The 288,358-nt window shown below is 41.8% G+C and overlaps 5 protein-coding genes across 12 annotated transcripts; 1 reads left to right on the top strand and 4 right to left on the bottom strand.

Moving 5' to 3' along the window:
* The first annotated feature begins 63,038 nt into the window (after nt 1-63,038).
* Nucleotides 63,039-68,001, top strand: lrrc4.2 (leucine rich repeat containing 4.2). Its single transcript, XM_085779388.1, has 2 exons — nt 63,039-64,532; nt 64,671-68,001. Exon 2 carries the CDS (start codon nt 64,792-64,794, stop codon nt 66,784-66,786), a length of 1,995 nt encoding a protein of 664 aa, XP_085635514.1. The 5' UTR covers nt 63,039-64,532; nt 64,671-64,791; the 3' UTR covers nt 66,787-68,001.
* A 37,064-nt stretch (nt 68,002-105,065) lies between these two features.
* On the bottom strand, nt 105,066-123,196 carry hgfb (hepatocyte growth factor b). The gene is made up of 18 exons (XM_085779387.1): nt 123,000-123,196; nt 121,207-121,366; nt 120,826-120,938; nt 120,046-120,160; nt 118,214-118,362; nt 116,575-116,695; nt 115,412-115,530; nt 113,061-113,226; nt 112,836-112,963; nt 111,915-112,008; nt 110,550-110,680; nt 109,804-109,833; nt 109,104-109,209; nt 108,491-108,565; nt 108,090-108,239; nt 107,879-107,985; nt 107,274-107,416; nt 105,066-106,752 (listed from the first exon to the last, which is right to left on the bottom strand). Exons 1-18 carry the CDS (start codon nt 123,046-123,048, stop codon nt 106,573-106,575), a joined length of 2,136 nt encoding a protein of 711 aa, XP_085635513.1. The 5' UTR covers nt 123,049-123,196; the 3' UTR covers nt 105,066-106,572.
* Nucleotides 123,197-133,719: 10,523 nt separating this feature from the next.
* Nucleotides 133,720-191,760, bottom strand: LOC146985926 (voltage-dependent calcium channel subunit alpha-2/delta-1). Of its 5 annotated transcripts, XM_085779381.1 has the most exons (40): nt 191,341-191,651; nt 185,009-185,090; nt 184,651-184,767; nt 169,857-169,916; nt 169,084-169,119; nt 167,970-168,099; nt 162,572-162,703; nt 161,644-161,713; nt 161,032-161,082; nt 160,719-160,818; nt 157,072-157,230; nt 156,086-156,190; nt 155,361-155,439; nt 155,115-155,164; nt 154,913-155,002; nt 154,742-154,816; nt 154,554-154,634; nt 154,159-154,233; nt 152,652-152,711; nt 150,308-150,364; nt 150,106-150,177; nt 149,286-149,347; nt 148,759-148,835; nt 146,110-146,170; nt 145,925-146,016; nt 144,804-144,885; nt 144,204-144,266; nt 143,484-143,587; nt 142,851-142,940; nt 142,667-142,734; nt 142,525-142,563; nt 142,257-142,328; nt 140,879-141,031; nt 140,550-140,602; nt 140,101-140,156; nt 139,814-139,943; nt 138,941-139,053; nt 138,033-138,115; nt 137,632-137,711; nt 133,720-135,857 (listed from the first exon to the last, which is right to left on the bottom strand). In XM_085779381.1, the coding sequence occupies exons 1-40, from the start codon at nt 191,427-191,429 to the stop codon at nt 135,821-135,823; spliced, it is 3,285 nt and encodes a 1,094-aa protein (XP_085635507.1). In that variant the 5' UTR covers nt 191,430-191,651; the 3' UTR covers nt 133,720-135,820. The 5 variants fall into 5 exon arrangements, with proteins under 5 accessions (XP_085635507.1, XP_085635509.1, XP_085635508.1 ...); XM_085779383.1 differs by lacking the exon at nt 152,652-152,711 and having other exon boundaries at nt 150,308-150,379; nt 191,341-191,745; XM_085779382.1 differs by lacking the exon at nt 137,632-137,711.
* A 3,728-nt stretch (nt 191,761-195,488) lies between these two features.
* Nucleotides 195,489-250,380, bottom strand: pclob (piccolo presynaptic cytomatrix protein b). Of its 3 annotated transcripts, none has more exons than XM_085779379.1 (36): nt 249,103-250,380; nt 247,819-248,676; nt 245,395-246,210; nt 244,373-245,281; nt 243,196-244,179; nt 242,128-242,970; nt 240,896-241,750; nt 238,356-239,552; nt 237,038-238,075; nt 235,465-236,394; nt 227,052-227,981; nt 219,475-226,282; nt 217,419-218,986; nt 216,980-217,245; nt 215,772-216,600; nt 214,396-215,443; nt 212,372-212,440; nt 212,009-212,035; nt 210,332-210,420; nt 210,123-210,198; nt 209,888-210,013; nt 208,512-208,620; nt 208,237-208,304; nt 207,902-208,140; nt 207,024-207,071; nt 206,794-206,924; nt 205,858-205,884; nt 205,317-205,410; nt 204,372-204,443; nt 203,640-203,952; nt 203,068-203,262; nt 200,822-200,963; nt 200,670-200,728; nt 199,813-199,950; nt 199,569-199,714; nt 195,489-198,832 (listed from the first exon to the last, which is right to left on the bottom strand). In XM_085779379.1, exons 1-36 carry the CDS (start codon nt 250,108-250,110, stop codon nt 198,689-198,691), a joined length of 23,199 nt encoding a protein of 7,732 aa, XP_085635505.1. In that variant the 5' UTR covers nt 250,111-250,380; the 3' UTR covers nt 195,489-198,688. The 3 variants fall into 3 exon arrangements, with proteins under 3 accessions (XP_085635505.1, XP_085635504.1, XP_085635506.1); XM_085779378.1 differs by having other exon boundaries at nt 227,052-227,978; nt 249,103-250,378; XM_085779380.1 differs by lacking the exon at nt 240,896-241,750 and adding an exon at nt 239,719-240,573 and having other exon boundaries at nt 249,103-250,378.
* A 15,601-nt stretch (nt 250,381-265,981) lies between these two features.
* sema3e (sema domain, immunoglobulin domain (Ig), short basic domain, secreted, (semaphorin) 3E) lies at nt 265,982-286,174 on the bottom strand. Of its 2 annotated transcripts, none has more exons than XM_085779376.1 (17): nt 284,982-286,174; nt 274,115-274,275; nt 273,714-273,773; nt 273,245-273,364; nt 271,567-271,660; nt 271,161-271,277; nt 270,510-270,652; nt 270,299-270,413; nt 269,968-270,037; nt 269,737-269,881; nt 269,191-269,416; nt 268,919-269,010; nt 268,485-268,526; nt 268,130-268,296; nt 267,801-267,871; nt 267,429-267,553; nt 265,982-266,602 (listed from the first exon to the last, which is right to left on the bottom strand). In XM_085779376.1, the coding sequence occupies exons 1-17, from the start codon at nt 285,097-285,099 to the stop codon at nt 266,102-266,104; spliced, it is 2,367 nt and encodes a 788-aa protein (XP_085635502.1). In that variant the 5' UTR covers nt 285,100-286,174; the 3' UTR covers nt 265,982-266,101. The 2 variants fall into 2 exon arrangements, with proteins under 2 accessions (XP_085635502.1, XP_085635503.1); XM_085779377.1 differs by having other exon boundaries at nt 267,801-267,868; nt 284,982-285,946.
* Nucleotides 286,175-288,358: the final 2,184 nt, after the last annotated feature.

The raw sequence follows: 288,358 nt of genomic DNA, 5'->3' as shown, positions 1-288,358 counted from the left end.
AGACAGTGGTTGGCTATGAGTGCTTAGGAGATAGCTTCACTGGTCCACAGATCTTTTTTTTTTGCAGCGCCGTTGTTACAGGTGATGCACATCTATGTCCGTGGGCTACATTTGTTGTCTGACCTTCCTTCACGGGGACTGCGCTGCATAACTGGCTCATACTGTCAGTCCTCTTGTGTCACTTTTTGCTGCGAAATATGACTGAAGGTACCGTGAAAGTTTTGACACGCCCCCCTGAACTGAGGAAATAAGGAGCTGTTAGAAAAAAAAATAAAACACCCCCCACCACCACACCACATAAGCCCTACAACAACCTAGGGATATGTTATTAAAGCAAAGGTAAATGCTTATTAGCTAACAGCACGTTTGGTCACCGCATTAACTTCTAATGACACAAATCTTCAGGTCTTGGGCTTAGAGAAGGAGAAAAATTCAACGTCGCTATAGCAACATAGTGACGCGTTTTGCCGTCGTGCCGTCCCGTCGGACCGTTTGTTTTTTCCATTCCGTCCAGTGGCATTTGCCGTTTGCCGTCTGCTGGACTCCATGTGAACGCAGCATAGCTTGGTAATCCTTGCCTTGTTTTCTTATAAACTAGGATTCATAACTCCATATCATACACCAACACATAAACACAAACATACAATAACAATCACACATACACACACACAGTCTCACTCTCACACCCATGGTTTATTCCATATTCACCATGAGCAACAGGTGTGACAACAGCCTGTGTGAACTCTGCTTGGAGAGTGAGTAGGTGTTTGTGTTTTGATGATTAGTTGAGGATGAATACATGCCAACACATAGGGCCTCATGCAACCAAAACACACAGAGTTTTGCCAATGTCCCAAGAGGGGTTTAGCAACTTCTCACCTACGCCCACTGCCTGTAAAGTAATTGCCTGAATAACATCTATCCACTGCCTCCTATTACACTATGAGGCAAAGCTGAGCCCTCTGATGAAAATATGTGTAAATATAAATTGTGAAATTGTATCCTGCTGGTTGGACAATTTTTTGCATACATATTGTGCTTCTTCTCAATATGAGCAGATTTGTTGTCCATGTCAGCTAACAACTACGTCTTTTGCCGCCAATAAAGATATTTGTTATGGCAGTGGTAGCAGACGATTTTTGGAACTGCACAATGGATTCTGTCAGCCGAGTACAAAATTAGAAAGAAAATTGGTCCAAAACTGTGACGATGAAAAAAGGCTTCTTTTTCATTGCATGAGCATTAATTTAAATTGATGGTACAAAAAACCAACGCTGAGCCAGCAATGAAAAGGGCTATCAAGTTTTATTCTGTAGAAAAAATTGACATTTGAAATAAAAGTACTGCCTAAGGTCTTTAAAAAATGTGGGGTTCATTTATGGACTTGAAAAACACTACCATGGAGAATTCATCTCTTTATGTTCCAACTTAGGTTTTATATTAAAGTAGCTTTGGCCACCAGTTCCGTTAGTTGGGAAAACAATGCACTCGCCTGATCTTGGTGTGTGGTCCAACAGAGAAACAAACTCAACCAGTCGGGGGATTGTCTGTGGTGTGGTGTCGGTGGTGTTTTAATTTCTGATAAAAATGATTTTTGGAAGGTGAAATATATAGCTACTCGTTAGTCTGAGAGGAAAATTAAATTAAATTTAAATAAAGGAATATGAACCTAGGTGTTGTGCTTCATATCACATTTCATTAGATTTTTATGTATTGCAGGATATTAAAGGGATAGTTCAGTTTTTTGAAGTGGAGTTGTATGAGGTACAAATGGCAGTAGAATGGTCCCTGCTTCCCCCCACTGAGAAACACCAGCGCATCACGCTGCTACGAGACACAGGCAGTAAACTGTTGTGAATGAGGGACGATTAATCAGCGTATTGTCGCCGCCTACGAGAAGCCCTGTCTCAAAAAAATACACCAGTTCAAGAATACAGTATAAAGTAAAAATTTACAATGCATCCGCTGATCGGAAAAAATTTAGTTTATCTGGAACTAACCAACTTACTTAGTATTCCTCCAGGTAGGCTTTGCTGGATCAATTCACCTATTAACTGTTTGTTGCAGTTCGACATGCAGCAGTGTTTCCCCTAGAATTTTTTTCAGGCCCAGGTACCCACCGAAAATACCCTAAACAGACGAGGCGCGTGGGACGCCATATTGGCGCAGTAGGATTTGGTCAGGTGGCGCAGCAAGCAGTCTGCAATTTATGCATTGAAATTTGTTGTTCACAATACTGGGGGTGGGGGTTAGGATAGGATAGTGTAATGGGAGACCCGCCCCTTTCTATATATAAAGGGAGGCTCCCACATGTTTGAGCTTTACACTGCTGACTTGCCCCCCCCCAGGTCTTGAGAAACACCATGCCATGCCACAGCTGCCCGTGGCGGAGTGTGATGGTACGTTGGCTGACACAGACAGGGCATCTCGGTCTCACTGTTTGTGCCGCAGCAGGACTTAATTTTAAGTGGTTTGACATGACGCCTCTCTTCAACCAACAGCATAAAGGCTAAATTAAAAACATTAAGGCTATGGCCGCCTGGTGTGAAATTGTTGTCGTGCGCCCCCCTCTGGTTAATAATTGTAGCAGTTTTTGAAAATACACTGACAGATAGAAACATGGCAAGCACCAGTCCGTCCACCAACCCCAAGTACTACTCGAGCATATTCATCTTTTTTTTTTTTTTGGCCTGGCGACCTGTACAACTGTAGGGGAAATGCTGGTTAATAAGAAGTTGATATAACAGCATCTTCCAACTATTTTGAATTTTCTGTTTCTTCTTTACATGAAGGAACTTTTACTCATCACTGAGATGGAACAATGACCCAATTTTATTTATTTTTTTGCTGGAATTGGTAAACAAAATCAATACCAATTAAAGCCGCAAGCGGCGATGGCGGGCCCTCGCTCGCCCATGCCACCGCGGGGCCTGAGGCACGCCGGGAGTGAGGGAGTTATGAGCAGTTAATGGTTCATCCACTAGGGGGCAGTAATGGGATGCATGTAGGTGTGTTCAGGGTCAGTCCCTCATCACACATGTGAAGTTTCATGGAAATCGGACAATGTTGATGCAAAAAATGGCACTTCCTGTTTCCACTAGGGGGCGAATGAGTGAGATCGTCTATGAGCACATAGAAACGTTGAGGTCGTGACCCTGGACCTGTGTACCAATTTTCATGTTGATACGAGTTCAATAAAGCCATCCAATGGGCAAACGTATTGTCATGGCGAGGAATGTTAGCCACGCCCCCACAGGGACGCCATTACTCGTAGCTTCACAGTCTTCATAATGTAGCTTCACCAACTGGTTCTGCATGTTGTAGAAGTGGAATGAAGTTGATGGGGCAAAGTATGTACATTTTCAAATTTTAGTACACTTCCTGTTACCACCGGGGGGCGCTATGAGTTACGTAGGAAGTTAATATATCGGGACGTTCAGGGCGGAGCCAACATCATGTCCAGCAAGTTTGAAGTTGATTGGATGAAGTATGTGGGCGTGAGAGCCACACGTATGGACATGGCGAGAACGCCAAAGTCTGATGAGCGCTGGCAGCCACGCCCTTTGACCTACGGACTCACGGAGCACAACGTAAGCTCAGCTAGGTCTGGAGATGTGGTATACCTAATTTCAACTTGATCGGGCGAACGCTCTGGGAGGAGTTAAGTTTAGGCGGGAAAAATCAAAACCAAAATGGCCGACTTCCTGTTGGGTTGAGGTCATGAGGTCAAGAGGCTTTTTTGTATATCTGGGTATAATACATATGTGTACCGAATTTTGTGAGCATAGGACAAAGTTAGATAGCAAAATTCTCTATGGGCATTTTTGACTTTGTAGGGGGCGCTATTCCGCCATTCTGCGTCGACCATGTGCGACCACCCAAAAATATCGAATTTCGGATCAGGCCGGACGTCCGTGCAAAAGTATACGCATTTTCGCATTTGGGAAAGGGGCGAAATTGGGGCACGAAATGTCGGAAGAATAATAATAATTAAAGCCGCAAGCGGCGATGGCGGGCCCTCGCTCGCCCATGCCACCGCGGGGCCTGAGGCACGCCGGGGCCGTGGCGCGGAGCAGAAATGGAGAAAAAACCTGGAAGGAGGCAAAAAACGCAATGTTTCGTTCATCCACCAGGGGGCAGTCATCGCATGTGGTGTGGTGCGTTCAGGGGCCGCCCCTCATCACTTGTGTGAAGTTTGGAGTGAATCGGACAAAGCATGAGGGAGTTATGAGCAGTTAAAGGTTCGTCCACTAGGGGGCAGTAATGAGATGCGTGCAGGTGTGTTCAGGGTCAGCCCCTCATCACACATGTGAAGTTTCATGGAAATCGGACAAAGCATGAGGGAGTTATGAGCAGTTAAAGGTTCGTCCACTAGGGGGCAGTAATGGGATGCGTGCAGGTGTGTTCAGGGTCAGTCCCTCATCACACATGTGAAGTTTCATGGAAATCGGACAATGTTGATGCAAAAAATGGCACTTCCTGTTTCCACTAGGGGGCGAATGAGTGAGATCGTCTATGAGCACATAGAAACGTTGAGGTCGTGACCCTGGACCTGTGTACCAATTTTCATGTTGATACGAGTTCAATAAAGCCATCCAAAGGGCAAACGTATTGTCATGGCGAGGAATGTTAGCCACGCCCCCACAGGGACGCCATTACTCGTAGCTTCACAGTCTTCATAATGTAGCTTCACCAACTGGTTCTGCATGTTGTAGAAGTGGAATGAAGTTGATGGGGCAAAGTATGTACATTTTCAAATTTTAGTACACTTCCTGTTACCACCGGGGGGCGCTATTAGTTACGTGGGAAGTTAATATATTGGGACGTTCAGGGCGGAGCCATCATCATGTCCAGCAAGTTTGAAGTTGATTGGATGAAGTATGTGGGCGTGAGAGCCACACGTATGGACATGGCGAGAACGCCAAAGTGAATTGAGCGCTGGCAGCCACGCCCTTTGACCTACGGACTCACAGAGCACAAGATAAGCTCAGCTAGGTCTGGAGATGTGGTATACCTAATTTGAACTTGATCGGGCGAACGCTCTGGGAGGAGTTAATTTTAGGCGGGAAAAATCAAAACCAAAATGGCCGACTTCCTGTTGGGTTGAGGTCATGAGGTCAAGAGGCTTTTTTGTATATCTGGGTATAATACATATGTGTACCGAATTTTGTGAGCATAGGACAAAGTTAGATAGCAAAATTCTCTATGGGCATTTTTGACTTTGTAGGGGGCGCTATTCCGCCATTCTGCGTCGACCATGGGCGACGCCCCCAAATTATGAAATTTTTGGGCCGTCTGGACATGTGTGCAAAGTTACATGCATTTTGGAGCATGGGAAAGTCCCCAAAAATGCGATTTCGAGTAGGTAAGAATAATAATAAATAATTAAAGCCGCAAGCGGCGATGATCGGGCCCTCGCGACTCCACGCCACCGCGGGGCCTTAGGCACGCGGGGGCTGTGGTGAGAAGGGAGAAAAACCCTGGCAGGAGCAAAAAAACGCAATATTTCGTTCATCCACCAGGGGGCGGTAACCAGATGTAGGCAGATGAGCTCAGGGGCGGACCTTCATCACACACGTGAAGTTTCGAGCAAATCGGAAAATGCATGAAGGAGTTATGATGAGTTGATGGTTCATCCACCAGGGGGCAGTAATGGGATGCATGCAGGTGTGTTCAGGGTCAGTCCCTCATCACACATGTGAAGTTTGGAGTGAATCGGACAAAGCATGAGGGAGTTATGAGCAGTTAATGGTTCATCCACTAGGGGGCAGTAATGGTATGCGTGCAGGTGTGTTCAGGGTCAGTCCCTCATCACACATGTGAAGTTTCGTGGAAATCGGACAATGTTGATGTAAAATATGCCACTTCCTGTTTCCACTAGGGGGCCACATGAGTGAGATCGCCTATGAGCATATGGAGACGTTGAGGTCGTGACCCTTGACCTGTGTACCAATTTTCATGATGATACGAGTTCAATAAAGCCATCCAAAGGGCAAACGTATTGTCATGGCGAGGAATTGACGCCGCGTCGCCACACGGACGCCATTACTCGTAGCTTCACAGCGTTCATGATGTAGCTTCACCACCTTAGTCTGCATGTTTTAGAAGTGGAATGAAGTTGATGGGGTCAACTATGTGCCATCTGTACACGTTAAGGTAAAACCTGGCCACTTCCTGTTACCATCGGGGGGCGCTATGAGTGACGTAGGAAATTAATATATCGGGACGTTCAGGGCGGAGCCGTCATCATGTCCAGCAAGTTTGAAGCTGATCGGATAAAGTATGTGGGCGTTAGAGCTGTTCGAAGGTGAAATGGCGAGCAAACGAAAAGTCGCCAAAATCCTCAAGGCCCCAGAAGCCACGCCCTTTGACCTAGAGACCTGCGGAGCACAACTTTTGATCAGAGTGGCATCTCGGTGGTCTCCAGCCAATTTGAAGTCAATCGGACAAAATCTGTAGGAGAAGTTAGATCAAACAGGTCAAAAGTTCAAATCAAAATGGCCGACTTCCTGTTGTGATTTCACCATGACATAAGAGGCTTTTTTGTGCGTCTTGCCATGTTCTATAAGCCCACCAAATTTCATGCGTCTAGGTGACACACAAAGGCGGGGCTGATGTTTTGAAATTTTCTAGGGGGCGCTATTTAGCCATTTGGCCACGCCCATTTCCAACGACTTTAAAATATCAAATTTTTCGCCAGTCCTGATGTGCATGCCAAAATTTACGCGTTTTGGGGCATGTTGAAGCCTCCAAAAATGCGATCCTTTTGAGAGAAAAAGAATGAAAGAAAGAAAGAAAGAATAATAATAAACAGAGCAATTACAATAGGGCTTTCGCTGGGCGACTTGCAGTCGCCGCTCGGGCCCTAATAATTAAAGCCGCAAGCGGCGATGGCGGGCCCTCGCTCGCCCATGCCACCGCGGGGCCTGAGGCACGCGGGGGCCGTGGCGCGGAGCAGAAATGGAGAAAAAACCTGGAAGGAGGCCAAAAATGCAATGTTTCGTTCATCCACCAGGGGGCAGTCACCGCATGTGGTCTGGTGCGTTCAGGGGCCGCCCCTCATCACTCATGTGAAGTTTGGAGTGAATCGGACATAGCATGAGGGAGTTATGAGCAGTTAATGGTTCATCCACCAGGGGGCAGTAATGGTATGCGTGCAGGTGTGTTCAGGGTCAGTCCCTCATCACACATGTGAAGTTTCGTGGAAATCGGACAAAGCATGAGGGAGTTATGAGCAGTTAAAGGTTCGTCCACTAGGGGGCAGTAATGGGATGCGTGCAGGTGTGTTCAGGGTCAGTCCCTCATCACACATGTGAAGTTTCGTGGAAATCGGACAATGTTGATGCAAAAAATGGCACTTCCTGTTTCCACTAGGGGGCGAATGACTGAGATCGCCTATGACTACATAGAAACGTTGAGGTCGTGACCCTGGACCTGTGTACCAATTTTCATGTTGATAGGAGTTCATTAAAGCCATCCAAAGGGCAAACGTATTGTCATAGCGAGGAATGTTAGCCACGCCCCCACAGGGACGCCATTACGCGTAGCTTCACAGCGTTCATAATGTAGCTTCACCAACTGGTTCTGCATGTTGTAGAAGTGGAATGAAGATGATGGGGCAAAGTATGTACATTTTCCAAATTTTAGTACACTTCCTGTTACCACCGGGGGGCGCTATGAGTTACGTGGGAAGTTAATATATCGGGACGTTCAGGGCGGAGCCATCGTCATGTCCAGCAAGTTTGAAGTTGATTGGATGAAGTATGTGGGCGTGAGAGCCACACGTATGGACATGGCGAGAACGCCAAAGTGAATTGAGCGCTGGCAGCCACGCCCTTTGACCTACGGACTCACGGAGCACAAGATAAGCTCAGCTAGGTCTGGAGATGTGGTATACCTAATTTGAACTTGATCGGGCGAACGCTCTGGGAGGAGTTAATTTTAGGCGGGAAAAATCTACACCAAAATGGCCAACTTCCTGTTGGGTTGAGGTCATGAGGTCAAGAGGCTTTTTTGCATATCTGGGTATACTACATATGTGTACCAAATTTTATCAACATCGGACAAAGTCAGTCAAATTCCCTATGGGGATTTTGAAAGTTTGTAGGGGGCGCTATTTCGCCATTTTGCGTCGACCATTTGCGACGACCCAAAAATATCGAATTTCGGATGAGGCCGGAGGGACATGCAAAGTTAGACAACTTTTCCAGTTGGGGAAAGGGGCGAAATTGGGGCATGAAGAGTCGCGTGAATAATAAGAATAATAAACAGCGCGATTTCAATAGGGCTTTCGCTGGGCGACTTGCAGTCGCCGCTCGGGCCCTAATAATAATAAACAGCGCGATTTCAATAGGGCTTTCGCTGGGCGACTTGCAGTCGCCGCTCGGGCCCTAATAATAATAATAATAATAAACATTACAATTTCAATATAGCATTTTTCCCCCTGGGTCTTCCATACCACATGATTACTTCACTACTTGATTACTTTGGGGTCACTTGCACATTGGGGTCACTTGCACGTTGGGGCATGAACGAATTTCAATAGGGCTTTCGCTGGGCGACTTGCAGTCGCCGCTCGGGCCCTAATAATAAACATTACAATTTCAATATAGCAATTTTTCCCCGGGGGGTCTTCCATACCACATGATTACTTCACTACTTGATTACTTTGGGGTCACTTGCACTTTGGGGTCACTTGCACGTTGGGGCATGAACGAATTTCAATAGGGCTTTCGCCAGGCGACTTGCAGTCGCCGCTCGGGCCCTAATAAACATTACAATATCTGGGGTTTTTGCTGCCAGGTCTATGCAGTACTTGAGTACTAGCTTGCTTACTTGTTGTTACTCGTCGGCTGGCACGTTGACTAATGTGCATGTCGAATAACAATAGGGACCTCCCTGGGTCGTTGACACAGGCTCGGGCCCTAATAATAATAATAATAATAAGAATAAACATTACAATATCTGGGGTTTTTGCTGCCAGGTCTATGCAGTACTTGGTTACTTGCTTGCTTACTTGTTGTTACTCGTCGGCTGGCACGTTGACTAATGTGCATGTCGAATAACAATAGGGACCTCCCTGGGTCGTTGACACAGGCTCGGGCCCTAATAAAGCCAAGAACACAGGACAACTAAGTTTGTTTTGTCAATTTTATTTGGCCAATAAATAAATAGAAAATGATGGTAAATGATGACAATAATGTGGATTGGGATGAAGAAATATATATGTTAATCTCCCCTCCTTCTCATCTATAATGATGTAATAAATGATATGCATCATGCATCATGAGTGGATATTTGCATTTGTTCCTTTATTCTATTTGTCCTCATATTAACCTGACTATGATGGTTATCAATGCAGAACTGTTGCCTAGATACAGGCTGTTATTTAACTGACCTTCAGAAAAAAAGAAAAAAAAAAGAAAAAGTTGACAACAGTATTCCTGAACCAGTATCAGTGCATAGACGGTTAAATAACTAAAATTGTAAGGCAATTAAACAAGCTAATCATCTCCACAGTGTCTGAGGGCAAACCCTGGCTGCTGTGTGTTTTATTCGGGCAAGTGGAGGGCCTCACGCTGCAAGTGAAATGAACGCTTTCTCCCCTGGATCTGCTATGGCCATGATTCCCCAACCTGATGCAACAACCGTCACCCTCCACTGAACCTGCCAGCCAAGGCCATTTGTTTGCATAAGGGACCTGCCAGTAAAGCCATGTTAGTGTGGCCACCGAATTACTGAAACTGCAATTGCAAAATGCATTCACGGGAAGACGGGAAGACACACAAGGGCACACAAACTCACACATTCACACGTACACAAAAGTGTGACACCAAACGGTGGCGGTTGATGGGGTCTAGCTAAGGAGCCACTTTACCATCAGCCCAGGTGATAATGATGATGCTCCATCAATGCCAGAGGGCTGAAGCTGAGGCACTATAAAGCATAGAAACGCACGGACGCACGGACGCACGGACGCACGCACGCACGCACGCACGCACGCACGCACACACACGCACACACACACACAATAAAAATGATCTCTTGTCTGTCTGAATATATGGCTCTTAAATGAGGGTAATTACTTACAGTATATTAGTCTCTTCTTCCTCTCTTATGAGACCTTTGCTTCCTTTCCCACTGACTTTTCTCGCTATCTTGACATTCTTACAACTAAAATGTAAATATTATAATGCTGTAACATGGGGGCTTTGTAAAGTTATTCATTGCAGGGTGGAGCATGGCAGTAAGTGAGAGGCAAATAACAAGATAACTCGATGCTTATAAAGTGGAGTCGAATGGAGAGACATCAGTCGGCATGGCTAATAGCCACCATTGATAGTTTGTATCACAGGTATTAGGATGTTTGTACACCGGTTGAGTGAATTATCATTTACGAGACCCTGACTGAAAATGTCAGAGGTGTAATAAAATATGTTTTCAGCTCAGTATTAAGGCAGAAGGCAGGTTCTTTATAAGTGAATGCATCAGTGCGCTCACTTATGTATTGTAAAAGGTCCTCATTGTAGGAATTTCATCACATTGTGTTTTTATTTCCTGTATTGTGATTATGTTTTTGACACATTTGTGTATGTGTGAGTGCACATGTAGTTTGATGTTTGTAGTGACACCTTAATAAATTAGTTCTTTCAGGATATTTATGAGACAATGAAAGAGTTGTAGTGGAGCTATTTTGTGTTTACATATTATTAGGGCTGTAGCCGATATCTGAGTTCCATTTCACTACTCGGACGAGCCACCCCCCTCCCCCACCACCTCAGATCAGTCGGTCGCTCAGTCAGCCGTCCTGAGAAACACTGTGTCATGCCACAGCTGCCATGCAGACAGGGCATCTCGGTCTCACTGTTTGTGCCGCAGCAGGACTTAATCTTAAATGGTCCAACACGACGCCTTTCTTCGACTCACAGCATAAAGGCTAAATTAAAAACATTAAGGCTATGGCCGTCTGGTGTGAAATTGTTGTCGTGCGCCCCCCTCTGATTAATAATTGTACCAGTTTTTGAAAATACACTGCAGAAAAACGGCAATGACCAGTCTGAGTACTCGAGTACTACTCGAGTAGTGATCCTGAACATCCGTAAAATATGCCACTTGTTGCAGCCCTAGATATCAGTACAATGATAATAGTAATAACCTTTCCTCTGTATTTCTTTTAGGATACTCAAATTCTATAATACACGCATTCACACCACCTTAAATAAAACCACTAAATCCAGTGAAAATTTATAAATTGTGCATTGGAGCCAGCTCCATAAATCTGTCATTGAATTAGACCTCATCCAACATTCTGCTCAAACTGATAATATGCTATGCATAAACTCACACATAATGCATGTCTCACTGCTGCAAACCTCCATTTGCTGGCAGGAAAAAGAGGACTTTGATGTTGGGCCATTAGGCTTTTTAGACAAGAATGGTGAAAGTGAGACATTACCATCTCTTAGCGCAGAGAGTGGCTGGGGCAAGAAAATGACACTTTCTTCTCATCTCTCATTCAGTAAATGGGGTGAATTATTGCTGTCAACACATGCATTACCTCCCACCCCATATCCCATCACACACAAATGCACACAAACACAGGCCCATACCCTTGGAGGCTTGCATTGTTTGTTGGGAAATAAATCAAAATCATATCAAGTCTTATGGCACAATATGATGCTGATCCACAGCTGTGTGTGTCAGAATGCCAAGGACGGTAACGGAGATTTGAGCCTTAACCAAAACTACTTCAAAAAACCCCCATATCGCTCTTGTACACAAATGCATGGCAGTTTTCTTCATGAGCAATTTACCACTAAAAATGAACTTTCTTATTACCACTTCTGATATGATATACTGTAGATACAAGAATTGGCCCTGACCTCCTACTTTCTCTGTTAACATCAGCACTGTACAGTATGTTGAAATGGCACAAATTCACCTGTGGACTGTCACTAAATGGTTGGTGAGCGCTGCAACGAATAAAACAGAAAAGGAAACAAACATGTAGAAAACTTAAAAAATCATACAAAAACAAACAAGGGCAAAGATGTGTACACACTTGCTTACACACACACACACACACACACACACACACACACACACACACACACACACACACACACAGTCACCCACAGTCCCTCACATGTCTCGCCCACAGCCCTTCTGGGCTTGTCTCCATGGTAACAACAGCAGGGATGGTGTCCTTGGCAGAGATGGAGGGATGGAGAGATGGAGGGAGGGAGGGAGGCAGGGATGGAGAGAGGGAGGGGTATGAAGAGAGGGGGAGCAGGCGGAGGTACAGACACTTGTTGAACGCTTAAAAGGATGCCTTGACATTCTGCATTTCAATCTGTTGTGCTGTTTGTCCCCTCCTGTGTTCACTGTTCCTCAGGCTCTCTTGTTTCCTTTTCAGTGCAATTGCAATGTGAACCAGTGATGCAACAGATATTTTTCTTAAGGGATACCTTGACATTTTCACTTTCATTCAATTATTTTACTTAAAGAAGTGGTTTCAATAGCAGGGACAATGTTGCTGCATTTGTTGCCCCACTGAAAAGCTTTATTTACCTGATATAGTGCAGACTGCTCTTGACCTCTTGAGTTTGCATGCATGGTGTATACAGTATACTCACACAAGGACAGTTTGCATTATGTTCTGGCCCGTGCCGACAACTGCTTTAATTGAAGGTTTTATTAATATAATTTGAATTACTTTGACAAATAATACTGTGGTGAAATGTCGTCATGCCCTCTAGGTAGAATAACCGAACGAAACTCAGACTGGTTCTCGCACTAACAGCAGAATGTCGTTAATAATCAAAAAGCTCCACTTGCCATTCCCAGAGGCAGAGTCATTCTTTTAAATCTAAGCTGTGAGTCTGCTTTTAAGTGCGTTTTCTGATATCAAAAGAAATTTGCTGAAGAAATGACATTTCAACTCTGTATTAACTTAATTCTAGGAAAGACCCTTTGAGGCACACTTCTCACCGAGTAAGGTTCCTCATGTATACTAGACAACACAGCACTGTGGTGCTTCATCATGGCTACATGAACAAGGGAGTATAAAGCTACTCTGACTTTGCCTTTGTTGCCCATGAATCTATAGCGAAATGATTTGTTTCTGTGTTTTTTGTCAAATATATATTTAAAGTGCTGTAGTTCATTCAGACCCGGAGCCAAAGGCCCTTCAGGGTTAGAGCGCACAGGAGACAGAACATTGACCTTGCTCCTCATCATCATCTGTTACAGCTGCATGAATGATGTCAGTCAGTCTACAGTCTGGCAGATGTCTCTCGATAACAAGTACTCTGTATCCTGGAACAGTGTGCTGTGCAAGCACGCGTGTGTGTTGTCTCTCTGTGTGTAAAACAGACAAGGGATAGACAGATTGAGAGAGACAGAAAGAAAAAGGGAGAAAGAGAGTTCTCCCCCAGGTGTAGACACTACCTGTCTTGATAGCAGATGGGGCAGATCAGATAGCGAGGTCCTTATGGTGTACGGGGCTTTCAGCAGGGGCACAGCAGGTCATACACACACATTTACACACACGCACACATTGGTAATACATCCTGCACCTTTTATGGTGGTGCTGTGGGAGGTGAGGTGTGCATGGGGGTACAGAGAGGACAAAAAGAAACTGAAAGAAAAAATAAAAGAAAACAGATGATGGGCAAGAGGGGAAAGAGAGAGAATGTTGTATGTACGTATATGTGAGCAGAAATCTGTTGGCATCCAACGCCTATTCAGAAACTTTGGGTTCATTGCAGGTTCATATACCACAAAGCATTGGCAGGGTACAGTTTTCATTATGGTAATTATGGAAATCGTTATGTAAATATATAAATATGTAAATATGTAAAGCCTGGAGTCATGCTGTTGAAGTAGATGACACTAGAGCTTAAGACAAGACCTGAAAGATGAAACATCACTTCATCTCTCTTCTCTCCAATGCCCCACTTTTCTCATCCCTCCCTTCTCTGCTGCCACCTGGGCATCCTTTATTTGTCCCTTTTTGTCTTTGAGCTGAACCTTGCAGGCGCCTTTATCTTGATTTGTGTATGATGAGAGGACTAATGGTTCCTTTCTTCTGACTTCAGCATGCAGGATGCATTAACGACATACTTGTGAGCATCCATCCCTTTCTTGAGTGTTGTCTTAATGCCTTAGAGCTGAGGGAACAACAAATAATTATTTATTAAATAAATGAATAAATAGAATCAGAACAATCAATACCATCAGCTCCCACAGCTCATGGTTCCCTTTGATTGTTACAAACCACTTACCACTTCCATGGCTACTTTTCTGACCACTTCACTGCTTACTCCCGCCTACTCCCATTTGTTAGCAAGATACTGTATGTAGATGGATAGATAGACATCACATTGCAATAACCACTGCCTCATTCTGACAAATATTTTCCAAAACCACATTCATATAGATTAATATAAATGTCTACTGACGCAGCCTATTTCTCTTTTAAATTACAGGACCATCTTTTCTTAAATGGAGCTTCAAAGTGCTTTTTAATGGCTCGTCGACCCCACACTCATTTATTAAGGTTAGCTATCCTCTGACTCATGTAGTAACTGAGGGTCAAGTTGAGTGAGCATACACTATATTCAGTCAGCTTTATCATCCCACTCAGTCACCATGAACAATTGATAGCAATCTGTAAACCTCATTAAAATATGGGCATCCCCCTTTAAAGGGGATATTGATTATTTGTTTTAAAGCAGAAAACATGAATAGATATAGGTACCAGGGGTCGCGTTAACCGGATATTTTCCGTCATTGACCGTTTTTTTAAAACGGTGACGGAAAAATTTTGAGGCCATCCGTCATTTTGACAGATTGCAATTCACAGCCATGGCCGTCTGGCCATGTGCATTTGTTTACAATGAAGCCGGCGGATAATCAATAAATGGAGGGGTGGATAACGATATAAAACATATACAATGTCTCAAAGTCACTATGGTGAGAATTAGATTAAAAAACAAACAAACTCAGCTGGCTGGTGCGCTCAGTAGAACGCTGTAGTACATACCCCAGGCCTGTGTGGAGCGTGTGTGGCGCTGTAGCGCTGCCACACATAAACACCAACAACAGAGAAGAAGACAGAAAGCTTCCCGCAGTATTCAAACTCCAAACATTACAAGTGGATTAAATATTGACTGGGAGTCGTGTCAGTGCAAATATGACGGTCGATAATGATTTAACGGGCGAGATTCAGCTGCAGTGTCCGAGGGGCTGACAGTAGTCAGCTGTTAAGTTACGTAGCTGTAGCTACACAGCGGTGTGTCTCGGTACAGGTAGAGCAGTGGGGGCAGGACATCACCGTTTCACACACTCGCCGCGCACAACTCTTCTAAAGGTAACGTTAAGCCTTATTTTAATGTATTCTGCCCGCCGTGGCATTGTTTATAACACGTAAAGCTGCGTGGGTTTTGCCTTGTCTGAATTTGTGCTGCATCTGGCTGTGTGGTCTATAGCTTCAGTTGTTTCAGTGATGCGCAGTGGCTGCGTGCGTGCGTAAAAGAGAGATGAGAGGCACAGAGAGAGAGAGAGAGAGAGAGAGAGAGAGAGAGCTAACGCCGGTGCACTATGCGGTGCCTATGTGAAAACGTGCTCCTTTGGATGTTTTGGTATAACACATGGGTTAGCATGTTGATTGTTGACAGAAAACTGATGTCATCATCAGGTATTTACGTTGTATTTAGATGTTGAGTGGCAGAAAGTGACCCCCGCATTCACTGACTGACCCACGGTTAGATGTGCTCTGACGCAGACTCTGCTCCGGAGCATTCTCTGTTCAATTTGTTTGGACTTGATATGAATTAAACATGAATTAAAATTGAATGCTATTGAATATGGCATTATTATCATTTAAAAAAATAAATAAAGTGACCGGTAAAAATAGATTATGACGGAATTTTTATGACCCCGTCAGTCAAAATGACCGGCGACGAAAAAGTCTAGCGCAACCTCTGATAGGTACAATTAAAAAAAAAAAAAGAAAGAAAGAAAGAAAAAAAAACCCAACAACATTAAAGATCTGTCTCTGACAGTAATGAAGTAACAACAAACTAACAACCAGGAAAATTGGGTCGCCTGCAAACTTAGGTACCAGTATGTCGGTGAAACCTAAACTGTGGTATGGGATGACTAGAGCAAGGAGTCCTACATCTTGACCTAGAGAAACCTACTCTGCTTCATAGAGTGGGTTGGAGACAAGAAATATGTATACAACTACTACACCATTGTCAGTGTCTCTCATGTCAACAACCTGAGAATCTGTTGGCTCATCATAGAAACTTTGAAGAAACCATCTAATTTGATTTAGCTGACTTTCCCTTAATTGGCTATTGTAGTTATTTGGTCATGCTAAGTTTGCACCCAGTGAAGAAACATTGCTAACAACAAACTGTATGATGCTCCTACAGTGGCAGGTTGGAATAAACCAGAACTTTCTTTTTCTAGGCTTGGAAAGCCTGGGGAACACCTGGATCAGCTGACAGGCATCATCTGGCCACAAGGAGCGCAACTTCTAATAGAAACAAAAATCAAAGTGTAGAAGGAGATCGACTTTGAGTTTGCCTCAAAGAACTTTTTTGACAAACTGTCAGATGAGTCTGGCAGGCAGTTCCAGGCCCAGGTTGTCCTCAGCATGGGAGGAGAACTGCTAACATAACCTGTGGATAAAGTCAGACGGTAGGGGAAACGTGATGGACAAAGCTAGTCTGAAAACTGAATTCACAGGAACAGCAATGTCACATTATTATTTTTGCGAGCCTATATTTTGAAAGTCCTGTTAAACTAAAGATTATCACATGAAAGCAATTGTTTGCACATGTCTGTATTCCTTGGTTATTTCTGTAATTACAGTAGATTGTACTACATGGTAATACAGTAAATCGTGTAGTATGTAGTTGTACTTGGTAACCCTTTAATTCACAGGCCGTTAATTATGTGACAATGTCAAGAAATGGCCAACAAATAACAATAATTGCCTCATAATGTCTAGAAATAGCCTAGAAATAGTTACATGTATAGCCAAACATCAATGTGATTTTGAAAAAACAGTATAATCCTCCTTCTTTCTAACCATTTTTAATATCAGCATATTCATAATATGCACAAAAGGGGTAGAAAGAGGCTAACAAGAAAGTTAGTAGCAAAGAAAGGCCGCAAAGTCCATTTGTAAACCCTTCGGGACTATTAATAAACAAGACAAGAAAAACAAGTTAATGGTGGAGATTGTAGAAAGTCCTGTCAATTTAGAGTTTGAGTAGATTTTCTCTCTCCCTCTGAAGTAGATCCATATCACTTTTAGCTTGCTTGAATAGCTCACAAATATGAAACTGGTTTAGTTCAAAGAGCTGTCAACACATAAAACACTTAATGCGCGCGAGAGAAAGAGTGGACTCAAGCATCTGACTATAAATTGACAACTTCTGTGAGGGCTTTCAAATCTTAAATCAGAAAAAGGGATGTGGGAAAAGAGCTTAGTGGAAGACATTCACAAGCCTGCTAAGAAAAAAAATGCGGGATTTGAATAATTTAAGTTGAAATGGAGACTATACAGTGCCAAGAGTAATTATGATATGCATGCATTATATACTGGCACACATCTTTAAATGCATGTACAGTATTTGTGCATATTTCAATAGCTGACATTTGATTCAATCTGTTGTTTTCACTGAAATTTCTTGTCTCCCTATTAAGCTCAGAGTTGGTAATGGGCTGAACTGATTGTAGTGGTAATTACCCGTATTGAAGAGTGTACAGTGTCCTGGCAGCAGTTTGTACCCTCTGGCTATCCTGCTTAGCGCTTAGAAAAGAATAAAACAGCTGAAGGTTACAACATGCCTCAGCTTTAAAGGATAAAACCCCCATTTAGAAACAGATGCTTGAGGGAAATTGAAAAAAAAAAAAAACAGAGGGAGAGTTCACTGCTTGAGATTGCATCATCATCAGCCCAACAGAATAATACACAATCGGCTTATCTTCCCAGAGTTGGCCTACTCCTCTCTAGGCACTTAGAATAAAGCATCAAAAATAGTCCTACCTGTTCAAACCAAGTTGGATTCCTGCCAAGTGCCAGTGTTTCTGTATAATGGCCTGAACCTCTAATCAGAAGGTGTACTGCAGGTCAAACTGTTGCATTATTATAAATGTCAGCATCGTTATTAGGGCTGGGTATTGTTAACAACCTCACGATTTGATTTGATTTGATTTCAATTCTTTAGGTAGCAATTTGATTCAATATTGATAAATGCTTCAATATCGATTCAGTGCAGTGTTTCCCATTAATTAAGGAGGCGGTGGCGGCCCGTCACAGTCTCTCACAGAAAAAAAAAGAAGTATTTTTTAACAGCATTTCACCATCTTTCACCAGCAGGCGCCAAACAGGCACCAAACAGACACTAACATGTGCACATGGACAGGTGGCGCTGGAACACTAAACCGTAAATGCGCCCCGCCATCACCCATTGTCATTTATAAATTAGTGCAACCATAGTAAAGCTGAGAAAGTGCCATTGTTTCTGAGACTGCATGGTACGTTTTTGTCTGACATAAACATAAACAGACATAAACAACCGCGGTCCCTCCGGCTAAACGTGAGGGGGTGAAACAGAAACATTGAGCCCCCTCTCTGCCTGTAAAGACATTGGCTACCCACCTCTGCAGCTCTGACGGTGTTTCTGCGGCGCATCGCCCTTTGACCCTCGAGCGAGGTCGAGGCTGAGTTGCTTCCAGCTGCTGGAGGCGGGGACCAAGAGGCGTCCTGCGGGCGACAGTGGGCCCCGACCAAAGGGGAGGGCGTGGAAGGCAAAGCTTGCTTGAATCGATTCAGAGGATTTATTGAATCTATGTTGAATTGGTAAAAAATACATTATAATGCATGGATGAATCAATATTTTTACCCACCCCCAATCCTTATTGATTAAAAATAGTAAAATAAGACTAGATAATGGGCCAGACCATCCCCAATTCATCTTCACTCGGAGATTAGACGGTAGGGAGCCTTTCGATGTGATTGCGTCGGAGCGAAAGTATCTAGCATTGCTTTGCATGAAAGCTCCCAGGATTTCCTTTGCAACCCACCCTACACATTCCATCTCCTCAACCCAGAAATTACAGTCCCAGTAATTACAGAACTCTAATTAAGCCAGGAGTGGCAGAGAATGGGAAAGGCATGCTCCCATGACATTTCTTCAACAAGAAAAATGATATTCCATATTTAGCTGGGGTTTGGAGAAAATGTGGCAGGATAATGGATATGGTGGTTTTCGAGAGGCAGAGGTCCTTGTGTTAGCATCCTCTGATAAATACTACATTTTATTTTGTGTGACCACTTTAACCCGTGGAGAAAAATCATCTTTCAGATCATAATGGAGTACTGCTGTGATATTAATCAAACTAAATACTGTGAAATTTTATAGCTTGATCGTTCTGAAGCTGCCAGCATGCATTGAAATTATTTAATTAATGGGGCTTTCAAAATGTCCATCAACAAAACCATTATGCCATTTTTCACTAACCATACTTTGGTTTAAAAAAGGCAATAGATTAATTGAATGGTGCAAGTAAAATTATGTATCACAGTAAAACAAAAGTTCACAGGCTTCAGTTGAGGTTTCAACAGTTTTACCTTGGGCAGATTAAGCAAAAATGGAAATAATATCACAGCCATGTCTCCTTGGCATGCACAAAAAACTATTCACATCCAATTCTATCATTTAGTCTTTTGTGAATTGAGATTTGAATTGTGAAATCTTCTGAATCATTCACCCTTAATATCTCCAGCGTTAGTAAGATGCATGTACAGTTAGAGGTGGGCGATATATCGCCTAGGATATTATCATAATGTTGTTTTGATGATGTGCAATTTCAGTTACGTGGTGGTAACGTGATCTCCCGCAAACTGTCTCGGCAGCAACCGTAACACAACATCGTCTGGCACAGAAGAAATATGACCCATTACTTTCAATGCGGACAGGTGTCATATGCGCTCACAAACCAAAACGACACCGTAGAGGCGCGCATTTGGTGCGACACACTTGTGTTTCTGTGCATGTCCGCGGTGCACAGCTTGGACCTGCTTCTCCCGTTGTGTCCCGGTTCCCCCTCAGGCTGTGTCTTTCCTACTACTACACACGTAGCTCTGCCCCAAAGGTGAAAGAAGCTGTGTGTGGAAAGAAGTCGCCTCCGAGATGTAGAATGTGAAGACAAACACACATTTCAGGAAAGAACAGACATGTCCTGGGATTTTCAGCCTCCTTTCATATTTAATAGAGGAGGGAAAATACCTAGAGTAATAATATCAGCTGTCAGGATGTGCAACCCAGGGAAAACCCTGCACTACTGTGTGCATGTTTTGCCGAACATGTATGAAGCACTTTGTTATTATTAAAAAATGGTAATGTGTCATCTATTTGCTCATGCTACTGCACAATTGACCTCAGTACCTGAATGTTTCCTCATTTAATGTCTCCACACTGGAGCTTAACTGGGAGTCTCTTGAATGCTTAAGTTAACAGAAAATAAACAAGAGCCGTTGTTCTGAAAAGCTGTCTGTCCATAGATGTCCTGGTAAGCCAGTAGAGTTTTACAGCATTTTTTGTAAAAACAAAAAACAAACTGCATTTTAAAGGATATCGTCAGACTATCATTATCAGATAATTGAAAAAAATAATCGAGATATTTGTTTTTGCCCATATCGCCCACCCGTACAGTATATCGTTTTCTTAACTTTTTTTCGATTGACATCAACCACGCCTCCAATAAAGTACATAGTTGCGCAAGTAATTCACATTTATCATTACAATACATGTATCTGCAAAATATGGACTGGGAACAATATATTTTTTTTTCCCCTGTCTTACAACATATTCTGCTTGTAGCAGCTTAAGCATCATCAACGGTTTTCCAGGTCATAATTTGCCACTAAAAGCTGAAAGGTCAGGATAAGTTCTTTACTGTGCTTAAATATGTAAAAAAAAAAAAAAATTAACTTGAAGCATAAATCAATTTTCTTACCAACACCAGACTATCCTCAACTTTAACCTGACCTTTGTGTCTTTGTTGACTGACCTAACTATACCATTTCAGTCACAGCTACCATCTAACCTCACAATATTCCTCCATCCAAAAAATGTAATTGACCATAAACTGAGTGATTTCTTTTCCCTCAAAACATATTAGTAGTAGATAAATCAAATTCCTAGAAGACAGCATTGTTCATGTAGATCATGTCTTATATCAGTCACTTCAGAGTGACCTTTTGCTGGTTAAGCATTTCTCTATGCGCTGTCAAGGCCGGATCAAACAACCTAAATCACTAAGAGCTGTTTCATGAGCCAGTAATCAGTGTCAGTCAAAAAAGCAAAAGCCATATAACACTTAAACACAAGTCTGAACACCCAGGGGTTCATAGGCCCCTGCTGATGCGCAGCAGTAGCCCACTTTGTCAGTAAACCAGCTTTGAGTCCCACTCTAATTTGTCTACACAAAACACACACTTGGGTTAAACACAAATAGGTTAAATAAATTGTCTCATAACAACCCAGAGAAACTCTTAAATGGAAGCTCTGTGCCTTGTTTTGTGCGTTCATGACAAAGAAAAGTCAAGTTTGCACTTGCAGTCTAAGCTTCAGTCAACACACCATTTGGCGACAGAAGGCAACTTTGTGAAGGTTAAGCAACTTTCCGAGCAGGCATATCTAGCACTGTAATAGATGGATTTTCTGTGCATATTCTGCATAAATTGTGTGTCAGTAAGTGTGTTCCTGCGCCTGATCAGATGATATGCATAGTGATCTGACAGCACTGATAAATTCTCCTCTTCCTGGCAGCCAGCTGTAATCAACAGGAGCTGACTGGCAGATGAGAAAACACAGCAAGCGTCCTGCATGGTGACAATGTGGCTCCATCGGCCCACACAGCTTTTGTTCTAACCACACCAGCCGAACGACTGGAGAACTTAAGAACTAGCTGTATTGTTAATTTTGCTTTCTTTGTTGGGTTGTTTGTAAGTTTCTTTGTTGCTATTCTCTCAAAACTCTGCTTTTGTGATAAAAAAGAGTGATTTAAATTTCAAATTAGGGCTGGTTGATTAGTAAATTTAAAAAAAAATCATATTGATCGATATTGATCATTATCGATCATTTTCTTTTAAGTATTTGTGGGGCATTAAAGGACAATTCCAGGCGAATTCAACTCAGGGGTGTATTTTCATATAATTTTAGGTCTAAAAGAATGAATCTGAAGATTTTCAGTTTAATTGCTCCTGTTTTGCGGTAGCTGCGTCTGTCCGTGCATCGCCACGGCAGCAATGAATGGGAGTGGATGTAAGTTCCGCTGTTTAGGCTGTTTCCAGCCCTCAAAGCCGCAATTTTTTTTCCACAGACAGCGTCAGATGGCTACTCAAACATGCACCGAGAAGTTTATTTACTTCAAGCAAGCCGACATGTTTGTAAAAGTCGATCTAATTCAAAGTCTCCCGGAGTCTCGCGCGAGCCCGAAGTTGCAGTGCTGGTGTATTCAGGCGCAGTAGGAGCTACCGCTTGTGTCATAAACACAGGAATATCAACTCTTTACTTGCTTGAAGTGTACATTTTTTTCCACAGACAGCGTCAGATGGCTACTCAAACATGCGCCGAGAAGTTTTTTTTACTTGAATCAAGTAAAGAGTTGATATTCCTGTGTTTATGACACAAACGGTAGCTTTTCCTACTGCGCCTGAATACACCGAGCACGGCAACTGGGTCTCGCGCGAGACTCCGGGAGACTTTGAATTAGATGGACTTTTACAAACATGTCGGCTTGCTTGAAGTAAATAAACTTCTCGGTGCATGTTTGAGTAGCCATCTGACGCTGTCTGTGGAAAAAAATTGCGGCTTTGAGGGCTGGAAACAGCCTAAACAGCGGAACTTACATCCACTCCCATTCATTGCTGCCGTGGCGATGCGCGGACAGACGCAACTACCGCAAAACAGGAGCGATTAAACTGAAAATCTTCAGATTCATTCTTTTAGACCTAAAATGATATGAAAATACACCCCTGAGTTGAATTCGCCTGGAATTGTCCTTTAATGACCTACTTTTAATAAATACCTACTTAATGACCTACTTTTAATAAGGACCACAAGAAAAAAAAATTGAATTCAACCTCAACGCTTTATTTGACCACCTTTCTTACATTCGGCTGAGGAGAAAACTTTCCTTGTATCCTACAACCTTTATCCAATGAGGAGAGAGAACAGCATGAAGGGGCGGTCCTCTCTGTGTGTGCAGCCAAGGGCTGCGCGTGAATGTGGTGACGTAGGGACGAGGGCGGGGACTGCTAACTCCATCGGCTGACAGAAAGGTGGCCAAAACGACCGGATCGCTTACTTCTGCTTTAACATTTCCTTTTTAATGTAATTGAAGTTCAATAACGCACCAGCTTTTAATTTGGTGAATCGAACTCTTGTGTGTTTCGGTGGTGCTATCTCTATAACAAAGACACTGTTCTTCTCCATGTGCTCTACCATTCTCCTTGTGTCAAGACTGTCATGCATTTTACATCCACCCCTCTTTTATAAACAAAGGGCTTCAGATCCCTCTTAATTTTGATATAAAGCTTCTGTGGGTGTATCAGGTTCTGTCCAGTAAAGCTTAAATACTATTCCTGCTGACTGTGATAAACATTATGGGAGGAATGTGGACTCACTGTTAACACACAGTCACACACTCTTGTTTACTGTATATGTGCTTGTGTGTGTTTGGTATGGGGTAAAAAGAAACAAAGAGAAGGAGAGATGTGTGATTGGAAACAATACCATCTATCAGGCTAAGAGTATTTGTCATTGTGAAAAAAGGAGGAGAAGAGGAGAAGAAATAGCAGTGCCTTGTCAGGGAAAATGTGCTTTTCAGTAACAATGGCATTCTTAGTACACAATCTATCTCTCTGGACCCTGTGGGGAATGTGTTTGTCTCTTCCTCCAACTGGCAGGGGACAAAATCAATCATGACTTATTGCTGGACTTGCCTTTACAGTGTCTCTCACGTACATGTCCTCAGTCTACCTCAGCCATCAGAAAGGACAAACACACACCGTATCGCTGTGCCAAAAAAGAGCAGTGACTGATATTTGGCAGACCATCGATCAGTCTAGAAGAGCATTTTGAACGGTATTGTTTGTCTTTTGAATGCACCACTCGTTTGAATGACTTCCCTTTGTTCTAAAATCGTATGAGCCATTGACAAGAAAAAGCACAGTATGTCACTCCTAATTTGTGCCATCCACTAGATCTCTCTTTCTCATCCACTAATTTATCCCTGTTCCCTCTGATACCTCTCTTCGGCCCAATACCATTCTCCAACTAATGTCCTAATGAAGGTGAAATAATGCATGAGGCTGGTAGAGGGGGATCCTCACCATGTCTCATTATACAGTATTAAGAGACAAGAAGCACAAAGGGAGATTTTTCTCCATGTATCACTCTCATTTTACCGATGTCCTTGTAATTGACAGGAGATTTTCACATGGGCCAATTACTATTCCCTTGAATATTACACAGCTTTTGGATCAGACCATTGTACCATGTACCATTAGAAATACAGTACAGACAATGGCATTTATGTCGTATACCTGAATAAATTCTGCATAGACAATTATGTAGGCTACTTTCACATAAAAATAAATTGTACATTGGCTCATCTGTTGCATGTGAAACATTAGCAACATAAAATAAATTCTGAACATTCCTACATAATATTAAGACGATTATATGAGAAAAATATATCCTAGTAGGCTACTTAAGATAATCCCTCTTGATCTGAGAAAGCTAACGCTAAAATTACTAGGACTGGAAATTTAAAATATAGGCTGACTGAGCTCAACTTAAAACATCCCTGAGGAAGGTGACAGTAAAATAAGTTGGCGTCCCTTAGAACAATCAAATTAAGATAGGCTGCCCTTTCCTGAAACAACATCATCCCTGTCTGAATGTGTTTTGAATATAGGCTCCTCATAGTAGGGGTGGAACGGTTTACAAAATCCACGGTTCGGTTCGGTTCACAGTTTTGTGGTCATGGTTTTCGGTTCAGTGCGATATACTTTGATTGTTGGGAAAATCAAATATATCTTCAGGTTAAAACTGAAAGAATGAGGCAGTCTTACATTTGATACATCATTGTGATAGTCTATTAAAAGTAGGTGAGATTCTGGCACTATAGAAGAAAGGAGACATTGATAGTTCCAACATGCTTTTAATTTATTCGGCAAAGAAAGTTATCTTTAAAGGGGACCTATTATGCTCCTTTTTGCACAAACTAAAATAGTTCCTGGGTGTCTTATAGACATGTCTGTGATGTGCTTCGGTCAAAATACCCCAAAGATCAAACATCACAGCACTCTCAAAAACAGGGCTCTGCAAAACGGTCTGTTTCAGTGGCCCCTCCCTTTAAATGCAAATGAACCACTCCCTCAGCATTGTGTTACCATGACGATGTCTACTACTAGTACCTACTGATTTGGCCAAAATGCAGTATGCAAACAAAAGCTAAATCTGCAGTAGGCAAATTGCCAGATCTCCAGTCTGCATCTGACCAGTCTACATTGTGTAATGAAATGCACCCATGACCTAGTCTCACCCTAACCAAAGATGGTATAGAGTAGTCTTTGCCATGTAGGCTACTGTAACCATGTAACATGTAATATAAAAATGCAAAAATAAATATATAAAATAAATTAAAAATATATGCAGACTGGTCAGTTCATAATAAAACAGTTATTTATTGATGTAAATGTGGTGATTTGTGCACATAGACTACAGAGCTCCGCAGCACTGCTCCTCTCCTCCTCCTTCTCACAGCTTCACTTTTCATTCAAACTAATTCAACTGCCACAAGATTTCATCAATGAGACCAACATTCTGCTAAATAGACTAACCACACAGCGGTAAACGTCTAAAAAACCTGCGGGTATGTTTATTAGCGATGGTTTTCTCTACCGCGATGAGCACGGACGCCTGCCCGGCCAAGGAGGCCTGCAGACGGGCTCTGCCTGTGTGAGGAGCCGCTGCAGCTCCAGAGCTCCGGTGCTCCGGCGGTCCGGCGAACAACGTCGCCCCGGCGGTACGTCGCTCCTCACACAGGTACAGCTTCACTTACATGAAACGTCGGCGTAAACTTCTAAATAAAACTTAGTAAAGTGACGCTACAGCGCTAAAACATGCAGGGAAGAAGCAGGAAGTAGTCCGCTCCGCTCTCCGCTGTGACACCAGCCACAACAGAGCAGCACGGGGGGAGGCGGGGCCGGCTGGAGCAGAGACCTCGGCATGGCCATGTAGGGGAGTCCGGCACGCATCGACGTAGACGCGAGCTCATGTGAAAAAAAACTCAGCGCAACCGAGTGTAACAGGTGTGCAGAGAAATCCCAATTATCTAGCAGGGTTTACCTCCAAATGCATTAACCTCAGGATATGACACTTCCACGGCCTCTAGAACCATTATCCAACATTTTAAACATATATAAAAGTCTGAAAAGCTGGAAAAGCATAATAGGTCCCCTTTAACAAATGTTAAGAACAATTAGTTATTCACTGAAGTATATAACCAATTGTGTTTCTTAAGAAAAAATATCTGATGAAATATAAAAGTAAAAATGTCTCTTAAAGCTCTGACCCTTGAATTAGTGCATACAAAATAACTTAACTTTAGCCTACTACTTTTACAACCACATTATTTACCAACAACATAAAGTGAAGCATACGTAGGCTCTATAGGCTCCAGAGGTATAGGTGTCCTGCCGTGGTCTCATTTGGGCCTAACTGTTATTATTATGGTGTTTAACAGCGTTTAACCACCTCTCCTCTCTGTCAGTCATCCCCACCTCCTCCTCCTGCTGCACAGGTCACGCTGGAGCGCTAATAAATGCTAAACGCTAAATCATTAATTGATCGCGATCTCACACACACACACACACACACACACACACACGGTCCCATACAACAGACCTATAGATACAATGCTGCTGGCGCATCTTCTAGCTCAGACTCTTTTCACTCGCCATGCTCACAAACATTTCCACAACTGACTGGCCGATACACAGCTTTGCTTCTTCTTCTTGTTTACTGGCGGCTGAGAATACACGCTCAGATGAGATGGATGCACCCGGTATGCACAAATGTCCTAGTGCCAGGTCAGCCAGCCTCAGAAACCAGAGTCAAGGAGTGATGGGGAATCCTTCAGAAACATGCCTACTTGTTTTTCTGTCATTGTTGGTGCTGGTGGTATAGTTTTCACCCAGGAGTAAAGTCATAGCAGAACAGCATCTGTGATGTGTAGCCCCCTGCTGGAACATCAGTGCCCCCCTCATCTCTAGTCGTAGCTCCATCTGTTGATGTGGAGCTCACATGTTCTGCTGTGGTATGAGCTGAAATCCTCCTTGCTGGGACGAGGGTTGAACATTGTTGCTATCATTGGTGTTGTTGTTTATGTCATCAGACTCAACCTGTTTTAATTAAATATTTATTGTAAAGATCAATAAGCTAGCATAAAGTTTCATTTAAGAGTTTGACATAACAAGGGTACAACAGCATAAAACACAGTTAAGGCCTTTGCAGTCTGTTTTTTTTCGGCTGAAATGACTTTAGTGCGTAATAAAGGTATAGTTTGTTCTCTGTAACGGTGAGGCTCAGAGTATTGAAAGTGCTCCGCTGATTCCACAAGTTGACTCAGCATGTTGAGCAGTAGCGGAAATCATCAGTCAGTAAGTTACTCAGCCAGTCAGTCAGTGACTTAATTATAGGCCTTGTTGTTGCAGTCCAGCCAGAAATGGTATAACCTCCGTTTGAAATGATCAACACAATAACTTTTTGAAGCCAATCAATATGAAATTGAATGGCTTAATAGTTAATATGATGGTTCTCTGCTTGGTTGTCAAGAGTTTGCAATTGGCCAATGATCAAAGTACACCAAAGCTTGATTCTGTATGAGAGCTCAGTGGAAATTTAAAGAGGAACTATGTAAGTCTGGTTGCTTCTCGCTGTTTTGCTAACCTTCGTCCTGGCCGTGTGCATTTGTTTACAATGAAGCAGACGAGAAATCAATCAATAGAGTGGTAGATAACGTTATATATATAATCTTACAACGTGTATATTTGTATAGTTTAATCTGTCATAAACAAGAGATTATGGGTTATGGGGCGCATTTGTGTGGTGGTGCGCAGAGACGAGAGCTGGGACACTGGGTCGGCGGCCCCGATCCTGCAAAGTTGTTTTTCAGCCACGAGACGCGATAAGTGACATGCATGTAGGCACGTAGCACATACACGAAGAGCCTCTATTCTACTTCGGACAGAGTTAAACCATTTATTAAACCGTCACAATTTATCCTAAGCTGTTTAGTTGAGGTAAAAAATGTAGCATAGTTAACTCATTGAGTGCCAGACCTTTTATAAAATGGTCAGTGCCAGGTGCCAGCGTTTTGGGGCATTTTGAGTAATATGTCAAGACCCAGAGAGTATTTTGTACTATGACTCTGAAAACACCAAACAGCTCAAAGGAAAGAGGAGACTCTCTATTTAACTAGGGAAAAAAACATTTGTTTGTACCTTGTTCCATTCTTGATTTATCTTAAGTTGAATAGAGCCTGGTTGCACCAAAAAGACCACTTTTTTTCTAGAAAGCTGAGAAAAATGCATTTTTGTGAAAGAGAGTCTCTCAAGAAAAACAGTGATTTATCCGTTTTAATTTTGGCTTCAAAAATATGTAAGACATCTGAAAATTTAATTTCACATGTCCCCCCCCCCCCCCAAAAAAAAAAGACTAAACAAAAAACAAAACAACAACAACAACAACTAAAATACAACAAGTACAAGCAGTTGCTGCCTCTCCTACGCCCCCCTCCCCCTCCACTCCCTCCCCTCTCCCCCCCTCCTTCTCCTCCTGCTGCTTCCCCTCGTCTCTGAAGTAGGGAGGGAGACGTCGTGGCGTCTTCAGCCTCTCTGCTGGACGCGGCCGCGGCAGCGACTCACCGCGCTGATCTCTCGGTTCGTCGTCACGTCGGTTAGACAGCAACTGGTGAAACTGACTCCGCGTTCCGCTTTCTGGTGCTGATCATCTAGATGAGTTTACCTTTCCTGCCTCCTCCGATCACTTCATGCTGGAGCTATGCTAATAGCATCCATGGCTAAGCTTTCCTCCAGCTCCACGTTACACTTGTTCCAGGCTCTGCCCGTCGTTTTTCTCTAGAAATAGAAACTTTTCGCGACTTTTTTATCTCTGTACGGATCGCACTCGTCTTCTCCTTCCTCTTCACTTCTTGCTCTGATCTACAGTCTTCTTCGTTCTACACATCCCAGAAGCCCCAAAATTACTCACAGTGTGCGTGAGAGCGTCCCCATTTACCAGCCGCAGAAAAGTGCATTTGACGTCTATGGACGTCAGTGGCACTCAAGCGTTGGATTTTGATTGACGTCCATAGACGTCAATGGCACTCAATGAGTTAAGATACAAATCCTACATAGTTCCTCTTTAAAGAATTTTTCAGATTTTGGTGGTGTGCCCGAGCCCTTAGAGAACTGAGAAGGTCCACCATGGAGAAGGTGAATGTGAATTAATGCTGAATGTACTCAGAGGTAGAAAAGCTGATGAAAAGGTTATGAGGATGAAAGAAAGTTGAAAAGAAAATTAAGATGAAGTGAAATTAAATGAGTGAAGGAGGAGGGGAGGGGTGGAGACAACAAGAGGCAGGTTGTACTCTTTTGATGTGCTGCAGAAAGTGTGTAAAGTGACAGAAGAGAAGAGAAATGTGAGAGAGGAAAAAAAGAGGAGGGGAGAAAGAGGGCAAGAGGGATACAGAGAGTAGGGGAGATCCTGCATTCTGAAAGTAATGAGAGGTGACAGTATGAATTACATTACTGCTAATTAATCCACGCTTGACCACATGCTCTAATGAGAATATGGACACACACTCTTGACCACACTTGAGACACAAGCACATACAGTACACAAATTCACACATAGTACATAAAGCATGTGAATATGTGATTATTACACACACACACACACACACACACACACACAGAGTTGTACAGTGTATAATTAAAAACCGTTTATTTTCACATCAGTAACCATTTTTAAAAACAGGTTAAAAACGTTTGGTTAAGTTGCGTGTGTGTGCGCATTTTTGTGTTTAAGAGTGTGTGTATAGAAATATAAGTGTGATTGAGATGGTTTTGATAACTATTTCTGCGCTTTTGTATTGTGAGTATTTGTTCTAATTGTAATTATCTGTTGTAAAGCACATTCAGTTGCCTTGTGTATGAATTGCGCTTTATAAATAAAGTTTGATTTGATTTTACGCATTGTAAGGCTAAAAAAAAGGGATTTTGAGAGACACTGAGAGACTTCCCTCTGAATTGTGCTTTAAATCAATTAGAATTACCGACTTGTGGTTGTCTGCCTCTGTCCTTCAGACTAATGTTTAGTAGCTACAGTACACCCCAGTATCATAAAATATTAACCATTTACTGTATATGAAATGTTGTGATAATTGCTGTGAAGTCTTGAGTAATGGGTAAAGACTATTTTCTGGGGTCATAGTGACCTTGACTGTTGACAACAAAGTCACAGAATGCTAGTGAACATTTGTGCAGAATTTAGAGATCCAGTGTGTAATATTTGGCAAGGTCTATTGGCAAAATCTGAATATACTACCCATGAATATATTTGTATAAGTGTATAATCGCTATATGAGAAGTGAATGAATGCAAACTGATGGACAACCCCAAAACAAAAAAAGTAAATAGTTGAGACATCATCCTCAATTTATGAATTATATGGTTAAGTCACTGGAAATAGGAAAACAGTGAATCTTAGGGAAAACAGCAGTTATTGTTAAAAAAAAAAAAAAAAAAACTGTTTTGGTTACTGTCATATGGATGTACAAGCTGTGTACATCTTCCGCACATGCCATGGACCACCCACACCTCCTCCTTGTTCCTTTGCATTTGAGAAATTACAGTTATTATTTGTATGACCACAATAGGTGCCAATAAACACTGCTGGTTGCTTTTCACATATACTGTGGAATTAAATCATTTTCGTTTTAGTCCAGCAAAATGGTACTATTATGCCATCCAATCGATTCACTTTTTGCTCTCTCTTGTTTAATTAGTCTGTTGAAGTAAAGAGAGTGCCTCTGAAGGTTTTAAAAAAAATGTTTTCTACCTTGTTTGTTTACACCAGCACTGCGAACAAATGTCAAGATGGGGTCATTGTGTTGCACAACCTCATCAACTTAAGGTTATACAATAAAAATGTCACTCCCTCTCACTGTGCGATGAATAGCTTGCAAACTTGGATCCAATTTGGGCTTTTATTTAAGGCCAGTGGGTTCCATGGCTCTTAATTGAATAATAGACTGTCTAGCCTAAAAGGCCATGACCACAGAAAATGCACACTGTCTGTGGCATTTATTCTGGCATTTGGTCTGTCCAGAGAGCATGCGGAGAACATGTCCCCAAACACATAGCCATAATACTCTCTAAATGCTTTTCTTTCTGACGTCTCCCCCTCTCTGTTTGCCTACTCATTTTCATAAGAGGCATCTAGTGTCTGTTTACTTTGTCTTCAGTCATCAGAAAGCAGACACAAACATGGTGCTCACTGCTCCACCCACACACATCACCACCTCCCGACTCAAACTGCAGTTGACTGTGAGTGACATTCAAGCCTGCTGCTCCGGAGGGAAACTCATTATAGAATGCTAAACACTGCCGTCTAAAGGGCCATGCAGTGTTAATGAGTGTTGGCTGAGCATAGGACATGTGTGTCCTGTCTTACTATAGCGCCAACATATAATTCTAACCCCAACTGCAGGCTATCCCCCCCACACACACACACACACACACACAGACAAACAACACACCCCTCAAGACTACTTTTTCCAGTCACCATTTTTCATTTTTTTCTGTGAGTGAAAATTACTCCATCACTGTGTTGTGTTAATTCATTGAGACAAGACTTATTTCTCTATCTCTTTCTACAAGACTAATTTTCTCCTTTTTTTTCTTATTTGCTGCCTTTCAGGCAATATGGACACAATAATTACAAAGTCTACTAGAGGCAGATATTCAGTCATTTGCCCTCATTTGTTTATGAAAGTTGAAAATTTAATAGTTTTGTCAAAAATGAGATAATTCTATTTGGAAATATGAAAGTACACTTTTATGCAAAGTTCTACTGGCAGGAAAAAAATGCATTCATGAGATACTTTGATTTATCTAACAAATAGCATAATTGGAAGAACTTACTTCACTAGTGGTAACTACTTTTCCCGATTACAAAAAAACAATATTTATATATACATTTTGTATAGTGTCTATACTATGTGATAGATATGCAGTTTTCATGGCTGTGTCTCTGCCACCCCCACAAACACAAACCCAAATACACACACAGATATAGACAGACACACACACACACACACACACACTCCATCCTTTTCGGCTAAACTTTCCACCCCCTGATTTCTTTGTCATCCTCCCGTGTATAATGTGTAACCTGTATTTACAGTGCCAACTATGAAAACCCTTATCATGTCACTGTTACATGGGGGCTGTCAGCAAAGATAGCTGCTCGTCATGTCACCCTGCTCTTTAGTCACTACGCTGCAGTGTGTTGTGAGGGATGCCACCCTGATGGGATGAGGATTCACACAACTGCTTAAACATAAGCAGTTGTGTATATATATATATATATATATATATATATATATATATATATATATATATATAATAAATATAATAAATATATATATATATATATATATATATATATATATGCCCTCCCAGTCCCCATATACATAAACATTTGAATGCTCTTAGACGTACAGTATATAATCAAGACTATTTTTAGACTGACTACACTAAATATCCTCCCCGTCCTCTCTCTCTCTCTCCGTCCTGCTTCTCTCTCATTTTCTTCACTGTTTTTCTACTTTCTCTGCTCATTTTAGGACGCACTAGCATTTCTTTTCCTTCTTTATTTTTATTTGACCCTTTCCTGTACGTCTCTCTTCTGTGATAAGTATTCAGCCTCTCTGCCTCACAGCACAGATACACATGTGCTTCCCTCTGTGTTTCTTGCCCAACCCCTCTCTCTCCTCAATGTCTCCCATTGGGAAGTGAGTGTGGAGCTATAACTGGTGGCTGGATTGAAATGTGGAAGAGCTGTAAAGGGAGATCTCTCCCCCACTGTGGATTCATAAAGTCATGTTGGTAGCATTCAGGAAATTGATTTTTTTTTCAGTTCAGAAGGTGATAATGATGGGTGTTCTTTGGTTGAGCAGATTGACATGTTGAAATGAAATGAAATGAATGAAAATGAGGCTCTGTTGGTGGTTAGGGGATCTGTGTGATAATGTATAGGCTCCACACAGGCAAAATCACACACGCACACAAAGACACTTTCAATTTCTTACTTACACAAGCACTCCTCTCTGCCACTGTCTCTGTCTTTCGGTGTCTGTCCCGGTCTGTCTGCGCATGACAGAGTTTTATGTGTGCCTCTAAATCACTGCAATACTCACACTTTAGCCCAAGGCTACAAGAAGCGGAGAGAGGGGGTAGGGAAAATGGCCCAAGATGAGAGGATGGTATAGGAGGAAGAAACAGACAGCAGCAAAGGACCTTCTACCAAACAGCTTACACATTTTTTTTTTTACATTCATTACCAGAGGCAGGAGGGCCACCACTCATCTTGAACTCAAAAGGAATCTAATGCATATAGGAAAAAGATGATCAAGAGATATTTCAAGACATATTTCTGTAATGACCAAGGAACCTGCACTTATGTAGCTTGACACCTGCATACGTAAGATGGATCCTGCCACTCTGCCATAACTCTCATAGCCTGACTAAACAGTGCTGTTTTCCTCTACTTAAACACCTTACATTAGATGTAGGTCCTGCAACTTGATAACAAGAATGTCTTACTGTTACCAATTATTAACTGGAAGTGATAATAGGTTTTATATCTGACCAACAGCAGGTCTTTTCACAGCAGACATTTTGACTCATCATAGTGGGAAAAGTGAAAGTGTTACTAATAACATTAACGGTGGCTCTGTTCTTTTGAACTGCCCCAGTAAGCCATGACCATGTGACACTGATCCAGCATGAACAACACCAGCACCCTGAAAATGAAGCAGCCAAGTGTGTCACCTCTTGTTAAGTGTATTATCTACACCTATGTTTTTCAACTGTGACATGTCAAAAAGACGTACACTCCTAGTATAGAAGATTTAAAGCGGTACTGCACCCAGAGTTAGGACATGTATGAATCATTGTGTTTTTCAGGGTTGTTATTCCATTATTTGTTTGAATGGGAAATATTCATTGCAGAGAAAAACAAAGGATTTTGAGTGGAGCACCAAAAGAGGAGCATTTACTGACAGTGAATTAATGGGCTTTTTTTTTTAATGGCAGTGGCGACTGGGGTGAATTAACATACTGTTAAACTACATCAATTGTAATTGAAGTCATAGTGATGATGTTAAATTTGTACCATCAATATAATGATTCACTTTTGTATCTGCGGCAGGGGTGAGAACGCAATATGTTGAAAATGCCCTTTTCTGTTGCAAACTGAGTGACAGGAAAATCAGACGGGGCTCTGTAGCTCCTTTGGCTATTTGGCTGTTGTTTTATCTTTATTTTAAAAGCGACAGCCAAAGGTTCAACCTAAGCATAAATCTATTAGAGGGTTAATTTTCATTCTCACTGGGGATGAAAATAAATTGCTAGCAGCATTAATAGTGATCCAATTGCTTCCTGGTAATTGTTTTATTATTATTATTTTGTATTTATTCCGGTGACTTGTATCACTGGAATCAGTGCAAAGTGAGATGTGGTCCTGTTTTAGCTGTAAGCCAGCCCACAGTGTTTGCTATGCTCCTTGACGTGGGCATGGTTAAAATAGCCTGAGAAAGAAACCATTTTAAGGAGGCCTGTGCACCAAGTTTTTTTCAGTCACTGACATTAACAGGAACTCTTCCTACACTTGATGGAAGCGGCCCCGAGGGCTATCATGTTCTTGTGTTTCCAATTGAATAAAAAAACAACAACACATAAATGTGTGTGTTTGTGTTTATCTATGTGGCAATGGAAGTAGACATTACTTCATTCATTGTCCTTTTTGGATTGATTTATTTCTAGTAGTTCCCATCAGACTTACTCTCGAATTTGGTTAGTGTATGTAGTTTAGCTGTTAGTCTAAAAGTGTTAGGTTTTATCAGAGGCATTTCATAAGGGCAGTGATTTTTCTTTTGTGTGCGTCAGTGTTTGTGATGTATTTTCACTCCATAATTGATGTGGGCCACAAACTATCAACCCTCTGTCACAGTACTTCACCGTAATAAAGGGCGATTCATCAGTAGTAATTTTCCATACTCATTTTCTCATTGACCTTGAGGAGAAGTAAAGACGCAGCTCTGTCAGTGAAGGACAAACAACAGACTACAAGATGAGTTAACAGAGGAGCAAGAGGATGATGTTAACAGCTGTTTGTTTTGCTGCAGAACTGAATGATGAATTAATCATTTAGCCAGCAAACAGTGGAGTACCTCATTATTATTGTAACCTCTGAACATGAAGGTACATGGGCACACGGCAAACTAATCTCATCTGTATCTATCATTAAAAATACACACAAGTTTGATGAAATTGGTGATGTATAATCTGTCTCCAAAGTTGAACAATATGAAGCTTAATGGAGTCATAAGTGATTTAGTGTGATTAATATTAATTGTTATTGTTGCTGCTTTTTCCCCCTCTCTCTGTCTCTGTGAAGTTGGAAACATTAACTACAGTAGAAAACCTTTGTGCTAAGCTACTTAATGGCTTCCTAAGGTACTTATCCATAGCAATCTCATTTTTTCTTGTGTCATCTTCTCTTCTTTTTAAAATGTATCATCCTCCTCGAGAAGCCAGACACAGTTTATCGTGGGTTTTTGGTCTCTAAAAATTGTCAGAATTTGCTTGATGTTGGAACACAAAGTCACAGCAGTCATCTGAAATTGGATTGTTTGCGCACTCTTCCTTATTCTTTTGGGAACCATTGAAACACAATGAAAGCCATTTGCCCTGTATTGACTCCCAGGTTCAGCTCAATAGCTCTGGATGATGACAATGCACACTGAATGTTCCTCTATTGCTCTTTAGGGTCCCCAGGGAAGAGGCTTTGTGTCTGACATAACAACATATTAGGCTTTTTCTAAGGTATTGATTTGCAAACACTGTTTACTTTTACTCGTACCACAGCACTTCAAGTAAACCAAGAAATACTCACTGGAAAGCACCACATAAGGAAAATAATGACAGCATTTTTATTTCATGAAAACTTTATCTGGGCTGCCTTAGATGGTACCGTATATGAGATCTATAGTAGGTCACACAATTTTTGACAGGCCATTCACCAAAACATTATCAAACTATCAAACTATCTTTTAACGGTCTTTCTATAGCTTAAACCTTGGTGAACTAGGATTACATAACATTTTTTGTCCACAAACGAATATTAAAGGCATTTTGCGGCCACTAAGAGATATTTGACAGGCCTTCATGGTTTGTTGCTCTGAAGTGACAAAAGCAGAAATAACCCAAAATAATCACTTAGAAGATCTCTCTTCTCTTTAGTTACTCCGTCTCCTCTTTTCTCCTCACTCATTCCTTAAAATATACACAATACTCTAAATCAACTCAAAGACAACAACATAAATAGTCATGAAATGCAAAACTTTGTTTGTACTATACCCACTCATGGTTTGGTAGTAAACCCCCCTCAGGTCATTAAAAATGGAGAGCTCTTCTGTTCTTCCGCAGTTATGTATGAAATATTAAGATAAGAGGGATGTTTCACTGGCCTTCCACAAGTCAGTGTTTGTGTATATTTATTACAGCTGTGAATCTCTGCTAAGACTGTTTTGATATAAATCTCACAACGTAATCAGCAAGCCAATACATAAAATATACTGTATGTTAAAATAAGGCAACAATTCAATATGCTTGCGGCGTTTATTTCATTTTATCTGGCCAGCAATAAGTCACAATGCACTGCTTTTTAAAAAAATGGTATATGGAACTCCTGCTTTCTCTCTTGCTGCTGATAGGTCGGTTATACATCAAGCACTCTGAAAAACTCTGATAATTAACATCAGGTAGCTAATTGATACTCGGAGAATATCATGAGATAGATTACAGGTGGCTTATCTGCCCATTGCTTATTTGCATGTGACTTATGACCAGTCTCCCATGAAATGCAATAGTTTAATTTTTCTCTTGGACTTGACAAAATAAATTAACTTCATGATGTTGTTGTCCTGTCACAGTAGTAGAATAAGTAAATTGTCTATGCTAGTCTACTCCTGTTTGTGGTAGGCTGTTGATTAAGTTGACTAAATAGGTTCCCACTGATTAAGACTGATCGCAAATCACAGGGCACAAGTGTTATGTTTAAGTTCATGATATAACAGAAATAAAATGGACAATAATTTGTGTCATAAGTGCAGCAATCAGGGCTTAAGATGACTTTAGATGCTGAGTCATTCTAACATTGTTGTTTTGAGTCTGTGTGTGTTCCAGTGGAGTTTTCCTGCACATCTTTAACCACTGCCACAGACAGTCAGTTGGAGGAGACAGTGAAGTTGACAAACACAAACAAAAACATGTTGAGTCAGGAGAATAATGCACTTTGAGCGACTGCAGCCACATCATACAAAGCTGTGTTTTATACCCAAGCCTGTCTCCAAAGGGAGCAAGATGAAGAGATCAGAGTGAGAGAGTCTAGTATTCATTTAGTGTGAAATTTCCAAAATCCATCCCAGAGGTTGACCACAATGCATAAAATATGGTCCATATTGTGGTAATGTCCTTGGTGTGGGGATGAAATGAAACTGTTTCTCCAAAGTGAAAGTGAAATATACAGGAGAGAGAGACTTTCAGGCCTCCATGCATCTCCATTTGTTCCTTTGAAATATGCAGTATGTTTTTTTTTTTACACCGAGTGTCTGCATAACAGGCCGTCATTGTTTGCACTTGTGTCTTGCTTTTGACACTTTGCCCCGCTGCCTATGTACGGTGACTGAGCTTGTATATCTTGAATGAAGTGAGCTTAGCACAGCTGTCCTTGTCATGCATCATTCCTCTGGTCACATCCTCCCTACTTTATCCATCTGCTCAAGGCCTATGCTGTGTGTGTGTGTGTGTGTGTATGTGAGTGTGCAAGTGTGTGTGTGTGAGTGTGTATGCATATGTAAAAGCTTGCAATTGTAATCCTCACCCTGCTACATCAGACCAGGTTTTCTCTGTCACATCAGCAATACCCAGAGGAAAAAGCTGAAGCTGTATGTGTGTGTGTGTGTGTGTGTGCGCGCGTGTGTGTGTTCATGTTTTATTGGTGGTTGTGTCTAAGTTTGCAAACTGATGGACTGTATTTTAAAGAGAGTGACAGTATGAACATTCAGATACTCAGTTAAAAGCTGAGTAAACTCAATAGAGGGACACAGCGTTGCACCTAATGCACCTAATGCACTCTGAGATTTTACATAATATTTCATTTTAGCACCAGTCGAACCTCTACCAGACAGGTGGAAAATGCTTGGAAATTGGGACGAGCGGGGATGAAAAGAATGTTGTTGAAAGAGTTAAAGTGGTTGAAGCAAGAGAGACTGTTATGGCTTCTCTGCAATATTAAAAATCACTGAATGTGCACTAAAGAAAGGGGAAGTGTACTGCAGGTTAAATGCCTGAGTCTGGGTTTTCGTGTGCTTTCAAGAGCGGATCTCATAAAGGTTTGAAACATTAATTGTGTGGAGAGACTAGGATAATAAAAGCAATAATAACTGTGACCATGTGCAAAGAAAGAAATATCTCATAGAATTGTGTGCATCTCAAGTAATTATAGTCTATTAAAGGTGTGAAAGACAGAATAATTGAAGAGCCTCTCGCTTAGGCCCATATTTAGCAGGGATGGAAACAATTACCACATGTAGCAAAAATGGCACAAGCAGTTGAAAATCTGTGCCAAATGTATCAACAATATGTGTCATAAAATTGGGTTGCATTTGAAGAAGGCATTACACTGCAATATAAACAGCAACAGGAACAGCAATGGTTTTTTCCCATGTTTAAATATTTGTTTTCAGACCTCCTGATTTACTGTCTACATTCTGACATAACAAATGAATATACTCGGTCTCGCTTACAGAAAGTGTAAAAGATGGGAGTCATTATAATATGAAATATAATGAAATTTAATGACACCATGAATCTGACAGCTGAGCAAGTATTAAGATGTATTCTTTCCTTGAAATTTTAGATATTGTGCAGTGAGGGTGTTATAGAAGTTGTAATGTATTCTCCTCTTAATCTTCATTTCCTATCTCCATCCCTGTCTGTTGTCCTCAGTCACTGTCACTGGTTTGTTCAATTTACAGTGGTAGCAGTACAGCAAGTAGTAGTCAAAGGCCCAGGTTTTGTCTCAGTAATAATGTTAGTGAGCAAATTCAAGCAGAGGGTGATTTAACTCATGCCTTTGTTGTACAATCCTTAAGATGGATGTAAAACAACACAAGTGCTTTCATTGATTTTCAATTTTTTAGGCAATTCCAGGCCTATTAGTAGTAGGTAAGTAAGTTTTCAGGTTCAGTGACCCCTCAATTGACCTGTATATGTAATAATTCAGTGCTATACAAGTCTAAGCACTTTTTTTTTGGTGCAATCGAAAGCCATTTTCACATAGGACGCAGTGTTTTCCATGCGCCTCGCGTGGTACAACACAACAGCGCACCAGGACCCTGGCGCAAATCATGTGTGTGTTGCTGGGTGACCGAAACGGCATCAGGAAGTGTTTCTCTCCCCCTATGCCTGTGTAATGAATATCAATGCCCTATGTATCGGCAGGGAGGGGAGGGAGTGGGGTCACTAAACCCTCGGGGCTCAATTGGGAGAGTTTCAACTCGTCCCTGTTTCCGGTTTTGCGATGATCGGTTTCTACCAGGAAACTGAGGGAGACCATCCTATTGGACGTACAGAGTTGTCATCACACAGCGCTGCGCTCGAGTTGAGCCTGGCTCAACCTACGTGCAACGCACACTTTATGTTTTGCTCCCACCACCAATAGTGTGTTCTTTGCCCACCTTGAAAAGATTGAGTGAAAGAGTCATTATTACAATTTATTTGCAGACTGGTTTAGCTGGAAATGAAGTGCAGTGACAGAGTGGCTGTAGTTTCCCCCTTTAACTATATCAGTGTTGTTTACAACTCATGCAAAATGAAGTCAAGTCTGGTTCACTCTGTATATGGAATGTCTCAGTGGACTTTACAGACCCACATCAGCAGTAGTTTCTGATCCTGCACATGCAAAGAAAAAAAGAAAGCAGACACGAGCAGAGATCCTTTCTCCTGGGGTCTGACTGGAGGTGAAAACAATTAGCTTACACAAATAAAAAGATTATTTATACAGTTTATCACACACGTCAGTGGTGATCAGAATTCACTGTGGGAATTATGTGGAATATGTTATGGTACTGTATGTAATTAAGGGCTCTCTACTTTATGTTGCATTTGTTCTTATTTTTACATTCTTTAATGGAGTATTACTTCATGATAGTTGCTGTTCGACTAGAGTGCCTACAAGTTTACAGAGAAATGGATTCCATACTCTGTGGAAAAGATAGTGAATATTACATTGACAGAAAGAAAGACGGACAGCGTGTGAATCATACAAAGCAGTTGTGGAGTAGACAGTTTTCATTCTGTGCCTCTCATCCTTCTCCTGGCACCTCCTCTCCTCTCCTTCCCTTCCTCCTTCTTTTTCCCTGCCTGCTCTCTCTAGGCAATATCCTGACGTCACAACACCACGGACAGACACACAAGCACACACATCTGGACCTTTTGCAATTTTATATGCCTGCGCGCACCCACACACGCACATACATATTACCACACAGGCTCTCAATCTCTATATCTCTCTCTCTCACACACGCACACACAATCAATCCCACACACGTGCACACAAACACACACTCACACTCACAAACAATTTCACTTGTTCCCACTGTTCCCTGTGGCCTGTGATGGAACTGACACACTGTCTCATTTGATCAGTGTGAAACCATTGTCTGACATCTTTAGTGGAGATGGGGGCTCCAGGGTGGGAGGTTGAGGGATGCAATATATGAGCAGGAGTAGAGGAACGAGAGGGACGGAGGGGAGATGAGGGATGGTATTGACCAAAAGTGACCTCAAAGTCTTGGAGATTTCTCAACGACGGCAGGAAGCTGAGAAAATGACTGAAGGGAGGGACAGTGAGTAATAAAATCCAATCTAAGCCGATGTATTTTTTCCCTCAAAGGCATTTGATGGTCACATGTGCAGCTGTGATATATACGCACAGTCACACACACAAACACACTTTTGTTTCCCCAAGCTTCATTGGTTTGATAGTTTTTTTTTTCCCTCCACTGGCCTGCAGCTGGGAGGTCACAAAAGATGAGACATGGCTTCCAGCTGTTCCAAACTCCAGTCACACATACACACCTCCTAAGGCGTGGAACTGTTTGTGTCTACAGTATGTGTCTGTGTTCATGTGTGTGCAACGTGTGGGTGTGTGAAACCGAGCATTTGTGTGGGACACTATGCCCAATGTTCTGGAAAGCATGTCAAGAACACTTGGCTGTGATGTGTTACCATGTTGACCAGAGCCCAGCTGTGGTGGGGATTTAACTGGTTGTCATCATGTTAATTAGTGTTGTCATGATAATTTGAGTCTCCATGGCTGCGGCCACAGATTACATAACAAGCCCGCAGTCTTCAGGACACATCTGGAACCCCTGATTGGCTTACAATTAGAATAAATAGATGTAACACTGTCATCAGAATTGAATTGCCAAATATGAATAATATATCTACTGGTCTTTTGAAACATGAGGTGAAATTAGCATGCCATAGCACACGTGTGCATGTGCAGTCCAGGTGCACACGTGAGTATGAACCATAGGTGCTGTCAGCTGGTTAAGCAGGAAGGGGCTCTGAACATTTATCAGTGATGGTTTAGCGAACACATTTCAGCGCTTTGTTCCAACAGCTTAAGTGGGTTTGTGATTATGAAGAGGGTTTTAACATTTTTTAAAGTTAGCTCTGTGTGTGGCTGCTCGATTAATCAAAATTTCATCGCCATCGTGATGTCAACATGCATGTTGAACCCATCGCAAAAGGTTGCCTGACATGCATGAGTCGGTTTTAGGCGCATCTCATACCTGTAACCTGAGCTACACTGCTTGATGTAATGTAACAACAACAACAACAATGGCTCCTGAAATGCGTCCACGTGGCACCGATCGGCATATTATTTGCACTGGCACGACTTATAATGTTTGGAGTTTGTTTACAGCGCACAGCCTTTTCACTCTTCTTCTCTGTTTTTGGTGTATTTGTGTGGAAGCGTTATAGCGCCACTACAGGCCTGGTATATGTACTACAGCATGTCCTTTTCAGAAAGACACAGGAACTAAATGGTTAATATGAACACCTGAATATTTGCTTATTTATCGCAAGTCATATTGTCATCAAAATATGGAATTGTGTCATTGCACATTGGACATTAATGCATTTTAGAAATAGAGACATAAAATTAAAGGCGGTTTTGAACATATCCTGTAGTCTGTTAAGAAGGGAAAATTTGCATGAGACCAAAACCACAAACTTCCCTGACCTTCACTTAAGTGTTGTTGTTGCTTTAATTGTGCCACAGGCAGGTCTCTTGGACGCAAATCCTGGCATATGGTGTGACAGTTGAGCACTTTGTACACCTGCCATCCACTACAACAGGCTCCTGTGTCTCTGCTGCAGTCTGCATATTGGAAGTAAACCACCGACAATGTCATAATCTAGCCATCGTTTTATTCCCACCAATATAATCGTAAAAAACAGTCTAGTGGTATATGAATGTAATTTCTGGGAGACAGGTTTGAAGATACTGTCTCCAATATTACCCACAGATCTTGAAAATATTCGTCTGTCCACTTAACTTCTGCTGCAGACATTGTAGCTGTCGTGCAAGGTCTTGGGGGCTGCAGGTGAGATTAGCTGTCATGCTACAGTGGGCAGGTAAATAACTCCAGGACATCATGTCACACATTCTGGACAGAAGAGAAGAAAAGGGAGATTTCTTTAATTCCTCCACCAAGGGGTCGATGGTCCATTCACCCGTGTAATGAGGTCTGTTAGCCAAATGAGCAGCCCCTTCAAGTGTAAGTGTGTGTGTGTGTGTGTGTGTGTGTGTATGTGTGTGTGTGTGTGTGTAAAAGTGTGAGGGAGATACAGAGGAAAGAGCTCTCACAAGTGCAGTTAAGCAATGGTAATTTCACGTTGTGCATGTGCACAGGCTCTGCGCTTCTTTCTCTTCCGTAACACGGAGCCTGTACAGGTGTTCTTCACAATCACTCATGGCAAGCAATCAGCCTTACATATGTCACACCCGTGAATATACAGTAAATGTTTAACCTGTTAAATCTGACTAAACATCTGCAGCTTTTCTCCAGAATAGATGGAGACATCATTAGTCACAGCGCTCCGCTGGATGCATGCGCTCGTGGAGCTGTTAGTTCTAATCAGGTAGATGCAGTCAGACATGCTTCAAATGAACGGGGCCATTCAGTTTTCCAAGAATTTGCATATGAAAACAACTAGCTCTCATGCTGCATGGGCACCGTTGTGTGGATCTGTTTTACATAGCAGCCAATTGTAGTTTCCTGCTGCAGGCTGGATCTGGTGTTTTGTTAAATGTTCCACAGTGTAGATCTGCAGACACTGTGTGGACTTTAAGAGCCCTCTGCTGATGATAGTGCTCTCTGAAAATAATCCCTGATAGTATTTTAAGGGCATGTTGAAATTGGTTTTAATTAAAGTGTTAACCAACATTCAGAACTGACAGCGAACTGCAACATTATGTACATGTCACAATTCGTTTTCCATTTTCAAGATGTGTGGAAAAAGAAGGAAAAATTAAAGGGATATTTCATTTTATATTGAATTCATCATTAACGATAAATATCTCAGTAAAGAGAAAAATGCATTAAACAGTGAAACAAAAACATTTCTCTTGATAATGAATTGGAATGATGATGATTAGTTTAGACTGTTTATCTTTTTTCATTCTTCTTTCTGTATAATGAAAAGCAGAAATTGACTGACTGTAAGTGATGTTTATCAACCATCAAGTCTTTAACCAGTTATTTAAATCCTTCACACCTTTCAGAAGCAGCAGGGGACTGAAGTGACACAATGGCATGCTGAGCAAGGCGGAAAAAAAAATCTTTAACTGGCAACAGAGTAGAAATGGAAAACCTTTGGAAATCATTATATGTGGAACATGTCAAATATGCCTGTTCATCATATTGGACTACAAAGCCTGAAAGATTTGTATGACGTGGTTCTCACATAGTGTTAACTCTCGGCCGTTCCTTTCAAGCTTAATATCCAGCGTTTTGGTTTGTTAACTTTTGTATTCACCTCTGCTGCCAAATATGGGCCTGCTGTTCAGCCATTTGTGTTGTGTTGTTTTAAATAAGCCTGAACAAATCCCATCTTCCATTCAATAAGACAGAAGACCTCATGTCACTTGGCTCAGCTCTTAATCTCTGCCTTCTGTTTCAAGTTTCTAATAGTACGAACAGAGATGGAGGCTGCTCACTGCTAAATGCCAGTAACATACTGTACTTGCTTCACTCTGCCACCACCACTACACAGTTTACTCCCCTCAAAATAGCACATAGAAGAACCACCAGATCCGTTCTTTTCTTTTTGGCAAATTGCAGTAAACATTGCAAATGTGAAACATTTTACAAAGTTAATGTTGCTTTTTAAATAAGAATGTCATATTCCACATATAATATTCAAAAACCTGATACATTTGACAGCATCATCCAGGTCAAAAAGCTGTCGGATTAAAAAGGATGCTGAATATTTTGATAGTCTCTGAATATTCTAATTGGTTTACCAGGGTGGTGGCACTGCAGTGTACTAGGCCTTATATTCAATGAGTTATTTTTGGATACTTTGCCATCCTGACTGACATTAATTAGGGGGGAGACGTCATCCTCCATTAAAATGTCACCACACAACAGCACTAACACTTTGTTAGTGAATGTGTATTTGAGGGTGGAGGGGGGCTTACATTAGTTTAATCAACATACATTGTGTGTGTGTGTGTGTGTGTGTGTGTGTGTGTGTGTGCGTGTGTGTGTGTGTGTGCATATACTGTATGCAGAGACATAAGTGTTTCCTGCCTTGCATCAGTGTCTGCCTCCCCTCTTTGTTTGGTCCATGTGCAGCTGTGTGTGTGTGTGTTTGCATTTGTGTGAGTATTCTGTTGAGGTAAGCAGTTTGTTGTGAGACAGCAGCAGCGATGCTCACACCTACACTCAGAGTCCTAATGAGGATTTTACTAAACCCACAGAGTCTACTATATAACTATACCAGCCCCCATGGAAAGCCTGACACTGCAACTACTGCCTGTGTGTCTGCCTTGCTCTCTGCGTGTGTGTTTGTGTGTGTTGCAAGCAAGAGTTATTGACACTTAAGGGGAAAAGGACTGGAGACAGAGGAGGGGATTAGAGGGGATGGAGAGGGAGAAGAAGTGGAACTGGTACGAGAGTAGATGCTAGACGGAGCAGGGTTTATTAATATCCATTTGGGGTGGGGCGGGGTTGGGGGCCGCGTAGGGTCCGCTAATGCTTCTCTTGGCATTGACACAGTTTGGCACCCTGTCTGAAAAAGACTTAGAAAAGTGCTCTGAGTAACCCTGAAACACCACCAGCCCAGACTAAGAGGGAGTGAGGCAGACTTTTCAGTTTTAATGTTTTTTACCGAAACAGTCCTTTTAGTCCCGGATAACAAAATCTTGGGTCAGAGGTACAGAGACAATACAATCATGGATAAACGCTTAACTGTGCCAGTGAAAAAGGCAAAAAAACAAAAACAAATCACATCAATAGAATGTTTGTTTTGGTCTAGAAGCATGGAGACAGTGATCTCCTAAAAATAGTATGTTTTTTTCTAGTGAGTGAAGGCTCCGATTGTAACCCAACCAGTAATGGCATGGAGTAAGCCAAAGGCATGCTGAAGTTAAAGACTGTAATTTGTATGCAGGGAGAAGAGCATCTGGCCAGCCAATTACCATCTAATGGTTGCTCTTCATCCAGTGTTAACAATCTTCTTATCTGCACTCTGTCTGAGCAACACACACTCACTTTTAATCCTCATTCGTGCCTTGTGGCTCAAAGAACCGGCCCATGCTCCCCACGTGCGATGCACTTTACAATGAACCCCTTCATTTCCCAGATCAACTGGAGTTAAAGATCCATATCCTGTGCCCTTCACTTGTTCTATCTTTTCTCTTAACCAGGCCCTCACCAAACCCTCCCATCTTCTCACAACATCTCCTTCACACGATCTACCCTTTTTGTTATGTAACCGGGCATTTTGAGTCACCCTGCTCCAAAGAAACTGCCTAAATAAAGACACTATGCAGGGGGAGGAGTGAACGGAGAGAAAGGGAGTAAAAGGGAGGGATGGAGAGGCAGAGGATTGCTTGCAAACTAATGACTTATTCCTGAAGATCAAACAGAACAGACTAAACAGATAATTCCCAGCCAAAGATACTTAACATTGCATAGCCAGTCTCCTATTCATCAGCTAATTCACTAGGGGAGTAATTAAAAGAAAAGCTATGAAAAACACTCAAACACAGGCGCACACGCACAGTGGCGCTCGCACGCAGTCCTCCGTTGTGGGAGGCCCGCCACACGTGGCTTTGATAGCATGAGTCTTTTATCCCCTTGGCAGCCTATTGCCTGTGTAAAACGCATTTACATTGTCAATAAAAACCATTTCTAATTATTTGCCGGGCATGTGAATGTGCACTACCCAAGGTGCTGTGACTAACACATTTTGCTTGTCTCTCCTTCTACATCTCATCTTTTTTTTCTTTTTTTTTTGCAACATACAAACACATGCATGCATCTGTATAAGCATATCATGCACACCTAAAGATAAACACAACAAAATGGCACGGAGAACAAACATAGATGCTGTAAAATCTGCCTCTGGGTACAAGTCTGCTCATTGTGTATGTGCTGTTAATGTGTCTCATGTCTTTTACAGAGGCATGGATACAGGTCTTTATTGCTGATTTAATCCATCCAAGGCTGATGGGGGTGTAATGGAGGTGGGAAAGCTAAGATAACAGCAGTGAGAAAAAACAATCCTGTAACGTATTGATATTTTTTCCCTCTCCACATACACCTACACGAGAGATCTCACACAGACAAGACCCACACAAACACATACACAAGCATACACTTCTTCAGCACGCATGTGCAGAAACACACACACACGCACACACACAAACATAGTGCGAGCAAGCCATTTGTGCATCCACACCTCTGCCACTCCTAATACTGCTGAATCGATCGCCACACGGTCCTTGTGCGGCAGATGGGAATTCAGTGAAGTTCAACCTGTTGTAATTGCATGAAGGTGATCCCACACTGCAGGGGCTGCCAGGAGCTGCTCTGTATGAGTGTATGCACACATGCATGCTTGGCCTCAGACTGTATTCGTGGTGCAGTAGCATTCCTTTTTTGAGTGTCGCTCCTCTTGCTGTTAGCTGGAGAGGAGGGGAAGCTGCGAGCGCCAGTGCCAGTCCCTCTCCTTCACGGGGGGTCTTCTGTGCCTTAGTCTAAAAGCCAAACAGAACCTCAGCAGGGGTGCTAATGGGTCTCAGTGACAGGTGGGTACAGATGTGCTTATGAGAGTGTGTGTGTTTGTGTTTGTGTTTGTGTAGAAGAGAAAAGACAGGAAAGGATAGAGTGTGTTATAACCTTTGAAATGCTGAGAATTGTTCATGGTTAAGTAACCATAATGCCATGGTGCATTTACCTAAGTCATACACCGCTTGTTGAGGAGCATACACTATATGCATTATTTGTACATATATGAGACTGTGCAGCTCAGTCATCTCAAAAGGAACCGTGGGTTATTCACAGTGGATGTTTGAGTAATGGGGTTTTAAATGTGGTGGGGAGAAAAGTGGCTCCCATCAAATTAGCCCTCCATTCATTCCCACTTAGAGCTGCAATAGCCACGCTCCGTCTCCTTAGAAAGGATTGCCTCTCACTGCGCAAACACAATCTCTGTATTGGTCCATGCAGAGCAGCCAACAATGACCATATTTGCATTGCCCATGCATATGATTTTCACGAAAGGGCATCAAAAATTAATGTCAGAAAAATGCCACGTTTAACATTAGTATGTACACTACTGGTTTAGAATATGACACTTTGCATAAATGATCTCTGCTATTAGTACCACGGTGAATGCAAATAGTCACAATTTTATACTTAACATCATAATCATCCCTACACCAGCTGCCATTCCCTCTGTGGTAATCGTCGATTGTGTCTTATTATACACCGTGATACCGGAAAAAGCACAATTATGGACTTAAATGGTTGTTAGAGCTATAATTATTAATGAAAATTTCCTCACAAGATTTCCCTCCATGGCTATTTAAATATTTACCATTGTGTTAAAACAAGACATCTTGTTTTAACTCTGTTTCCTTAATTCACCTGGAAAGTGGTAGATCTAAAAACTTAGCCCCACATGTGTCTGTTTGCTGCAGTATTAGCTTGGTTTTTATCATGGAAAATTCCAGTAATTGGTCAGCGTCAGTCAGATACAGCTGGACTTTCAGCCAGGCTAGTGGTGTGGCTCTAGGACCCAGACCACCGCGTCTGGTTCCACTTTTTCTACAATGCATCAGGATATTGCCATGAAAGTTAAACTGATAAACAAACTTCTTTACCATGCAGCATTGGACTTTTTGCACTATTGTTTTTCCAGAAACTGAACTTGGAGGTGAAACTCATTCCTGACAAAATATTTTCTGCTTTGTGTGTTTTGCTAGTATTCATAGTGTCTCCAGACATGCAAATGCGATATGTCCCTAAAAAATACATGATTAGCCGCTACCCTTTTTTTTCACAGGTGTAAACACAGCCTAGCTTCTGAACACAGCTGCCCTGTTTGCTTTATGACCAAATATCTCGTTACTTGTGACATTTCCATCACTCTCTTTAGTGTTAACTACAAAATGTACAGTAAACAACATTGTGCCTGCATAAAATCATTGCAGTGGCAGTGCCATTATGTGCACACTTTTGAGCTTGTATACTGTAGGGAGATCCATGTACTGTATGTGTAGTAAGATTCCTGATAAACAGTTGTGAAGGCACTACATAAGCATCATAACCTTCTTAGCACGGCACTGGTCTTTTGCTGCAAACGTGTTAACACTTTCACCCTGTTGTAGACCATTTATCAAAGCAGTTAACACAGACTGCATAGACATAGACATGAACTCTCTTTGTTAAACAGAAGGAAAACATCCTGTTGATACAAATTGCCTTATGAATTTCTGATGCAGTGGTGTGAAACTCCTTTGCACCATTCCTTAGTAAGCAATCAGTCCTTATTCATCTATAAAAGATGCCACCCTTGTTGCTATTTTCAAGCACGGATCAAAGAAGCCAAACACAGGTAGTTGAAGTAAGAGGCCATGGCAGAGGGGCTCGGGGAAGATGGTGTTTTGGGCAGGAGCTGCAGTTAGAGAATAGAAATTCAAGCAACAATTATTATCAGTCGCAATAGCAGGGCTGTTATTGTTTTCAGCTTTCAGTGTATGTGTCCTGGACACAGCTCAGCTTATGTGGCGGGAACTGCGACAGAGACGACTTTGAGTACTTGTTTCTGTGACTGTCGACAGCCTTTTTCACCATAATAGTGTCATGCAATAATGTAGTATTAAGTACAAATGAATCGTGCTGGTAGAAAGACTGTGTTAATTTGACCATAAGCTCAGTTATTTAAATGAGTGTGTTTGCATTTGTTGCATGTTTTTAAGCCTGTGTGTTAATTGTTTTAGAAATGTGAAAACAGAGTGCATAAATGTGTTGAAGCAACCCTGAAAACCTGTAATAAAGGAGAGCCAAGAGAGCTCATTAACAAACACAAAGTTGACTAACCACTAATCTGCATGACGAGAGAAGCAATCTGCTAAAAATGACAAACATATTCACATGATTTGATAGAGAGTTCATGTTTGTGTCTGCAGGTCAGATTATTACAAACAAATGATTGCTCTCTATTCATACCTGATGATTTATTTTTTTGCTCTGGTGTCTGTTTCTCCTCTGTGCCTGTCTCACCCTGTCAAATACTTTCTGCACTGTTGTGAACATTATTGAAAACCAAGTCAACACTGGCTTGAGCATCTCCAGTGTGTATGCCAGAGTTTGCCAAGCTGTTTGCTAGGCAAAAATGTTTTAGGCTGTGACTTAGACTTTGAAAAAATAAATATACAATGGAAACACACCTCATAGAGTTGGCTGCTTTCAAGAATATTACTTTTACAACTGGAAACCAGGGATTCTTCTTGCATAATAATAATTCTTTCTTAATAATGACAATTACCATTAGTGATGTGATATTTTTAATGAGCCTTTACAACTGCCCGAGTTCATGGATCAGTAGAATTATTATTAGTATTATTTAGCAGAAATTATGTGACACAGAATACTTTCCACACAGTTGGCATCACTATAACCAAAATGAAGACATCTTGCTTTAGTGTTAACTATAAGCTGAGGACATTCTTTACAGTTTTATGAGGCACCTATATAGTCTATATTTCCAGAGTGAAATCTTTAATGAATACGGCCTCCTGAGGGAGAGTGAAACCAATAACTAGTTAAATATGGATCAGTAGAAACTTTGAGTGAAGGTCTCCATGGACTAAACTAAATTAACAGGCTTTGTCGGGTTACTGAAAGGGCTGAAACAGAGTCTGTGCAGCATTATAAAGAATGCATGCAGAGGGAGTGATAATGGCTCGCATACACAGCGTAGCCATTAATATTCTACATAATAGCACATTTTATATTCTGGTATTTCTAAATGGTGTTAATGTTCCATTGTCTGTAATTGCTGCAACTGTCTTCATTGCCGGTTGCCATGCCACAACATAGTGCAATAAATAATAGCACAGGGGAACCGTTATAACTGTACGACAGCATATTCCACAATACCATGGGATCAAGCGTTGTCCTTTCCTCAGAGGAGAGAATAGTTCACTTTCTGTATTGACTAGAGCTGCACTGAATGAACTGTAACAGCCTAGTTATTAAAATCAATAGCAATAACTACAATTCCTCAATTTCAGATTGGCTCTTGACTCAATCAATGGATATCAAATTACCCTGCCTCTAGAGCGCGTAATCCCCATCACAAAGAGAAAGGGTTAGGCCCTGAATATAGATCAGTGTAGAACATGCAGAGTGCCTCCCATAATGAAGGAGCTCATGGAGGAATTACACAACAAAAGTAGCTGCACTCTGCAGAAACACGCAAGACAAATGTACAGAATACAGTCATACAATCAATATTTTTCTTTTTTTATGCAAGACAGTTCTTTTACACTGACATGTTCAATATTGTTACAGAGTGGTTAGCAGGACAGTTTTTAGGTGTACATAATGAAAATACAATATGGATCAGTTTCAATCTGTATTTGATGGATTATTTGTTGAGGTGGGGGTTTTTTCCACAGTTTTAGCGCGCATATTTGTTTTTTTCTTTTTGTGTCCTCAGCCTCCAGTAGCTCGGTGACTGGCATGACAACTGTGTTGCTATTCATTGGGTTGAACATCATGCAGAAATTGAGCTAACAGCCTCTGGGAAGAAGCCAAAAGCCAAAATACAAATGCTACAACTCACAGACAGCCAGCGCAAGACAAGAATGTCAGATCAACAATTTAGTATGTAACTTTAGGAGACAAGGAGAAACACAGTGTCCTTGTTGTTATCTTTGTTACTTCTTTTCATTCTTCTTTTTCTGGTTGTAGTTATGGCTGGTAATATCACATCTCGTTTTTCATTTCCTCATATTTTTCAATTTGTCTCTTTTTTTCCCCCTTCTTTTTTGTATAGCGCCTCACATCTTAAATGAACACATTTCTGGTCATTTTGGCATTTAATTGACTGAAAACCTTGTGTTTTAATAAATCCAGCATTACCTAAACGAGGTAAGCCAACTGGATCATAAAATGAGAGAAAGAGCGAGAGAGAGAGAGAGAAAGCTCCATCATGATGACGACTAGTACAAAGATGTATGAAAGCTGACTGATGCCGTATGCATAATGTGCCCCTTTTTTTGCTGTACTTCCAATAGTCTGTGGAATTCAAGAGTGAAGAGGAGTAATTAGTTTCTGTATTGTTAAATCCTCTTGTTCCCTAAGAAACAATCCCCTTCCTAAGAAACTTGGCCCTGGGAGCTTGATACAAACAAGCCCACAATACAATAGGAGTCTTTTAGAAAATGGGCAATATTTGAATGAGTTAGGATTAAGAAAATGAGTTTCATTTTAAGATTATTGTTGGCTGTAAATCATTTATTTAGCTTCTGGAATTAAAACTGCACACAAACTAGCTGGGTCTGTGTGTGTGTGTGTGTGTGTTTGTGCACACATGCGCCTTTAGATGCCCTTAGCGTCAGGGCGCTTGTAGATAAATGGCCGATTGGTATTGACTTCAATTTAGAAAATGCTGCCCTACACTTTTCTCTCTACGAAACCCTGGGGCACCTGGGGGGGAAATCCAGAACTGCTCTGCCAAAGGAAATGTATTACCAAGGGTCACAAGCTCCAGTTTAGCCGATTTACTGTACCCTCACACTCAAACTGCACACACCTACACACACACCACAGAGAGGCCCTTGTACACTTGTCATGACAGACCCTGTGATCTGTGTTGAGAACACACTGCTCATGCTGTCATTGTTGAAATACGGCAGTGACAGAGCTACTTAGTGTGACGACGGGTGACTGAAGGCTGGCCACAGGCAAATATGTCACAGCTAGTTTAGGCTTCACATCACATCCCTATACATGGTTTAGTTCGGCTGGTATGATTCAGCTAAAGACGTCTGTTGTTTACAAGCACGGGCACACTTGGCAGCAGGCCAGGCCTAAATGGATGAAAAGCAATAGGGTGAGATTGCGCCTTGATAGCGTCCATAAGCTAAACCTGAACTTAGACCTTGTGGAGACTGGGCAGAGCCTGCCGTTTGGCTGGCTGCTCTAGAAAGATGCTGCAAACTGGGTGTTCATACAGAGAATTTTATTACAATCATATTCAGAAGCAGATAGCCACTTCCTCCTCAATCTGATGTCAGCGGGGTATAGTGTCTCCCACTGCCCAAATTTGAACCTCCTTAGAAATCTCTCTCTCTCTCTCTCTCTCTCTCTCTCTCTCTCTCTCTCTCTCTCTCTCTCTCTCTCTCTCTCTCTCTCTCTCTCTATCACTCACTCACTCAAACACACACACACACTGCATCACTTCACGAGACATCAAACATTGACAAAGTCCCTTTTTAGTGCTGCCTGTTGGCACAGTAACTCCGGGCTAACGAAGTCACACGCTGGCAGAATATTAATAACAGCAAGCCAATCACAGAGCTGCATGGGGGAAAGTTATTTGCATATGAGAGGTGAGGGAGTCCATCCAACACACTGCCTTCATACATCTCCAGCACAGTGGGATGTGTATCTGTGTGCACGCTTGAGTGTACGTCTGTTACAAAAAGGGGCTGGCAAAATTTTGCTTAGTTACTCATTTGTAAAAGTGGCCTTTCTTCTTCCTCTTCGTCCGCTTAATTATTTTATTTTATTTCATTTTGGCCATTTGAATTACAGGAGAGGGCCAACTTCACTTTCTTTAAATCAGTACAAGTATTTCCAGTGAAGCAGACAGGGGCTGTTCAATCTTTTATGGCAAATGAATATAATTCCCTGGTTCTGCGTGGTGAGAAACACCTCTGGGTTCAGGGCTGTGGCCCAGTCAAGCAGGTTTACCACTGTGTACTCGAGCGTTTAAAACGCTGTGGCTCACCAGACTCTTAAAATCTGAATGAGCGTTTCCACTCATCCCTCCACGTGGGTTCAGCGCAGCACATTGCACTGCAGTTAATGACAGAGGTCATTGCGTTGCTATGATCAAGTCGCAATTTTAAAGATGGGAAGGAACTCGTAAACACCCCAACACACATACAAATGAGTGTGTGAAGAAGGTCAGCAGCCTGCAAACAATGAGGGCTCTGTCAAGAAATGCACTCTTTGCACATGGGAAGTAAGGAAGGGCACCTTCTTTTTCTCCCCAAGCTCACAAAATCAATCACAGCACTAATGGGATACACAAATATAATTAACTGGGTTTGAGCATCCAGACGTGAAAATAAAAATAGATAAATACTGCAACCTGTTGAAGGCTAATTTCCGAAGGGGGGTTTATTTATTTATTATTTAACAGGGACGTGTGGCTCTGATTGATAGTGTTTACTGTCATAATCTCTGTTGTCAGCGTTCCTCACATCCCTAACATCACCTAATACCTTTTTCAAACAAAGGGATCATGCAGCAGCAATATTTATTGATAAGGACATGACAAAGGAAAACGTATGATCAGGATCTGACCCCATTCACTGGATCCTTTTTTCTTTGTCCCAACTACTGACTACCTGCTGTGCTCTCTGAAGGAAATCAATAAAATCCATTGAGCAGCATTGTTTTTATTAAGAGCTGTTTGTCAGACAAGATGTGACTCCTGATGATGGATTTATAAAAACAAAATGGGCAGTTGTGAGAGTGTATGAGTAAGAAACACAACACGGACTTACATTGACAGATGAATTGTCTGTATATGCCCAACTTACACATAAGATATGTCACATACTATATCCATACAGTACATGACATATATAATGTTTAATATCACTTTCATAATTCAAGTAGTGTAATGGTGAAATTGTGACACAGAGAACAGACACACCCATCCAGGTTTTACTGTCATCATGTGTGTAATGCCACAGTGACATGGTAAAACTCTGTTTACATGAGGAAAGTGAGAGCAATTAAAAACTATAAAACAAACCCTTTTTGTTCATCATTTACATTCAATGCACATATTTCTCATATTAAATATACTTAGAGTCTGCAGAAAACTTATTTGACCCTTCAGTGAAATCAAAAAACGTTTTTTCTTTATAGCCTTACGGACTTCACAGTTTTTTAAATAGATATACGGTAGCTTTAACGGTGTAAACACACGCAAGGCCTGTGGGAAGACGGGCTTTATTTGCCATCTAATTATCAGTAAGTTCCATGAGGAGAGCGGCATGTGGACTGTCTCCTTCTGTACAATGATGTTTAACAGGTCTTAGTGTGGACAGCTCCCGGTGCTGAAATGAAGTCTAATAAACTTACCAGATGAAAAGACCAGGAAGAAAAGCAGCTTATGCCTGTGGGGACATAAGATATGGATAAAATCAAATTAAAGTGATGCTCTTTTTTTTTTTTTTTTTTTTTTAAAGAGCAGTTTTTCCAGAAAACAAACTCAGAAAATGATGAACCTCACTGTTGGATAAGGAATTAATATTGAGACAGCTTTAAATAGAAGCATACCATATTATTCCACAGCATTAACAAACCAGGCTAAGACACACTTCTTTATCTCTGTCTCTTTCTAGCTGCTCCTGTCTTTATGATCCAACTTGCATACAGCTGTACTATATTGTGTGTTCATGTATCTTTATTTATGGCATTGAATGACATAAGTAAATAGCTGAATAAATGCTGACTCTGTTATACAGGTACTCAGTAGCAGAGGTGGGTAGAGTAGCCAAAAATTGTACTCAATTAAGAGTATAGTTACTTTAGAATAATTTAAAGCAGAAGTGAGTGATCCGGTCGTTTTCGCTAATGCTGCGTTCCAGGCAGGCTTTTGAAATCATAAATTACAGCTTCAAGTCACAACTTACAACTTTGTTCGACCTGTTTTACCGGTGAAAGTCACTATAACGGCCACTCGTAACTTCCGACCCGTGAAATCGTACCAGTACGTCTTTTTGTACAGTCTATGTACCAGATCGAACTGGTACGACTTCACAGGTCGGAAAAATACGAGTTTCCTTGAACGCACCATAACAGCCCTCGTCCCTACGTCGCCACATTCACGGTGTTCCTTGGCTGCACACACAGCCCTGCATGCCGTTCTCTCTCCTCATTGGATAAAAACTGTAGGATACGATAAATGTTTTCTCCTCGGCTCAGAGCAGAGCAGAGTGACTGACAGACCCGTGTTTCAGTCCAAACACTCTATGTAAGTGATTGCTGTCGGAAGATATAACTATTTAAGACTTATATTAACACAAATATATCACTTACTTCTGCTTTAACTCAAGTAAAAGTAAAAAGTAGCCATTCAAATATTTACTTGAGTAAGAGTAGAAAGTACTTGGTGAAAAAGCTACTCAAGTACAGAGTAACTGCTGAGTAACCTCTGATTTGTTCGTTTTATTGTCCTATTGTTGTTGATTGTGTGTATGTCTTTTTTATCTTTATTGATGTTTTTAACCACATGGAGGTTTGCATTTAAATTACATTTATACCTTGGTATGAATGACAATAAAGGAATTCAATTCAATTCAATTAATGATCAGCGCGTATAGGCCTAAACAAATACACATAAATATAATAGCAATGAAAAAATTCAGATATTGCCAAAGAACAACATTTAACAACTAGGACAATAGCCTAAATTACATTTTTTTTTACAAAGTAGCCTAACATAAATTAAGACAAATTCAGCCACAATAACTTACATAGGCCTATCTATGATATGAACTGTCTGAGACTAATGCCAGAAACCCAGGTGTTTAAACCCAGAGTGAGTGGTCCTATGATTGGTTTCTAGTGAAACCAAAGTCACATGACCACACCCCCCGAGACTCGAGTCACATGGCCACACCCCCGAAACTGGAGGGGTGGTCATGTGACTAGGAGTCACATGTCTCCAGGTGTGTATGGGGTTTAAACTTCCTGGGGAGGAAGAAAAATAAGATGACCTGGATGACTGAGAACCTTCACCAAAGACGGGTTATATTGAATATCTTTGCCTTGACGGACATTATCCACGACATACCAGAGCTGACGTCATCCTAATCATTTACTAGCCGCAGTTTCTCAAATTTGAGGCGGAGTGGCCCTCCTGTTTACCGCAGAGATTTTGTGTGCGGTCATGTGACTGCCTGGCTCTGTCTGATTGGTTACACGGAGGCAAACATCGCGAGTGGCTACATCTGATTGGTGAAACGCAGTCATGTGACAGAGGCTCGGAAGTATCTCCATTAAAAAATAAACAATTTGCACATTGGATCGATAAGAAAAAGTAGCGAGTAGCGACCGGAATGTAGCTCAATGTAACGGAGTAAAAGTACCGCTTCTTCTGAAGAAATATACTCAAGTAAAAGTAACAAGTATGCTGCATTGAAACTACTCTTAGAAGTACAATTTATCCAAAAAGTTACTCAAGTAAATGTAACGGAGTAAATGTAGCGCGTTACTACCCACCTCTGCTCAGTAGCATGGGCATCTTTATGCTATAGTAATACAACACGAGTCTATGGCCTGTGGGAGTTTTGACTGTCACAAGTTGGTGGTTTGTATGTTTGGCCCCAGACCTCAGGGTCAGCTTGTAGTGTCTGTTACCAGCCTTTGCAATAAACAATTTGTCCTTATTACGAGATTGTTAAAAAATGTGTAACACCCCTGTACGGCCAGTAGCTGCCTCCTCCTGCCTTCAGACAAAGCCAACAATAGAAATAAATATGTTGATCTTTTCTTCCTCCTGCGTGGTTCCTCTCTGAATGGTGTCGGATTACTGAGTGAGTTCAGCCCACAGTGAGGGAATCGGTATATCCTGGTGTGAGTCAACTCTCCTCAGACTGTGGGTCGATGGTGCTGACTGAGCCAGGACAGCTAATAAATCACCTCCTGCCGTCCTAAAATGGCGGGGTTGTGATTGGGGAGGGAAGGGAGCCGTGAGCGAGGGTTAATGAATACAGGCCACATCGATCTGCCTCCACCGGCCTCCTCTCTCTCTCACCATCCACTCCTCTATTCTCCGGCCAAATGCTGCTCCAGCACTTTGCTGACCTGCCACACTAAGCACAGGCTGAGTGGCAAAGGATCCACAGGGGCCAGCAGACATCGAGCAGTAGCTAAGGCAAGGTAATGGCTAATGCTAGCGGCTAATTAGACCCGTCAGTTCTAACTACACAACGAGGTGAGGCTGCATCGGTGAAACAGTCACTAACAGTAACTAAGCGGTACATGTTGTTTCTGCCGGCCCTGCAGTTGCAGGAGTGCTATTAGCATTAGCAGAAGTGGGTGATTTTAATGTTGGTGCAGTAGTGCTGGCTTCAGCAGCTGGCAGTAGCACTATTTGTCTCAGTCCATGGGAGGCTTGACCTTTATGGCTCCATAACATTATGTGTTTGGCCCGAGACCACAGGATCAGGACGATCTTCAGCTTTCAGCCCAGACTCCCTCGAAGACGGGCAGTTGTTTCCAGTCACCATGTTGTATCAGAACTCAGCAGTAAGAGTCAGCAGTGTCACAAAAGGTAAAGTGTAAATTATGGGGCCGTCTACGCGAAGAGCAGCAGTCCTGCGAAGCTTCAGACGAGCGGTGGCAGTCCCAGAGTCACGGCTTGAACCCTCTCGCTGACTATCAGGCACGGATTAATTGGGTTTCTCACACACATTTATCAGCATGTAGACCCAACTTCCTGCTACATTCAATTTCCCCTCTAACCCTGACACAGCATTGTAGGGCAGGATGTCACTCGCTCAGTATTGACCCAGCCCACACTTTCTACGCCACACTGCTTTTGGCCTACAGATGCAGTGTTTCCCTTACAGTGTATCTGGGGGGGTGCACCACCCCCCCAACAGACACCCCCGCCCTCCCAACAGGACCCCTTGCCAGAAATTCAAGTTGTAGTTTTAAAAAATCCATTATTGAGCCTAATGTTTATTTTAATCAACCACACCGCTCTACAGACGTGCCCCCCACCCATGGCTGGCCCAGACCCCTAGATTTAAAATATGACTTTTGTTTTTGCCCACCAGCTCATGCTCCCCACTAGACCAGTGGTTCAAGTTTAAGTTTCATACACTTCAGCCATTCTTGCCTTGTTGCCTTACAATTATAGGAACCACAGTCAGTACTAAATGAGCTTTTTTTTTTATCTGAGGCAAATGTTGTCTGCTCTCTTTATTTTCTTAGAGTTTACCAGAATGCTTCATTTATGTGAAAACACTCCATTTTCACCCCCAAAGGCCTCCTACAACAGCATCTGAATGGTTTTTCTATATTTGGGTTTTACAGGGTTAAGATCACAAACATTTTCTGAGGGGGATGCCCCCAGACCCCCCTACAGGGGTTTACTCAACTCTTTCACCCGTTCTGAGTTTGCAGGTATATGCACAAACACTGAGATGTTCAGCATCAGTCCCATCCATCCTGATGTGATATTGACCCACACTCTCCAAAGATTTTAACCACACACTCAACTCCTCTGTGGTACTGATTCTTGTCTGTCTTGAATGTATTTCCATTTTTTTGGTCTCTTTTGGGGAATACTATACTGTGTGTTGAGGCCAAAAGATCCCCTCTTTTCTAGGAAAGTGAACATGGCATGACAACTGTATTCAAAAGGTCGGAACATGTTTTAAAAGTTTGGCAACTATTGTGATGGGCTCAAACACATAATATTTTCGAGAGAATCATATATGACCACCTATAACTTTGCTCATCAGGACATACTTCCACATTTGTTAACTACAGTATAGCCAGATACTAAGATATTTTTGATTATTTTTGTAACTGACAGTGGATAAAAGAGATTGTCTGTCGTGTCCTTTCCATTGACACCTGCATATCTATTCAGCTCTTATCAATGTTTGGAGATTAAGTTGTTTCTTCAAATTTTCTGCCTTAAAGGGATGCATGCTTCAGAATCTCATAACCGTGTTGTAACCTTGCAATATGTCCTGCTTTAAAAGTACAGATAATGTTCTGAAAAGGACATTAAGCACAATAGTGTGAGATAAGTTTTACCAAAAAGTTGAGAGCGATCATTAACAGAATGATAAGGTCATATTTTTGTATTCCTGATGAATGGAAGTCAAATTAAATGATATGGTGTGGCATAGTGCTCAGTGGCCACTGTTTCAATTAATGATTTAATGTGAAGAGGCCAGACAAGGTAACAAAACAGATAATCCAACCAGTTTATCATATACAATGTTTTGTAAGACAAGTCTGACTTGTGTAATATATTAAATGCTGTTTAAGTGAGATACTGTAAGACAGGATGCAACAAAATCATTTTAAAAACTGTCTGTGATTTAATGCACACAACACATATATTTGTGTCTAAATGGCAATGAATCATCATACCCTAACTATAGATCCATGTTGGCTAAATAGAACAAGGACAGAAAAAAGACAGAGGTGAGGACAGGGAGTAAGAGACAGTCATAAAGACAGTAGAAGGAAATGTCATATATTCAGTGTGTTACCTGACCTTTTCCATGCTCATGCCCCCTGTAATAGCATTAACACAGCGGCTACATCCATGGCCATCAATTATCTGACCAACCCTGCCTGCACCACCTTAACTAATAGTTACCTCCCCGTCATGCCCTCTCTCTCTCTCTCTCTCTCTCTCTCTCTCTCTCTCTCTCTCTCTCTCTCTCTCCACTCAGCACCACATCTAGGGAATAGAATAGGTACATGAGCTGCACTTGGCATGTGTTTTGAAATGCTTTTCCATTTTTTTCCCCTCCTATTTCTTTCTGGCATGCTACCTTTTCAAAACACAGATGTTTCAGAGTGAGTTTTTCATTCATCTTTTGTTTTTTTCTCTGTTATTTCAGCCTTCCCAGAGTCATTTTTTCTATGCCCAAAACAAACTGTGAGATATGTTTCATTCATTCCCTTTGATGCTCACAGAGTGGTTTTTCTCTCTCAGTATATTGTGGGGTAATAAAGGACCGTCTGCATTCTTTTTTATTTGGAACCATAACTCCTCATTTCAAGCAAAATATTTCGCTTATGTGCAAAGATTATTTTAATTCATTCCAAACTGAATGTGATAACAGCATCAGTCCTGTCCCTCCCTGCATAAGCCTCATTACTTTGTGTTGATGAACATAGAATATCAACTAGTAAATCCAAAATATACTGTCCTGCATTCAAATGATATAAACAGTTTGCTCTACAGAAGAACTTCTATATTTCCTCTATACTGTATCATCCCCAAGCACTCATCTTGTCCCTGTCTCAGTTGTCTATTAAGGTAACGATTATTGTTTTGACCGGGGACATTAATGCAGCAGAATAAAATGGATGTGTAGCTAGTAAAACACATAGGGTAACATTTTTTTTACTACTTTCCTTTGAAGTATCCGGAAGATAATTGTTAGATTTATCATTTATTTATTATGATATTGTATGCATATCCCTTTATATGAACACAAACAAGGGATTGCATACTGTATACTTGCACAAATGCATTAGTCCTCATGCTCTCCATCTGTAAAACTGTGTCTTGCATCCCTTTATATTACCCTCAGTATCACTTCGTTGTCTTTATAGTCTTATGTGGACATGGAGCATTAATTTTTCAATAACATCTTTACATAGTGGGATGTAATATTCCGTTCATTTATTTATTTCACAAATTGGAATTAAAATTGGAATTGACAGTGGCACTGTCATTATTGCCTGCATGTATTGTTTTTTTTTCTCTGTAGACCCCATCCCCAGCAGCAAATATGTATGTGACAAGAGAGAGGAGGAAGAGAGAGAGAGAGAGAGAATGTGGTCATTAACCAAAGGCAGGGAGGGAGACTCCTTGTCCTGCATTCAAATGATACTTACCGTAATTCAACACTACCAACACTCCTTTCGTCCCTCCTAGTCCTCACCCGTAATCCTCATCCTTCTTTTTCTCTGCTTTTCTGTGCCATTTCACTAAGGAGGCTACTATGCAGTACGTTCCCTCATCTGTCTCCCTCATTCTTCCCCTCTATCCCTATTTATCTCATTTCTCACTTCTTTCTATAGGCTCCTTCCCCCTGCTTTATCAAGGACGTGGATATATCTCCTCCCACCCGGTCCCATCCCTCTCTCTCTCTCCCCTACTCTCTCGGTAAGTCTCTTTTCCTCTATCTCTCCGTCTTTCTTTCTCATCTTTCCAAGTGATAACTGTGTGCAAGCTCTTTCATCGTTCTTCTCCCTGAAGAGAAGGCTGCCCAGCAGACACAAAGAAGCAGAGTCAGCATTTCAGTCCTCCATGATGTCACAGGCCCACGACCCCCTCCAACCCCCCGTCAACCTTTAAAACTCTCTCTCACAGACTCAATAAATCCCCTGCAACTGAATCGAAATACCAAAAGCAAACAACGACGTCCCATATGGTAATAATGCATGAGGGAAACACTCGCCAAACTGTGCCTTACAAGAGGTGAGGCGCAGCAGAAAGCTGCATTTTCACTGGAAAGCACAGGCGCACTGCTGCGCTCAAGAGACAGCGCGAGAGAGAGAGAGAGAGAGAAAGAGAGAGAGCACGAAACCACTCCGGAGTTGGAGTAGAAAGTCTGACCTCTTGTCTGTGAATGATACATTGGAATGGGAGGCTTTTAATTTTAACGATAGGTTGGGGGAGGTGGTGCATCGACAGACAGCATGAGAGAGGGGAAGATCAGCACCGGTGAAGTGATCCACTGAGTGAGAGTCAAGAAAAAGGAGGCGAGGGGACAGAACACGTGAGAAACAGACGGAAAGAACAAGAGAAAGAAAAGGAGAAGATAGTTACAGTGAGGGGAGGGAGAGACGGAGGGATAGGGGAGGAGGGGAGGTTGAATGTGTTAATACACAGGAACACTGCATCAAACCAATGCACTGCTCTGAGGCTGGCTGAGCAGCTGAGAGGAGTGCGTCAGCAGTACATTCACGTTCCCACTGAAGGACAAAGGGAGGGGGCAGAGCGAGCATCTTAGCTGCCTGCAACACCGACACACATTGGAGGGGTGGGGGGTGGGGGTGGTGGGGGGGGGTAGAGAAAAGAGAGAGATTGGAGAATAAACAAGAAGAGGAGATGTGGATTAGAATGCTGCTCCTGCTGCTTCTGTGACGGTGGGCTGCCTGTTTGAGTGCTCGCGTGCCTCCTCCTCTCCATCTCTCTCTCTCTTTCTCTCTCTCCCTCTCACACACACACACACACACACACTCACTCTCTCCTTCGCGCACTCTATCTTTCTCATGCTCTTGATCTGTCAGTGGTTCTCGCTCTCCTTCTCTCTCAATCTCTCTCTTTCCCTCCCTCTCTCTCTTTCTCTCTCTCTCTCCCTCCCTCTCTCTCTGTTCTACTCTGGCTACCGCAGTAGTCCACCAGCCAGCCGCAAGTCTGACAGCCACACACATGGCTAACTGCCACAACTTACTACCTCAGCCCTGGAGAAAAAACTAACAAATAAGCAAGCAGAAGAAGACTGCAGGAGGCAGCCTGGGGGACAAACAGCGAGCGCAGAGAAGAATCTTCAATACCTTCCTCTGTTTATGGATACAGATACGGAGCCCACTTCCACACACATCCTCCCAGCGTCATCCTTACTCTTTTCTCTCATTGCAGAAGAGGACAAGAGTGCTCTCTCTCTCCTCCGACAGCCTTTTGCGAAGCTCCAACAGTGCAGCACATCCTCTTCTCCACCCCCCACCCAGCGCCACCATCTCTCCCACCACCCCCCAACCCCCCCCGCCCCCCGGGAGGAATAGACGGATTACTGCTAACTGTGCACACGGCAGCCTGCAGCTGCTCTGACCAGGGCCAGCCCAACGTTGGGAGGAAGCGAGAGGAACACAGAGGAGGAGAGGAGAGGGGGATGACTGTGCCGGGAGTTCTTTAGCCTTTTTCTGTCTCTCAGTCCCTGTCACAACGGGGCTAATCAGCGACCGACTAGCCCTTGGCAAAGTCACAGTGAGGGAGGTCTCTCCACCAAACGGGCGACCAGCCGACGAGCCAACACATGTATCAGGAGCCGACAGAACTGAGGATTTTTATTTATATCAGTTGGTCACTTCTTCTCTCCTCCTCTGTCTCGTTCAACTGCATTATGGATCATTGTGATTTGTCCATACTGGAGCTGCATTTTGGAGTCTGCAGCCTGGCAGGGGGGCAGTTAGTGGGGGCAGAAGGGATCCAGGCACCTGCCAAGCCTTCATGGCCTTACCTCTGCCTGTGAGTGTTTTCCATGCTGCTCTCAGTCTTTAATACCAGGAGCCATTTTGTACCCTTGGCTAATACAGGGCCACCTCACTTTTTCAAAAAGGAAAAATAAGAAAACATTGGTCTCATGTCTGTTCATGAAAAGGAATTATAAATGAACAAGATGCACAGCTGTTGCTTTTAACATTTGGGAAAAGGCAAAAAGGACCACTTTTAAACTAATGAGGTACGTCACTGATCCTGTTTTTCAACCTTTTTCTTACGTTGCTGCACTGCTTTTCCTCTGCTACTTGTATTAATCTCTCACTCTCTCTCTCCGTCTCTCTTTTTCCCTTCTCTCTCCCACACATCAATTTTGATATAGCGTTTCCCTGCACTGTCGATGGAACTTGGGAGCCTTGAGTTGCTCCAGCCAGGCTAGGGTGGTCTGTACTCTGGTGTGTGCCGTCTCCCCCCACCATGCAAAATAATGAGCCCTCCACACCATGAGTCCTCTGGGCCAGGTTAGTGTGCAGCCTACCTGGAACGCAGCCCTGCTCGCCGTGCTCTCCCTCATGGTGCCTGCTCTCAGTATGTGCCAGTCCACAGGCCCTGCGCTGGGCTCAGCTAACCCACAGAACTGTCCAGCTGTGTGCTCCTGCACTAACCAGCTCAGCAAGGTGGTGTGTACCCGCAGAGGCCTGGTTAGGGTTCCTCCAAACATCCCGGCCAACACCAGGTACCTGAATCTGATGGAAAACAGCATAGAGACCATACAGGCAGATACCTTCAGACACCTACATCACCTGGAGGTACTGCAGTTGGGCAGAAATGCCATCAGGCAGATTGAGGTGGGGGCCTTCAATGGTCTGACCAGTCTCAATACCCTAGAGCTGTTCGACAACAGACTGACGGTCATACCTAGTGGAGCTTTTGAGTACCTGTCAAAGTTGAGAGAGTTGTGGCTTAGAAATAATCCTATTGAGAGCATCCCTTCTTATGCCTTCAACCGTGTCCCCTCGCTTATGAGACTGGACCTGGGAGAGCTGAGGAAATTGGAGTACATTTCCGATGGGGCATATGAGGGCCTTCAGAACCTCAAGTACCTCAACTTGGGGATGTGCAACTTGAGAGAGTTTCCTAATCTTTCACCTCTAGTGGGATTGGAGGAGCTAGAAATATCAGAGAATGTTTTCCCTGAACTGAAGCCTTGGGCTTTCCGTGGGCTCAAGAATTTACGTAAACTGTGGATTATGAACTCTGCCATCACTACCATTGAGAGGAATGCATTTGATGACATCACCGAGTTGGTGGAGCTCAACTTAGCCCATAATAACTTGTCGTCCCTGCCCCATAACCTCTTTGCCCCTCTGCAGTTCTTGGTGGAGCTACACCTGCACCACAATCCTTGGCGATGCGACTGTGATGTAGTGTGGCTCTCCTGGTGGCTCAGAGAATACATTCCCACAAATTCCACGTGTTGCGGACGCTGCCACACCCCGGTCCACATGAGAGGACGGTATCTGGTGGAAGTTGATCAAACCACCTTTCAGTGTTCGGCACCGTTCATACTCGATGCGCCCAGAGATCTGAACATCTCAGCAGCGAGGGTGGCAGAACTCAAGTGTCGCACAGCTGCAATGAGCTCAGTCCGATGGCTTCTCCCCAATGGGACTGTATTGACCCACGGCTCAGCCCACCCACGGATATCTGTCCTCAACGACGGGACACTCAATTTCTCCAACGTTCTCCCCTCTGACACAGGAGTCTACACCTGCATGGTGAGCAACATGGCAGGAAATTCCAACGCTTCGGCCTACCTAAACGTCAGCAATGCCGAGCTCAACACCTCTAACCTGTCCTACTTTACCACAGTGACAGTGGAGATTTTGGAGCCCACAGTGGAGGAGACACCTAAACCCAAGCCCACTGTCCCTGCCTCACCCTCTGTCTTTCAGCCTGTTTTCATCTCCACACCGACTGTGCTGTTCCAAAACACTCAGACTCCCAGGCAGGTGTCAGTTCCCACTGTCACAGTCACTACTCATCCAGCTGCCAGCCTGGATGAGATGATGAAAACCACCAAAATCATCATCGGCTGTTTTGTTGCTGTTACTTTGTTATCAGCTGCCATGTTGATAGCGTTCTATAAGTTACGTAAACGGCATCAACAGAGAGGCACGGTGGCAGCAGCCAGGACGGCAGAAATCATACAGGTGGAGGATGAAGTTCCTCCTGTTCCACCACCCACCTCCGGATCTAGTGGCTCTGATGACACAATGTTGGTACTGCCTACATTAGTGGAACACAACAGCAACACCTTTAAGCCTGGGTATGTGTCCTCCTCCTCTCGCCAAGGGGGCTACGGAGCCCACTGGACCCAGAACAACTCTCTTCATCGCTCAGTCAGACAGCATCACAGCCACATCAGCACCATTGCTGATCCCTACGTCATTAAGACTACTCACGGCAAGGAGAAGGTTCAAGAGACCCAAATCTGAGTAATGCTCCCTCTGGATCTATCTTTGACTCTGCCCCAACCTCTCCTCTCCACCTATCCGCTCATCAGTCCATGCAATAGAATGCACAATGAACAAAACGGTAACTTTCTTTTGTACAGAAGTGCAAAACAGAGACAGTTTTTTGTTTCTTGTACATGCCTACACATAAGTATATAAATATGAAAAAATACAAATATATATAAATGAAACTACTGTCAGGAAGTGGTGAGACATGCAGATTATATTAGAAAAGAAAGTAATTTGAAACTATTTTCTAATAACTGGTGACTCCTATTTAAAAAAAAAGACAAAGATAATGAATTGCTTTTGTGACTGATAATAGAAGGTGGTACTGTCTACTGTAGGAGAAGAGGCATTTAGTTTGTTTTTTGACCATATTTAGGATGCAGTAAAAAACTCTTTATACAGGCAACAGTTTATAAATACAGCCCCAAACGTAAGCTCCAGTTTTTACTGTGCCAAATATTATATGCAATAAAATGGTATTTCCAGACTAAAGAACACAAAAGACACACAAGCAAAATCTGGATAGATAGAAATATTTGTCCAAGGATAGCAGCATAATGGCACAGATAGAATGTGCTGTTCAGTAGCTATCAGCCAAATGCTTTTGGACTGCAGTGAATTTCTGCAGCTAAGGTTTAACCCTCTGTTCGCCGGAGCTAAGCTGCGTTTATTTGACAGTGCCAGTGCTTCTTAGTTGTAGCGTATCCAAACATGTTTATTTAGTGTGCACATGTTCCCCACTGGCTCAACTGGCAAAGATGAAGTGCAGGCTAATAACAGCTGTTGCAAATACTTTGTTCTGTTATTGGTTGCATTTTGTATTATTTCTTTTCCCTTAGGTTTTGACATGCTTCTTAATGGCTTGTGTAGTGTTTAGGGCTAATTTAGTAATGCATTACAGCAGTTGCCTGACTTGTCTCTGCAAGGGCTCATTTCGATGCTAATTTTTCAAAGGAACAGACGTGGTGCAGTGATACAGGGCTTTGCTGACCGTTCTGCTTTTAGAGGGAAAAAAAAAACAGGATTGAAAAGAAACAAAATGAATGTCTGATACTGGGGCTTTTCCATGGACTACATTGAAACATGACTTTGTTTTTCATTTTGTTTTAACAGTTTATTTTGAGCAACACTATTTTTATGGAGAGACAAAGGAGGCTATGAAAAATAAAAACCTTTGGTTTGTATTTCTCTAATCAGAAATATTTTCATCTGATGTTTTTTCTTCTCTGAATATATTTCCATGTGTGTAAGTTGTTTAATCGTAAAGGCTGGAGGCAGTATTGTAAATCGTATCTTACCCCGAACCCCCCATCTTATGGTCCTATGCATTTACTTAGTGTCTGCATGAATGGGTCTTTAAGTAACTGGTGTACAATGCTGCATTATACCCCACAGTGGGGCTCTATGCAGGTCAGATAGGCTGTTGGTCTTTGATGCCTCAGCTTAGTTCTTAACATTGATTTCTCAGTGACTGTGAAGGGGAAAAATACATGTATCCCACAGTTCTACAGTTTGTGGGTTTCTTTTCCTTATACGCTTAACTGCAGGTTGTTGTTCCCATTTGAACATGACATTTATCAATTGAACAAAACAAAAAAACTGCAGTATATATTGTGTTTTTCAATAAGAAGAAAAACAGTTGTGAATGGTTTATCGTGATGTGAAGTACAGCACAAGTCTACTTCAGCGAAGCAGGTACTTCCAGGAGATGCTCTCAATATATCACACAACAAATGATTTTCATTCATTTGTTGATTTATTTATCTTTTGCGGATGTTGTACATGTCAGTGGATTCCTGAACAATTTGATTATCTTGACGTCAGGCAGTTAAAAGGCCAGCTTCCATAAATAGGTGTGCTTAGTCTCCGTGGTGACTGCAACATCTTACCTATGACCTTATACAGTTGCCCTTCATACAACTATTCACCAGTCCTCCTTATTTTGTGCTGATTTTGTCAAATGCTATTCAGCCATGCAGGTCACTGGTAATTTCAAAGGTTCATGGTGCAATACAATAGTTCTCCCGCTGAGGCTATTTGGGGATAAAGAGGAAATTACAGTATGACCCTTGTGATAATTATGGAGGATAGCGAGTTGACAGGAACACCAAGGCTCCATTTAAAATCTCCTGGTGAGACTTCCTGTACCATCAAGAGATGGTTAATAGTGTGCTCTGTGATACTGACTAGCATTATGCTAGGACATGTACTGCACGTGTAATCTCTCTGACACTGACAATAAGACGGCTGCCTTGCAGGAAGTACTTGTAGTACAGTAAAACAAACAATGACGGCCAATATGTTACAGTCTGGGATACAAGTTGAGTGGGTTGAGTCACTTTGTTTAGAAGTAAGAGTATTATTTAAATGGAATACACTTACAGTATAAACAAATTAAATTATAGTTAATTTCACCATGACCATTAAATTATTATATTATTTTCATTTTTGAGGTTTCCTCAGATCTGAATGAATGGATGAAGCAGTGCTAGTGTTTTCTGCCAGCACATCTGGCAGTGTGTGAGTACAGGTGGGCCTCAACAAGCAGATGGAAGCCCTAAGAATATGTCAAGTGTTTCTCCATTCTCTTCAAGAAAACATGATACACTGCTGAATATTCAATCACCGCCAGAATGTGATGCCTACTCTTTGCTTTGACAAAACAGAATGTTCTTGGTTGTTACAGTATGTGTGGGTTGATAAAGAGCCGACTCTTATTATTTCCCCAGCACAGCGTGGCTCTGGTTGAGCTACTGGCTTCATAAGAGGATGGTGGCTGTTTGTAAAGCATTTCCTGTGCCCAATAACTAGCCACATACAGACACGCTGAGAACTTCTTCCTTTCTTCTTATTTCTTCCTCCTCCTCCTCTTCAGAGTAAACGGCAAAAGAGGAGGCAGTTCTGGAAATTAACATAATACTATCAACCATTCGGTCAATTCAAGTTTGCTGCAACAGTGTCAAGGGTGAAGTGGCTGTGGGCTGGAGTAGAATGACCATTGTGCTGTGCTGCTGAAAACAAAGGCCCAGACAATTGTCCTTCCCTGATCACATCAGTAGGGTTAATATAAATGTTTTCTCTGAGGTGGCTGCCGTCTTATCTCCAGCAGCTGCGTCAGTCATATGCTTTCAATGGCTGTATGTTGCCTTGTTGCAAATGAGCTGTGAGATGAGATGTCTTGTAATAACTGCTGCCATTTCCCTTTCTCTGCGTCCCTTTCATCATTCGCTAATTGACTTAAAATTATTGACTGAAACCCCCTCAATATAGCACGGACAGGTTTGTGATTTGAGCCAGCCTCTTGATCCCCATCCCCTCCAGTGTCGCTCTTTCTCCTATTATCTGTTTGGCACAACAACTGTCACAGATTTGCATAGTCTTTTGGAGCATGCTCACTAATGTCCACCTGTGTTTCTTGTCCCTGCTATTGATTCATAGCCAATGGGTTACCGATAAAGCTTCCGCCAAATACGAGATGCATCTTTTTGAAGTGAGCAGTGTGTCACAGGCTCATGCTATCAATGATGGCAGGGGGTGGAAGAGGTGAAAAGAATGGCTAAGCTGCCAATATATAGTATATATATACACACACACACACACACACACACACACACACACACACACACACACACACATACATATAGTTTGTCTGACTCCAGCTTGATAGGATCTGCAGAGAGACAACAAAGCGGCAGGGATGAAACGCTACGATTTGGCGTTTCTATGAGGTTAAGGGTTTGTTGGGAACAAGTCCTTGAGCTTCAAGATCCATATCTGTTAATGAAGTCTCCAGCAGTAAAAAGGTGTTGGTCAGGTAGCAGGCCACAGCAATTCTGTCACAGTTTCTCCACTGACTGATGCCTTTTTGTTCCCACAAAGGGATTGTGAGAAATGATCCATGGCCCTCTTAGAAGTGAGAAATGGGCGAGACTCAATTCTCATCCCTCTCTCAATGCTTGATTAGTCAGCCTACTCCTGACTGCACTCTTATTCCATACTGCTGGCCTGATCTGAGCCAGTTGACACGCTCTTAAATCTCCAGCCACTAGGATGTCTCAGCTTCTACAACAAATGACTAATTCAATTTTTCATAACAAGAATAAAAAAGGCTAATTGATTTAAATAGTGATTTTATAAAATTACCTGACATGATTCCCATCCATTTAAGTAAAACGTAGCTAAAATAAACTTGGATATTAGATTTTAATGGGACATTAACTTACTGAAAAAGTCATTTTTAAAGCGATTCAGAAGCTTGAATCAAAACCTCCAAACTACTTATGTGCTGCATGTTCTATCAGTGAGACCAGTCTTTGGTTTCGAGTCAAGGTAAAACAAGACAACACAGACACGAAGGAAGAAGTAACTGCTGGTCTACATGAAGTCTACACCAACATACACAGAAAAGCTACCAACAGTTCACAGAAATAATTTCCAGATCCAAATTGTTTAAATTTCAGTACTGTTTCCTTCCTTTTTTGCTCTATCGATGCAATTTCCCAAACACGTCCTCTACATAATTAACTAAGGAAATATTACATGCACATTTAGTCAGAGAACAAAGAAAGAAATTCCATCTAATTACATAGCAAAACTGTTCTTTGAATTACTTCAGCTAGATAAGAAAAGAAGGAGAAACCGTGCGTTAATACTTTCTGAATCACAGCGTTGATACATTATGGGGTCTTGCTCGTTTTTAATTCCTCAACATGGCTGTGTGCACCAGGTGAGTGACCTTCCTCTCAAAAAATTATGCTGTCAGGCTATTATTCCAGGGAGACTATAAACAAATGGAGGCTGATGTCTAGTTTCTGTCGCATGCTGGAGAAGGTACGAGACTGACCTCACTTTACTGCAGTCGGAAGGACGGTCACACTGAACCACTTGTCTTTGCCCTGATTCAAAGCAAAACATTAACATGAAAGCACTCCTGCACATGCATTTATGCCTACTTTGATGCATATGAGATGCATAGACGAAACAATAAAACATAATCCAAAATAATCTTATGGTGGTATACAAAATATGTCACTGCCATTATGCAACTTCAAAACTGATGACACACCCGCTACATCTGCATTGTACTGTATATGTCAGAGACTGGTGCTCTCCTTGGACCGGTGCAGCTGTGGATAAGGGGTGGCAGCTGGAGGTTGTTCCTGGAGGTCTCTTTCTCTGTCTGTCTGTCTCTATCTTGTGTGCAGTGTTTGAGAGAAAGAGAGCATCCTCAGTACCAGTGACAACCACTGTTCTGTTATTTTAACCTCTCTTGCTCATTGCTGTGGAGGTTAAAGCAGAATGCACGAATGGGCACATGCTGACAGGCAAACTGGAACAACAACAAAACAATAGACATGATGCAAAACAAGAAACATGGATTGAGAATTGTGGACAAAAGTGGGGTAAGCAATGTGACTTTGATTACACAAGTAAAATGTAGTATCTCTGTCTGTCTATGTGTTTTCCTTAATGCAGACATATGGTAAATTCAATCTAACAAAAAAAAAAAGGTTTACAGGGCAGAATTAAATCCCCCGGTACTCAGCCAAGCATGCCAAAACACTTATTTATTTATACACTTAGATATTTAAATTTAAGAATATTAATACTTTATATTTGATTGAAATTAAATACAAAATGCTCTTTTTTTCTTTTGGAAAATAATCCCAAAATAGCACAATGTAGGCTACTTTCATTATAGCAACTGTAAATGAAAAGATTACTATAGCACATTGGAACAGTTAAAAGCACTGAGTTTGTATTCACACAAATGCAATTACTTTAAAAAAGCCAAATTGAATGGATCTAAAGTATCCAGCTAAACAGAAGGGATCATAAAAAAAAGGGTTGCCCCCAATAATGGCCTGTTACTCCTGGTAATTGAGGTAACCTATTAGAGGAAATGCAGTTGTTGAAAACTGCTGTAAACACTGTAAACACCACTTGATGATGTAAAATTTTCCCTTCAAGTGAAACTGATTTGCAGCCAGGCTAGACATGAGTACTCATGGACATCGACAGATATGGCCTGACGGCCGAGGTCATTCATCAAGGTCAAAGTTCAAAAGTCAAGTGTGTGGTCCGTTTAAATGTGCAGTCATATTAGAGACATTTCTGTCCGATCAGTAAGAAGATTTCTAGTTTGCTTATTTTTGGTTTGTGTTAGCATTATTGTATCCTTTACAAACTTTACATTTTGACATGGTGATGCTCTTGCAATATCAGTGAGACTGGTAGCCTACAGTGTTCCTCAGTAAATTGGTGTATGGTTTATTACTAGTAAAAATCTATTTAATTCATTTGGTACCTTTTATTATTTGTGTGGTCTCCCTCTCCCTTGTCTTGAATTTGAGCTGGTTCATGACAGTAACTGAAATAACTAAATTGCTGTTGAATTAAATAGAATTGTGACCTTGTGAATCGGAAATACAGTATATGAAATCAGTGGCAGTACCCACATAGACATAAAGAAATACATCACCTTTCAAAAACAGTTTCCCTGTGCTTTGAATGTTTCATTTTTTGTAGCTATAGTCAGATAGTAGGGGTGTAATGATTTGTTTTAACAATCGTGGTTGCTGGTACGATTCGGTTCATTCGTATCTGATCCGGTACAATTCAGTGACTTGGAATCGATTCGGTAACTTTTTAGCCAAAAATTCAACCAGTGTGACTGTGAAATAAATGTCACTCTCACTGTTAGCATGGTCCGGTAAAATAAAACAAAACTCATCTGTCCAGTCACTTCCTGGTCCACTTTGCCAGTTTTTGTTGCAGACCATGTTATTAGTTATCTGACTGACTTTGATATTTCACTCAGAGGACCGGCAGCTCAGCTGGTGTGCGCGCGGTAAATGCCTTTTTTCCCTCTCTCTCTACATTGCGCGATACGTCTTCATGTTTATGCGCTCTCTACACAAGCGTAGGTCGACGTACAGTGTGGGGTGAGATAGAAATAACGTAGAGCAGTGCGCGCCTTATCTCTCATGTTGAGTTTCATGGTGCCTCAGTGCCAGTAGATCGTCGCGGGTTAGGGTGAGACGTTTGGCTCGCTCGCAGGCCACCTAATGGGGATGGCTAGTTTAACGTGTGTTTACCATTAAAAGTGCAAAAAACAAAACAAACAAAACACCCATATAAAATTTGCCGCGCTTAGATCCAATGTGCAATTTCTAGTATCGATACAATCAATCGTTTAAAACTATTTTAGATCGATATAGTATGTTGCCTGGAAGGCCAACTTTCCGAGCACTGCTCAGTATAGTTGGATGGTAGGAATATAAATCGATGCATTGATGTATTAGATGAATTGTTACACCCAGATGTTATCAGATTTGGCTTTTGTCATATTAGATGATGTTACATAAAACAGGTGGTGATGTCTTCATACTGTAGCCCTTGTAGTTTCGACTGTTGCTCTGGTCAAAACTACTACTGAGCCAGTATTTTACACTTTATAAAAGGCTGTGTTTCTCTCAGTAAAGTAAACCAAGCTATGGTAAATGCAAAGGCAGGAAATCTTCGACTATCATAAGTTCATCACATTGTCACCAATCTCCAGCTCTCTGTGAGCATGACTGGTGACTGGCCTCCACCCAGGAGTGAGAAGGAAATATAAAATGTAGACACTTTGTGAACTGCATCAAGCTGATGAACAATGAGAACAGTTTCTACTTGAGCTTATAGTAGATTCATCAACAGACTTGCTGTCAAATCTCCACAGCTCAATGGCAATCTTGGCACTTGCATAGATTGAGTTGTTGTGTGTTTTCTTTCTTTTTTTTTTCCTTTTCTTAAAACTTGACTTCCGTCTCTTTTCTCTTTCATTCCTATTGATCCTGCCAATAACATCCAAGGCTTCAGGGTTGCTATGGTTTCCCTGATTTCCAGTGCGGTGATGATTGGTTGTTGAGGAAACTGTGGTAGACGTGGTGCCGTGTGAATAGGGAGCTTACTGTGACCCCCAGAGAATGCACTGTATTCATATTTACTTTGAGGACCTTGGTTAGACAGCCACTCCAAACAGAGCTCAATGGGCCTATTCAGTGAACATTTTGTGTTGAGTCCACGCTGTGGTGGCATATTGAGGGTAGCAATGTGAAAAAGGGGCAATAATCATTGAAGCCGTTTCACAAATCAAACAAAACAGACCTGTGATGGCTGCATTGACACCTGAAAGTTAACTCAATGAAGCAAATTATCATGATTATCCTGTGTCAGCACTTGGTGTTCTTGTCATTAAGAGAAAATTTCAAAAGTCAAATACAATTTGTTCTTGTTTATTCTTTATTTTTTTTTATGATTTTGTGTCTTATCTAAACTGTGGACGAGATACAGATACAGGGTAATACTGGATTTAGCCTATTGATTTGGAGCTGGACAGTCACCATCTCTCCGTGAGTTGTACAGTATAACTCATGACTCGATAAGAACATATTAAACATTTAACAGTGCTTTCTTTGGGGTGGACTACAGACAAGAGTTGTGACAATGAGGGGTAATGCAATGGCAAGGCAACTACATGAATTAAAAACTATATATTACTTATTATTATATTATACTATAATATATTGAATTTGAACATTTTTTTTTACAGCAGTAAAGTCGTAGCTTTGGCTCTCTTCCTTTTTTATTTTGGCATGAAGTTTTGTGTTTTTTTCTACGGATTTACTTCAATTTCCTTTGTCAGTCCAAACACAAGCTATAGAAGCCATGTGACTTGTTGGTGTGAATGTGAATGAGCCTGTGTCTGTGTGTCTTAGTCCATCAACTGACGACATCAAGAAGAGGTCTAGTGCCTATCAGCCAGCGAATGCTAGAAGAGGCCTGACTTTACCCTCACACCCAACAGGAACAGGAACTCAAAACTAGTGCTGCACGATATAGTATATGTTTGAGCATCGCCACTGCGATGTGCACATGTGCAATATTCACATCGCAGGATGTAAGCGATCCGGTCGTTTTGGCCGTTCTCTCTCCTCATTGGATAAAGGTTGTAGGATACAAGGAAAGTTTTCTCCTCGGCTTACAGCCCCACGGGGACCCAACGCGGCCTCACTCACTAATTCTTGTCCCGAACCCGGCCAAAAAAAAAGTGGGTGGAGGGTGGCGGACCCGACCAACCCAAGCCATTTAATTTCGGCCCGAACCAGGTCTGTAGAAGACTCACAGTCAGACTCTCCCTCCCATGCTCACGCTGTTGGCCACACACTCTGAAAACGAGAAATGGGAAAGGAAGATCCAAAATATATTTATGTATTGTATTTTTCAATATTCGTAATATATATATATCGGAGGCACAAACATATTGCAATGTCAGTTTTTTCTAATATGGTGCAGCCCTGCTCACAACACGCATTTCATATTTTTGTCACTTAGGCAGACAAAGTGTTAAATTGATCTTTGACCTGTGGATCTGGGTGTCCATCCATGGCTCTCAGTGAAATAATGTCTGCACTAATATTATGGCAGTATTAGTATATGTTGCTGTTTGTTGAAGCAGAGGAAGTCTGTCTGTTTAAGTGAGACACAAGTCAGACACAATGCCTAGTCCTCCTCTGCTGGCCAATTACTGCAGTGGTAGTTAGCACATAATGAATTAAAGAAACCTTTGCATACACTGCAATTAAGAAAATACAATTATAGTTGAGATTGTGAGCTGATCTCTACTGAATAGAATGTGTAAAAACATATTTAATTCATTACTTAAGCAATGCACAGACTGCATAATTGTACCATTTCACACATCTTACTCCTTAACATGGAGAGAGGTAAGAAAGCAAATAATTTTCCTAATATATTATGTCTAGAGTCAGAGCACAGAGCAATGGAAATATTGTAGATGAGACATTGTGAGCCTACGGAGGGGGTAATTCTCTTCTCTTGTTCTCTCTCTGCTTCTTGTCTAACAAGGTACAGAAATAAAATAGAATACCATACCATATATCATTTCCTGCATTGGTTTGCTAGCAGAACTAAATGGCATGTTGCAAATGCAACATGAGACCGAACAGCACTAATACATTTTAACAATAACAAACAATAGATGGAACATTCTTTAAGGAGGTTCACTAAAGGCGTCTGGATAGACATAATGGCTACCATTATTTCTCAAATTAACCCCAGTATAACAAACAAAGCACATTTACAAATACCTACACTATAATGGATACATTTGGAACAAACCACATGTTCGAATTATTCATTTAATTAGTTCAACAACTCTGTGATGCAGCACCCATTGTCCTATTTGTCAGATACACTGATCCATTCATTTTGATTAATTAATTTTATCTGCCATGTGATTTCTCTGTGTGAAGTTGCTATTGATGGAAAAGAATATCCCCTTGCAGATATTTCACAATGAAAGTGTCCCAGAGAGGGGATTATATCGCCCAAACCACTGGATGGGTTTGAAAGTTAAACAGATGGCTGAAGTGATGAGTTTGCCGTAGAGACAAACATGAGCAATGGTAACTGGCAATATGGGAGAAGCATGTATTCATAGCATTGACTCTGTGCAGGCTCCTTACTTAAAATATGACCAGATATTCTTAAAAGGGTGAAATCTGAAATACAGACCTTTGTTCATACTGTATATGCTATATATATTTTTCAATGGAAGCAAATAACAATGTGAGATTTGGGGGTTGTACTATATAACAATTGTTCTTTGTATTCCTTGCTTTAAGTATCTCACAGAAGCCACATGAGATGACCCAAACTATTCCTTGAGGCAGTCTCTGCTCTGTTGGCCTTGTGCTAGATGTCAACACTTACTTACAGGCAAATTCTTATTTTTTTTTTCACAAAGTTTTACTTCAGGAGCAGTGTAGGAGTCAATGAAAAACATGCACAACAAACCATTAACTTTTCACTTGCACTGTATGACTGGCAATATCTTTATTTTCTTCAAAAGGCATAATAAAGCAAGAGAACATACAGTATTTAAAGAAAAATATGTCCACTGATAAATGTGGGCTTTGTTTAGGCTGTGTTTTAATGCTTTTAACAGCTTTGTTGAGTGTAGCTGCAGTAAATTGAACATCTCTGACCTTGTATGTAATGCTTCAATAAACTACCTTGCAGATTACTCATCCATCAGGTTTCAGAGAATCGCTGTCGTCTCTGAGGACAGCTGTTGGATTTGATGCGCTGCCTTGACAACAGATCATGTGAAAAGTAAGAGCAACTTGGTGCTTCAAATATGACGATATGCCGCATCTGAATGAAGTAGAGCGCAACCGTTCAGTCCAGCTCCGGTCAGTGAGTGTCATCTGTTTTTCCATCAATGCTGCATATTCTTTATGTAAACAAAGCAATTTACAACTCTAATTGTAAACATGCTCTGAAGGTATGGCAATTGAGCAAATGTCTTATGCACAGTACAGTATATGTTAAAATTTGTTGGCCTCCAGGTTCTCTCATTGAGCCAATAAAGACACTCAATCACAGACTGTGTCAGGGAATAAAAGCATGATGAATGGCAATTATGCACATTGTGTAACCAACTACACATAGGAGCCCAATTTGCTCACAGCATAGAAAAAAGTATGAATGAGAGGTTAGAAGTCTTAGTGCAGGTTTCTCCACTGTATAGGGGATAATTATGTGTTCTTAGGAGAAGTATTTATCTTAATACAGAGGAGATTAGCCTCCAAATCACTCTCACAAATTCAAACTATCAACTTGGAAATAAACTGCTGGTAAACATGGGAGGGGGCATAAATGTGTTTTTATTCCACCACTAATTCTGTTGTGTTTGAATTACGCAGACCATTAACACCAGCAAAATGTGCTCCAGGCCGGTGTTTGTGTGCGTGCATGTAAATGTGCGTTTGCTCAGAAATGACTAAGTTGGAAACAAGAGTGTTCAATTGCGTGTCAGTGGTATTAATAGGGGGATGAGAAGATGCAGTTGTTTCGCCTTCTGCCTGTGCTGCACATTCACTACCTTATCACTTCCAAACACTCCGGTTCGGCTCTGTCAACTCGAATGAGCTAATTGCCTTAGTCTTCCACTCTTTCTTATTTTCATTTTGGCTCCTTCCCTTTCTTTCGCTCTTCTACTACCCACACACAACGTCCACTGACTCTCTCTCTCTCTCTCTTTCTTGCTCTCTCTCTGTCTCACATGCACAGTTTCTAAACGCCTTTCTTTAATTTGGATTCCGTCTAAGAATTGCACCTTGTCCTAATTGCCTATGCAGCTGAGTCATACCCTTTCCTTCAAGCTGTTTTCTTCTAGTGACTCCTTCTAAGCATAGCTCACTTCTTTTATATCTACTCTTCATTCTTCTTTTAACTACCTCTGCCATTGGTTGATCAGCTATTACTATAGATCTGCTATATGTTTATGTTCTCTTTTTATTCCTCGTCTTCCTCTTGCCTCTTCCTCTCTCAGACTCTCCTTCCTGGCCTCTCAGCAAGTGAGGAAGGATTATACCGTGACAAAGAGCCATGGTGAAGTAGAGGGGGATTTGGGGACGCCAGGCTCTCTGTCATCTCAGGACTCACTCATATGCCTCTGTGCACCATTATTGTCCCACTGACGCATCTGTCTACCACAGAGCAAGGAGAGAGCGGAAATTAAGAGAGGAATGGTGTGTGCGTGCGTGGGTAGGTGGCTGGGCACTGGCTTTAATTGACAGAACAGTCCTGGTGTTTTTGACAACCCAGACAGGAAACTTTGCAAAAAATGCAAATTCTTTTCCTTAGCATATCATCAGGACATTATATGGCATCAGTTCGGGACAGTAATTGGAGGAAATTGCACCTAATGTCGACTAAAATGTTAGTACGTAGGACTGTAAGACGCAGACTCAGATAAAATGTTTCTGGGTGGTAAATGCTGACTAAATCATGTTAGCTGTACACATTACTGCTGGCTGGCTAAATGTCTGTGTCTATATGAACTTAAATGCTCCGTCAGGGATTGTCAATGTTGAATCTTGCATTAATAAGAAGAAGTGCGGTCTAAAATAACTGACAGGGACAGATAAAGTAGAACCAACTGAGACACATTTTTATTCATTTGCCATAAAGTTATGAGAACATTTCAGTCAATTCTAGCCAGGCAGCATAAAGGCATTTTTTTTAAAGTTATTAGTGTTCACTTTAAATATTAAAATCTCTGTGAAAATTTGATTCAAAAATTACTTCATGCCACCATTTTCAATGCAGCCACTCTGCAGTTAGCCATCTGTTTATTTCCTATACTCAAAAAGAAGGTCTCTGAGGCATAATTATCATTTTCCTCCTCTGTTGTGTTACTGAGATATGTAACAGTACATTGTTTATGGGAAAACGTGTGACAGGGAACACAACTTGTATATGCAGTAAGATATAAGGTATTTGCAAAAATATGGGTTTATATCAATCTGCACTTTAGAAAACATCAGGGTACTTGGATACACAAGAGACACAAAAACAAAGATTGATAGGAGTGTTATATTGTATGGGTCCCTAATTTGTACTTAACCCAGGCATCACATTGATAAAGTGTCTTTAGCTCATCACTGAACTATCAAACACATCAACGTTAAAAGCACCACTTTACCAGGCTGCCATCCAGGATTATAAATGGATCTGTGCTTATGAATGAAAAAACCCAACAACTCATGAGTATACAACAGCAATAGCAGAACGGATCATAAGAGACTGCAGGTGAAGCTTAAAAAGTACTGGGAGACCTTAATCGTATACCCTTTTACTTTTATGTGGAATAACCACAGAATGTGGCATCTACAGGTTTTAGTTTATATAACTGGTGGAGTGGAGGGGGGCTGGAACAAGTGTAGGTGGATTGATATGTTGATGGACAATCTTGGAGGTGACGGAGCTGAAATGAATGAATCATACCCAGTGGAAAAAATGTATTTAAAGACCTGTCCTTTCACCAGGCGGAGTAATAGGTGAAAGACTGCAGACACCTAACCTGCCTTGAGTAATAAGAGTTGGCAAGCAAGACCTCAAGTGACCTGTGACTAGTTTCACAGAAAGAGAGACTTTGGATGTGACTTTGATCAAACTAATAGTCAGACTTCAGATAGATGGGCAAATTCATCAGCTAAATAAAGTTCTGTAGTTCTTGAATAGGATGAAATACCCACACCAATACCAAGTGTCTTCCATGCAGCCACTCCACCTCAAAGACCTGATTGATAGCAGTGTCGCGGAGATGGTGGTTCTTCCAGCAGGTTCTCCCATCTCTGAAAAGTTCTGTTAAAGTAACCATTGGTCCAGGGCTTTTCTTGTGTTGTCCAGTTATTTAGTTTAACCCAGCTGAAGGGTCCTGGTGGTTCCACTCTTTATTTTACAATTACCAAGGCCACTCTGCTCTTGGGAACACTTACACTGATCCATACCTTGCCGCAATGTTATCACAAAGGTCCACAGAGAGCCCCTTGGACTTAATGGCTTGTTTTTGTTCCGAGAGCATTCATTGTGAATCATGGGACCTTCTACACACACACACACACACACACACACACACACACACACACACACACACACACACACACACACACACACACACTACTTTTCTACTAACAGACAGTTAACATTGAAGTTCCACTCCAGACACAGTTGAAACTATGTGCTGGGTTGACAGATGAAAGAACAGTGCATATCAATATGCATGTATTGTATTAAAAAAACATCAAGTAGGCATGTCAACAAAGTTAAAAACTTGACTTTCATTGCAGGGGTCTTTAAGCCCCTAACCTTAATGTGTTTGAGTGTAGGAACATCAATGCAGATACTTCCACACAGGGGGGCTGCATGGTACATTTAACTAAGTAACACCCATGCACTGTAGCAGGTAAAAAATGTTGAACTTGAGTCTGATTTCTTTTTTCTTTTTTTCCGTATCAAGATTGCATGAGTAAAAGATCTAAGTGTCTCTGAAAGAGGGTTCATTGTACGGGCACAGATGGCACGAGATTCAGTCACAAAGACGGCTCGACTCACTTCTGAAGTGACATCTGAATTAAATCTGTGAGAAAGACATCAGCAAACAGAATCTGAAACATTTGATGACCATGATATTAAGGGGTAAGTCTGAGACGCAAGGAAAAACGGAACTCGTCAGGTGACGGAGAATATCAGTGCAGGACGTGCTCACACTTTGTCAACAAGAACAGTCTGTTGACGATTAAAGTTGGATATTATAGGAGGTTACAGGAGGTCTGCAAAGCTGATCACAAAGATGAGTGCTTATTGAAGAGTAAAAAACATAGAGACTGGTCTACAGAGCTGTGGGAAAAAGTGATGAGGTGTAGACATTATACATTTAAAAGCATGTTTTTACTCTTACATTATGCATTATTGAGTATGGACTAATGGAAATGGTAATTATATCTATTTAAAATGAAATCTACAGCACAATAAAGCATGTAAGAAAATGAAGAGGATATAAATACATTGTGAAGCCACTGTAAGTCACTGCCTGCTGCACCGAGGCACAGTGCAGTGCAGAGGGAATGTGACTCACTAAATAGACATTTTGAATCATTAAGCTGAAAACATGTCAAGTGTCACTATATAGACAGTGACATTATTCCTAAGCTCGTGTAGCTGAGCTGGAGTCTCTTGCAGTGGATCACAGAGTATGCCACAGAGGCTAACTCTGTCGCTCATGCTCTCATGGTTGATCTGGCCAGGTTTCTCTAGGGAGACGCTGGCTGGGGCCTGTTAGAATTAGACTGGAAATCAGGCCAATGGCATCACTTCAGAGACTGTTATAAAATTATACAGTATACCCAGCATTCTGTGTCATCGTCATCATCATATACTGTATGCGGGCTTAATGAATTAACACCCGAGTAGACGTCATAGGAACTTTATGATGACAGCTCGGATGTAAACAGATGTCTGGTTGGGCAGACATGAATAAGACTTGCCATCTCCATGGTAATATTTCTTGGGTGGCAGTGGGTTTCCAATTAACAAAAGAGAGATTATACCTGCGTGAGGCTGTAGGCAGGTTTGTATCTCAGAATGAAGAACGTATTTATACTAGAGAGGCTGAGCTTATTTTAGCCCATAACATTCATGATTACCCAGCTGTAACATTTGATATAAACAACAGTTTGATTCTTGAACTCCTTAACCGAGCACATAACCTCGTTAGGCGAGCATTAGCCTAATAGAGGTAAACAAAATCTACCAGGAAAATATGCACTGGTGTATGGAGCCAAAAGCCTACACACATCCAAAGTGTCAGACATCAGCTTGCGTGGTTTGAGTATTAATCATGATCACGGCCATGCGCATGCACACACTCTTTTGTGGCTGCATGAGTCTTTGCTCAGACGGTGTATGAATCACATGGAAACACAGAAGAACATTCTAGCAAACTGTGTGTGTGTCTGCAGGGAGAAAGGGGTGGGGTGGGTGGGTTGGGTTATAAGCAGGTTAGGACTCCCAGTAGCATCAATCCTGCTACAAACTGCTTTGATCAGTTTGTAGTCTCAATCCAATTTAACAGCCCGCCCTGAGCCAGAGTGTGTATGTGTGTAATTTTGTTTATAAACTGTAAACTGGTGTTTGGCCCATGGCTGCAGCCGGGCAAAGGCTGCAGGCTGGAGCTTGATAATGTACAGTTTGCTATAGTATACACACGCACACACAGACCATATATGCATATATGAGTGTGTGTGTGTGTGTGTGTGTGTGTGTGTAAAAGCTGTGGGGAGCCGAGCATCATTGATATTCCAAGTTGCTGCTTGCTTGCTACATTCAGGAAATAAGGACCAGTCCATGAAACATAGCCAGCCCTTTGTGCCCGTCTCTGTCTCTCCCTCAAACACACGCGCACAACACACACTCACATCCATGCACCTAACACACAGTTCACCCACTTACTCTGAATGAATTACTATGTTCAATATTTATTGTTCTAAAACTGCAGCTGATCAAATTAGCATTAGCATTTTACCGCCCCCCCCCCCCCCACCCCCCGCCCCCTCCAACCCCCTTAACAAAACACAGTATAAAATATTCAGCTTGTGGAAGGAAGAGTCATGGGAGCACTGAGAGTGTTTATTCATGTAGTACCCAGGGAGAGCTCGCAGGAGCAGGTTGGAGGGAACGCTTTACAGTGCACAGCAGACCTATCAGCTGAATACATTACTCCTGCTCCTGAAGGCAACGCTGTTCGCTTTGGACTCCTACAGAGTGAACACTGCTGATCAGCAGGACACACACACACACAGACACACACACACACACACACACACACATACACAGATTCTCTCTTCCATTTCACACCCACCCACACCTCAACCCCTCCTCCCTCTGCTGCCCTTTCTGCCATCTTGTCCTGCTCTTAATGGGAGGAGGAGAGGCTGTTAATGGGCAAGAAAAGGTCAAGGTCAGACACCCATGTCCTACTTAGGCCACAAACCACCTTTTAGCCAAAAAACAAGAAGCGAGCCTCCAGATAGACTTTGTTAGTTGCGGGTCCAAAAGGAAAGTCTGACACATCCAGTCATACAGTAGCCATATCAAGAGAACTGATCTCGTGTTTCAGCTGGTGCAGTATACAGTACAGTGCTGTGTATGCGTATAGCTTTGCCTCTTGAATGAAAAGTGCAGATACGTGTCAAGAGTTTCCCACCTGGCTTATTAAAGCCGGCTTACAGCAGTGCTCATTACGCCTCTAGTTTTCTCTGTTCCTCTCTGATTTCTACTCCTAATATTCGAGCTAAATGATCATGCAAAGAGACAGAAAAGGAGCAAGAGAGAGAGAGAGAGAGGCGAACCTCACACCACATCTAGACAACCTTGCTAACAAGGCTCATGTATCTCAATCACCACAAATGATATGAGTCTGAGCTAAAATATGCAAGGCGGTGCTCTTCACAATAACAATGCCAGGGGCCACACGCGATGACTGGCATTTGCTGACAAATAAGACTTAATTTAGATATAACTGTTTTTGTCTCATTCATTTCCCTCTCACCTTCCTACCCAGTCACACATGCTCTCTCTCTCTTTCTCTCTCACTCTCGCCTTCTCTTTCTCTTTTTCTCGCTCTCACTCTTTTTGTAAATGATAAGGTTTGGGCTCTGACTGACAGGCGACCCAGCCTCCCTGCATCCTTTTTGAGTTTCCCTCTGCTCTCATTCTGCCCGTCAGCATTATAAAGCTCCATATACCATGTACACACACACACACACACACACACACACACACACACACACACACACACACACACACACTTTCTCTCTTCCTCTCTCTCTCTCTCTCTGGCAGGGAGGGAGGAAGAAGAAATTAGGAGAGGAATGGAGGCCTAGAGTGTTAGCTGACACAATATCTCTAAGCTACTGTAACTGAAATATATATTTATTTTAGATTCTCCGGTTCATAATGGGGACTTGAACATCACCATGGATGCACTTCTGACATGGCATACGATGACTCCTCCACTCGGTTATTTTTTTCTCTATCCCCATTGCAGACAGTAGCTTCCTAATGTCTGACAATAGTTCAAATATCAAACTGGCAAAAGACTCTGTAGACACTCGATGTGGCGACAAGCAGAAGAGGGTGAAATGAGATGAATCATAATAGGCAGATGATTTAGATCTAAGCCACATTAGGTGTTCAACATTACTATAAACGCTCGATCAGTATCACTGCATCGTGTTCTTTCAGATAACACTTTTTTTAAAACAGAGACAGGCTTTGCGTCACTTCCCTTGGAGTACATTGCCTGCCAATAAGGAGTAATATTAACCTGAGAAAATTTTAAGCAGCACAGTTGGCTTCATCATGACTACAGAGAGTCATCTGGCTGAATTTAAGAGTTTCACAGTCACATTTTTACATTTCACACATCAGGCTCTTTATGGCATGTAATCAAATACAGTTTTTATGAAACTCTAGAGCCATCTGAATCTGTGACGAGAGTTGACATTTTTTATTACAGAGACTGCCAAACAAGATTTGTGTTCATGCAGTTTGTCCAGTCAAACAACGGTAAATGGACCAAAGCCTGCGAGGCCAGTTCAGGCGGACAGGAATTGTGCTGGTGCTACACTCACAGACAACAAACACTGCAATAAAAATAATAATAACTGTCCCCTCCACCCCCCCCCCCAACAAAAAAGCAGTATGTTTACACTGACGTTCACTACTCGTGTTTTTAATCTGAAAGCCTATGCAGTTGCTTTGTTCAGCTTCACATTCTTCCATCTCTGTCGCCGTGCTGCTGTCCATTTAAAATAATACTTACATTCATAAACTGTCTTCCCACCATCCACCCGTACTCTGTGTGATCCTCCCCGGTATATTTGTAGTACAGAGCTTTGTAAGGTGAGCAGGGAGGAGGTCAGAGCCTTGACACCAAATATTAGATCTACTCTCTTGTATCCCCATGGTAGCTTTGGGATTGAAATTGAGATAGAGATCAGTGCCACACTGATGAGTAATATGAGGGTGACTGTGTGCGGCAGCTGTGAGTGTGAATGTGTAGAACAGAAGGACAGTATGTGTCATGTCTTTTGCAATAGCTACAAATGCTGAGATACATTGCACTGGATATTTGTGCTATTCTGTACTTATACTGTGACTGGTCCTGTCCAATAAACATTTAATGAAATCAAATTGAATAATAATGCGGGATCTTTGAATATTAAAAAAGTCAAAGAATGCATGACTAGGCAAGTCAGAAAAAAACAATACACTCCATTGTTAGTGTGGAATTATAGAATAAATGTTCTTCCTCCAAATGTTTGTTCCAAAGGTTATTATTATTTTGATTTGATGGTGAGCTGATTGTGAAGTCTGTGGCCTATTGATTCTGTCAGACAGACATCCAGGGAGGTCAATGCAGTTATCTGGATGTTCTGGTGCCAGTAAAAACATAGGGTGATGGACTGTACATGTTATCTATAGATCGTGACTGCCTGAAGACTGTACAGTAACTGAACTAAGGCATTTTAGAAGAAGGCCTGCGAGTGTTATTGATTTGAATCTCTGGAAAGTGTTTTAAAAAAAAATGTGGTCACGAATCAGCTGCAGCCCAATTTTCCTTGGATATGTGTATTTATCTTGTGTATCTGTGGAAGGTTTTCTCTTCTTTCATTTAGCTCCTGTGCAATAGTATTTTGCTCTCCAGCTACACACTGAACAGGGAACATCAAGTGTTTACTCGAAGACTTCCTCTCACTTTGATTCTCCAAGCGACTTGTTGCTAGTAACCAGAAAATAGGGCTCCACCCACCTTGAAACCCGCCCCCACACCAAGTACAGCTGTTGAGTGTGTGTTTTTATTCCTCCAGGTGAGAGAAGGCTCACTGACGCAGAGATGGGAGCGCTGTGTGACTCTGTGTATCGTGATCAGTGCTGCTGTGTGTGCCGTCACTCCAAGTTCAGGCTTGTGCTGCTGTTTTTCTGCTGCACTGCAGAGGCCTGCACCGCCTCTTGCTCACAACTTTAGACTGGTTTCCCCGGCAACCAGGGTGTCTGCACATGGAGAGCAACCAACTTCCCCAGATGAGAGCTTTTGTCAGTACAGTCACGATCACTAGGAAAGAGAGAGAGAGAGAGAGAGAGAGAGAGAAAGAGAGAGAGGAGGAGACAGAGAGAGATGGCAAAGCACAAGGTAACTCTTACCCATATTTCATTTATACATCTTGGTGAGGGCATAAATTGCTATTTGTCCAACCGAGCGGCCAAATCTTCCCAAGTTATAGTGGTATAGTATCTCTCTCTTTCTCCGTCTCACACACATATACTGCTCTCTCTCTCTCTCTCACGCACACACACACACACACACACACACCAAGGTATACTAGGACATTTTGCTATTTGGTGCTCTTGCACCTGCCACAGCAAACTGGATGTCAAGTTGAGCTCGCATGCAGGATAAAACTTTCAAAGTAACATTTCAGCCCAAATATATAGAGAATATCTAAACTAGTCTGAGCTGTACTGCAACTGTGTCACTGTGTGTAAAAATAGGTGGACTTAAAACTTTGAAGAGGCATGAAAAAAACAAAACAAAACAATGCTAACAGAAACCAGAGTTAAGAACCTGACAGTCAGTTTTTTTAGTGTGACACTGTGCCTTCTGGCAAGGTTATAGGATTGATAGAGGTAAATGATTGTTTATTGTCAATTAGCATGTCTAAGAACAAGAACAAATTACATTGTTCAGCCATTCTTTCATTCATTCTTTTGCTCTCTAACAGGTAGCGCTACAGTATGTTGGCTCATGTCACACAAGCATAAACATTTGCGCAATCCCAAACAGCTCTGACAAAAAAATAAGCATCTGAGAAAAGCATCCAAGTGGAGCCCCAACGTCCTCGTGTCAGCTGAGGTGACTGTAAATGGGTGACTGCCACTACGGAGTACATTTGAAAAAGACTATTTCTTCTGCATAAAAAAAGATCGAAGTATCATTCATAATAATGACAGTAAAATTGCAGTTCCGGTAAGTATATTGAATGGACTCCCCACTACGTAATGTAGACAGTAAATAAGAAACAAATTAGTCCCCTTCTCCCCCATGTTTTCATCCTTTCTTGTTTCATCATCACTGACTATGAGACTGACAGTTATTTCAAAGTGTGATCATCTTTGCAAATGCACCCAACCCCATCGATACACTCTGTCTGCAAAAAATAATGCTAACACTTAGTGGAAAGGACTATAATTGGAGAAGGGAGTGTAGTTGTGGTTTGGTGCAGGGGTCTTGTAAAACAGCCCAGATGAAAAGAGCAACCATAGATTTATTACTGGGAACAGACAACAGCTCTGATATAACTCTGATTTCAACTCTAATATTATTAACACAGTTAAGGGTGAACATTTAGCAACATGACTGACAGTGTCACCATCCATCCATCCATCCATCCATCCATCCATCCATCCATCCATCCATCCATCCATCCATCCATCCATCCATCCATCATCCATCCATCCATCCATCCATCCATCCATCCATCCATCCATCCATCCATCCACCCATCCACCTTTTTATCCAGGATCAACCTGGGGTGGCAGCAGATTAAACAAGGTAGTCCAGATGTCCACTTCCGCTGCAGCACTTTCCAGATCCTCCTGGGGGACCTTGAGGCGTTCCCAGGCCTGATGAGATATGCAGTCTCTGAAACATGTTCAGGGTCTACCCCGGGGGTTCCTACCAGTCTGACGTGCCCAGAAAACCTCCATTAGAAGGAGCCCAGGCTGCATCCTAATAAGACAGTACCAAATCACCTCAAATGGCTCTTCAACCTGGGGAAGCTGAGGCTCCAGGTTCCCTCACAAGGTCTTAGCTATTTTCCAAATGTGTCAGTGTGACTTTAATCCTACACTTGCCTCTCCCTTGTCAGAATGACATGAAATCAGTATGATCTAACTCTCTACTGTCAAACTACACAGCGTTTTACCATAGATAGTGGTGAGTATTGCTGAGAAGTGGGAAAGCTGAAATGAATGACTAAATGATCAGGTATTTCGGACTATCATTAAATATGTATGATATGGCACAGGTTCACTTTAGGGATGATGACAGATTTTTTTTTAAATTGATCCATTTGGAGGAAATCATTTCATTGGAATCTGGCCCATTGTGACTGCCGCATACTGAGATTTGTGTCAAACTGAAAATTCATTATCTGATTCATGCTTGTGCCATGTGCTGAATTATCCTTTCTTTTGTTTATACCGTTGCTCAATTGTAATCTGAAATGAATGATTATGTTTGTCAAGGTAAGAATAAAAAAAATTGTAAACTGTACAGAGTACCACCACAGCCTGCTACTCAAGGAAAACCTACACCTGGTTTTCTGAGGAGTCCATAGGGTACCTTCCTCCCTCAAACCACCCCCACCCCCACCCCCCCTCCCTTCCACTCTCTCCTTTTCACTCGCCTTGTCTTACTCTGTTCATTTGCCTGGATGTGTGACTCACCGTACTCTAAGGCTCAGCTGCAATTTAGCTTTTCTGTTTCATTCAGAACGTTTTCCCGCTCTCTCTCTCTATCTCTCCGTGTCCCTCCACCCACTCTCACTATCTATTTCCCGCAATAGTGTTTTGCGGCCTCAGCTGACCTCCTCTCTTATGAATAATAATGACTTTTCCTGCACACACATTGGTCATTGAGATCCAGTCAGCTGCCACTTGATGAAGACGGGCCAGCTCGCAGTCGCTTTAATATAGCAGTAATATAATTATCATCATAACACTGTAGCGACAAGGGACTGATGACAGTATTTGTATTCACATTATACTTTGTCATTTGGTGGCTCCATGTTTGTAGGCTACTGCCACTTACACACTTATAACTCTTCATTACTGCTAACAAGGACATGTAAACGACTGCTGCACAGACGCACAGAGGTGCACCTCCAGCATATGAGGACTTTATTTTTATTAGGTTGTGGATAGTAAACGTGCGCGCTCCTCAGACAACTCTTCAATCTCAGCAGGTTAGCAGTCTAAAAAGTTTTTCCCAGCCTAGAGAGGTTTTTATCATGTTAAACGTTAAGGTTAAACTCTGTTCTGAAAAAAATGTGTAAATCTTTGTGAATCTAAATTGCCCTCTGTTCTGCAATCTATAAATGCAACCCTAAGCCACATTGTCTTCCTTAACTAAGATAGGCACTATCTGGAATGGTAACACAAAAACAGGGACAAGTGGACACGATCAGGCAGACGCACAAGTAGATAAAGATCACCTTTCTGACATGACCTCTGGCAATGGCACACACACACACACACACACACACACACGTACACGCACACACACACACACACATACACATATGCACAGACATGCTCGCTACCCTCAACACAAACATTCCCACACCTGCAAACACGAAAGGGTGTAGACAGTGTTTACAGCAGCATCAAGTCAATAAGCTTTTGAGTGGTTTGGCACACTTATTGTGCACAAACACGCACATACACGCACACACACACACACACACACCGCGAAGGATGTATGGATTGAGCCTTAAACCATGTCTTCATGTACAGACAAGCCTTATGTGTAGTCACTCTGATCCTCGTGGCTTTTTCGGCATCTCAGAGCCTCCACTTTTAAAAATCACTGGCTGGCTGTGTGCACCACTCGAAATCATTATGGCAGACACCCTTAACGTTGTTAGTATCTGAGGACATTTTGTTGCTACTTTTTTTTTAAACGAATGGTCTGTTTGATCACAGAAAACAAACACTCTTTTTATGTGCTATGTGCTTCCAATTTCTCACCAACAAAGAGAGGTAAGAAATGTTTGGATCATGCTGATAATGCAAGCCATTTAGAGCATACTTTAATCTGAACCACCTTTTTTTTTTTTAGCAAGGGTGGCTCCACAGGGAAAACACTTTGTTTGCAAGTGTTGGTGCTGTAGCCGTAGTCTGTATGCTTTGGTTTCACCAATACTCTTTTTAAATAAGTGATATCTCTTTCTACTGTCAATCCCAAGTAGTCGCCAGCAGCCCAATAGTAGGTCAGAGTTTCACCTCAAGATCATATGTGTCCATTGGAGAAAAAAAAGGTGAAAAGAGAGCTTTTATTTTAAAACACAGGTTTTCAGTGCGAGATTACTGCCACAACAGTGGTCACCATATCAAAACATTGCACCTTTCATCGCCATCAGGGTGGACTCAACCAGATATGGATGGAAGCCACACAGGCAGGCCCAGTCAAATACAGGATCCTTGCTTCTCTCTGTTCTTCATTGACACCATGCAGTTTTATTGTACTAGTATCCGGCGAGGGGGGCCTTACTGCGAGCGGAAGACGATGCCACAGCTGTGCTCATGCCACAATCCAGCTTCAGCCTCTGGCACCATTGAATAGAGTCCAAGATAAAGGCACAGAACAATCCATCCAACGAGAGCAGGACATCCACCAGATCCTTCCAGTCCTGACATTTTAGGGCCAGTCTCCCATTATGTTGAAGCTGCTGAGGAGGAGTGAAGCAGGAATAAGGTCAGCACAGCTCTTTTATAGGAATGGCCCTCACAGATTTGAATAGGCTTATCCTGATCAGCCAGGCATGTACCGGCAGTGTCATGTCAAGTCAAGTCAGTTTTATTTATATAGCGCCAAATCGTAACTGAAGTTATCTCAGAGCATTTCTAATACATGGCAGATGTATACTGTAATCTTTACAGTATTATTTACAGAGGCCCAGCATTCTCCCATGAGAAGGCTCTCAGTTCGACAGAATGTATCTGTTAGAGGGTGAAATGTGTGAAATACAACAAAAATGCTTTTGTTCTGACAAAAACAGCGCCTTTATTTTTTGCATTGCAATTTCAAGGACTCTCATAATAGCATGGAGCCATCAAAGTTAAAAAAGCGTACAAAAACAAAACACTGAGCCCATCCAGAGAAACCACACTTATCAAAATACAAAAAGCATCCCCAAGGGGGTATTTCGCAAAGCAGAATTTGCAAGATTATTATTATCATCCATCAATATGCATGTCTGAATTGTACTCCTAAAGCTAATATTCACATTTTGTTACAGATGCAAATCAGGAGCACAGCGATATACAGTATTATCAGTTGTCTAATTGTTTCTGCAGCTTTACCATTAGCTCACGGCCCAGCACAAAGTAGGACAAACAACAAGCAAGTCAAAACAAAAAAACACATGATGGAAAAGGAGGCTGTGTCGCAGCAACTGAGTCTGTATAACGTGACAAGTCATTGCCATGCAACTCATGCTTTTATCTCTTTCTGGTTTTCAGCCAGTTTGAATGACACTGACCTTTTCATCTAAGCAAGCCAAGAAAATACAGTGCAGATTGAAGTGATTTCCTGTTTGATTGTGTGATTGATTACCTGTTGGTGATCGGCTATGCCTGTAAGATCTATTGCTGGTCTAGAAAAACAGAACTTTGGATTAACTCAGGTCAGTTGCCATGGTTAAGTGATTTATTCCATTTCAAGCCATTAGTTTTATATTATGTTTGCGTTATGTGTCTTTACCGTGCATTTACCTTTGTGTATATCCCATGAGTAATGGTTCTGTTTTTTTCGAGGGCTGATCCATTGACATGTGGCAATTTTGGATCCAAACGTTTGACTGCATGAAAACAAACCGAGTAATGATGTGTTGACTGAAGTGAGAATTGACTGAAAATGAAAAGCATCAATACACCTGACGATTTCTCATATTTTGAAGTCAGTGAGGTGGTAAGTGGTAAGGAGCAAATGCAATATTAAATGAGGAATAGAGAATATGAACAGAGATCATGCTGTAAATGTGTAGCAGCTGATGTTTTTGGTGTTTATTTGTGAGTGTAAACAGAAAACTTTGTTTCATTTTCCATAAATTTCAATTACACTTCTGTAGTTCCATAGAAACGTTCCACTGCACAGTGCTGAGGGGTAGATAAGGGGTAATTGACAAGAATTGACTGCTGCAGTAAAGACTATTGAGCACACTCATTATCTCGATGACCTGACCCTCAGCTTGCCCTGACCACACCCCAGCAACACACACACACGCCCCCAGATCAACCACACTGTTACTAGGCAACTGCTGCAGCCAACCCTCCATCCATCCCAGTCACACAGCTCTAAGGATTGACACAAATAACTGTACTGGTGTGTGTTAATCCATTCTCACCATTAATTTGCCTCCATTTAAAAACAAAAACAAATATAAAGTATAAGTTGCATTAGGGATATCAGACATCTTGCTCTCATATCTTAATCCCCTCTGTAAAAAAAACAGCCTGTGATTGGAACAGCTCTGCTACCTGCTGTATTTCTGGACTCGGAGGCAAAATGCTGTGTTTTTAGATATAGTTATTGTTAGATTGTTTCCACCCAAGCATGCGTTCAGAAGCAAAAACAGCCTTGTGTAAAGATAAGCACTTGGTGGGTGTGTTGTTTCAGGTGCCAGTGAGACATGAAATAAGACCCAGAAAGTCTGTAAAGTTAGAACGGCGGGACTTGTTTCATCTTTTTAGTCAAGATGATTGTGAGGTTAACAGAAGCACTGCATGGGCTGTGTTGTGTTTTCTCGCACCAAGCTCAAAGTCAGTCAGAACAAAGCCCAAGCAGTTGTGTATGTATAAATATACAAGAGCCCGGACATCCTGCATAACCATCTCCTCCTATGTGTTGCTTTTTTTTTTTTTGAAGGTCACATTCATTTGAGTGTGGTTTTTTTTAATGTCACAGATTAGATTATGACTTGTCTGGACAGTGCATTGGCTTATTTTGACAGAGAGGCAAAGGCAGAGACACATGCGGCATGAAAGATGTGAGACAAATGGTCATCAGGGTGCACGCTGGTCACAGGACAGAAGTGGGCCAATGTGAGTCCTCCAGCAACACTATGATAAACATAAACTGAGAGAACTGCCCAATCCCAATCAATACACTACAAAGGCAGGGACTGTACACAGACAAATACACCAACAGAAGCACACAGAGAGAGAGAGAGAGAGAAAGAGAGAGGGAGAGATAAAGAGATTCTTGTAAAAAGTGACCCAAAGGACAAATAGAAGGCACAGCTGCCTGGAATACCACACAGAGCTGATCATGTTATAGCTCCTGTGTGCAGTTTTAAGGGAGCAAAACCAGTTCTGGCAAAGATGCTCCGTGCATTTCTCTTTTAGATACAGGAGCTCTAAAGAGGCGGTGATAAGGTTCTTGTGATGTCTGAGCTCTCTTTCTAAAGTCGCTTCTCTAAAAATGGATTTTGTGTGATCACATCTCTGTGTATCCACACTTGACCTTAAAATGACAGATAAGCAATGTAGAACATGCTATGTGGAGCAGTCAGCCTCTGTGAGATGCTCAGAGGAGCCGCTCATTTGTTTCAGTGACACAGTGTGGTCGGCCTCGGTCCAAACAGAGACTGGCTCGGCGGCTGTGTGAGGGCATTTCACGTGTCTGAGAGCTGGTTTGCTACCTGCCAGGTTCCTATTCACTTCCAGTACGTCTGTCTCGACAGCTCTCTGTGCTACATAAGTGCTGTTGACCTGGTGGATGCCTTTCCCCCTTAGACCACTCTCCAGGTCCCTCACTGCTTTTTTTTTTTTCTGCTTTACAGCAATAGGGAAAACACAAGTGTGAGCAGCGCGTTTCAAATTGCACAATTACATATATTACATGATCCCACAGTGTCATAGTCACTCGTCATCTAATGCATATTAAAACAGCACTCACACTCAAAACCCACAATCGGAACAACGCTGAATAAATGATGCTAAGGAAATAAAGACGCAGACATTTATCTTTTGAGAGATAACATCCACGCAGATCTGATCTGCATGAAAATGATCAGCAACATTTGCTTATCTCTCTGCTTTTCTCTCCCCATCCATTCCCTGAGAGTGATACAGTGAATGACTGGGCATTTCTCCAACTCATCAGCACATATGAACTGAAGTGACAGAAGACCCTCTCACAAACAAACATGCAGTGTAAATGGAAAAAAAAAAAGAAAAATGAAACCATAAGTAACATTATAAGAGGAAGTGGAGTAGAGAGCTGAGCTAAGTAACAGAAGAGGCTAATTTGGAATGCAGTCAAGTTCTCAAGGGCCTGCGTCTTTCTGCAGCCTGGCAGACTAATCGCAACACAAAAGCTAACCGACAAGATTTCAGAGAGTGCAGCGAACTTCAGGTGAACTCCGCGGTTCTCTCCAGGGAATGGGCCAGGGAAAAGGGACAAGAACATAGGTAGACGTGGAGCTGTCTTGTAATACTCAGATCAGCTTTATGAACACATAGCGAGCACTCAGTGGCACACATGTGTACCCTCTGCCTCTGTAGAGAGGCCACAATTAGGATATGAAACGCTATACAAAATAGCTCATGTACTGTACCAGCTACTTCATTTCAAACGAACAAATACAGTCGGGGGAATCGCTGGCACGGGGCATATGTAGTTATGGTCCCCATACTGTTTCCTTGAATGGCAGCTGTGAAGCAGAGCTGTGACGTTATAGCAGCTAGCCGTGTGAATGTGGCCACGATGTGAGCGAAGCCAGCAGCACGTTTGCCATTAGGCGCCAGGGAGGCTCCACAAGGTCACCAGCTCTCACAACGCATTAGATCAGTAAGGATGAGATTACAGAGAATGTGCCCTAAAGGAGGAGACATTCATATACATAATGATACACACATATACATATGCTGGCAATGCCTGAGCTCAGACAGGAGACAGATCAGGGGACACGCTCGGCTCACACATGCACTTTGCTGTATTTACTTACTACTTGCATTTGCCGCATGTCTACAAGGAAACAACCATCGACGTAAAGACGCACTTAATAGATCATAGAAGCTTCAACAGACACAAAGACCCCGCTGCTGCTGCTTTCTAACTATCATCAAGGCAGCAATAAATGTCATCCATGTCTGTGGATGTCTGCCATTATGGTGGAGGATAATGAGCAGTATTGGTGATTGACCTGATTTTCCCCATGTCCAAAGCACCGTGCCCCTCGGTATCACCACACATGAACATACATAAAAAGACATTAAATCTTGTTTACATGTAAAGAGAGCGCAGTCAATGCCACAATGAAAGACTGAGTGGCTGGATGGAAGTGGAGGCTGATAAAAGAGAGAGCAGAGCAGAGAGGAAAAGAAAGAGGTCAATCCACCACTCCAGTGGAGTACTGCTAAAACTGTCTCTTAGAGCATGTGGTCTGTGTGTGTGAGTGCGTGCATGCGTGTGTGTATGCGGCTGGGTGTTTTTTTGCATGTCTGTTAGCACCCACATTGAAAACAAAGATGTAATGAGATCAGTTTGACTTTTTGAAAAACTGCAGAGGGAGAGAGATATAAGACTTGATTTGATAACATGTGCTGTGACAGACACAAACCACAATCTGGAGCAGATTGTGCATTCGCAATGCAAAACAAACACAGTATCATTGAAAAAAAAATACTGCTCAACACAGTGGAATATATGCGGCGCTTGCAGTGACAAAATAGACCTACTTATCGGGTGCATGTTTGCAGTGCTCCAGCACAAAATGCCAAAGTTGTTTTCTGCAGAGCTGCGCACATTTAAGGAGGTCTTCTCACCCCGCTTTCGTCTTAGACACATATCCCAGCTACCAACTGCCTCCGTCAGCACACACAATCAACCCCCCCACCTCCCTCCACACTCGCGCACACACACACACACACACACACACACACACACACACACACACGCACACACACACACACACACACACACACACACACACACACAGGTCTCCTAGGATTCTTGCACATTCATGCAAAGCCACATGCACAATCATGCCATATGCACAGAGATGCACACACACACCACCCACGCACACACACAGGCAAATACCCCTTGGCACCTGAATTCAGGTTGCTATAACAGTATGGGCCATTTTTAGCTCTTTAATAATACTCGAATAGTTGTTACCTGAGATAACCCCAGGGAGACGAAAAACAATTCCAGGCTCCCACAAGCTCTGGAGTTTAATCCTCTTTTGCATCCTAGGGAAATAATGCTTCCTCTAATAATTCCTTTGGTCTTTCAATTCAACATTGATGTCCTTTTGTGTTGGCTGGGGCCATTAGTTCTGACACATGTATAATTGATTATCATATTAACAGCTAAAATCATTCAGTTCATTTTTTTCCAAGGCAGTGGGGAAGGACAAGGTGGATAATGGCTTGGAGCAGTTGGATCCATATCTTGTCCCCTTTGCTTTAGTTGAAGATGTAGGCATGATGTGACTGCAAGACCCACAAGTCCCATGTTACATACAAGGGTACACAAGAGTTATGGCACAGCACTGCTCTCTTTGGCCAAGTTCAGAGGTCAACAACCAATATTATTCAGGAGGGATAAGGGTTCATGAGATTCACAGAAGAAAAACAAAAAGGAGAGAGAGAGAGACAGAGAGGAGAACAAGTGGAAGTTTTTTTTCCTGGTGGCAATGTTTGTTGCCCTGAGCCAATTCAAATAGCGGTGCTGGGTGAGGACTCTTTGACCTTATCAAAAAGGAGCGATTAGTGAGAATAATTCAAAATGCTTCTAGAGACAACACATACTCATAAACGTGTGTGCAGAGGGGCTACTTTGTCAAGAAGTGCCGCCTGTTGTTTTGCTGTTTTTATATTGTTTTTCTTAAATATGGATTTTAACCAAATAGAAAAAAACATTATAACAGATTTTTCTGCACACCAAATGGAAGCCAATTATTTTTTTGTTTCTTATTGACTGATGAAAATATGTTGAGTATACAAATTAGGTTTTCCCTCCCCCTCACTCCCCCTCACACCGTCAGTACCTTTTATTTTGTGCAATAGTTTGTTTTATGACGAAATATCTGCAAAACGTAATAAAGGTGCTTATACTGCGTTCAAAACAACTTGTAAGTTGGAATTCCCAACTCAAAAATTTACGACTTCCGACATCATTGCATTCACGCTACAGGAACTCGGAAGAAAAAAAACATGGATACCCTAAGGAAGTTTGGCATATTGTGGTCATCGCTGAATATGCAGCAGCAAATGATGTTTATTTTGGAGGCAAATGAAGAGGAGATGCTGCAGATGAGTGTACATATAATGTTATAGCCGAGATAACTGTTAAACGTTATTTCGGTTACATACGAGGACCACAATTTTACACAATACAACAATCACAGCTTAATATACTGTAAACATATTTCATATACTGCAATAATACACAAAAAAACAAGAATTACCTCAACAAATAACAAACATTTTTTAAATTCTAACCATTTAAGACGAAGGCCGCCATGTTTTGATGTTATCGTGACGTCAAGTCGGAAAAGCCACAATAAAACCGGCAGTCAATTTGAGCCAAAGCATTATACAGTAGATTATATTTTTTCAACACAATTAAAAACAACAAACTATGTGCTAATGGGGGAGAGAGGAGGCGGCCTATGACGCCAAAGGGTAGTTGGTGGCATACATAGCCTTATCTGTAGCCTGCGTCCCATGGTTACCATATGCCGAACACCACCGGGAACCTGGGCCTGATAAAGCAGGGTGACGCACTAGACACACACGCACACTACAGGACAGCTGGCACCCAATACACACGCACTCAAACATACCTATACCGGCCGACCGTGCAATTCCACTCTACCTGAATACGACACTGACGTCTCGCTCACACAGGGGGGTGGTGTTTCTAATTCCATCCTGGGTTACAGAGAACACAGAAGGCTAATATCTGCAGGATCTCCAACTGGGAGAGGTAACACACCTCTATCCCCATGAGATCATCCTGATGGAGAGAGATAGATAAAAGGATGGAGACAGAGAGGGAGAGAGAGGAAGAGAGACACGGAGAGAGATGCAGATAGATGTAGAGAGGAAAAAAAGAAGGTCTGAGACAGAGTCAAAGACGGAGACAGACAGAGGAGAAAACAGGAGGAGGAGAAAGCAGCACATTATCTCTGTGTAGCGTCCTGGGAGGAACAGCCTGTTTGTAGAGTGATACCTATCAGCTCCCTGGCTGTCTCGGGAGATATTACTGCACTGTGGTGTACTTTACCCAGATAAAACATCCCTGCGTCTCTGATAGAAAGACTCAGACAGATAATGGCAAGGTGAAAGGGAAAGAGGCAGAAAGACTGTCAGACAGATTGACAGACAGAAGACGAGTGGAACGGCTCATCACTTCCTTTAAAAAAAATGCATGTTACAGCATAATGGATAAGATTATGCAGAACGTGTCATTTGGCAAATCCTTATGTTGAATGTTACATCATGTGACAGAGCGGGCATCGGTGGCATGATGAAACAGCGGGAATCAAACACACACACGTTGATTCATTCAACATGTGTGTAAAGCAAACAAGAAAATCCAAAATGCATAAGATTTTAAGGATAGAAGCATAGCATTGGATGTGTCTGCATATACAATGTGTTGTGTGCATATATGTTTATTTATCTGTATTTACACACTGAATCTAATTTTAGACACGTTTTTCACCAGTGTGCAGCAGTCGGGGGGAATCTCATCATCGTGAAAATTCAAAACACATCAAGTTTTCCATATGGAAAGTCTTTTTTTTTATGTGAAAAAAGACTTCAGGGCATGAATTTGGAAGTTGATTGTCACTTTGGGATTTAGTGATCTTCCAGTCGATGCTGTTTAATGTCCCCCAGCCTGTCCCCCACCCCCCTCCCTACCTCTGATGATTCACCCTGCTGTGCGTGTGCCTGCCTGGCGGTGTGTCTCTCTCAGCTTGTCGTGCTGCTCCTGGGGGCCCCAGATTGAATAACTAATGATTAATATCAACACAGCCACTGACACGCCGACTGATTTACCACAGCCATTGATCCGGACCTTGAGATGTCACAAAAAAAAGGGGCACAGATTTAACCACAGGCAAGGTTTTGTGGGACTAAATTATCTGAGCTTGACAAGCAGAAATTCTGTGCACATTGGTAAAACCACTGCCTGAGAGAGAACTTTTATTTCCCTGTTTTATGCATTAGAAATCAAATCCTTTATTTTACCAGGTGTGCTATGATTGTGTATGTAATCACACCTGATGCTGCCCAGTATGAATATAATGTCAATTCGTTGGCCGATGAGCGGCTTCATTTGCTGCTGGGGATTAACTGCTTTTCTCCAGGGTGTTTGCAAAGCAGTTGCTGAGCAAAAACAGAGCCCTTTACTTACACTTTCTTATGCCAGATTCTTCAATATTCCAATACAGAAATATGAACCAGAGACTTTTTGGGTACGAATTGGTTTTTCTGAATGTGAGGATAATGCCACTCTGAGGTAATCACTGTTGCTAAAATATCTATCAAAAGTGGGTCTGTGAGTTGACTGGTGGTGAAATTTAAAAATTGGATTTCCAAAATGAGTCTATGGGAGGACTTGCCAACCCTGGTTTTGTCCAGCTATGTGAATAGAAAGCAAGCTGCTACAATACACAAATATGATGGAAGTGTAATGTTTGTGACTACACATCCAGTTGTTGAGAGCAAATTACTTCTCACTTTTCATCCCTGGAGATATAATTGATTCACTCTTGTCCTTCCTCCTTTTTTCTATCTGCCTGTCTTAGCTTATCAAATATCGTCTGCACTGTTGTATAAAGAAGAAAATGATTAGTCAATATAGCTGAATATATCCAACGTGTGCTTAAGCAAAAAAAACTTTCTGTCGGTCCAAGCTCTCCACAACAATTATATTAAGATGCGATTACACAGCAGAAATCACATGGATGAAAATGTAGAGACGACTTTGTGATTTAGGTGAACTCAGAGTTCTCCCTTAAGGTTTTTTTTTTTGCCGAGTTGACCTAAATCATAAAGATTCCTCCCCTGTACAGTAGCTATTTTAGGAGATCAGACTCAGCTCATCAGGCTTAACTCCTCATTATCAGACTTCCATCAGGCTGCACTTTGTCAGGAGTTAGGCATCTCTTAGTTATTATTTATCAGTTATTTATAAGCAGCTGTTGTCTGCCAGCCCTGGCTGTCTTAGGACTCAGCTTTACCAATAATGTTATGTCACTGTCATGCCAATATGTTGTCGCTACATGCTAATAGACTACAGGCACTGTCGCTTTGCCCCAAACTATTAGAGCAACAGATCATCACCGGGGCCAACATCATAATAATAATAATACTAATAATAATAATAATACATTTTATTTGTAACAGACTTTATATTTAAAGGGATAGTTCAACATTTTGGCAAATTGGCCCATTGCCATAATCGCTATAGTCAGAGCAGTAGGTTCGTTACCTTTAATTGTCGGTGCAAGCTATTTTTAGAACGGCGGAGCGGAGCAGTAGGCTGCTCAGAGCTATGCTATGGAGGCTAAGGGAATTTCTTGGTTTCCCTCATCAAACTCATCAAATACACAACCCAACAACTCAAAAACGCTGTCGTGGACAAGTTGTGAGCTGCACATTCACCACGCTATGAGATAATAACGGAGCGTTATGAGACGGAGCCATTTTAGAGGTAAATTAATGCAAAACCGCTGATGCGCGTTGCGTTCAGGGACAGTTTTTCAGCAAGCAGACTCTGTATTTACGTTTCGTAACGTTCCATTATTATCTCATAGCGTGGTGATTGTGCAGGTCACAACTTGTCCACGAGAGCGTTTTGGGATTTTGTATTTGATGAGTTTGATGAGGGAAACCAAGAAATTCCTTTACTCTCCATAGCGTAGCTCTGAGCAGCCTACTGCTCCGCTCCGCCGTTCTAAAAATAGCTTACACCGACAAATAAAGTTAACGAACCTACTGCTATGACTATAGCGATTATGGCAATGGGCCAATTTGCCAAAATGTTGAACTATCCCTTTAACAAGAAATCTCAAAGTGCTATCTGTGAACATCTGCCTTACAAAAGTCACACCTCAAGTATGGCTCAATACAATTAACAGGGATCATTACAAAAGAAAATACCCAAAACAAACAAAGTTTTTATGGAGAGCCTGTTGGAAAACAGTTTACATCATTAAATGTGGTGGTCTGGTCAATATAAATGTAATATAATTTCAGTAATGACTTGACTAGTAGCTCCCTTTTGGCTTCAACCAGTTTTACAGTACATGTATCTGACTCCACAGCTGCCAAGTGCTCCACTGTTATCACCAGTAATTTTGTGGCTGTTTTGTGCTGAGCAGGTGAAGCAGAGTGGAGCTGTGTCACTGAAAACAGCTGCCAGTTGCATCTGGAAACAAGGCCAACGAGAGCAGTGAAAAAGAAAGCAGTAAAAAGAGTACACTGATATCATGCACTACTGATTTCCAAAGTAAAAGCTTTCACCAGATCTGATAAATGACAATTGGTTTCGTATTTTCCTGGAGAGCTGCTTGCAGCATGCGCCATCTCTCACATGAGCCTTTTTACAGTGAAACATCAGTCAGGCAGTTAGTCAGTCTGCAGCAGGCCAGAAGTTTATTGTACACTTTGTTTGACTTGGACAGTTAATTTCATGAGCGTTGTGATTCATTAGTTACAATTCCTACTAAGCCCAAACAATATATTTTAAGACTTATGATTTACTTAATAACTTTATCTTATTGTCTAAGTCCTTTTTGAAGTGAAAGTTCATATGCTTTCTCTGATTCATATAAACACACAGTGGAAAGTTGGACTCATCTTGATAGTGAGCTAAGTGTGAGGGGAGGGGGGATGGAGGTGTATCAAGTTACAGGATGAAATGCTCTTACAGGAAAGGACAGTTTAAAAAGGTTTGCTCGCATCTCATGCACACTCCCATCTGCCTCAACTGTAGTAATCCTACACATGACACTTGGTAATAAGCACACACACACACATTTGCACACAACACAATCCTACAGGAGTCTATGGAGAGGAGAGAAAGTGCCTAAAAAGAGGTTAAATGGCATTACAAAGACAGACCAATTAAATTATGAAAGATATTCTTAACTAAGCCTGAAACTCAATGATCTGTAATGGCAGTCCTGTGGCTTATAAAAGCATTTCCCCGCAATAATCAGGCCCTCTCATTTCTCTGCACACTCTCCTTCACTCACACACATGTAACACACACACACATACACACACACACATACACAGAGGAATGGAGACGCCACCAGTCGCACTTAGATCTCTGCGTGCAGTCATCAGTTAACTACAGCAGCATGAGAGAGTTCCCTGCTACTGTGTTTGAATTTCAATGGCTCAGCCAGCTAGAGATTTAGTTTGAAATTTATCAGGAAATGCCACATTTATCCATTACACCGACTTGGTGTGGGTCTGTTCGTGCACCCTTGCATCTCCGGCACAGGCTGTACTTGTCCCCACTCTGTAACGAACCGCATTACAGGTTTAAAAGAGGAAAGAGAAATGTGTCAGTGCTCTGAAAATTCACAGCTGTGATTCTGCAGAAAATGCATCTGTACCTTTTTCCCTTTAACTTCTTAATTTGTCATAGTGCAGCACTGCAAAGTCATTTTTGTCTGTGAACATTTTTGGTAACTGCTTGGATGAAATTTTAGAACATAAACAGTTGCTTTGAAATTGATTCTTAATCTTGACCATGACGTACTTGTTTAATTTTGGGAGCCCCTTTTAATGTGACATCATCTATATCTAAAGGCTTTTCCCCTACATTTAGCTCCTGACCACGTGAGTCTGACCCATCTATCTCATTTTAAATCAAGGTGTAATCAAACCGGTTTGATTAATGAACTGGACAACAGAATGAAAGACAGCCCCTTGGAGTCATGCGTGAATGTACTGTACATTTCCTAGTGTGTTCTCTTTATAATAGACACGCGCACACACACACACGGTGCACAAGTGCTTTTATGCCAGCATGAACAGCCCTGACACAAGCCATGTTCTCTGGATCATTAGCTTCATGTATGCTGTAGATCTCACGGTGCGCTGAGCCAGGGTCAAGTCAGCCACTCGGTCTCTGTGTGTGTATGTACATACTGTATGTGTGTGTGTGTGTGTGTGCAGTTGTCCTTCAGTCTGTCTTCCTGTTTATGTCTACATTTTCTGTCTTTCTGTCTATACAGCTGACCTGCAGATGAAAGCAAACTTCTTACGCTTCATCTCCCTTTGATGCTTCTACTGTATCTGTTATCACAGAACGCTCTGTTTGTGTGTCAGTGTGTGTGTGTGTGTGTGCGTGCGCGCGCAAGTGTTAGTGTATACTATATACGTGTGTGTTGCGTCAGCATCAGTGCACGGCATGTGCATAGCAACGGAAAATGTCGATCCCTGTGTATTTTCTGCTTGCTCCATAAGTTCCTTAATACAGCATCAATGGATTCAGCGTTTAATCTCCAGCTTTCAGTCCCTGCTCCTCTGCGCCCTTTACCTTCACTTACACACACACACACACACACACACACACACACACACACGTTCACACACACACACGTACACTTCTCATACCTATCTCTCTCTCTCTCTGTCTATTAAGCTCTGAATAGGGTGACAGCAGAATATTGCCATTCTGTTGTAGTATTTGATCAAGAACAGCAACAAGGCTCAAATGGGTGGTGGTGTGTGTAGGTGTGTGGATGAGAGTGTGACCATAGATGTTGGAATATGTGTGTGTGTGAGAGAGAGCGAGAGACAGAGAGAAAGAGAGAGAGAGATTAGTAAGATTAGCAAGACATCTTTATAGTCTGTGTGCTACTGTGGTGCCATCTTCTGGTGGGGAAGCACAACAACCTTGACTTAATTATACAGCAGGCAAGAGAAGCGACTGAGACTAAAACCACATTTGCATTCAGGACACTCGAACAGCGCCATCAAATAATGCGACAAAGGAGGGAGAAAAGTCAAAGATTAAAAAAACATTTATTATAGTGACAGACTTCAAACCTTTGCAAATAATTGCGGGAACGAGGTTGAACTTTACACATACTGGATAAGATGACATGACATTTATAGTGAATCTACATTTAACAGGAAACAAAGGACAGTACTGTACAACCTGGAGAGTATAGCAGCTTGCAGCTTCTTTCAATGCATATCCACATCCACACGCACGCGCACACACACACACACACACACACACAACTGTTTTCTCACTTTTACACAATGTAATGTAATGTTATAATATAAAGTGATCTCACTCATTTACACCGGTAAAAGAGGCACGCTAATTTGTTTCAAGGGCCTTTCAGTCGTCTTAGACAGACAATGCAGTTACAAAGACATCACTTCTTTTCTATGACAAAGTTTGAAGTGACAGACTTTGTGACGCTAATATCCAGAGTGGATTGGAGTTGGAGGACAGCCAAGGCCTGAGTGTGGGGAGAGGATAATTCATTCAGCTCTGGCTCAAACATGCACGAGCTCCTGCACGCACACAACACACACTCACACTCATGCACTCTCCTTCTGTGGTTGTCTTTTTGCATACAGACACCGCTGCAGAAAAACGTACAAAAACAGATGTATAAACACACACACACACACACACACCCATCATGATTTAACACAGGTCTGGAGAAATACGAGACAATGTATGGAAAGAGATTGTGTGTACACATGCATGTTACATTTTCTCCTTTTTTTTTTCTTTTTTTTTTTACACGGGATGCCGAGAGCATCCTTATATATACAGTCAGTGTGGCATTGTGATAATATTACAATACTGAAAATGGAGTTTATTTTGGTGTTACCATTACCACACAGCTGACATCATTATGAGACAAGAAAAATGACTGAAAGCTGAAATGTAAGTAACCCATCATTTATCTGCCAAACACAACATTCATTTTCTCCTTTCACAGATCTATAAGACCCAAATCACCTTTAGAGTGTCACAAATACACTCATTAAAATACTATGTACAGTGAGGGCCACTTTATTTAAGCCCCTGGGGATGCATGGAGCTTAGTAAGCGCGCCCTTAACATTGCCCTACCACTGGATAGTTTTCTAAGTGGCTCATTGATGTACTCTAAAGAGGGAGCTGCTGAACCACTGCTCTTTGGTGTTTTTAAACATTCAAGTAACGCCAGGAATCAAGAGTATTCACATGCAGACATACCACTCTGGTGGTTTTGCTACCAAGAGGACACCATGAAAATGGACAATAACATTATTTGTTTGACTTCGAGGGGAGGTTTCTTTCACTATTAGCTGCATCAGCAGTTCATTTCCTATTTCTAAGATAAGAATAGTATAAACCATCCATTCGTCTGTCCTCAGATCAGTCTCCTATTGACTGGCGGGCTCTGTAAGCAGGGACAACGTAGAAACCAGGTTTTCCCGAAGTAGTGACTTTTTTTGATTAGAATTCGTCCCCCGGTTTTGGTGTATTCTCTGTGGCGTCTGGCTAAACAGTCGCAGGGTCGGGGTAATGTTTGAAGACCTTGTAGATCCACTGCGTGTAGTAGGGCACATTGATGAAGATGCCAGGCTGATTGGCCCGAGCGCAGCCTCTGCCATGGACACTCACTCCGACAATAACCTTGATCTCTCCGTCCTGGCACACCAGAGGGCCGCCGTAATCCCTCTGCAATAGAAGAAAACAGATCACACATTTTTTCCTGCATCGGTGGTGAAGGAACGGCTGTCATCGCAGTTTACATTTCTTGACGGGGTTTAATGAAAGCAAAATGCATTTTTACGCTCTCAGTGACAGACACCACCAGTATTTGTGAATATGGACAGCTCTCTTCCAAAGCTAGAAAAACACAAACCAAAGCTTTAATTGCTGATGAAATTTAGTGCAACAGTCTCCAGCTGCTCCATTTACAACGGACTGAATACTAAACCTACAGATTCAAAAGACATTTGTTTGAGATTAAATCAAACTGGGCTTTGAAAGCGCTATGTAGAACCGAGGCGTTAATATCCTCATAAATTCACACTGGGAACAATTACTTTATCCAAAGGTCTAAAGGCTGGTTCTTGTTTACCAACAAGGACTGAATACGCCATATGAATTCAACAGTAGATTTTTCCTTCTCATCACCAAAGCAGTTCCCTGATAAAAACACCTCGCTGGGAAAATGATAACAAGTAACAGTTTACCTCACACACTCCCTCGTTCCTCTTGCCTCCTGCACAGATCTTGTTGTTGGTGATGTGGAAGTTTCCTCTATGCATCTCTCTACACCTTGTGTTGCTCACGATCGGCAAGTCGACTGCCTTTAGTACGTCATCATGACCAGTACCTGAAAGAAAGAAAGAAAGAAAGAAAGAAAGAAAGAAAGAAAGAAAGAAAGAAAGAAAGAAAAGGTAAAAAAGGTGCACCTTATTGGTTCTGTCCGGCTGCCTATGTGTTACAGAACTCCAATCTACAACAATCTTGTAATGTAACATGAATATAATATAGCGTAATCCTGTTTTCAAGCACATGGTGGCACATCTGAATAATTTATACAGGAATCACGGCAACTTTTATTGAAAGTATCAGTCATTTTTGAACCACATCTTTACATCAAGCCTCACAACAAGCAGCTCTTAACCAAGGTTTAGAAACGTATAGATACAGTAATCTATTGACAGTTGTGCTACAATACAATGTTACTCCTCCACCTTGCATCATTTTTAAACAAAAATGAAATAGATGAATAATTCTGCAGGACAAATGCAATGTTTTGCAAATGTAAAGAGTAGATTAACAACATCGGTACCTTTGGTCTCGCCCCATCCGTACATTGTACACATCCTTCCTTCTGGGATGGCGCACCCTGCCACAGGCAGCTGAATCGTATGGACATTGTCTGCAGGAAGGGCAGGCCTGGACACATTTTTTTCAACGCAGAAAATACAAAGCACGATCAATATCAAATACACACACACAGATATCGATATATCTTTGAGATGATTTTTCCAGGCACTCACTTGGACAGCCTTATGAGGGCTAAACTAGAGCCCTCAGGGCCACATATCACATGAGCTATGCTGACTTCCTGTCTCTTGGACCAGTCAGGAGCACCATCTCGAATATCAGAGACTCCCAGCCACACCTGATACTCGCTGAGGTCTGGAACACTGGAGAGGCAGAAGAAGACAGACGTAATGCTTTATAAAATATCCCACATTTATTAGTCTCCACTGAGCAGCTCGCTCAAACTGATCAGGGCACACAGTAGCAAATGAAAAGAGTCAGTTATGCTTCGACATAGAGAGACGGCATATGGGCTGAGCAAATAAATCCTGAGATGAATACACTGAGGAATGTGCCGACAGTTCAAGGTTCAAGCAAAAGGAAAGAGTTTATATTTACAGACGATGAGCATTACCATGAGGAGAAGCACTGCCTGTCGGTGAGCACCCACTCCTCACGTATCAGTGAACCTCCACACCAGTGCATCGACCTGGACGGAGCACAGAACACAAACGGCACATTAATGACTCATCTAAGACATCAGCAACAGCTAATGCTGTCATTTTTGCATCGGATATCCAAGATGGCGTGTATATAATTTAGAGAATTCAGGCTTAAAGGACTGTTTAATTGTGTCCTACTGTACAGAGAGGAAGAACTAGTTTTAAATATTTATACATTTGATACTGTGAATGTTGGCTTTGCAGGACTCTGCCCTCACTTAAACAATGGGTTTCCTTTACAGTTGAGGTGAGTTCTGTTTCTCTGTTGAAGCTACTGGTGGATTATAAATGTATGACATGGAGGCTTCTCAAGTCATACAAAATTCCCTGTTCAAAATGTTGGCATGCATGTGGTTGCTGAGTGTAGCGGGACGGCCTGTGAAACAGCATTAGAGAGCTTCAAAAACAAAAAGAAAGAACAGTTCCACTAAATTTTTTATGAATTCGAGGCCCGTCTGGGCAGGATGGCCTCCTGTTCTTCTTCAGTGGTAGAAGATGTGTGGAATATTAAATGCACCGCTGTACCCTTTCTGTATGCTGACCATCCAGCTGCCGTCTGATATGTTCACTGGACCTCCTCCCACTATCCTGGTTCTCTTATGAACAAAACAGCCCACAGCGGACAGCTCACCTGGAAGCAGGAGCACACATTTATTTAACACCTCGTGTCATGTAATATATATATAATTGAGGACATAAATATGCATTAAGAGATATACTGTTGTTAATGGTGAAATGTTTACACAGTTTTGACATGAGAGGCACTTGAGCTGCCTAATGATCCACTATAATCATCATTATATATATATATATATATAAGATATAGAGTTATGCTGATGAGGCCATTAGTTAATGTAATTATTGACTGTGTTCACATAACACATGAGTGTAATTTAAACTCTGCATGTCAAGAGACTGAGGTTCATCCTCTGCTCTTGAATTATATTAAATGGAGATGAATGAGTCACACGTAGACCAACGTATACACATATGCACACACTCACATTACACGCACACATAGAAACAGATGCTACCATGACAACATAATGTCCTGCATCATGTACCATAATAGCTGCACATAAGAAGGACTCCATCAGGTTGTGGAAACATCACCACTTGCCTTGGAGGCTATCAAATACAGATCAGCAGCTGAGCCACTACACACACACACACACACACGGACAGACAGGCAGAGCGAGACAGACGAGCTGACAGAGACACTCACCCAGTGGAATGGTGTTCTGTGAAGCATCACCTGCAGGGAGGAGAGGAGACAAATGAGTATTAACCGATACAAGATAAGAGGCCACCTCACACAGGAGTGTAAATTTCACTGTGACAGTACAGCCACAGCCACCAGGGCCCTTGTATTTGTCTCTCCTGTCACAGTCTGCTTTTTTTTGTGTCCAGAACCTGAAGTGCTTTCATTGAATATAACAAGCCTTGTGTGGCTGCAAGTTTGTAGAAATGTAACATTAATATTAACCATTTTCAAGTACCAATTAAAACAACAAATCGTATTTGGATATGCGTAGTATAAGTAACAGATGCTAAATCATTGATACAGTAGCATATAGAAGCCAGAAGCACAGCAGGTAGCAACTAGTTTTCATGTAAACACTAACATAACATACTAACATATAAACAGAGACAGATGATGCCTCTTGGGTGCATGTGGGAATCATTAGAAAGAACCCTCCTCTGTCTCCCTGATGACTTGTGAATCTCCTCTGACACACACTGACCTGCGAGTGTAGACAGATCTACACACTGCGAATAATGTGCGTGTGTGTGTAAGTGAGATGGACAGCCAGGCGGAGTGCAAACAAATCTACACTACGCTCCATATTATATCCAGAGGTATAGTAAACTTTGAATTTCACACAGTCTCACCGATTGTTTCCCCTGACGGTGTGTCTGTCTGTGCGATTGTGTACACCTGTGAGGATACTTATGCATGCGCACACTCACATGGTTTCACAGAGCAGTAATCCCAGGGTATGGCAGAGTTGTTGGTGTAACACCAGAGACCATGTTTGTCTTTGTCAGGGTTTCTGCAGTAGTTTCGCTCCTGGCCGGCCAACAGCATGCCCCTCTCGCCACTGGACAAACACAACAGATCCAATGACTTATCTTTCATCAACGTTCAGTAAGCCTTGAAGACGCTTTTAAAACAAACAGATGACTTTTTCCCCTTGTTAAGCAGATAATGTGGTTGTTGATGAAAGTAAAAAAAAAGAAGATTTGCCAGTGATTTATAACTATTAGTAAAAAGCTGAACAAATTTAGCCGGATAGGATCTGGGAAGTCAAACTACACAGCTGTGTAGGCTCTCTCCCTCCGGACAAGATAAGGAGGTGATCTGCAAAGGAATTACTCACTGAGACAGTATGCATCCACCTACACACACATACCTAATGCATGCTCGTGTAGACATATCCCACACTTGAGGGTATTTTCATATGAGTTTTACAACCACAAAGAGAATTCGTGGTCGGACTCCTCGACTGAAAAGGTGGGAGATTGTGAAAGAAAATAGGACACACAAGAGGTGAGGGTGCACCACAGTTAAGCAATCTAGACTTTCGAATCTGAGTTTGTGTGTGTTGCATTCATAGCAGTTAGCATAACAGCCAGCACTCAGTCTGACTCCCTAACCCTGACTTTTGACTCTGGGCAGGAGCCAAGCGGTGGAGCCGATTTAGCTTTGAGGTGTTCATACAAAGGAGGGGTTTGAGGTCAAAGGTGGGGACTGAAGTGTATATCCCCCAGCCAAGTTATCACTCTGAGTCATTCCTGCTGAGTTAGGTCATCTTCAGGGAAACACTTCTCCAGCCATTGGGAGAGTCTAGTCACGGCACCCGCAGGAGCTGTTTTCTCCTCTGAGAATCAAGAGGCCTGACTTGATCTGCTAACAACAATAAGACTTAACTAGAGGTCAATATTAGGGCACCTCCCCACACTAACCAGCACGGATCAGGTTCGCACACATGGTTCTTGAAAACACAAATGCATTCTCTTGCACACAGTCATGATGAGCAGGCCTGCATCACCGAAAGTTAACTCTCTCCTGTTGAAACCCATAAAATTTGCATGCTTTCTGCTCATTATCAGTAGTTTTTCCTTTGATCCCACTGAGCTCTTTAAAAAAGACTCTATGCTTTGATAAACTCTGGTGGGATGCATATGTACAAGAACTTTGTGACATCTTGATCTCTATTTTTAGGCAGGCACATTTGTCTGAAGTTTGTTGATGGTGCACGTCTGTTTTGCACATCATAGTGGAGTTTGGGAAAGTTATTAGGATAAAACGTAACACAGATCCAGTGGGCCGACCTGTTGCTGTGGTCCGTCCAGGGAGTGCAGGGTAGGTTTGACCTCGTCCTTGACTGTTCTCCTTGGTAAGTCTCTCCTAAGCCGTCATAGCAGTCTGGATTAAAAAAAGAAAGAAAACTAAAACGTTTGTATAAAGAAACAACAGATTTTGAACAAAGGACTCAAGGTTTCTGAGCTTATAAACGTGTATCACCACAATTGTCTTTGTGCGTTTCTCTTTTTGCCATACAGTTTTATTACAAAAAAACAAAACACAATGGGACTGAAAAGTCGCAAGCAAAAAAATCCAAACAACCTATTATGGTTGTCATTGGATCTAGGGCTGAGAAACACAAAGGAGCCATCCACGATGATATCTTAGAAAAACATGGGTCATAAATACTGGAGGTTTTTGAAGCTGTCTGTCATCCTGCATCTCTTTTCTATATGGGAACATATTCAACCCTCCAGGGCAGACCACAACACAGCCTCAGAGAGGTTTTATAATCCCAATGCAAGGCCACACAATCTCAAAGAAATACCCCTCAGATCCCTTGGGAAATTTGAATTTGTGTACTCAGCCATAGATCTACATCTTTTACTTCCAAATCACTTGCTACCCCAGAAAGAATCCCATGCAGCACTAATCCGTCCACTCCATCTTTCACTGTCCGGTGAGACCTGACGATCCTGAGCGGCTGTCAGAGTTCGTTTTTGTGAGGCGTGGTGGTCAGTCCTTCCCACAGTCCTATAGGGCTACGCTTTTCCACTGGGACGGAGTGAACATGGTTACTAAATGATACGTGTGGTTACAGGGTCTCATGTGAACTCCACGGTCCACGAAATATAAAAATGCCAAATATTTCTCTGCTTCCGATGTGCCGGAATGTCAGCTTTTCTCTCGCTGTTATGGGTGTTAGCTAAAGCCGTTGAGTTTCTCACCGCTGACAGGCTGGGTGCCGCACTGAGGAATGTTGGTGCAGAACATCGTGCGTACTCTTGGGTCCGTAGTGAAGCACCAAGGGGATTCTTGGCCATCTGGATTTCGACAGTAGTTTTCTCTCAGGTCCCTGGAAAACAGAGACAAAGTTATCCTCTAGTATGCTTGAATAAGTGCATGCAGGTGGGTGAGTGAGTGGATGGTTGTCTTATGTGAGTGTGACTCACTTGCAGAGGTACGCTTGAGGTAAGAATGTGTGGTTATGGGGATACTGGGAGTCCCAGCGTTGGCAGGTGAGTCCGGTCGGCGTCATGTCCACTGTCCCCCTATAACCTTCCCCTCTGCCCTGATAACACTCGGTTGTTTCAATGATATTACTTTTGGAAGACGTTTCTGTGAAAGAGGCAAATACAGTATATCAAGGCGTAGGTTAGGTTGGTGAAGGAACATATCTCTTCATCCTTTTCCAATGACCTAAGCAGTTATAGTCTGGTGTTTTGGTGTTATAATTTGAGATATTCTTTGAATGTGAAAGAAAAGTTTATGTGTGAGTCATTTTGAGAAACCCTTACAGTGGAAAAATCCTACAAACACTAAACAACGGCATGTTTCCTACAGCATTTACAAAACAGAACAGAACATCACACTAAACAACACTGGGGCCTTTTCAAAGTATAAAATGAAATCCAAATCCTTCAAATATAGTAAGGCTTAGTTGTTTATCCTGCAACTTGTACAAAAAATGGCAAAGGAATAGTTAAAACTGATTTGTGGAAAACAATGTGTGTGAACTTTACTTAGAGAGTTGGGAGTGAACTTCATGAGAGCGAGACAAACTTCAGATGACCTGTCGCATGGCAATGAAACCTTCATGAACTACAAAGTAGATTTCTAAAAAAAAAAACACTCATGGCACACCATAGACTTTTAATTATTATTTCTCTCAAGTCCCACTTCCAACTGTAACAATCAAACAATGCAGGATTGCCTGTCAGAACCAAATGATTCAAACAGTTACAGACAATTTGTTCCGATCAGGAGTGACGGCCAAACCAGTCGGCCCAAATATTCCAACTCCAAGCCCTCCAGTGTTGACATGAGAGTTGTGAATTCTTCCCTTTATCGGATTCAAATCAGATTGTTGTAGTACATGTATAAACAGTTATAGTTATAAAGAATAATGAATTGTGGGGTGATTTAGCACTCAGGAAACATTCAGTGAGACAGTGCCTTTGACATGATGAACAGCCAATGTCTTGGCCACCTGCTTTACTCAGAGTATCTCCCTCTAAGGGGTTAGAAGCCGTACAGTTTAATGAGGCTAATATGGCCAACATTGGAAAAACAAGGCAGGGAATCTTATCTGCTCTAGTTTTCCTCACAGACAGGCAGCTCATTACACACAAGATACACAAGTTCATTAGCCTGAACAGCGTTTCTAAGTGTATCCAACAATGTGTAAAAACTGCAGATCTTCCAGACTCTGAAACAGACGTTTTCTGCCCATACAATATGTCTAAAAATAGATATGCACTAGTTGTGACAGTAAACAAAAGAGCGGGCCTTGACAAAAGAACACTTTGTCTCTCCGTCTCTTGCTCTCTTCTCTCTGCCTTGTTTTGATTAAGGCTAACTGGGTCGTAAACTTGGTCTGTTCCCAACAAACTCCCATATCACAGAGAGAGAGAGAGAGAGAGAGAGAGAGATGCAGAGTGCAGAGGCAGGGAGACGGTTTTTAGTGGGGGGAAAAAAGGCAAGGGGGGAACTGTGAATCACTGGGTCCACATGGAGGAGTGCCATCTAGTAAACATGGTGCCAGGACTGCTGATGATTCTAGCAGGCAAACAGGCCAGTCAACAGACTCAGGAGAAAGCAGCTGAGTCCAACAATAACACAACTGCTCTGTCTGTTTTATGTTCTGGAGGACCACAGTGGCTGTCTCAGTGACTCGTCACTGATTGCAGCCTCAACTCAAAGCATAAAGTATCTGCTGGTGTAAACACACACACACACACACACACACATACAACACACAGCCAGCTATGACACATACACATCAATCATACTGCTTGCACCAAGTGTATGAGTTGTGATGAAACTTATCTGCTACTTGTCTAGTATCTGTGTGTGTGTGTGTGTGTGTGTGTGTGTGTGTGTGTGTGTGTGTGTGTGTGTGTGTGTGTGTGTGTGTGTGTCTGTGTGTGTGTAACAGGAAGTTAATGTAGAGCAGTAAACGAGCCCCTCTGCGGTGTTGAACACTATGTAAGAGCTGGCATAAAACAATAAACAGCAGGCCAGTGGTGCAGAACATAACAGAGCTAAACTTAAGGAGCCACTACGCTGTGTTTGTGTGGGTGTCTGTCTGTGTGTATTTAATACTAGCAGCCAATGAGAAGTAGAGGAGTGGTAGAAAAGGTGCAGGAAGTTGTAAATCCTGGTGCCGTCAATCACACTTCAACGCAAACAAACCCACGCACGGACAGATGTACTGTATAGACCCCCCTACTGTACTTAACATGCATGACTAATGTTAATGCATTCAGCCACGCACAACAAACAAACATGTATATACGCTCACCACAAACTTTGATGTTGCAGTACTCCCAGGGTGTGTTTGGGTCTGTGGTAAAGCACCAGGGTCTGTGACGTCCATCTGGGTTCCTACAGTAGTTGTCATCCAAGCCCTTGTCAGGATACCTAACACAAAACATGCAGCATAATCCAACCTCAGTGTGTATTTATACACGAGTGAAAAGCACGGCAGAGAAAAAGTCACATAGTTGCACGACCCACAGCGCAAGTTCCTGACTTGAAGTTAAGTAATAGTGGCATAAAACACTAATTGTCACATCATTCTTAAAAGCCCAGAGGTACCTGAGAAGAGAATCATGTTTCCATTTTCCTACTGAATACTTATGAGAGGAGGTAGAGGTGGGGAAGACAATTCACCGCATTGCACGCAACTGAAGCATTAATAACTGGAATGGTGCAAAGACTCCATCTGTGAATCTGTTCAGAGCTCAGGGGAGCGAGGCAGATAATAAGCTGCACCACTGCAGGTGTTGTACAGTAAGTCATCCCCTCCAGGCCTGCAGCCTCCAGGCGTGCAGCAGTATCAGGCCGTGGTGGGACCCTCTCATTACATTAGCGCTATGAGCAGTCTGGGACCTCGTTTACACAAACACCGGGATGATTAAGGATGTGTTAACGAGTCCCCGCTAATCCAGACCACCTGCCATCCAACTAGCTGGAACACTCCCTTGACACAGACGCACACCTCCGGAGTTCACACACACACACCTAAACAAAGAGTGTGTGAGGAATATTAATATAGACTAAAATGTATGGCCTCACTAAAGTAGGTATAAGCTTATCTCATGGCTGGAGCCTGCTTTATAATCTACTGAGAGCTTAGAGGAATTTGGGCCAATTAAGTCAGGATGAAGAGTTTTCCCAGCATGCTGTTAAAAACATGAAATTATACACTGGACTCTGATAGCATTCCTTCAGGGAAAAGACCGACTCCATCCAAATCACTTCATCTCCCGAGTTAGTGCACCAAAACCACATGAAATGATTATTTGAGCCTATTGTTATATAAAACATTTTGCTATTACATTTTATATTTCCAAGGTTGTTATGTGAGATGGAGCATACACCATTTAGCGTAAGGCAGAGTAATGCAGACGTATGTGCCTGTACAAATATGTGTGTGTGTGTGTGTGTGTGTGTGAGTGTTACCTCTTCAGGTGGTACAGGTGTTTGTGTGGTTCTTCGAGGTCCCAGCGCTGACATTCCTTTCCACTCTCTGTGTGGTCCATGGGTCCTCTGTAATCTTCCCCATTACAGTTCATACACTCCACTATGGAGCAATGACACAAACAGACGTACACACACACACACACACACACACACACAGACACACAGAGCAGACCTTTTAGAGAAACTACAGCATGACTCAAACTATCAGCAGTAACAGTTTTGCTTTCACAACGATACAGTTACAGTGAAGAATAAAAATAAATCATGTTTCATGTTTGAGTCTTTTAGTCATAGGTTGACTAAACAACACACTCTAACAAAGAGCATCATCCACTGCATCCACACAAGAATCATGTCCTTCTGCCCCGATATAGTGTAGTTATACAACATTTTCCAATAAACCCATTCATAAATACTTAGATCTCCCGTAAGTGCAGATATTATAAACACATGCACTTAAAGTATGGAGGTACATACTATAACAAAGGTGAAGCTCTCTTTGATGCCAAGAAGACACCATTGGGTACATGGTAAGTAGAACATACTGTCTAGCGTAAACAACAGAGAGCATGTCGATTAGAAACAGATGCTTATGAGTCCAGCGCTGTCATGACAGAGCACATTTAATACCACTGGCTGCATGTGCGTGTGTGCTTGCGCAAGCCATGTTTGCGTGTCTGTGTGTATGTTTCCTATTAGGACTGGCTAATTTCTAGTGGAACCCCTCCAGTCATTTTGTTCTGAGCGAACACAGGTTTTCTATCACAATAAAAAGTCATTATCTCTGTTGTTCAACTTGTGATAACCCAGTGGGACACCATATGTGAGCCGGAGAACAAGAAGGATTCCCGCCCTGTCTTATCGAACCGCAGCCTGGTTCCTCATTAACATGATCCAGTGTCATACATGTAGAGGAAACAGCCCCTCTGACAGCATGAGTCCACTGGGATTAGATAACAGGGGTCATTATCATCCTTTTCTTCGGGGAGACATCACTTTCTGACAGTAATATTGTGTGATATAACGTAGAGGCTGAAACACCGGTGGGAAAATGCGTTTCTCTCATCACAACCCGATAAATATCAGAGTTTTGTTCATACAGACGCTTAGCTCGAACTCAAAGGTTTCCCCCTATGTATACGGTACCACGGGGACAAGAAAGAGGGAACTTTTTACGTATGGGAGACGACAAAGGGATTAATATCCTCTTACATTCCAACACCAGGCTCTTTAGGTTCGAACAATTTGCAAAACCTGAACCTGATGGAATGAGAAAGGACAGCATAAACTGAACCACACACCTGGAAACAGCTGCAGCTGGCCTCAGTAAATAAAGAAAACCCGTGCACATATAGACACACACACACACACAGCTGTAGAGTGGAGCACAGTGAGAACCAGCGATGCTTAGTCCAAGGCACTATGTGATTGCCTAATTTGCTGCAGCTCATTTCAGACTATCAAGCCTGAATTGGTGAGGCAATTTGCAATGTGGAATGGACATTATCTTAAGATGAATTTCTGCTTGGATATATGCAGACATAGTTTGTGTGTATGGTGTGTGTGTGTGTGTGTGTGTGTGTGTGTGTGTGTGTGTGTGTGTGTGTGTGTAGCCTACCCTGTGAACACTGTGGTATGCCACACTCCTGGTGTCTGAGGTGTGGCCTGGGGTCAGTGGTAAAACACCACGGGCCAACGGTGGAGTTGTCTGGGTTACGGCAGTAGTTTTCTCGGAGGTCCTTCTTCCTGAACCTCTTAGACATGAATCTGTCAGAAGCAGAGCTGCAGTTACACAAACAGACACACATGTACCGAGACCGGTTGCCAAATATTTCAGCTAGCATGCGGAGCAAGCTCTTTTTGAAAAACACCCAAGGCCACAGTTTCTGCTGTCCTTTTTTTTTTTCCTACCTAATTTTGTAACACTGTCAGAATGACAAATCCTGCTGCTTAACTCTGATGTCTGAAACATGCCAGTAAACATGACCACTGGAAATTAACAAGTGCAAAAGTAATTGATGTCAGTGCTAGTGACACAACCACACAATGTTTTTAATGGGAGAAAAACACATTAATATCGGGGGGAAATGTTAGTTTTCCGTGAGGCGGGTTCTGAACGTAGCGTAAACACACTGACAAATGACTCACATCTTCTACATCAGGCAAACACATGGCCGTAGTCACCGGTTGTGATGATGGACATAGTGTAATCTTTGATGCAAGCTGTGTTTTTCCACATGACGATGAAAAGATTAGGTTGTGTAGTGTTTCAGTGGAGTGGGTAATGACAGGGACAGGAATGATATGGCCTTTGCAGGGCAATCACAGAAGGGGAGAAACCTTTTACTGATAAAAATGCAATTTGTTCTTGTGTTTCTCTCTATGTGTGTGTGTGTGTGTGTGTGTGTGTGTGTGTGTGTGTGAGACAGGGAGAGAGCGTTTCCCATGCCTGTAAGCCGACTGATAAAACAAACAAAGCGTCTGGCTTTAATTACCTGATCTATAGACATTAACAGTGGTCTGATAAAGCAGGTTCACTGGTGGTACAAACATACACTGCCCCCTTTGATTCATCTGCTGCAGTGACAACTAACTACAAAGCCTTTCAAAAGCATTTAATACCTCTGTGAAGAGGGGAGTGCGCACAGAGGGAGAAAGCATGAGATTCAAAGATAATAAACATCTAAGATGAGGTGTGCGCGTTGTGTTTACGCTTCTCTAATAGTTATAAATATCTGGAACAAGATAAACCTTGTCCTTCTTTTTTTACTGCTATTTTCTCCTCAACTGTTGTTTTCCAACATTTTTCTCCTTTGACACAAAATATTGCAGTACAAACACAGCCGCAAGTCAAGTAAAGGAGGAAAGGAAAAAAACAGTCATTGGTGTCATCATTGTATTTGAGAAACCATGAACGGAATCTTTTACTCTCAATAGGCGGTATCTAGTCGTAGTAGACTTTATATTAAATACTTTCACTTCATGATTCATAATCCTATAGAAAACTGCTGGCTTGCTTTACTTGTATCTTATGTTTTCATGTTCTACTAAGTCCATTCTTTTCTACTGGGATCTACTGTATCAGAAAGTGTGTCCACCAGTTGAAAAATTAGCATTTAGCTGGTGGATGTCCCTAAAGGTTGACCTCAGGCTGTATATTAGATATGATGCTAATCCCAGTGAAACACACACATGCACATATGCCTTGATAAACAGGAGCGTCACAGCAGGAAATGATCTGTGACTGTGTAAAGCCTCACAGTGATGTCAGTTCTGATGAATGACTGCTCCCTGGAGCCTAATCACCCCTTAATATATCATACTCATACACATACAAACACTTACAGACTGGCCTCTGGCTAGTAGCTAATTGCATGGCTAACTGGCCAACACTAACAGTTAAGAGGCAGCTTTAAAGCTTTTTAATTTGACACTGGTGGGGAATCTTACTTGTGTTCATGAGGAATGGGAGAGGCCCAGGCCTGGCACAGGATCCCACTCACTGTCACCGACCTCCTCCCCCTGTAGCTCTGACCTGTGCCCACAATGCACTCCCTCACGTAGTCTGAAAGACAGGCAGGAAGAGCGAGGATGAGGAAAGATACAGAGCGGAGAGACAAAAAAAAAAAAAAAAAACGACGGTACAAGAGCATGAGTGGGTGTGATGAGCCAACAACCTGAGAGCATTTGTTTTGTACAGAGCCAGCGTGGATGATGGAGAAAACAGACAGAAGGAGATGTTCAGCTATAATACTGAGCTTAACAAGGACGTGACGGTGCCAAAAGCCAAATCTGTTTTTCTAATCTTCTGCAAAACATTTGGATCAAGTGAAATAGGCTACACAGCTTGTGTGTTCAGTCTTGTGGTCAGTCCAGAGTCAAGTTGGGCGGGGGTTTCCATCGTTTACACAAACACAGCTTAATGACAGAAAATGAACCATAATGTGCTGCGACACCATAAACATGACGATGGTCCATGCCCTTCCTCAGCTTCCTCTTGAACACCACCACCAGTACAAAGCCAAATCTCTCTGGAGAAAATTGATTTTTTTTTTTTTTTTTAGTTATAAAACTCTCTGATATATTCTAAATCAACCCAGAGTAAAACTGTATATATCTGAAGCAGTGTTGCTGATAAGGAGTTTCTCTGACGGACAGATGCGACGACAGGGTGAGCTGCTGTTTTCGGTATCAGCTGGCAGAGAGACAAGGTGGAACAATAGGGGTCACCTTTCTTTTGATAGAGTTGGTAGTTGAAGTCCTGTTGGCTCTGAACTCCTGGTGAGTTCCTGTCAAATGACAGCCACTGGCATTTCCTGTTTTTATCATCATAGAGGAATGCTCTGGAGAATAAGGAGGAAAGGAAAGGAGGCAGAGAGAGCAGGGAAGAGTGAAATAGTCAGTTTCTTTGAGCAGAAGAATACAACACAGGGCAATTAAAACACGTGAGTGCGCAAAACACTTAGGATGCCTGCCGGACCAGACGGACAACAATAGACTGCACGAAAAACATAGTTTAGGCACTTGAGGAACTGCCACTTTACTCTTGACAGCTAGGATTGTCAGTCAAAGCTGGAAAGGTAACAAGATGACATGAAGGGAGTGACATACCTGCATGTGAAGGGAAGCCTTTTGTTGCGGCTGCAGGATCTGGCACACCTGACTATGTTGAGCTTCCTGGTTTTGGTGGGGTGGGAGGCATCAGGGGACACGGCAACCAGTCGGACACCATCGGTCTTCTGGTAGTCCTGGAGCGCATTTCGTCTGCCCTCTGATACACAGTTACATAACATGGCCATTCAGCAGTGTTAATGTGACTTTTTATATGTCCATTTACCCACGCATAATGTGAATTAGAGCTATGCACGTCTCAAGGCCACATTTGGCAGCAGGCACGCTGTTGTTTGCATCAAACCAGTGACACTGGACACTGTAATAACTTGACTACTCTCCCAGCATTAAGCTCATGGCTCTGATGACCGTGATGTACATACAAACCCTGTTATTACAATAGCTTGGTCTGTGGTTGTTTTTTTTTTTTAATTTATTTTCATATTCAACGTTATTAGACATTCATTCATGCACATGCACACTAGCAAACATTACTCTGTGTTCTGGGGAGGCAGAGTGGATGATCTGCTAATGAGCCCATAGCCAAACTGAGAACACTGGGCAACAGCATTACAATGTGTGAATTAGTCTGCTTCAACAGTTATTAATCTGCAGGACCTAATGGGATGCACAGTCATTTATCACTGTCTCTCTCTCTCTCTCTCTCTCTCTCTCTCTCTCTCTCTCTCTCTCTCTCTCACACACACACACACACACACACACACACACACACAGGATGAGGGAAATCAGTGGTGTCTCTGCATGTAGCCTCAGTTGTTTGCAGGTTCTCATGAACCAGTTGAGACATTTACATTTAGAGAGAACACTCATCTCCTCTTTTCTCCTCCTCCTCCTCCTCCTCCTCTCACCTTTTTCAACTTTGTCTATTTGCACTTGAGTCTAAGAAGTACTCCCATCAGCACTAAAATCACGCTGCAGTATGTGTGTTTGGGTATACAGTAGCTGCCAGCAAAGATAGTCGATTATCTGAATGAACACCACACACCAAGGCTTCTGTTTCACCCTCTGTAGATGTGTGGGGTGAATAACCTGAGTGTAGGCGACTGTGGGCACTGGGCATCAAGTTTAGTGTGTTTCTTTTGGTCCAATCCTCAACTTGACTTGACCGGCTCGGCGGGTCTCTCTGCCTGAGTGCCGAGGAGCAATGAGCCGCGAAATCGCACTCTGTCAGGACTCCTGGGTGACTGATTCACTAATTTGATTTTAATATGGGGTCATTTTGTGGGACAGTGAGTTTTCATCTCGTCGCTTTATCATAGGATTGATTTATCTCCCGGTCTGATCACCGGTGTCTTCACGCGTCCCCTCTGCGGTGAAACGCGCGTTGCCAAGTGCTGAGATGGAAGTATCAGTATCATGACAACCAGCCTAAAAGATGATCATTTCTCCAAGGAATAACCAGTTGGTGAAATGTTGAGAAATGTTCCCATAACAGTGATAGACGAGAGTTAAAAAAAATCCCTGACACTGCTAAATGGATGCGTAAATAAGAGGAAACATTACATGGAAAGAAGAAGAAGAAAAAGAAGAAGAAAAACAAAGACAAAATCCTGCAGAGCTGCTGTGTGAATACTACAACCGATGATTAAAAAGAAAAGTTTGAAGTTATTCATGTAGCCAGTGTTTTGAGGGTGTGTGGAGCGCGGAGCGGTGCGTTCAAGACCGCAGCTCCAGTCCGGCGGGGCAGACTACAGGCAGTTAAAAAAAAAAAAAAAAAAAAAAAATCCGAGCAGTTGCAAATAGTAGTTTTTTTTTTTTTTCGCCAAACTTACCAGAGCAAGAAACGACGAAGAGTCCGAAAATGAGCTTGTAAATCCACATCGCTGCGTCACACAAAAACAACAATAACTACAGTAACAATTTCTGAGGTTGAAAAAAAAAAGAAGGAATTGGAAAACGCTGCTTCACTGCGCTGTCGGACCGCAACCAGGAGATGTTGCTTCCACCACTGCACAGATGATGCGTCTCCTCTCTAAGTACTTCCTCGCCTCCCCTCCCTCCCTCTCTGTGCGTGTGTATGACTTTATCTCTCCATCTCCCTTTCTTTTATCCCTCTTTCTCTCTCTGTTTGGATCTCTCCTCGTGTCCATGTTATTTAATAGCCTGGTCACATTATTGACAAAGTTTCACTGTCAGTGTTTTCTATGTCCACAACCATGATTACAAGAACATTAATGAGCAATTTGTGGTTTTGGTTCACGTCATTATATTTTCTCCCCCTGCCTCAATTTCTTCCCTTTAATAGAACATAAAAACCTTTCAAAAGTACTTTTTTTTCTTTCTTTTTTTACAAGCAAAGCTATACATCCTTAGCAAAATTTACTGACTGTTTTAGTGACAGTAGAAAGAAAAAAACAGCTTGTCAAGTTAAGTCTGGATATTCTTAAACTGAGATTCAGTGTTTAGCTCATATGGGGGGGAAGCATCCACTCCCTGTGCAGTACTAATTCTGGCAGAGAACCAATAGGAAAGCTTGTGTTGATAAATTAATAGTGCTATTAGATTTGAAAATCTCACAAAATACACTTGATGCCACATGGGCCTGATGATCATGTGTGATAAAGCTGCACATACTACATTTGTTTCTGTGGGGAAATATTCCTGGATTCTGTGTCCTTCCATCTCCGTCACCCTCTCAGTCATGCATCTATTTATTTATTTTTTTCATTTCAGAGATCAGCAAGCAGCACAGTGTGTGGAATGAGACAGCTATCAGCAGCCACTTGTCAGCAATGGGAAACTCAGCAGGGATGTAAAAGAGGGGGGGGGGGGGGGGAGTGTGTGGGCTTGTTTATGCTACTTCCCTGCTCCCCCTCCTGTGTTAGATAAGGAGTAAAGTTTCTGGATGGGAGGTAGGAGGATAAGGACAAGACACCCCCCCCTAACCATCTCCTGAGTGTCATCTCCATTTCCAGCGATGACGGCATGTGATAGGAGACATGACACTCAGCTGGCCTCATTGTTTTCTCTGATGCTGCAGTCACGGCGGCAGCGCTCCTGTCCTCCAGTGACAGCGCGAGTGGGCGCACAGTAAATAGAAATCACAATAGTTATCACAGTGCAGATGGAGAGTTACTGCATTGTGGGGATTCCCAGTATTTTCTTTAAACTCACACCATGTGCGCAAAAAGAAAACACAGGCGCAGATGGGTAAATATGTAGGAGGAGGCAGAGTCCATCTCTACCTCCTCTCTGCTTCAGTGAGTAATGCTCCTGCGGCTTCCTGAGGAGACCACAGAGTCATTCGCAATTATAAACAATCAGCCGTGAGTCAGATACTTTCGCTGGAACAGAGGGCAAATCTCCTCGTCTCTTGTTTCTCTTTCTCGTCCTCTGCCTTCCCTTATCTGCATATATACGCAATATATGCAACAAACCTTCACACACACTGCTGTCCCTTACAGGAAAACATGCATTCAGACTGTCTCCCAAAACCCCACAGATCCACACGTACACGCACATGCGCAAAAACACGCATGCTCGCACTTAATGAGCAGCAGATGACTGGATGTAACCTTCACCACCACCACCACCACCACCACCACCAGTTTGAGCTCGCAACAAAAAAGCCCTCATCACCACAATCTCATTACTGACTCTCTCAGCAAGAATCCAGTGGGTGTTTTTTTTTTTTTTTCACTGCGTCTGAGCCGAGAGCCACGGCTTCTGCTGGGAGATGGAAATTAGAGAGACCCAGTAGCCCACTGCACTCCGCTCGTACGAGTTCCGTCACCATTCAGGACTCCTCACATCTGTGCTCGCTTATTGCCAGAAACTTCATATCTCCATGCAGCTGGTAATGGAGGCAGGAAGTTCAGTGGGAGATGGCGATGATATGGAGGAGAGTGAATAAGTTGATACACAGAGAGAGAAGATGATGAGCAAAGTGAGAAAAAATGGACTTGACTGTTGCAGGGAAGCACTGAACACAGAGCAGTGTGGTGGAGGCTGCTCTGTCTGAGAGTGCATATTTGTGGAGTGTGCGGAGTATTAATAGACTTCCTGCAGATTTGTTTGGAAGTTGCAATGTGTGCATTGTGTTTGAGACATGTTGCGTATGTTATTATTTCTCCAAGCACTGTCTCTGTGTGTGTGTGTGTATGTGCGTGCACGTTTTCAGCTGCAGCAAATTAGCTGGACCCCATCGTGACCTCTAATCGCTCCAGCCTCTCTTCCAGACTCCATCCGTATGACCTTATGTACAAGAGATGGAGTGAAGTGGGAAATGGAGAGAAGGGATGACAGGAATAGAGGACAGACACTGTAATAGTTTGTGTGAGACAGAGTGAGATAAGAAAAGTGGAAAAGCGGGACTCAGACTGAGGAAGCGTGGGAGAACGGAGCAGAGGTGGCTCAGGTATTTCACTCTAATGAGAAAAGCTTAGAATTTGTGTGTGTGTCTGTGTAGTGTGTGTGTGTGTGTTGGGGTTCGCGATGACAGTGGTGTGGATAGACGCTGTAAACACAGATACCGTGTCAAGAGATCCTCCTTTAAACAAACACACACTTCCTGTTGTCAGTGCATGTCGATTGTAGTCACTCCTCGTAATTGAGATCCGCTGACAGTAACGGCTAACACAAATAAACCACACATACGCACAGTCTGTCCATACAAGCTGTTCAGAAATACGGATCGGATAAAAAACACTTTTTTCATTGCAGCCCTCGATGGTCTGCCTCCAAGTCAGTCGAAGTTTCATTAGAATTTCTCAAATTGCGACAGTGAAAGGAAGCAGCAGAGAGTGGGCAGCGGCAGATGGAAATGCAAAAGTGGAGTTTCAACACATCAGTTCATTATCATGCACATTAGCAGCCTGAGTCACCAACACGTCCCCCCAGAAATAGCTTTAAAGAGGACCCCGACAGATATCAACCACTCGATATGCCATTGATTTTTCTCTCAGATAATTCACTCTCCAGCAGCAAACAACTGCTTTTTGTCATTGCCACTGACACATTGAAAGTTACTCTATCGATCCCAGAAAGTAGAGACTGATGACTCATCGCTGAAGTGCTGAATCATTTGCAGATTTAACAAATATGTCATGCCTGCAGACGTGTCTTGGGACGTTCATGGGATTTGTTTGGGTAGAACCTGAATATATCATTTTCTCCCTCAGACAGCAAGTTTTCCAACTGACAAACTTTTACCAAGATCATTCTAATGTGAGAGCCACCGAGCCTTAAGACACAACCAACCACTTCAGTGCAGCAGAGCACGCCCAAATCAGCGCACAGTCCTTATTCAGCCTTTTGTCTGTCCCTCCTCCTGTGTTTATGGGTGTTGATGTGAACATTTGAGACAGAACCTTGGAACAATTCATGGAGAAAATGGCCTGGTGAGTTTGTATATGCGCACAAACCATAACTGTTTAAATGACACATCCTTTAGCATGCTGCGCATGAAGCATGTCGCGCAAACACATCAACATCCCACACGCACCCTATTGTGCCGTCCCTTTGACGGTAGATGTCCGTCACTCAAAAAGCGCATAACACTGAAACAAGCTGGAAAATACACACAAATAGGTCATGTTTACACACACAACCTATATCGTAAAGGAAGGACTATTTGGTGCTATTGTCTCCCTTTCAGATACAAATGTTTATTTCTGAAATAACCTTCCTGAACACCATGGGTCTATAATATGTAGTACTTATAGTTGTTAATTACAGTTTGAAATTTAGGATTTTTAAAAATAAAATGGGTAGGATTGAAATGAACATCCCTTGAAGATCCAGGGTGATCACTGAAGATGTCTGATACAGAAACGTTTGCAAATATTCAGTTGTTGAAAAGCTATAGTTTGGCCTCAGCTGAAACACTTTCAAAATTCCAAGTATGTGTAACTTCAAAAGAAACACTCCTGCATGGTCACAACATACAGCCAAGATGGGAAACCAAACACTGCCTGAGGACAAGAGGAAAGGGGTGAACAGGTCTTAAAATAGTGCCTCAACCTGTGTTTCCTCATTTCTTACACATCTGCTAACAGTCATCTTGTGTTGTCTGCTGCTCACTGCTAATTTACCCCTGCATGACTCACGCAGAACTGGAGACACACAGGGGAGGGATGCTGGTCGGTAAAAATTAAAGAACAGAGTGTGTGGGGGGGGGGGGGGGGGGCTGCTGTGGGCCGGCAGGTACATTTCATCCCACATGTGTCTGTGTCAGACCTCATACGTGTAATTTACGTGTTGATGGTGAACACGGCACATGGCAGCCGGGACTGCATGCAGCCAGGGTCTTCAGAGTCCACCTGAGTGATTCGCCAGACATGCAATACAGGTAACTTGAAGCATGAACACACTAAAAAAAAAGAGCATGGAAACACACGCACACGCACACACACACACACACACACGCACACACAAACCTGCTCTGTGAGGTCTTTTGGAGACAGCTGTTAAAGTTTTACCATTCCTGCACAGCAAAGTTGTCAGTGGGCCAAACTCGCCAAAGTGTCTTTAACCAAATTACCTTTTTACTCCCTCTTCAGTTCTCTCTCTCTCTATTGAGTCACTATAATATATTGTCTCAACCATTTTGTTGGTTTTGTGCGCATATGTGTGGGGGGCTGAAAACCAAACAAACATGTAAAAATAACAGCAGCCATGGTTTTCATTACTATTTATAAGGAGTAGTGCTTGTAAGTTGTGATGGATTTATTAATACTTTATAAATTGGTAGCAAACCATTAAGAGCAACAGTTGCCAGGTTGTTAAAAAAAAAAAACTGAATGAACTTTATGAATTATTATTAAGCAATGATAAGACATAATTATCTTGTTTCGTAACTGCTTTTAAACTGATATTTGTGACCCTTCAGTGATAATTATACTCCCTTTTTCACAAGCCGTTAAGTTGAAGAGCTTTACCAGAGGTTAAGTTGTCAAATGAACTATGGTTAGTCATCCACTGGCAGGAGAAGGAACTTTTAATGCAACAATTTTTTAGTAGCTGTGAGTTAGATTTTTGGCAAGGCCGACTGTATTTTCTGATTATTATATAATTGATACACAAGATTATTTTTCCATTATCAATAAACTTGAACAACTTAAAAACTCTTTATAAAGTATCTAGTGCTAGAAGTAGAAGTGTGTGTCTTGGTTTTCTGTTCTGTCAGGTTGTCCTTTGAAGTTTCCATATAACAAACAAAAGTTATGATGTCCAGTTACGTCACTCAGGAAAAAAAAACACACTGTATATTTTGAGTCCAGACAAAAGTTTGACAACTTTCTTTGCTTTGGGTATTTTTTTTTCTTATTGAACAAAACCCTACATGTACAGTATATGTCGAAACCTGCAGTCTTGTTTAGCCAGTCTATGTTTCTTACGTTCGCCATTTGTCCATCATAGGGAGAACTGAAAACCAGTGTCAGGATCATCCTCATGCATTTGCACAGTACAAACAACATGCAGGTGCACTCATAAAACCATTTTTCCACAGCACAGTTAGTGTCAAAACCCCCTATAGCTTTGTTGTCATTCCAAAAAGACCTAAGCTACCATACAGTGACTGAATAAACTACCTGATGCAAATGACATAATACTCCTAAACCTTGGTGAAAGCGCATGCCACCCATAAGTCCTACACCGTCTGTTTCCTGCTAATGGAAGTTAGGCCCTGCTCTATTGAAAATCCACAATCTTGGCTGTGGTGGTATGTGTCTGCTTGAAACTGCTCACCTGCATAGAGTTTTCTGGTGTCACGCCTGCCAATCACAGTTAAAGCACACACACACACTTAGAAACGCAGCATGCTCACACACCAAAAGGAAAGGAAGGCAGAGGGGAGAGAAAAAAAAGGTGGTGAGAACAGACAAGTGTGTGGTCATGTTTATAGGTTTGGAAAAGCCTGTGGCATTTCCTGATAACCTGTGCCAAATGTGTGTTTGGTGTTATTTCCAAACCCTCACTTTGTCTAAACCCCCTCCTTTTCTCTCTCACCATTTCGCAAATATATCTAAAGGTTTTCTTTGGCTTACATTATAGGGTGTGTGGGGGGTGGGGGTTATGAGAGCGGGTGCCAGAAAGTCAAAACAATCACAGGAAAATATTTGAAGCCTATTTAGAATCCTTTTCTGTGATTAACAACTTATTTGACGCTATCTGTATTTTCCTTTTGTGGCAATCAAAAGCCATTCAGAGTTCCATAATGGTTTATAAAAACATTAAGATTTATCTACAAACACTGTTTGATCCAAGCGTGGGGAGAAAGAGTCTGCCTCATACAGGAAAACACACAGTAGATGTACCCAAGCACTCAGGCCGGCAGCAGTCACTGACAGTTTGGAGGACTTCAGTGCACTGTGAGAGATTGGTGCAGTGTTTTTTATGGGATGTCAGAGAGCCACTAAAGAACCTCAGTGACCCTGATGCCCCAAGTCCTGCTGTGTTTTATGGTGACGGAAAACTGTGACCACTCTGTCGCAACTTACAGGAAGTGTTGTTTTTTTATTTATTAAAAAAAGAAAAAAGAAAAAAAAAAGATTATAATTAGAAAAAATCTCAAAACAAAACAAAACAAATGGTGCCAATTAAAAATGTTGCAGCTGATGTAAACCACATTACAGTTTCCAGATTTAGGGAAGTTTATTCAGACTTGGGTTGATTGCCCCAAGAGTGTCATGACCCAGGGGCTACTGAGAGTGCTGCGGCTAACTTTAGAGCTAATGGTAGAATCACAGCGTCTGTGAGTTGCTGTCCTGTTACAAAAATAGCCTTTGCCGGAAAAAGTCGACGCAAATGGATGTTATAATTGGCTACTATCGAAATGGTAATGAACTTTGGAGGGGTTTTACTAATGCTGATCCTTGCAGATCCAGTCACCGGTCACATTGTTGATGCAGCATCAGTCTCATGTGTCACTTCCTGCAATTAGTGGAACAAACCCAAAAAGCCACTCTCAGACTTTAACTCACCCACCAATGAGTCATACAGTTCCAGCTATTGAAGGGTTTAGACTGGGTGAAACGCTCTTCCTTGGGGAACCTAACACTAATGTTGTGATGCAGAAATAGATGCATTGGAACAGAAAAACGACTGTGGTAGAAAAACATAGGAACTGTCTTTGAAAGAGGAGAATTAGGCATTAAAGCAGAAGTAAGTGATATATTTGTGTTAATATAAGTCTTAAATAGTTATATCTTCCGACAGAAATCACTTACATAGAGTGTTTGGTCTGAAACACGGGTCTGTCAGTCACTCTGCTCTGCTCTGAGCCGAGGAGAAAACATTTATCGTATCCTACAGTTTTTATCCAATGAGGAGAGAGAACGGCATGCAGGGCTGTGTGTGCAGCCAAGGAACGCCGTGAATGTGGCGACGTAGGGACGAGGACTGTTATGGTGCGTTCAAGGAAACTCGTATTTTTCCGACCGTGAAGTGGTACCAGTTCGATCTGGTACGAGTTCACCGGTCGGAAGTTACGAGTGGCCGTTATAGTGACTTTCACCGGTAAAACAGGTCGGAAAAACACGAGTGGGTTGCCTGAAACGCTACAAAGTCGTAAGTTGTGACTTGAAGCTGTAATTTACGATTTCAAAAGCCTGCCTGGAACGCAGCATTAGCGAAAACGACCGGACCACTTACTTCTGCTTTAATATTTTGTGGAAAAAAAAAACAGAAACAAAAAACTTCTTGTCACTCAAATGATAACGCCTCTATTGTAGCAGTCACAGTTCTGTTTGACATCACAACAATGTCTGAAGTACCGCATCAACAACTTGATTGAAAAGAACAAGTCAGACCACAGTTTTCCAAGTAGACCATTTTAAACAAATCCCTGATTTAACTCAATTTTCTCAACGTTCATTTTGGCTTTTTTGAAAGCTCTGATGTGCTAATGTTTGTTTTTGTTGTAATTCATACCAGAAGATAAAACATATAAAAAAGAAAATAAAAAAGAAATGATGAGATTGGATTTTAATGTTCAAGTTTGACGTCTTTTCTAAAAGAATGGTTTAGGAAATCTTTATAAAAACATGGAATTGTTTTGTATTTTTAATACATGTTGCGTAACTTCCCCTCTTGCTGTCCAACCACGTCGCCTGTTACTTTTCACTGTCAACTATCTAATAAAGGAATCATAAAAAGGGAGAAGAGAGAAAAAGAGAGAGGAATAGGCAAGTGTTGCATGTGCTGAATTGACAAAACTGTAATTATAAATCTCTGAGATCCCATTCGTCAGAAATTAAATTTGTAAGTTGTCATAATTAAGAAGATTGATGCCTAAACCTACAAAAATAAGGCAAAACTATGCAATTTTTACTTTAAGTAGAGTTTAAGTAGAGTTGTGGGTTTTTGATGTATGAGGCATTCCAAATAACAAATTGAAAAGAGCTGTAGAACTTGTCCTCGCTTTTTCCTGCGTCTGTAACTTCTTAAGCCAGGCATGTTAAAGGGTACGACCTCGTCCCCATTTACAAGGGTATCCCATTACAACCTCCCCTCTAGATCATCGCCATATAGAACACATACGAAGACCTCCCAGTCTGACACATCTCCAAGAAAAACAAACGTCTTCATACTCTCCACCCCAAACTGTGGCCATATTGATTCTTAGATTACCATCAGATAAACACAAATACCATCAAGTGAAGCGCACACTATGTACAACTACCCTGAAACTCTGGTGTTAGCATCTGGCTTTCCACTGCTGCTCCAGGCAGGAGATGGCAGGAGCTGTCTGTGTCAATAAAGTTACCAGAGGCGTCGCTAAATTAAAAACACAGGGATAAGTGCTCGGGCCGAACTCAATGGGACACACTGTCGTGCTGTGTGTCATCATATATACAGGTAATTGCTTTTAATTTGGAGAGAGCTCTTGTTGTCTTTCTCACTCTGAATCATATGTGTGTGTGTGTCTGTGTGTGTGTCTGTGTGTGTGTGTGTGTGTGTGTGTGTGTGTGTGTGTGTGAACTAGTTTGCTCTTCAGGATGGAGGTTGTGGAGCTGAGCAAACAGGAAATCACCAGTTCATGGATATTTTTTGAAAGAGCAATTAGGTGTTCTCCTGGGAGACCATTTCTACTGTACATTAATGTGTGTATGTACTGTATGCACTCTGTGTGAGTCCACACATTAGACTGACATTATACAACACAGGGGGAAAAGAATAATAACAACTTCTTTCAACTGTACGTACATTTACATTCATCTCCTGCACCATCAGCAGAAAGCACAAAGAGTAACTTAAAGGATAATTACCGTTTTTTACAATCTGGACCTTATTTCTAGCATAAAATATGATAATTTACTCACTCAGATAACTTTGGTGTCATTACAAGTCGTTCCTACGAAATTAGATCCAGCCGAGAGCCGCATATATCCATATAATGCGAGAACACGGGGCACGCAATGCAGCCTCTAAATAACACATTATCTGCCGCGAAACGCGTTCATTCACCAATATTTTGTTATGATACGCTAGTGCTATTCCCCTCCGAGCCCGGGATGACCTGTTATCAACATCCGGGGTCTGTAGGTTGACCTACTAACCTCTGACCTGGATGATCTCCGACCGCTGCCAGGCAGCGCAACTAGCCGGAGCTTTAGTAAGTCCAGGTTGCAGAGAGGAAGCCTGTGGAAGCTGAACTTCATCCAGCTGCTCATTTTGTTCTGACAAGTCGGAAACACGCAGAAACGAACCGTAGCATTAGCGGTGGCAAGTTAGCCGCGCCGCGGTCGGAGATGACATCATTCAGGTCAGAGGTTAGTAGGTCAACCTACAGGCGCCGGACGTTGATAACAGGTCACACCGGACTCAGAGGGGAATAGCACTAGTGTATCATAACAAAATATTGGTGAAATGAACGAGTTTCACGGCGGATAATGTGTTATTCAGAGGCTGCATTCCGCTGCCCCGTTTACTCGCATTATACGGATATACGCGGCTCTCGGCTGCATCTAATTTCGTCGGAACGACTTGTAATGACCCCAAAGTTATCTGGGTGAGAATGATCATATTTTATGCTAGAAATAAGGCCCAGAATGTAAAAAACGCTAACGTAACTGTCCATGGGATTCTTATTGATGATTGGCAGTGTGATTGGGAGTGTGTCCATATGCTGTGACATCACTGTTGGGCGTGGGTACAGATGCAGCATAGCACATTTCTGATCACACCCAATCACCCAATCATCATCATTTCCTCGCAGTGATGCTCTGTGTGGACAGATGTGACACAAACCTGGAACTTTCAACTAGAGAGGGTAGTACAGTAAAAACCACACAGCCTTTCAGCCTCATCTTAGATTCCACCCTCATCTTGTTTTTTAGTTACTCTTAGAATTTGCAGTGCTATGTGATAGTCACCCACTCTTTTATTTCATACACAGACAGAAACTGACATGAAAGGCGGATGCAAATGCTCGTCCCTTTCTCAGCAGCTGTCTCTCACTGCAGGAAGGATGACATGTTCGGTCTGCTCCCAGTGGAGCCAAAACAACTGGCCAGATGTGACGGCACAAAAAGGGAGCACCTCCGGTCATAACAATACAACACTTTTATTGTGAATATATTATATTTGCACAATAGTCAACACCATATTATAAACATTTTTTTCTTTTCTTTCATTTTCTCTTTTATACAGTAAATAGTATTAGTGTACAAATGTATACAAAATTTATTCAGGCTAGTCAAGTTCCACAAAAGAGTAAATTCATGTACAGTATTAAAGCACAATCAGATATCGGAGGGACACTCACATGCCTGCACATAGACACGGGACCCCCGGGGTAAAACACAAGTCAACACGCGACTTTGATAGACAGGCATATCCTGACCACTCAATACCAGCAGGTCACCATGAAGGCGAGGTGGAGAGAAATCAACTGTGATTGGTTAACAACAAAAAGAGCTTCAACAAAAAGAAACACTAAAACACTTATGCGTGATCTTTGTCTCGTGGTAAAGTAAGGCTATGCAAAATCACTACTGGTACAGTAGTAGTGTATTCTCATAGTTCTCTCCAGCCGGCCGTGATGCTGACCACAGGTATTGACAGTGTTCAAACACAGAACAAGCTCATCCCATGACATTGCAGCGTTTTCGACACTGAGCCCTCAGCGTCTGCTTCACAGCACTTTTATAGAGCAACACAAAGAGGAAACAAGCATAAGGAGGAGAACAGCAAGGAGGAGAAAACAAAGAAACAGTCATTTTGATATGCTGATCTCATTCACAAGTCATCTTGGCTCCTGAGTCTGATGGTCCAGAAAGGGAACAGAAACAGGACTAATAATGAGAGGTGCTGGGACGCGAGCTCAAGTCTGTTTTTTTTTTTTTCTTTTTTCTTTTGAGCGCTAGAGGAAAATGAGATTCCTCACCCACAATCAAAATCACCGGCTGTTTCTACTGTCGTCTGCATGGGCCACATGAAGAAGAGTTAACAGATTCAGCCCATTTCATGTCACCTCAAGGGCTACTGTACCCTCTCTGCTATATTGCAGCAAGCATTAGCATAGAAGCATACATGGTAAGAATACAACTCTGATGCATTGCTTCATTCAGATAAACAGACTGTGTGAGCTACTATTTAGGCACTGGGAATTTGATGCATCAAATTGAAGACAACCAAAGCTGTCAGACCAAGAACAAACATGTGGAATTGTAATATCCTACACGATTTCGATCCGCACGGGTGCTCCCTGACCTCACTTATTTCTCTGTGAGGTACCCTTCATTCTGGCTAACACTTTAACTTGAATACTGATGTACACCCACATCTGAAGAATCTCTTAAAATAAACTAGCCTGCAGATTCTCTGTAGTAGGCTTGTGTGCATCCATGGTCCTTGGTACTGTGTGGAGCTTTGGTGTCAGAGTATCGGTGTTGTCTTTAGCTCTGTACTGAGCACATGCTGCTACAATACAACACCTAGCTAGTCACAAAATGCTTGTTGATTTTGTTTTGGTGTACAAAAAATGAAATAGATTAATAGATAGGTACAGTACATTTCAAAAACACTCAAACGAAAGGGATACTCTTCATACTGTAGTTGCACAGGTTGTCGAAAGAAACAATCATTACAGCATAATGATTCATACGCAGTAAATATAATAAGCAACAAACGATATTGACAACTACACAAATCAACGCTGTCAGTGAACATACAGTCTGAATGGTATTTAGTTGGCATAGTGGGACAGCTCTTCACCCTCTGCTAATAAGTCAGGGAAACAAATGACGCAGGATTAAAGGGTTTGGTTAGCTCTTACTCTTGCACCATTGGAGAGTATATTATGGAGATGAGTGCAGCTGAGCACAGTAAATGTGTCTCTGTTGTTTAAAAAAAGATGGCGAGGAAATGGATGAGCACCCTTTGGCATTGGAAAATGGAAATGCTGATGCTGGGCTAGTCGTTAAAAAAAACAAAAAAACAAAAAGCAAAGAAGTCTTGTGGCAAATTCTCCGCTTTCGTCCTGGGTCTGGCATCACTAGAATGTTTTCTGGCCTCTCTTGTGAAATGAGAAAATGATCCGTGAGTGTACAAATGAATGTGTGTGTGTGTTGGGGTCATAAGTGATGTAAAGATGTGATGAGCCACAGCAGCAGCAGTTGGAGCCCGAGCATTGGCCAAAGACACGGGCTTAGGCTGGTCCCTCCTCCACAATCAGAATCATCCTCCTGTTGGACAGAGCACTTGTCAGTAACTCAGATAAGTTTCTTTGACATCCTGTAGCTCTGTGACAATGGCAGCTAACATCACTACTTCTGTTCCTAAGCTATTGAAGATCATATGTATCTTATTGTATTCTAGCCTATCATACTATATCATCTGGTTTTGCAGTGTCATACACATACAGTACTCTTTCTTTATCACATTAATGTCATTGTTGCATATTTTAGGGAAGCTAAATCGATCTTCTTAGCTTATTGCAGACTTCTCTTCTAGAAAGTAAACAAAGCACATTTTTCCAAAATTGAGCCATTGATTTAAATGCCATTTTGCAGTAATAGAGGTGTTCCAGACTTCCAGACTTTGCTTTCCATGTATTCGTATGCACATACACCTGGCTATGTCTGTGTGAGGCTCCCCTGTATTTGATGGGAGTATTCAGGATATCCGTGCATGCCGAAGGCCTAGGAGAGAGAGGTGGGAGTCGCCTGTGCTCAAAGGGCAAGAAAGCCATGTCAAGCTTCCTCTGTTTACTCCAGTGACAAAATGGACCTGCCTGGACACAGACTGTCTTCCTATGAGGAGCCGAGCCAAAAGTAATGGGACAGATGGAATGAGAAAAAGGAGCGCGGCCTACTTTTACTCTGTTCATCTACTTCCTGAGCTATTCCTACCCTTCCCTTCGCTTCCTAGCACAGCCTCCGCACAACATAAACACACAGGCACATGAATTAGTGGCCTGTTATGTGTGTGATCTACGCCTTCAGAACACAATGAAAGGCTGAGTTCACAAAGATATGGGAAATATATTTCCAAATATTTATACGTTTTATAAACTGTTCAAAGTTGGGTGGTGATGCAATGATCTCACACACGTTTATCCACCTTGCTCCTTTGTTTTACCGTTTTGGCCACATGAATTTCCATTATGCTTTTTCAAGGGAATGTACACCAGTGCATTTGCTACTGTACCAGGTCTTAATGTTGCATATAGCAAAACCTGAAACTCTAAAATACTTTCCAGTCTGAGGCAAAACATAGCCAATATTTGCTTTGATTTTCCTGAAAAACATTTGTTTGACACAGCATTTAAGAGATGAATAAAATAGTGATAGCTGCAGATATTTTTATACATAGTTTTCTTCTGCCTTTATTGAGTGATGGTAGTGTTGGTGTGATTATAGCTAGAATGATTTAACACATTTAGCTGCCAAGATTCAATCTGCTCTCCATCTGTCGGGATAAAAAGAAAAAAAATGGAAACAGTAACATGCCAATAGAATAAAAGATGTAGCATTCTGTCAGGGACATAACCATGCAGCAAAGAAATAAATCTAAACCATTTTGTTATTACAGTGTGTTATTTACATATTATGGTTGACTATTTCCCTCTCAAATTATCTTAATGTGTATGGAAAAAAATATAAAACGTAAATGCCTCATAAATGATATAAACATCTGTGAGTAATGTGGAATTATAAGTAAATATCTACAGTGTGTGTACGTGAGAGCTGTTCCAATTCATAAGCCTGAGTCTGGGGTGGGTGGAGCTTGAATAGTCATACAATAGTAATATTAGCTTGTAATTATTGTAAAAAATTAAATAAAATGTGTAATAATTAAAGTTTACGTGACATCAGAGTAGCTATGAGGACTGACTGGCCGCTGTACTGCCTTATACAGCTCTGCTATACACTGTGTGATGGCACAGGAAGACCTAATATCAAAGAGCTAAATGTTTAGTGTCAGGGCACTGAGGGAGAAGCTTTTAGAGACACCAACCCTGAACCCAGGAGCAGAAACAAGAAGAGTGGTGATGAGCTCAGTGCAGAACCTCTGCTGATTGGGCACAAGGGCTCATCCTACCAGACAAGAGCAGCAGCCATGCAGATGCAGAATCATAAAACAAGAATGACAGATGATGAGTGAAAAATATAAGCAACAGAAATAAAGACAAACTAGCAATGAAAATAGATAGTTTCATTACATAAATCAAATGAATAAATCAAGAATAGATCAGAGTGGAAGAGCAGGCAGCCGGCGCTGCTGTGAATCTATGCAGAAATCCCAGTGCTAATTAAAACCAGACAGAAATTGACAGAGGCCAACTGCAAAACCTCACTAATAGAGCTGTTTCCAGCAATATTCTCTTGCAGAGCGGCACATGTGCGGTTGTTTCTTACGTCTTCATTGTTGTCAAAACACATCTCTGGCCCTTTGCGGTATCTGGGGTTCTGAGCCAGCTCGCATGGATCTGGACCTTCAGCTGAACACACACTCTTAGGAAAATTTACAATCAAGCGGTGCACATTTAACACTTTTAACAACAGTTAAATGATGTTCTGTGTGTTCACTTCCCTGCCAGAAAGTCTTCTGCAGTTCCAACTCATCAGCCTTGGCTACAGAGACTCTGACGTATTTGTGTTTTTGTTTTTTTTCCCCCAGATTTGCTGATCTTCTATTCACTTAAGACTTAAATAAAATACTTTATAGAGGCAGTCGTAGACAATATTATACATGCTACTTTATGTGGTCAAACACTATTAAACGCATGTCATATGCAGTTATATATTTAGTGTGCTCCTGCAGCATGTGGATGTATCATATGTGCGTTGGCATTTCTGTGAGTTGAGTGGTGTCATTATTAGCAACTGGAGACCCCTGTTGTGACATCATGCCGCCCTCTGATGATGACACCTTTACTGTTACACCAGCAGGAAGCTACATTCAAGGCACATCTGTCAAACAGATATCCTCAACATACATATACACACACACTGTAGTGTGCATACACACAAACACACCCCTGGTCTTAACCTTAATTCATCCTGATGGCAGCATGCAGCCCAGATGATTTTAAACTAAGAAATGTAATCTGGGAGTAACTCGACACTGGCTTTCATATGCCGTGCATCTGGTTTACTGTTCACCCGTGAACATTCAGGAGGGACCTACTGCAAACTCCTTAGGTGTGTGTCCTTGTATTGAGAGTTTAAAGCGCTGCTGTCATGTGGGTGATGGATGGAGGGCTGGAGAGTTAAAAAAGGAAGTGTAACTGTGTTCGATTTTTACGAGTTGAGTGAAAGGATACAGGGTTGTTCAGCCTGTCGTAGCGGTCTGGGGTCACACGACAAGCACGTTGCCTTGGCATCAGTGATCAGGAACACCAGGTTGGTGTTAGGCAGCTTCTCGGCACGATACATCCTAGAAAGCAACACACACATATACTTAGTAAAATACCTGTGCTCTAAAGGCATCATGCAGCTCTTTATTATCAACATGCAATAATAAATTCCCGTACAGTGCAATGCATTTACATATAGAGTACACAGTGTATCCTGTATTCACATGCAGGTTTGTGTGCAGACGTGCACATATATACACATCCATACCTCTTCCCTTCCTCTGGGATTGTCTTTTTATGGTGGTCATGAAAGTTTCTGTGTCTGCAGTCGTTAACATTGGGGAGTAAAGCACCAGACACGTGGGACTCATAATACCCAGTAATTACAGCCATATTTAACCCTCTCAGACAGCCCAAATTGACACAAAAGGAGGTTAGAGCAAAGTAAATGTGCAGTGGTCCGTGAATGTGTGTATTCGTGAGTTTGAAGTAGAGCCAGAGCGAGAAGGAAGAAAAACAGATAAAAGGGCTTTTGTGCTTCCCTCTGTAATTCCGGTCACTGACAGATCAAGGTAATCTGTGTCTGATCAGAACTCATCAGAAAACAGCTGCCTGATTTCAGGCTGGGAAACAGAGGAGGCCAGGAAACTAACACTATTCTGGACCCGTCCCCACGGACCATTAAACAGAAGGATGTTCAGGAAGAAGATACAGTATGAGGTGGAACATCTTTAATAACAGAACCAGTTTACAATGTGAATAGACAAAACCTCTGAAATAGAGCTCACACTGCACAGATTCATTCACATGCATCGGGGGTGAAGAGATGTGCACAAATACCTGGAACAGTTTCCGCAGTCCAGGACACCTGAGTAGGATCTTTCATCATTGTCAAAGAAGTACTGAGTCTGCTCTGTGATACAGCTCTCCTTAAACATGGCATCTGGTATGGCTTCATCTGCTGACTCCGCTGAAAATATGAGACACGTTAAATAAAGAAAAAGACAGGAAAGGATTAGGGAGAGTGTGCCGTGATAAAAACCGATCAAGCTGACAGATGGGCAGCCAAATACTGATGTCTTATCTAAATAAGTCTGATGATTAAGTTTTCCGCTTCTGTTGCTCACCTGCTTCTAGAAAGTTAGGGAACATGAGACCAAAGAAGAGCTGCTGGAGTATCGACCTAGACACAGAGAATGAAAACCCAAAAAAATGAGTCACATATGAGTCAATAGACCATCTTTTACTTATTTACATCAAGAAACCAAACACTTTTTTAATAAAAGCCTAGAGGCTAGAGTCACTGATGATGTAAATGTCATGGGAAGTATCAGTCACTCTATCCCAAAAGCTGGTTATCCTGCAGTTGGAAAGTCACGCAGGTGGTGAAACAGTATGACGTTGTGTAACTGCCCTTGTCCCACACTGACCCAGCCAGCTTCATCCTTCAACACCACACAAGCCCACTCCCAAACAAACTCCTGCCCTCAAAGTACAAATGCACTCCCACTCTGAAGCATACGCACAACACACAAAATGTGACAGACACAAAACACAGGCAGCACAGTACACTCACCAGGCAGCACTGGAAGCCCACCAGCCAATACTGAGCAAGTCTGCAATGGTAGGCTGGAGAGAGACAGGAAGATGAAGTCACACCAAATCCAAACTAAAGCAGGAAACTGTCAGTCACCAATCTGAATTTTTTTTAAATGATTTTAACGTAGAATCACATCTAGAAGAATCAATAATAATTATAGTTTTGTGTGAACAGATTTTTGTCCTACCACTTTGTAGAATCAAGGCCGCATGGGCTACTTTCAGTGCATAAATGGGTAAACAGTACTTGTGTGAGAGTGGGAGTGACTGCTGCTGCCCGACAGCTTGTGTGAGTCAGTATCTAACCACAAAGACGGAGCGGGGTCCCGCAGCAGCCTTGCTGTCTTTCTCTGGGTCGCAGACCGACTGGTAGTCATAGGTCTTGTTGAAGGAGTACAGTGACGTGTTGACCAGGTTGATCATCAGCACTGGATCCACCTCGCCGAAAAACTGACCAATCTAGAATGAGAACACATTCACAAATAAAAATGTAAAGCCACTTTAAAAAAAACCAAACAAACGTCGTTTAGCTCAGTTAGTAGAGCAGGTGCCCCATGGGCTATACAGCCGGCCCTGTATTGAATCTCGCCCGGGTGGCCCTTTGCTGCATGTCATTCCCCCCTCTCTTTCTCCCCATTTCCTGTCTCTCTCCACTAAGAACTATCAATTAAAGGCAAAAAATGCCCCAAAAAATATACTTAAAAAACAAACAAACAAACATACATTTGTGTGTGATTTGCCTCTGACAACCCCCCCCCCATGGCAGCGGTACGTCATAGAGCGTACCGCTGCTGTTCTCTTTCATCCTCTGATCAAAAAGGTTAGGTGAAGCGTGGCGGTGCGCTCCAGTATCACCTGTTACATGTGTTGTTTATGTTATGCTGCTCTCATTGTCACATAAAACAGGTCAATGTTTAGCTTCACACACAGCTGGGAGAGAGAGCGAGCCGGTGTTAACAGCAGAGTTAACGTATTCTAACTGGTTGAGCATAAAGTTTGTAAAAACGGTTGTTGTAACTGTGATAATTGAACTACAGGTCAGCCAAAAATTCTGCACGACCCTGCGGACGCCAAATATATCACGAGTTGCAAAAAGGAGGAGGATAGCAGGGTGCTTATTCAAAAGCTTGAAGAGCATAAATTGCATGTGTGCCAGACGCTGTAAAGGTTCAAATGGATCAAAGAAAGCAGATGTCCTGTCTTGACTGACATGAAATGTTGCAAAACTCACTGTATATTCCACCACTGACACTCAGGGGCCTATAGCAGCCCGAGAGAACCGAGCTGACTTCTCGGATACACAGGGGACTCCCTTCACTACAGCTTCCCTGACTGACTAAAACCCATCAGAACCTTCCCTTTGATCCTCCTCCAGTGGTTAGTGCTTTGCTTTATGGGAGAAATGGATGTCCTGCTGTCCTACAGGAGCTTTCTGAGCTAACAGGCCATTCTCATAACTTAGCTGAGTCATACGACCTTTATTTGACTTCTGTATGAGATTGATGAATTCCTGTGACAATGGTAAAACAAGCCAGAGGTAGAGAAAAGCATGAAATATGAATGCTGAATATGAAATTCTCAATTCGGAGTGACTGTGTGTTTTATTTCCAGATGTGTTACCCATTACTGATTATTTGGAGATAGACAACAGATAATTGATGCATTTGTGGCTTTGGTAGCTCACCTGGGTGATATACTCCTCCTGATTGGACATGAGAAGAAACCCTCCATCATCCAGGATCACACAGTCCACATACTGCAGGGGAAAAGATAGGAGGACAGTTTAAAAATGTAATAAACCCTCGTGATAATACTGTGGAAGTTGAAAATCACCTGCCAATAGGGTAAAAAGAGATACTAATCAAACTTAAGTATGTAATTACATCATAGGCAATGGTCTTATCATAATGGTTTTCTTCTGTCAGGTAATATAATCAAGGCTGTTACCTTACCTTGTCATTCCTCAGACAACCACAGATCTCATCTTTGCACTAAAAGTGAGACAAGAAAAGAAGAAATGATTACCACACACCAATAGCCCAAGGTCTCAGACACAGTGTGCTTTTGTGACTTTTAGCTATTAACGCAACTTACATTCAGTTTCAAAGTGGCATTCATGAACGAGTTCATCCAGTATGAGATGTTGAGTTTCACTCCCACCACTACAGAAGGAACCACAAATCAGGCCGAAGCACAACTCTGATGAATCGCAATCAAGTCTTTTCAATTGCATTTCATCACAAGACACAATCAATCCGTCATCATCAGAGACACTGACCTGCTGGTTTGAGAGTGACTTTGTCAATAGTGAGGTCCACTGCTTTGCTCACTATAATACCCGAGTCAGAAACAGGCTCCTTGCTCTCTGCTGCAGTTGAGAAGGGACACACGAAGGTAAAGAGAAAGAGTGCTTGTGGCAATTCTGCCAGAATCATGTTGGAAAGTACATGCAGAGAATGTGCAGCACAGTTTACATGGGAATAAGCACCTAGCATCCATTCAGGGAAATTCCATGCATTTTTAACTGCTTGTAATTCATGTCAGTGGAGTGGAGCCTGCGTAGCCGGTCCACGTGTTAATCCAGTCAAGTGTAGCCATAAGCAGGGCTACATTACACTGACATTTGCCTGTCCTGATGTGTGTTAGAGAGATCAGTGGAGATAACAGGAAGTGTATAGGGCAGGAGGGAGGGGAGGGGGTGGGGCTGAGCGCTGAAAGACACAGCGGGAAGAGGAGAAGGATAAAGAGAGTGATATCAGAGGCCTGAGACTGAGTGTGATCTTTGCCAGTAGGGTTGGGATGACGTCCAAAGGCAGAGAGCAGGATAGGCTCAGTGCCAGACCACATTGAAAATCCTCGTGCTCCAAAAAAACACACACATACACATATGTGACCCTTTCACAAAACTTACTGTTGAAAGATGGAGCTGTGAAAATATAAATTTCATTGTCCAGGGTCCTCTTGTAGAAACTGGACTCATATGTCTCTGGATTCTCGGTCCACTCCTCCCCAGCGCTGAAAACATTAATATAGTCAGTCACATAATATTACATATGGACAATAATAAGCATAAAACACTGAGTGTGAGTGTGTTTGATCTATCTCAACAATTTATATTTTAATCCGCAGCCAAATGTTAGTCATCGAAATGAGAGTCACACCCAGTGCAGCTGATATATGACATGGGCATGGTCCAGTAAAAGCAATAACTGATTGTATTTCATGTTTTATAGTCAGGAGGAATATACATTAATCTCCAGTCGGAATGTTATATTTTGATACAGTGGAAACCCCAAATGTAATTCAGACAAAAGTAGCAGTAGGAAATTGGGTAAAATGAGCTGCGTTTGGCTGCTGGGTCTGTGGATGTGACCCATGTCCTGTACTGGCCCGGTCCAGCTGAAAGTACTGTATCTAATCCTCCGTGTTCAGGAAATAACCCAGTGGAGCAGGTGAGCGCAGCAGCCAGAGGCACTCGACCTGAGAGTATCACAGTCTGTCTCCATTTCCCTCTCGCACATTTACACCACCACATATTTGGGCAAAGCTTACGTTGCGCTATTTCACAACCCAAGAGCTGAAGCTAGAAGCGAAACTGAGAGGAAGGAGAGAGGAGAGAGAGAGAGAGTACCTTCTCGGGTAGACTCTTGTGATTCCTCCATCTGTGGCTACGAACCTGGCCACTATCCCATCCCTGCGCACATGGAAGGCCGACAGCCAATCAAACATCAAAGTCATCAAAAGTCAATGATTAGAGGAGAAAGTGTTTGCGAACTGTGAAACCAAAAGCTGCAGACACGACACAAATTGCTTTATGCACACAATCACTTGTCTCTATGGCTCGTCCTAATGTTAAACAGATACCCAGCAGTGTGTGCACGCGTGTGTTCACATTATTTCAGACAAGTGGGCATACCATGAAAGGAGACACACTGATGTAATCATTTTATTTCCTTCGTAAAACAGCATTTCTTGGCAGAGCTCCGTATGGATATGCATTTTGTGCTTTGCTTTCATCGTGTTTCACTAGTTAAATGTGATCAATTCACAAAGTAGAAAAGAAAGAAAGAAAAAAAGAAAGAAAGGGGACTCGGGCTCAATCAGTAAATTGTGCATGAAATAAGCATCTGCATTGTAGAACACGTAGCATCAAATAGCACAGAGTAAAGGAGAAGGTTATGTTTTTGCATAGCGTGAGGCAGGAGAAGAGCAGAAAAGGTTTGGCACTCACGCTGGCTGCTCGTTCCAAAGTTTAACCAGTTCAGCTGTCAGACCTGCATCCAAGATCAGTCGGCTCACAAGGGACACATTACCTTAAAGACAAGATACATTTTACACATTTCAGACATTACAACACCACAATAACAGAACTAGATATGGAAACATGGTAACAGAAGCAACGGCAGCCTATTGTTGACAAACCGGGGTAAAATGGAGAAGCTATGCATATGAATTGGCCGCCACTGAGCGATGCACACACTCCTGTATTTCTCTAGTAAAGGGAGACTGGTGATTAAGTTTATGAGGGTGAAAGGCAGAGGCTGAAACAGCAGACGTGCTCAACCAAGTCTTCTCCCTGGATAAATGAGGGGAAAATGGATCTCCTAGCACATTTTGGGAAATAATCGAGCCAGGAGATATAGTTTTGTAGGTCTTCTCTGAGTGACCATTAGACATTAGGAGGTACTTTGTGAGGCACTGGCTGTTGAAGCTATACGAGGGAGGCAAGTATTGAGTTTGAAAGCCATTGTCAAGAAAAGTACTTTTCCAAAAAGGAATCATGGGAGGACATTTTGTTCAAACTATGTGCACGGTTTGAACACAGCCTCTCGAGTGTTGCTTTGAATCATGTCCAGAACTTTTGATGGAGACTCAACATGCTGCACAAATGGCAACACAGGAGCAGTAATGACCTTGAGTTATAATGGATGAAGGAGAGCTTGATCCATTAGCTGGATGATGGTGGTAAACCATACTAGGAGAGAAATCCATTAGATGATGACAAACCAATCTGTGAGTCACTGTGTAGCATGACTGCATCACTCTTCTTGGAAACTCAGTGGGTCTGGCTGATGTCACCGTGCTGAGATCATATTAATCGAACGACCAAAGTCACTCTCTGACCTTCAGATGCTGACCGTCGTGAAGTGAACCAGAATGGAACAATAACACAATAAAACATACCATGCATGTACACTTACTCACAAACTTCATGTTTTATCTCTGCACACATCCGAACGCAACATACTGAATACTGATACGGCTGAAACTGTGCAGGTCAGTGGCATTAAAATACTCTTGACGTCACAATCCGTGGAAGTGCGTCAAATAAATGAAAGATGCATGACTCACAGGCTTTTGGAGTGTTTCTATCAATGTACTGGTTGAAGTCGAGGAGAAACTGGGTGTTGTTGAGTGACAACTTCAGGTCTTTGCAGTATTCCCTGAAGAAACATTATTAATCAGCTTCAGCACGGGCTCTGTGTTTGTTCCTGTATCTTGAAAGTGGTTTGTGAAGTAGCGTGGGGATCACTCACCTTGGAGCGATGTAGGTGTAACCGTACTCATCAAACCTTTCCAGCTGTATGGTCTCCATAGCTTTTGAAAACAGAAAAAAAAAACATTTCATTCAGGCTCATAACTGATAAAATTGTTCAGTAGTCTGCTGTAAATTATATTAGCAGATTAAGTGATTTCTATTGATGAACTAATGAAAATGCACTGTTATTTCTGATGTACTGTAGATGGTCATAACAAATGATAGACAATGCTAGTGGGTGATACATGGACACAGTTAGTACACATACTCAAACTAAAAGGCACACACAGATATGCATGAACACGCAGTCACGCACACACAGACACACACACATAAAATATTGGACAGATATGAGGTGATGGATTAAGGGAAGCGAGTGTGGATGTGGATGCAGTGGGGAGACATGAGAGAATAAGAGACTGGGAAATACTTGCCTTCTTGCCCTGTTGTGACCCCAGGGAAAAAGAAATGAGGGGAGAAGGAAGTAGGAAAGACAAAGAGTGAAAAAAATTCATTCATCATCTGTCAAATGATGTCATACCTTGGAAAATATGCTGACATTTTTAAATATTTCCCACAGCAGGTGATACGGTACTATTCTGCTGTGGATCTACTGGACAAAGTTGAACTAAAATAGAATATATTTATAAACCATATATATATATATTTATGTAGTAGGGATGCACTTTTTTAGAAACGCAAACAATTAAACGATCAGAAGGGGACTTCAGCATGGACATGCAAAGAAGCAACGTGGTAAACATACAGTAGTAATAAAGAAAATTCCACTTGTATGCATTGTCTGCTCTGGCTCTGGATTTCATTTCAAGTGCTGTCTGGTAATTCTTATCTCATAAATGACTTGACAAGCAGCGATGGCCATCATTCACTAGTCTCTTAAAATGAAGACATTTTGGACATTGGCTTTAAAATATATTGAGTCGTGTGGTGCAGTCTGCAAAAACAATTACTGAGCACTGAGTTTCCTCGGGGTCATGGAAATCTGGTGCAGGATAAAACAATGTCCTTCACATAAAACATAACAGGCAGATTCATTGTCCTTCTGTCACTATAGTCCAGGCAGGGTGTCTCTTTGTCCATTTGCTTTCCACACCATATACTCTGTCTCTTGTTTCTCACTCTTTCTTTCTCTGTCACCATCTCTTCAGCCCAAGTATTAGGTCATTAATTCAACAAACACAGCATTCCTTCTACATGGATGTAAATAAAATAAATAAATAAAGTTCATCTATCACGCCCTTGGCTGGGAAATGTCCCTAATGTATTAGGAGGACAGGTGGCTGCAGGAACCACCTACTGCAAGAAAGTGGCGAGATGGATCGAGGCATTGGTGGTCCGGCTCCAGTGTGAAACTCTATATGGCTGCACAGAGAACTTTAGAGTCCCAGGCTCCCTATCGGAGTAGTCTGTGGCAGCAAGGCATGGTGTGTTACTTTCTTTAACAGGCCTGTAAACGTTCTGACAGCCTTTATGGCACAGTGACAGACTCGTTATGGCAGAGAGGGAGTGATACAGAGGCCGAAACACTCAGTCAAAATCTCATCTGTTGGAATAACTGTGCCATTAGGAGTTTATGCTTTGTGGCGCCACATCAAAGTTATGAAAAATCCTCTAAAGCCAGATGGTTATGTGCTGAAGCCTGTGGGTTTTCTTTTCTTTCTTTTTTTTTTTTAAATTACATCCCTTGATTGAAGCTTCAATCAACTTTGTCATTATCAGCATGCATACTAAATATTATGAGAATATATATCCAATGGGAACATGTTAAGAATAATCGTGCTCATGCTGCGGAGGAGCATCAGACAGGACACAGAAGAGTGAGTACTTGCCCCAAATAGAAGCTGTGAAATTCCAGCGAAGAGGCAGGACAGGAGGGAACAAGTTACAGGAAAATGCAAAGAATTACAAAGAGTGACAGCTGCATGTACAGTACAGTATAAGAACATGTTGGTTCTGTTAGGCCTTGAGAGCACAAACAGAGAGCAGAAGGGAGTTGAAGACAAATAAAAAGAAGGAAGTGGAGAGGGATGGTGGGAGGAATAAAGAGAACGAGGTGAGGACAGGTTTACAGATTAGACAGAGACAGAAAAAAAATGCTGTTAATTATGTATACTTTGGAAATAAACAAACTAAGGACACAGGCAGCCATAGAATTAGCCTCTGAAATATACTGACAATGGGAGAGTGTAGAAAATGGGGGGGGGGGGTTGGTATTGTAGGAGAGGCGATAATGAGCAGGGAGAAGAGGTGAGGGAGGTTTCATCTTCTTCTTAGCCAGAAGGAGGGCCAGATGAGGGGAGTGAAGAAGGAGAGTGGAGCAAAAATGTTGACAAGATCAAAAGAGCCAGTGCTCAGGGCTGGGTGTGGGAGAGGGAAAGCATGTGGATGAGTGCGTGTGTGTGGGAGTGCAGGGCGACTGACCAGTGGGTTACACTACAAAAGAAAAGCACCGTGGGGATCCGCTGATCTGAGCAGCAAATACGAAGGAGTGGTTGTGTTTCCAGCGAGGAGCCAGATACTGGACAGTATGACCCCAAACAAAGTATGCACGGGAGTTGTGAGGCAAATTCAAATGTGACTGGTTTGTTTGTGCAGTGTTTATCATATGGGTGTATGCTATACTCACACATGGCTTGTTTCATGTCATCCCCCAGTTTAGCTTGAATGAAGTGCTCGCTGTATTTAGGCAGAACAAGAGCCAGGCTGCAGAGAAAAAAAGATGATGATGGTGTCGGAAATTTGTGGCTACAAGTCATTTGAGTCGATCGTTTGTTATTGAAAACTCAAACTAAGCTAAGTTTGAGGGTCATTCAGGGCATTTGGTGTTTTCCGAAATCTTCAAAATGTGAAGAGCTTTTTCTAAGAGCTTTAGTGGAATGTGGTTTAAGGAAATTTCTCTCAGTGAAAAAGGGGAAAAACAAAAAAGATAAGCAACTAATGTCCATGAGTGAAATGCAGAACAGAATCTCTCACAGTAACCAAGCAGAGCCTGATGTTAGAAACAAGAGAGTGACCCCTGTTGGCTTAACTAGTGTCCTCCATCATGTGGAGCACTCTCGCTGGTTAGTGGCAGTGAATAATCTTCAGTGACAGCGAGGAGGCTTAATGAGCCACTAAATAAATACTATAAAATTTCTGTGATGACTCACTCACCTGTAATCGGTTTCATTGACTGGTGCCCACGTGTAGGTCCTCACTCCTCTATCTATGTACCTCTGCCAGAGACAAAACACACAGCAACAACTGGCATTCAGAGGTGCTTTGTGATGTCATTGGAAACAACTCAGTAGATGTTCTGCATTATGTAGTCCTCCCAAAACAAAACAAAAATCCAGGACAAAGACATATTCTTTTTAAATAGTAAGAATGTGTGAAAAAAAAAAAATCCAGATAAAACAAGATTATAATGAATTCCAAGCATAAACTGTAGTCTAAAAATACTCTGGATGGGAGCCTGGTTCATTTGTCATTTGTGTTTTCTCTCAGTGTTCTCCTCCCTTTGTATTAATGAATGGGTATTCTGAACTATCCTCGCCGCAAGAGGAGCTTAATTACTACAAACAGCAGTGAACCATGTCTTGTAGCGGGGAACATGACAAGTTTAAATTAAATGTGTGGAAATTTAAAATGTAAGTGGAAAGTAGAGCATTAAAATGTAAATTTCAGAGACAAATGTAAGCTAATAAATGTGACTCAATAAGCTGATGAATTTGCTAAATGAGTCTATTATTTTGACAAGATTGTATTTATATTACTGTGACAGATGTGGGGTTTTTTTCCTCAGTGAAAAAGAAGTAATGTTTCATTGAATGTATTTTTGTGAGACATTTATGTTAGGACGACTTTGTCTATTTTACGACTTCGGGGAACAGATCTGCAACATTAATGTATAACAGGAGACCCATATAAAACTTATTTTAAGTTCCCACACATATTCTAATGCAAGACGTTACAGTGAAGTGTTTCCTCTTACCTCATCCTGAGTTTTCACCAGAGTGTGAATGGTGCGTTCGCCTGTCAGACCGTCGATCATTGTTCTCCTGATCTACAAGGAAGGATCGCAGATGCACAGTACACAATGTTATCCAGTGACACTGGATCTGATTTTACTGAGTATCAGCTCATTTGAAAACATTCTTTGTCATTTATGGACACTTAACTACTGTGAAGTATACCTCTACTTTGATGTCATTCTCCAGCTCAGCATCAAGGAAGTCGAGGGTAACAGGTTCCTGGAATTTGGGATTCTGTGGAAAGGATTATATTTCAGTTCACAATTTTTAAAATGCTATGAGGCACACGACCGGACCGCTGCAGCACACAAAGCTGAGAAGAACCCTGCACTCTAAGTTCGTCCTGAGTTTGCATGGGATCAAACTTTATTGTGTAATAATAACCCACATTCAGATCACTCTAATCTAAAACCTGCTGAGTTAATGCAGTAAAATATTATAAAAAGCAATGGACCATTTCACAGTTGTTATTCAGAGACTGGTTCTTACATGGCAATCAGCAAGAGAGAGGAACATCCACCCTGCATCTCAGTACTTCTATTGCATAAAATAGTGGACTTCAATTATTTGGGCCACAGTGTTCCTTTGTATTCAGTTCAGGAGCGATGCCAATCACTGTCCTCAACACATGAATCTAATCAGATCCAGGGTATGAAAAATGGAGGGTACCATATGGCAGCGCTTTGACAACATATCTGTGACAGCAGACACAGCTGAATCAGATTTGATACAAAGTGACACTGGACCCTATTAATGTCCTCTCTTAAAAACCCTATACGTCTGAGTGGCTTTATGGTGGTATAAAATGGTAGCAGTAATCTAGTGCTTCTCTATAAAACAGCAGTATATGGAATCTGATACCATCTCTGTCCTCCACAAGGGTGATGTGGTGAGAGTACACTTGTGCTGTGTAGTGTTTCTCTTTATATATTGACATATGCAAGCAGTGACTCCAAAAATAAACAAAAATGAATTTCAGTTAAAATGGAAGAGAAGGAATGAGTAATAAAGTTTTGCTCGTGTCACAGCAAAGCTTCCTTATTTTATAAACAAACTACCACTGGATAAAGTGTGAATCGGTGCACAGAAAAGCAATAAAAGAAACACTCAGTCAATTACATTACATGAGTTCCTTACATTTGATGGTAAGTGAAATGAAATGGAGCAGCAAAGGAAGATGTTGAAGATGATGCGTCTCATGAAACATGAAAACGAGAAAAGAAAAAGTAAAAGATCAAGAGGTACAGCGCTGGGTGATACTAAATGAAACATCAAAAACATAAACAAGAAAGAAGGGAATAAGAAAAGGATGGGAGGAAGAAAAAACCAGGACGCAAGTGCAAAAGATCAAATAAGAAATAAGGATCGAGAATTGCAAAGAGCAAAGAGATTAAAAAGACAGAATGGAAAAAATGAGCGAGAGAGAGAATACTGTGCGCATAGAAGAGATTTGTTGAGGGAAGATCAAAATGAAAACACTACAGCAACGGGGGGAGATTTGTATGATGAATAAGAAATATGTACAAACATAATCAAATACAGAGAGAAGCACTGCTCAGCAGAGAGAGCGAGAGGGGAAAAGTAGCAGTTCTCCTGGGTGAAGGGCCAGCAGCTTCTATAGCAGCTAAATATGTATCAGCCTGCTGCAGCCGGAGGGATGTAACAACATCCTCAGACTCACAGATACATATGATATATGATCATATTAAATTAATTGCATTAAACTGTTTTGTACTATATTCTACTGTGTTGTTGATTGTACAGAAATCAAACAATGGACTGTATCATTATATTAGCATTAGTGTATGGCATGTGTATTCAATATGCATATATGACGTATTTAAATCTCTAAGCTGCTCTGGAAACAACATGTTTTTGTTCGTGCCAATAAAGCTACCTGAGCTGAATTGAATTTTATTGAAAGAGAGAAGAAAATGTTCAAAGGGCCCAAGGTCACCATCAACATTCACACAATCTCCCATTTGGCTGATTCAATGAGACAATGAATGATTGGCAGGCAGCCCTTCAACACACACACAGTGCTGATGGCTAGTGGAGGAATATGAATAATAATGGAAATCCTGTCTTGCTTGAATGTCAAATTAAACTGAGTGAGTTCTGACAATGCTTTCACATGCATGTACACGCATCATAGCACTAAGCTGACATTACTTTGTATACTAATTTAAAAGGAAGGACCTGCGGAGGATTTGTAACCATCTTTTTTTAAAACTTTCAACCTTGTCACAAATTAAGCTCACACATTATATATTTTTCTATGATCAGAGCAATGAGCACAGTCAACAGAAGAAAGCAAGGAGGAGTTCAGACACAGCGTTGCAGATCTCCTAATCCTAAACTTCTACAAAAAGTGATGGTTTCCGCTGGTGACTCCTACTATCTACTGAAAATAGTTTCTATGGGACGGCAATACACAACACTCAACAAGACTACCTTTAGAAGCAGCTATTTCAATCTATGGTCCTGTGTTTCTACTTTGTCTCACCTCATGAAAAGTGACAGCATACTTATTATAGAGCCTGAGCTTCCTGTTACGAATCCTTCTCTAGGAAAATTATAGACAGATTCATGGTGATGCATTTGAAAGTCTGCAAAAATTCACATCACAGGAATGGCAAAAGTACCATGATCACAGAAATAACAATCAACCAAAGGAAAAACGTAATGTTAGTACACTGTCTCAACTGTTAAAAAAGCCATCTTGAAAATTATTTCTATACAGAATCACGCAACTTTGACCAGAGTTTTCTCCCAGTTGACAGCATCATTGCCCTGCTGCCTTGTTTTCTGTTTACAACACCAGTTCCCCCCTGTCTGTAAAAATAACATCTCTTTTCATGTCACTTTCCTGAGACCTACAGTACAGTCATACTTTGTGCATACACTTGATTGATCGTGCTTTTTCAACAACTGAATTACCACCTCGATAAAAACCTAATAAACTGACAATTGAATAATTGGACCTATAAGTGTTTGTCTTGATGAATTAGAGTGTGAAGCAGTAGATTGACGGATGAGATGTGAGTCTATGTCTCCAGGGATCCATGTGTTTTAGATTGAAGGAGGTGCCGCTCTGAACATCGTGAAATCAAACACAGAGCTCAGTCCTGGGCAGCACATGGCCACTACGCAGCCCAGCACTGCATTGCCTCAGGCTGAAGGAAGTGAGCTGTGGTGGGATTCACTGAACAGCGGTTTGGAACCTCTTGTGGGGTCATGGCTAATTTCTACTGGGTCGCATCTTGAAACCTGCCAGTGGCTGGAGGTCCTGCAGCATTCGTACGAGGGGCTAAGACTACTTGAGGCCTTTGGCAGGTCAACAAAGGCAACACAAAATTAGTGTGGGGACATTTTTCCACTTGTAGTGGAATTGTTTGACATTTCCTCCATTTTTCCAATCTGTGCCTTGTAAACACATTTAATAATGTTATTAAAATGTTTCAAGAACTGAGGTGGTTCAAAGTAACAGTACAGCCAGAATACATTACTTTTTTTCTTCTTCTTCTTTTTTTTTTTTTTTAGCTTTAAGCGTGAAAAAGTAGAACAGCAGCACCATGAGATATTTTCATAATGGAGCAATTTCATTTATATTCCAGGCTGTACTATTCTCACTTTAAAACACATTATGTCTACTGTATGCCACAGTGCCTCTTTTTATCCTTCATTCTTAAACATATATGCCAGTTCTCTGGCCAGGCTACAAACATATTTCATCTCACATAGTAATGAGTGACCTTTTGGCTGACATATGAGGACTGACGATATCAAGTCATTCTCTAACTAAGAGATCAATTCTCTTTATGAAGATTGATGAGGTGATGGCACATGAAGAAAGTCTGAAAAGAGCCTGCACCATCTGCTAGCCTGCATACTGTATTACTCACAGAGTGCAAGCAGTTTGTAACCATGTAGAATAATCAGTGTAGAATATAATGTCTCAAGTCGTGGACCTGTCGAGCCACACAGAGCAACACACAGGGCCAGCTGCCTACCTTTGGCTGGAGATTGGGGTGCAGCAGGACATATCCATTGGGGTCAATGGCAAAGTAGTATCCATTTGGACCAATCTGATGCAAAAGATGAACAGAAGAGAGGGGGATTTAGATGTCCTCAAAACCATATGACTGTACTTGTATTTGTACTTGTGTGTAAAAGAAGGAACCCACTGTAGAAGAACAAGAGTATGACATGCAAGAAATGGGTTGTTTTTAATGATAAGGAGAGTTTTATCAGACTGTGATTTATTACAGGCTTTGGTAAAGGAACAACATCACTCGTCAACTTCCCTGTAGAGACAGAGAGTCTGAACAAGTTTTTTTCGCGAGTGAGGAAGTCACAAGACTTTATTTTAACAGGTTCTGTGATCACATGTGGGTGTCGAACTCACTGTGAAGCGTGGTGTGAGCTTCTTGATGTCATCCAGAGACACGTCGATCCCCATTACGCCAAGAATCAACTGATTCTGGTGCTGTGGAGAAAAAAAAAGGAAGAGGTGAATATAATTATCAAGTCGAGCTGTGGATTCCACCCACTTTTCAAGTGTTTGTTCAGGCATTTGTTTTTCTTTCACTACACCTCGCCGTTCCTGTCGTCTTTGGTCTTGGTTTTATTGAAGACGGGGAGTGTGCCAGTGATGACCAGACCCAGTTCCTGATGGAGACACAGGAATCTTATCACATTAAAACAAGAGCAACGCTGTTACGTTATTCAACTTGGTATAACATGGCGCAATAATGGATGCCATACCAGAGCATCGAGGTACACGTTAGTCCACTGGACTTGTTTGGCCTGTCTGTCTGCCAGAACCATGGGTCTCCCCAGGACATCCAGGTACTCCTAAATTACATAAACAACACCATCTTATCCTCCAGATGAACCTTTCAGGGCAGACAGAATGCATATATCTAATGTAGGATGGATGTATAAATAGATAATCCTCTAAAATCACCTGCGTGTTTATTCTGATGGCTCCGATAGACGGGATCTCATAGAAGTAGCCTGAGAAAATGAGACACAGGAGGCAACCAATATAATAAATATACTACAACAATGGGAAAAGAACCAAAAGCTTTCTATGGTGACGTGAATTATTTTAGATGTATAAAGTGTATTTGAAATCATTACTGACAACTAACTTAATCTGAATTTTGGAGCCAACACTCAGTATTGATGTTTATAATGAGCTGTGCTGTACCTTTGTTAGAGCAGGCCATCCACTGAATGGGTCCTTTATCATAGTTGTGTTGTCCTACTGAGAAGGTGAAGATCCTCACCTGGAGCAGAAGATTCAATCCAGCAATATGCATCATGACATAACCTCTTCATATAGTCACAATACTAATTAACTGACTTGTCTTCCTCATCATTTGTATTAATTTAATATTAAGTGCATTTAATCGATGATTGTCTTGTTCCCGATAAAATGTCATTAGATACGCTAGTTTCTGCTTTAATGTTGAACAGACAGTTAATTTAGACTGTATGATTATTTTAATACACTGTGATGTGTCATATATTTGTGATTAAATACAATTAATCAATCGAACAGTCAATTCACCGTAAATATGACATATTTAAATCGGAAAACCTATTTAAAACAGTCATTTTCTGTCTTGTGCATGTGCAAATTTGTGGGTATTCATTTGTAGGACTGTGTGTGTGTGTGTGTGTGAGTGAGCAGGTCTTTGTTTCACACAAAATGCAGAAACCCTCATCTGCCTTCTGCATAAACTTTTGGGTACAGAGGATATGCACACGGAAGTTTCAACCCAAAGGGACCTCCGAAAAAGCTGAGTCTAATAAAAACTACACACATCCACGTAGATAAAAGCAAACAATTCACACTGCAGTATCATCATACGCCTTTGTGTGTGTGTTTGCTTGTGTGCCTGTGTATGTGTGTGTGTGTGATCTACATACCTGTTTGTCAGCATTGTATTTCTCCAGTATGGCCTGAGCTCTTTCCTCTCCTCCATCAGTAAACAGCATGATGATCTTGTTGCAGTTTGCTCTGCTAACATTTGTCTAGTCAAAGGAAATACATAAGAATTCAGTGATTTCTGTTGTATGTTATTTATCATGAGGAGGACACTCTCAGTCAGTCAGTCCTTTTTGATCCATCTAGTAATTTGGAAGATACACTTCCTGTTCATACTGCTATAAAACGCTGGCTTCTGATTGTCTCATCTAGTCTCACCAGCATTATAACAAAACTGTGCTTCAACAATCAACAATCAATACTCAACGTGAAAGAGACCATTAGGATTATATCTCAAAAATGTTCTGAGACTATTTCGACGGAAAGATGTGTATAATCCCCAGTGGATGAATCCTATTTATTTTGGTGACCTCCCCAACTTTCCTTTTATTTCATTACCAGCTAAAAATGAAAACATCGCTCATGATTTAATGGGCAGACTGCCATGAATCGTCTTAAACACATTCACACTTCACAAGACATAAAACCTTTTTCATCTTGTGCCGCTGTTGTTTGTTTACTCCAACACAAACAGACCCATTTGCAGGGCTTCAGATTTAAACAGTTCTTCTTACCAAACCCTACTTAACTGTGCATATCTACAGTAACTCTATCACCAATATTCAGTAAAAGACAAGATTTACAGTTGATGACACCTGTTTCTTGAGGTCATATTGTTATATCTCAATCATTGATAATGCAATGTCATTACAGCATGTAACTAATATTTTTGTCATTGACTGGGCAGTTAAGTCGAGGTAATAAATCCAACCAGCAGATGGCAGTGAAAGACAAGACTCTGCTGCTGCTGAAATTGTTAAGGCATCACAAATCACATTTATTTGAAACTTTTTTAAGCCTCTGGTGCTCTCAGTTACACAAAATAAGTTGTTCTTGGAGAAAAGAATAGGGGAGTAGAAAATCTCACCGCAGAGAGCTGTTCGAAAGCAAACTCAAAGCCTTTTGTGTAGTTTGTAATCCCTTTAGCTGTGATGTTCTGCACAGCGTCCTTCAGCACCTTCTTGTTCCTCACATTGGCCTGAACCAGATGATCGAAACACGCCGTCTTCTTCACCCTGGTGTTGAACTGGAAAGCAGGGGCAGAAATTATTCACACAACCACAACATGTATACACATGCAGCAAATTAAATAAATGCAGTTCTCTCTCTCTCTCTCTCTCTCTCTCTCACACACACACACACACTCCCACCTGGCCTTGGCTGTTATCAGGCAGTGGTAAACAGACACATTCATCAAACCCCACTAATTGCTTCACATCCTTGGAGCTCAACGATTTGGTACCCATGGAAACAAGATTCTGCTATATAAGAACGAGGTTAGCCAGCAACACCATCTTTTTTTAAAGGTGAGACCTCCTCATTTTCACCCCCCAGCACACATACACGCACACACCTTCCTCCTTACATCCTGAGCTGTGCTACAAGTCAAACTGACGGTCCGTGTTTACTCTTGCTGAATGTCCGACCTGAAAATTCGTACTTTTTCCAGAATGAACACGAAGGGCATTTTCAAAAGAGCTCACAATGACAATAAATGCAAATGACAAAATGAATTATATAGTAGACAAGATTATATATTTATATCTAAGAGTTCATGAAGGACACACAGGGCAGCAGAGTAGTAAAGCAACACATCTATTGTGTTGCTGAACTCTTCTGAAACAATACTGCACCTCATCGATCTCAACCAATCAATGTGTTTCTGTGAGATGGCCAGTATAGGGAGGCTGAAAACACTGATTCGCACAGACAAGCAGTGAGGAAAAAAGATCTCTAACCATATGTATGCATGGGCGTGTGTGTATGTGTGTGTTTCCAATAAGCCTGGCAGCCTTGAAGTTCCTTTTAGCTTGACAGAAACAGACGTGCACATCATTTCTGTGTAGCTGTGCTTTAAGAAAAAGACAGAATCAAGGTGACAGTTCAGAAACACTACGCACTAACATAATGGAGGTGCACATAATTGCCCATGTGGAAAACACAGAGGATCTTTTATCACATTATCTATTAAAAGGAAGAGTGAGGAAGGTGAGACAGGTATGTGGGAGGGTGAGGAGCAGAAAGCGAGAAGAAGAGGACAGAAAAAGAAAAGGGTGGGGTGTGTGTGTATCTCATATAGAAAATCATGAGCTCACGTGCAACATGTGACAAATGAATCATGCACTGATCAGAAAGGTGCTGTTTTTGTAGATCATTATGTCAAAAAACGGAGAAAACATATTACAGAGGAAGCACATTATTGCTTTGTAAGATATTGTCATTGGCCTTGTACGCTAATGTGAATGCAATCTACTACAAATTCCACTGTTCCCTCGTGATCCTATTACAACGGCTCTTGTATCAGCATGAATGTGTGTGTGTGTGTGTGTGTGATGGTCCAGGCCTTGGGAATGGATTAGTGAAGACACAAGAGAGGAGGCTAATCTTCAAGCCCTAATCCCACTGGACTTTCTGCTACACTGGTTTGGTACTCCGGCTTGCCAACTGGCCTAGCGCTGGCTAAAAGCACTGACACCGGCTAACACGGCTGAACACGCCGGATCAAAGTGGCGGCGGTTCAGTGAGGGAAAGAAAGAACACAAATGATATATATATATAAAAAGGAGGATGAGGAGAGGAGGAACAGCCATAAGCATTCTTCTGACCTACCGCAGCTGCTGAGGAAGTTTGTGAGCATCTTCCATGACCAAATGCCAACTTAGTCCCTGGGCTACTGTTAATGAGGAGGGATTTATGGGTAATATCAGAGATTAATGATTTAGTGTCAGGTTACAACACCCTCAGGACCAGACATAGGGCGCTGTGCATGTGTGTGTGAGTGTGTATGAGTAAGTGAGTCAATGACAGAAGGAAAGGGAGAGGGTGACAGAGAGAAAGAATAATGAGTTTTGGTGGAGGAGGAGCAAATTGACCTCCACTGATTTATAGTTTTCTTGCTGATATATTGAGTGGCAGGATGGAGGTAATTAAGGGATCATTCCTGTTCATCTATAAATGTGGCAATACAAAAAAGTGAACAAATGATCATACAGGCAGTAAAACAAATTTGGAAAATAAAACAAAAGACAATGAACATAAACATTACGGCCCTGTCTATTATAAACACCAAATGCAGTTTACAGACCATTTGGTAAATTTTGACTTTCTGTACTTGTCGTAATTGTGCACACATATATTTCCCATGTGCCCTCACTTCAGGATAAAGTGTTTTGGATAACCTGGCTAAACTGTTGGCTTGTTTAAATCCTGCCTGATACTCTAACTGCTCATGTTCCCTATGCGCTCGTACGTCACCAGTGATTTCTCTGTGTTCCCAGTCCCAGACCTCAGGAATTACTTTGGACAGTGTTATTGTAACCAATAGAAACTCTGGCAAAAGCTACAAAATTTAAGACACACTACTAATGCATTACAGACCACTGTAGCTTTAGAGGACAGTTGAAAAACAAACCAAAAAACTGTTCCAAGACTGCCAAGAGTTGCACTTCACTCTTCAACCAATCTCTCTCGTTTTTGTTTCACTTTTTTAAGCACACACATACACTGAGGTCCCCGACAGATTTCGATAATTGCAAGTCTTTGCCGAATCACAAGTCCACCATGAAACAGAATACATTGTGTCCAAGACAAAGGGTGTCCCGTGGGGAGAGGAAGCAGCGTGTGAATGGCTGTCTTTGTGCGGGGAGAATGAAGACAGCTCCAATCTCTATAAAGACCCATCTCAATAAACACCTTCACAGACAGCCATCTAAGCATCACACAGTCCCCTGATTGGCTCTTTCCAAGTGTAATCGCAAGTGTGGAGGGCCTAGAATAGATGGCCGGGGAATGAAAAAGGTGGAGGGTGGGGGAGCGACGGAAGTGATTGGTGGGTGCGAAAAGTAGAAATGAAGGGAGAAGAAAGTGGGCGCGGTGAAAAGAGGAAAGTTGCGGTGTTGTGTATAGAGGTGGAGAGGCATACAGTGTACAGGGAGATCATTCACTGACACAAAGAGATGAATGGAGTTCTACGGTGAAATGCTGAGAGGAATTGCATGGCTGCAGTGATGAAAGGAAAAGGTGATGGCAAGATCAAGAGGGTGATGGATAAGTCACTCTGGTCAGAGGTTTAATTCATTTAGGAGCAGTGGGAATGTACACACATGAGCACGCGCGCACACACACACATGCACATGCACACATGTGGGTAAAGAGGTGAGGTGGGGGCATGTAGTGTTTTAATCCTGTACACCAAATAGAGGAGTGGGTATTTCATTAGAGGTCTGTTTCAGGGTGGCCAGACTGGAGAGAAATCCATATTTCATTACTTGTCATCCATCTCTCCATCTCTCTCTTGTGTGTGTGCGCGCGTGTGTGCGCGCGCAATGTCTGTCCGTCATTTGAATGTATCAGAAAGTACGTGAATGGGCATGTAAATGCGCGAGCCCATTCATGCGCACATTCTGAATCTGTCTGTCACTCTGTCCCCTTTTCTCAGCGTGCATCGTGCTCCCCGCCGCCTCACACAAACAGACCACCCAGCGCTCAGCAAGTGGAAGGTTTAATAATACTCACATAAACTACATTGACGTAGTCGTCATCGGACAGGGTTTCTAGCATCTCACTGACGGAGGTCCTGATGAGTTTGAGAGTCAAGCCAGACACACTCCCGCTCCTGCAAAAAAAAAAAAAAAAAAGACAACAACAACCTGAAATCTTCTCATGGCAATCTGTCTCCTCCATTCTTGTCCTGTGAGATTTCACTCAATGTAATTAGAAATGGCTCTGCCTTGGGATGTACATTACATTATGTGGCAAATGGCATGCATTATGATCAAGGGAAATCATGGAGAAGGTTATGGATCAATTGAGTTATAATGTAACTCACGCGTCTACGAGGATTAGCATGTCCTTGGGTGAGGCAGCTCCTTGGATGTACCTAGGTGGACGTTAATGATTGAATAGTTGGACTGAGACAACACACTCACAACAGCAGTTAAACATATGTTGAAAGCCAATGATTTGCACTTTGACACAATATTGCTGATAGACTGTGTAATATATGTGACTGGGTAATACCTCTGAATCTAATATAACATTATTAATAACAATACTTTTCAGAGATCAATGATATGGAAAATGTAAACAAAAGGTCACTGGAGTTCAGTGCGATACTGTGCTCCACACATATGTATTTATTTTCTTTCTGCTCTCTAACTTGCTTCAAATAAGATTTTACAATAATTATATTATGCTTGGATTTGTTATCAATTTAACATCAGAGAGCCTAAAATATTTAATAGTCATAATGCAATTCTACTAAAAACAATACTGAAATATACTAAATTGTCTTAAAGCGATATGATACAGTATACAATATGTAAACTACAGGACACAACATAAAAATAAATACTACTACTATTCACCTAAACACATAAAAGTGTGATTGCAGGGTTGCATTTCAGATTTGAATCTTTTGTATTTTTGCTAGATTTCTCACCAAGGCCTCCTGCGGACGTCATACAGGTCAATTTTACTGGGAGTCTTACGAGCATCCATCCAAGGAGAAGCTTTAGGAAGAAATTAAATGTGTGTTGTTTATAACGTCTTAATAATTAAAGGAAATGAAATATTAATTCTTATTTTGTTTTGATTTCTGACACATCATTGATCTGAAAATATCTGGCAATATGCAGCATCACATTAAGCTCAGCAGTGACGAGTCACTTGCATTTATTATGAACGTAGATAAGACAGGCCATATTTTGGGAAGATATATAACAATGTTTACACATCTGCCATAATGACAGTGGATTGTGAGATAGAATCCTTCATTTCTTACACCATTTATATAATAACACATTTTATTCCCACTAAAATTATTCATGAAGAGGTAAACAGCAGGGAAATAAGATAAAATATTCATTTGAGATGCAAAGCACAGAGCAGTGAATTCACTTGCTTTGACAATGATCAGTTGCTTTCTATCTGTATGCTGTCAGTGAGGGGCACCATGAAAACAAACCAGTTGGAGAGTGTGACTGCCTATCATGCATGCTAAAAGGTACAAAAAAAGAGAAAAGAAATAAAAAAGGAAACAGAGAGGAATACATGCTGGCCAATGAAAATTCCTGAATATTAGACATAAACTTTTTTCCCATAAAGCTACCGAGTCAATGATGGCTGGAATCTCATGAATAGAAATAGCCTGGCAGAGAAAACAATCACGACAGAGAGCAGCACTACACCAGTGCAGCTAAAGATACCACGACACTGTGGCACCACATATAAAATCTGTGCAGGTTGAGCAATGGAGATTATGTATTGAGGTAATTTTTTACACAGTGATGTGTGGACAAAGCTAACTTGTGAATATATTCACACACAGAGAAGTCAGATAGCCATGTATGAATCTTTTTTTTTCTTACCTGGGTAGTAGCGAGCGAGGCCTGTAGCGCTACCAAACACCTGCCAGAGAAGGGTGGGGTCGTCCTCTCTGTTCTTTCTAAACACCTCCTCCAGCGCCTCCGTCCAGCTCAGCTCATTTAACACAATGGTAGCTGCAAGTCCACACAAACACAAACATAATTGTGTTAAAGACAGACCTGTTTGGGACACACTAGTACATGCCAGTGTGTGTGTGTGTGTATGTGTGTATATATATATTCATTAATCATGATAAAAAGGATAAAGGGGTGGTGTTGTAGCCTGTCAAAGACGAACAGGTTCATTACAATTCACACTCAGGCCCTCTCAGTGTTGGCCCAATGGCCCAGTGGGACGCATGAGCAAATATTGGACCAGTGCACCCAACCACAGCCGCTGGTGATATTTAGTCACAATTACTGAGGAAAGTAGTAGGTTTGCATTGGTAAAAATTCGACGCTGTTCAGTGTTACCTGAAACATCCAATAACCCGTATATGTGTGTGTGTGTGTGTGCGCGTGCATATATGTGATTGATAGTGTGTGTTGTGAGAGGCAACAGGCATTATGGATGTAATGACACAGCACCCAGACAGCTCAGAGCCACATAACACTCACTATGATGGATGGAGACACAACACATGCTGCCCCAACTCTATCTTTGCTCTGTCTGTCTCCTCTCTGCCCCCCCACCCCCTCCCACCAGCCTTTCATTACTTCTTTTCTCTTTCTATATATTCTGTCTTTATGTACACGTATCGTACATAGTATTGTATATATTGTGTTCATGTGACCATGTATGAGTATGTGTGTGCGTATGTGTAAGTGAACATATGTGTGAGGGTAGATTGCTATCCTGTGTTAAGTGTGACGTGGCTCATTGATGTGCAAAGCAAACACTGTTCATTATGCATGCCTCTAGAGGGGCGAGTTAATGAAGCCTCGGTTGCCAGGAGTGCATGTTTTTTTATTATAGAAAGGGAGAGAGAAAGAGAGAGAACACGCAGTGTGTGTGTGCACACTAATGTGTTTTCCTCATTAAGTGTAGAGTTTTAAAGGGAAAGGGAGAGAAAATAACACCACAAGCCTTGTTAAGTAATGAGAAAATTACAAACTGTACCTGTGATTTTTAAGTGCTGACTGATGAAGACAGACAGGTAGATAGCTACCTACACACAGGCCCACTAATCGCTGTTTAACTATAGCTACATACTAGATAGTGAAGATACACACACACATGCAAAATATAGTGCTAGACAAGCATTCCTACATCTAACCCAGCAGTAGTATGTTTTGTTATATATGTTTCTGGTGCTTTTGAGTGCTCCTGAGTTAGTCATAATATTTAATAAGCTAAACTCCACTGTCGTTTCATAAGGAATACAGTATCCTCCAGTTGCCCATATTGCCACTGACACTAATGAATTCCCTGGCTGCACTCAGCATGGCTTTGATGCCACACTAAATCTACACGCAGTGATGACTTCATCTCATTGGGACATCACAGGTGCAGTATAATATTCACTGAGAAACGCAACATGGTATTCTCGAACATTGAATAATACATTATTTTCACTGCTTTTCAGTAGTCCATCTCCTATGCACTCAGTCATCATATTATTTACCAGGGAGCGCTAGCGCCACTAAAGAAACACACTCTGGTGTGGTGATAACATTTTATGCAGAAATGATAGTGAAACTGAAAATGGGCTTGTTATTCCCTTTTTTTAATTGAGAGAGAGACAGGAAATGGGGATGCCATATAAAGTGAGCTAAATGCCGCCCTAGGACTGCCAGTACCTTTTAAGCTCAGAGTGAACATGTTATATCATGTTTGTTTAACCCATTGAAAAATTGAACCAAAACATGAGCTGATAATGATCAGAAGGTCACAGCAGAACCTTGTGGAGCCTGAGCAGGGGGACGTTGCTGCCAAGAAGTAGTCGCACGCAACACAGGCTATTCTTAACAGTAAACTGGGCCATAACATGGACATATTGGGCTATCAATAACGGGGGGGGGGGGGGGGGGGGGGCTTTAACAGACTATGTTATATTTGAACAATAACAAATATTTGGGGAAGATCATACTGTCTCGGCTTGAATAAAATAATGTCTTTTCTGTAAAGTAACATGAAAAATTTCCATCTTTCCTATATCAAAAGACAAGACATAAGCATCCTTTCTAATTTACTTATTTTTTCTCTCTTTCTGACATTTATTGTTCAGTCGCAAGAGAAAAACTACTAGCTTTTCTTAACCGTATTCAGCCCTGAGGTGTCATATATATTGTATACATACATTTTCAGCTTCTGCATCCAAAAGCGACACCATTGAATCCAAACACTTACAGTACCGTATATCTCTCCCTCTCTCTGTCCTTCACTGGACCGACAGATGGGGCTTTGGTGGTGATCTTTCTGTCATCTGAACGTCTGTCTCCTCTGCTAGGCTCGTCTCACACACGTGATGTGCTGCTGCCTATAGAAGGTGATTTCATAAACTTGCCTTCCACTTTACTCAGAAAATCCAATTTTCTCCAGCTGAGCAAAGGCTATTCCTGGAACATTTATAGGGTGGAGATCAAATTGAAGAGTTGAAACCTCAATAACGTATGAATCCTCTTTTTTTTTCTCCAGGAATACAAAATACATTCTCCCGCATGTATGCCAATATCTGACAATATATATGAGTGTGTGTAGGCTCAAAGACACGCACATTTTCTCTCAGTTCATGTGGGAAACGCTTTTTTTATCAGCACTATGTGCCAGATCCTAACCTGTACTCTAACTCAGGCCTTGGGGTTTCCTATATGTCGCTCATGAGCCAGCATTACCCCATGCCCTGTATCAGAGTAGCTCACCCAGAGAATAGTCTGTACAAATCGTGGATGTAAAGTGCAACATATATTTACTCCCTGTAATCACATAAAGATGCCGTTATCCCACCACTCTCTAGTCACCAAATAATATTATTTTTCTTTATAGGGCAAAATGAGTTGAGGTTCCATCAAGTTTGTTTACCACAGGTAATGCTGTAATGCGGGTGATGCAGGTGTTACAAACTCTTGAATGATGTTATATTTAATATTAAACGGACAACAAGGAGGGTTTTTTTTTGGTTATGAAAACCTCCGACTTTCATTCTTGATGAATGAAAACATTATTGGCAAATGTTTTCGCTTTCGTCCATCTTGCGCCGGTCCAAGAATTTCACCATGCGCGTGGAGGTTCATGGGAAATGTAGTGTGAAAACACTTCGCTCTCCAAAACTCCTTGTTGTCCCTTTAAGTCATCTATGGATATTAACTTTTCTTTTCCCAAGCAACAGGAAATATGTTGCCATAGATCATGTGAGTTACACTGTGAGCTACAAAGTGAGTGCGACGCTGAATCTAAAATATATGCATCTTGTCTGTGTGTTCAGGTTTGACTGAATTTTTGATTTCCCATTAAAATTCACAATAATGTGAGTTTAAGATATTGGGAGAAAATATGAGTTGTGAATACTGATATTTGATAACTGGTTTCACAAAAATTCAGTTCATCCAGCTGGTTTGGTGTTTTGATATGGTATGTGAATAAACATAATAGGACAAGTGAGCAGCTCAGTCACTACAATTTTGAGAGGAGACTCCTGCTCTAGCCTAACTATTTCTACCCTCATCTTTTAAACTCAGAACAAACTTGTGGGGACTGGCTTTTCACTCCCAATTAGGGAAGTTGTTACTTGCAATGTGAGCGTATTACCTGCTTTGGGTTCTCACACATACACACAAACACTTACATCAGACTTCAGCTGGATGGGTCCTAGCAGCGCAGCGTATCTATGCATACTTATTACAGGCTACCAATAAACAGCATCCTTGAGAGAAAGGGAATGTGAGGAATCATGGCACCCAGCCCAGAATATGGCCAGAGAGGTGTCTCGGGGAAAAATGACAAAGGCACAGCGAGTTCAAAAGCATGCTAATAAACCAGGGACACACTTTTAGAGATAACAGGCCCTGACAACAGTGTGCGTCCATCCACAGCCCTCATTTCTGCCCCCATGTCTGGGGTCAGTGGAAAGGTGAAGTGCGTAACCTTGGGGCCAGACGGTTCCCCAGCAGGCTGAGAGCCACGCTGAGGACGTCACTCCATTCAGCTGTCCCTCCAAGTCACTGCTGACGCACCACATCCTACTGCACACTAATTACTGACTATCTTAACACATAAACACATGCACACACGGTCACACACACACACACAGATAGCCAGTGTCACACAGACACAGTTCATAAATACACAACCACAAGCCAAGCAACGACAGTGCAGCCTGGTGGTTAGAAAAACTCTTCTCTAATTGGTCTCGTGTTAAAACTCCTCATGAAGCCTGTATCCTGGTGTCCTAGTGCTTGATTTCACTCTCCTCTCACTCTATGAGAAATGGATAAGCCAAGTATTTCAAACTTAACAATAGAAGAAAGAGAGCCATCCGAATATAATACATAATTCACAACACAGTTAAGATATTCGACAGACCATCCTTAAGTCATTTACATTCAACTTGAGCTGTGCTAATGTCAGATGGACTCCGGAGTATCAAATTATTCTGAACCACTCAAGGTAAATGTCAGCACCTGGTGATGAAATGATCAGAACTTCGCACTTTTATAGAAAGCTGAAAAAATACACTCTGTAATAACAGATGCACATTTGTTTGGTATAATCTTACATTGTTTTACACTGTAGGTCATCAGGCACATAATGGCCCACTTTCTCCTTTCTCCTTCATAAGAGTAGAGTATATATATATATATATATATATAAACGCAAACAGAACAAAAAAGAACAGCCAGCTGGTCTGATCTCACAGAATGAAGTAGAAGACCATGCACATTTACACATTTACATTTACCTACAGAGCTATGTAAAAACAAATATACAGTCACATACTGTATAGTGCATATTACGTGACATCATATAAATGAAAACTTTAATTTCCGAATGCATTATACTACAAATCTATTAATTACACACCTCAGAACACATGAGTAGGCTGAATCAAAAGACTCATTAATGACAAAACAAAATGCCTTGCCACACCCATGTCTGAAGGTGTCCTGAGACAAAGGCTGAAAGCATCAATCTGTATCATTAGAAATGAGCAGAGGGTGTTCATTTACATCTGAAGGACGCACGGCTTGGCCACGAGACAGTACAGTACAGAAGATATGCTGTATCACTTTTTTTTCCTTATACCCTCATTTAGCTACGGGCAAATTTGCTAGAGGCGTAGTCTGTAAACAGCATTTCATAATAGGTCGTGTCTCAATTGTATCCATGGTTACCAATGGAGTTGGGTGTTCGTGTGTGTGTGTGTGTGTGTGTGTGTGTGTGTCCGTGTGTGCGTGTACTCACAGCCATCATAGATGTCAGTTGGGATGTGGACAGCTGTGTGATTGTTATCAGTCAAACGCCTAAATGATAGGTCCTCTTTAAAGTCTGGTCGGATCCTGTATTTTTTTGTCTCTGTCTCATTTGCATCCAGCTGGGGGAAAAAAAAGAAGGAAAAAAATGATCAAGATGCAGACAGTAATGCTGAGTGAGTTTAAGACACCATACAAAGCCTCTTTGTTCTATTCGCTGAGGCATGCTATGGTACCCACAATTTGTGGCTTTCTTTAAAAGCAGAGGACCCTAATGATGAGTCTGACGTCATAATGTCATCGCTGCACTTTTCACGCCCTCAAAACTTAAGAAAACATAGCATCATCAGCTGTGCGCTTGATGAAATATTTCTCTTTTTTTCCCCTTTTTATCATCATCTTCACTTGGGAGGGGAAGCAGGAGACAGCCAGATTGTCTGTGCACTTTGTGGAGATTTATAACTCCTGCTGTGCATTCACCAATTTACATCAATGAGAGCCGTGCAGACAGATGTAGGAGATGGATGAAGAAAAGCATGATGAGATGTGGGGGAAAGAATGCGCGGTAGAGAGGGAGCAAGGTAGCAAGAAGAGAGAGAGGGGAGAGAGAGAGTGAGAGAGGAGAGCAAGATGGGGGGAGGGGGAGCGACTGTGAACAGTTACTTCCTAATAAAGCAGCGGTGTAGCCAGCTCATACATCTCATCTGTCAATTAGAGAAGAACATGGCAGAAACCTCTTCACCTGAGAGAGAGAGACTGGGGGGAGGGGGGAGGGGGGATGGCAAGAAAGCTACATGTGGAGAAAAGCGTGGAGAAGAGGCAAAAGAGGATGGGATTGCAGTAAAAGGCTGAGACCATGATAGAAACTGAGAGTGAGAAAAATAAGACATGATTGTGGTGAATAGAAAAAGCCAAATGGAACAGGAGGAGAGGGTGGAGGGTGGAGGGGAGGGGGTGAGAAGGTGAAAGGGAGGACACGAGAGAGGGGGGGCTTTGTAGCAGAAACCATATTACCGGTCCATGTACACGTGTGACCCGTGTGTTTGCAAGGGCTTTAACGGGAGGAGAGCAAATAGGAAGAAGGGAGGGGGAAAAAAAGCACTCACATTGTCCTTAGCGTTGTAGTAGGCGATTTCATCATCCTGTAAACAAGTCACACACAAGAACAAATATCACTCTGTGGATGCTTTAGGGTGTTGCACAAAGAAGCGCAACATTTATGTAATCATGAAATGCTTAATCCATTTCTAAACAGTTCTTTATTTTGTTGGCAGGCAACTCCATTAGTTAATTCTCCAGTTTTATGTTAATGAAGACACTGGTCTGCACCACCAGTCGAATGAATACTGTATGAGTTAAGCTGAGTGTGCTGCTGAGTGTTCCTCTTTTTACATCTGTGTCTGTGTGCCTAGAGCCATTTGCAATGCTCCCGGGAAACATTTCCCTGCCATTGAGAAAGCAATATAGTAATTCACATCTTAAACATATAACTGTCTCTTTGACGAGGGTTTTTCCTGACCAACTCTGTTACAGTTGTCTGTGGTTCTTAGAGAGCAGAGTATATGTCATCTGCAATGAGAGGCAAATTGTGTGCCATAACACAGTGTACAATGTGCAATAAACCTGTTTACTAATAGAGCTGTAATCACTGCTGATGACAAACGCAAACATATTAAAAAACTGCTCAGATAATCAAATGAATTTATTGGCAGTAAATCCAGACTACGTGCCTCTGTAATGGTTGTGTGTGTGTGTATATCTCCCCGTTTTACCACCATACAGTGTATAATACACACACACAAAGCCTGTATGTGTGTTACATAGGTATTCCTACGCTCATGTGCGAGCATCTGTCTGTGTTTTTGTGTCTCGCTGTTACCTCAAACTCGTCTTTCCACTTATGTTCCATCTGGAATTTCTCAGCAGCTGTGGCCAGTTTCTGAGGAGTGAAATATGACAGGGATTTAGGTTGGAAACTGCACAAGGCACACCTCCTTCACCGCATCGGTCTAATTATGGAAAACCTGTGCAAAAGAGAGTACGTTAAAAGGTACGATGGGAGACCAACCCAGAGACAGAGAAATGATGATAATCTCATTCGCGCAGCTCAAACCACAGGGCTATCACGGTCTTACAGCACTGTTCACTAAAGGCCACACCACAGAGTGTCATAATGTCTGAATGAAAAGGTTGTACTGTGGGAGAACAGTGTGTGTGTGTGTGTGTGTGTGTGTGTGTGAGAGAGAGAGACAGAGAAGGTGAAAGAGAGAGGAGTTAAGAGAGAACGTGGGGTCAACAGTGTAAGAAATGGCAGATCACTGAATAAAGAGCAAGTGGATTACTGAGAGGCTGTCTATCAAATTGGATACTACAACATAACAAGGGGATATAAATGTTATTTACCTCACCTTACCAAATACACACACACACTGGGAAAAGATATCATTTAATTCACTGGCAATGCTTTATTAAAATGTACATACAGTATTTATCATTGGAGGAAACAAATTATTCTTGTTGCTGCAGAACTGCAGGTGAAATCATTTAACCGGCATTTCCTCCGCCAATCTGAAATTTTATTGACAGGTGCATTGATATGGAAAAGGTGAGGCGAAGAAAAGAACAGCCAACGTGCACTCAAGGAAGACAGCAAAGCTGTGGTGCAGAGCAAAACAAACCCTTCTGCACAACTCTGTGTATATGTTCACCCAGACAAATCCACACTGATCAAACCTTGGCCTGGCCCTGGCCTGCCCTGCTCAGACTCTACAGGGTAATGACAAGCCTGTGGAGGAAAAGAATTGCCCTTAAATAAATCGACCTGTCTGAAACACTGACTTCCTTCACAACAGCAAGGTTACGACAGTGTCAGAGAAACTCCACTCAGGGGTGTATTATGAATTAATCAAAGCAATTACAACTAATGAGGATGAACTGTATTTACAGCTGAATGTCACCCTCTGATATCCATTTTAAGTAGGAAACGATAACATCAGGCATGCCAGACAGACCCCATGCATGAGCAAACCCTGGACAAGATGCTGAGAGTGTATATGTAATCCTGTGCTTATTCCTGAGCGTGGGTATGAATGTGGATGTGTGAGTCTGTGACCATGTGTCTGCTGTCGGCAATTGTTCCATTCTTGATCAACAGTCCCATCTCTTTGGCCTCCAGTCCTGGGCTCTATTCCAGACCTGTCTCCACCTCCTCTGCACTGGCTGTCAGCAGCTAAATATATACACCCTATTCCAGTGACAAACACACACACACACACACACCCCAGCACCAAAAAGTGATCATGACATTATTACGCACCATGTTCACCGTGCACAAAAATAACGTGTTCTATCGCCACGTCAAGCACTGAATCATATGACCTGACACAGATGGTGTCAGAATTATTTTTGGTGAAGATCTGAATCAAGTTTCATGTTTCATATATAAATAGATACCTAATTTAATGAGTAATCTAGAAATATGTGTAATCTGGAGCCACATAATGCACATAGTAATAGATACAGTAGGGAAAATAAGTAGTATTTGATCCCTTGCTGATTTTGTAAGTTTGCTCCCCCACAAAGGATTGGGCGGTATAGTTTTTATAGTAAATTTGACAGAATATCAACAAAAAAAATCCATAAATAATATCATCATATTAAGGTTATAAATTAATTTCCATTTGATCAAGTCAGTGAAATATGGACTGATAAGGTTTCACCAAAAAAATGTAACCTTGCAAAAACGAGTTTCAGTATTAGACTGCTTAACCAATGTTTCACTTCCATACAGTGTATGGAAGGAGAAGCCAGACAGAACTGGCTGGTCATATAAAATCCCATTCTGTTCTTGTTAATAATTCAATTCAGTGACACATCAGCTGCAGATACACCCAAGGTTTGACAGCTTTCTAAACAAAACCCTGGGTCTCCATATTTTTCTTATTTATTCCATAGTGGTTTCATGAAAAAAGAGAACATTTAAGAATGGAATAATGCGCCACCCGAGGGAAAAGCTAGGGCAGCAGTTCATGTCCATGCTGAAAAGGCCAATTGCGGGAAGTCTTGTTATTGCGCTAATGTCAAATGTCAGCTAATGTCACTGTAGCATCACATTATGTTTATGTCGCACATTCAAAGTTATCACTTGGGAATAAATCAAGACCACCTCTTGCGATAAGTTTAAATTTCTAAACTGCATATTTTACGTATCTGTGTCAAACACACGTAGAAACACACACGTACAGACACAGGCAGAGGAACATATGGATATTGATTACAGATCCCTCCCTCGGTCCAAGACTTCTCTCTTGGCGCAGCGCTGTATGCGATGTGATAGATGAGTGTTAGCAACAGCTGTTCAGAACTTCATATATTATACATCAACGTCCAGCAATTCATGCACCATTAACATAGTTCTTCCCAACTCCAATACAAGTATCAAAAATGCCTTTGAGTATTGGAGTCTCTGCACCAGTCCAATCCCATGTAATGTACAGAATTGACAAACCTCATTGTTTCACACTCATATACAAATTCAAGTTTCCTGGAAATGAATTAAGTTGAGCTGTGCAGACATTGGCTGCAACTGTTTCAGGGATGTGAGAAAAAGAATTGATATTTGGTAAATAATGTAAGATTAGCTGTTAGCTCAGGTCACTGATAGTCCAGACCCAAACACTGTCCTATAGTACCTATAAACTACTGAATGTGTCTGCTTTACTGTTTACAGCTTTTCTAGCCTTTACAGCAGTGGTCACATGATGTTACTCAGCCAATGATTGTGATTTGAGTGAGTTAAAAACACAGAGAGAGATTATAGACCGTCCTAGAAAATGTGTCCGTTTTCGGTTGTGTGCTAAAACTTGAATACATAGTACTTGATTACATTTTTCTGTTTCTAGTATTCTAACAGCATTTGAGCATAGGAATTATTCTGTACCAAGCTTTTTGATCCATACAAGCAGACGATCACTGCAATTGTGATTTAAAAAGAGAGATTTTTATGACTTTCAGGTATGTTTGTCATGTTTTACAAAGGATTTAACCTTTGTTGCCATGCCAGTCAGCACCAACAGCAATCATCTCACATCCATACAGTATACAGCAAATTGTATTTAATTAGTAAGGGAAAAAATGGGATCAGAACATCTCTAAACATTAAAGGAGAACATAGTCTTCAAGTATTTTGTATCAAAATGCCCCTCTCCCTCACACTGTATGTGAACAAGCACATGTAAATCTGCACACACACACACATGTGCACACACACGCGCACACAGACCGACAGGGTTGTTAAAAATTCATGACAGGGCTTTGACGAGGCTCCTCTCCCTTCAGGGAGATATGGGGGAGGCTCAGGAGGAGTGTGTGAGGAAAGATACCTAATTACCCTTCTCTTTTTCTCTGTATCCCTCTCCGTCTCTCTCTTTGTCAAACACATACACACATAGAGGTTATCAGGCTACCCAAAGAAAACACCGGTACAATCAAATCCTTTCTAGACTACAGAGTCTTGATTTGATGAGGCTGCTTCCTGAGTGACAGTTCACCAGTTCATTACAGAGCTACTGAAAGTTGTCGTTTTTGCCAGTTTATTAGGAGGCAGCATTACCTCATTGAAACACACAAATTTAGCACTACAACGGTTCATTCAAATCCGAACACACAACACACTTTACCCGTAGTATGCTTGATCTAACTGCTCATTAGTCTTCCTCTCACTTACTATAGTATAGACACCCGAGCTCCACACCATAATAAGCCCACTCTGTCACTAGATGAGCACTGGAGACCCAAGGAGAGCCACCACTCCCCTGCAGTCTTAATGGGGAAAGAGGGCTTCATAGATCCGAGTCTGGAAATTGGCTCTGTTGAGGCAGGGAGGTGGAGCGGTTAGAGGAATGAGGTGTTTGAGCGAGAAAAGGGAGCAAAGAGGAGAAGGAGGCAAAAGCCTTCAATATTATTTGCAGGAAGCATTGCTTATAGGCGTTGGTAGCTTACTCCCTAATGTTTAAATCCCAGCTGGGCATAAAAATGACCAAATGATGACCACAACAACTGTTGTGCCTCTCAATTTTCCAAGAGCTAAATAGGGCACATAATATAGTATGTCTTGTTTTATGCACCTTCCATTCTCCATGCACACTGATGTATGTGGTCATTATGCTACAGCCACAAACATTTGGGGCTGGACTGATTGCTGGATGCCATAGGAGTCCTACCTGCTAGCCCCATAGAGGGACATTTCTGCCCTGCCCTCACCAATCTTTAGTTCATTCTGCCAGGGCCATTCTGCCATGCATTTAGTGAGAAAGCAGGGCACAGCTTAAAGGATAGACAGGGAAGATGAGACAGGCTCAGCTAAACCTCACAGAGCCTCCCAGACTCCCTGTGTGTGGGTGTGTGTGTGTGTGTGTCTAAAGCTCCACACACCTGAAATCAATGGGCCATTCAGAGCCCACAGCCTTCTCCCCCGGACAACAAAGCAATACTCACAAGAGTTGTAACGGCCTAAAAGATCACAAACACCCACATGTAGTCCTATCTTTCCCTTCTCTTCTGACACCATGTTCACATTCATTTCATGAATTCTGGTCATGTATTTACCATAATGAGTCCAAACTCAAATGTGTGCAAAAAAGGTAAAAAGTAGGGATGTTTGAAGGGTCAGCTGCCAGCACGACAACCAGAAGATAGGAGAGTGTGAAAAGGAATGAAGAAAAGATATAAATTATGAGCAGATGGATAAACAGAAAGGACAGCCCAAAGAGAGAAAAGCAATATTCAGCATGATCGCAGTGTATAGTTCTCATTAAAACTTAGCTTAAGAGTGAACAGAGAGAGAGGGATATATATATTTACTGTATATGTGCATGTCTGATATATACATTATATTAGCGTGTTCGTAAAGATGAATAACTCAATGGAGATGAAAAAAGGAAATAAGAGGAAATGTGGGCAAGACAAGATATGTAGAATAGAGGAGATGGACAGTTGGATGAAAGAACAGGGCAGACAGGATGAGAGGTGTATGAAAGGAGTGATGCAAAAGGGCACAGATGAGTGAAGAGGAGAGTTGCAGGGAGAGGGAAGATGTGTTCAGTATGAGAAAGGAGGCGATACGATAAGAGAAAGACACAAGGTCAGAAGAGATAAAGAAAGGTTGATTTCAAATTCCAGTTTGACAGAGAAGTGTGGGTAAAGGCCAGGAGCAGGACACAGGAGAGTTACAGGAGACTGGAGAGGGAGGGCGGCAGAAAGAAAGGGATGCAAGGATTGAAGGAGATGGAGGAGAGATGAGTGAAAGGAAAGCGAGAGAGAGCATCAGACAGAGAAAAAGAGCAGAGGTATCTGCAGCTGTGAGAGCCCAGGGGAGAGCTGTGCCGCTCCACATGGCTTCCCTCAGAGGCCAAAACCTCCGATGGGAACAGTAAATCTACAGCTGCTCCCTGTTTCACCCCCTCGCTTTGACTCTTTTACTTTCACAGGAGTATTTCAGAAAAGTGTGTATTTCCTGCTGTTTAAACGGCATATTATATAGTAGGGCATCTGATCAAATTAGATCCCCTCTTTTTTCAACACTTACACTTGAGACCAATATTCTTCTGATATATAACATGAAAAGAGGTATCACCAGGCATTCTTTATAAAGTTGTCCTTTAGTTTATCGAACAATTTATCACTTTTCCCAATTAGAAACAGATTTGCAAAGTTTGCAAAAATCTTAAATGTTCAAAATCCATTAATGCCATAGCTGATTTTTAGGGCCACAAGTAAACAACAGAATACACTGCCACATCGTCACTGACATTAAGGTGTGAAATTGTTAGCACAGAGTTGGCTGGTTTACTCATCCAGTTACAGAATAACATTAGCATCCATTTAGAGTCATGTGCCTGGCCAGCTGGTAAATGTAAAAGCTAATTTTCACCCTTCTGTTTGTTGTGTTTTTGGACTCCTAGGGGAAATGTCTGACTCCTTAGCTGCTAAATGTTTCACTCAGTTTGCCATACAAGTTGATGACTTCCTGCTGGGCTTTTCATGCTCACCACTGATGCCTTGAAGTGTTCCTCCTTCTGACAGTGTACTGTGCTTTCTCTTGTCTGAACTCAAACTGTCTGGGCTGAAACTCTGAGATGATTTTCTGTACAGGTTCATCACATACACATCAGCTCAGCTTTGAGTGGGCTGCTGTAGGCTGTTGCCGTCTTGACAGTGCCTGACTCCAACTAACTAATGGCTCATCCAAAAATTGGCAAAATGGTGGGGTGTGTGTGTGTGGCAAATATTGGCTCACTCACCTGCCACAACAAAATGCCCTCAAGGCAGAAGCCTTGATAGATCATTACCAAGGGAGTTATTTAAATACATGAAAGGGAAAATTAGCATTAGAGATCAACAATATATTTTTATACAAGGCTGTAAAAATATTGTAAAGATGTTGTAAAGTTGGGTATTTTAACGCCAGAGTTTTTAGGAATGGAATTACAACCTTAAAGTGGCAATTTAAAAAAACACAGTTGAAAGGACTTCTGCCTTGGTTTTATTTTTTCAGCCCTGAAAGTTGCCACTCCATCAGGAGGACCATCACACTGTTATTTTATATATATATATATATATATATAGAGAGAGAGAGAGAGAGAGAGAGAGAGAGAGAGAGTAATTTTAATGTTTTTGGATTAAATTTTTCTATCTATCTGCAGTTCTTTTCTACAGGTTTAAAAAATCCAGCCAAAGGGAAATGTGTACAAACTGAGAAAACCATAACTTTGATATGGATTGTACCTCAAAGTGGCATGAAACACAAACTACAATTTTTTGTAGTTTGTAGTTTGTGAGATTTTGTACATCTCAATTACTGCAATTATAACAGAGTATCCCAATATTGATTCTGCAAAATGCTACATGTCACATTTAATCTGTCTTGATTATTATCAGATATGAAAAAAAAAATCAATTGAGAGCAAAAGGTCATAACTGTCTCCACATCAAGTATTCAACATGAGTATGTCCTGGTCCACCAACACAGTTTGGATTTCTTCTCCATGACTGTATTGGACACTTGCCCCTGGCCTAACATAAGTCTAGTTAGAATTCCCCATATGGACTGCCCCCTCCCACTCTCTTCCTTTCTGTCTATCTCTCACACACATACAGTACAGACACAACTGCAAGCGCACAGACTGAAACACACACAGACACCTCTTGTCTGCTTAGTATGATCAGCACAGAGCAGAGATGGGAGGTTGAGTAACATCTGCTCTAGAGACTGGAATATCTCTGATCGTATCATAGCCTCTGCTCATTACTGCCTTACGTTGGCACACACACACACACACACACACACACACACACACACACACACACACATGAAAACATCATAAAGTCACATCTTGTGCTCATTATTATAACATTGTGACAGCAGGCAACAGATTAATAAAAATATGGCCCAACACCTGGGGCATGATCAGTCTATTAAACACGTGCACAAATGACACACGAAAAGCACACCTCCGATTAGCATTACATTTGGAGCATTGAAGATGACAACATTTCTACAAAGGATATACTTATTAGTGTTTTGAATTTACAGTGAAATTACTACTGATCGGTCTCTTGTTTACACGAAGTGGAGAGTGCTTTGAAAGCCTGACTACAGTACAATTGTTTAAGTTAACTTATAGAATTATTCCAAATATTGCATTATGTATTATTTGGAACTAAAAACAAACACATCACATTGGTAGCAGATTTTTCAACAGATTTTTTTGGTGGCATCATGATTGGGAATCCAATTTGATTATGTGCAATGAAAAAGAAAAGAAAATGCTTGGGAGAGATAATCTGATGAAAGACAACAAAATCAGTCTGGTTGTGTTATGTAATGTGCATGTGAGGGATGTTATTGGTTCATTCATTACTGAACAGCCTTCTGGTAGCTGTGACACCCATTTCGGAAACAGATCCTGTAAGCCTGAGTTCTTGCCTCAAAATGTCTGATAAAGCTGGGGAATCAGCTGGGCTATTGTAGTGAAAACGAAAGTTGAACTTCTGAAGGAGTGACACTGTTTCACAACATTATGTGTGATCGCTTCGTCAGTGTTGTAAGACTGAACATTAACTGGGGAAGTGGAATTGAGACTGTCTTTAACAGTTGGAAATTTGACAGAACATTAACATTCATTGCAGATATTTCTGACAATAAATGTTTTTGCGATATATTTGAAGCAGTATTTGATGGCAATGACCTTACCCTCTCCGGTAAAACAGTGCGTGTAAAAGTACAATGTATTAGCAAAGGCTGTGACACAATATTATGGTTTGATCACTGGTCTATAACAGAATAGGCCATACGCCTACAGTACCTGCCCACACACACCTGCCTCAAATGTCATTTCTAGAGATGTTACCTTGTGTAGAAATGGCACTTGTTAACATGTACAATATAAAAGGGAACTGCTTTGTGTTTGTTAGACTGCTATCAGTTTTAGTTTATAAGTTTATTTGAAAACAGGGACAGTGCACATTAATAACATCACTGTAAATGCGCCAGAACTAGCCAAGAGGCTATTTTTCATCTGTAGTCCAAAATAATTATAGTGGCAACTCAAGCCTAAATTGATTAAATTATTGAAATAGATGATTGATTGAAAAACAGAAGAGCAACCATGTACTAGCCAATAGTTTTATGCACAACTCCAAAGGTTTAACTGCAACATCTGGTGACTAATGCTGGTTGGAACGTATTGATTTCATATTGAAGTGAGAAGTGGATTGTGCTGCAGGACATGTTCATGGGCAGACTTGCAAGTATAATCGAAGTCTGGTATCATGAAACAAAAATAATCACTTGATGTCCACTTTTGAAACAAAGATGACTGAATCCATTCAGATGTTTAGTATATTAAAGCAGAAGTAAGCGGAATGTTTGTGTTAATATAAGTCTTAAATAGTTATATCTTCCAACAGCAATCACTTACATAGAGTGTTTGGTCTGAAACACGGGTCTGTCAGTCACTCTGCTCTGCTGTAAACCGAGGAGAAAACTTTCCTTGTATCCTACAACCTTTATCCAATGAGGAGAGAGAACGGCATAAAGGGGCGGTCCTCTCTGTGTGTGCAGCCAAGGGATGCGCGTGAATGTGGTGACGTAGGGACGAGGGCGGGGACTGCTAACTCCGTCGGCTGACAAGAAGTTAGCCAAAACCACCGGATCGCTTACTTCTGCTTTAATGACAGTTACATAAACGCCTGTGATTTCAGTAATTTTCAGTAATGAATGTAACTTGCATGCAAGTGGGCTAATCGTGATGGTGGCAGCAGAAGAGGCAAATACACTATTTTCACACTGACTTATCTGTCCATGTGCTTGTGTGTGCAGAATCATGCACAGACACACACACACAATCGTGAGCCACCACCCACTGTCCTGTGCTGGCTAAGGTATTACTCTAGTGGACCAGCTCATTAGTTACTGGATTGAGCAGCTCTTCACCTCAGGAGAGGAATGGAACTACGCACAGGCGCCAACACACACACACACACACACACACACACACACACACACACACACACACAAACGCACACACACACACACACAAACTACTCATTCATCTCATGCAGATGCGTTTCCAACAAAAGCAAACAACTGCATCAGATATGTGTCGTGGCTGCTGGTTGTTAGTAAGAGAAAGAGAGAGAGAGGAGAGAGGGGAGATGGGCCATGAAGTGTGAATGGTACCTTGATGTGTGAGCTTATGTTATGTCTGTCTTTAGTTCAGTGTTTTATCAGATCGCCTTTTGCTTAAGCAGTTCTGCAGCATCAATAATTAAGTTTTTAATTACAGTGTACACAGACAGCAAGACAAAGAGAGAGCAGACTGGGGACAGGAGAGGAGAGATGCGGTGAAATAATTGGATGTAGCCTCAGGCACATCAAACACTTTCAGTATGTGGTCAACTGCTTTTGACAAACATTTTGGCGATTCACTCTCTGTCTCTCTGTCTCTCTATCTCTCTCTCTCTCACACACACACACACACAAATATTGACTATCCACCACTGTGAAGCTCCTTGCTTTTATAGGGCATGTCCATGTTAATGTATGGATGTATACAGTATGAGTATAGGGACTTGGACTACACTCCCTACTGCCATTGCATATTCATACTCTTCAATAATACTGGCAACTTAATTTAGTCTAAAACTATAATATAGGCTAGACTAGAGGCCTCTGGAAATTGAGCTTGAGCTGAGATGACTCACAATTGTGACTGAGATAAGAGAATCAGAGAGGACACTCAGGTAAATACGTAGCTTGTGTTACAAAAAGTAAAGTTTATATTATATGTGACCTATGATGAAAATAAGTGGAAATGTAGAATGAACTAAATGGCAAAGTAGCAAAGCTATCTGAAGCTATCTCATACAGTATTATTGGAATGAAAGACTGATCATTATGTACTTAGCAAAACAATGCCTTATCCTTGGTAATTACAAGCACCCATTAGGTGATAATTTCTTACATGGTCAGGGAGGGCACTTCAAGCCACACTTAAAGCCACGGTGTGTGCATGTCTCTTCATAAGTGCATAATGTTTGTGTGTGTGTTTGTGTTAACATGTAAGTGTTCCGCGTTGAGATCAAGCCACAGTATAAGTTGTAAAACCTTTGATGAAGCGATCTCTCCCTAACAGTGTGTAGCCAAGTACTCATTAATAATGCATGTTACACTCTGCTACACACTTATTTATGGAAGCTTGAGTAGACACACACACACACACACACACACACACACCTGTGGCTAGGTAAACTGTGGCCTTTCAAAGAGCTACAATCATGCAGAGTTTGACATAAGAGATGGAGAGACATAGAGGGTGAGGAAATAGAAAGAGAGAGAGAAAGAGAGAGGGGGGGGGGCAGAGAGAGGATGAAAGTTTGAAAGCAGTCGACAGCTGAGTGAAAGTGGCTCAAGTGCCTTGGGCAATCTCCAATTATATTGACATTGAGAGTCACTCCCAACCTTATATCAAAGGCATTGAACAAGAAAGTCCCAACTACAATGAAGCTTATCTTCCTGCATTCTGTCTGATAAACTTTACAGCCAAATCACTTCGCTTAACTTAGAGGATTGGTCAGCAAAAAATCAGCTCAAAGAATAACTACTATGTCCTCTGGGACAGTGTATGTACATCAAGTTCTGATTCCACTTTGCTGGTGTTATTTTGTGTGGTTTATGTTCCCTGTGGTTCATCTGAGAAGCCCCTGGAAAGGCACAGACTGACACTTTCTTGTCTATATCCTGAGCTCAAAGCCTTCCTTTTTTCTTCTTTCATCTCTCATTCCACCACCCTGTGCACCTATCTTGCCCATCTGTCCATCAATCCAGTCATTCAACGTGTTCAACGAGTTTTGCCCTTCTTTCACATCATCCATTCTTCCATTTATCTCTGCATCCATACATCTCAGGACAGAGAATCAAATATCAGTGTGCCTTGAGGTTACTTTGGAGCAGATGAGACACAAAGACGCAATAAAGAGTGAGACGTGATGGATGTCCAAGGGTTGGATGGACTGTCAGCGTACAGCTGGCTAATCCACCCCCGCCCCCAACCCCCACTCGCCACCTATCCTTAACACTGTACTGTAAACACACACACACACACACACACACACACACACACACACACACACACCAGCAGACCCAACCTTCCTTTCCCGTATCTCTTGGATTGCAAACGGATGCCAATTTTCTCCTTGCTGCTTATGCATCTCATGGCACCAGTAGTCGGAAAAATGATAAGAACACCAGCGTGTTTACTTAACATACACAAGACAGACACTTGGCAGGATACGTGTTTATGAACATTCATAAATACTCCCTCTCCATTCCTAGGAAGACAACAATAATGATGCCTTATAAAGGCAGAGTGGAGGATGCCATGAACTCCGTCTGGATATATAAAAACAGTTCAATCTCATGATATTAAATGAGCATCTCTGACCCACTTCTGGCTAAAAAAGAATATGGAGGGGGGAGAAAGGAGATCCTCCCCAGGGTCAAAGCTCTCATTATCACATTGAATCTGGCAAAAGAAAGACCTCAGTCCCCACTCTCTGCTCTTCTGCATGTTTCATCCACATACAGTCTATATCTATCACCTACAGTACTGTAACACAAGTGAATATATTAGGGCTGACCTCCAAAAGTCGACTATTCGACGATTCGATTCGGAGGGGTCTGATTCGACTATGAACCTCGTAGTCGAATCTAACCAAGACCGTACCATTCTGACTATATGGGGGTGCCCACGGCTGCTGAGCATAAATTGTTACATAGAATGTCTTTTTTCGTTATAAAAAGACTATTTTGATACAAAATCTGCACACTTTCTGTTAATAAAGAGTTCAAAATTATGTGTGCGTTTAAACGGTAGTCTTAGCTTCTTATTACGTATTAATAAATCACCCACTGCAGTTGCACAATCAAATGAGCGGAGGTTTTTTTTTTTTTTTTTTCAAATGAGCGGAGGTGAGCAGTAGGACCGTCAAAGTCACGGTACTCAGAAGTCACTGCAGAACACTCACGGAGTGGCAGAAAGACGAGAGGCAGAGCCGCCAAAGTTTAAAGTCAAAGAAGTCTGACAGTCTAACTTTGTCAGCATTTATCATGCATGACCTGACAGAACAGCAAAACATTGTGAGGAGGATACATCTGACTTTGACCGAGTTACATTCAAGAACCTGCTTTCAATCACGGAAAATAAATAAATAAAAAATTTTTTTCGATGGATCAGCTGTGTTTACCGTTTCAAGTGTCAATAGTTGTGATGGTTAGACAGATGAACTAGTCCCTAACACATCCTAAAGTTTGACATGTCAGAGTTTTTCAGAAGAGGAACTTGTTTTTTTCCGACTTGCGAGTTGTAATGAACGCACCATAAGTGTCGGGAGTCACAGCTTCTCGTCCCTCTGCAGCCTGTCTGTCTCTCTGCCGGTGCCGCGGTCACACTGTGTGTTACAGGATTGATTAACGTAATGTACGGATTGTCGAGTCCTTCTGACCTCCATTTGTTTTGATACTACATGTTTTACCCGGTTTCTCTGTGTCCACGACCACCGCTATCCTTCATCACGTTGAGGGATGAGGGATGACTCACAGTCCGAGCAAAAGGAGCGTTGTCCAGGGCAACGTAACATAAACGCATACCCTGGCTCACAATGGCTACTAAAAATCATCCAAAGTGTGGAAAATAAATAAAGGTATTTGTTTTACACCGACCATATTTTTGGGGTGTTTTAGCTCTTTTGTTTGAAACGGGAAAAAGTCGCAAATTTGCTGCTAAATTAAAAAAAAAAAAAAAAAAAAAGGTTCGACGATCAGTCGACTACGGCAAAATCTGACGAATCAGATTCGACTATGAAAATCCTTAGTCGAAAACAGCCCTAGAATATATATAGACAATACATACATATCACATCATTACCGACATTATTCAAACATAGGTGGCAGCTGCAAAATGACCTCAGCTGCAAATAAATAATTCACATCATTCAGATTGTAGCCTGTGATTGTGTAAAGGCCTCTAGAAGTTTGTAGATCAATATCAAGTAATTCCTAATATATTTATTCCCCTCAGAGGAAACATTTAGTTATGAAAAAATCTCCCAGAACCTGTTGTCAAAACAGCATTACACATGTTTTGAATGTGACTTCTTCCATATAAAGGGACATTTTAACCACACTCACACCAATAACACTTGGAAAACTAAAATGACACAAAACAAATACAGGCCATACAAGCCAGATGATGGTACAATAGGATACATAGGGCAAAAACAATCTGGCCAAAAAGGGCCCAAGTTCTGTGTTGGCTAATTGAGAATATTCATATCATTAGATTTTCAACTCAACTTCGCATATGGGAAATTTGAAATAAAACAATAACCAGGTGATGAATTTACCTTCTAAATGTAAACTATGGACAAAAGTAAAGAGATAAGACATTTGAATGGTACATTCAATCTTTGACTACATTTTAGGATTACAATTCTCCCATTAGATCTTCCCACTGACACTTTGCAGGTAAATCCTTCAGACTCAGAGAGAGTTTTGTGGTTCAATCCCAGCCTTAAACAGTCAAACAGCCAAGAACAACTGGCTTATTTTCCACAGGAAAGTCTGAACGCTTAAGTCTTTCTTGGTTAACCCTATCTCATCTCTCCAGGAGCCTTTTGTTTGGACTGTCGGCATAACAACATTGTCTGTGATCAAGTCAATATACTCTGTCCACAAAGTGTCATATGTAAACTCACTAAACACACTGAGCCTGTTTGTTTCAATAAAGGAGCCATAATGGCAAACTGTTTCTTCAATACAAGAATCTGTATGTATAAGCTTCATGCAGCTACCACCTTTATTAAATTTGCATGATTAAATGTCACAAATATGTCACATTAAGTCATGGAAATTTCATAAAGGTAGCTGCCGCATCAGCGCTTCATTTCTACTTCAGAGTTTTCCCCACATACTCTAGTTACTAAATATACATAGTCAAGACTGATGGAACACTTCGCTCCCCTCTCTTGCAGCCCTTGTTAATAAATCCACCATCCTGCTCAGCTTTCAGACTAACAAACTGACAGTTGGTTCCTCTGAGTGGGATGAGTCGTACCTTCAAGGCAGCAGACCTCTTCCGCAGCAGCTGTTCAATGTTCCTTGCTGCTCTGGCCACCAGCTCCTCTGCATCATTTTGCTCCACACTGTACAGGTGCTGGTTTGACAGGAAAATCTAAACACATACAAGGAGTGGAGTTAATCTACAGTAGAATCACATACACATTTGATTGTTTGTTGAAATGAGGAGATGATGATGTGTGAGATTTTTAGCTCGAAAACAAATACAGAACAATTCAAAGGCTTCATTAAAATTTTAAAGAGGGACTTACGCAACTTTTCCATGCAGCGATGTGTGCTTTGTTAAATTTGGATTATGCTCCTTACAGTATGTGTGTAGTGTTGGGTGTTTTTACCTGAGTGAGGCTCTTTCCAGCTGTGGCTGTGTCCGCCAGGGTGACAAGCTCTTTCTGCATCTGATCAACCCATTCTTTAATCCTAAGGGACAAAGCAATGCACACAATAAATCTTGTGATTCAGATGTAACCACTTTAGATGACACATCACAGACATCTCACCGTGCAATTAAACTGTCAATCAAGCTATCTAACATCTATCATCTAACGCGATCAACCAGTCGCAGAGCGTCAAAACAAACAAACCCAACGAGAACCACGCCGATAGGTCAAGAGCAGTGTCAACCAATCACAGCAGGAACAAATACAATGTCCCCTAATCCAACACGTGTCACTGGGTGTCAACGAATACTATTACTCCTCTCAGAGTTCAAACATGAAGTCAACCAATCAGATAAGCGTCAGCCAGTGTTGTGACTGGTGACGGTGATGTGAGTGGGCAGGTGAGAGGTAGGAGGTGGCTCGGACCGACGTGCCTCTATGTGTATCAAAGAGCTCCAGGGGCATTGGGTCCAGCCTGCTGGTGCCACACACTAGATTATACTTTCCTCTTATCCTCCTCCAATCGTCTTGTCGGAGCACAATAAGCTCACAGCATGCATTATAACATACTGTCATAATATATCCCTCCTTGACTCCGGAGCACAGTGGCTGTGGAGGGAGATAGATGAGAGCAGAATAACAAAGACCTGCATTAAGTGACATGGCGACTTGTTAGAATCATCCCGCTATGAGATGCTTGCACCAGCAGAATACTTGTGCAAGTGGGTGCATTCATTCACCGTATTATGCTTCCACCATGTGTGGAGTGGACACTGAAACAATGGCATCAATATTGCATTAAAAAGTAATAACAGGTTGGAATGGGATACAAATATTGTCATGTATTCACTCTAACACCACATTCAGCCATGTCGCCTCCCTGGAAAAGAAATGAACACATAAGGAATAAAGATAGTATGCATAATATTCCCCAACAATTGTCATTGCAGCAGAGCAATGACAGTCATGCAAGCTATTCAAAACATCTATCCAGCTGAGAGAGGTGATGAGATACAAACATAAAGAGAAAGGTACAGAAGATGAAGAAGCAAGAAAAGAAGTGGGAAAGATGCATCAGGGACACAAAATCCACAGTGGATAAAAAAAATAAAAAAAATCAGAGCAAGAACACTTCTGTAGAGAGATGAGACACTTAGCAAGAATGTGAATACCAGAGGGGATAATACAATGTGGATCTGTTTAGGAAAAAAAGAGGATAGGTGGAAATATTAGAGCAGGGTCAGACGTAACTCAGCTGTTATCCTGTTATTCCCAAAGCCAGATGGTTTAGGGGTTGTGGACAACACTGCCGAGTCAGCCAGGGTAGAGCCTTATGGCTGTGTGAAAGAAAACTAACAGTTGTCCTCCTGTATGCTGTGGTTGGTTAGAACTAGTTTTTAGACTTTGAGAAAGTTGTCCACACTTTTATTACTTCAAGACTTGACTATTGTAATGGATTATAGTCAGTCCTCACTCTCCCGCCTACAGCTGGTCCAAAATGCTGCAGCCAGACTCTTGACCGGTACACGTAAACATGACCATATAACCCCAGTCCTTGCATCGCTGCACTGGCTCCCAGTTCATTTTAGAGTTGATTTTAAGATCTTGATGTTTGTTTTTAAAGCTCTTAATGGGCTTGCCCCTTTTTATCTGACTGACCTTTTAAAGCCCTATGTCCCCTCTCGGTCCCTCAGACCAGACTCAGGGGCAGAGGGGACCGTGCGTTTTCTGTTGCTGGCCCCAAACTCTGGAACTCCCTCCCCCTCACGTGAATCGAGCCCCCAGCCTAGCTGTTTTTAAAACACGTCTTAAAACGCACTTTTACTCCTTAGCTTTTAACACAGTCTGAAATCCAAACATTTTAGCAGCTATCTTATTGTTTTGTTTGTTTTGCTGTTTTTATCTGTTGTGCTTTTTTTTTACTGAATGTTGTTTTTGTTCATTTTTTCTGTGTAAGGCACTTTGGTCAACTTGGTTGTTTTTAAATGTGCTCTATAAATAAATTGGATTGGATTGGAATGGAATGTCAGCCGATAATATCAGTGACGACACTATCATTTAGCCATGTTTGGACACAACACATTTAATCACAAAACCCTGCGTAAAAAAATTGAAGCATGGGGTTTGAAATGACTGCAGTGAATTGCATGGGAAGTCTGGGACTGAGAGTTTTTGTAGCTTGAACCAAAGCGGCAGCTAAAAATCATTAGTCTCCAACTCTGCTCCTCCAATTTGATCATTCTTTCTCTTGTGAGTCCCCCACTATATATACATTTTTAGAAGTGTAACACTAATATTGCAAAACTAACTAGTCTGTTATCATCTAGTTTTCTCCTATCTCTTATGCCAGTTTACGTTTCAGGGCTTAAACACTTTGTGTAGGCCTTATGAAAGATTATGCAAGGTCGTGGAGACCAGTTCACACAATATTATGGCACTGATCATTTTAAAACAGGACAATGACTATCTAGTCTCTCAGTCAAGGTGTAGCTGCAACTCTGAACTGACGTAGGATTGACTTGACTATTGATAAAATACTGAACTTAACATTTTGTTAGCTGGGGTTACTGGCCAGTACGGATGTGCATCTCTCAGTAAATAAAAACCAGCATGTATTCAGGCAAGTCATAGTGCTTTATAATTGAACATTTCTGAAAGAAAGGGTGATGCATGACAAAGCTAATAATAATAAAGCTGCAGTCATTGTTCATAGGCTTATATTTGCACTGCTTGGCCAAGTGTGACTGTCTGGCAAAAGCCGGCGTGGCATACTCCTTTAGTACTGAAAATGTATGTATGTCATAGTAAAATTAAGGGAATAATGTAAATTAGATTTCTAAGCAGAATCAATAATTGCACTAAAGTCTTATCTGCACTAGTCCTAATTGGTGAGGATAAAGGGAATGTAAATGTAAGGTGTGCATTTGAGAGCAAAACAACTATCCAGAATCCTTACAACATGGAAACATTGTTGTTCAATAAATCTTAATAATTTGTCATGATTCTTGCACCACAGTGAGGTGTTAGGAAAGTGCCTGTCCTCTCTTGTCCTCTTCCTGCCTCTCGTTTACTCTCTTCTCACACACATTCTCCTCTCTTGATCCTGTCCCACTCCTGCTGCCCCAACTCTCCTAACAGCAAACTGATTGTAAGGTGTTTTAGTGGACCCTGGGACCCCTAAGCTCTCAAAGCCTGAAGCATTGACAAGTCAATTGTGAGGTGGGTGTGTTTGTGTGTGTGTGTGTTTCTAGGGACTTGACATTCAGAGAAGCAGAATACCATCTCTCCACAGTTTAGCCTCTGTGAAATCTACTGCTACCAGTGTAAATCTCTAAAACAAAAACGTGCAGGTGCTGACAAAGAGATCAGACAACACAGGCTGTAGTGCTGTATGTGTGCACGTGTTCATCTGCACGTCCAATATGGATAACAAAAACTTTTAGAAAACTTAGAATATTCTATTTAAGGCTTCAGAGAAGTATCTGATGGCTCAGCTCATCTGGAGTGTTTGCTTTAAGAGTAAATACCAAATACAAAAATGTATTGGCTGTGAAAGGCTCACTTGCCTGATACAGTAAAGAATTAGAAACTTATGCTGCCCCCCAAGCTATATGCCTGTTGCTTTTTATGAATATTCGCAGTCACATTTGCTCGTAAAATTGGCATTAAACGATCCAATGTATTATCCATAAGCATGGAGAATCCCAGCACATTAATTCCTCATCCTGAAGTCATGCATTTTCCAACCGTCCCTCGAGGATTCCAACCCGGTACAATGGCAATCTTTCACACTGTTATCACACATACAATGTACTGTAAACTCTCATCAATTGCTAAAATAACGTGATGATTCAGAGAAGCCTGTACAGTCATAAAGTCATTGTTGTTGAGCTGAAGTAGCAAAATTTTTCTGCTCTGGTTGCTGGGCTTTGATTACTGCAGCCTCTGGTACAACTCTGGATAATTAAACACACACTCACACACACACATACAAATGGCAACTGGGTCAGACACTGCCCTACATTGTTTTTTCAGACACAGGAAGAGCAAATGAGAGCAAAACAGAAAGAGAGGCGGAGAGACAATACAAGAAGGAGAGAGACAGATGTTGTGCTACCATCACTCTGGAACTAGAGAAAGTAATGAGCTGGCCCGTAGTGTGTATCTCAGTGGGAGTCTGTGTTAAACTACAGTCTAATTACACATCATTACTGAGGTAAAGACAGAAGTGGTCCAGTCCAGACGGCAAGGCAGAATGAGGCATGGAAACACCAATAGTAATGCACCAAAACAACCCACTGCTCTGTAGCCTATACGCTAACACCCAAGTGGCCAATTCAGTCCTGTTTCAGCCTGGCTCAGATACTAAAAAGTGGTTTGATATTAAGTGTAGTGTTTTTGGATCAAGCTCTGATCAGCCCAGTACCTTCTGTCTCTTTGTGCAATTCAGCTTGTTGGCGATCTGACTCTGAAATACCCTTGCACAACCAACATATGGAAGGAACTCAAAAATCCCACAAGATATGGCTTCTAACTTTAGAGAAAGCCTTTATCTCGTTCTTGTTATAATTCACATTTGAAATGTTGCTCTAGAAAATCTAATGTTGTGCAGACTGTGAAGTCTCCTGAGTGATCACTGAAACACTAAATATTTAGGATCATGATTAGACACAATAACCAGTTACAGTTTGACAAATTTGCATAATCACTGTTTTTCTCTCCATCAGTTTGATCAGTGTAAACCAAAGGAATGTACTCGATGAACTTGTAAACTGGTTTATTTTCATTTCTCTCTGCTCATTCAGTTCATGTTCAAACACTCAAAAAACTCTTTTTTTTATTCCAGTTATATTTTACCCATGATTAGTTACATCCCTCTTTGTATCTAAGCGGACAGCATTAAACCTAAAAGATTAATTTGGACACAATCATGTATATTTAGTGCTTGTTAGTTCTAATGGATATTTGTTAGGCAGGAGAGATTAGCTTGTGTTTTTTTCCTGGACTGGAGCAGTAATGAAGAAGGACTACAGTATATGCCAGATGATCCAGACCATCCTCTGCCGGGGATTTAAAGGGAGCACCCTCAACAACCTCCTTTACCTCTAATTGAAATTGAAAACAGCAACTACTCAAAGAAGAAGAATGGGCATGGAAATATAAAGATAGTGATGTTAAAAGGTCAGCATAGCAAACAAAAAGTGTGCTGCCAGCTTCCTACATATTGTGCAGTTTGAATGGATAGAGGCCCGGAAGTTTTTTTTTTTTCAGCAGTCTAATGAAAAACAAACATGTTTGGACTTCATGCTACAACCTACAGATGACATGGAGATTGGATTTACAGTTGACTCATAAGTTTTGGATTTGAATATGTGTTTCTGTAGTAACTTGTTTGAGTGCAACTGCACTACTTTCTCATATTAATTAAACTTCAGTCACATAGACTGGGGGAAAATATAAGAAATGCTCAATAGTTACAAAGATTCTGGTGGTGAAGATAATAAAACAATAGATAAAATAAAGTGTCTCACAGGGAGTGGTGAAAATGAATCTCACAATTTAAGTCTACAGTGCCATTCCTGTCAGTTGTGTCTTCAGAAAAAGAGATAGAGTAGATTAAAAATATTTTTTTTTTAAAGTATCTGTGGTTAAATGCATTAATCATTGACCCTATAATGTAATTAAAAGTGCAGCCTCATCAAATCTTTCAACTAAAATCTGCCACTCTTATTCTCATTGAGAACATTTTAAAAGAACATATCATGTTGATTTTCCATCTCTGACTCAAGCGCTTGAATGGCTACATCTCAAATGTATGTGGCTTTAACTCTGTAGAGAGACTCTGAGGTTTTCCGGTGAAGAATGTAACTTTTGTCCTTTTGCATAGAGGAACAGGAACAGGTGAGGCCACTGTAACTCCTCAACAACTTCGTAGAGGAGCTGTCACGGCGCCCGGTGGCCACAGTCATCCAGCGGTGACAAACTGCTGATTATGTTAGCCAACATTAATCACCGCCTGGAGTCGGGCAGCCTGAAAAAAGCTGAAATATTGTCTACCCTTAAACGTAGGGCCCATCTTCCGCCAAGATGACCACCCGTGTATGAATGAAACGACCTGCCCACCCCGCTCTCACACCTCCAAGCGCGCACCTACTGTGCAGCCTACACACCGCGAGTGGCTCATTAGATCCAACACTTGTCTCTGAACGACGTGCACTTGAAACAAGAAGTCTGTAAATCACAACATTTACTGTTTTGAAATACTGTAGGATTATGAGGGCTGTACTCACATGAGCTGTGTCGGAAACTGCGATGCCAAAAACGTGTCTTGCCATAACAGGACCAGAAACACCCAGGCTCGTAGCCTGCAGGTATCCATTGTAAAAAAAAAAAAAAAAAAAAAAAAAGAAAGAGAGAGAGGGAGAGAGAGAGGGGGGAAATTCCCCGACGCGCGTCAACACCAAATGTGCTCCGCTCCCCTTCGCCGCCGATGAATGGGAGCGGTGTGCAGGAGCAGCGACGTGAGCGGCAGACTGTCGCTCCCTCACAGATTAACGAACCCTGACACCTCTAATCTGATCACCAGGCAATCCAGCGCTCTAACAGGTACTGGGGCTGGGTATTTCAGTCCCTCTCCCTCCCTCCCTCTCTCTCTCTCTCTCTCTCCCTCTCTCTCTCTCTTTCTCTCTCTCTCTCTCCCTCCCTCTCTCTCTCTCCCCATCTCTCTCTCCTCTCCTCACTAGTGAAAAACACATGCTTCTCAGATCTTTTCATGTTGAGACTCATTACTGTCCTAATTAACCCTTTGCAATTTAGACTAGCCATATATTTTGCATATTATCAGCGCATATCACTGTTTTCTGTGATTTCAGTTGAAGCAGTGGTATTTGCTTTGGTCTATAAAAAAATGTAGCATGTATTTCCCTCCCCTCAGGTGTAAGGGATTCCATATTGGGGGCAACATTTTTTTATTAACCTCCCCCTAAAAAAAACACTTGCTTAAAGCATGGTCTGACTACAGGTACCACAAGCGCACACACGCTGAATACAGATGCAGCTCTTGCTCTTTAAAATGCCCTACAACCTTGCAGTGCCTACAACCTGGAGGGATGGGATAATTTACTAGCTTTGATAGCACAGTCTTTGCCAGTCGCCCTGGTAGCATGAGTGGCAGCAAGCAAGAGAAACTGTCCCACACGGGAATCACTGTCACACTGACAGATGTATTGATTTCACACACGTGTGAGACAAACTATAGTAAAAGCCCAATAAATCGCAGTGCCATCAATCATACCTGTTTTATAAGATTGAGTTTGGGTATATGGCTGTGCATCCCAACATGAATGTATAAATTACACAATATAAAGATAATGAAGCTCCTGCAGCACTGCAGGATGTAAAATCACTGTTATCATTTTAAATTAGGAGCATCAACACTTTGACTGAATAACAAAGCAAGACCATAAAAATGTAGTGTGTGTGTGTGTGTGTGTGTGTGTGTGTGTGTGTGTGTGTGTGTGTGTGTGTGTGTGTGTAATTCAGGCCTGGAGGGAGGGCAGGGCAGCACAAGCAGGATGCTTGGGGATTTGGTTATCAATCGTTGCTTGGCAACCACACACCATCTCTCGTGTCCTCTCACCCTCCCCTCATCACCCCCACCCCCCCTCTCTCTCTCTTTCTCTCCCTCTCTCTTTGTCTCTCCCCCTCCCCTCACTGTACTGCACTGTTGCTCTTCCCCCTCGTTTTTTCCTCCTCTGTTCTCATCCCCTCCCTCCCGGTCACGTCACCCTGTCCACAGTCTTTCTCACTACACCTTTCTCACACTCATTTCCCCCAGCAGATGAACAGATGCACCTGCTGATGGGATGAAGAAAAGTAAGTGAATGTTGAGAACTAGAGAGATGGGGAAGTGGAGGAACATAATAGCAAAGAGCACTGTGGAGAGGACGGAGAGGAGGAGGTCTCCCTTGCAGACCTCCTCATTCAATAGTTTTTTTTTCATTAATTGGGAACATCTTGCACTACATCCTGAAAAGGGAGAGGTGTCAGACTAATAGCTGCACTACTTCTTCTGTCCTCACATTCTTATACCAGTAGACTCCACGAAAAAGATGTTAAGTATAAGAGCAGAGTAAAACTTGTGGCATCTGTCAGACAACTTATCTTTTCCTACAGTTAGTCTTGACTACTACTTCTGGACGTGGACATCCTTGGTAACTTTGTTAATGTAATAACATGTAAAAGCACCATTAGTTGATGACCGTCTATTCTGTACAGTTCTATTTGGAGATACAGTATTTGATATTAGATACTGCCACCTGGAGGAAATGCAGTAAAATCACAAGCATGATGCTTAAAACCCGTCTCTTTATTACTCTAAATGGGAACTGTCTTTTACATAGTATACATTAGGCCTATGTCCTGTTCTTTTTCACATGCACATATGAAGAGTGCATGTATCATAACAATATTGTAATCCACAAACTTAGAAACACAATCAAAATATTGATGTCCATGTCCATATTCATGCAAATATATGTTGTACATTGACACATACCTATTCATACCGGTACTCCAATCCGAAATTATTATACAGCACCTGTGAGGCTCTAAAACATCACCCACATTAGTCTTGATTAAAATCCCTTGTTGGCATCACCCACTATAACACTAAACTGTGTTTATTTGTTGATTAGATACACTCTATTAAGCTAATATAAACATCGGTAGAAAGATTTAGATTAGATTGTTCATAATAATTGTATATTCCTGTGCATTTATTAAAGTATGATGGATCGTTTACCTCTTATTATAAAGAATGTAATAATAAAGCAAAATTAAAGATATCTAATAAGTGATAGGAGAAAATTAGGAAGCATTCCTTTTTGTCATCAGCATAACAGATAATATACCCGGTGGGAGCAGAATTTAAATTAAATTAGATCCAAAGTATTGAGCTCTCAGTGCCCCCAGAAAGCATATAAACAGGGGATCAGTCTCTGGTGACTAATGAATCAAATTCACTTACATCACTGCTGAATTATGTTTCTGTCTGTCCTCTAGATGTATAATAGTTGGTTGCTTTGTTGTGAAATTGTAGCACTACATAACACTAGCAAACTCCAAACCATAAAGTACTTTTGAAATATTAGCGTGTTGCATGTCATGACAGTTAAGTGGAGCAATTTATCGGTAACTAATCAATCTGAAGTAGCTTATTATGAATAGCGTTAATTAAACCAGTTGGTAGAACCTTGTAGAACCTGTCCTATGCCTGCATTATGCTTTTAAGATGTTCAGTTGTTATTTTCACTAGAGGTTTAATGAAGTAGTGTATTTTATGCTATGACAAGCACAAAGATCACAATTGTTACAAAAATTACAAGAAAAGTTAGTTTTTTTAGCTATATAAGAACACTAATGTTAATAGTTATTTAAAAAGGATTTACACATATTTTATTTGCCTTTTGCTCATCTCTTTTTAAATTTGATCCATTAGGCTACTCATTTGTTGAATCAGGATTGCTATTTGAAATTAAAAATGATTAATTCCAACAAAGGGAACTGTTTTGTTTGACATCTCACTGTCGTTGTTATTCTGTGTAGCACAAAGTTGTAAATATAAGAGTAATTTCAGGATTTTGGAGGTCTTATATAATGAATATTCTAAAGATTTAGTAGTAAATCTGTTAGTCTTATATCATCTACTCATTTGTAGAACTAGGAAAGTCATTACAGTCAAGCTGCAATGCCCCATGAACTGAGTCAGCGCTGCCTCACAGTGGCCATGTTTTCACATTGCAGCTAAATGAAGAATCAAAATACATGACCAAATCTGCTGCTGCAGGGACAGTCTGGACCTTATTTCTAGCATAAAATACGATCATTTACTCACCCAGATAACTTTGGTGACATTACGAGTCCTTCCATGAAATTAGATCCAGCCGAGAGCCGCGTATATGCATATACCTAGCTAATGCGATAGGCTACAGGGCAGCGAGTCTGGGGTTACCTGTTATCAACATCCGCGGTCTGTAGGTTGACCTACTAACCTCTGACCTGGAAGATATAATCTCTGAGCACTGCACGGCTCATTCTGATAATAATGGCGCTTATTGGCGCTTATTTCTACCAGAAAATTGGCGCTTATGTGTGAACGCGGACCACACTGCAGTCTGTAGCTACAATGTAACAATTTTACTGCCAGGTGCTGACCAAATAACCGAACTAGCGGTGTGAAAGTGCCCTTTTTATGCTAGAAATAAGGTCCAGATTGTAAAAAACAGCAATTCCCCTTTAAAGCCACATGGCGTGTCACTGTGGCACCATCTAGTGGCAGTTTAAAGCTTTGTTGCAATACTTGCCATGCCCATCCACAATGTCTAATCTGACCAAGATCTATTATCATGACAAATAAAATCAAGCAACTCTGCATGTTTAATATAGCTCTTCTTAATATTTATTCTTTAGACTCAGGGGAAACAGCTGATTTTTTTTTACAGCACAATTTGCATAATATCTCAACACATCCTGTGTACAACCACAAAACCATAACATTAGATTCTTTGTTTTTACACTGAGTGAAAAACAAGACAATTTTACAAGCATATTTCTTTACAGTCAGCATACAGATAAATCTATACATACTCTGTCTCTTTTTAAACATAATCTGTAGGCAAAATATACTGACAAACCATCATCAAAACATGCAACATCCAAAACATAAAGTCTCAGACAACTAGTGAAGTTGAATAGATTTTTTTTTCCCTTTGTGTTGTTTCAGCCGTTTTACAGGACGTGGTTGCACAAATAGTCATTGGTTGACAGCACATATTATGATTACACAGTCAACTCCCCTTATACAACTATAGACACGCATTGCTGTACAGTTATTAAGTCTTTTGTGATTTTTTTTCCGACACTCACATGCTCAAACTTCAGACAATATAAACATTCAATCTTTGTAGAAAATAAACACTTTATGTACACATGTCAAAGGACTTGAGTCACATTCACACCCCTCAGAACAACAACAAATGGATGGTTTCACAATTACAGGCAACAGCTGATTTGAACAAACAGTATTTAGTTTGAGGGAAAGTCTAATGAAACACGAGGGGCTAAACAGTCATGACTGAGCATTGAGGGAATATGTCTTTTTTTACACCAACTCTTCAGTGGACTATAAGCATGATGTAGTACGGGTGATTTCTCCCCAGATTGTGCATTGTGTTTAGGAACCCCAACATGTCTGCATGTTTTTCTTTTGCCACATAGATACAAAATGCACACAACAATATTTTCTGCCACCATGAGTCAGTTCTTTTCAGTGCAGAAACACAAAACACATAGTCTTGCATGTCATAAGAGATCAAATGAGACAAGAAAATAAATAATAATGTAATAATAAAGTGCACAAGCTCCATGTGGATGTTAACGGCTGTTAACATCAATATATATTAAAATCAGTAAAAAAAAAAAAATCATGTTATATATTATATTTAATATTTTCTCTAAGTGATGTACAAATTAAAGTCATTTTTCTAGAAGACCATATGTTCACAGATATAACATTTAATTCCAAAAACCAAATGCATTCAAACACATCTATGTTGCATAGAAGTACTCTAAAAGAATCAATGGGTTTGAAAAAATAAAATAAAACAAATCAGGGTTGGCACAGCAAACTTATTATCTTAAAAAAATCTGCCATGTTCCCTTCCTTATTATATCCTCTTTTCATTTTTTTTTATTCAAGTGACATCTTGGTCAAAGTGTATTTGTTGTTTCCTCTGTTATATTTATTTCTAAAAAAAAATTGCATCAGCCCTGTGATATGCCTAAATACACTGACAAAAAGTCACTTGATGGTACTTTTTTTTGTCATTCTGTAGATATGGTGGCAAAACATTTTGAATACATGGGTCACCGGCTCAAACAATAGTACTGAGACTTGGCCCCATATTTTCTTCTAAACCTAAACATGACTGAACCCCAGTGGGCCTGAGTGAGTGTTTTGGTCACAGGCAGTGAAAGAGGCTGGTTCACTGTGTTGCAATGGAGTCACTGACACAAAACAGAATAGGGAGTTTTACAGCACAGCCAGACAGAGGAACCATGACATGTGACTGGACAAAAGAACATTATTTTCTTAATTTTATTTTTAGTGGAAACTCGGACCATAGGGCTTCACTAATACACAGAAAGCAGAGCTGCCATACTGAAGCGATGACAGTTGCAGATCTATGTATGGTTTTGACACAAGTAGTCCATTCTGACAGCGTAATGACATGATGGGCTTCGAAGGAAGAAAAAACCAGCATACTCTTGAGCAACTACAACAACCTTTAAAGTAAAATGTTGCACACGTGACACAGATGCGATAAACTCTTGTCATCCTCTGCAGTTGGTTTGTAACATTCAACACACAGCATATGCTTTGAGCATCAGAGCACAATATGCTGTTCATTTTATTGTAATTCTAACCTGCCCTACAACAGCATACCCGCAAAATACCAATATGTCACTGGATGTTGACCTTGACCTTTATTTTGATCCATCACAGCCCTGTTGAATATCTAGTGGTGTGTCGGTGTGACCAAAAGACCAAAGGAGCCATTTTTCAACAAGATCCTTGAGCTCACATAGGTCCATATTCACGTAACAGTTATTAAGACTGCCCTACACCATAGGCTAAAGTAGCCTACTGGATTGTCAGTGCGCCAGCCACAGCCTCAGTCTAACACAGATCATAAGTGTAAATCTTATTATACATAATCTAATGACAAGAGAACAACTCTTATACAGTATATGTATTTAGATATATTCTGAATCTGATATCACTGTATACTACATAAACATCACACTGTGCAATGTGATTCTCTGATATGTTTTGTTATCTGCATGTGTGATATCTACATCTGAAGTGCTGTACATGTTTATCTTCATCCCATGGCAAAAGTCAGCTGTCTGACTGAGTTCTACATAAAGGCTTTGTTATGTATTTTTTTTCTTCTTTATTGACTATCATACAAACATTACGCATTCCTTCATCATCAAATGTTTAAGACAACTGATGCCGATACGCATCACAACCATCATTCAGGCGTTACAATGATGACTGTCACATGACATAAAACACAATGCTAATTGATGGTTGTGTGATCAAAGTGAAATTCAGCTTTATTTTAGCTCATATTTCCTCCTTTGATAGATATGTTAGCTCAGTTGGACACCAAAACAACAATGTCTCCTGTGGATCATGGTACTATGGTAAGAAAGACATCACTGCTCTCAAAGCCTTACGGCTGCTGAGTGAGTGTCAGTGCCTCCTGTAGCATTTGGAAGGTTTCCATCCCACAAAGTCCACAACCAACAGGAACAGGACATGGTAAGAGGTGGACGTGTGTTGGCAGTGTTGGACTGATACGTCTGTTATGGTATTAGCATATTATTTCCTCAGTTTTCTTAGTTATAAACTGAGGAAGTGAATTCAATGGATATTTTTATTTGCCCTCCTTGAACATATATTTTTTTTTACCTCGTCCATTTCAGTCAAGTTGAATCTCTGTACTGATACAGTCTGGTTTCACCTTTCGTTGATCTCCCGCTACTTTCTTTTTTGGTGTGGTACTGTATTCAGGGGTTGGTCTGGGTGGAGCTCACAAACAGCTTGTGCCAACTGACCACTCTTTTCCTCATGTCAACTTTATCCAACCAGATGTAGGCCTCCCCTATCAGGGTCTTCTTCATGAACTTCCCTCCATTAGACACCAAGAAAAGCTGGAAAGACAGTGGAGAGAGAACACATTTATCATTGTTCTTCTCTGTTGCTATCTGAGCATTAGCAAGTGCGCCCATCCCATCTCGAAAAGTGCACCAGTAAAAGCATGTTATCCGGCATTAATAATGCAAAGACCACTGGGCGAGCAGATAGCAAAGTCTGGTCTATTGATCAATATACCAATCTAGAGGGGGAAAAAAACAACTTTAACCTTTAAATCATGATGAAATATAGATTTATTTGTGTTAGCCTTTATTTCAAATTCAACTATGGATACATTTATATTCCTTATGCATTTACATTTAACACTGACTAAGCAAGAAATTGTAAAATGTTTAAGTATTTATTCATCTGCAGTTGTCCATCTAAAATTATCTTTTTACAGACACTACCAGTCACATTTAGAGATTCATATCCTCCTCCAGCCCACAGGAGGTGGTTCGGTCTCCCAGCTGCTACATCAGGCAGCAGACCAGTTTATAAATCTCCCCTTAATGAGGTTTAAGGCTTGTTTTGTCAGACATTACAAGCCCCCAGCTTTAATTAACTGCAATGAGCCATTTAAGATATTTAGGGTTGTTTCTCTCAACCATGAAGCAAGAATTATTTATTTCCTACGATTATTAGGTTAATAAGTATATTTTAACTCCAGAAAAAAAATTAACTATGATGGAGCAGGGTGACAAATCGTGTGGGACGGTTCATAGTACATCCATAGTATCAGGTGTGTTGTACCTGTATCGCGTGTCCAGTTGGGTTTAGAGGGAATCTGAAGGTCTCATTGAAAGATGGCTCCCTGTCATGTCGACAAACTCTTGTCTTCTTCTTGATGATCCTCTTTTGAGTGGCAACATTCACCACATACAGCTTTACATATAGATCTGAAGGCAAATTAGAGAGAAGATAAATATGAATATACAAAATAATATATGATTAAATATGACTTGGAACATGAAAACAAAATACTTGACTTGCAGACCTGGTAGGTGGTCTGGGCTCTTGAACTTGTAAGTAATGTTTCTGCATTGGAGGATCTCTAAGACCAGTTGGTCTCCTTCAGTCTTCACCTCCTTCTTGAGAGCGACCTTGATCTCCCCCATCACTTGTGTCTTGCCAGCTAAAAGCGACAATGAAAGAGAGACGAGGGTCAGTGCATGTAAGCGGCTGTAGGCAGATTCCTGCAGTTGTACAGAAAAGCATTTACTCCTGGTGTCACTCAAGCCGATTTTAATTATTTAACAATGATGCATCACTTAACCTGGCCTCACAGCAGAATGAAACCAGGTCAGAGAACATCCTGTCAGCTTCTATTGGATCTCATCATGATCTTATTGTAAGTTGAAGGGTTTTACTAAAACATTGGTAGGTTAAAATGTGTTAAATGCCTCATCAGGAACCATGGAGCCCTGACCCCCATCTGTATTACAGCTCCCAAGCTGCAGCCTATGTCCTTGGGCTCTTTGTTACAAATTGAAACTAGAGATGGAAGCAAGGCATCATGACACCTGAGATACATGAAACGTAGATATAGTTATGACAGCGGGTAGTATAGAGTGACACTTCTCTTCTGCTATTCCAAACCAAGTCATTATGTTGGGTAAATGTTGCTTATTGATAATAAGCACTAAAAAATCATCATATGACATCACAATTAAATAATGTCACTATTCAAAATCCAATATAGAACATTTGAATAAGTGGCTGAGTAAATATAAAATAAGTTGTCATTACACAACATACCCAGCAGGTGGAGACTTACAACCAAGTAAGACAAATGTTTTTTCTGTCATAGCCTTAGGATTTTAACTGTAAACAGAGGACATTACTGGAACTTGCCTTCATTTTCTGGGGTCCCTAGTTGGTTTTTGTCAGTGCCATTAGGGATAGTCTTACCACTGTAACAAAAAAAAACAACAACAAGACAATATATGAGCACTACTTTTACAAGACATTACTTCTTTGCTAGAAAATCAACCAAATTGTCTTACATTCGTGGCACTTGGAAAATGGCACTGTCCACTCCAGTACCAACACTCTCCTCCCCATCCAGACCTCCGTAGGCATCTCCCACAAGACTCGGGGCTGACAACACCACTGAACCCGAGACATCAGCCAGTCGGTGGCCTGGTCCTGAAGGTAGTAAAGGCAAGCATGCAAGTGAGGAAATGTCTGTCTGTCTGTCTGTCTGTCTATATCTATCTATCTATCTATAAGATAGGACATTATTGTGCACAAACTCAGAGCACCTCCACAGTGTCTGCCACACATACTACATGCGTGTCCAACAGAGCAGAGAAACACTTCACACCCAGTTATCACTCATTGCCAGCGACACTGTCTGTCACACATAACTTTGACTAAGCATCACATAACAGCCTATCAAGGGAGGAACTGATCAGCATAGATGACAGTTTGTCCTTGAATTCAGCAGTGTGTGTGTGTGTGTGTGTGTGTGTGTGACCTCGTTTTGACACAGCAAATCCCTTTACTTGTAATAAATGAAGGTCACCAAGTTTAATTCACACATGAATATGAATTAAGTGTGAGACAATGTCGACAGTTTTTTATGGACTCGCAATAATTATTTGTTCTTGGCTCTTGGCTGCTGTGGAGTTCAGCTTATATTGTATGGTATGAAGGTATGAAAGAGTGAGATTAGCTCAGGGAATATGCAAGTGTTTCTGTCTAGACTACTTTTTGGCCTTTGTGGTCACAGTGTCCAATGTCCATCTGCTTTACAGTAAAACAATGACTAATAGTGGTTAGATTTGAAAAACAACCAGTGACTCAAAGGCAATAGCTAGGGATTTGGTTGCTATAAAAGAAAAAGACGCACACTCACATATGCACACATACATTCACAGCCTTAAATACTGTACATGGATATCAAGAAGTAAGAGATTACTGGATTACTGTAATTTGTTACTTCAGTTATTTACACATTTGATTATATTGAGTTAATTTTTTCTCACTTATTTACGTTTTAGTTTTTAGATTGAGTGCATTAGGTTAATAACGAATAGGATTAGTAATATTTATTACATTTTTCCTATGTTGTCTCACCTTCCCTCGACACTTCAGTTCCTCTCATGGTTAGCTGACCGCTTTACTCTCATTGGCCGGTGAGTGCAGAGTGAACCTCCTGTTGACTTTTGAACCTCTTGGTGTTTCTGTGTTTCCTGGTTTGACTGGTTCAGTCTCACATTTGAGTCCCCTTTGTTTTAAGTGGTAGGAATGGGAGAGGAGCGGGTAGGGAGGGGAGACTGTGTGCCATAGGTGTGTGTGTCTGTGTGTGTATTTTTGAAACTTTTCTAAGGGTTCATTCATATGGCACACGCATGCACACACACAGACAGACTGAGGCATCACAAAGTCCTCAGTGGCCGGGGAGCAGTAGCCAGGGAAGCTGCAACTGCATGCTGAAATAGTTCTTACGCTGGGCTGACTTATCTTAGAAAGGGAGATACCACACTGCAATTTTTCGATTTGAGGACATCACACTAAAGACTGCCCACTGGTTAAATCATTTTAATATGGTGCAAGGCAAGTAAGGGATTGCCATCCCTGCATGGTTTCTATATTGGGTTTGGAGGTCTCCACACATGGGGTCTGTAGAAACCATATGCTTGGGACTGGCACATGCATACTCCATGTGGAAACAGAGGTGTCAGGGGCTCTAATTTTGTAGCCAATTAGGTTTTTATTCTTTAGTTTAGTTATAAATGATTCAGCTCTGCTGTGTTAATATCTCACAGTTATACATAAACTTTATGTCCTACATAAGATGCACATAGGTAGCAAAAATGTTATAATGATCAAAATGTAAAAAAAAAAAAAAAACACATTTGGTATATTTAGGGCACCAGATGTGCCATATTTATAAATATTTAATTTTAAGATTTAAAAAAAAGTTTTACAGAAAGTTAGGTTTTGATATATATTACCTCGTTCAATTGCATTTTTCATATGACTTGGACTTTGTCTAGTAATTATATGTTTAAGAATGATCAGACCTGGAGGAGGCTGAAATAAACTAGGGTTGTTGACTAAATCAAAGCAATTTGTGGTCAGAGAGAAACGACAGACGAGGAAGCAGTAGGCTTAGGTAAAATGTTAAGGAGGTGATCTCACAGAAGTTAAGGTTTTCATCAAACGGCCTCAACAAAAATTGCATGCGCAGGAAAAAAAGGAAGCATGTCATAGGAATTGTATCATGGGTAGGGGCAGCATTTACTTGGTTGCAGGCGGGACTGTTGGACGGCAGCCTCGGCGGCAGCAATGGCTATCCCAGCATCCTCAAGGTGAGCCTGAGTGACGCTGCTCTTGCTTTGGCTTCGGGAGGGGCCATGGGAGCGTAGTTGGCCATCAGAGGAAGACTTGGAGCTACCTGGGCTGCTGTGTGACTTTTCCAAAGGCAGCATCTGCATGTCTGCAGGAAGACAACATGGATGTTTACAACTACTTAGGAGACATGAGCAAACTGTAGATGAAATGAAGAGCCACGCTATGTTAGGTGCACTTCATATTTTCTGCTCCATAGAAGCCCTGATTTTGCCATGTTACAGTTGACAAGCACATGGAGTGTAGCTTGCAGCTCTTACGTAAGAAATTATTAGCATTTTGATTTCCATGGCAACATCATCTAGCTAAGTGACCACCTTATGAATTACAGTCACAAATGGAAAACAGTGCCATGATTCAGAATTGTCACAGTCACAAATAAGCTTATTCATAGACATTATGGAAATTGAGGTTGTGTATAAGTCTGAGTAGATATGTGGTGGACTTATTGTTATTATTTTTTACCTTTGCCTGGATCAGGGAAGATTCCATGACTTCTGCTCTTGATTACAGAGTTTTTAGGTGAATCATGACTCCCATCTCCCTGTCCTGGCACTGGACCCTGTCCCATACCATGTCCAGGCCCCATTCCAGACCCTGACATATGGCCCAAGCTTTGCCCATGGACCTGACCATGACCCCGGCCTGACCCAGACCCTGGTGGGCCTTGAGCAGCATGGTGGGCTCTGCTGTGCTCAATGCTCTCACTCTGCTCCTTCAGAGGCAGCCAACGAGGAGTGTTGTCCAGCTGTCCAGTGTTCGACAAGTCAATCAACACCTGAAACACAATTATCATACAGACAGAGAGAGAGAGAGAGAGAGAGAGAGAGAGAGAGAAGATTAGACACTAAAGACACGAAGACCAAGCCTATACAGCTCCAATACGTAAGTAGAAAAGTCTATACTAATACATGGAAATAAGGAGAGGGATTTGTCTGAAGCTAGACTGCAGAAACAGGTAATTTGCTAAACAGCTGATCAATTGCGTTAAGCACATGATAAAGATAAGTGCTCGCTATACAGATCTACAGGCGTGAGGCGAAGCCAGTGAGGGATTGTGAGAGAGAGAGAGATCAGGCTAATATGTATTAGGTTATTTTAAGAGAAGAAAAGAACCCACCAGAAACCTTTAGTGCAAGTTAAATACAAAATGAATTTGACATTTTCAGACAGGATTGAAATTCCAAAAGCACTCACTTCTCCAAGGAAGTCATTGGAGGAGGATCTGTCATAGTCCCACACTGTCACCTCGAGCGTCTTTTTCTTTAACTGGATAAAGAGTACAAAGGGGGGGAGAGAGGGACAGAGATTAAGATGAGGGATCTCGTGTGAATATGTATGTGTGAGAGACTGTGAGAGTGTCTGTATTTGTGTGTATGTGGGTGGAAGAAGTGTGAAAGAAAGCAGCTCAGGCACACTGTGTGCAGTGCATGAATGGATGTGGACCTAGGAAGAGAACTGTAATGGGCAAACAAGCAAGGGGTTCCATTCAGTTTGGTTTGTTTCAGTATGTAGGCTACTGTACATGCATGTGTGCATATACCTGTGAATGCATGTTGACAGAATGTGCGTATAGGAATGTCTGGGAAAGATGCAAACATATCTCATGGGTTGGGGAGTGGGTGAATGAGTGATGCAGCAGCATTTTTAAAGCCAGCAGTGAGACATGATTAACAGAGGGCAGCCCCAGAGGAGCCGATGAATCCATTGACTTCACAGAGGGCGTCTTTTTCTCTGACCACAAAAGCTACTGCATCTGCACTCATCCCTCACAGTTGTAATTGCTGTCTGGGTGGTGTCTCAGTCACAAACAACACTGCTCCCAGCAAACACAAAGACCCCAGGATAAAAACACATACACCCAAACATACCATAGCACTTAGATAGTGACAAAAGAGCAAGTTTCTGTCACTCTTTTTTTTTAAATCACACTCAGTTAGACTTTCTGTGTATGTGAGAGTGTGAAAGCAGAAATGATTGATTGTTAAGATGAACCACGGTACAAGGCATATGGGCAGAATCCTAATGAGAGTGTAAGACATCCACTTTGCTCTAAAGTGGCCTGCAGCAAATAAGGTAACAGGTGTGTGTGTGTGTGTGTGTATGTGTGGTGGGGGGTGTTAATGTTATTCTGCACAGTACCTGCTCCAAATGAATGTTCTTGTAGATTACAGTCTGGTTCCACTCTGGGTTCATGGTCTTCTGGGCATACTTGGTCCTTCTCTTGTTATCAGCACTGATAAGTCACGATATTCAGAATGATTATCAGTAATAAATCAAGAAAGATTTCTCTTCCCTGCTCGACTCCATGGCAAACATTTACCAAACTGTGATACACTCAGAGAAATGTGGACTGAATAGATGTTTGTAAAAATGGTCAGTCTCCTTTTGTGGACACATCAGAAATTATTAAAAATGTACGTGTCTTTTTTAAGCTGTCTGTCTTTGACTAACATACAAACTCAAATTACTCCAGAGATAGGAGGTGAGGAGTGTTAAAAGTGAGGCGAAGAGAAAAAGCAATGACAGGAGTGTTCTTAAACAACATGATACACAGCATATACTTGGACGAACAACAAAGGCCACAACAAAAGGATGGAAAAACCAGTTTGGAGACATATATTACAGAAAGAAAGAAAAAGACATAACACCAACTAAAAAGCAAAGATCAGCACCACACTACCTTGCATTCTGGACAACCATGACTTGGCTGAGGCAGTCCAGAAGAGGAGGAGGAGGGCAGATATCACAAACAAGAAAAGCAAAAACACAAAAAACAGTCAGAGAAGCCCTGAGAGCTCAAATAAAAGCCAGTAGAGGATAGAGAGCTGAGGCAATCAATATTCTATGCAGGGTGTTTTACTGTTTTTGTGTCAGAGCAATGTACAGGTATGTGACACGACTAGTAAAAAAACAGATTCCTATTTGTCCGTTCCTATTTGTAATCTACTGTTCTGAACCGTTCTTTAAAGTATTCTTCATACTGAATGGCATCAGAACAAAATATGCTCTGCAACAGAGCTTTCATTTCCACCTATAGAGCACGGGTAGAGAGGGTTTATAATCTCATAAACAGGTCTGATGGGGTCATTATCCAAGAGCAGATACTGTTACAGAGCAGATAAAGGCCATATCGATCCTTTCTCTTGTTATTCACAGGCTCCTGGGTGGACGGTGGAGTAGATAGGGATGAGAGGAGGAAGAAGCCTGGGATTTAACTCTGGGGACAAGGCTAAAGTACTCTCTCCAGTGAAAAGTGGGAAGAGTAAGATGTGAATTTTGAATTGAGCATTTGTGTTTGCATATGTTAAGTAATCTGACACATTATAACGTAGCAGTATGGCAAAGGATATCCTCACACTGCTTTTTTATGGCATCAAAAACACCCATTTATTGATTCATAGAGACCGAATCGAATTACTTTACAACTTGACTGCCTCATATCATCATGTCCTGTCTCATTCTCTCATACAAACTCAAGTATTAGTCAGTTCCGTACAGCTCAGTCAGTACCACGTCAGAAAGAAATAGGGGGGAGAGTAAATAAGACAGACACAGAAGCAGAAAAGGCAGACACAGACCAGACATTACAGAACACTCAAACACACTCAGAACTCACCCTCTCCCTGGTAAGAGGTAGACCTTGACAAAAGGGTCAGAGTAGCCATCATTGTCCCTTTGGGCTAGGTTTCTAGCCTGCAGGACGTGGACGATCAGGTTTCCTAGGTTCCTGTCATAGTTGATCTGGAGCTAAGGGAAAACAGCGGAGTGGAGACCAAGCTACTGGACTGCATCTTTATTTTTGTGATGTTAAAAATCCCTTTAGTGTTTTTGGAAATATTCTTTTACCTGAATGTCTCCAGTGATAGGATGAGGCATCTTCATTATCTCTGTTGTCTGAAGCAGGAAAGAATGAAAGGGGGAGGGGTATGCAAGGTTTATAAATTGATCGTGTTGTAAATAGTAAGTCTGATCTGACCCACAAAGAAAAGTTTGTAACAGACTAACACAACCATGAGGTTGCAGTAAATAGCGCTCTCTTGAAATATATAATGTGCTGTCAGCGAAGAGATGAAAGGATTGTCCTTTCTGAGAAGCTGCAGGATAAAGATTTCTCACTAGATCTATGAGGCTCAGGAGAGATTTGACTATGCCTGCAGTGTAATTGACTGGAAAAGTCCTCCAGTGAAGTTTGAGAAGGTTAATCAATTATTTGAGCTGCTTAAACATTAATAGAAAAAATGCCTTATTCAGTTTAGAGCAGTACAAACATATATCTTCTTTCTATTTCTTGATTTTTACCTTGTATTAATTACCATTTGTGTGACATAATGTAGCCTATCCTGTTTTGTGACATGAGTTTCAAGAATTACACATTTGAACATTTGCGCATAATGAAGCACTTATGCACATATTGTCCATGTCATGTGTAAAGCACACTCACAGCCAGAGCCATGCACTCTACCACACTGTTGTATTGATCCATTATAAGGCCTGTCACTCTGTGATGAACACAGTTACACCATTTGACCTTGCCATGCAACCTCCCCTTTGTAGTGTTGTGTGATGTAATACTGATGGAATCACACCAGCAAATGTGCATGGAAGATCACAGGGGTCCTCTGACAGTAGTTTGATACAGATCCACACCATTTTCCACACTTATTTTATGTGACTTACCTACCTCTGACATGTGATATAGTTGAAAAAGAAGTCAAAATCACTACCTTGTGTCGCTGTTTTTTGTTTATGGCAGGCGACGCAGGCTGGCCCGGGCTCGGCACACCACTGGAGGCCGCCGATCCAGTCCCCGAGTGGAGGAGGGCAGAGCGCTCTATGGCAGAGAGGACCCCCAAACCTCCAGGCCCAATCCCTGTCCCGGCCACACCAGGAGCCTGCTGCTGGGACACCTTCTGCAACTCTGCAGCCAACTGCTTAGGATCCACACCAGGTGAACGCTGCCCACCTATTGGGACAAATGCATACAGTTCTGCACATTGTGTTTCTGTGAAATAGGTACACAGATACATGCATGCATGCAACAACAAATCCTTGTACATACCAGCCTTAAGCTGGACATGGTGCTCCAGGGCTTGTGGGTGCTCAGGGTCAGACAGCATATTAAGGTCGCTGTTTGGATCCATACAGGAAATTCATAATGGCATATCAACCAGTGTATCTTAGCAGTAATCAGTCATAGAGTGATATTTGTCAGATGAAGGGGTGTGGAATGAACAGAAGGAGGAGGAGAGAAGGTGTGCAGAGTCACCATATTGTGACTAAACATGTAGGAGTTTCTGTGGGACAGGGGGATAAATGTCGACAGATGTAACTCACAGTCTCACGCAGAGCTCCGCCTCTGCACATGGCTGGCCCATGATGCACTGCACTTCTTCGTAAGTCTTTCCAGTCAGAGGGACTCCATTCCACTCCAACACCTGCATTCCTGTGGAGTGATGAAGGCAATTCAGAGACAAAAGATGTATGTGTTATTAATTCCTGGACAATATGTTATAGCTTGTGGCCAAGTGCATTTCAAACCCAATTCTGTAATTCAGCAGTCTACATGCTTACGTGGCAGAAGCAACATTTCAATTCATAGTTCACGCATAGTGGCAAATTAGATTTCTAATTTAGTTTTTTGTTGACTTCGACATCATATCATTACACACACACAGCACAGCAAACAGTATACTAATGATATACTACAGACAAAAGTCAGTGCACAGCAAACTCAAACGTTCACCCCTGGGCCAGAGCTGTATGAGGCCTCACTTACACAAATGAAACCTGGTCTTCAGATTAGACTTCTGCTTACGAAGCAACTGACCAGCCACTGTGACAATAAAGGCTTGAATTAATATCTCCATAGCCTTCTGCATGAGCCAGTGTGCATTTAGATTATTCCCTCTGCTCTCTGTATAATTCTCCGTATCCTCCCCCACTTTATTTCTCTCTGCACCTGAAGCCATATGTTCCACTGCTATTCCCTTCAAGTGAAACATAAGCATTGCATTATAATTACAACTCAGCGTCTGACCACTGTTTCTACAACGAACAACATGAAAGGTCCCAGACTAAGCCTGTCTCTCTAAGTATTTATAAAGAAAACAAAGAAAAAAGGAATGGAATATATGAGACAAAGAAAAAAATAATGCATTAGCTGAACTGACTTTCAACCCCTGTCTTGTGCAAATGAGCAATTTCATGCCAGTCCTTATGGTGGTGTTGCCAGTGAGGAGAGAAACTAGAACTAATTTTGTCCTAAAAATATCCTCTCAACTGTCAACTGTGGGAATAACCATTAATATTACATCTCTGCTCTGTTTAATCAATAATCATTCAAATATCGGTCATCTGAAATAATTTACAATTGAAAAGAGTGAATGTAAAGCTAATGATTGTGTATATGCCTACTTTTGTGTATTTGTGTGTCTATAGCAATGCTATATATAGCCTAATGACTAACACAGCCCAGTGCTGCGGAGGGTGAGTTGACAGGCTGTTTCTGTGTTTGGAAGTGATGTCTCAGAGAATGAGACATGACAGACCACAACACAGAAGGCTGCAGCAGTCTCTCATATCTCCATCTGGAATTCAGCGATTCAGGCAGGGATTTTACTGAAAAGAATGGTGAACTAATAATAGATTTACATTCACTAATGGCCAATTATGATTATGATACCAATGCCCCTTTCTTATTCTCCTCTTACCTTCTACAACTTTTCCTGTTTGTTCTGCCATTCCACCAGGGATAACCTTGGCAATGTAGGCTCCAATCTCTCCTCTACTCCCTGGAATGTCCTTCCCACCAACTACACGGATCCCAAGTCCATTCCCTGAGCGAAAAATAAACACACCAAATCCTGATTAGTAAAACAATGATAATAATGGTCGTGTGCATAATCCTTGCACAATATTTCTGTGTCCTCTGTGTTTGCCTTATACCTGATACACTTGTGTCCTTCAGGTCTCTCATAAGCTTGACGCGAGTGTTAGGGAATGCATAAGGGACCAGATTTACCTGAGAGACATTTAAAAAAAATCACACAATGATGAAAATAGGTTTCCTTAAAAAAAAAAAAGGTTTTCAGATTGAAAATGTCAGTAAAGAAACCACACAGTGTGAAGTTGAATGTTGTTTGTTTGGATCTCACCTGTCTCCGGTCTGACATGTTTCCACTCTGTGGATGCCCTTCTCTTGGCTTATCAAACCAATCTGTGTCCTCTCTCCTCAAGTGGTAGGCTAGGCAGACAGAGGCAGTGGTAAAAAAAAACATGTATGCACAATAACAAATCCTCTGAGCCCCTGATAGCTATTTCTCTAAATTAAATCTATGTTTTAAACATAGTAATGACAACTTGGGCAGAGGATCAGTCTCTAGTATGCAACACAAAGTTTGTCACACATCCATCCCCACTTGCTTAAACAAGATCTCTGATCTGTCCTGTGTGGATATGCGTATGAACTCTGCTCCAACGTATCCATACCATCTGTGAGATCAAATGATCATTGCAAGCACTGAATGAAGGATGAATACATTTCAAGAGCATTTTAAGTTGGGCATGCTTTTGATACCATGCAGTGCTCCTTGTCTGAGTGTGAGGGCTCTTTTTTCTACACATTTTCATAGCTGCTGTATATGAAACATTGTTATTGAAAGAAGCCCTGGGAAATTATTTATTAACATATTTAATAATTTCAGTCAAACACCGTGGATTGGAGTTGTCCCATTGTATGTTTTTTCTTCAGTGGTAATAATAATAATGATAGACCTAATTTATGTTGCCATCTTCAAACACCTGTTTGTTGCAATATACTTTTCTCAATAAAATAATTAAGGGGAGAAGGAGGCGACATTTCCACGTAAGTCTTTACCTCCACTGAACCTCATGGCATAGGATCAAAAAGGATATGACTATGAAATGATATTGTACCATGTTGTTGTATTTCTGAGTACTGTAAGTGCAGTGTGCTGTCACAAAGCTCACAAAGCTCATCATAGAGACATCTCCTTTTTTTAATCCAATGATATATGACATCTGTAAGATTTTGGATGCTTTTTGCCACATTTTACTAGCAGATTTTTAAGCTCAATTTAAAAATGATCTAAAATTATGGTAACCAGTCACGCTGGTGGTTGATGTTCTACAGTAGAAATATGAGTCATCACTTTGGTGCCCAATCAAATGGATTGTCACTAAAGATAGAATGTGCAGGTCTGCCAAATGTCTCTTTGTATTATCAGTGATCTAATTTCAACAAGGAGATGCACCGATAATGATGGAGAGAAATGGCCTGATGACCATTTTTGCTGAGGATAAATATTTTCCGTTACCCACGTCTGGGATATCTTATCTAGCATCAGTAAACAGTGGCAGCATTGCATTTGGATACAATGCCTTAACATACTGTATATGAAAAGCAATTTTTTGTAGCAACAATTATGCATGATCACACAATATGCATGTGATTTTCTTTTTTGCAAAGAGTGCATGAACATGAATACTGGAAATGGATCTGATATGCTTACAGAGCCACTGATGCACAATCATACCAAATGATGTGTAACTCAAATCACTACAATATGTGACACATAAAAGTCATCTAGTGCCAATAAGATGGGGTTCATTCCAGAATGGACCTGACATGTCACCTACTAGAGAGCTGCTGAATGACATGTATTGTTTACTACTGAGATGTGGGTCATTCCAGAATGAGTCTGGCATGTTTACAAAAATCAACCAGAGAGGTGGATCATTCAGAATCATGATGTGCGGCATGGAGGCATACAGTCTCTATGTAACTACATGGGAATTGAATGCTGTCTCACCTTCTATATTCCAGTTTGGGCCTCCAGCTGGGGTACAGAGTTGTATATGTTTTTAGAAATATGTCAACAATATGTTCAGTAATCTGACAGACTACAGGAACTGTGTTAACACTAGATATGTATTGTGAGTATACTTCAGCACATGCACTGAAAACAGTCAATGTAAGAGGCATGCTTGAAATTACTGCAAGTCTGACATTAGAAGCCTGTCAGACCCTTAACAAATTTAAGCAGAAGCATTATGAAAAACATATAAAATACAGTTTAGGGGGGAAAAAAAGCCATCTATCAATTATGGTAATATTGAGCCATAGTAGTACCATGATTATAAGGGTTCTTAACCAGTACTGTAAAATACTCTACCGTGTCTGATACTTTCATGAAAGATTCTGGCATCATCTCTGTTCAGAGCCAGCATGGACTCACTTAGTGCTGTAATCAAGGCAGATGGACACTTTTATGTGGGGTCAGGACAGATATCACCTTCTCATCAACTATTCAACCGATTATTCATAAATAGTCGATATAGATCTAAAGTTACTCAACATAGTTGTTGTTACTATTATACATTTTGATTATTGTCTGATAATCAATGTGGATGACAATAAACCCTCTTAAACTTTCCCTTAACCAGGCAAGGTTTTTACATGTTGTGGCCATTGACCTGAGTATTGTAGTTTTTGCAGAGTCAAAGTTAACGTGTTTATACTAAATGAAAAACACACTTTATCTAATTAACTAACTTTTCATATTGCATATTGTTATCGACAGAAATTGATTTATCTAAACTAATGGAACACTGCCAATCCCACACTTAGGAAGATGGGTAATACATGTCAATATTTTCTGTCAATTACTAGGGGACATGGACATCTCACATAGCAATGAGACATCCACAGCAACAACCACCAAGCAGAAAACATTCACTTTATTTATATGGAAATGGAAAATGTGTTGCACAACATGCAAGGATGCAAAATCAGATACAGACAGAAGATTAGACACATATACAAATAAAAGACACACAGTTAACACAACACAAATAAGACATAATAATATGATGCTGTGTGTAAGTATAAATTTGAACAGTGCTCTTAACTGTGTGACAGTCCACAAGAGACAGCCATTTCATTGCAGGGAGGATTGACATACAGAAAAAAAGCTTGAAAAATGGGACTGCTCTTAAACTGGTTGGTGTGACACTGACTTGTGAAGAATTAAAGTGTAATAACTATACAAAGTGATTGCCTTGATTGTACCACTACAGTAACCCTGACACCAATGATTCAGCAGTATTCCTTTAAACTTATTGTGGCCTGTTCTCCAAAATAGCAGAAAGGGTACCTTAGAAAAGAAAATATATACATCTTTCTGAGGTGTTGACCTAGTTTTCACAAAGCCACTACTTGCCCTGCAGATTGTTGGAGGTGGGCTGACAATCCCCAGATACTCCTTGTCATACTTTCTTGTAAAAGTTTGCTACCACAGGTCTTTGTATCTAACACAGCTTCCAGGTGGTTTATACAGTGTGACCGACATCCTTAATGCTGTTACCCATACGTTTAATTTCTATTCATGTTTATGAGGCACTTCACATATGAGAAGATGATTAAATATTGCACAATTCTGTTAAAATTGTTTTTGTTGTTTAACAATGACTTGCACATTACACATTTTTAGGGATTTTTCATAAATCAAAGTCTTGTTTTTAAAGATTAAACATTACTCTTACTACAATCTACCATTCTAGCTCTATCAAGTTTCTGAAAAACCAGACATGACTGCCACTATATGCCACAAGAGTGAATATTTATGTGGTAGAGATTCTCAGTCTCAAGAACTGTGTTACATCTGCCATGTATTCACTGAATATGCTCAGAATAATGATAATACTCTGTATAGGGTCAATTGTAGTCACAATTAATTTTTCACTCACAAGAATAAGGCAGCTGTAATATGGAGAAAATGTGTGTATAAGGTTAAGCCCACATAGTTTATGTATAGCAGTTATGTCATCCTGCAGTTTCAATATTAAGGATCATTATTTACCTGTGAAGGTATAAAGCTATAGCAAAATCAAAAGACAAAGCATGCTGATGAAATCACAGAACAAACATAGAGCTCATTAGTAGCATACATAAACTCAGGCCAGGAGTATTATGTATCGGTGAGTAAGACATTACAAAGAAAGGAAACAGCATGCAAACATCTAATGTGATATTTACTGTGACAAAAAATATATAGTCATGGACAACAAATACGTGGAGCACTGATGACTGAGAAAGAACCAGTTAGTGCACAGAGTCAGTAAGACCATTCAGCATTAGCATGCATAACAAGCAAGTCCACACAGTCAAGTTGCTGAAACAGTCTGAGGCTCCATTTACCTTCGCTGTCAGACATGGCACCTTGCAAGTCATCCATGATGAATGCAATGTCTCGATCATAGCCACGTGTCCGAGATTCCTCCCTCATATGTTGCTGTACCTCTGGCAGAGAATGGCTAGACCCAAACTGGTCCCTGGAGTCAGCAGAAATGGGGGGGAGAGGTCCAGCTGAGGCTCTAGCCATGCCCATAGGCTGCCCCACTGGGCTCAGAGGGCTCTCTTCCTCAGAGTTCTGAGCCACAATGGGGATACGGCCCCGGCTTTGGCTGATAGGTAAACTAGTGGGCTTTGCCCTGGCCACCCCAGGGGCAAATGCTGCGTCCAGGACCTCTCCCTCTGTCTTAAGTCTGAGTGAAGAGCTGGATAGGTCCCGCTTGATAGATAGATCCAAGCCATAGACAGAAGAAGGGCGAGAGGAGGGTCGTGATGAAGGACGTGAACGGGTGCCACTTGGGTAGGTGCCGTCATCCTGAGTGGCCCTGATAGAGGACCCTAGTCCGAGGGACTGTCCAAGATTAAGAGAACCAGCTAGGTTGGCCCCTAGCGAAGAGCCCAAATATTTTTGCTGCTCAGACAAGTTCTTTCTCAACCCAAATGTAATCTCATCCTGCAGCAACCTAGCCCTAGCAGCTAGATTGGTCACAGAGGAGGCACCTGATCCCATGTAGCTGCCAAAGTCAGGCTCCAGGTCCCTACTTTCCTGAATTGGAGAAAATTTAGTGACGGCCTTAGGGTCTATTAGGGCTTTTTTGTTCTTCATCTGTTTCTGGTACAGCACAGCTGCTGGGAGTTGCTTTGCAGCCTGTTTTTCAAGGGTGAGCCTGCCAATGCTATATTTCTCCCCTTTAGGAAAGTGACGAAAACTGCTGTCACTAGGGAGATACTGGGGTAGGCCCAGACCTGTTAAGTGTTCTAATCCCTCAGCTCCACGCCTAAACTCCTGCTTGATCTGCTGCTTCAGTAGTTTCAGCTCATATGGCTCCTCCATAGTGTCGTCTTCTCCTTTACCATAACCCTGAAGCCGGGATGATCCCAAAAAATCAGCCACCTAAAAGGAAAAAATATGTCATACAATTTAGTTTATTAATGAGTAATGTAAGTGGCATTCATGTGTTACCTGCCCCTCAATTTTAAGTGATTAATGGCATACAGACTGATCCATTGTGAATACATTTGTTTGTAGTGGCTAAAGCTTTATTTTGGTGCACTCTGAACAGGCTATAAATGCATATCAGAGTAGCAAAAGCTGAATTGCAAGGTTGTAAAGTGTAAAGTTTTGAATCAACAGTGACCATAAGTATGAGGGGAACAGTACAGTAAAAGGAAAACTAAAATATACAGTATATACTGTATTTACACAAGTGATATGTATTTACCTCTGCTGTGCGCCTCACTTCTGCTGCCCTGAGTAGTCTGTCTGCCTTGGACAGCTCTTTATCAGGAAGATTAAATCCAGAACCCAAACTAGTATTGCTCAGCCCCGTTGAAGCCTTGGTGAGCTCCCCTATGTCCTCTATCAGCACGTAGTTCCTGGCGTTGTGGTGGTCAATATCAGCATAGAAGGAATCAGCAGAAATACTAGACATAGGGCTAGAGGCCATGCTTCTTTCCTCTAATCCTAGCCTTAAGTCCAAGTTGCCGTATTTGCCCCCCAAGTGAGCCACTCCATAGCCACTTTCTGTGGAGGTTGGTACAATGAGCAGAGGCTGGTTACGTATCACTTCGTAGTTGGTGGTGATCTTAGGCTCCAAATCAGAGAGAGTGGTTTGTCGCTGCTTTCCTTGCTGCAAGAGCAGGGCATGTTGGTAGCTGTTAGGTTGAGCCTGGGCATGGGAGAGGGATAGAGTTGGGTAAGGAGACACCTGTTGGTGGTAGAGGGACTGTTGCTGATACAGGTTCTGTTGGGTATAGTGACTGGTGGTTTGGGTCTGGGGAACATATTGAGCATAGTGAGAGTAGGGACTGGTTAGTGTGTTATACTGGGAATCGGCTTCTGTCTGTGGGGGAATGAATTGGTCAAACTCTGATTGTGGAGCTGTGCGTGGTCTCTCCAGGCCATCACCCCTAGCCTCTCTGATGTTGCTGACCTCACTGTCTGACATGTAATCTCTTTCCTCTGCCACCCCCTGTAGATAGGCCCTCTCTCTCTTCTCTCTCTCCTTCAGCAAGGCCTCTTTACGCCTGTTGATACCCATCTCCAGGTACCTACAGTGATTGAAAAAACAACAACAACATTGTTTTACAATTTAAGCACTAACAACTCTGTCAACATTACAACAAAAAAGGCAAATAATGTTCCAGTTTCTCACACATTAGTACCTTTTACTATGTGTGAGTGTGGAGAGGTCTCACTGAATGATGTCATGGCAGCCTTTTAGCCCATAAGCTATCAAGGTAAGAGGGGAATCATGCAGATGAATTAGAATTAATGATTGCCTGAGAGGGGCCAACGCAATGATAATGGTAATCAATTTATGGCATATTATTTGATTACTCATATGACATGTTAATGAACTAATGTCACAGGGTCTGAGCAAAAGTGTAAGCCTAAAGTATATTCTTCTCTAAAACTGAAGAGTCTCACCGTAGTTTGGCATCAATCTCTTTTTCCTCCTCATCCAGCTCAGCCTGTTTTTTGCGAAGTTTAGAAGATTCCCTTTCCACCAGATCAAGCTCCTTGTCGATGTCCTGCAGGATCTTTGCCCGAGCCATTGTTGTACTCCGGGCAAGGCGCCGACGAGCAGAATTGGTGCTGTAGCCTGATCTTCCTGTCAAAGAGTCATCCTCAGGAGGTGGGTCTGGTAGTGTCCGTTTTACCTTCTTACCAGTGCCAGAAGGTGAGCCTCGGCCCTAGTACATAAAAACAAATCATAATTCTGTCAGTCCCTGAAAAGTAAATAAAGTCCTCCAGGATCGCGTACATCATGTTTTATATTTAAAGCATATTCATAATTCTTAAACAATCAGCACAGTAGTTATTGTTATTGATAATGTATGATTTTTCAATTTCTACTATAACTTACAGAATAGCTGTCTGCGTTGTATCCACACATCCTGTCTTCTGTGCTTGGACTAAGGAATTTAGGATCAGACAGAGACTTCTGACCGGCCTTTAATATCCGAGGGCCAGAAGAAAATCTGGTTGGGTCAGCCGTCAGCATTCTCTGCCCTCCCAGGGTCTTTTCTGGGGACAGGGGGGAGACTGCAGTATAGAAGCCTTTAGACTTTGAGGGGACATCTGCTGTTAGGTGTGTGCTATACCCCACTTCAATAGGTGTATGCCTTCTATCTGAATCTGTCTGACAGCTGAGACTGCCACCTCTCTGTGAGTTTTCTGGAGCTGAGATATGCTTAATGATTTCCACCTTAGTGTCCATCTGGACAGTGGGTCGTTTGATCGTTCCAGAGTGGTCAGTCTGGACAGATATCTCTGCCACTGTCTGGATAGCAATGCTAGAGACCTTGGAGGCATGTTTCCCTTCACTGCTATGTTTTCGAGAGCGACGTCGAGCTTTTGTGGGAGCATCCCATTCCTCATGATCCTCATCATCAGTCTGAGCTGAGCTATCAACATTTCTCTTACTCTTCTTTCTTCTTCCAACATGCTGCTTTTCTGCTGAATCTTCATCATCTGTCTGCACTCCACTATCAATTATTTTCTTGCCTGTGTCCTGATCAGGCTGAAGCTTCTTTACAATACTAAGCTGGTCCTGACATTCCTGTAACTGTGTCCCAGTAGATAGAGTTGTAGACTCATCCTTGACAGGCCAGTACTGGCCACTGTCCCCCACCCCTGCGTATTTAGCATCTAAAAGGTTTCCTGTGGTACCAGTGCCACTATAATGCTCATCAAGTTGACGCTGAAGTTGCAGTTGGAGTTGTTGGATTTGCTGCAGCTGTTCTTTCTGTTGGGCATAGGTCTCCTGTTGGGCCACCATGTGGGCATGATGTTCTTCCTCTTGCTGTAGGAGAAGCTGTTGTTTCAGAGCCTGAAGTTCCTCAAGCTCCCTTTGGACCATAAGCTGCTCCTGCTCACGGTAACGCTGGATCTCCTGCCTCTCCCACTCCAGCTCTTCAGCAAGACATAGTTGCTTTAGCTTTTCTAGCTCTAGAAACTCCCTCTCCATCTGATACTGGGCCATCTTGGTGTTGTCTAAGCCAGGGAATATTGGGGAAGAAGCCAAGGCATCCAAAGAGGCAGCAATTGCTTCCAGGGTGGTGTCTGAGTACATGTCTGGGTAGCCTGTTATGATGTCAGCCAAAGCTGTGGGTAGAAGCTCCTTCGGTAGCCCAGTGTCATAAGGAATTATCTGTCCTGGGTCTGTAGTGGGTATGAAGCCATATGGATGTGGCAATGACTGGTTCTGGACCGTTGATGTAGGTGTTAAGGTGGTGCTAAAGACGGAGCCCGGCTGAGTTGTAATTGCATATGTAGATGGAACTGGAGCAGATACAGAGGAGTAAACTATTCCATCTGAGGTTCTTAGGACACTAGCTACACCAAACCCAGCAGCAGGGACCTGGGAGTATGGAGCAGTAGTCATCCCAGTGTAGACTCCAGGTGATTTGCTAGTGTAGTCTAGAGCTTTACCTGTCATAATAAGTCCAGAGATATAGATTTTACTTTATCAAAAACATTATAGTTTCACAGTCATACTGTTATATATATAAGTTGAAGGCCGTGCAACTTGGATTGAAAAAGTCTTCCATTGTACATGCATATTTGCTGTCATTTTCACTAGCAAGATGCAAAACCAAAATACTGAGGGAGCACACGCAGGCACACACATGCATCTGTAACAAGACAAAAAACAAAACAGGAAAAACAATTAAGTGTTAATATTTGATTAGAACATGCAAATTAAACACCAAAACAAATCATACGGTTATGAAAAACATAGATTTAAGGGCAAATCATAACCAGAAACATACATCTTATGCAAGCAAAGTACTGAAATGTAGCATTATAAGTAGAGGAGTAAAGGCACAGTGTAAATAAAAGTTTTAAATCAATTAAATGCAAGCCCACAAAGCAATCAGTGCAAGGCAGCAAACATGCAGAAATTCCACCATACTTACCAGCTGAAAGTTTGGCAGCTGTGAGGTCTATGGCGCCATCTGAGGATCCACTGAGATAGTCATAATCATTCTTGGGATCATAGGAGAATAGTCCGGCCTCCGTCAGGTTAGTTTCAGACATTGATGCTTTTATTCCATTCATGCCTTTGATACCATAAATTCCAGCATTATCATATTGATAGTGGTCATCTCTGTAGCCAAAACGGTTGTCAGGCTGGGTTGTAACTGGAGGCTGTGTTCTGCAGCTTCCTGTAAATGGTAGCTTGTAAATGACATCACAGCATACACTCCTCCTACCAGCTGTGAGGTCAACCGGGGTCCCATCATCCTCTACAACAGTGGTTACCACTCCTGGACTTGTGCCAGATAAAGCTACCATAGCTCTTACTGGTCTGTAGTTTGACAGATCCATGGCCTCTGTGGCTTCTAGAGAAAGGACAGGACCTCCATTGCTGACAGCTGCTGGTGGCTGTTTGACTCCTGAGGAGACAAGAGTTCCAAAGGAAAGATTCATTGGTATGTCCTGAGCTGTAGTTCCTACAGCACTGACTTTGGGCTGAGAGTTCACAGGTCTGTATACAATCTGGGCTAATGGTTCAAACGGTTTGCATGTTGTGAGAGGCAGAGGTAATGATGTAACAGGGCCCTGCAAATCAAGTGGTTTCTCTGCTGGAGTTTTGTTATATGAAGCAATGGTGGCTGTGCATGTGACTATTGTGATACTGTCAGTGACAACAGACAGTGTGGTTGCAGGGGTGATCTCTGCACTAAGATTTACTATCTCGGGCTGCACTGCTGTGATTTGTCGCCCACTGGAGTCACTTGAAAAAGACTGTCTACATGACTCAGGTGGCGTCAGGTCCATGCCTTGTTCAGTCATTCTTACACCAACCTTCATAGTACGCAAATCAATAACATCACTAGGATATATTATCTTCCCATTCTGCTTTGGCAGAGGTTGCACTTTTGCCACATCTGGTTGTATAGTGATTGCTACACTGGGTGGAGTAACCTGTGGAAGTCTTTCATGAACAACAGAAACAGTGGTCCTCTGAACCTCAGTGGTGACCACCTGTGTGACGAGGCTTGGCAGGCTTTCGGGGGGTTGGCCTGAGGTGGAAATTGAAGAAGAATACATGTGACTCATACTGGAAACCACCTTTTCTGGTCCCCGAATCTCTTGGCTCTCAATAGATTCTTGCTGAATTTTAGTGATGGTGACTGGCGCCACAGACACTCCTTGTGGGATATCCTGTGCAGTGGGCACTGAGGTCCTCCTGGTGTATGCTTCTGTGGTTATTATCTCCAGAGGCTGATCATAATCCGATGAATAAGTTAACACCTGTGGTCGCTGTTCCATTGAAGGAATAGATCCTCTCCTGTAGGGGACCTGAACACCATAACCATTGGCAGGAATGTCTTTTTCAGCTGGCATGCTCACAACCTGTGCAAGTGGGAATGTTTGCTGCATGGTTATGGATTCTCTCCTGGAGGCAGCAAAGGCCTCAGTTGTGACCACCTGTTTGGGCATTTCATATTCTGTGGGATAGGTGAATATCTCACCTGATGTGTATGCTGGCTGTACTATGGATGATATAGATGTCCTTCTCCTACTTGTGGTTTCCTCAGTTGTTATAACACCAACTGGCATCACAGCCACTCCCTGAGGCTGCATTACTGATGATGGTATTGAAGCTCTGCTAACATCAATATCCTTTGTCACAGTCTCTTTGGGTGTTTCACGTTCAGGCTGCAATGCTATGACTTCCAGTGGAGGTGTTGAATGTGAACTGACTGAAGATGTAATTGCTTCATAAAACTGTGGTACATAATTAGCAGGGGGTACTTCAGGCTGCACCATCATTGGTTGGACTTCCATCACAGGAGGTACTTGTGCTACTTCAGAAACTATGGGAGTTATTATCTTATCAGCTGTAGGTAGTGGCATTGACTTAGCTACCTCGGGTGTTGGGGTAACTTCAGCTGATACGGGTACAGGATGGGGTACTGATACTAATGTTGGTATTCTAGCAGTGGTGTCAGTTGTAATAACCTCAGCAGGCAATTCAAACTTTGTGGGAAGGGTTATCACCTCGGCTACGAGTTGTGGTTGCTGAATAGTTAGCTCCTGTGCCACGATAGAGTGAACTTCAAAAGGCTGAACAGTTTGTAGTACTGGTGGAAGTTCAGAAATAGTGTTAGTATAGGTAGTAGAGTAAATCGCTGCCTCACCCTCTGCAAGTTGCTCTTGAACAGAAGTTTGCTGACTTGCTCTTGGTACCTCTGATGTTATAACTGCCTCGGTAACAATGACATCAGTGGGCATATCCTGTTGTTTTTGTAGCATGTCTATTTGAGTTGCAGCTTGTGGATATAGAATGGTTGAGGGGACTGTGGCTGGTCTGTCTTGGAGAACTGCTGCATCTAAAGGTACCACAGGCTGCAGTGGTACAACAACAACTTCTGACAGTGGCTTTGGCTGCGCATGTACAGTTGATATTGGGGCCTGGGGAGCAAGTGGTTCCCTCATAACCTCTGGTGGAACTGTTATGACCTCTGCTGGTATATTTGGATGCTGAACAGATGGTATAGATTGATATAGATTTGCTGTATCTTGAACTGTTTTTGGTTGAAAAAGAACCATTGGCTCTGGGGGCATTGTGATAACCTCAGATATTGTTTTAGGTGGTGGGGGTGGCTGAGTCATTGATTGTTGTTGTTGCACATATTGTTTCTTAATTGGAGGAGGTACACTTTGAACCTGTATAGATTCAACTTGATCTGATGGCACAGTGATGACATCAGCCATACATGGTGGTTGTTGCACTTCAGTAAGCACAGGGTCTCTCCTTGTTTGCACTTCAGGAGCCGCTACCTCAGAGGATGTGACTTGCTCTATGGCCACAGTTGGAGGTACAGGTATTGGAGGTGGATGCTTTACTGTGGGGACAGAGGCTCGTCTCACTGTAGCCTGTGCTGAGAATACCTCAGTGGGTGTTTTTTGCTCTGAGGCTGTGGTCCGTACCCCTGCCACTTTTGTAGATGGGATGGACCCACGTCTTACAGGTGCCTGAACTGTTACACCCTCTGTTGGTGAGCCAGGTTCAGATGGAAGGGTTATGACTACATAGGTTTGCAAACATTTGGCATGTCTGGGAGATAAAGGTGATTTAGGAGATGTTGCACCTAATTTAGATTCCACAGGTCGTGTAAGGCTAAGTGACAGAGCATTTGGAGGTTCTTTAGTTCTGGGGAGTGTTGCAGCTTTGGGTGCCACTTGAGGTGGAGGTGGTTTTACACTCTCTCCTGGCTTGTGACTGAAAACAAGCCCAGCTGGAATTGATATAGGCTTAGGTGGTATGGGTGGAGGAGGCTTGGTGGTTTGACTAGGGCCAATTGTTGCAACAGAAACTTGAGCTCCTGTTGCTGTGGCTAGTGGTACTGCAGTGGGAAATGGTGGCATTGTTTTGGGTAATGTAATAGGAGGTGGAGGTGTATCTGCCACAGGTATTTCTACTGTATCCGCAGCTTTCGTCTCTGTTACGGGCTTAGGCTGAAGTGGTGAAGCTGTGGCTACTGGCACTGCTGACACCTTAGTGGGTAGTGCAGCTGTATCTTGGCTGGGAACATTGGAAGCAGCCTGTGTGGCTATTTGAGTACCAAGCAGAGATATGTTTTCCCCACTTGGCACAATAATGACTACATGCCCTTGTCTGGTTGGGGTCACTATGTGAGGTACTGCTGCATCTGATTGTATGTCGTCCATTCTTGGCTGTATATCCACAATTACAGACTGCATTGGCTGGCCAGATGTTGTGGTTCCCATGGCTAAATTAGTAGCCATAGTTGGAGTGACATGCTGAGCAGTTCTTTCAAGTGGCAGTTCCTGGTTGGGTTCTGGTAATGACACTGAAGTAGACCGAGGGGGAGGAGGGGGTGGAACCTTCTTTTTGACGATAGTAGTTGATGCTGAAGCTGGAGCAAGCACCTGGGCTGGTTGAGCCGGAACTACCACTGGGGTTACTGTTGGGAAGACTGGTTGTACAGGGACTGAATGTACCACTTTGGCTTGGGCTTGAGCTGGAGTTGTTACAACGGCTGAGACAGTTGGTGTAGTTTGTGCGGAGATGGGAGATGTTGAAACCACGTCAGGCATCTGAACTATGACTGGTCCAGGGCATGAGGCCACACTTACCGAGGCAGAAACAACATGAGCTGAAGCTGGAATGGAAACCACTACAGGTGTTGCTGTAACTAGGGTTATAGGTTGAGCTGAGACAACAGCAGGTGCTGCACTTGGTGCTGAGACCCGTGTAACAGCTGGAGATTCAATTGGCACCTGTGATGGAGATGAAACCAAGTCTGGCATTTGGACCACAACAGGTACAGTAGACATCTCCACTGGAGCTTGAAGTGGGGACTGAGCTGTAGAAGGCTTAACCTGAACTACTGAAGTTGTTTGCACTTTGGATGGATCAGAAACCACATCTGGTATAGTCACTATAACTGTGGTTGGAGCGGGATGAGAGACTGAGCCCCTACTTGACTGTACTGCTGCAATTGTGGCAGGTGATGTTGGTGAGACCTCTGGAGGGGATTGGGTCACAAATGTAGCTGGAGGTGTTGGTGTAGACAGTGGAGTTGAATCTGATGACAGAGGGGTTTGAGCCTGGAATGAGAATGAAGATGTAGCATTAGAAGCCAGACTTGAATCAGGAGTGGCAGGAGAAGTTGGAGGGGACATAGGTGATACAGGGGAAGGTGTAGTGGTGAGCTCTGGAGCTGATATTGGAGTTGGAATAGGTTTTGGCTCTGGAATTTCACAGACCACACAGATAGGCTCCACTTCAGTGGTTTCAGACAAGGGTGGACTGATGGATAGATCTTCTTTAGTCTCCGAGTCATCACTGGGGGTAATGTCAGAGGAAATACCAACACCATACTCATCTGCAAGACTATCATCCTCTTCTTCCCCAGATGAACACTGGGTAATTTTGAGGTCTGGTATAGGAAACAATGCTTTTCTGAGAGCAGGATCTTGAGGAATCATAGGCCTAATAAATCCTATAGATCCACTAGGAGTACTTGGAACAACAGTCACCTCAGGGCGCTTAGGAGGTTCAGTGGGGCGTGGTGGAGCTGGACGTTTCTTTTTCTTTACTGGCATTTCAGTGGAAGTTTCAATGCTTGGTAGAGGCATATCAGTTTGCTCAGTGATGAATGTTTCTTCCATGGGTATAGATACCACACAGGTCTCAGCATCCAATGGAGGCCCAATGACTGATGCCCCTGGAGAGGACAGTTGAATGGCAGTCTGAGCCTGCTGAAACTCTTGCTCTATCATCATCAGTTCTCTCTTTTTCTGCATCATTTCTTCATAGACCTCCTCTGGTGACCTAAGTTTTTTGAGAGATTCAGTGCCAGTACCCTGTTTGTCTTCTTCCATTTGAGGTTCACTCATCTTCATTTCAGGCTCCTCAACCAAGGATTCATAAAGGTAGTCCTCGATTGCCATGCCCCCATAGAGTGGCTCAACATCAGGAGGACTGTCCCCCGGAATAGCTTTTGTCTTCTGAATAATTTCCTCATATGCTTCTTCAGCACTCTTTAGTGATTTTATCACAGTATCTTTCTCTTTAAATGCACTAGTAGGAGTATATGGTATTACTGTTGGTGAAGGCTTGTCTCCTCTTTGTACAGCTCGCCTAGCTTCTGTTTCTGATTCTATACTGGCAGAGTACTCAGAGCCAGATGTTCTACTAGTTTCAGTGACCTGTCTCAGATCGTCTGTGGAGGAAGCATCCTTAGTTGGAGATAGTTGTTGGCTACGGGCTCTAAGTTCATCTCTGTCTTTCCTAAATTTCTCGTCTTCGTTCATCTTTTCATCCTCAGAAGAGTCCTCAATTGTTGGGAGAGGCTGGGTTGGCTGTCTGTGTTTACCTTTGCGATGTTGTTTGTCCCCACTGACCTTCCTATGACTGGGGCTACTATCACTGTCCTCTTCCAGAGATGAAGCTGATGTAGGTGAAGATCCAGGGGTAAAGCTGGATACCTGGACACTAGATGATCCTTTTGACAGGGATTCTGTGATACTCTCTACTTCGTCATCAGTGCTTTGCCTCTGTCTCATAACTGGAATTGCTTTCCTGAAAGTAGTGCTGGGCATTAATTCTGGAGCATCTTGAGCAGTTGCAGTGTCAGTTTTTGGGAGATCGTTTTTCCTGGCTGCATTGTCTTCATTGTCTGTGCTACCTTTTCTTGATAGTACTTTGGTTGTCACTAAATCATTATCAAGCTCAGGCTCTTTGATAGCTTCCTCACTGACCAAGTTCTTTTCTTTCTCATCCTCTGAAAATGACATTTCTTCTTCATCACCCATACCCATTATCTGTTTGCGAATGAAATCTTCATCTTCAACAGAAGAACCAGCACTTTCTGTTTTGATGTCCTCACTGCTGGATGAAATATTTGTCACCTCCAGCTTCCTTCGCTGGACTTTAGGCGAGGGTGTGGGTGTGAGCTCACTTTCACTGCTCTCATTCATTGCTTGGAAACTTAGGCGTCTTCTCTCAGCTTTAACCTCCTCCTTTACTGGCATTGATGGTTCAGGCTTTATATAATCTTTCCTTGTATCACTAACCACCTCATCATCCTTTAATTCCTGAGATACAGGTAAAATCTCGGGTTGATCTTCATCATGCTCATCTCCTTTGGATTTAGGCTCAGTAGCTTTCACAACGAAAGCCTGTTCAGTGGCTAAGGAAATCTTGGTGTCTTCCATTGCTTCTTTTCTGATCTCATCTTGGTCCTATATGAAAACAAAGCAAACAAACAAATAGATATCTTTAAATACATTTCTTGATGAACAATAGAAAAAAAACACAAAATGTGGCAACATACCGCACACATGATTTATTGAGCAACACATTTCGCATCAGACTTCTTCAGGCTCATGTTTAAATTACTAAAATAGGCAAACATTGCTAAGACAACAGTCAATGTATATTTCACTTTGTTCATACTTGTAATGCAGTGGGAAGAAATATCATCCACCCGCATCTAACCAACATATATTAATCAATGGTGATCAACATATCCCAGATGAAACATCAACAAGCTGTATGGTATGTATTGAGTTAACTGTTGGAACCTCTAGAATGTAGTTGTAAGACAGGAGTCATAAGAATTACTTCAATAGTTTTTGGTGTTACCACACAAATGTCATGTGATGGGCGACCAAAATCATTTAGTGACATTAAAACATGTAATAGTAAAATAGTAATGACTTAATTCAAGTTATTACTTAAAATACTACACTTTCTATTCACTGAAGCACAGAATGCCAATTTTTCAATATTACTTACTCTTATTTGAGGCAATGTAACATAGACTGCACATCATTTTGTAGCGAAACACTAACTTCAGCACTTCAAGGAATTAAATGCCTACCTATTTTAAAGGCAATATATTTACACAGACATTTTAATTATTTAAAGGATAGCAGATGGGTGGACATAGTATTTAGTTTTTTTTTTTACATACAATTTTGATTTTATCATGTTAAATTTCGTTCTTACTTTTCTGATGATGTAATCTGTAGATACTGTTTCTGTCTCTGGAGGTGCGGTGACATCAATAATCTTTTTAACTGGCTTATCATCCTCTTCCTTGCTGTCTGCTTCTATCATTGGTTCTATCTCCAATACCAGCTGTGTTTCTTGTGTCTTTGGTTGCACAGGTTCTTGCTGTAAAGATTTTGTTGCCTCTGTCAGTTCGATATGATCATTGGGCTGTGCTTCCTTAATAATTGCCTCTGGAGCAGACAATTCTGGCTTTGTTTCAGTCCCTGGAACATTGCCAGCCAGAGCCTGCTCAGCAGCAATATGGGTGGTGGGTTCCAATGCTGTGTCTGTCGCCGGGACAGAGGAAGTTACAGCTACATCTGCTTCAGCTTTAACTTTTGGAAGATCAGGTCTAGATTCTTCCACTATGTGAACTTCTGCCACACTGTGCTCCATTTTCGCAGCCTCTTCTTGAGTTTCCCCTGGCACTGTTTTGGGAACATCTGTGGTTGACAAGTCAACCTTTGGTGGCTCCTCTGTCTTTTGCTCAAGGGCCATAGTTGGTATAGCTGATTTTGCAGTGGATGCAGCTTGAGGCTCTTTTTCTTCTGTAACAGGTGTAATCTTTGCTGTTGGGGCCTCTGGTTCGATTTTTGTGGAATCTGTTGTAGGTGTGGTTTCCATCTTGACAGATGTAGGTTCAATCTTCGGGGTTGTATCTGTTGGTAATGTCTCGATGGGTGCAGGCGTGGGCTGTGTTTTTGTGGCTACAGGTATGGGTTCTGCCTTTGCAGGGGCAGTTTTGGGCTCGGCCATTTTGGATGTAGTTGTGGCCTGGGTATCTAGCTTGGCAGATACAGCTGAGGGCTGGGGCATTTTTCCGGAGTCTCCCAGCTGTCCCAACAAAGCCCTTTGAGTCTGACAGTTCAGACACAGCCATTCCTTCTGTAATCAAGCAAACAAACAAACACACCAAATGATTAGCAAATACCAATATTAATATTCAAAACATAGCCTATTAGGAGGCTCAATTATAATGTTGTACAATATCACCAATCTAAATGATGACTTTCAGTTGCATATTCATTTGTTGCTAAGTTAACACTACCAGTGTTTTATCAGATTGCAGTTCAAAGTATTGCCTAGAGTACTGTATATCCTAAAGGGGGAGGGACATTGAGGGTAATTGTTGAATGCCTGTCTTGAGTGGCTTTACTAACTGATACAGACTTAAGCAATTCCACAAAAGCAACTTGTAGCCAATGTGATCAGACTAATTATACCCGTGCAATTAATTTGTTAAGATAATGTTAGCAGAGCACCTTCGTGCACTTTTGTACTATTGTGTACAAGTGAAATCCTCCACAGGGGGCATTGATTGTAGGTATTTTCAATGAAGGTACAGCCTACAGAACTTTCTCTACTGTGGTATCAGTGCAGTACTTTTTTTTTTTTTTTACTTTGCAGTTTATTTTGATTCATGGCCATAATAACAGCACTGAGCAAGCAGAGCAGCTGAAGCCCAACTTTCAAACAGAACCAATATTTACTTAAGATGGACATTGTTACTGGTAAAGTCTCTTTTGAAGCTATAATGATAACCATTCTAACATTGCTCCAGTCTGGAGGAGACTTTCTTAAAACAAGCCAAACATGTTGCCCTACACTGTACTTTGTTACATGCACTCAAGTTTTTACAAATACCACATACTGTACACAAACAGAAATGCAGCAAAACACTGCTAACTCATACCTAATTATTTTTTGTCTAGTCTTAGTATTAAAATGCCTGTTATTGAATTTGTGAGTGAGAGCAGGCTCCGATGATGTGGGACCACATAATCAGACTATAAATTGTTAAATATACCCTCCTAACTGCATCATGTAATATGTGCAAAGGCAATGAGGTACTGCCATGTGTTGCAGTGGATAATAATACATAATTTTCACATTTTAACTACGAAAGACATCTTTGATTTGTTATACAGTAAACATGGTAACAATACAGCATCTCTTAGCTGAGTAATAGTTATAGCATTCATAGTAAAATCAACCACATACTATCGCTGCCGGACAACACAAACATCTAAAGCATTTCCACAGGAATATTAAAGATATAGATATAGCATTTTCAGCAGAGGCTTGTGGTCTATCAGCATGCTCGCTGCTGTTGCACTAGAACTTACGACACTTGTAAGATAGCAATAAAAATGCTTACCTTGCCAAAAGAACTAATCACATTTTACTAGCAATGCTATGACTCTGAAATTTTAATCCCCTGAAGACACATTTCTTATCACATCTAAGCTTCATTAATGAACAGTTAAGGAGGAGAGGAAAGGCGTAAGCTGTCAACAGATAAAGCAGTGTGTCTGTGGCAGCCGAGCAGACCAAATCACGGCAATGCGCCTACCTCTGCAGAGCCAGGGAGAGCAGTTCAAATACACAGGGCAAAGGAGGAGATTACATCGCACACAAACCCCATTTGTGAAACACCAGTAAGTGTTAATTGTTTGAGCCATTAGATAAAGTATTTTAACATATACGCAGTTAATGGATCTTTGTTATGGACCCGCAACACACTGTCTAGGAGATTAACAGTGGTTCACGATGCAGTGACGTAAATGAATAACATAGTTCATGGGCTCACGTGCTGAGTTGAGCTTTAGCAAGTGATGTAATCTGCCCTCAGTCATACCCTGTCTTAAGCTTGCTCTTACAATCCAGCTGTACTGGATGCTTCATCATTGTTCCCATAAACAAGCCTAAATTATCACACTACTAAGACCTGTTGTGATCATACTCCTTTAACAGAAAAACAAGGAAAGAGAGAACAGTTAATTACGTACTACGTACATTGAAATTAATGTGTTTTATGTTCGACTTATAGTTATTATTACTTTCTCAAGCTTTCATTTGCCTATGCAGCTGCTTTACAGAATATAAATCTTCAGAAAGTGTGCTTGAATGGATCTGCTACAATGGAGCATTGTTGAAAATATAAATTCTCCTATCCTACCATGAGACTGCGTGCAGCAGCAACAACTGCAAGAAAAGCATGATTAGCTGCATTGCTGTAAAATACGTTCACTGACAGCTACAGCTAATGAAAACATAGTCTTGAAATCATAATTATTCGAAAACATCACATTGACACTGAGAAAAGTGATAGTGATGCATCCAGTTTAATTGAAACTGAGATGCTTTTGTTCAGTCAGTTGTAGTTTAGTCAGGAATATGATAATCCTATTTGTTCCCTACAGTATCAAACAAAGCCTCATCAGCATAGTGCATGATGCTGATAATCACGTAAACCAATTAATCACTTAAACCTCAATTTCCTGGGATATGTTGAAGGCTCAGCCTCACTCACATTTACCTTTGGAGTTGTGAAGTTATATAAGTTCACACAAAATCTTTAAGATGGTAATGGTTTTTTTTTAAGACATATTAAAGCACCTACTTCTGAAGTAGAGTTGATGAAATAGAGTTGATTATTATGTTCCAGGATTGTGCCTAAAACATCTGTTGAGGCTATAATTCTGACATCTTTCCACTTCTCTTTTTTCTTCTCTGCCACACTTGCAGGATGTAATCACAGCTAACAAGGAACGTGCTCCAGTCGCATGCATATGCTAATCAGCAAAATCATGTCACACTCAAAACCGAGGCCATTCAGGTGATAAATTGGTATCACATACTTCAGCTCTCCTATTTTTCTGATCATCTTATAGACCCACCAAAGCCTCATCAGAGGCAGCTCATGTCCACAGATTTAGAGTTGGGGAAGGAAGATGTCTTGAGCTGTCATTATTCTTGACAATGCGAAAATATAAATTAGCACAACATTAGCAATTCCTTTTCCCATTTTACTTAGAAATACTCACTTAATCAAGATCAATTTTATGATTCCTCAAGAGATAGGTGTGTGTAAGTGAACATCAAGTCAAATTTAAGCTTGTGAAGATAATTGTACATTGAAATTGACACATAACAACACACAGCAGGTGTCTCAAAAACACATTCGCATAATTCATTAAACTTTACCACGAATACTGTGGTCTCTCTTCTCACTGCTTCCTCCTGACAGGACAAACTTGAAAGGACCTATTGCTTAAGACTGACAACGAAGGATGAAAACAGCAGTGTTCACAGATGGCTAAGCTATGGCAGTGAATTCCTGATCTTTCTGTCGGTTACTGTATTTTCCATGTTCTCTCATCTAAATATGGCCCTGCCTCTCACATCTCTCCAGGTGCTGGTATTGCACAAGTCCATGTCTCGGCATGATAACTGCCCTTTTTTAACCCAAGTGAGGACCAGATGGACCAGCAATTACAAAAGTATGCAAATGAGGGGTTTGCACCTTTGCATCTGCACTGTGTATTATAAGCCAAACTACTGCCATGAAAATCAGCAAAGATTTGTCTTTGTAAACCAAACTGCAAAAAAAAGGGTGAAAAAAAATCATCTCAGTCATCAAAAAGACCTAATCTCATCACACTCCCTTCCAGAGCCAGTCACAGCCACACAGTCTCCAAGCTATGCATCAGACCCACAGGGTTTGGAAAGTCGCCATCACCCTTTTGTCTAATTAAATCTGTTTTATGAGTAAAGAGCAGGAGCCCCAAGCAGAGAGCTGTGGGAGAGGCTGTTCCTCACGATTAGCCTGTGAGCTGGATTACCAGACCTTCACAATGACAGCAGTCAGGAAATTATGCTCTTGACACACAGGCGTGCTGCATTAGGCTGGATCTGCAAAGCTTAATAATGAACTGCCCAGTTTACTTTATTTACAGCCAAAGACATTCTACATTTATAGAACATCTTATGAGAGGAACCAACATCAAGCTCACTTTCATTCAAATTACATAAATGTGTATATTGGTATTTCCAACATAGGCATTAGCTATACTCCACTATGCATTATAGATAATTGACAAGGGGAATGAATCTTCTTCACTATCAGCATTAGGTATGTCAGGTAAGTCAGATGTAAAATTATCAGTAAAAATCTGTCACTCTTGCTCTTTCACCCAAATGAATCCAGTAATTTGGGTTTGTGTCCTTCATACAGATTCATATCTTCTTATGAGACACAGTAACTGAGGATCAAAGTGGTTCTCTCATTTGCATTTTATGATCGCTGGACTGGACTGGCCTGACTAGCTGGGATGGCCTTGGAGCTGTGGTCTACATTACTATTTCTCAGCCTCTCTTCAGTGCTTCTCTGCTGTTGATACTGGAGCTGGTAAGTTTCTTATTGATTTTCTGGCAGATGCCTTTGGCACAAGCTGCAGCTGGCTAATATACTTGGCTTTCAGGAGCCCCCACAGAGCAAAACTCCTCATAAATCAAGCCCTCTGATAATAGAGAATGTTGACCCACTAATCTCTAATAAGCAGAGTGCTTCATTATAAAGACAAAGAACTACACCCCCTGCTCTTTCCAATCTGACAAATAGGGCATCAGCAAACTTCCATTCAACAGCAGGGTGCAGTGGGACAAAGATTGGGGAAGACGAGGAAGTAAGAGGGTGTGGCAAATAGAAAGCAGATATGCTAGAAAATAAAGACACTGAAATATTCTGACAAATCTGGGAGGTCCTATTCCTTTTCCACTGACAGAAAACCACAACATGTATTAACTAGCAACATATATCCCTTTCTTGTAGTCAGTGAACTCAATGTAGCTTGAGGGATAAGTGTCACAGTCTTTAAAATTTCATGACACATCAAGCATACTCCATCCTTGAAGCAAACAGAGCAATATGATGATGCTCTGCATGGAACAAGAAGTGAGAGCAGTGCCAAAACAGAGCAATGACTTTTGTCTTGTTTCATCTGGTTCAAGTTTTAATGCAAAATGGAGACAAAAGTGTCTGTAAGTTTAGCACAGTTAACCTCACTGAACCTTTTAAAGGAGGCTCTGTGAGGCTAGTAAAGAGCAAGGATGCAGCAGGTAGGCTGATGTGCTTGGTCTCTCATCAGAGCGACTATTTTTTACTCTGTCACTAGGTGCACCGGAGGGTGTCTCCTCCTTATCATGAGCCGACAGTCGACTTAGACCTGGTGTCTGTGAAGAATACGAACACTTCAGAGCCAAATAAAAGACTCAAAATGCATTGCAGGTCTAAAGGAGCTTGCTACACAGCAACTGTTACATTTTCACTTCACTTCTCTTTTTCTTTTGAAGTTAGCATGCTAACAAGCTAGCCCCGGTCCTTTCTGATAAGCAAATCACTGTAGTTAGTGAAGCTGCTCAGGGGACTTGTCACAACCTCTTGTAAATGCTGAAAAGATGGCTGGAGCTCTTCCTGAGACTGTTAAATAAACAGCTGTTCTTGTAGCAAACACTTACAAAAGGCTCCTTTAAGACTTCCCTGCTTAGCTTGACTGTCACAGATATTTTCCATTGTTGTGAATCAGTCATGTCATGGAAGCTTTGAAAAAACATGTAAGTTGTTGTTTTTTTTCATTAAAAAAAAAAAAACTAAAAGTAGCCCACTATAAAAACACTGAAAATATAATTTATACTTGTTCAGCTGTCACACACAAAGCTTCAGCTGGCAATGCAAGGCACATAACACGTGTGTCCTACTTCTCAGACAACAGTCACTCCCAGGCTTTTGATAGTATCAGCTGAAGCAGAACAGACAAAGGAAAAATGGATAGACTTGCTGCTAGCACTCACTTTGTCTAAAGTGGCCTCCACTTCTTTCAAACCTTAGAAGTCCTTTCCATATTTTAAAAGGAGGTATTTCTGCACTTCTACTGAAAAGCCACACACATTCATGGCGGGCACAGCCTCTTTGGATAAAACATGCTGTAGGACAATAATGGGTACAGAAGCTCATCCTATTCCGTTGTGCTAAGGCCAAGCTATTTCTGTTTTCCTCAGCTATTATGATAAATAAATTGTACACACAGCAGCAGCCATCCATACTTATCCCTTCCCCCATCAAGCTTGTCTTCTGAGGCCCTGCCCTTACTCTGGCATTCAGTAAAATGTTATTATCAATAATATAATAATAAAATAAAGTTTCTCTGGTAAAGAAACAAGACAAAAAATCTCTCCACAGAGATTAGTTTTGTTGTTTACTGCTAGTCAACAGAATGCAAAAGCATTATCCTCATTCCCATACAAATAACTGTCTGCCACAAATACTTTGTCTTTCCTAGAAAGCGGGACTTACTATTATCACCAACTGAATTGAGTTGCATCATTTTGATACATGCATCTGTTACGTATTTTTTCAGATTTAATGGAACCAAATGTTTTTCCTGTTAAATATACTCTGGCATTATGAATGCATTAGCATTGAGGATGACCTCATTCAAACCCCCCCGTAAAATGACTTAAACTGTGGTCTGACATGGCACATTACTGAATTATATTCACATTATAAACACTTACTGAACAGTGTTGTATCATTCAGACTTATTATCAACTGAAATAACTGAGATGTGAGAGCAGAATACAAGCAGAAATATTTTTTACCAAATCTTTCAAGACAGATCTGGCAAAACAAAACGATTGATAATGATTTTAGGTATTAGCCTAACTGTTGATAATAAGAGGAAATGTGAGCTATTCAGCCAAACGAGGATTTGAGGAGGGAAGTAATGATGCACCTAACACATAAGATCTTAAAAACGCAACAGTAAACAAAAAATGTCTGCTGCTCTAATGTAGTGCACCTTGTTGTGTTGGACTTAAGCTGTTTCACCTCTGCTTATTGGCATATCACAGGGCTTTGCCATCTCAGATCCCTAACAGGGACTGGAGATTCCCTGGTCCCTAGCTGCTGTGGCAGCAGATCCCATCCCACTAATACTGTTGCACAACCCTCAATCACTCTAATACATTTTCAGTGCTGCTGGTCTGCAAGAGCACTCTTCTCATGTGCTGTTACATAATAACTCGGGCCACTTGAGTGAGAGAGAGCCACAACACTTGGCCATCACCTAGCCAGCATTTTAGTATACTTTAAATTTTGTTTGAGGTCTCTCAAAGTACGTCAATAACTAAAATAGATGACGTTAATTAAATGCATACAGACAACTGTAAACTTTAAAGTCTAAATCAATTCATAGACACTCTCCTTATGTTTTTCTGCTGGGGCCCTTTGTTTACTATTCCATCACACTTATAATTAATATTCTTCGCCATAAAATTAAAGTCAACAAGTGGCATTGCTCATTGAGGGGCAATAGATCAATTTCAATCAAGTCCACTGATCCATACCTCCAATCTCCAATACTGTAGCTCCATCCAATTAGTATTGTCATGTGTATTTCATCACAGTGCCAATATGTTTGCTACATGTCATGAATTCTACAATGTAAATGTTGCTATGCATAAGCTCTAAATAGTGTGTAAACCTGCACATAACATAAGGCATGTGAAAAGTATTTATAGTACTTACCACTCCTGTATGAGGCATGGGGTTAAATCCACAAAGATTGCACACTGTGTTCTTGCATTCGGTGCAGGTGTTGTAGTTTGGAGGATCCTTGGAGCCCATATTGAGTTCGATCTTACAGAGTGGACAGGTGGATTGATCTGCCTTTGTAGCAATTTGGGTGACCTCTGTGGACTTTGAAGGCTCAGGTGGAGCTTTATCTGCCTTGGCTTGTGCTGATGGAACTGGCTTGGCCTGTTGAGATGGATCTAATTTCTGTGCAGCAGGTGGTTTGGTCTCCTTTGCGGGGGGCAGCTTGGGAGAAACTGGAGGTGTCATTTTAGGAGAGACGGGTGCTGTAGTGGACATCTTCCGTGGACTTGGTGGTGTTGGTTTAGGTTCATCCTGAACAGCTGAGGTTACCAAGGTAGATGCAGAGCTTAAGAAAGATGACCCAAAACCAAACATCTTTCCTGTCACTGATTCAGCAGGCTTTGCTGCAGCAGGCTGCACTTTAGGACCACCAAAGCCAAAGAAGCCTCCTGACTCCTTTTTGGCAGGCTGGGTTGGTGGGGGTGCAGATTTTGTCGGAGCAGTTGGAGATCTTGGAGGCTGTAGTGGTGGTTTCACGGTGTCTTGTTTTACTGGACCAGCCTTGACTTCTGGCTTTGTAGTTTGGGAAAGCTGTACTTGTGGGGACTTTCCTGCAGGCTGACCAGCTACATCCTGTGGTGCCTCAACTTTCGGGGTTTCTTTCCTGAGTGGGGTTGCTTCAGTGACCTCTTTTTTGACCGCTGTAGAGTCTGTAGATTTCTCCTTTGCAGCTAATGTTGGCACTTCCTTCTGTTCAATCTTGCTTGGGGAAGCCTGTGGTTTCACTAGAGGAGGTCCAGTTGGCTCAGATGCTCCTAGAGCTCTCTGCATCTGGCAGTTGAGACAAAGCCACTCTTTTACCTGCAAAGAAGAACAATGGATTATAAAAAAACAAAAACAAAACAACAACACTGCAGTCATGGGCAAACCAAGCAGCTAGAGATGCGTGGATTGCCTCTAATATCATCTGAATTCACATGTCTGTGTAAATAATCAACCCACTCAAACAAATTATTACTCAGTATTTAGCCACCTGTATCCAATGAGATATAACTATTATTTTGCAGAGGATTATTACATGTGATAATGATATGGTAACATACTGCACTGAAGTTAGCTGGAAACAGGTAATTTCACAACTATTTAAGCTGAAATTCTGAATATTACTGCCGCTTCCCAGACACAAACAATGAATGAAATTTTGTCTACTACCCAAAATAAATGATAAATCATAATGAGTTCAGCTCAGTTCAGTTCAGTTAAAAAAAAACTTAAAATATTTCGCTTTAGTAAACCATTGTATGTCAATGTATGTGTTATTTTTCAATTATGGCTTTATGCGGTATCAAATTAAATCTCCTTGTTTTAATAGTTAATATGCAGTTCAAAAGTGATCAACATCAAGCTTCCTGTACATCTACTTCAATAATATAAGAATTTTATAACTATCAAATTACATATGGCCACCTCAGGTCCGTAAACAATGATAGGGATGCTGATTTACCTCAGCCACATTTGGCATTGGATTAAATCCACACTGGTTGCACACTGTTGTCTTGCATTCTGTACAGGTGTTGTAGTTGGGAGGATCCTTGGACCCTGTGTTGAGTTTGACCTTACATAGTGGACAGGTGGACCCATCTACTTTTGGAGCCCCTTGGATGTCTGTTGGTGCCTTGGGGGGCTCTAATGGAGCTTTATCCAATTTGTCTGGTCCTGCTGTTGGAGCCTTTTCTGGTAATTTGTCTTGTTTCTTCTCTTCAATTTTCGGGACAGCAGGGAGCCTAGTGTCCTTTGAAGGTATGGTTTTAGGAGATGCTGGAGGTGTAGTTTTAGGTGACACAGGTGCTGTAGCGGACAGCTTACGTGGGGATGGTGGTGTAGACTTAGGTTCATCCTGAACTGCTGAGGTTATCAAGGTGGATGCAGAGCTTAAGAAAGATGACCCAAAACCAAACATCTTTCCTGTCACTGACTCGGCAGGCTTGGCTGCAGCAGGCTGTGTTTTAGGACCACCAAAGCCAAAGAAGCCTCCTGATTCCTGTTTAGCAGGCTGAGCTGGTGGTGGTGCAGATTTGGCAGGAGAGGTCCCAGATTTTGGAGCCTGTGGCGGGGATGGCCTTCCTGTCTCTGATCTAGCAGTAGCATTTACAGTCTTCTGCTGCTGTGTTTTACTAGGTTCTCCCTTGGATGTGTCTACAGAACGCTTTTGTGTAGCTGGTGACACATCAGTCTTTGTGACAGAGGGTGGAACAGTCTTGTCAGGCAATGAATCAGCTGGAGGGATAATTTCCTTCGTTGGAGCATCAGGAGTTGGGGATTCCATTTCTTTGGTTGTGACTACATTAACAAGCTCATTTTTGGGTGCCGTTGGTTTAGGGATGTCTTCCTTAGAAGCTGAAATTGGGGGTTCCTTCTTCTGTATTGTGGCAGGGACATCTTTGTTTGGTGAAACTTGGGATTTTATCATAGGAAGACCTGGAGGTTCAGAAGCACCAAGTGCTCTTTGCATCTGGCAGTTGAGACAAAGCCATTCTTTCACCTGAAAAACAAACACATAACATGGGGGGCATTATTTGCATTTGTGATAAACACAAGCTCAAAACTATATTTCAATCCGTTGGTGCCAAGATGTGCTTGGGAAATAAATGTACCAAAGATAAACTGATACAGGGAAAAAAAAATTACAATTACATAATGGTGTGATCCCTTTCACATCAAAATTCCAGCCACAAATAAATGCTGCAGTTCAATAGCTAATACAAGAAATTAAAATATAAATGCATTATAACTAACAGGAAAGTTTTTGGTAATTTACTTACCTCTGTTATGTTTTGCATAGGACTAAATCCACATTTGTTGCAGACACTGGCTTTACATTCAGTGCAGGTGTTGTAGTTGGGGGGATCCTTGGAACCTATATTAAGTTCTGCCTTACAGAGTGGACAAGATTGGCCCACTTGAGTAGAAGCTTGAAGCGTGCCTAGTTTTGCAGACTCTGATGGTCCTTTGTCTATTTTGGTCTGCTCTGATGGAGGAGCCTGGGCCTGCTCAGGTTTTTCTGGTGCTTTTTCCAGATGTAGGGTCGGGGCAGAAGGAGGTTTGGTCTCCTTTGCTGGAGTCATCCTTGGCGAAACTGGAGGGGTGGACTTTGGAGATACTGACATCTTGGCAGAGACTTGTGCTGGAGCAGACATTTTTCGGGAGCTTGGTGGTGTTGTACGGGAGTCCTCCTTAACTGCAGATGTTATCAAAGTAGATGCAGAGCTGAAAAGGGATGAACCAAATCCCAGCATCTTCCCAGTCACTGCCTCAGTAGTTTGTGAGGCAGCACGCTGAGATTTAGGACTGCCAAAACTAAAGAATCGTCCTGATTCTTGAGGTGCTGCTGCCTGTGCTGCTGGAGGAACTGATTGGGCAGGAGATCTTTCAGCAAGGTTTAATTCTTTGTCTGGGATTTGTTGGGGCTTTACTTCATCAGCTTTCTCTTCTTTCTTTTCTGATGCCCCTTTAGCTGCAGGAGAGCTTGGTGGAGTGAGATCCTTCTTCTTCTCAACAGAAGTTTCAGTGCCTGAGATGACAGCGGGAGCTTGGGCAGGCTGTTGTTTCTTGACATCTGAGGCTACAGTTGTTGTCACTTTCATAGGAGGTGTAGTGGAGGCAGGAACCTCTGTGATAGGTGGTGAACCAGTTTCCTCTTTTGTTAGGGCTGAAACAGTACCTTGGGTCTCTTTAACAGCTGGTGAGACAGTGGTTGATGTTTTGGTAATATCTGCTTGAGATGCGGTTGTATTTTCTTCTTTCTCTTGTGGTGCACCTGGTGTTGGAGTGTCCTTTTGTTTCTTGTCTGGCACTTCTGCTTGCTGTGTGGAAATAACATCTGTCTTCTTGGCAGTGGTGTCTTTTTGGGCAGCAGCAGCTGTGGACACTTTGTTAGGTAATGCCTGGGGAGGCTCAACAGATTCGGCTTCTGCAAGAGCTCTATGCATCTGGCAAGTTAGACACAACCACTCCTTCATCTGTGGGGAAGTCATATAATTTGGTTAAGTGTCAGTAAAACACTTATGCCATGATAAAAAAAAAATACATATTTCTGTATTGAATTTGAAGTAAATCCCCAAGGAAAAAAATAGATATATGGAATATATATTATTTATATGTACATCTTGAGTGAATCTTACTTACCTCTGACTTATTTGGCATCGGGGTAAATCCACACTGGTTGCAGACAGTGCTCTTGCATTCAGTACAGGTATTGTAGTTTGGTAGATCCTTAGACCCAATGTTGAGTTCAGCCTTACAGAGTGGACAGGTAGACTGGCCTGGTTTGACAGCTGGTTGGGGAGCTGCTGCAGCCTTTGAAGGCTCTGATGGGGTTTTGTCCACTTTGGCCTGTACTGTTGGGGTTGTCTTGGTCTGCTGGGGTTGTTCTGGCTTCTTCTGGTCTTCTTTTTTCTGGGCAGCAGGGGACTTGATCTGTTTTGCAGGAGACATCTTGGGAGAAACGGGTGGAGTAGTCTTGGGCTGGTCCTGGACAGCTGAGGTCATCAACGTAGAGGCAGAACTAAAGATGGAAGAACCGAAGCCAAACATCTTCCCACTCACTGACTCTGCAGGCTTTGCAGCATCAGGTTGAGATTTGGGACCACCAAATCCAAAGAAGCCTCCTGACTCTTGCTGTGTTGTTGCTGTAGCATTACTCTGCTTACGTCCAACTTGCCTTGTCTGGTCTGGTGATTTGTCAAGACCGGATGTTTTCTGGGGCTCTTGTGGCATTTTCTGAGAAGGACTTGGGCTGACCTGTTTCTGACCCTCTATTCTGTTAGCACCCTCAGCTGTCGCGGGCTTTGTTGTTAGAGATGGTTTCCTTTGAGGTGAACATGGCTCTTTTGAGTCTTTCTTTTCTTGTTCAGCCGGGCTGATGATGTCTTTCTTTTCAGGTTTTGCTACTGTCTGAGACTTGACAGGAATGGCTTGTGGTGGCTGTGTTCCTCCTAAAGCCCGCTGCATCTGGCAGTTGAGACACAACCACTCCTTCACCTTAACAAAAAAAGCACAAAAAGGTTCTATAATATATTGTTTGGTTTGGTAAACTGTGTATAACTAACTAGGTGTATAATCCAGTGTTAATATCAACAGCTGTTACACACTTAAGCTAGTACCAGAGTGTAAATTAGAATTTCAAAGCTTAATATACCAAAAAAAAAAATGAACAAAGGCCTTCAAAATTTGAACACAATGAAGAACCAATGAGAGACACATTTAGAAAAGAATAAATGTGATGTTACTCTTTATAGCCAGTCAGCAGTTAAATGAAACTGTAAAAACACACACACAAAAGCTTCATTATCTCAAGTCTTACCGCTGCCTCGTTTGGCATAGGGTTAAATCCACACTGGTTGCAGACAGTGTTCTTGCATTCAGTACAGGTATTGTAGTTTGGTAGATCCTTAGACCCAATGTTGAGTTCAGTCTTACAGAGTAGACAGGTAGACTGGCCTGGTTTGACTGCTGGTTGGGGAGCTGCTGCAGCCTTTGGAGGCTCTGATGGGGTTTTGTCCACTTTGGCCTGTACTGTTGGGGTCGTCTTGGTCTGCTGGGGTTGTTCTGGCTTCTTCTGGTCTTCTTTTTTCTGGGCAGCAGGGGACTTGATCTGTTTTGCAGGAGACATCTTGGGAGAAACGGGTGGAGTAGTCTTAGGCTGGTCCTGGACAGCTGAGGTTATCAACGTGGAGGCAGAGCTGAAGATGGAAGAACCAAAGCCAAACATCTTCCCACTTGCTGACTCTGCAGGCTTTGCAGCATCAGGTTGAGATTTGGGACCACCAAATCCAAAGAAGCCTCCTGACTCTTGCTGTGTTGTTGCTGTAGCATTACTCTGCTTACGTCCAACTTGCCTTGTCTGGTCTGGTGATTTGTCAAGACCGGATGTTTTCTGGGACTCTTGTGGCATTTTCTGAGAAGGACTTGGGCTGACCTGTTTCTGACCCTCTATTCTGTTAGCACCCTCAGCTGTCGCAGGCTTTGTTGTTACAGATGGTTTCCTTTGAGGTGAACATGGCTCTTTTGAGTCTTTCTTTTCTTGTTCAGCCGGGCTGATGATGTCTTTTTTTTCAGGTTTTGCTACTGTCTGAGACTTGACAGGCACGGCTTGTGATGGCTGTGTTCCTCCTAAAGCCCGCTGCATCTGGCAGGTGAGACACAACCACTCCTTCACCTTAACAAAAAAAGCACAAAAAGGTTCTATCATATATTGTTTGGTAAATTGTGTATAATCCAGTGTTAATATCAACAGCTGTTACACACTTAAGCTAGTACCAGAGGGTAAATTAGAATTTCAAAGCTTAATATACCAGAAAAATAATGAACAAAGGCTTTCAAAATTTGAACACAATGAAGAACCAATGAGAGACACATTTAGAAAAGAAGAAATGTGATGTTACTCTTTATAGCCAGTCAGCAGTTAAATGAAACTGTAAACACACACACACGCACACGCACACGCACACGCACACGCACACGCACACGCACACACGCACACACACACACACACACACACACACACAAAAGCATATTCATTATCTCAAGTCTTACCGCTGCCTCGTTTGGCATAGGGTTAAATCCACACTGGTTGCAGACAGTGTTCTTGCATTCAGTACAGGTATTGTAGTTTGGTAGATCCTTAGACCCAATGTTGAGTTCAGTCTTACAGAGTGGACAGGTAGACCGGCCTGGTTTGACAGCTGGTTGGGGAGCTGCTGCAGCCTTTGGAGGCTCTGATGGGGTTTTGTCCACTTTGGCCTGTACTGTTGGGGTTGTCTTGGTCTGCTGGGGTTGTTCTGGCTTCTTCTGGTCTTCTTTTTTCTGGACAGCAGGGGACTTGATCTGTTTTGCAGGAGACATCTTGGGAGAAACGGGTGGAGTAGTCTTGGGCTGATCCTGGACAGCTGAGGTTATCAACGTGGAGGCAGAGCTGAAGATGGAAGAACCAAAGCCAAACATCTTCCCACTTGCTGACTCTGCAGGCTTTGCAGCATCAGGTTGAGATTTGGGACCACCAAATCCAAAGAAGCCTCCTGACTCTTGCTGTGTTGTTGCTGTAGCATTACTCTGCTTACGTCCAGTTTGGCTCACCTTCTCTGGATCTGTCTTTTGTTTTTCTTGTAGTGTCTTAGGATCAGATGCAGTGCTAGCCTGTTTTAATGGCGCAGTAGCAGCTCCAGGTTTGCCTGGCTGCACTAATGGTGTAGACTGTTTTCTCTGTGGTGAGACTGGTTCTGCATTCTCCCTCTTTTGAACAGCAGGGCCTTGACTGTCATTCTTTTGAGGCAAAGTCGGTTTGGATGATTCCTTCAATTGGGCTGTAGGAGGCTGTACAGGCCCAGATGCGCCGACAGCTCTTTTCATTTGGCAGTTAAGACATAGCCATTCTTTTACCTAAAATACAGAGTACACCAGGTTATGTTACAGTAATTTACTACAGCCCAATTATATAGAAAAACAAAGTATTTGAGAACTACGCCACACATCAATGATGTCATATGAAATGGTTATAGATCATTGATCAATCTACAAATACAATTTTAAATGTACAACAGTAAATACAGTCTAAATGCATGCAGTTTAGAAAGAAAGAGAAAATAGATCTTGTCCTTCACTTACTTCTCCTGTAGGCATGGGGGTAAATCCACATTGGTTGCAGACTGTTGCCTTGCACTCAGTGCATTTGTTGTAGTTGGGAGGGTCCTTGGAGTTAATGTTCAGCTCGACCTTACACAGTGGGCAGGCGGCCTGGCCTGCATTAGGGGGCATGTGGGAGACTGTGGCTGTCTTTGGTGGCTGTGATGGAGCTTTGTCCTCTTTGCTCTGATGGGATTCCTGTGGTTTCTTCTCCTGCTCTGGTTTTTGAGCGACAGTTCTGGGCTCTCTTGCTGGCGACATTTTGGGAGAAACTGTTGGCGTACTTTTTGGTGAAATCTTCGGGGTAGCAGACATCTTGGGAGAGACTTGAGGTGGTGCAGACATCTTACGTGAGCCTGGTGGTGTTGTACGTGATTCATCCTGAACAGTGGATGATATCAAAGTGGATGCTGAGCTGAAAATGGAGGAGCCAAAACCAAACATTTTGCCAGTCACAGACTCTGTTGTTTTTGAAGTATCAGGTATTGGTTTGGGAGCACTCACACCAAATAGACTTCCTGACTTTTGAATTGTGTCCGGGGTCTTCTCCTTCTGTTTTACTGCAGGTTTACTTGCCTGATCAGATGGTTTCTGAGAACCTGACCCCCCTTGGATATCCATAGGTTTCTGACCAGGAGTTGGACTTGCCTGTTTACCATTTTCTGGTCCTTCAACAACCTTAGCTGCCTGTGCTGCTGCTGTTGTCTGTGTTTTAGGGGAACCCGGTGTGAGACTCCCCTTCTTTTGAACTGTATCGGGCAATGAAGTTTCCTTCTTAGGAGGTACGTCAGATTTTGATAAATCTGTCTTAACAGTTTCAATTTGATTTGGAGCTGTTGTTTTCTGATTTGCAGCAGAAGGAGACATTTTTTTAGCTGGACTCTGAGGTTTCACAGGATGTTGCGTGAGTTCAGATGAATTAAGAGCTCTCTGCATCTGGCAGTTCAGGCACAACCATTCTTTTACCTGCAACAAGAAAATATATCAATTTAAAATATACAACATTTAAGACCTACATTCACTTCTCCACATCGAAATATGTTTCACAAAGTTCATGGTGTATTCCTGCTCAATTATGATTTGTCACATTTTACTTTAATTCATAGTTTTGTGTGTTACTATAATTTTAAGTAAATTGGGAAAAAGGTCTTATCATTACCTCTGAAACATTTGTCATAGGATTAAATCCACACTGGTTGCAGACAGTGTTCTTGCATTCAGTGCAGGTATTGTAGTTGGGAGGTTCCTTTGAACTAATATTGAGTTCGACCTTACAGAGTGGACAGGTAGATTGTCCTGGTTTGACAGCTGGTTGGGGAGCTGCTGCAGACTTTGGTGGCTCTGTTGGAGCTTTGTCCACTTTGGCCTGTACTGATGGGGTTGTCTTGGTCTGCTGGAGTTGTTCTGGCTTCTTCTGGTCTTCTTTTTTCTGGGCAGCAGGGGATGTTATCTGTTTTGCAGGAGACATCTTGGGAGAAGCTGGTGGAGTAGTCTTGGGCTGGTCCTGGACAGCTGAGGTCATCAACGTAGAGGCAGAACTAAAGATGGAAGATCCAAAGCCAAACATCTTCCCACTAACGGACTCTGCAGGCTTTGCGGCATCAGGTTGAGATTTGGGACCACCAAATCCAAAGAAGCCCCCTGACTCTTGCTGTGTTGTTGCTGTAGCATTACTCGGCTTACGTCCAGGTTGACTTGTTTGGTCTGGTGGTTTCTGAGGACCTGTCTTCCGCCCCCCTTGCGGAGTTTTCTGACTAGGAGCTGGGCTAGCCTGTTTTTGATTCTCTGGTCCCTTAGCAGCCTCAGCCTTGGCCTGTGGTGCTGCTGGCATCGACCCTTTCCTCTGAGGAGAGCCTGGTGCAGAGGTCTCCTTCATTTTAGATTCAGCAGGTGCTGGGGTGTCTTTGTTTTCAGGTTTATCTGTCAGGGGAGTTTCCTTCCTTAGGGCATTGGCAGGTGCAGTGACTTTCTTTGGTGAAGCCTGTTGTTTCATCATGGGAGTTCCTGGAGGCTCAGATGCTCCTAGTGCTCTCTGCATCTGGCAGTTGAGACATAACCACTCCTTCACCTATGTCAGAGCAAATATTAAAAAAAAAAAGTTTAGAATCTTACTAAAATTACAAAACAGAAATTACAGTTCAAGGAGCTTTTCCGTTATCTACAATATTCATATTATCTTACCTCCTTAACATTTGGCATGGAATTAAATCCACACTGGTTACAGACAGTGTTTTTGCATTCTGTACAGGTGTTATAGTTGGGTGGATCTTTAGAGCCCACATTGAGTTCCAGTTTACATAGAGGACAGGTTGAATGGCCTGCTTTGGAAATGACTGAGAAAGCTGAGGCTTGCTTTGGCGGCTCAGATGGAGGTTTGTCTGCTTTCAGCTGTGCTGATGGAGGAACCTTGGCCATGGGTTGCTCCTCTGGTTTCTTGGCAGTGGGGTATTTTGAGTCCTTTGCAGCAGGCATTTTGGGAGACACTGGTGGTGTAGTTTTGGGCTCATCTTGAACAGCTGTGGACATCAAAGTGGATGCAGAACTGAAGATGGAGGAACCAAAACCAAACATCTTCCCAGTCACTGACTCTGCGGGCTTTGCTGCATCAGTCTGATTTTTAGAACCACCAAAACCAAAGAACCCCCCCTCTTGTTGTGTAGCTGCAGTGGCATTTCCCTGCTTTTGTGCAGTTTGGCTTGTCTGGTCTGGTTGTTTCTGAGGACCAATTTTCTGGTTCTCCTGAGGCGTTTTCTTACCATGAGCTGGGCTGCTCTGTTTATGACTGTCTGGTCCTTTAGCAGGCTCAGCCTTGGCTGGTTGTGCTGCTGGTGTAGATGCTTTCCTTTGAGGAGAGCCTGGTGCAGATGTTTTTTGTAATGTCGCCTGCGCTGGAGTAGTCTTTTTTGCTGATGCACTGATTGAAGATGCATCCTTCTGAGGTTCAATTGCTCCAGTGGCTCGTTTCACCTGGCAGTTTAGACACAGCCACTCCTTGTCCTTAAAAAAGAGAACAAATTATGCAGAGATATGTTTTACAATGCCTATCATAATTAAAGTTCAACAGTGAAAATGGAACAAAAGTGCTATGCCCTTTTCTGAACAGAAAAACACACCTAAAAATACATAAAGTCACATGGCAATATATGGAGCACAGTGTACTGTATGGGCCCTCGAGATAGTTACAGCAATTAAGATCAAGGCAGAATTCAAATTTTGGGGCTGATGAGGCAAATTTAATCTTGATAAGCTGTATGATGTAAGAAAGACACAACACAGCTTATTGCTTGTTTGTGCTTTTGTTATCATCCACTACTTAACACACTATTTAAGAAAACTACATACCAGATGTTTTCATTTAATTGAATGTGTTTAAAGTTTAATACAATTAACTATTCTATTATCACAAATGTGTAAGTGTTAGCTCATAAAAAGCTAAACCCTCCACCTGCTGCTGTGTGTGTTTCAGTGGTTTAGACTATACGACATGCACTTTAACAGAATATGCAAAATGCACAGAAGGTTCTCTCATCCTGGTCTTGGCTCACCACTGCTTTAGCCAGCAGTATCACGAGATCAAATAGCCATGCACTGTCCTTGGCAAGGTAGCCTACTAACTGTGCATTGAATTACAGAGTCAAGTGTCGAGTCCTTTGTGCTTCAGATAGTCTAGAAGATGCTATGTCCATTTACGCTGCGGTATTCCCGATAAGGTAACGAGCTAATCCTCCGGGGTGTGTGTGCATGTGTGTTTTGTACGTGGTTAGTAATGCAGCTTTTGAAGTCAGTCTCTTTGACTGAACTCCAGCAACAGTATTTAACACAGTGTGAACAGTCAACAAATAAGTGAACTTTGAAATAGTTTTCAAAGCATTGATTAAGAACTTTCTTTGAATTTTATATAAGACAAAGATTATTAGGTGTTGTTAAAACAGTTAATAATCACATAGCACTCCTTTCTTTTACTTTTAAAAGCAGAGACTAAAAGTAAAGACAGTGCCACCAGAGATGTTTTCACATGTGAGTGTAGCTTTTACATGTGAATGTAGCTGTCATCTGCCAAATCTGACAAAATGGTCTGACACACAGCCTTCTCACTGCTTAGAGACTAGGCACTGCAAGTAGGATATGGAATTAAAAGGGCCTCACAACATTGCACCTTTGACCCAGTGATTGAACATTGTAAAAGTTTTGCACAGAAAAAAAAACAGAGAACAATTACTACTCCAATTGATTGTACAGTATCTTATATTGGCAGGGTATTCCATTTGAGAAATAATTCTCCAAACAATAAAATAACAACTATTTAAGCAACCACTCTGAACATCAAAGAGCTCAATTCACAAATATAATGAGTATGCTACAGCACTGTATTTAAGTAGTAAACACTCTGGAGCCACTTAAGGAATAATGTGACAACACAGATTGGACCATCTGACAGGCTCTGTAGAGTCTATCTGACCACCCAGGAAACAAAAGCAGTCATCTGTCAAGATTATAAAACAATACAGTGACTTTTTGAGGACAAATTTCAAAAATGTCCTATCCTCTCCGTTTTCTGCTCTTATTTCATTCATAAGTTGTCTCAATAAATATCACATGTCTTACCTCTGAAACATTTGGCATGGGGTTAAATCCACACTGGTTGCAGACAGTGCTTTTGCATCCAGTGCAGGTGTTGTAGTTAGGAGGATCCTTTGAGCCCATGTTGAGCCCAACCTTACAAATTGGACAGGTGGATTTGCCTGCTTTAGGAGCATTGTGGGAAACTGCTGCTGCAGCCTTTAGAGTCTCTGATGGAGTTTTGTCCATGTTGGGCTGTCCAGCGGGAGAAGCTTTTACCTGCTGGGGTTGCTCTTGTTTCTTGTCTTGCTCCGACTTTTTCACAGAGGGTGATTTGTTCTCCCTTGCAGTCTGCATTTTGGGAGAAACTGGTGGTGTGGATTTGGGCTCATCTTGAACGGCTGAGGTTATCAGAGTAGATGCAGAACTGAAAATGGATGAACCAAAACCAAACATCTTCCCTGTCACTGACTCTTGTGGCTTTGTAGCTTCAGTCTTACCACCACCACCAAAGCCAAATAAACCTCCTGACTCCTGCTGGGGAGCTGTGGTGGCACTGCTTTGCTTGCGTCCAGTTTGACTAGCCTGGTCTGGTTTTTGAGACCCTGATGCTCTCCGGGTCTCAGGTGTCATTTTCTGCACAGGGGCTGGGCTGGCCTGTTTTTGACTATCTGGTCCTTTAGCAGCTTCGCTCTTGGCTGGCACTTTGGCCGATGCAGACTGCATTTTCTGAGGTGAACCTGGTGCTGACATCTCTTTTTTGACAGATGCAGCAGAAGATGGCATCTGGTTCTGAGCAGGAGAGACTTTGCTGGGTGTCGACTTTTTCATCGGCGGTCCCGGCGGTTCAGAAGTTCCTTGAGCTCTCTGTATCTGGCAGGTAAGACAGAGCCACTCACGCTCCTATACAAAAAATAAAGACATAAACACATTTTGACAATGTTGAAATTTCTATGTAAAAATGTTCAGGAGAATATATGCAGCTAAAACAGCCAAATGGCATCACAAATAATTCTTCTAACATATAACATTGTTAATTTAATGTTATATTTAACAGCCTGTGAAAAGTGTTGGTAATTTTAAATAATAATAATTAGAGTAATATTATACTGTAATATTTTGCATAATAATAAATCTAAATCATATTCATTATGCAGTAAAGCTTCATGTTTAATGAAGTTAACACTGCTCTGAAGAGAAAGGAAAAATCAATTGTCAATCAGACAGAACCAGAGACATAAATGCATGCACATTCAATATGAACAAAGCAACATTGTGAGAAAATTGAAAAGAAATGATACAAAGGCAAAATGCTGAGTCAATACTCACATCAGAGTCTGGAGGGCTGAAGCCACACAGGCTGCACACCTCAGTCTTACACTGTGTACAGGTTTTATGGTTAGGTGGTTCCTTGGTATGCATATTAAGTTCTGTTGTGTTACACACTGGGCAAAGGGACTTAGCTACTGCTTTTGTCTGAGATGCGGCTTTGGTTGTTCCTGGTGATGAAGACCCTGTCCTGGACAGGCCAGGTTTACCAGGGCCTTGGTGCTGAGGCCCAGGCTTGTCAGAGGACTGCTGCTGGATTGTAGTCCTGAGACCTTGCTGCTGTTGTCCCGCCTTTGATGAGCCCTGCTGTTGCTGTGCAACTTTAGGTGAACCTTGTTGTTGCTGTGGAACCTTAGGCGCCCCCTGTTGCTGCTGTCCAATTTTTGGTGATCCCTGCTGTTTCTGTCCTACTTGAGGTGACCCTTGCTGTGAGCCAGTTTTTTGCTGCCCAGCTTTTGCAGACCCTTGCCCCCCAGTCTTTGAAGGTTCTTGCTGGCGTGCACCAGTCGTAACAGGCCCTTGTTGTTGTATCCCTGTCTTTGATGGAACCTGTTGTTGAGATGATGCCTTTGGAGTTTCTGGTTGTTGAGCTCCAGGCTTAGGCGAACCCTGCTGCAGTGGGCCTTTAGGTAGATTTTTTTGTGGTTCTCCTTTAAACTGGCCTTCAGGCTGTGTCCCTGCCTTTGGAGCACCTTGTTGCCCACCAGGCTTGTTTGGGGGTCCAGCCTGTCCATTCCCCTGCAGCTGTGGTGATCCTTGTTTAGGAGATGGCTGGCCCTTTTGCATAGAGGGGCCTTGGACTGATTTTTGGGGTCCCTGTTGCTGTTGAGGGCTTTTCCCAGGGCCCGCCCCTGGCTGCTGTTGTCCCGGTGGCTTACCCCCCTGCTGGGGAGGAGCTTTCTGTTTTTTATCTTCCTCCCCATCATCTCCAAATAAACCAAACTTATTCACAGCAGAGGACACAGCATTGAGGGGGTTGGCCCCGCTAAGGAACTTTGAGGAGAACATAGTAGGGTCTTCCTCCTCCCCTTCCTCGTCCTCCTCCTCCTCCTCGTCCTCGTCCTCGTCCTCCTCGTCCTCCTCCTCCTCACAGGAGCTGGACTCTACAGGACTGTCAGAGTCAGAGCAGGAGCTGTCTCCTCTCTGTCCTGGCTCTCCCACGGAGGCCTGAGGGGGGGCTGGGGCTGCAGCTGTGGAGAGGGCATCTACAGCCCCAGTGCTGCTGCTACTGCTGCTGCTGCTCCCTGGACTCTCCTCTGGTTCGGCATCTACATCAGACTTCCTGAATGCATGACAAACAGAGAGAGAGAGAGAGAGAAAATAAGTGCGAAGTGACAAGACTAGAGAGGAGGTTGATAAAATAGAGTAGTAGAATTTGTGAACATCATTTACAGTACTGTGAGCCAATATGCTATCTGGTAAACACAAATAAAAACAGCATGCAGAGGTATAAATGGTCCAGGAGCTAAGTTCCATATTAAGACAGAAATGTAATTAACTTAGGAGAGCATCTGTGTGTTACATAATATCATGTGGTTAACTGGCATTTAAAAAGGTGCATCTTTATCTAAATTCCCATATTACAATTGTGGAATTAACATTTGAATACACTGTCAATGTATAGAAACTGCTACACCACAGTGCCTGATAAATAAAATGTACTTTCATCCCGGCTGAAGCGATTATCATTTGCATAGCAATCGTCGCCTGTATACAGAGAAATCCATTAATGGTGCAGCCTCGCTCTGATATACTCCGCTCCGACTGTTGCTTTCAGGACCATGGACAGGGTCAGAGCCGCTCTGTTGATCACAGCGTGTACAAACCACGGCAATCCCCCACAGCCCAGCACTACAACACGGGCCAATGTGAAACACAGGAGACTGATAGCCTACAGCTCTCAGCAGACCCGGCTACTACAAAATCCATATCCACTAATCAAGGTGGATTCGCAAGTCCGAATGACTATTTTTCTTCCACCGTGAAAGAGCTCTATTTCCTCTGCTCATCACATCCTCGGGTTTCAGTCAAGGCACGTCAAGCAAATGGCATCGAGTGTCGTGCAGTGAGAAATCTCATGCAGGACATGTTTTACAGCAGCAAGAAGACGAGTAAACATGGGAAATCTAGCGCTCTCTCTGGAGAAACCGCAGGCACATCCGGGTAGGGGCCCATCGAATAACATGGGAAGTGAATTCTAATAGTTTTTTTTATTTAGGATTTATGAAAGCTGTGACGAGCAAATGTCTTTCTAAAGATAACAGCTGGATTAACGTGTTACTAGCCTACGTTCAGCCCACGAGCAGCAATCGTACACCCATCAGCGAATAAGTGGATCTGATGAATCCAACAGCGTTTTATGGTAATGAAAGAGCAGCATGCATTACGCCCGATCACTCTAGAGCCGTCAACATAAGGCTGCAGAGGGTACGAGGTGGTGACAGCTCCAAGCGCACGCGTGAGTGGAGATTTAAAAAACACATTATCACCCATTTGTGTGCCCTTGACCAGGAGCTTGTTCAGATTCCGTCTATAGTCTATTTTGGGGGCTACAACCCTGGATTATTTCAAACCAGACAACACCAAGCAAGGAAACCCAGCAAAAGCCATGTAATCGGTGGCATCTCCCGAAATACCATCTGTTATCCGCTCCGTGTCCCCCCGCTCATCTCCTCCCATCCTGCAGCCGAGCATCCTTCACCCTCCACGGTCACAATGTCAAACACTTAAGCGCGGTATTCCGGTGAAACCGACGGAAAAACTACCTTTATCCGAGGCGGATCTGGCTCCCCATCCTCGCCCAAAACCTCCTCGGATATCCCCCCTTGTCCGTGTCTGTCTGATCACCGTGGGATGGAGGGCACAGGGCAGCAGATAGAGAGCGATCAGCATCCACTCCGCCTCCTGCTTCAGTGCGCAGGCGCCGCATCTGACAGGTGATCACAATATATATCACGCACGGAAATTGAAATTAAAGGGGACAAGGCGATTTACTTCCCCGGAGTCACGTGTGATCAGCGGCGGAGAGACCTTAAGATTTACCCACGGCGGGCATGTGTTGCACAATTCCTCAGCGACTGTTGACATATTTGAAATGTCACTGTGGTGATCATGAGTAGGAGGCTAGAGAGATAATGTGATTTCAGCTTCAAGTGCGCTAAGCCATGAGAAAGATATCAGACACAGCACATTCAGATCCCTTTAAATTCCATTTCTCATTATTACTTGCATTGTATATGCAAATACTGGTCATGGAACCATCACACTATATGATGATGTCCACTCCTGTCCTCTGTTTTATAATCCACACTGGGCATAGGGAGGAATATTGAGGCATTTAATAATGTGTGGATTGCTTGTAGATACCAGGCTATAGTAAGTACTCCACTGGTACATTGACATACAGTATATTTGTGTGTGGTTGCATGCAGGTCATCACTCACAACGATATGATCATGCCATGTGTCCCCTTTGTCTTAATGAAGCTATTTGTCTATATCCGATGTGATGAAACAAGAAATATTGTCATCAGCACACTGACAGATCATCTGTCTTCATCCTACACATCTTAAACATCTGTCTTTAAGCCCCAGTGAGCAGACAGGGTTGCACAACATCATTTCAGGAAATCAATATGTCTCAGAATTGTCATTAAAATGGCCTTTTCATATTTATTCTTTGTCAACTCAGCACACCCAATTCTTCCATCCATAAAGACTTGCCTCCTATAATGCACAGTAATGTATGTTGAATACATTCCACACAGCTGCTAGTTTTGGACATGACTTAAGTTTATGTTTCAAGAAAAAATATCTGGGCATATACTGTCTACAGATAATGACATCTTACACATTATACATTATACAAATACTTTCTGGGCCAACCTTTCTTCAGGGTAGGCCTACAGCAATTATTCTGCTGCACCCCCCATAAACTTCCTCTTGGGCCTGAATTAAAGATTGTTGCTGTTGGTTGTATTATAGATCTTAATGGAGATGTATATAATAGGAAGTGAACACCCACAGGCACAAAGCAGCGCTTCAGTCTGTGTAACTTGTCTCCTCTTTCTGCTCTGGCTTTCTTTCTCCCACAAGAGTTTTTCTGCAGAGCAGATGTGATTTGAAGAGACAATCTGGGCAATCTTATCCTGTGTGGCTGTCAGAGTGTTAAAACAAAAACCAAACAAAAAAACTCTTTCTTCCAGCTTAGGCCAAATGACTCGACATACTGAGACCTCTGTCCAACCATGAACTGACTGTGATCCTTTAGAAGTGCTGATATCTTAATATAAACTTCTCTACAAAATTATCTTGGAAAGAAATCACACAACATAAACAAACACAATTTATACCCAGATGCATTGGATTAAGCATTTACTTTCTACACTTCTCTGAACTGATTTACATAATAAAGTCATAAAATTGATTTAAGAGCAACAGGAGGATGCACCACAAAATGGGATAAAAAAGTTTTCACTTCAATAGTTTACCATTCTGCCATAAAAAGGATAATTCACCAGCTATGATTATTCATCACCAGAGGAAATGTGACACATACACACACACACGCAAATTTACACACAACATACAGTAGATAACCCCCCATTCAGTAGGTGGTAAGTGTGAGTGAGCTGTGTGGGAAGGATGGAGAGCAAGTGTTGTGTGGGCGTGTGGAAGAGTTGCGTCATGCGTGATGTGAGAGCAGAGCGGGAGAATAGCTATGGTCTCGGTTTGGAAAGTGCCAGATTTGGCTCGCAGACACACGCGGACACACAGGAAACATTCATCAGCACAATCTCCATCTGGGGATATAGGCTGTAACTTTGCTGTGGGCTCATACATGGGCAGGAAATCCTTTAAGAAATCTCTGACTGCTTAAATCTACCTCATCCTCACAATCTGGTACACGAAGATCATAGACATTTAAAGCAATGATCCGCTTCCTGTTTTTGTGAAATATCAGAAAATAACTTGTGTCAATGTAGCGTCCTTAAATGTCATCATCTTCACAGATTGAGATGTAACTGTATGGTGGGAGATGTATTTGTATGTTTTATCAGTGTCTTTAACACGTAGACTACTACATATTTTGAGGGGAATACATTAACTGTGGGTTGTTTGTTGGTTTGTTGTTTTAAAGCACATGATTGTGCGCAAACAGCCGTCGACAAATCTCAGTTTGCCATTAGTGTTTTTGATGTTGTTAAACTGTTTTCATCCACAAGTGAGTCGTGTTTGTCAGTCAACAGTGTTATGTAAGAGCATAAGACAGCAGGCAATCACCAGATGCGGCGCCATCATGTTCTTTTCTTTTGATCTCTCCCTGCTTGTCAGTTTAAATGCAATAACAACAATATCCTCTGTCACCATCCTTCTTTCTCCCACGCACTCTCTGATAGCGCCAGACCAGACTCAAACCCTCCGCACGCACAGCTAAACCGTCATATAGGCCTACTTGAACAGCATCACCTATACATACTGTATGGACCACACAATGAACTGTCTGCTTCTGTGTGTGTGCTGAAGAGTGAAAAGAACTGTAGCCATCGGGAACGGTTTAAAAAGACTGAATATTAAAACATCTTCCGCCAGAATGTTTCTGTCTCCGCTTCACCACATGGCATAGTGGATTAATTCAGAGTTTTTTTTCTCTTTCAAAGCCTTTTTTAGCATTAGTTTGTTTTGATTTCCATCCATTCAAGCAGATTCCTAAAGAAAATCCAAAGAAGTCCCAGCACGAACTTCAAGCACTGAACCAGCATCACTCAGTCTGCTTCTTTCTCTGTGGTGTGATTTAGCAGAACTAACAGAGACACAAAACTGATGTTAGTTAACCAGAAGCTTGTATGTGCCCCTTGATATTACATGATGTATTTATTTAAGATCCACAGTGTTCCAGAAAAGGCTGGGCTAGCAGAATGAGAAGTGTTAATAAAGAGGGTTATCTGTTGAGTGAAAAGCCTTTAGGCTTGTGTATAATTGTTTTGTAGCTTCAACTGGAAGTTGACCTCCTTGGCAAGACATTTATCCTGTTCAAGATTTTGGGAACTGAGGTCTTTATAGGCAGAGAGCTAGACTACATCTGGAATTGGACAAATATATTCACACCAATAGACCTTTTAGTAGTTCAGTCCATCAAAACAACCTCTATTGACTGTGGGAGGAAACCTAACAAGTTTGAATGCAGGATCTGCTTGCTAAGAGGTAGCAGTGCAAACCATCAGTCCTCCTTGTAGCCCTGGAAAAAACCCAGAGTCCATTAATGCAAACTTTTAATGTACTGATTTCCATCTTCCAAACATTACTATAGACAAAAGGGCACGTCCTGTCTGACAGCTGACCAGACACCTCTGCTGCTATGCCTTTTCACTCAGGCATAAACTACTAGAAAGACAGCACATTTTTACACCATTTGTATTCTTATATGCACTGTCAAGCCTGATCTGTGGCACCCACACACACATCTTTCCTCTCTCTCTCACTCTCTTTCTCTCTCACTCATTCCCTCTGTGGCTCTCTCACACACAAACAAACTTAAACAAACAGAGCTCAGAAGCAGTACTTATCGTGCTGTCATTTTAATTAAGCCGGCACACTGAAGCATAATGCTGCCTAGTGGTCTTAACTCCCACAGCTGTAATTCTCATGGATGAGGCTGCATCTTTCACAACAACAACAACAACAACAACAACAACAGCCAAGCACTAACTTCCAATCGCATCTTTCCAAAAGTATTTTAGTAAAGGAAATTGTTTGCAAAAACACACACCTCTGACGCTGACCCTTAAGGAAGGCAAAGCAGTTTTTCCCTGGCATGGCTTTTTCGGGAGTGGAGCCGGAGCAGTGTTGAGCAGTAGCCTGCATTTAGGTGAATTGTAGTCTTCTCTAGGTCTCTAGGTCTCTGTGCCTGTGTGTTCGGCAGGGTCACCATGTAATCTATACAGTAACCTGATCAGACACACTTTGCCAGTGTCATTAAATTTACATATCTGCCCTGAGGAGGGGAAAATATGGACTCACGGCAAGAGGGGACCAAAAGAACTTTGGAATGCATGAAAATGACGAACATGAAGTTAAAGGTCACAGTGTTGTTTCAAGTGTAGCATTTAAGGTAAGATACAATTGGTGACATGATATATCACATTGTTTTTGATCATACAAATATATTGGTATTGGTGTAGTGGTTCATTGTCTTAAAACTGGCTCTCAAATAAAATTAAGTAAATTGCTGAAAAAATTTGATTTCCATTCTCATTGTGCATCTGTTTTCCAATTGAACGCCTGTTTATTCATGGACAAATTCAAGCCACACATTATAAACGTTCCAACAATTTAATTGACTTGTAACTTGATTGTATTAGAACGTGCATGATACGCAGGTAGAGTTACCAGGCCTTGGCAGCCTGCTAAATGTGTCACAAGGGAGAATGGTTTGGGCTCTGCCTTCTCTCTTCTTCTCTCAGCATTGTGCAAGGCCACTGCACAAGACTCTAAAGCCACCCAGTCTTTTTTCCTGACGAGTGACCACTGCTATCTGCCATACTAAAAATACTCTTAAAGGAACAGTGTCCACAAGGCACGAGTCCACCCTTATCGTCACTTCCCCTATTCTCATCTGGCTTTTCCCACCAGCCCCTCCCTCAGCTGCCATGTCATGGTAGAATTCTATGGATAACACAGTTCACGCCCCTAAATCCTACAAATCAGTGAGCAGGAAATCACTGCTGATCGGAGTCAGACTGGCAAAGGAGAGAGGGGTAGGGGAGAATAAAAATGAGAGTAGATAGGATAAAAATACATCTAGTGTGATCATGGAAATGAGGACACCCGGTAAAAATGGTCAAGATACAGTAAGAGAACAAAATCAGTCTCAAGGCAAAGAAAAGCAAGGTAAACACAGCAGAGCTGCAGCAGCATTGATGCTAATATTGTGATGTTCTTTACTGGAAATGGCAAACACCACTGTCTCTCTTTCATCAACAGTTGTATCCTGTTGCCATTAGTGTCTAATATTAAAATGTGATGGCAAGTGCCAAAATGTATTCATGCCAGCAGTGGTTTAGACAAAGCTGTAACGGTGATCATGCAGTCCAAGATAGGCTACTCTATATTGCTTTTGGTAGTAGAGTAGTGTTGTTTGCTGTTCAGCAGTAGATGGACATTAGAATGTTTGCAGAGTTGCAGTGATAAGGTCTAGACAGCAGGTGGTATATAATTGAAGAGGTGTAAAAGAAGATGGGGTTTTAGACTACGTGAGGATTCTAGCTTCACCAGTGTACAGTGTCAGAGGCTAACTTTGTTCAGAGAACAGAGGGGTGGTGTACACATATTTTTCTTTCAAAGAAATCCAAATACATGAGTAAAATTAACCCCTATTTCAGTGCCATCTCTGATTTATGGATCAGTGTCCACACCTCTCAAGGCTATTTACCATTCAGCATTACACATCACGTACACTTTTACTGCTAACCTTTTCTGTTGTAAACCATAGCATTTTAAATATTTGATTTACTGTTTGCCACTTTTGGGCTGGCTTCGATTCATTTCCCTGTAAATTTACTTCAATTCATCGAAATTAACATTGTGTCCCACAGATTTGTGTCCCCCCTTTATGCTAAATTATGCTAATGCAGTTTTAAGTGAACATTAATTTGAAAAGTCTGCACTTAAGTACCACTCAGCAGTAAACACATAAAAAAATCAATCAGACCTGTTAAAAGGTTTGTAATAAATGTACAACACACTCAAAAATATTGCTCTCTAAGAGTGGAATTCTACAAATAGTGGTGAATATGAATGAATGGTCTAAAGCATTAAAAAAATGCACATTTCAGACTTTGTTTTCAACTTAGTATTCCTCTCTCACCACTTGAAAGCTACTGGTGAAAAAGAGAGGATGACCTTGTATGTGTGCGTGAGTGTATGTCCCGATGATTTCAAAGATGGAGAGTATGAGGCATCACTTTCTGGTGTGCTTTTCATTGGGGAGTTGTGCAGTACACTCTGATATCACCTTCACTGGCACCTGCTTGGCGTAAGACCGTGGAACAGCAGAGAAACTGTACCACCTGGAGAGTGTGTGTGTACATATGTGTATGTGTGTGTCAGTGTGTTCTCGTGTGTGCGATTGAGTATGCACACTGTACTCGACCTGCCCAGGGAGAGGATCCATTCTCTCATCAAATATTCACCAGCAACTACAGGCTCCCAGCTGCCTGCTGCTATAATGCACAAGCATTGCTGTGTTATTGGTGCTTGATGCATTCTCTGAAAAAAAGTCCCATAAAATGTTTGAAAAGACCATTTTGAAGATAATTCTTCAATTTAATGCAGCTCAACTTCAAGTAACTGCCGTACACATACCACAGGATACAGTAAATCTCCCACTTGAATGTGCTGTGCGTTAGCTGGGTTGGTAAATTATGAGTAAATTATCAACTCAGCATGCACCTCGCTTATAGTGTGCTTGCATGTTTCAAATGCAGATTCATGCACCGTCCTCCATGTATGACATTTTAATGTCAATGTTTACGTAACATTTTGAAAGGAAATTGATTCACAGACCTATAACTAGGGGATAAATAATGAATGCAAATGAATGAATTTACCCTGTTTATGTCTGTACTCTTTCTTATTCATTTCCAGTGCTGGTACTGTATGTTGTCAGAACCGTGACACGATCCACTTGCATCTAACACGTGCATTCATACATGACAGCACCTCTGAAAGAGGTGGAAATGTATTTGATTTAGAACTGATAAGACTCAAAAGCAAATCTATAATTTATGAATAACCAGAAATCCATAATCAAAATGGAAACCTTGTCTGAAGTGTGATGCCGGAAAGCCTGAAATACAAACTGCACGTCCCTGCTGTACAACATGATGCATAATTTTACACTTCAAAAAACTGAAAACAGCTATACCCAGTGCACCAGTCATGGATTAGTTTGAACTGACATTCATTATAATTACCTCAAAATGAGATAGTGCAGTGTTATAAGACAGCAGAAAAATACCCAAGGTTGTCAGGACTTACCCACCCTCATGCAGAACTATAATTTGTAATTCATAATTCACTCATATGTATAGATATGGAAAGACAGGTAGCACAACAAAGTCGATGTCTGTACATTTCCAGAGTCAATAAATGTTGTACAGTCATAGGCCACAGACACAGATGCACAGTAGCTGCTACATTTGTAAAAGAAATATTCCTCTGGTGGAATTAATTTCATAGCTGACTTGCTTCATGTTATAATAAAACGCTGTCTGCACCAACTGGTGCTGCAAACACAGCTGCTTTGATTCAGGGACAGTTGGAGAAATTAATTTGAGCAAATCTCCACCAAACCCTAATACATGCAAGTATGAATGATTTGCAAGGATATCATTTGCAAATACGGATTTTGATGACGTCTGGTGGTGCTCTGTTTAAGCAAATTTACTAAATTAGCTTGACAGACAGCCCTACCCACTACCTGTATGTGTCTGTGTGACAAGGATGGCAAAAGCTTTGAGTTAATCAGGGATGTATTACATGTGAGAAAAATCTAATTCAATCACTCAGGCACAAGTATTAGTGTGCTACAAGACACTTTGAAGAATGTTTCCGAAAATGCCATAAAGGGCGAACAATCTGCTTAAAGCTCTTAATTAGATCACTTATATAAATCCTTTTCCTGTGGAGGAAATTTTGTCTCTGCAGTTGGAACATCTGTCAGTACCTTACAGCCTCAAGCAGTGTCCTTCAATACAGCTTTGAGTCTGGAGCCAATGACTGATTGTCTAGTGCTTTGTTTTCCTCATCTCTTATTTCATCTCTACAGCGGGGGGAACGGCCATATGTTTCTCTTCAAAATATTACAGCTGTTCAATATAAGACCCAACTTTCCTTTCTCATACAAAAACACTGGGTCCAGTGCGGTTTGTTCCTCCACAAGTATTCACGTGAAGAGAGAGAGAGACAAAGAGAGACAGAGGGGAACTATTAGGGTAGACATATTGATTGGTCGAGCCGAGCAGCTTAGTCAACATCTCAGTCCAGTGGAATACGATGCCTACAGTATACTGTATTCATCTAATCAAAAATTAGGCTTTTAATATTCAGTACTTGTATGTCTTCAACTATAAAAATCTTGTAGGATCTCCAGTAATACAATAGATATGAAGGAATTTTTACCACTGTATCATGTGTCTGACAGTAAAGCTCAGTGCATTCATATTTCATATCCCTACTGTATATTAGTAGTCAGGCTTTAGAAAGTGATCAAGTGAAACCAGGGTATGTCATGTGTTCTGTGGTGTGGACCTTTTGGTGTATAACGCTGCAGAGTCTGCTGTTCCCCTCTGGTTTCCCCTGCATGCAGAGCCAATATGTGATGTGTTGCTTGACTGCGCGTGCTGTTTGCTGTTAAACAGCCTTGGCCAGCTGTTGGGGCTGCCACGGTGCAAAGGTCAGAGTGATGTAATGAGAACGTCTCAGGGATAAAGAGATGGATTAGAGGAGAGAACAGCCCCCACGGTTACACAAATACAGCGATTACACCCAGATTAATGACACAGCACTCACTGCGCCACGCACATGCACACATGCTCATGGAGTGCACATTTCTTTCACCGAACATAATGTACTTTAATGCATTCAAACAGAGAGATGTGTACCCACACAAAGTTGTGCAGATGGATTTATTTTTAGGCGTTCTGTTGGAAACAAGTTTCTAAAATAAAAACGCATGACGGTGCTGCACCTTCATTATTTTTGGTTTGTGCTAAGCAGCATTACTCATTTATACCTGTCTGTCATTTTCACTTTCACAATATTTTAGGGCACCTGTGTTTCTCACCTGCCCCACTTCTCCTGGCAGACTCAGAGTTCAGGCTGTCAGATTAGGCAGGGATGTTGTTCAGAGACATGAGGCAAAACTCCAAGGTCATCAGAGCACAGAGGTTCATATCACACACCTCCTCTGTTCTTTCTCTCCTTTTCCTCTCCCTTTTTCTTGTCACTTCAGAGTCTCTCTCTCTCTCTCTCTCTCTCTCTCTCTCTCTCTCTCTCTCTCTCTCTCTCTCTCTCTCTCACTGACTTCCTCTGCCTTCTCTGCTTTCCTCTAGCCATCAGCAGTAGGAAAAAGCTAGATGATCTACACCTCCCATGTTTCTCATTCCCTCTGCTGTCCTCTCTAAGCCTCTTGTGTGGTTGTGAGGTATGTGAGCTGTGGGAAACCTCAGAGAATGGGTGGTAGTCATCTTTTATGCAGCACAAACTCCTCCCCATGCAGCACACACACACGTGCAGTCTGACGGATCATACTAAATGAATAGGTTTATGTCTTTATTAGGTCGTATTGGTGTCATGTGTCATGGGAGAAAAACAAAAATCATGGGCACATACACAACATTTTAGTTTGCAGGGGTCAGTTCATCCTGTCCTGGTGTCGGTTATTCAATATACTGACTGCTGTGGGGGAATACTGTACTTCAGTGACAGCTGTGTCAGTGAGATAACACATAATACATGTTGACACACTGCTTTTGTGTACAGTGCATTGACATCTCTATTATATCAGGTTCCTTTGCTTATTTGTATTCATCTCTCTGTGTGGATGTCGTCATCATGTTTATTGTTGACAAACTGGGGTCCCTTTTGTCCTAACCTGATATGCAGGGCAAGCTGTCGCCTGTGGCTCCACTGATAGTAAATCCCCTCCACTTATCAGTTCACTTATCAATGTGGAAAGAATTGTATTTGATGTTTAACCTTCACTTGCCGCACCTGTGTGTCGAGAACATCTAAAGATAAAAACGAAGGCTTACTCAGTCAGAATGCATAAAGCGAAATAGTACGAACAGTCCAAAAGAATGAATTTTATGGAAATATTAAAAACACTGCAGTGCAACAGAGTGCTGTGAAGAAGACCTAAATGAAGCCTGAGGAACTGAATCCACAATATGAACGACAATTTATTCCTCTGGTTCTTTAATCCGTAGCTTACAGGTCAGGGTGACATGAAGAAATGACGGTGTTTTTGAAGTGACTACGAAGAGAACATTTTGCCATGGGGGTGTGTATAAGGTTAGCTTTGCTTTACTCTGATAACGCTAAATCAAAGGAGAGAGAGAGAGAGCGAGACATCTGTTCATATCTAATGGGCTTCCATCCTTCTTTACTCAGACATCGCCATTAAAGCAAACACAATCAAAATTCATGAAAACACGCACACATAGACACAGACAATATATTGTGCACACTGGCAACATGTGGAGTGTTACTATCAGTAGAGGCTCATTTGCTGTTTTTTTCCACCAATGTTTATTTGCCAGTGCCTCATAACCTCTGCATCCCCCTCTGACGTTCTCACTCGTAATAAAGCGTTCTGGTGCATTGGCTCCTGATAGAAAGAGCGCTGCGTGGGGATGACAAAGATGGCAGGGGGAAAAGGAGAGGTGTGCAAACAGAGGAAAAAGATAAGCACTCCTCACTCTGTGTTCTCACAGTGATGGAAACAAAAACTGGTTTATTACAATGACCTTTGACCTTTTGATCTCTTTGTAGATCAATGAATGGATTTATTGCATTTCATTAAACGAAATTGTCCTCTTGAACCCTGAAATGTATGATCTCTTGAGAAAATATGTGCAGCTGCTTCTATTCCCAGAGCTGCTCGGTTGGCATCTATCTGCGGGGTCAGAAACTCCATCCAGCAGGCAAATGCCAGCTTCAGTCTCAGGAGAAAAGGGGACATTTCTGAGCTTAACTAAGAACAGCGGTCTGATACTGTACATTAGTTTGTGATAAACGAGTGGCTACAAGGACCATTGGCTGGAGAGTCCCAGGGGCCAGTGTAACAGTGTTAAAACTTGTCAGCGAGAGAGAAGAGGGAGCTTTGATGAGGAGGTTGAGCTGAACTGGTTCAGAGCCTGTTGCTATGGTAGCCATGTGGAATAAATCAGCAGCATGAATTCCATTCTCAAATGCCTTCAGCACCCCACTGACTCAGGTAGACCCAGGCAGAATATGAATGAGTATGGTGTCCCAGTGAGCAGCTTACTGTGTGAGAAAAAAAATGATAGCCAGGCCTTACTGGTTGGTCTAGAGATTCTGTATTGTAGTATCACTTTACTTTAAGTGCCGCTGCCCTGTTAAATATTTATAAGCAGTGTATAAGCATTGAATATATGGTTGATAACGTATTATGTATGTGTAAGCATATGTGTGTTTATTGATGTAAACAAGAATGACTGCAGTAGGCAGCCACAAGTGGAAACTAGCATTATGAAAAAACAAGAATTCCTGAGCAATATGAAGTATGTCTTCTGTTCCTTGTATTTAAACGTCATGTTTATGGATGCTATAATGAGGATATACAGGCTCTGCAAGCATTCATCCCTGCCACTAGATGTCACACTATAGCACCAGCACCTCAGATCGAAACAGATGCTTAGTTAGGCAAGTCTCAGGCGGCAAGGTGTCACAAAGCTCAGTAAAAAGAGCCACTAAACAGACAACAAGAAGCACAAAGCACAACAGGATAAAGTTACCCTGTTCTAGCCATTAGCCCACACTAGTATTGTTGGGATGTTCTCAAGCTCAACACAGACTGCTAGCTAGCTTGTGATTGCAACATTTGCCAAACACAGTATAATATTGGAAACCACAAGCTAGCCAATATGAACATGTTATCATGTAGTTGGTCAGCCATGAAAACACACATGTAACATTATGTAGCATTCAAGTTACTTAACACTAGAACTGCCAAGACGGTTCTGTGTTAAGGGGAAGAAATGTCACTTGACTCCGTCTCGGTAAAGCTAGACCAGTAGTCGCTCCATGCTCAGACTGGGAAAGAAATTCAGTCTTGTATTCATCCACCAGGATCGCGGCCAAATGAATCACAATGACAAAGTCGGCAAGGGCACTGAACTGAACTGAGTTTGGATGTTTCACTGATTAGCTGTGGTATTCCCCATGTCCTTATCTGCCCTTGTCAGACGTGTCTCAAGACAAAAACACACTTAATTAGGCTAAAGAGTTAGAGTGGAGGAAATTCCACAAGGTCATCTCATGTTTGGACAATGCCTGTAAACGTGGGGAGGGCCTAAGGGACTTCCAGGCCCAAACATGCATGTGTTAGCTATATTTTACCAGCCTATAGCATATTCCACGACTAGGAAACAACACATTGTTTACCTGCTGAAATGAAAAAGAGTATTAGGTGATTATAACAGGAAACCACATCAATTCATGTAGTTTTTGTTGATACGTTTTTCTTCCCACTTTGACACTTTGTCTCAGTGTGTCTCTTTTCAGTGTGTGTGTGTGTGTGTGTGTGTCTCTCTCTGTGTGTGTGTACTTAACTAGCTATATTTTGCCATTATTGATAGCTAAACCACAGAGCTGACACCAGGAAAGGATGGTCCATCTTTCTTTAATGACATGTGTATTTATAAGAGGTGAAGCAATCCAAACCTTCTGACCTGTAGCATATTCAAGGAGAGAGATGAGTGACGATGTAAGGCCTTGACATAGACTGAGCCATTGTTTTCACCACATTATTAATACACTGATGTCAACAGGGCCAAAAACTATAAAGTGACAAAAAGTAGGAGATAAATAAGGCACAACATAAACAAAAGATGCCATCCTCCAGACTGCATTATTAGCATTACCATCATCATGCATTTCACTGCAGCACCAGATCGTTTGAAGTTTCTGTCATCTGGAGATTAACTGAATATTCATGAGGCTGAATCATCAGTTTTGCTAATGACACACTTGGATGGTCACCCTAACATTTATCTATCCCTTTCCTTCTGTGGGAAAAAAAAACATTTCTGTTTGTGGTGGTCATTATGAATCCCATCTGCAGCATGCTCCAGACAAACAAAAGAGGGTGGGAATGAAGGGGTGAGGACAGGATGAATGGAAGGAGAAAGCGAGAAAGGGAAAGAGGAGGGGAGCGACAGCAGGGACGGCTGACTTCCTAAATACACATTTATAGTCAAAAGAGGTGCACGCAAAGACCACCATGAATTATAGATACAAATATACAGATATAGATACAATACACAATACACACGTACTGCTCGTACATTTGATCACAATTTTGTGATGTAGACACTTACAATAACAATAACAACCACTGATAGGACCACTTTCATCTACTGTAACAAGTTTTATAAGTGCTTAAATAGTAATTATTTTTCATTGAAGGCATTATTATAATTAAAACATGCCTCAGATATCTATAATAGTGGCATTGCAACATCTTACTGTATGCATAGTGGCTGTAACCACATACACACTCCAGCTATGACCACATTGTTATCAAATTAACAGTATCGTAAAGCTCAAAGCATTTTTCACTGTACAAAAACAACACTATATTTTCCAGTTTATGACATCTAAACAACTACAGACCTCAGTAGAAACCAAGAAAATAAGTTATCATAGTACCAAAAAAAAGATAAGAGGGATATTAGTTTAAACATAGTTTTTTCTCTTCTCATAATAGATACAGTAAGAGCCATATTTAGTAGTTGAATGAGAGGTGGAGCAGAGGTTTAGTGGAGCAGTCACTGTGTGTGTTTGGATTGAAAGCTGGGTTGGGCTGGGTCAGTCCACAGGAGCTGATATCATGTTTCTTGTCTCTTCAAATCAGAAGCAATGTTGTTTAATCAGTCATCCATCTCTTCCCAGGGCTCCCGCACTTTCCTGACACTAGCGTTCATAGTATTTACCCCAAAGTCTGCACCAGACCGTCAGTTTACACCATGCACGATGAAAAGGCACGATGTTGCCCTTTTATAATAAGAGGAAACAACTCAGTCAAACTGTTGAGTGACAAATGCAGTGACTCTAGTGTGGCAGCCTGCTAGTGTTGTCAAGTCTGTTGTTAAAAGCAAAGTGAAAACCCTTTACATGGTGCAGACACTGAGTGAGTCTGACCTTTACATTGTGTATGTGCATGTGTGCGTACGCTTAGTCAGTCTCTGTTCTCCTCAGGTGTCCAAGGTGTGCCTGGGTGCTCGGTTGGAATTTTCCTCCCCCCTTCCTTTCACTCTCCTTTCGCCAATGGGAGCAGCATACCTCCTTTTGGTCTTTTTACGTTTTTTATCAGTGCACCATACTCTCTCACAGTACTCTTCTACTCTCTGGGCGTCCCCGTAGCCAATCAACTGGAGAAACTCCTTGTACCACAGCCTGGAGTGGCGGCCTGGGACTGAGGATGGCATCAGAGCCCTGGGGCTGATGCTGGGTCCTGGTGGGGAGCCTATGGAGGAGTGGCATGCAGCTACAGCCCTCTCCCCCTCCTCATCATTAGCCCTGTGGATTGCGGACTTCACCCTCTCCCCTCTGAGCACGTGCAGAGTGATACGTAACAACGTGTTCACATATCCATGTTCCACAGTCTGGCACACATACACGCCGGCATCTGAGCTTCTCACACGCAAGAACAGCAGCCCATGGGAGGTCATGATAACCCGCTCATCACCACGAACCTGCACAGAGGAAAAAAAACAGGACAAATTTTTAAAATGTAGTCATTGATGTAGCCATTATTCAAGTCTAGTGATTCAGGCATCTGCTGCATTGGCTCTTTTCTCAAGACAAATTTTAATTAAAAACCAACAGAACTAGTAAAGGATAAATTAGGGAGCTGTGGTGCGCTCAATATAGTGACTTCTGTATTTAAGGCCCTGTGAGCTACGTTGTATATTTCAGGTTTCAATTCTTGCCCTGGAACACAATGTCTAAATAAAAATCTAAAATAATCTAAATCTAATCTAAGTCTAAATGTTTAATATATGAAGATTTGAATCTGCTCTAAAACATTCACATTTATTTCCAAAGATAAACAGAGATGGATAATGTATGTGGTGCTGAAAGCAATGGAGGGGAACAGAAATTAGTTTGTCATGCTCAATCCACTGAAGATCTGAGGAATCACTTTCCAGAAACAATTTCTCATTGTTTTGGTGAAAATGATTTACTTCACCATATAAATCATTTTCATTGTTTTACATTGCTACGTAAATAATTCTTTTTTGTTTTTACGTGACTACGTAAGTCATTTTCAATGTTTTGAGCACCGCAAATGAAATCCAGCTTTGTTGTACTCAGATGTAAGTCAAGCCAACGCTGTGTGCATGGCCAAATGTGCCTATAGGGGTAAGAGGTAAAATATGTTTTCGGAAGCAGAGAACAAAATGTGATTATGTGAAAAATGATCTGCTAGTGTATTTGATCTTTTCATACATCTGTAGTACAATATGTTCAATATGTTCATATTTGTATTTGTTTCACATGTACAGGTATACAACTCACCTCGTGTTTTTCATCTTCTTTCTGAAAGAACCAGAGGACTTTGGCCTGAAGTGATCGAGGGACACACTCCAGTAAGGTGCTGTTACTTTCAACACTGTACACCAGCCTCTCCTCAGATCCTTCATCTACACACACACATCATAAAAGATAGTAAGGCATGTGCATTGTGCTACTCCAATGAACATGAAGAAATTGTATATTTTTTATATCAAGTCTAACACGTCTGAAGAATTGCATCATTTATTCGCTTATATACAGCATTTGTCACGACTAAATTCCCTGAAACCAGTAAATATACAAAAGCATACCCATGCACACACACACACACACACACACACACACACATCACACAGTCATTTTATACACACTAACCATCAATTTGCAGCCCATTGCACAGCTGGACGGCGTTGCCATGGCGAACATCCTGCCGCCTGAATCGTCTGCTGAGATGAGAGAGTGAAGCAGAGAGACAGCAATTTTGAACATATGATGAAAGTGCAAGAGATGGAAAAGAGAGGAAGAGGTGTGATCGGTGCTGATATGCAATACATAACACCAAGGAGTCGTGTCTGTCAGTGCCTGTGATAATGACTTAGGAAACTAGCATCAGAGCATTGTGAACTACCAAAGGTGTGAACAGCTGATTATCACACACACAGACACACACACACACTCTCTGTAGGAGAAAAAAAAGCTGTTACCTCTTGGTGTAGACTCCAGCAGGGTAGTATCTGGAGCAGGTGAGACCATCCCAGGCACAGTAGGGATCTCTAGCTAGACAACAATCAGCACATTCAGAACCGTAGAGGTCACACTGATGCAGTCTGACCTGGGCCACACCCACTTCTGACCCAACGTAAAGCTGTTGCTGTGGATCCAAAAAGAAAATGACAGAGTTATAAATAGAGATATATACTCATTTGTAAGCCAGAAGTAGGCTCCAGTCTAAGTTATGTTAGTACAAAGTGATGCAGTGTGTTGTGATGATATCATCTTGTGGCTAAACAACAGAATTGCAGGAATGAATGATAATAGGGATTCAGGTGCTCGTCATACCCGTTTAGGTGATATAATGATCTCTCTTATTGGTGCTGACACCTGGAAATAAGAAAAGATTTTTATATTATTCAAAAATGAAGCTGAATCAGTGGCTCATCACATCCTGAAAGAATAAAGTCTTAGTCCCTGGAGGCTTCCCGTCATGCTTCTATCCATCCCAAATCAGTTTTTAATTAAAATTCAGCCACTGCTTGCAGACTAGTTCTCAAACGTAACTGATCCAAGTAAAACTGATTATGTTCAGATCATTCTGAAGATCTTTCTGCAGGCTGGCTGCACAGTCATACTTGTGTCCCTCTGATGATTGAAATGGGAGAAAAAAAATCTGAAGGAAAACATTAATGGATCTGATATGCGTGCAATAAAATGGAGGATTTGCACGGTTACAAAGTCTAGTTCACTTTAACAATTTGCATCTAAAAATAAAGTACCTTGAATACTTGCAGTTCTTCCAGCAGCACCTCCTCCATAGTGTCTGTGTCTTTGTTGTAGATGGTGATAACTTTCAGCACCACTGAGTCATCTTAGGAAAAGGAGGCATCGATGTTAGACTGTTGCTTTTGACAAAATTAATGTTTGACAGGTAATTTCATTAAGTTCTAAAAATAAAATTTCAGGTTCAACACTGTCAACAACTGATGTTTTGGTGTTGGTGTTCTGGATTAAGCACAAAATATACTGTGTTCACTCTTAATGTGTATACCAGTGCCGATGTACAGAACATGGTAGTATCCATCCTGGGCCTGAACTCTGTCCACAGCGATCTGGGTCAGCTTTCTCCTGCCCGGCTCTGTCTGGAGCAGGACAGGTCTCCGGTGCTGCGGAAGTACTGGTCGATACATCACAGGATGAGCACGCACAAACCGCAAAACCTCATCTGGAAACTCTTTCGAGCTAGAGAAGCCACCGCCATTCACTTTGCTGGCACACTGTTAAAGAGAGAGAAAAGGAAGGAGCAGGGACAGACACAGAAGAGGGTCATTAATTGTGCTGGCACTGTGTATGGCGTAGGAAAGAAAAAAAAGCTGACATGCTGTAGTCTGGCTCAGACTGTCCCCGCATGACTTGCTGAGGTAGCTACAACACTGCTGACAGTCACCAGAGCTGTCCGACATGCTCTCAACACTGCCCCTCTCTAAGGACGTCCGTCGTGGACACAGACTTGTGGAGAGTGCTGTGAATGCATAATGTCGGTGCATCAGGGAATGAAGCCCCATAAACACAACTTTATTCAGGCTTTAAAACTCACAGATCCAGGTCGAGGGTAGGGGACCCTGTCCTCATAAGGTGTCCAGTGATGCTCAGGTCTCTCTCGGTAAGCAAACGGACCGTTAAAGGCCGCTCTGATGTCATCCATGTGATAAACACACACAGCGTAACCTTTAAAGACCGCACTGCAAAAGAAGGTTTCTATTAGCGATTTGATGGATAACATAATTGTGACTGTATAATGAAAGACAGATGTCGTCCTTTCACTCACCTTGTTGTGCTAAAGAGGCCAAAGATTTCTGGATTTTTCCCATCTTTGTTCTTGAGAACAAACACGTCCTCTGAAAAACAGAATTCAAAGTTTGTAGTCAGACTACAACTATGTTACTCTTTGAGTCACGCTATTTTTTTACTGGCTGTGCAACTTGAGGAAACAACCCCAGGTGTTGATGTTTATTGTGTTGATATTACTGCTGCAGGTGCGAATCGCATGCAATAAAAAATATCCTTAATATTATTTAGTTCCAAATCTTTATGGCTTCATAATAAGTTATTTGCATCATTAACACTGTAAGTTCAACAATTCGTGTTAAAAGACGTACCAAGCTCATCAAAGTGTGTATCAATGCCGTTAGGTCCAGCAACAGAGCAGATAAGGCGAGTTTTCAGGAAGGAGCTCCATCTATTCACCAGCATCCTCTGTCCTCCCTGGTCGTTCTGAGAGATGAAGGCAGATATGAGTTATGACTGCACTGTCAGTACTTTGGCTCTGTATTGTGCTCGGAATGTTTTCCAGAGCATCTGCATTCTCACCGCACAGACTCGCCCAACGCGCGTGTATACGGCCTTGCTCACTCCCTCAGCATCCAGCTCTTGTTCAGTGAAGAAGAAGTAAACTTTGTCATCATCCCTGTCATCGTTGTCAGGGATAACTGCTGACCCCACAAATTTCGGTTCTGTAGGAAGAATAATACAGAACAAAAGGCCTGAGGTGAAACATAAAAGTTAAAAGATAAGGTAGTACTAGTAAATATGTGCTGGAGCAAATCCATATTGTTAAAAAATCCTTATTGTATTTATTGCAGCTGAATAAACATTTGGTTAAGAAAAAAAAGAAAAGAAGAATCTTCAAACAGGACCAGTCTAGTTGAAAACAGTTATATTGCCATCATGTGGAACGTATCTACATCTTGGCTTGGGTTTTATTATCTTAAACATTTAATAAACAACTAATTTAATTTAACAATCAAACTACAATGAAACTATTAGAAACATATGTACAAAATATTTACACTGCGAAACAGTACATCTCCTATAGAATAGCATCTAATTTCCTGAAATGTAAAACTATTTTGACATATTTTTAAAAACAAAATTATGTGTGGTTGTAGATATACTGTGTCTGTTTGCACTGCCCTGCATTTCAAGGGAGATGTGATCATTTTTCCTGTAACGCACACCAACCATTGAGCTGCTGCCTGTCGTCTCTTTCGGTCCGTGTGTAGGTCTGGTTGTTAAGTCGACACAAAGCCCCATCATTCTCCCAGTAGTCAGTGTACAGGCCAATATAAAGCTCTCCTCCTAAATGCACAGACACACACAAGCAAAGACTTAATTATTGACAGTGCATATATCAAAACTGCAACCTCCTCTTGCTGATTACAGTGAAATACTGATATGAAAAAGACCACAAGATGGCAGTATTGACTGGTTGTAGGTTAGTGACTCTGTGTAGTGAGCCAGGCTCTGCATTGTGGAATTACAACCATCTGCATTCAGCTAACTGAAAACATACATTACAGTTTCACAGCTGTACTTTTGACCAAAGCTGATAGTGAGTGGGTGAGTGATTGATTGAGCAGTATCTTACTGGAGAGCGTAGATGTGCAGGGACTGTTGGGGTCATATGGACTGCGTCCTCTGCCACTTGTAACACTGTCCTCTTCCACAGTAAATAGCCTGCCCTGAAGACAACACACAAAAGGCACACAGATGTACACAAAGATACCACCAAAACAAAATGTCCATGAACATAAATGTCTCAAAGACATCAAAGAAACATCTAAAGAGGAGCTGGTGAGTGTAGTGGAAGAGAGAGAGAGTGATAGAGGTGAATTAGAGCGAGGAGGGATCTGAAAATGATGGATGAGAAAGAGGAAGGAAGATAAATGAGACAAAGAGTGATGGATGACCAAATGAACGACTTAAGTCCAAATGTGTATCACCAACTATGCTCCGCTCTTATATCATAGTGAGTTCACTACTTCTGATCTTGAGATGTTGCTGCCCTGCACAGCAGTTGGCAGAAACACACACACACACACACACTGACATGCAGACCTTAACTCCCTATAGAACCACAGTTCATATACTGCGGGCCACCGCACTGTTTATGCTCGTCACTAGCAGATCAAAGAGAATGTCACGTATTGATTTATGGATGCCCATGGAGCCCTACTGTGCTGTGACTACCGCCCGATGTATGACTGTAACAGAAGTCAGTTTCTGGGTTAAACTCATCCATCATGTGATGTGGTTTATCAAAACCAAACAGAAAATTGGGTGAAGTGGTTGAATCATTACTCAGAAATTTGGGACTTTCTATTAAAATGCCTGGACCGGTGGTGGATAAATATTTGATTTGTTAGTCAGTGGTTGATTTGATGGTTAATGGGATTAGCATTTTACATCATATTCACCATTGTGTAAATATTATTAAGATTAAGCTTTATAGTAATTTTAGACTAAATGTAAACTCCCACCACAATAATTAAATTTATTGGAGTTAATCTCATGGACAGATTGGGTTTCTCAAACACAAGGCCAGCAGCTGTAGCTGATCCGGCTTTGCTCACTCTGGCCATTCCAAAGATGTGACTGATGGTTGTGGTTGTGTGTGTAAGGTGTAAGGGGTCGACCTACTGGACTAGTGTTGGAATGCAGTGGAAACCTTCTCCACTCATCTATCAAAATAAAACCTGCACACACAAACAACTGGGGCTGTTCAGTGTTTGACATCTGGGAGATTTGTACCATGTTGTAAAGAAACATGTTCACACTGATGTATGCAGGCGATTTTGCATGCCATTAGTGTGCACACAAACAACTGTGCAGCTGATACACAAACTTGACTTGACCCCAGATTAGGAAGACAGAGCATGTGTCTTCCCTGACCTGAAAGTCCCTGCTACAGAAAGCAGCACCTGGCCCATTCTCCCTGTTCACCTGGTCAGTAGCAGTGTCATCTGTTTTTCAAATAAAACTTGAAAAACTTGTATCAAACTATTCTTCCTCTCTGAGGGGAAATCAAAAACCCCACCCACTCTTGCTCACTTTTCCATCTCCACCTTGTTGCTAGGAGGATAAACTCGCCCTCAGTAGCATGTGCAAAGTGTTTACAGTTACAGCTTAGCAGTTTTTAATTGAAACAAAAATTATAAGTATCTATAATAAGCGATGACTCATACCACAGTGCTGTTTGACTCTGCCATTGAAATACCACTTGAATATTTGATTGTTTTTCAAACTTTAATGCTATTGAGACTCACCTGCCCTGTGTGTCCTACTTTGATCAGGGCACAGAGGGGGTTAAACGCTCCTGTTCCACAGACCAGCAGATGGGTGTGGTTGTACTGCTGCAAGACCTTGATGTAGTTTGCACACTCCGACTGTTGGAAGAGATACAAGATGAAGCAGGCAGGGAGGGACAGTGGCGTGGGTGAGTCAAGGGTTGTGAGGGTCACACAGCGAAAATGCTTTAATGGAAAAATGCCAGGCTTTTACTGCATCATCAATAATTCCAATATTAAGGTGAAACAAAGGTTAATGAGCACAGAGGGATATGTAAATCAAACCATACATACTGACAGGCTTAATAGCTACAATGGATTTTAATAAATTAACCATTTAATATAGGCAGATTGCAACTTACTGTTATGCATATTGTCATTTGTTCTCTACCCATGATAATCAACCTCAGTCATGCTACCAATATGTACACTAGAGGCTGTGCCTTACCTTTTCTCTCCCCTTCATCAAACACTCCTCTATCTGAGATTCTGTACTGGGCCATTGGATCTGAAAGAAAACCAAGAAATACCCGTATTTCCATCAGTGTTGTTTAACTTTATATAAAAAGAAAGAGAAACATAAATTGAAAGTATTTTGTACAAATAGTTACATATAGACCTAATGTGTTGGAAATCTGACCAGAATGTGAGGGTATTGACTGATTTGCTTAAATAATCTCACAAGGTCTTATTCCGCTAATTCAAATAGTTTTTAGTTTAATACTTTATGCTGAATACAGACATGTCACAGATACACACACTTAGTTTGGCTAACCTATAACCCCATGGGGTTAAAAGTTCCATATGTCTCACTTCCTGACAGGCTGGCAGAGTTGAAAACAGGCCTACCTCTCTGTGGTGTGTGTTAACCCGGTCCAGGCTAAGAGAGAACAGAGTATTCTTGGCCCCAATATAAAGTCTCTCGTGGCCCTCATCCAGCAGCATGGTCTGGGGCTGAAGAGACACTCCATGTCCCTGGAACACCCATGTCCTGTTCTGCTGCCAGAGCTCTGCAGAGACAACAACACACACACAGAGATAAGACAAAAAAAATATAGCAACACAAAAGAGGCCCGCTGTTTAGCTGGGGCTCGATAGCTACCTAAATATAGACAGAAGCCACAAAGCTATTCATAGATAGATAGATAGATAGATAGATAGATAGATAGATAGATAGATAGATAGATAGATAGATAGATAGATAGATAGATAGATAGATAGATAGATAGATAGATAGATAGATAGATAGATAGATAGATAGATAGATAGATAGATAGATAGATAGATTCTGCCCCTTACCTGTGCTAACCAGCAAGATCAAATTTGACCAAACCCCTCCCTAAAGGGATTTCCAACTGCTCTTGTAACCTGTGTTTGTGGCCCAACTGCTCCCATGGCCAAGGGCACATTGCAGCATGTGTTTCTGATTCATAGCTTCCTCAAGAGAACGGCTATCTTTCCATCTCATGTCTCCCTCCTCTGTGGCAGGAGCCTGCGCCTCCTCTCATCCAGTTTACCTTTGCTTGCATGTGTCAATGGTCGGATCATAGGTCTACAATGCATCTTGTTTTTTATCACCGCTGCAAGTACACAGGGTGCTCAAAGCTGACATCTTAGGTATGTACTAATAAATTGTTTTAAGGTCTAGTTTTAAGGTCTACAACTAACCTTCGACACACCTTCACTGAGAGGACCTGTTAACCAGCCTTAAAGGCATTTAGCAGAAACATGGACGGAGAACGATATGAGTCCAGCATGGGAAAGATGTTATGATTAAAGGGAGGCCCGTTTGAAGTGGACAGTCAGCCCTATGGTCTCTTTCACAGAGACGCAGTTTTATCTGAGAGGAAACGGAACCGACCCCTTTATCAGTCATTAGTTTGAGATCAGCTGCCACTCCCTGTCAGTCTTGCTTTAGGTAATTTTAAATTGTACTTTCAAAAGGAGGCAGTGGACCGTGACAGACATGTCATTAAATATAAACACATAGTCATCAGAACACAGCCAGAGATCTTTGAAAGTATCTTGTTCAAACTCACAGCAGAATACATAGATCATTTGCATGCAAACACATACACGCAGCTGTGCAACACACCCAGTTTTATCTAACTGATTAAACCTGACAGGCTGCTCCTCCACACCTGAACTGTGTTACAACAAGGTTGAGGATGAAGGATTTCATCTAGATGCACAAACCCCAAAGGTGTTCACTTCCTCTGGGTTACACTGGCCTGAAAAATCTTTTTGTGAACACATGACCAGCATGGATCCGGTGTCCTTGTAAAAAAAAAAAAAAGACAGGGGGATCTGGTGTGTGTTAGCAAGGCTTTCGAAACCCCAGAGTTTCAAGCAGTCAAGCTAGGGTGTGTGATAAAATTTATAGCGCTTGCACTTTGAATTAATAGAAGAAAGAAAAACTGACTACCATCAGCCCTACACACATGACTGTAATTCTATAGGGCATTCTTTCAACTGCCTTAAAAATGCTGAGGTGTCTCCACATGCTAGAGTTGCAGGGGGTAATTGTAAGGTTTGTTTTTCTAGCATCTGTATATTTTAAGTGATACTTGATCCCCCAGATAGAAGGAGAGTGTTTATCCCATTTTCCTAGATTACTCATAGCAATGGCATACACACTGTGGAAGGTTATATTTGTTTAAAATGGGATTAGGTATCCACAGAGGAGTGGGTGACTGTGTACATTATGTTGCTATTAAGATTTCTACGTTGGAGACAAGTGACTATTTGTTTGAGCAGCGTCAGATCTCGGGTGGTTGGGTGGCAGAGACAGAGGGGATGTGGCAGCGGTGTTCTGCCAGGGCTCAGACATGCTTCCTGTAATTATCTAATCCACACACTTGACGCTCTCTCTCTCTCTCTGTCTCTTTCTCTTTCTCTCTTGCTCACCACACACACTGTCTCTCCACCCTCTATCTCCCCACAGCTCTCTCTGAGTTAAGCTGAACTTGGATCATAAACAGTCTTCTAAAACATTTCACCCTAGCTTTTGTACAAATGTCAGGCTGGCTCCCAAACAATCAGCTCCTTCTTTATGTGAAGTTAAATCTGCTACCACTTATTTAGATGACAGACTTAGACGGCTATTTAAACTGATGAGGTAAACAGTGTTTAAGATATTTTCCTACTTCTTTTCCCCTGCCTTTGGTAATAATGATGTTGAACATGGGTAGGTCATCAATTATTGCCTCTCAGAAATAAACATTTACTGTAACATAACTTCAATTATAAGTTATCCTGGGGGCACCCAACCTATAAAGGGAGTACAATACTGATACAGTCTCAAAATATGATATTAATTTGGAACTTTGGAATCAATAATTAATAAGCATAAGTATACTCAAAGGCATTCATTTACAATATCATAAAAGCAAAACATACAATATTTAAGCTAGTGAACTGTATGAATAACCAGGTGTCTATTGATCATTGGGACCTGATATGTTTTTCTCAAGACTCATGTGGAACGTTTATGTATTACATACGCTTCTGTGGGGGGTCTGTGGGTTTTTTTTTTACCTCTCCTCTTTTGTTTTTGCACTCCACGGGAGAGTTACTTGATATTGTGTTTGTAAGGTACATTTTGTGTGGTGCCAAGTAGTAAGCTGCTGCACTTGTGTTGCTTCATTTGTGTGCTCTTTTGGTAAAATCCTATTCATTCAGGTAAGTTTTCTTGTATGTGTTTTTAATGTATTGAATCACAAACTTTTGTTATTTAACTATACAGGAGTCCAACGATTGACTGGAGAATTTTTCCAAGGATATCCTGGTGTCCTCTTCGTCGGAACACTACGCACACCACACGGACATTAAAAGGTTACATGCAAGTACTACTACTGGATGTGCTACAGGAATGTGCATTAAATATACAATATATCATCCTAATGATGTGGTTAACCAACATCCTTACCAGACCAAATCAAGACATGTACTATCCTGAAAAAGGTGGTCGTGTGCTATTCTGTGTATATGCTATGCTAGGCCAGGCCCAGCAGTTCCCAGTGTCTGGGACTCTCTTGACTTAAAATGGCTGTCTTTGGTCTGTAGAACAAAGGAACATATGGGCTCCATGCTTAGAATAGACTGAGGCCCAACAATGAATGTGATGATGATGATGAGCTGATTTATATGGACAGATGTGTGCCGCAAGACACAGACAAACTCTCTTGTTCTGTTACACGCAAATGTAGATACTTTTCCTTCCGTAATGTTGTTTACATATGTGGAATTGAACATTTGATATTCTAAATCTATTGCGTCCATCTCTGAACTTGGATGTTTCCATGCCATGCTCATTTAATTAGGAGGAAAATGTAACCATAGCCACCACTCTAATCATGAGAAAGAAAGAAAGAAAGAAAGAAAGAAAGAAAGAAAGAAAGAAAGAAAGAAAGAAAGAAAGAAAGAAAGACAGAAGCTTCCAACCATTATAAATACAAGTGATAAAAAAACTACCACCAGGTTTATAATAAAAGAAGGCGGTGATTAATACACTTAATTACACACACTTACAGAGTGACTATAAAATGCAATTGGTGGTTGACACACAGGGATGCTCCAGGGGGCACAGTGCTGCTTTCTCCTCTGTTATTAAGTGAGCCAGACACATGCAACCACTGCTCAGAATGCAGAAGGGAAAAAGGGGGTTTTCTGCATACACCCCACTCCTCCCCCTCTCTCTGCTCTCTAACCTTTTCTTCCCATTTGCAGCAAGTAAGGACTCCTTGGCTGTCAGCTAAGGAGCCAAAAGGAGGAAGTGAAGGAGCAGGAGGAGGGTGTTTCACCATCAGCAACCGAGCCAGGGAGACACATGGCCCTACTGTGATCCCACTTCAAATGGAAAACACAGAGAATGAGGACTCCCTGGAGACAGACACTTTCATCGGCTGTCTGAGGAGTGCTGAGAGATGCCTGAGAAGATTTGGTGAAGTGAAATCAAAATAAACTTTGTGATCTCCTCTTTATCCATGTATAGAAACACTGTTCCCCTGCACCAGGGAAAACAATATGTGTTTATGCCTGTGGGTTTGTGAATGTGCAGTAGCAACCTACTGTTCATTAATGGTCTCTTAACAGCATGGGGAGAAATGTTCATGTTTAGTCAAAGAAAGCGAGATAAATGCACCTAGGAGATCATAAAAAATATTCCTTGGGAAACTTAAAAACACAAATTAAATTTGCTATCGTAATTTGATCTATTGCAAGTACTAAGCACACATTTTATGCCAGAAATTAAACTTTTGATAGGCGGGCTCATATTTCCAGAGGAATAAGCCTGCATTTACTTGTTGAGTAATGGGATTTGTGCTGGCACAGAAAGAAAGAGATTTATAGGAGTGAGCTGGAGGACGAATAAGAATAAGGGGGGAGTCTGTTCGCCTTATGTCGTTGAGGCCTTGGTGAGATTGTAGAGCTCTTGGGGGTGGGGTCAGGAGCTGGATAACTGGGGTGTTATGCCATTATCGGTATAAGGCCTTGTGTTTCTGAATGTAGGTAATGATGTCACTCTGCAAAATGAAAGCCACATGGAGTGTCTGAGGAGGATGAGGGAGCTTAGAAGTACAGTAAAGTGTGTTTCTTTGTAATAATGATAGAGAGCAATCCTGATTGATGAGTATCCCCGACAAGTGACAGATTGTGTTGTTGTTGGCCTGAACAGACATAAAGCGCTTCATGAAACTGCATACAGGACATGTGTCATCTTCCAAAAGTGTCCCTGATTTTGACTGAAACTTGAACTGGAACGATGTGAACGAAAGAACGACATGTGTCAAGGCAGTTCTCTGTCCCATTAAGGATCTGAAAGTATACTTGTTTGTGTAGTTGTTGAGAAAAATTATGTCCACATACGTGGACTCTCGGTCTGAATTTCCATAGAATAATACGGTTACTATTGTGTAATAAAGTGCAAAACTCCATATTTCCAAACTGCACACAGCTGTGGTTTTCCTGACTGCTTTTGCATTTATTCAGAATGCATATAAACATGCTTTTAAACATGTTTTGATCACGGTGCAAAAACACTGTGATGTTCACAGTGCCCCTTTCAGTTTCAGCACAGTTGCAACGGATCGTTGATCGTTTGGAGTGCTGCAAACAGTTGCAGGTGTATATTGTACAATATATAAGTATAAAACATTTAAAACATAAAACAGTCTTTGTGGTACAGTAGCCAACTGGCTGAAGCCAGATCCATGAAGTGCATTATCATCGGCAGTGTCCACTTCATGCAGTAATAACTCATCATTCTGTTCACCAAGTCCATGGAGACGTGGACACTGGGCAGTGGAATGGGGTCCTCATCCTCACTACTGTTATGTGGACACTGGGTCCCATTACGCATATTTAAGTATTATGGTATAGACAAGCCAAAAAGTGATGTCCATGCATGTGCAATGTGGATAATCCTAGAATCCTTGACAGGCAGTTATAGGAAACAGGGATGACATATTTTTGTCAGCGAATCTGGGTGTTAATTACACCTTGGTTCCTTGAACAAAAAGCTAATGTGATTTTTCCACCATGACCATAGTGTTTGGCGTTATGACATTTAATTTCCCCTACAAGCTTTGTAATATAATTTAGCCACCTGTTGGCAGCCACCCCTTATTAAGGCGTTAAACCAAGAAGAGGTGAAATTCTCATTTATTATGCTGACGTTATTTCCGACTTGTAGGACTTTCCTGCTGCTTTAGAGCTAGCTAAACCACAGTTTTGAAAGGTTGTGATATTGTGCAATATATTCACAGAGGAAACTTTACTTGCATGTTAGAAAATATCTTCAACAATCTTTTCTTCTCTAAGCCTTAAGAGGGATCAAGTAAACAAACTCAAATCAAACAATAAACAGTCTCAAATCCTATCTTTTCATTTACAATCGCAGGATAACCTGATATTTCTACATGTGTTTTTAATTGCACCACTTTGTTTTTTCATATTTATTCACGAACGCGTGTCTGCTTTTTGTTAATGTCTGTTCTCTCCTGTGAAGCAAAGTGAAATGTTTTCATAGCAAGATAAGCAATAAGTTTGAAAAGTTTGTGATAGTCTTTTTAGGCATGAAAATATCAGATTCTTCATTATCACGAAAGTGTATCACAAGTGAGTTCTTTAGATATTTGCCCACTGTACTACACACTTGATATGTTTACTGTCAGTTCAAATGAATAATTTACAGTTTAGTTCTCTATGTCTGCCTAGACTCTGCTCGCCCACTCGCCTATATGTAAAAGTCGCCAAATCCCAATGAACTGCAAAGTGATTTTCACATGCACTGTCATTTGGAATATCTACAACAACTTCAGCATGGAAAACGTATCCCCAAGATCACATTTAACAAACCTAAACTTGTATATAGCTGTATAGTAGGACATGTGTTATTCAATTTATTTCCCTTCAAGATATTATATATATTCCAGATGAACAGTCCTCCTCTCTGTCCTCTGCTAGTTGACGTTGTGAAGAAAGGAAGAGAGGCTTAGCTTTGCTTTTAACAGGCAAGCCTACAATAAACCAAACACACTTGGTCTTTGGTGTCTTGAAGTGCTCACTGCACTTGTCATCCATCATCTGCTTTTTCCCCACTGTAATATCATTGCACCATACTCTCTGTGGACTCGAACAATCTTTGTGCTTTCTCTTCTTTTACCATGTCACAAACTTAGCTCATCTCCTCTCCCTGGGCCCTTCACCAGGGAAAGGTCAGAAAGGATATTAGACTTCCACCAGCTGCCTTCCCCTCTAGACATCTCATTAATGAACTGCAGAGCACACACATAACACAATGGGAGAGAAAACGACACTGAGATGTACACAGACAAAATGAGAAAGTGAGAGCGAGAGAGAGAGAAAGAGAGAGGGGGGATGTAAAGGAGATGAAAGCAAGTTGAAAAAATATTGTTTTTCTTTTACTGACCTAAAAGGTGTGATTTATCTAATCATCACCATACCCTCCATTTTCCAGTGGTTAGATATAAGGTCTGCATGTGTCCTATGGCCATGGCCATGATCCAATGTGGTAAATGTTAATTATAGGTCTCTGCACATGTAGGCGGAAGAAAGTTAATGGGACTCCTCACTTCACACATTAGCTTCAAATAAGAAAAGAAAAAAAAATTTAAATCCCCCCATGTCATTTCATTTCAGACAGGCACAACTTTAGGCCATACTGGTATTCCCCGTCTCACTCTCAGAACAAAGTCACCTACAGCCAAATCATTTCAAGGTTGTAAAATATAGAGAAAGCTTTTTCTTGTCTGGAGAGGAAGGTCTAAAATTACAGCTCAAAGGGGGGTTTCATACAGCAGTAATTGCTACCTGAGTAATCCCTGTGTTCACACATGCATGGACCTCAGCACCTTTTGCTGAAATCTCACAATTTTACAGTATGTGCAGAAGAAAAGAAATGTCTTAACAAGGCACAGCACTGTGCTCACACACATTCTAATTCAAATGTTGGACAAGTATTTGTTTATACAGTATAAGCAAGCGCACGTACAGTAACCCCATCAGAAGAGCTTAACATCTTTCCTTCTGAGACCTGGTGAAGAAAATATTTCTTTCTTACTAAACCACTATGACTTCTAAGTAAACACGTCCTTCACAGACCTGACACCTGGTCAATTTAATTATTGTGAATGGGTGTGAAACCTTTGTTCCAGGTGTTTGCTCTGGTTGCTCTCACGAACGCTTTAACTAAAATCAGGCACGCTTTCAGAGGCAGACAAGCTTGTGTGCAATAATAACAAGTAATTTTTCAGGAATGTGTGAAACAGTTTTGGGATTTATTTTCCAAGAAACTGTTTAGCAAACAAGAGCAGCAGGCCCTCAGATCTATAAAGAAATGAGGTTTTGGTGTTGTTGTTTTCTCCTGTCTGTGAGGGGGATGCACATTTCCAGAGCAGTTCTGGACAGGTATCTATTATGTGGGTGGGGTGACATTTTGAGCTTTACCAAACCAGGAATACATTATCCCGATTTTGTCCAAAAAAACACCACTGAATTAAATGTATTGACATGATGGAATAAACAGGAATTGACTGTGGAACACATGCTTGGCTTTAGCAATATTGGCAAAAAAAAAGAGAAGGGATTAGCCACCATAGTGAACTTTTTGAAGCAGTGAAGAGTTTTTGGAGGTCACTTTGGATTAGGTCATGACCACCATGAAAACTGCTGTATTACACTTTCTGCAGCTCAAGCCGAGCATGACGACAGTTAGCAGAGCAACAGCTTCATTAGCAGCAGAATTGATGGTTGTCCTAAGAGAAGGGATCATCTCACTCCACAGGCCTGGAGATCTGAGTGAAGGTGGTGCCAAGAAAGAGCCTCGAATGATTCAGGTCCAAATCTTATGGATCTGCATCTAAGCATAAAAAAACTGTTGAGAACACAGAATTTGTCCTAATTTCTGTACTATAGTGAGCTCATCTTCCTGCAGGGTATTTCTACCTAATAATCCAGGGTTTAGGAAGTTTGATTGGCCCAAAATCCAAGCAATTGGATGTATAGCCTGTGTTTAAGTTCTTTGGAAGCTGTGCAGCCAAAGATTATGGTCAGTCCACTCTATAGACGGTGTGACTGTAACCCAATACTTCACGTGATTTAGGTAACAACCTTATGGAACTGAAGTTAATTGGGGCGTAAGCAAATGAAAGAGTGGCTGGGATAAAAGTGAATCAAATGCATTTGGAAAAATCTTTACTGGTCCAGAAGTCTAGACGAGTAGATGAAAGACGTAGAGAATGATAATTTCACAGTGTGTGTGAAGTACAGCCAACATCAAAGCATCCAGAGATCTATACAGTGTGGTAGTGAGGTCGTCCTTGGAACGCATGATAATGTGCCCAAAGGAATTCATTCCCAGAAACCAGGAGAAAGCTGATCTGATATTTTATTGAGACCTTTATTGATCATGATACATTTGGTATCATGTGTGGCATACCAAAGAAGTTAAAAATATTTCAGTTTTAACTTTTGTACCTGTTATCAATCTTTCTCTGAAATTGGAAAATCTTGTTTTTCCACCCTGTTTCTGTCACCAGATGTTATGGTAATATTTTTCTCAGTCCTAAGGGTGAATAGTTAAAGCCACATCCCTCTCCATCTTCCTGAACTGCATCCAAGTCATTGGCTCGCAAAGAATTCACACTATTCCTGTGCATGTGTCGGTCTGTTTGTGTGTGTGAGTGTGTAAGTGTGTGTGTGCATGTGTGAACTTAAGGGTGTGTGCAAAAATCACTGGCAGAGCCCATGAGGCATATATTAAGGCTTAGATGTTTTTCATTCCATAATGATAGGATCCAACTGCAGCCTTTTCATAGCGCTCTACGCTAGCCAGGACATGTATCAGAGGAGAGAGAGGGAGTGACAGAGAGGTGGGATGTCAATCAACAAAGTAGCTTTCCCCTCAGGCGGTTAATGAATTGGGTGATATATGAGAGTCACAATCATAACAGATACTGATGTGGCATTCATGACTAAGCACATCTGCAATTTTTTCAATATAACTCTCTCTCTTTTTCTTATCCTTTCCTCTGAGTTTAACTTTCAATTAAGTTTATAAGCTATTTTTATTTCCATCACCTATTACAGTTTTTTAACAACTTACTGACCCATTATGCAAAAAGAATAAAAATAGAAATTTACAATACAGTACACGTCATAAAACAACAAATCTTCATCGCGGCTCTAAATGATGAACCAGACATGTCACCTCTCATAATAGACTCACAGCGCCGTATTTATGAGTTATTGACCATCCAAATTCCACACCTATATTCAGCCATGACTAACAGGCTTATGAGGAATTGTCACCTCCTGTTGCTATAGAGATCAAAGAAACTGTGAGAAAAAAGCCAGTGTTTACTCAAGAGTTTTATCTACAAAGATAAATCCCTCATTATTGTCCAAGAGATACACGACAGTCAGTCCGCATACCAGTGCATATACATATCTTACACTCCCACACACAGGTAAACAAGCTCTCACACTCACGTATACGCTTTTTTCTCTCTCAGACACATACACATATAAATAACCCTTTATCGTTTCGCCACTATGGTATGACAGAAAGCCGCATTGTGCATTCCCAGCCACCATGGCTGAAGGACCAAAACAAACTTCAAGGTGGCTCCTTGGGCATAAACAGTGATTGAAAGAAGTATGTACCTCACAAAGTCAAAGCAGAAGTTGCCCTCCTTGAATCCAACCCTGCGTGGTGACTTTCTATTCCTCTCAGGCTAAAACATAAATCTTCAATGCCTGTCTCATTACATGATAATGATAACCTGCGGCTTCTTTTTCTCACTCTCAGAGGATGCCGCTTCCTCACTAAGTCTACAGCACATATATCTTGAAGAGAAAGACACCATAAACTACAAATCATGGTTGACAGGTACAATAAAAAATGTTAACTTTTAATTTAGTAAATTTTACTAGCACTAACAAACATGTATCGGTGATTACTGCTAAGCATCAGAAATAGAGCTCTATTAATGTGTGAAGAATTCTGTTTTGTTACACTTGTGTTATGCTCAGTCTGCAGTGAGGGCTCTCAACAGAAGCTGCACTTAAGATTTCAAACAGTTTAACACACGGTGCTGCATCTTCTGAAGTATGCCTTTGCTTTCATAGTGGTGCAACACAATAGAGCACTCAAATTGGAAAACAATGCAAATATTATTTTGGCACCTCTTACCTTTGTGGGAGAGCCGAATCCTTGGGTAGATGCTGTGGGCTGCATGAGCCGTGCCCAGCAGGACAAGATACAGCAGCATCAGAGTCAGATACACAGTCCGCACGCACTCTGCCATCATCAGTGAGAAACTCGCTCCACACTCATCTACGCAGAAAGCATCTAAGTCCACACAGCATGAGCAGCAAAGTCAGTGATAAGAGAAAAAGTCCACAGGTCGTCACTAAGTTCCTGCAAACAGTGTTTGATGAGAGGCAGTGTCAGGAATAATAATCCATCAAGAGTCAAGATGGAGGTAACAGTCCATTTTTCTGATGATCAGCACAATGTGGATCAAGTAGATTAGATAGTTTCTGTGCTGCTTCTATACAGTCTCTGCTATCCCCTATAGCAGCCTGCTGAAAGCTGCATCCACCCACTACCTCTGTGGACAGGGTAGTGTTCTGGCTGTTATCCTTCCTTGGTTTTAGTAGTCAGGGAGAAGAGAAGTCCAGTTGCTACATTCACGCCGCAGTGCCCACTGCTCTCTGTCCATTTGTCTGCTTGTTTGTCCGTCTTTATGCCCAAGCTCAGGTCCAGTTTTTCTGACTTGATGAAAGATTTTCAAAAATGTAAATAAAGTCTATAGAATAAAAAAAAATCAAAACAAAACAAAACAAAACAAAAAACATCAATAGGTTCTCTGTCCCAGCAGGCAGGAAGGGTTGTAGCTGCTGTACTGTCTCTTCAGGCTGCGTTCCTCCTCTTGGGTCCACTGAAGCCAGTCATTCTCTGGACAAGAGCCCAGGAAAAGGCAGAGCGGGAGAGGGGAGGAGTGGTGAGCCTCGTGCCTGGCGTGAGGTCTCGCTGCACTGAGGAAGAAAGTGAAGCTCTTGCTCCTAGCTGCTCATGCTGGAACAGTCAGGGAGGGTCCAAACCTCAGCTCAAACCTCATTGAGTCTGTTCAGATGGTTTCTACCACAGCTACTTATCTGGGCACAGGCCACCTGGCACTGTGTGGTGTGTCTGTGTGTGTATGAGGAAACGCCTCCGTGTGAGTGGTTGGTAATGTGGCGAGTGTGTATCAGCTTGACGGGCTGAAAATTGCCTGCTCCTTCCTCTAGATTGTCTTGAGATCTCTCACCCCCTCCCAGGCAGCTGGATTAAGTGTGCTGAGTCTCCCAGGCGGGCTCCGTAAGACTCTCCCTCTAAGAAATACTGCCTCTCATGTCACTCTACAGACCACCCCTCTCCTCTCTTCTCCTCTCCCCTCACCCTCCTCCTTCACCTCTCTTCTTTTTGCTCCTACCTCTGCTGCATTAGCATGGACCTCAGCCAAGGTTTTCAGCCGCTTAACTCTGACACTTCTTTCATTTTCAATTATTGCCCTTCTTTGTGTTTTCCTCCATGTGGATAGTCATTATCACTGTTACCATGGATTTTCATGGACAAGGTTTCTTTCATGGTGATTCTCTCCTCCTTACCCGTGTAATCATTCCTGTTTATCTGTCTCCCCATCTCTCACACTCACACCTCAGTTTTTTAAAACCTAGTTATTAGCTTGTCCTTTTTACGTTGTCCTTTGATGTTTCATACCATGCCTGACTTCTTCTCTGTTTTTGTCGTTCTCCTTCTTTCCCTGTCGCCGTGTTCTGTCTAAATGATTTAGTATCAGTTTCTGTTTTCAGCAGAGTCTCTTTACCTGCATGTGAGTACATTTACTCATGGTATTATTGTGTTGGCATAAATTATTCATGTTGAGCTGATTGTGCTGCAACTGAGCAGTATTTTGTTTTGTCTTGAAGTCTGCAGTTTTTTTTTATTTTTTATATGAACCTAGCAAATGAACATTCCAGGAAAAAAGTGTCAAAGATATGACATGTTTTGTTATTGAATTTGCTCATATCCCTCAGGAAAGTCCCAGGGGCGTCCAGCTGAGCATTGTCTGTCTCCTGTAAAGCTCTGTGAAATACATCTGTCTCTCTCTGTCTCAGTCTCTTTCTCACGGCTGTGTGGTGACACCGACATTAAGTCATGCTGATCCCTATAACATGGAAATGTTCCCTCAGTCTGCAAAGACAGAAAAAGATTTCCCTTTGTTATGCTCAGATCTGTTTCACTTTGAGTTATATTTATAAATGTCTTTGTATTTGCAAAACAGGGATATAATGAGAGTGTTTCCCAGTGGTGATCTTCATTCATAATTGAGATCTCTACAGCAATTAAGAGCAAAAAATAAAACTGCACAAACATCATAAAATGATACAAAGACAAAGCAAACAAATATGGCTGAATAAACAGGAAGAATAACTAGAAGGGGAGACAGAAGAACAGAAGAAGAGAGCCACACAGTGTGAATCAGAGTGTGAATGAGGACCAATCCACAAATGGCAACCCTATAAATTTAAATACATGCAGTGATATGGAATTGGAAGTGATTGCATTTGGCTGTAGCAGCTGCACCCCCACCCCCTCTGCAACACCCTGGGATTTGATGACTCCAACTCCCACATTGCACCTGTTCCTTGCCAGAACAGAAGGACTTTGTGTGTGTGCACGGAGGTCTCGTAACACACACTATCTCTGTTATGCCATTGCCTGGTGCAATTATAGACTCATCTGTTGTTGAGGGTGAAACAACTGTTCACCGTCAGCTTCCCTGGAGCTGACACTATCTGACTGACTGTGACACACAATTCCATCAGTTCTGGATCCAGACATTAATGCAAGAGCATATTTTAGCCTTGTGTCCTGATAAAAGGTTCTCCGGAAGATTTTCATTTCCGATCTCTTAAGCTGCAGCCTCAGATTAATAGCAGTTTAAAGAGCCTAATGCACACAGGCCCGTGGGCACGGCATCCACTTACTCACGTCGGCTCCTCTGTGACTGTATGTGTTTCTACTTCCTTCACCCAGTATAATAGCAGTAATCAGTCAGAAACGGTAACAGCAACAGCCCACCTCCACCCCTCTCCACTGCTTTTTTTTTACCACCCCTCCCTCACTCTGTCTCTGCCTCCCTCCCCTTTTCTTGATTTGTGTTATACTTCCATTAGTATAACTGTGTTAGTAGCTCGTTCCAAGGGCCCTCCCATGCAGCACTCCTGTCTGTAGTTACTATGCCAGCCGTAAACTACACTTTCTGTGTTTTAAATATCTGGGGGTCTACATTTCTTCTGGCCTAACCTGGACCAAAAACATCTCTGATCAAGTTGGGAAGAACCAGCAAAGACTATTTTTCCTCCAGAAGCTGAAGCGGGCTCATCTTCCTCAACTCCTGCTGATCAACTGAACAGTGAAACTCAATTTAAATTACTTGTAAAACAGCATCTTTTAAAGAGAGATAATGTTTTGTTTGCCCAACCAACCACTAATTGATTGATTATTGATTGATTGATTTA

The sequence above is a fragment of the Trachurus japonicus genome, chromosome 6, assembly GCF_045865225.1.
Source record: "Trachurus japonicus isolate A0001 chromosome 6, Traja_1.0".
In the NCBI taxonomy this organism is placed as follows: Eukaryota; Metazoa; Chordata; class Actinopteri; order Carangiformes; family Carangidae; genus Trachurus; species Trachurus japonicus.
The sequence above is the reverse complement of the archived record's forward strand: the minus strand, read 5'-3'. Positions and strand labels throughout refer to the sequence as shown.

Excerpts from the sequence above, each read along its gene's own strand:
- lrrc4.2 (XM_085779388.1), top strand. The coding sequence starts at position 64,792 with ATGAGTCCTCTGGGCCAGGTTAGTGTGCAGCCTACCTGGAACGCAGCC.
- hgfb (XM_085779387.1), bottom strand. The coding sequence starts at position 123,048 with ATGTGGATTTACAAGCTCATTTTCGGACTCTTCGTCGTTTCTTGCTCT. Across the intron at positions 108,566-109,103 it reads ATGGTCAGCATACAGAAAGG|GTCGATGCACTGGTGTGGAG; the intron begins GTACAGCGGTGC and ends TGCTCCGTCCAG. Across the intron at positions 106,753-107,273 it reads GGAACGAGGGAGTGTGTGAG|AGGGATTACGGCGGCCCTCT; the intron begins GTAAACTGTTAC and ends CTTCTATTGCAG.
- LOC146985926 (XM_085779381.1), bottom strand. The coding sequence starts at position 191,429 with ATGGATACCTGCAGGCTACGAGCCTGGGTGTTTCTGGTCCTGTTATGG. Across the intron at positions 155,003-155,114 it reads CCATCAGAATAAACACGCAG|GAGTACCTGGATGTCCTGGG; the intron begins GTGATTTTAGAG and ends TATGTAATTTAG. Across the intron at positions 142,329-142,524 it reads GTTGTCTGAGGAATGACAAG|TATGTGGACTGTGTGATCCT; the intron begins GTAAGGTAACAG and ends TTTCCCCTGCAG.
- pclob (XM_085779379.1), bottom strand. The coding sequence starts at position 250,110 with ATGTTCTCCTCAAAGTTCCTTAGCGGGGCCAACCCCCTCAATGCTGTG. Across the intron at positions 246,211-247,818 it reads CCATGCCAAATGTTTCAGAG|GACAAGGAGTGGCTGTGTCT; the intron begins GTAAGACATGTG and ends CTCTTTTTTAAG. Across the intron at positions 206,925-207,023 it reads CTATCACTGGAGACATTCAG|CTCCAGATCAACTATGACAG; the intron begins GTAAAAGAATAT and ends GTTTTCCCTTAG.
- sema3e (XM_085779376.1), bottom strand. The coding sequence starts at position 285,099 with ATGATGGCAGAGTGCGTGCGGACTGTGTATCTGACTCTGATGCTGCTG. Across the intron at positions 271,661-273,244 it reads AAGTAGGACACACAGGGCAG|GGCAGGCTATTTACTGTGGA; the intron begins GTGAGTCTCAAT and ends TGTTGTCTTCAG. Across the intron at positions 267,872-268,129 it reads GCTGGAGTCTACACCAAGAG|CAGACGATTCAGGCGGCAGG; the intron begins GTAACAGCTTTT and ends CTCTCATCTCAG.